General features: G+C 37.2%; 3 protein-coding genes across 9 annotated transcripts; 1 reads left to right on the forward strand and 2 right to left on the reverse strand.

The window, feature by feature from the left end:
* Positions 1 to 1,853: 1,853 nt before the first annotated feature.
* On the reverse strand, positions 1,854 to 106,192 carry RBM41 (RNA binding motif protein 41). 5 transcript variants are annotated; one of them, XM_045050457.1, is made up of 8 exons: positions 105,834 to 106,140; positions 102,794 to 102,910; positions 102,024 to 102,216; positions 101,528 to 101,732; positions 67,592 to 67,995; positions 50,364 to 50,511; positions 48,376 to 48,538; positions 1,854 to 2,130 (listed from the first exon to the last, which is right to left on the reverse strand). In XM_045050457.1, exons 1-7 carry the CDS (start codon positions 106,055 to 106,057, stop codon positions 48,390 to 48,392), a joined length of 1,440 nt encoding a protein of 479 aa, XP_044906392.1. In that variant the 5' UTR covers positions 106,058 to 106,140; the 3' UTR covers positions 1,854 to 2,130; positions 48,376 to 48,389. The 5 variants fall into 5 exon arrangements, with proteins under 5 accessions (XP_044906392.1, XP_023104579.1, XP_023104581.1 ...); XM_023248811.2 differs by lacking the exon at positions 1,854 to 2,130 and adding an exon at positions 43,254 to 47,353; XM_023248813.2 differs by lacking the exons at positions 1,854 to 2,130; positions 105,834 to 106,140 and adding an exon at positions 106,147 to 106,192 and having other exon boundaries at positions 43,254 to 48,538.
* A 4,329-nt stretch (positions 106,193 to 110,521) lies between these two features.
* On the reverse strand, positions 110,522 to 191,112 carry NUP62CL (nucleoporin 62 C-terminal like). 2 transcript variants are annotated; one of them, XM_011279405.4, is made up of 10 exons: positions 190,908 to 191,111; positions 157,453 to 157,557; positions 155,830 to 155,928; positions 149,902 to 150,061; positions 140,617 to 140,767; positions 140,312 to 140,361; positions 140,039 to 140,173; positions 138,197 to 138,308; positions 134,254 to 134,320; positions 110,522 to 111,439 (listed from the first exon to the last, which is right to left on the reverse strand). In XM_011279405.4, the coding sequence occupies exons 2-10, from the start codon at positions 157,508 to 157,510 to the stop codon at positions 111,345 to 111,347; spliced, it is 927 nt and encodes a 308-aa protein (XP_011277707.1). In that variant the 5' UTR covers positions 157,511 to 157,557; positions 190,908 to 191,111; the 3' UTR covers positions 110,522 to 111,344. The 2 variants fall into 2 exon arrangements, with proteins under 2 accessions (XP_011277707.1, XP_006943960.1); XM_006943898.5 differs by lacking the exon at positions 155,830 to 155,928 and having other exon boundaries at positions 190,908 to 191,112.
* A 64-nt stretch (positions 191,113 to 191,176) lies between these two features.
* On the forward strand, positions 191,177 to 227,148 carry DNAAF6 (dynein axonemal assembly factor 6). Of its 2 annotated transcripts, none has more exons than XM_006943899.4 (7): positions 191,177 to 191,324; positions 196,612 to 196,779; positions 200,438 to 200,510; positions 203,030 to 203,135; positions 206,254 to 206,350; positions 220,760 to 220,845; positions 226,886 to 227,148. In XM_006943899.4, the coding sequence occupies exons 2-7, from the start codon at positions 196,615 to 196,617 to the stop codon at positions 227,013 to 227,015; spliced, it is 657 nt and encodes a 218-aa protein (XP_006943961.1). In that variant the 5' UTR covers positions 191,177 to 191,324; positions 196,612 to 196,614; the 3' UTR covers positions 227,016 to 227,148. The 2 variants fall into 2 exon arrangements, with proteins under 2 accessions (XP_006943961.1, XP_019679045.1); XM_019823486.3 differs by lacking the exon at positions 191,177 to 191,324 and adding an exon at positions 191,871 to 192,028.
* Positions 227,149 to 288,358: the final 61,210 nt, after the last annotated feature.

Raw genomic sequence — 288,358 nt, forward strand, 5'->3', positions numbered from 1 at the left:
GGCAAGACTTCATTCTTTTTGATTGCCGAGTAATACTCCAGTGTGTGTGTGTGTGTGTATACACACTTCTTTATCCATTCATCCATCAATGGACATTTGGGCTCTTTCCATACTTTGGCTATTGTTGATAGTGCTGTTATAAACATGGGGCTGCATGTGTCCCTTTGAAACAGCACACCTGTATCCCTTGGATAAATGCCTAGTAGTGCAATTGCTGGGTCATAGGGTAGTTCTATTTTTAGTTTTTTAAGAAACCTCCATACTTTTTTCTAGAGTGGCTGCACCAGCTTGCATTCCCACCAACAATGCAAAAGAGATCCTCTGTCTCTGCATCCTCGCCAACATCTGTTGTTGCCTGAGTTGTTAATGTTAGCCATTCTGACAGGTGTAAGGTGGTATCTCATTGCAGTTTTGATTTGTATTTTCCTGATGATCAGTGATGTTGAGCATTTTTTCATGTGTCAGTTGGCCATCTGGTTGTCTTCTTTGGAGAAGTGTCTATTCATGTCTTTTGCACATTTCTTCACTGGATTATTTGTTTTTTGGGTGTTGAGTTTGATAAGTTCTTTTTTTTAAATATGAAATTTATTGTCAAATTGGTTTCCATACAACACCCAGTGCTCATCCCAAAAGGTGCCCTCCTCAATACCCATCACGCACCCTCCCCTCTCTCTCACCCCCCATCAACCCTCAGTTTGTTCTCAGTTTTTAACAGTCTCTTATGTTTTGGCTCCCTCCCTCTCTAACCATTTTTTTCCTTCCCCTTCCCCATGGTCTTCTGTTAAGTTTCTCAGGATCGACATAGGAGTGAAAACATATGGTATCTGTCTTTCTCTGTATGACTTATTTCACTTAGCATAACACTCTCCAGTTCCATCCACATTGCTCCAAAAGGCCATATTTCATTCTTTCTCACTGAGTAATTTTGAAGAAGACCAAAGCGGGAGGCATCACAATCCCAGACTTTAGCCTCTACTACAAAGTTGTAATCATCAAGACAGTATGGTATTGGCACAAAAACAGACACATAGACCAATGAAATAGAATAGAAACTGCAGAATTAGACCCACAAAAGTATGGCCAACTAATCTTTGACAAAGCAGGAAAGAATATCCAATGGAAAAAAAACCAGTCTCTTTAACAAATGGTGCTGGGAGAGCTGGACAGCAACATGCAGAAGATTAAGTTCTTTACAGATTTTGGATACTAACCCTTTATCTGATATGTCATTTGCAAATATCTTCTCCCATTCTATGGGTTGCCTTTTAGTTTTGCTGATTGTTTCCTTTGCTGTGCAGAAGCTTTTTATTTTGATGAGGTCCCAGTAGTTCATTTACCATCCTTTTACTCTTGATCTATCTGTATCTTTAGATGTAAAATGTCTCTTGTAAATACCATTTAGTTCATTTATATTAATGTAATTAATGAAATATTTAAGCTGACCACCTTGCTATTGTTTTCTGTTTGTCTTATTTGTCCATTACTTCTTTGTTCCTCTTATTCTTCCTTACTTTGGATTAATCAAGCTTCTCATTATTATTATTTCATTTGAGTCCTCTATTAGCATTTTGTTTATATAATTTTCTATTATTTTTTGTCATTATTCTAGAGCAGTATTTCTCAACTAGGAGTGATTTTGCTACCCAGGGGACATTTGGCAATGTCTGGAGATATTTTTGGTTGTCACACAGGCGGGGAGAATGCTAGTGGCATCTAGAGAGTGAGTGAGTCCAGGGATACTGTTAAACATCTTGCAATACACAAGAGAATCCCCCACAACAAAGAGTTATCAAATGTAAAAAGTCAGCAGTGAAAAGGTTGAGAAAGAGCACTTCAGATAGCTAGAGATTACATCATGTATATTTAATTTATTACAGTCTACCTTATATTAGTACTTTACCACTTCATGATAAATGTAAAATTTATGTATCAGTAAAGGTCCATTTATCTGCTCCCATACTTTTAGCTATTATCATGTTTCACTTCTACTTACAACATAACTTTGCAAGGCACTGATATTATCATTAAATAATAAACGATATTTTATATTTACCCACATATATATCCCTTCTGGTGTTCTTCATTCATTCCTGCAGTTCTGTTCTTCAAGGTAGTATCATTTTCTTCAGCCTGAAGGAATTAGTATTTCATACAGTTCATTTCTTTAAAAAAATTTTTTTTTTCAACGTTTATTTATTTTTGGGACAGAGAAAGACAGAGCATGAACGGGGGAGGGGCAGAGAGAGAGGGAGACACAGAATCAGAAACAGGCTCCAGGCTCCGAGCCATCAGCCCTGAGCCTGACGCGGGGCTCGAACTCCCGGACCGCGAGATCGTGACCTGGCTGAAGTCGGACGCTTAACCGACTGCGCCACCCAGGCGCCCCCATACAGTTCATTTCTGATGCAATGAATTCTTACAACTTTTATTTGTCCAAAAACATCTTTATTTTACCTTCGTTTTTGAAGTATATTTCCCTGAGCAGAGTGGCACTTTTCTCTTACAGTATTTTAAATATGTGACTATATTATATCTTTGCATAAAATATGTGACTATACTATATCTTGGCATCCATGGATTGTGTTGTGTTGAAGGGTACGTTGTTATTTTCACTTCTTTGAAGGCAATTTGTCTTCTTCATTCTATATCTGCTTTTAGGTTTTGCCCTATATCCTTTGTTCAGAAGTTGGATTATGACATGCCTAGGTATGATTTTGTTGTTTATCCTGCTTGGGCTTTACTGGGATTCTTGGATCTATGGTTGTCTTTAACATTTTTGGGAAATCATCAGTCTCACGTAATATTTTTTTCTGGCTTATTCTTTTGCCCTTCTCATTCTGGGATTCTAATTACACATATATGAGACTGACCAACAATTTCCCACGTATTTCTTATGCTTTTTTCTCTTCATTCAATAATTTGCTCTATGTTTCAGTTGGATAGTTTCTATTGAACTGTCTTCGAATTCACTATTCCTCTCTTCTGCTGTGTTCAGCCTGCTAGTAAACCCATTCAAGGAATTACTTTCTAAATTGAGGTGAAATACACACACATAAAATTAATAATTTTGAAGTATCCAGTTCAGTAGCATTTAGTGCACTTACAGTGTTGAGCAACCACCACTTCTAGTTTCAAAACATTTTCATCACCCCAAAATTAAACCCCATGCCCATTAATCAGTTACCCTCTATTCTTCCCTCCTCCTAGACTCTGGAAATCACCAGCTTGCTTTCTGTCTTTATGGATGTATCTATTCTGGTATTTCATATAATTTACTCAAACAATATGTGATATTTTGTGTTAGGCTTCTTTCACTTAGCATAATGTCTTGAGGTACAGCCACATGGATCACCAGTGGGTCTACTTCTACTGACTGTTTTCCTATTGATTAAGAGTCACATTTTCCTGTTTCTTCATGTCTCATAATTTTGTATGCTGAACATAGTGCATAAAGTGACCATAAATTCTAATGTCAATGTTTTTTTTTCTCCAAGAGAGGGTATGGTTATTGTCAGGAAAATGAGTAAGGAGCTAATCATCTCAAACCAAATAAGAATTGAGCTAAGTAACACTGGGTTGTGGCTTTAGTTCCACTCAGTTTTAACTAAAAGTCTCAAGGGCCAAATTTAAAAGCAGATCCTTCCCCTTTAATAGAGAACTTTTTGGTTACCTAAACTCTTGTGTCCTATAAATCATGAGACTGCAATGGATCTATCTCTGAATTCCCAGTCTAGTCTCTTAGCCTCCAACGTCATTCCAGCACTGAGCAAAAGTATATAGCAAGATGAGATCTGACTATGGGTTTGAGGCTCCTCCAAATTCTGACCTGTCATGCCAACCCATTAGGCTGTAAAAGTTCTGCTGCTATTTTCCCCCTCAGCAGAGTGTCTCTGTCTACAACAAAAACAATCCTTACTTCATATCCAGACTTTCCTGATATCCATAGAAGGAAATAGGTTGCTAAATTCCACACATATACAAAGGACTCTTCTCTTGTTAGGATATACAGATATGGATAGATATATAGATATCTCCTTTTTTCCTAGTTGTTACAGTGAAAAGGAGGTCTGTTCCTGTATTCTATACTCTGCAGGGTTAAGCTCCATTACATCAGGTGAAAAAGAGTTTATAGGATTATATTAGTTAATTTTATTAATTTATTCAGCTAATATGTTTTGCTCCCCTTCTATGTGCTATGTATTATTCTAGACTCTAGATGTATTTTAATGTACTTAGCTTTAGCAGTTGTGTAAGTGTTTATACCATTTAGGGGATAAACCGTTGGTAATGGAACCAGTTTTTAGATATGAAGTGTATCAAGAGCTCTATTTTGTATAAGCTTAGTTTGAGACTCCTATTAATCATCCAAGTGGAGATATCATGTAAACAGATGTATATACAAGTATAAAATTTGGGGCACCTGGGTAGCTCAGTTGGTTAAGCAACCGACTTTGGCTCAGGTCATGATCTCGCAGTTTGTGAGTTCGAGCCCTGGGTTGTGCTCTGTGCTGACAACTCAGAGCCTGGAGCCTACTTCAGATTCTGTGTCTCCCCCTCTCTCTACCCCTCCCTTGCTCCCACTCTGTGTCTCTCTGTCTCTCCATAATAAATAAATGTTTAAAAAAATTTTAAATTCAAGAGAGAGAGCCAACCTAGAGTTATACATTTGGGGGCCATCAGCATATAGGTGGGATTCAAAGCCATGGGTCCGAATGAGATCATCTAAGAATGAGTGCCTATTAAGAAGAGTTTTGTAGTACTTATACCTGGGGAAATCCAATATTTAGAGATGTTAGAAGAGGAATAAAAGTCAGTCAGCAAAGGAAACAGTGAAGGTGTAGCCAGTGAGGAAGGAAGGAAAGTAAGAGTATCACAGAAGGCAAGTGAAAATAACGTTTTAAGTGGAGGGAGTGATCAATTGTGTTGAATGATTTTGAGAAGTAAAGAACATGGGGGCCAAAATATAACTATAGCATTTGGCAACTGATGATCTTAAGATCTATTTCACTAGAGTGGTAGGGCCAAAGGCCTTGTTAAAATAGATTAAGGAGAACATTTGGAAATAAAAGTATAAACAACTTTGTGTGACTTTTATTGTTAAGGGGAGCATAGAAATGGGATCATAGCTGGGAGGGCATCAAGAGGTCTTTATTTTTAATGGGTGGTTTATTTTTAAAGATGAAATTATATAATTTATTTATATAAGATATTTAGCATGGTAATGGCAAGTAAATTGTTATATTTGTGATGATGATAATGATGGTAATGATGATGTCAGCATGAGAATCCCTTGAATTTTTTTCTATACTAGTCTAGATAATTTTAGGACTTTTAGCATTCATGTTATGATCCTTTAAGTTTGGAACAAAAAGCAAGTCAAATCCTCAAAATAAGAAACTCAGAATCTTGAGAGCATACTTGTGGTGACAGACCACCTTACTCACCATAGTTGCCCAGGTATTATAGGAGACATAGTTTTTGGTGTGTGAGTTTCTCACTAGAATCACTGTGATGAAGAGAAAAACTCTGAGAATTAGCTAATGTGTCAAGTATATCTTTTTATTCAATAATTATTTATTAAACAACTATGCACCAGACACTATTCTAGATTCTTGGAGTACTGCAATTTAAAAAGAAAACACATAAAATTTCTACTCTTTTGAAAGTTATATTGTAATGGGGGCAAATAGGTAAACAAGTATGCAAATAATTGGTAAGATAATTTCATATAATGTGTGATATGATGAATATACACAGGGTAAAGAGATAGGAAGTGACTAGGAGTAAAGTGGGTGAAATTCTATTTAAATAAGGTAACCAAAGAAACCTACTCTCAGGATGTGACATTTGGTCTGGTAAAGGAAGCAGTCATGTGTAAATACAGGGAGGGAGCAATTTTCTAGGCAAAGGAACAAAGATCCCAAGGTAAGGAGAAGCCTCAATTGTTTGTAGAACAGAAAGAAGGCTGGTGTGTCTGATGTATAATGAGTAAGAGCAGAATGGTATGAAAAGAGTTTAGAGATGTGTTCAATAACCAGATATGGTATAGGGCTTTGTAGATAATGGTAAGGGAGTTTGCTTTTTCAAAAATTATGGAAAATACACATAACATAAAATTTGCCATTTTAAGAATTTTAAAGTGCACAATACAGTAGCATTTAGTACATTCACAATGTTATGCAATAATTACCTCTATGTAGTTCCAAAATATTTTAAATATGCCAAAAAGAAACTCTGTAACCATTAAGCAGGAACTCTGTATTCCATCTCCCTCCCAATTTCTGGAAACCACTAATCTTTTCATCACTATAGATTTGTCTATTCTGAATATTTCATATAAATGGAATCATACAATTTGTGGCTTTTTGTGTCTAGTTCATTTCACTTAGCATACTGTTTTCAAGGTTCATTTTATAGCATGTATCAGGATCTGGTTCCTTTTCATGGCTGGATAATATTCTATTGTATGGATATAGCATGTTTGTTTCTTTATTCACCAGTTGATGGATATGTGGGTTGTTCTCATCACTTGTTTATTATAATAGACTAATAGAAACAGTATAGTACAAATTTTGTTTGAACAAATCTGTTCATTTGGTGGAGCACATGGTAATTCTATGTTTGAACAATGGCCAAACTGTTTTTTTTTATGGTAGCTGCACTATTTTATATTTCTTCTAGCCATGTATGAGGATTTCAATTCTCACACATTCTTGTTTTCTTTTAATTATTTCCCTTGGCTTATTTATTAATTACACTTACTTTCCTTTAATAATAACTATTATTACTTTTATATCCATCCTAATGGGTGTGATTTAGCATCTCATTGTATTTTTTTAATTATTTAAGTGTAATTGACATACATTATATTAGTTTTAGGTGTACAACATACTTATTTGACAATTCTATACATTACTCAGTGCTCACCACAATAAGTGTAATCATGGGGCACCTCGGTGGCTTAGTCATTTAAGTGTCTGACTCTTGAGTTCAGCTCAGGGTCGTGGGATTGAGCAACTCATCAGGCTGAGCATGATGAGCATGGAGCCTGCTTAAGATTCTCTCTCCCTCTCTAGAATTCTGCCCCTCTCCCCCACTCACATTCTCTTTCAAAATAAATAAACATTTTAAAAAAGTGTAGTCATTATCTGTCATCATACAACGTTATTACAATATTATTGACTATATTCCCTATGCTGTACTTTTCATCTCTGTGACTTATTTGTAACCGGATGTTTGAACCTCTTAATCACTCTTATCCATCTCATCCATCCTCCAACACACTTCTCCTCTGACAACCACCAGTTTGTTCTCTGTATTTAAGAGTCTGTTTGGTTTTTTTGTTTGTCCATTCGTCTTGTTTTTTAGATTACACATATAAGTAAAATCATATGGTATTTGTCTTTGTCTGACTTATTTCACTTAGCACAATACCTTCTAGGTCCATTCATGTTGCAACACTCATGCACTGTTGCTGAGGGTGTGAATTGGTGCAACTGTTATGGAAAACAGTATGAAGTTTCCTCCACAAATTAAAAATAAAAATATCATATGATCCAGTAATTCCACTACTGGGCATTTACCCCCCCCCCCCAAAAACACTAATTTTTTTAAATGTTTATTTATTTTTGAGAGAGATAGAGATAGAATGCGAGTGGGTTGGGGCAGAGAGAGAGGGAGGCACAGAATCCGAAGCAGGCTCCAGGCTCCAAGCTGTCAGCACAGAGCCTGACGTGGGGCTCGAACTCACGGACTGTGAGGTCATGACCTGAGCCGAAGTCAGCCGCTCAACCGACTGAGCCACGCAGTCACCCCCAAAACTACTAATTTAAAAAGATATATGCACCCCTGTGTTTATTGCAGCACTATTTATAATAGTCACGATATGGAAGTAATCCCAGTTTCCATCGATAAGTATATGTGTGTGTGTGTATTCATATATATCAAGATATATGTGTATCTTATCTTACATCATATACATGCATATATAAGTATGTATATGTATATGATGTAAGAGTTCAAATTTATTACTTTGCATGTAGATATTGAGTTGTCTCAGCACAATTTGTTGAAAATCATACCATACTGAATGGTCTTGGCACCCTTGTAAAAAAACTAGTTGACTATAGATGTATGCATTAATTTCTGGGGTCTCAATTCTAATCTATTTATCTATATGCCTATCCTTATGCCAGTGCAACACAGCTTTGATTATTGTAGCTGTTGGAAATTTTGAAATTGGAAAATAGGAGTCCTCCAAATTTATTACTCTTTTACAAGATTGTTTTGGTTATTCTGGGTGCCTTACAGTTCCATATAAATTTGAGCATCAGCTTTTACATTACTTCAGAAATGGCTGTTTGCATTTTGACATGGATTGCATTAAATCTGTAGATTGCTTTGGGGAGCATTGCTACCTTAATGATATTATGTCTTCCACTCCATAAACACAGAATCTCTTTCTATTTATTTAGGTCTTTTATTTATTTCAGCAATGTTTTATATTTTCAATTGTACAAGTCTTACACCTTTTTGGGTAAATGTATTTCTAAGTATTTTATTCTTTTTTGTGCTATAATAAATGGAATTGTTTTTTTTTAATTTCCTTGTTGGATTGTTTATTCCTAATATATAGAAATACAATGGATTTTTCTATGCATTGATTTCGTATTCAGCATATTTGCTAAATTCATTTGATAGTTCTAACAGTTATTTTGTGTGTGGATTCTTTAGGGTTTTCTATATATAATTATCATACCCCATCTATGAATAGTGATAGTTTTACTTCTGTTTCACTTGAGAAGCCTTTTTGTTTCTTGTCCAATTGATTTAGCTAGAACCTCCAGTGCATTGTTAAATAGAAGTGGCAGAAACAGGCATCGTTGTCTTGTTCCTGATCTTAGAAAAAAAGCTTTCAGTCTTTCATCATTGAGCATGATGGCAGCTATGGGTTTTTTATAATGCCTTCTATTATGTTGAGGAAGTTCCCTTCCATTCCTATTTGTTGAATGTTTTCATCATGAAAGTGTATTGGACTTTGTCAAATGACTTTGTTATGTCAATTGAAACAATCATTCAGTCATTCCTTTATTCTATTATACTGGTGTATTACATTGATTTTCATATGTTGAATAAGCTTTTGCATTCCTGGGATTAATACCAGTTGGTTGTAGTGTATAATCCACTTAGTATGCTACTGGATTTAGTTTGCTAGCATTTTGTTGAAGACTTTAGCATCTACATTAATAAGAGTTATTGGTCTATAGTTTTCATTTCTTGTGATGTATTTTTCTGGTTTTGGTGGCAGGATAATACTGGCTTAAAAGAATTAGTTAGGAAGTCTTATCCTCTTCCACTTTTTGGGTGTTTGAGAAGGATTGATTGGTGTTAATTTTCCTTAAATGTTTGGTAGCATACATCAGTGAAACCTTCTGTTCCTGGGCTCTCTTTGTTGGGAGGTTTTTATGTACTGATTCAGTCTTTTGGTATTAGTTCAAAGTTTCTATTTCTTTTAAAATCAATTCTGATAGTTTGTGTGTTCATAGGAATTTGTTCATCTAGGTTTTCTGATTTGTGGTTTACAATTATTCATTGTATTCTCTTTTAATCCTTTCCATTTCTGTAAGGTCAGTGGTAATGACCTTTTAATCAGTGGTAATGACCATTTTAATTTCTGAATTTATGGGGCACCTGAGTGGCTCATACAGTTTAGCATCTGACTCTTGATTTCTGTTCAGGTCATGATCTCATGGTTCATGGGTTCAAGCCCTGTGTTGGGCTCTGCACTCACAGTATGGAGCCTACTTAAGATTTTCTCTCTCTCCCTCTCTCTGCCCCTCCCCAGCTTGCTCTCTCTCAAAATAAATAAATAAACTTAAATTTTTTTTCTGATTTTTGCAATTTGAACCTTTTTTTTCCTTAGTCTAGGTAATGGCATGTCAGTGTTGTTTATCTTTTCAAAGAACCATCTTTTAGTTTTGTTGATTCTATTGTTTTTCTGTTTCCTATTTTACCTTAACTCTAATATTTATATTTCCTTCCTTATGCTACACATGGGTTTAGTTTTCTATTTCCAGTTCCTTAATTTCTAGTTCCTATTTCTAAGTTCTTCTAGTGTAAAGTTGGATTATTGATTTTAGATCACTTTTTTAAATGTAAGTGTCCATAGCTGATAAATATTTCTCTGAGCACTGCTTTTGATACATATTTAAAAATTTGGTATGTTGTGTGTTTGTTTTCATTTGTCTGCATGTATTTCTAAGATTTTTTTGACCCATTGGTTGTTTAAGAGTCTGTTTCATTTTCACATATTTGTGGATTTTCTAGTTTTACATCTGTGATTGATTTCTAGTTTCATTCCCTTGTAGTTGGAAAACATACTTGATATTATTTTAATAACTCTAAATTTATTGAGACTAGTTTGTGGCCCAATATATGGTTTATCTTTGAAAATTTTCATGTGCAGTTGAGAAGAATGTGTATTCTGCTGTTGTTGGATGGTGTGTTCTATAAATATCTGTTAGGTTTGTTCAAGTCTTCTATTTTTTTTAACGATCTTGGTCTAGTTGCTATATACATATTGAAGGTGGGATATTAAAATATCCAACTATTATTGTAGAACTGTCTATATTTCCCTTTAATTCTGTCAATGTTTGCTTCATATATTTTGGAGCTCTGTTGTTAGATGTATATATGGTTATAATTTTTATATATTGATTAATTTATCTTTTAATCGATATATAATGTCCTTCTTCATATCTTTTAACAATGTTTTGACTTAAAGTCTATTTTGTCTGATATTAGTATAGCCATTCTAGTTCTCTTTTGTATATTATTAGCATGTAATTTCTTTTTCCATCTTTTACACTTAACGTATTAGATAGAGTCCTGGAGTCTAAAATGAGTCTCTTTTAGAATATAGTTGAATCATGTTTTATTATCCATTCTTCAAATCTCTGCCTTTTAATTGGAGAATGAAATCTATTTACATTTAATTTCTGATAAGTAAGGGCTTATTGTTGCCATTTTGGTATTTGTTTTCTATATGTCATACCTTGTTTGTTTCTCAACCCTCCATTACTACTTTCTTTTGTGATTAACTGATTTTTTTATAGTGTACCATTTGATTCCTTTCTCAATAATTTTTTCTGTATATTTTTTAGTTATATCCTTAGTGGTTACTTTGGTAATATAATTAACACCTTAACTTTATAACAACCTAGTTTGAATTAATACCAACTTTGCTTCAATAGTATCCAAAACTCTGCTTCTATACATCTTCATCCCTCCACAAAGCAAATTTATAAGTACTGTTTAAGCATTTGTATTTTTAATAATATAGGAGAAAGGAGGAGCTACAAAACAAAAATACAACAGTACTAGATTTACATTTACCTATGTAATTATTTTTACCAGTGTGATTTATTTCTTCATATAACTTTGTGTTGCTGTCTAGTGTCTTTTCATTTCAGTCTGCAAGACTTCCTTTACACATTTTATAGAACAAGTCTATTAGCAAAAAATTCCCTCAGTGTTTGTTTATCTGGAAATGTCTTCATTTCACCACCATTTTTGAAGGATTGTTTTGGTAGGTCTAGAATTCTTGACTGACAGTTTCCCTTTCAGCACTTTGAATAAGTCAACCCATAACTTTTGATCTACATGGTTTCTGATAAGTAATCAGCCATTGGTCTTATTGAAAAAAAATGTACTTGATGAGTTGCTTCCCATGATGTTTATAAGATTCTCTGTTTTTGAAAAGTTCGATTATAATATGTCTCATTGTGGATCTCTTTGAGTTCATTCTACCTGATGTATGTTGAGATTTCTGGATGTGTAGATTCATATTGTTTACCAAATGTGAGAAGTTTTCAGAAGGATTTGATCTTCAAATATTCTTTCTGCCCCTTTCTCTCTTTACCTTGTAGGACCTCCATAACGCATATGTTATCCACTTTGTGGTATCCCACAGGTCATTTAGGCTGTGTGCATTTTTCTCCATTGTGTCTTTCTGCCCTCAGACTGTATAATTTCAAACATTTCGTTGTGAATTTCACTGACTCTTCTGCCTATTCATACATGCTGTTTAAACCTTCTAGTGATTGGACTTTCAGTTCCTGAATTTCTATTTAATTCCCGTTTATAATTTATATTTATTGATATTCTCTATTTGACGATATTCTATTCTACCATACTTGTTTTCTTTGGTTCTTTTGGCTTGGTTTCCCTTAGCTCTTTGAGTATATATAAGACACTTATTTTAAAGTCTTCGTCATAATTTTAATGCCTGGGTTTTCTCAGGGGCAGTTTGTATTATTTTTTTCCACACTTTCTTCTTTCTTTGAATATCTTATAATAAAAACTGGATATTTTTAAAGTATAACATGACAACCTTGTAGAGGAGATTCCCCACCACCACCAGTTTGTTGATGATATTTGTTGTGTCTTCTTTATTTAGTGATTTTTTAAACTATTTTTATAATGAGTGTGTTATTTGTAATGTGTGATCACTGGAGTTTCTCTTCTGTTACCTTGGTGATTTCATTAAATGTCCAGAGCCCAAAAAAAGCAAATAACAGAGTGTTTGTGAGGGTCAGAGTTAAGATGATGGAGAAGTAAGAGGATCCTGTGAGGGTCAGAGTTAAGATGATGGAGCAGTAAGCGGACCCTATGCTTGCCTTGCCCCTTGAACACAGCTAGATAAATATCAAATCATTCTAAACACACAATAAATTGATCTGAATGCTGAGAGAACAAATTGCGGAATGAGAGAGAGAGAGAGAAAAAAGCCACATTGTGGAAGATAGGAGGTATGGAGATGTGATTCTGGAGGCAAAGAATCACGGGTGCTGTGGAGGGGAGGGAGCCTTGATCTCAGAAAAAGGAGAGGGAAACAGAAAGAAAGCAGCATGCAGCAGATTGCACAAGAGATATACTTCCCCAAAACCATTGACTGAGAAAACTAGCGTGACTGATTATCACAAGTTTTCTAAGCAGCAGATCTCGAAGTCTGAAGTTTTAGAAGTCTGTGCCATCACTGGGTGAAGCCTGGTGGGCATAGAAGTGCTCCTGTGGTAAGGGAGGCAGAGGCCCAGGAGTGGATAGTGTGGTCTGAGGATTCCCTGGGTCACACTTGGAGAGACAGTTCCCCTTTTTGGAATGCATTTGGGAGAGATCACATGGCCTCTCAGGGGACAAAAGAGCTGGCAGGAGCAAGCATGGTGGCCCATTCATAAGTACAAAAACAAAGACACCTACTGAAAACAGCAAACCAGCTTTTGGTGCCAGCTTTTTTCTGTACTTGGCCATAAACTCCAAGCCACTACAAAATCATGTGACTGCTTTTTTGGAATAAAATGGCACCAGCTGCAGAATGGTAAGACCCTCCACCAAAAGATCAGTGTAGGTCCACCCTGTGCTGGATCCCTAAAATTTAGAGTTTTGAAACCCAGCCATGTGCCTGAAATAAAATACAGGAGTAGTTTGCTGCCTAGTAGGCAAATAACTTGGACACAGACATGGTGAAGGTGGGGATCTGATGGAAGCCAGGGACACAAGGGGGGAGATTGTTCACTTTTCTCTGAGGGTTTCCTGAACAGCAGTGAGTACAAACGTCCAGCTCCAGGAATGAGTGAGCAGGGCAATGCCATTTCCCCCCATCCTTCCCCACCCGGAGCACTGATTAAATTCAGTGAGCAACACAGCATTCCCAGTGGGGGCTGGAGCCACTTACACCAAGTCCCGCCCCCCTGTGCCCTGCAGGTACATGTTTACTAGGGCAAGTTGTCCTGAGAACCAGCACATTAGGCCCCTCCCCCAGAAGACCAGCACAAACCACTTGCATGTACCATGTCTACTGATCATAGAGAGATGCAAAGCTTCAGGTCTAGTGGAAATAGGATCAGGCTTATTGTAACAAGCAGACAAAAGCACACCTAGTGAAAATCGAACACACTGGACAAGGTCCAAACACTCCTTACTACAGGCAAGGAGAAACTCTACAGAGGAATGACCTGAGGGAAAGAGCAGCCAAAACATAATAGCAGAGTGCACATTCTGAAACACTTTTGAACCTCCAAGGCCTGGACAGTATAGGACCTCTTCTTAAAGTAGCCATAACTCTCAGGAGAAGGAAGCATAACAGGCTTTCTTAACAAAGAGAAAAACAGTGACCTAGACAAAATGCAAAGACGGAGGAATTCATCCCAAAAGAAAGAATAAGAAGAGGTCACAGCCAGAAATCTAATTAAAACAGATATAAGTAGGGGAGCCCTGGTGACTCAGTTGGTTAAGTGTCCGACTCTTGCTCTCAACTCAGATCATGATCTCACAGTTCATGAGAATTCCCTCTCTCCTTCTCTCTATCTGCCCCTCCATTTCTTGCCCTCTGTAGTGTTCTCTTACAAAATAAATTTTTAAAAAACAGATATAAGTAATATGCCTAAACCAGAATTAAAAACAACAATCATAAGGATACCAGCTGGGTTTGAGAAAAGCAGTGAAGACACCAGAGAATCCCTGACTGCAGAGATAAAAGAACTAAAATCTATTCAGGCCAAAATATAAAATGCTGTAGCCAAGGTGCAAAACTGAATAGATTCAATGACAACAAGGATGGTAGAAGCAGAAATGGGTCAGTGATACAGAAGATAAAATTATGGAAAATAATGAAGGTGAAAAAAAGAGGGAAAGAAAGAAAAGTATTGGATCATGAATGTAAACATAGGAAACTCAGCAACTCCATAAAGCATAATAACATTTGTATCATAGGAGTCCCAGAAGAAGAAGAGAGGGAAAAAGGGGCAGAAGGTTTATTTGAGCAAATTATAGCTGAAACATTTTCCTAACCTGGGGGAGGAAACAGACATCCAAATTGAAGAGGCACAGAGAATTCCCATCAAATTCAACAAAAGCCAGCCAACACCAAGACATACTGTAGTAAAATTTGCAAAATATAGAGATAAGAAAAGAATCCTGACAGCTGCAAGGGAAAAAAATCTTTAAACTATAAGAGAAGGCAAATCAGGTTAGCATCAGATCTCTCCACAGAAACCTGGAAGGTCAGAAGGGAGTGGCATAATATATTCAATGTGCTAAATGGGAAAAATATGGGGGCGCCTGAGTGGCTCAGTCGGTTAAGCATCTGACTTCAGCTCAGATCATGATCTCGCAGCTCATGAGTTTGAGCCCTGTGTTGGGTTCTGTGCTGACAGCTCAGAGCCTGGAATCTGCTTCAGATTCTGTGTCTCCGTCTCTCCCCCACTCATACTCTATCTCTTTCTTGTTCTCTCTCTCTCTCAAAAATAAACATTACAAAAATGGAAAATATGCAGCCAAGAATACATTATCCAGCAAGGCTGTCATTCAGAATAGGAGAGAAAAAGAGTTTCCCAAACAAAAACTAAGGAAATTCATGACCAATAAACCAGCCCTGCAAGAACTATTAAAGGGGACCCTTTGAGTAGGAAATAAACACCAAACCAACAAAGACTAGAAAAGAACAATCTCCAGAAATGGCTACTTTACAAATAATGCAATGGCACTAAATTCTTATCTATCAATAATTACTCTGAATATAAATGGACTAAATACTCCAATCAAAAAGAACAGGGTATCAGAATGGATAAAATAATCAAGACCCATATATATATGCTAAGCAACAAGAGACTCGTTTTAAACCCAAAGACACCTCCTGATTAAAAGTGAGGGGGTGGAGAACCAACTACCATACTAATGGATGCCAAAAGAAAACTGGAGTAGCCATAGTTATAATCAAACAATCTAGATTTTAAACCAAAGACTATGCTAAGAGATGAAGAAGGGCACTATATCATATTTAAGGGGTCTATCCAACACGAAGACCTAACAACTGTAAATATTTATGCCCCCAACTTGAAACACCCAAATATATAAAATAATTAATAACAAACTTAAAGAAACACATTGATAATAACACAATAATAGTAGGGGTTTTTAACACTCCACTTACAGCAAAGGACAGATCATCTAAGCACAAAATCAACACGGAAACAATGGCTTTGAAAGACACACTGGACCAGATGGTCTTAACAGATATATTCAGAACCACAAGAAAAAAAATTGGAAAGACCATAAATACATGGAGGTTAAAGAACATCCTACTAAAGAATGAATGGGTTAACCAAGAAACTAAAGAAGAAATTTAAAAAATACATGGAAGCAAATGAAAATGAAAACATGACAGTTTAAAACCTTTGGGATGCAGCAAAGGCAGTCCTAAGAGGGAAGTATATTGAAATTAAGACCTATCACAAGAAACAAAAAAGGTCCTAAATACACACCCTAATTTTACACTTAAAGGAGCTAGAAAAGGAACAGAAAACAAAGCCTAAAGCTAGTAGAAGGGAAATAATAAATATTAGAGCAGAAAGAAATGATATAAAAACAAACAAACAAACAAACAAAAAACAAAAAGTAGAACACATCAACAAAACTAAGAGCTGGTTCTTTGAAAGAATTATCCAAATTGATAACCCCTAGCCAGACTTATCAAAAAAGAAAGAGAAAGGACACAAATAAATAAAATCACAAATGAAAGAGGAGAAATCACAACCAACACCACAGAAATACAATTATAAGAGAGTATTATGAGGAATTATATGCTAACAATTTGGGCAATCTGAAAGAAATGGATAAATTCCTAGAAACATACAAACTGCCAAAACTGGAACAGGAAGAAAGAAAATTTGAACAGATCCATAAGCAGGAAGGAAATTGAATCAGTAATCAAAAATGTCCTGGGGCAAGGGGCCAACATGGCGGAGCAGCATGGAAATCTGTCTTCTGCTTCTCTCATCCCTGAAACCCAGCTAGATAAACACCAAACCATCTGCACACTTATATGATTGATCTGAGGATTAACACAACAATCTGCATAACTTGAGCCACAGAACTCTGCAGGTACACAGCGCAGAGAGGTGAACTGGGGGACAGAGAAGCCACGGAGGGTAGGGAGCTGTTTTGGTTTGCGGAGAGAGGACAGAGACAGAGGGGATAGCATAAGAAAAGCACACCCTGAAAGCAGTGGGAGGGAAAGTGAAAGAGTGGAAACACTCATTAGGGTCTGAACAAGAAAGGGAGAAAGGAGAAAGGAGAGGGTTTAAATACCATTAGGACTCTATAAACAGAGGAGTGCAGAGTCTGAAACTCCACAGCTCCACACCTAGCAGAACTCTGGTGGGAAGGGAGAATCCCCAGGAGCAGACAGCAAGGTCAGAGGGGTCCTCGGGCCACATGGGGAGAGGCGGTTCCCCTGCTGAGAGGTCATTTGGTAGAGGCTTGTGTGGCCTCCCCACAGGCAAAGGTTCCAGCAGACCCCAGAGAGTAGCCACGTTTGCTGGTGTTGGAATAAGGACATTAGGGGGCTGTGAAGCCTGGCACCAGATGTGTGTTGTGATTTACCATAGTCCCCAAAACACTGCTGCTATGCAATCCCGCAAAATTTTTCTGGGGTGGGCTGGCACCCTGCCACAGTCTCTGGGCATCTGCAGCAGCAATGTTGTGTGAATGTTCCTGGGGGCGGGCTGGCACCTGGTCATTGCTCTGTGAGACCCTACCCCAGAGGTTTGGAGTGGGTCAAAGCCACAGGGCCCTCAGAAATGAGGGGTTTGGAAACATAGCCCCATCTGAGATAAAATTTGGGAGGGAGGTGCAACCTGGAAGACTGATGGCTTGGTCACGGACACCATAGAAATGGGGAGTAGATGGAAGCTGGAGACAAAGAAGGGTGCTTGATTGCCAGCTGGTGAGAACACAGAGTTCTGATGTTAGAGACTGGGCAGCCATTTTCACCTCTCCCCCACATGTGCATACATGTGTACATGTGCCACAATGATCTATCCCAGTAAGCTAAGCAGCATCATCTAGTGGAGAACAGAGTCATTACACCAAGCCCTGTCCAACTGCGCCAACTGCGCCAACTGTGCTCTAGAGGAACACTACAAGTCTCTCTGCCTGCTTCATTTATAGACTATAAGTTGTTTGACTTCTAGGGGAAACTGAATGTAATTTCAATCATATTTTGTTCTGTTCACTGGTCCATCTATTCAATTTTTTTCTTTTTCTTTTCTTATTTTTGAATACAGAGAGAGAAAAATTTATTTTTATTTTCTGTTTTTACAAAAAAGATTTTTCTTAAATTTTTTCTACTATATTTTTTATTTTTGTAAATTATTTTTATTCTATTTTACTTTAATCATTCATTTTATTCTATTTAATTGTATTCATTTTTTTTTAATTTCAAACATTTTCCTCATTTTTTTCCTTTCCTTTTCTTTTCTTTCCCTTTTTTAATCTACTCTACCAGGCTTCTTTAAACAACCAGACCAAAACACACCTAGCATCTGGAATCCTTTATTTGACTTTTTGTGTTGTTTTTAATTTTTTAATTTTTACTTTTTATTTTTTTTAATTCTTTTTCTTCCTCCAAAATGACAAAATGAAGAAATTCACCCCAAAAGGAAGAACAGGAAGAAATGACATCCAGGGACTTAATCAACACAGATACAAGCAAGATGTCTGAACCAGAATTTACAATCATGATAATAAGAATACTAGCTGGGGTTGAAAAAAGCATTGAATCCCTTTCTGTAGAGATAAAAGAAGTAAAATCTAGTCAGGATACAATTAAAAATGCTATAACTGAGATGCAATCTCAAATGGATGCCACGGTGGCAAGTATGGATGAAGCAAAGATGTGAATCAGCTATATAGAGGACAAACTTATGGAGAATAATGAAGCAGAAAAAAAGAGTGAAACTAGGTCAAAAGAGGACGATATAAGAAGTAGAAAACTCAGTGACTCATTAAAAAGGAATAACATCCAAATCATAGGGGTCCAAGAAGATGAAGAGAGAGAAAAAGGGATAGAAGGTTTATGTGAGCAAATCATAGCAGAAAACTTTCCTAACCTGGGGAAAGACAGAGACATCAAAATCCAAGAAGCACAGAGAACTCCCATTAGATTAAACAAAAACCAACCATTAATAAGGCATTCATAGGCAAATTTACAAAGTACACAGACAAGAATCATGAAAGCAGCAAGGGAGAAAAAAGTCCTTAACCTACAAGGAAAGACAGATAAGGTTTGCAGCAGACCTGTAAACAGAAACTTGGCAGGCCAGGAAAGAATGGCAGAATATATTCACCATGCTGAATCAGAAAAATATGCAGCCAAGAATTATTTATCCAGCAAGGCTGTCATTCAAGATAAAGGATAAATAAAGTGTTTTCCAGACAAACAAAAACTAAAGGAGCCTGTGACCACTAAACCAGCCTTGCAAGAAATGTTAAGGTGGACTCTCTGAGGGGAGAAAAGATGAAACAGAACAAAAAAGACCAAAAGCAACAAAGACTAGAAAGGACCAGAGAACACCACCAGAAACTTCAACTCTACAGGCAACACAATGGCAATAAATTCATATCTTTCAGTACTCACTCTAAATGTCAATGGACAAATGCTCCCATCAAAAGACAAGGCAACAGAACAGAAACAAAAACAAGATCCATCTATATGCTGTTTACAAGAGATCCATTTTAGACCTATAGATACCTTCAGATAGAAAGTAAAGGGGATGGAACCACCTATCATGCTAATGGTCACCAAAAGAAAGCCAGAATAGCCATACTCACACCAGACAATCTAGATTTTAAAATAAATACTTTAACAAGAGATGAAGAAGAGCATTATAGCATAATTAAGGTGTCTATCCACCAAAAGACCTAACAATTGTAAACATTTATGCCTCCAAAGTGAAAGCACCCAAATATACAAATCAATTAATCACAAACATAAAGAAACTTATTGACAATAATACCATAATAGTAGGGGACTTCAACACCCCACATACAGTAATGGGTAGATCATCTTAGCAGAAAATCACCAAGGAAACAATGGCTTTGAATGACACAATGTATTGGATGGACTTAACAGATATATTCAGAACATTTAATCCTAAAGCAACAGAATACACATTCTTCTCGAGTGCACATGGAACATTTTCCAGAATAGGTCACATACTGGGACACAAATCAACCCTCACCAAGTATGATCAAGATCATACCGTGCATATTTTCAGACCACAATGCTATCAAACTTGAAATCAACCACAAGAAAAAAATTGGAAAGACAACAAATATGTGGAGACTAAAGAACAGCCTACTAAAGAATGAATGGGCTAATGAAGAAGTTAAAGAGGAAATTAAAAAGTATGTGGAAGCCAATGAAAATGATAACACCACAGCCCAAAACCTCTGGGTTGCAGCAAAGACGGTCATGAGAGTGAAGTGTGTAGCAATCCAGGCCTTCCTAAAGAAGGAAGGAAGGTCTCAGATACACAACCTAAGTTTACATCTTAAAGAGCTGGGAAAAGAATAGCAATAAAACAAAACCCAAAACCAGCAGAAGACAGGAAAATATAAAGATTAGAGCAGAAATCAATGCTATCAAAATAATAATTAAAAAAACAGAACAGATCAATGAAACCAGGAGCTGGTTCCTTGAAATAGTTAACAAAATTGATAAACACTAAGCAAGTTTGATAACAAAGAAAAAGGAAAGGACCCAAATAAATAAAATTAAGAATGAAAGAGGAGAGATCACAACCAACACTGCAGAAATACAAACAATAACAAGAGAATATTATGAGCAACTACATGCCAATAAATCGGGCAATCTGGAAGAAATGGACAAATTCCTAGAAACATATAAACTACCAAAACTGAAACAAGAAGAAATAGAAAATTTGAATAGACCCATAACAAGTAAAGAAATCAAATTAGTAATAAAAAATCTCCCCCAAACCGAGAGTCCAGGACCGGATGGTTTTCTAGGGGAATTCTACCAAACATTTAAAGATCTAACACCTATACTTTTGAAGCTGTTCCAAAAAAAAAAAAAAAAAAAAAAAAAAAAAAGAAATGGAAAGAAAACTTCCAAACTCTATGAAGCCAGCATTACCTTGATTCCCAAACCAAAGACCACACTAAAAAGGAGAATACAGACCAATTTCCCTGATGAATATGGATGCAAAAGTCCTCAACAAGATACTAGGCAACCGAATCCAACAATACATTAAAAGAATTATTCACCACGACCAGGTGGGATTTATACCTGGGATGCAGGCCTGGTTCAATATCCACAAAACAATCAATGTGATACATCACATCAATAAAAGAAAGGACAAGAACCACATGATCCTCTCAATAGATGCAGAGAAAGCATTTGACAAAATACAGCATCCTTTCTTGATAAAAACCCTCAAGAAAGTAGGGGCAGAAGGAACATATCTCAGTATCATAAACCCATATATGAAAGACCCACTGCTAATATCATCCTCAATGGGGAAAAACTGAGAGCTTACCCCTCTGAGGTCAGGAACATGACAGGGATTTCTACTCTCACAACTGTTATTCAACATAGTATTGGAAATCCTAGCCTCATCAATAAGACAACACAAAGGAATAAAAGGCATCCAAATCAGCAAGGAGGAAGTCAAACTTTCACTCTTCGCAGACAACATGATACTCTATGTGAAAAACCCAAAAGATTTCATCAAAATACTGCTAGAACTGATCCATGAATTCAGCAAAGTTTCAGGATATAAAATCAATGCACAGATCAGTTACATTTTTATACACCAATAATGAAACAACAGAAAGAGAAATCAAGACCATTTACCATTGCACCAAAAACCATAAAATACTGGGGCGCTTGGGTGGCACAGTCGGTTGAGTGTCCGACTTCAGCCAGGTCACGATCTTGCGGTCCGTGAGTTCGAGCCCTGCATTGGGCTCTGGGCTGATGGCTCAGAGCCTGGAGCCTGTTTCCGATTCTGTGTCTCCCTCTCTCTCTGCCCCTCTCCTGTTCATGCTCTCTCTCTGTCCCAAAAAATAAATAAACGTTGAAAAAAAATTAAAAAAAAAAACCATAAAATACCTAGGAATAAACTTAACCAAAGAGGTGAAAAATCTATACATTGAAAACTATAGAAAGCTTATGAAGGAAATTGAAGAGACACAAAAAAAAATGGAAAAATATTCCATGCTCATGGATTGGAAGAACAAATATTGTTAAAATGTTGCTACTACCCAAAGCAATCTACATATTCATTGCAATCCCTATCAAAATAACACCAATATTCTTCACAGAGCTAGAACAAACAATCCTAAAATTTGTATGGAAGCAGAAAAGACCCTGAATAGCCAAAGCAATCCTGAAAAAGAAAACCAAAGCAGGAGGCATCACAATCTGGGCTTCAAGATGTATTACAAAGCTGTAATCATCAAGACAGTATGTTACTGGCACAAAAACAGACACTCAGATCAATGGAACAGAATAGAGAACTGAGAAATGAACCCACAAACGTATGGCCAACTAATCTTTGACAAAGCAGGAAAGAATATCCAATGGAATAAAGACAGTCTCTTCAGCAGATGTTGTTGGGAAAACTGGACAGCGACATGTGAAAAAATCAACCTGGACCACTTTCTTACACCATACATAAAAATAAACTTAAAATGGATGAAAGACCTAAACATAATAAAGGAAGTCATCAAAATCCTAGAGGAGAAAGCTGGCAAAAACTCCTTTGACCTCGGCCGCAACAACTTCTTACTCAACACATCTCCAGAGGCAAGGAAAATAAAAGCAAAAATGAACTATTGGTACCTCATGAAGATAAAAAGCTTCTGCGCAGCAAAGGAAACAATCAGCAAAACTAAAAGACAACCAATGGAATGGGAGAAGATATTTGCAAATGACATATCAGATAAAGGGTTAATATTCAAAATCCATGAAGAACTTATCAAATTCAACACCCAAAAAACAAATAATCCAGTGAAGAAATGGGCAAAAGACATGAATAGACACTTCTTCAAAGAAGACATCCAGATGGCTAACAGACACATGAAAAGATGCTCAACATCATTCCTCATCAGGGAAATACAAATCAAAACCTCAATGAGATACCACCTCACCTCTGTCAGAATGGCTAAAATTAACAACTCAGGCAAGAACAACAGATGTTGGCGAGGATGTGGAGAAAGAGGATCTCTTTTGCACTGCTGGTGGGAACGCAAACTGGTGCAGGTACTGTAGAAAACAGTAGGGAGGCTCCTCAAAAAGTTAAAAATAGAAGTACCCTACAACCCAGCAATTGCACTACTAGGTATTTATCCAAGGGATACAGATGTGCCTTTTTGAAGGGGCACATGCACCCCAATGTTTATAGCAGTGCTATCAACAATAGCCAAAGTATGGAAAGAGCCCAAATGTCCATCAACAGATGAATGGATAAACAAGATGTGGTATATATATACAATGGAATATTATTCAGCAATCAAAAAAAAGAAATCTTGCCAATTGCAACAACATGGATGGAACTAGAGGGTATTATGCTAAGCAAAATTAGTGAAAGAAAGACAAATATCATATGACTTCACTCATATGAGGAATGTAAGATAAAAAACGATGAACATAAGGCAAGGGAAGCAAAAATAATATAAAAGCAGAGAGAGGGACAAAACATAAGAGACTTTTTTTAATGTTTATTTATTTTTGAGAGAAAGAAAGAGAGACCGAGTTGTGAGTGGGGGAGGGGCAGAGAGAGGGAGACACAGAATCTGAAGCAGGCTCCAGGCTCCAAGCTGTCAGCACAGAGTCCAACATGGGGCTCTAACTCAGAGATCATGACCTGAGCTAAAGTCAGACACTTAACCGACTGAGCCATCCAAGCACCCCAAAACATAAGAGACTCTTAAATATAGAGAACAAACTGAGGGTTGCTGGAGGGGTTGTGGGTGGGGGGAATGGCCTAAATGGGCAAAGGGCATTAAGAAAGACACTTGTTGGGATGAGCACTGGGTGTTATACATAGGGGAAGAATCACTGGAATCTACTACTGAAATCATTATTGCACTATATGCTAACTAAGTTGGATGCAAAATAAAAAAAATTATTCCTAAAAAAATGTCCCAACAAACAGGAGTCCAGGGCCAGATGACTTCCCAGGGGAATTCAATCAAACATTTATTTTTTAATTTTTATTTTATTTATTTGAGGGGGGGCATGAGCATGGAGAGGGGCAGGGGGGAAGTGAGAATGGGGCAGAGGGTGTCCAATGTGGGACTCCATTCCACGATCCTTGGATCATGACCTGCACCAAAATCAAGAGTTGAACGCTGAAACAAGCCATCCCTCTACCAAATATTTAAAGAATTAATACCTATTCTTCTGAAACTGTTCCAAAAAAAAAATAGAAATGAAGGAAAACTTCCAAACTCATTCTATGAGGCCAGCATTACCTTGATTTCAAAACCAGACAAAGACCCCACTAAAAAGGAGAACTACACACCAATATCCCTGATGAACATGGATGCAAAAATTCTCAACAAGATACTAGCAATTTGAATCCAACTGTACATTAAAAGAATTATCCATCACAATCAAGTGCGATTTATTCCTGGGCTGCAGAGGTAGTTCGATATCCACAAATCAATCAATTGGATACACCACATTAATAAAAGAGGGTATAAGAATCATATGATTCTCTCAATAGATGCAGAAAAAGTATTTGACAGAATACAGCATCCTTTCTTGAAAAAAACCCTCAAGAAAGTAGGGATAGAAGGAACATACCTCAACATCATAAAGGCCATATATGAAAGACCCACAGCTAATATCATCCTCAATGGGGACAAAACTGAGAGATTTTCCCGTAACAATAGGAACATGACAGAGATGTCTACTCTCATCACTGTTGCTCAGCATATTACTGGAAGTCAGAGGCTCAGCAATCAGACAAGAAAAAGAAATAAAATTTACCCAAATCAGCAAGGAAGAAATAAAACGTTCACTTTTTGCACACAACATGATACTCTAGTTGGAAAACCCAAAAGACTTCACCAAAAAATTTCTAGAACTGATACATGAATTCAGCAGTCACAGGATAAAAAATCAATGTACAGAAATCTGTTGCATTTCTGTACATGAATAATGAAGCAGCAGAAAGAGAAATCAAGGAATCAATCCCATTTACAACTGCACCAAAAAACATAAGATACCTAGGAATAAACCTAACCAAAGAGGTAAAAAGTCTATACTCTGAAAACTATAAAACACTTAAAGAAATTGAAGAAGACACAAATAAATGGAATAAACATTCCATGCTCATGGACTGGAAGAACAAATATTGTTAAAATGTCTATACTACCCATAACAACCTACACATTCAGTGCAATCAGTATCAAAATAACACCAGCATTTTTCACAGAGCTCAAACAAATAATTCCAAAATTTGTAAGGAACCAGAAAAGACCCTGAATAGCCAAAGCAATGTTCAAAAAGAAAAGAAAAACTGGAGGCATCATGACTCTGGACTTCAAGCTACATTACACAGCTGCAGTCATCAAGACAGTATGGTACTGGCACAAAAACAGACACATAGAACAGTGGAACAGAACAGAGAACCCAGAAATGGACCCATAACTATATGGTGAACTCATCTTTGATGAAGCAGGAAGAATTATCAGTGAAAAACAGACAGTCTTTTCAGGAAATGGTGTTGGGAAAACCAGACAGCAACATGCAGAAGAATGGAACTGGACCACTTTCTTACACTGTCCACAAAAATAAATTCAAAATGGGTGGTAGACCTAAATGTGAGACAGGAAACCACGAAAATCCTAGAGGAAAACACAGGCAGCAACCTCTTTGAACTCAGACACAGCAACTTTCTACTGGACATGACTCCAGAGGCAAGGGAAATGAAAGAAAAAATGAACTACTGGGACTTCATCAAGGTAACGAATTTCTGCACAATGAAAGAAACAACCAACAATACCAAAAGGCAACTGATGGAATGGGAGATGATATTTGCAAATGACATATAGGATAAAGTGTTAGTATCCAAAATCTATAAAGAACTTATCAAACTCAACACCCAAAAAACAAATAATCCAGTTAAGAAAAGTGCAGAAGATATGACTAGGCATTTCTCCAAAGAAGACATACAGATGGCCAACAGACACATGAAAAGAAGCTCATCATCACCATAGGGAAATGCAAATCAAAACTACAATGAGATATCACCTCATCCCAGTCAGAATGGCTAAATTCAACATGAGAAACAACAGGTGTTGATGAGGATGTGAAGAAAGGGGAACCCTCTTCCACTGCTGGTGGGAATGCAAACTGGTGCTGTCACTCTGGAAAATAGTATGGAAGTTCCTAAAACGTTTAAAACAGAAGTACCCTATGATTCATGAATTGCACTACTGGATATTTACCCAAAAACCACAAAAACACTAATTAAAAGGGATACATGCACCCCTATGTTTAGAGCAGCATTATCTATAATAGCTCAAATTATGGAAGCAGCTCAAATGTCCATTGGCTGCTGAATGGATAAAGAAAATGTGTGTATAGTCCATTTACATTCAGTGTTATTATTGAAAGATACGGGTTTAGAGTCATTGTGATATCTGTAGGTTTCATGCTTGTAGTGATGTCTCTGGTACTTTGTGATCCTTGCAACATTTCACTCACAGAGTCCCCCTTAGGATCTCTTGTAGGGCTGGTTTAGTGGTGATGAATTCCTTCAGTTGTTGTTTGTTTGGGAAGACCTTTATCTCTCCTTCTATTCTGAATGACAGACTTGCTGGATAAAGGATTCTCAGCTGCATATTTTTTCTGTTCATCACATTGAGGATTTCCTGCCTTTCCTTTCTGGCCTGCCAAGTTTCAGTAGATAGGTCTGCTACTACCCTTATGTGTCTACCTTTGTATGTTCGGGCCCGTTTAACCCTAGCTGCTTTCAGAATTTTCTCTTTATCCTTGTATTTTGCCAGTTTCACTATGATATGTCATGCAGAAGATCGATTCAAGTTACGTCTGAAGGGAGTTCTCTGTAACTCTTGGATTTCGATGCCTATTTCCTTCCCCAGATCAGGGAGCTCTCAGCTATGATTTGTTAAAGTATACCTTCAGCCCCTTTCTCTCTCTTTCTTCTGGAATTCCTATGATACAGATATTGTTCTGTTTGATTACATCAGTTAGTTCTCTAATTCTCCTCTCATACTCCTGGGTTTTTTATTTCTCCTTTTCTCAGCTTCCTCTTTTTCCAAAATTGTATCTATTTACCTATTCTCTCCTCTGCCTCTTCAATCCATGCTTTGGCCACCTCCATTTTATTTTGCACCTCATTTATAGCATTTATTAATTCCTCATGACTACTTTTTAGTCCCTTGATCTCTGTAGCAATACATTCTCTGCTGTCTTCTATAGCTTTTTCAAGCCAAGGGATTAATTTTATAACTATTCTAAATTCTTCTTCCATTATATTGCTTAAATCAGTTTTGATCAATTCATTAGCTGTCGCTAATTCCTGGAGTTTCTTTTGAGGAGAATTCTTCCGTTTTGTCATTTTGGGTAGTCCCTGAGGTGGCTCCAAACTACAGGCACTTCCACTGTGCTGTCCTGAGTAACTTGTGTTGGTGGGCAGGGCCACAGTCAAACCCAATGTCTGCCCCCAGCTGACCACTGGGGCCATAGTCAGACTGCTGTGTACCTTATGTTCCCCTCTCCCAGGGGAAGGAGGAGTGGTGTGGCCCCTGTCTGGGCTGCTTGCACACTACCAGGCTTGTGGTGCTGCTTCGATGGGATCTGGCCAAGGGCATATTAGACGGGGTGGATCTGCAAGATGCACAGGGGTGGGAGGGGCAGGCTTACCTAGCTTTGCCATCGGTGGTTCCCAAAAGACATAGGGTATCATAATGGATAAAAAAACAAGACCCATCAATTTGCTGTCTACAGGAGACTCATTTTAGACCTGAGGACACCTTCAGATTGAAAGTGAGGGGATGGAGAACTATCTATCATGCTACTGGAAGCCAAAAGAAAGCTGGAGTATCCATACTTATATCAGACAAACTAGACTTTAAATTAAAGGCTGTAACAGGAGATAAAGAAGGGCATTATATAATAATTACAGGGTCTATCCTATCAGGAAGAGCTAACAATTATAAATGTCTATGTGCCGAATATGGGAGCCCCCAAATATATAAAAAAAATTAATCACAAACATAAGCAACCTTATTGATAAGAATGTAGTAATTGCAGGGGACTTTTTTTTAAAATTTTTTTTTCAACGTTTATTTATTTTTGGAACAGAGAGAGACAGAGCATGAACAGGGGAGGGGCAGAGAGAGAGGGAGACACAGAATCAGAAACAGGCTCCAGGCTCTGAGCCATCAGCCCAGAGCCTGACGCGGGGCTCGAACTCCCGGACCGCGAGATTGTGACCTGGCTGATGTCGGACACTTAACCGACTGCGCCACCCAGGTGCCCCTGCAGGGGACTTTAATACTCCACTTACAACATGGATAGATCACCTAGACACAGAATAAATCAACAAGGGCCCTGAATGATACATTGGATCAGATGGACTTGACAGTTATATTTAGAACTCTGCATCCCAAAGCAATAGAATATACTTTCTTCTCAAGTACACATGGAACGTTCTCCAAGATAGATCATATATGGGTCACAAAACAGCCCTTCATAAATATACAAGAATTGAGATCATACCATGCACACGTTCAGACCACAATGCTATGAAACTTGAAATCAACCACAGGAAAAAGTCTGGAAAACCTCCAAAAGCATGGAGGTTAAAGAACACCCTACTAAAGAATGAAAGGGTCAACCAGGCAATTAGAGAAGAAATTTAAAAATATATGGAAACAAATGAAAATGAAAATACAACAATCCAAATGCTTTGGGATGCAGTGAAGGCAGTCCTGAGAGGAAAATACATTGTAATCCAGGCCTATCTCAAGAAACAAGAAAAATCCCAAGTACAAAAACTAAGAGCACACCTAAAGGAACTAGAGGCAGAACAGCAAAGACACCCCAAACCCAGGAGAAGAAGAGAAATAATAAAGATCAGAGCAGAAATAAATAATATAGAATCTAAAAAGATAGTTTATGCAGATCAATGAAATCAAGAGTTGGTTTTTTGAAAAAATACACAAAATTGTTAACCCTCTAGCCACGCTTCTCAAAAAGAAAAGGGACAGGACTCAAATAGATAAAATCATGAATGAAAATGGAATTATTACAACCAATCCCTCAGAAATACAAGCAATTATCAGGGAATACTATGAACAATTATATGCCAACAAACTGCACAACCTGGAAGAAATGGACAAATTCCTAAACACCCATACACTTCCAAAACTCAAACTGGAGGAAATAGAAAGCTTGAACAGACCCATAACCAGTGAAGAAATTGAATCAGTTATCAAAAATCTCCCAACAAATAAGAGTCCAGGACCAGATGGCTTCCCTGGGGAATTCTACCAGACATTTAAAGTAGAGATAATACCTATCCTTCTCAAGCTATTCCAAAAAATAGAAACAGATGGAAAACTTCAAGATTCATTCTATGAAGCCAGCATTACTTTGATTCCCAAACCAGACAGAGACCCAGCAAAGAAAGAGAACTACAGGCCAATATCCCTGATGAATATGGATGTAAAACTTCTCAACAAGATACTAGAAAATCGAATTCAACAGCATATAAAAAGAATTATACACCATAATCAAGTGGGATTCATTCCTGGGATGCAGGGCTGGTTCAACATTCGCAAATCAATCAACGTGATACATCACATTAATAAAAGAAAAGAACCATATGATCCTGTCAATTGATGCAGAAAAAGCATTTGACAAAATTCAGCAAACTTCCTTAATAAAAACCCTGGAGAAAGTTGGGATAGAAGGAACATACTTAAACATCATAAAAGCCATTTATGAAAAGCCCACAACTAATATCATCCTCAATGGGGAAAAACTGAGAGCTTTCCCCCTGAGATCAGGAACACGACAGAGATGTCCATTCTCACCGCTGTTGTTTAACATAGTGTTGGAAGTGCTAGCATCAGCAATCAGACAAAAAAAGGAAATCCAAGGCATCAAAATTGGCAAAGATGAAGTCAAGCTTTCACTTTTTGCAGAAGACATGATACTATACATGGAAAACCCGAGAGACTCCACCAAAAGTCTGCTAGAACTGATACGTGAATTCAGCAAAGTCACAGAATATGAAATTAATGCACAGAAATAAGTTGCATTATTATACACTAATAATGAAGCAACAGAAAGACAAATAAAGAAACTGATCCCATTCACAATTACACCAAGAAGCATAAAATACCTAGGAATAAATCTAACCAAAGATGTACAAGATCTGTATGCTGAAAACTATAGAAAGCTTATGAAGGAAATTGAAGAAGATAAAAAGAAATGGAAAAACATTCCGTGTTGATGGATTGGAAGAATAAATATTGTTAAAATGTCAATACTACCGAAAGCTATCTACACATTCAATGCATCCCCAGTCAAAATTGCACCAGCATTCTTCTCGAACCTAGAACAAGCAATCCTAAAATTTGCATGGAACCACAAAAGATCCTGAATAGCCCAAGTAATATTGAAAAAGACCAAAGCAGGAGGCATCACAATCCCAGACTTTAGCCTCTACTACAAAGCTGTAATCATCAAGATAGCATGGTATTGGCACAAAAACAGACACATAGACCAATGGAATAGAATAGAGGCTCCAGAATTGGACCCACAAAAGTATGGCCAACTAATCTTTGACAAAGCAGGAAAGAATATCCAATGGAAAAAAGTCTCTTTAACAAATAGTGCTGGGAGAACTGGACAGCAACATGCAGAAGAATGAAACTAGACCATTTTCTTACACCATTCACAAGAATAAACTCAAAATGGATAAAGGACCTGAATGTGAGACAGGAAACCATCAAAACGCTAGAGGAGAAAGCAGGAAAAAACCTCTCTGACCTCAGCCACAGCAATGTCTCACTTGGCACATCTCCAAAGGCAAGGGAATTAAAAGCAAAACTGAACTATTGGGACCTCATGAAGATAAAAAGGTTCTGCACTGCCAAGGAAACAATCAACAAAATTAAAAGGCAACCAACGGAATGGGAAAAGATATTTGCAAGTGACATATCGGACAAAGGGCTGGTATCCAAAATCTATAAAGAACTCACCAAACTCCACAGCCGAAAAACAAATAATCCAGTGAAGAAATGGGCAGAAGACATGAACAGACACTTCTCTAAAGAAGACATCCGATGGCCAACAGGCACATGAAAAGATGCTCAATGTCACCCCTCATCAGGGAAATAAAAATCAAAACCATACTCAGATACCACCTCACGCCAGTCAGAGTGGCTAAAATGAACAAATCAGGAGACTAGATGCTGGCGAGGATGTGCAGAAACGGGAACCCTCTTGCACTGTTGGTGGGAATGCAAATGGGTGCAGGCACTCTGGAAAACAGTGTGGAGGTTCCTCAAAAAATTAAAAATAGATCTACCCTATGACTCAGTAATAGCACTACCAGGAATTTACCCAAGGGATACAGGAGTGGTGATACATAGGGGCACTTGTACTCCAATGTTTATAGCAGCACTTTCAGCAATAGCCAAATCATGGAAAGAGCCTATTTGTCCATCAGCTGATGAATGGATAAAGAAGTTGTGGTTTATATACACAATGGAGTACTATGTGGCAATGAGAAAGAATGAAATATGGCCCTTTGTAGCAACGTGGATGGAACTGGAGAGTGTTATTCTAAGTGAAATAAGTCATAGAAAGATACTATATGTTTTCACTCTTATGTGGATCCTGAGAAACTTAACAGAAGACCGTGGGGGAGGGGGGAGAAAGTTACAGAAAGGGAAGGAGGCAAACCATAAGAGTCTTAAAAACTGAGAATAAACTGAGGGATGATGGGGGGTGGGAGGGAGGGGAAAGTGGGTGATGGGCATTGAGGAAGGGACCTGTTGGGATGAGCACTCGGTGTTGTATGGAAACTAATTTGCCAATAAATTTCACATAAAAAAAAATGTGTATAACATCTTTTTTGGGTGTTGAGTTTGATATGTTCTTTATAGATTTTGGATACTAACCCTTTATCTGATGTGTCATACACACACACACACACACACACACACACATATGTGTGACATATATAAAATGGGATATTACTCAGCCATCGAAAAGAATGAAATCTTGCCATTTACAGCAACATGCGTGGAGCTAGAACATACTATGTTAAGTGAAATAAGTCTGTCAGAGAAGGACAAATACCATATGATTTCACTCATATGTGGAATTTAAGAAATAAAACAGATGAACATAGGGAAAGGGGAAAAAAAAGGAGAGAGAAGAAAGCAAACCATAGGAGACTCTTAACTATAGAGAACAAACTGAGGGTTGATGAGGGAGGTGGGTGGGGGATGGGCTTAATGGGTGATGGGTATTAAGGAGGGCACATGTGATGATCACTAGGTTAACACTTAATTTTACCACATATATTAATATACTAGAATTTAAATAAAAAACTAAAATAAAAAAAACCCACAAGTAACAAAAATACTGTTTTGGTTCTTTGTAGATTGGCTCTAAATTGGAGTATTCCTTCAATGTTTAGCCAGCCAGTTTACAACTCTGCCTTAGCCTTATTTCCCATTTGCACAGAGGCTAAAGATTAGTCATAGGTGAAAACTTAGAGTCTCTGAAGTGTTTCTGAGCATGAGTTTATGTCTGAGGATTCACATCATCTTCTAGATCCCTCAGTATATGTAGGAACTTTTCAACATTCTTATTCCCTGCTTGTACCTCATTCCCAAGCCTCTTCCTAGTCTTTTCAGTCTGTCTGCTAATTTTAATGTCCATTCACTCTTGCCTCAAACAAAGCAGCTTTTTACTACTTAAAAAATATGCCATCCAACATAAAAACAATGAGATACCACCTCCCATCTATTAATTTGGCTACCATTTTTAAAAACAGAAGTAAAAAAGAAAAAAATTGGCAAGAAAGTGGAGTAACTGAAACCCTAAGTATATTGTTGGTAGGAATGTAAAATGGTATAGCCACTGTGGAAAACAGTTTTTCTGGTTCCTCAAAAAATTAAAAATGAATTATCATATGATCCAGCAATTACCCTTCTTGTTATATACCCCCCCCCAAATTTAAAGTGTTACCTTTAGAGATATTTGTACATGCATGTTTACAACAGCATTATTTGCAATATCTAAAAAGTGGAGGCAATGCAAGTGTCCATTGACAAATGAATGGATAAGCATAATGTAGTATATACATACAATGGAATATTATTCAGCCTTTTAAAATGGAAGGGGATTGTGATATATGCCAGAACATGGATGAAGTTTTAGGACATTACACTAAGTAAAATGAGTCAATAACAAAAAGGCAATATTGTATGATTCCACTTATATGATGTACTTAGAATTGTCAAATTCAGAGATAGAAAGTAGAACAGTCGTTGTCAGGGGTTGGGTAGAGGGAGGAATGGGGAATTATTGTTTATAGACTTTCAATTTTGCAAGATAAGAAGACTTCTGGATATGGGTGGGTAGTGATGGCCTCACAACAATATGAATGTATTTAATACCACTGAACTGTATGCTTAAAAATGGTTAAGATGGCAAATTTTATGTGTATTTCACCACAATAAGAAAAAACTGGGGAAAAAATGCTGCCCAGGAGGCCACTCCAGTCCTGAGATCATTTGGGTGAGGTGGGAAAAACAAAACTAATTCTTGAGCTGGTCCCTTAGGGGGCCACCAGGAAGGTCAAAATGCAAAACTACAACTCTTTGAGAATGTCTGCATTGCCTCCTTTGGCAAACTATAAGCTGGCCATGCCTTGGCTGTCACTGAGCTGTTAATTGGGGGGGGTGGTAGGCAGGTAAGTAAAAATGTCATAACACTCTCTTACTGAAACTCAGGAGCTTCTTCATAAGCACTACCCTGGTTGTTGTAAGCTTTATATTAGATTTCAGAGTTCCAAAAAAAGTTGCTTCTAAAGTTTTTTTCTAGCTTAAGCATTGCATTAGTGGAAGGATTGATCCCTGGCTTTTCCTGCTCTTCCATTTTCACTTTCAAGAGTTTGCTTTTCTCTCTTACTAATATGGAAACTTATTAAAGGGTTTTAAGTCAATTAGTTACAGAATTACAATGTATATTTTTAAAAGATTCCTTTCTATGCTCTTTGGAGAATGACTGTAAAGAGGCAAGTGTGGAAGAAAGGACACCAGTTAGAAGGCTTACGTAGTAGTCCATCCAATTATGGGTTGGTCTAGGATGGATTGGATTAGTAGTAAAGTTTTTTAAAAAATGGGCGATTCTTCGTATATTTTTGGACACCACCTCTAGGTAATATCCAGGATTGATTATGGATATATGTGGAAAGTGAGAGGAAAAAAAGGAATGAAGCACATACTTAGAACTTGGGTAGTAGTGTCATTTACCAATGAGAGAAAGTCTAGAAGAATGATGTGTTGGGAAGGTAAATATTCAAGTCTTCTGTTTTGGACATGTTACATTTGAGATGGCCTCAGACATTCAACTGGCCTTGTCAGGGAGTCATCTGGGTATGAGAATCTGGAGCTTAATACAAAGATCTGAGCTGGAAACAGATTTGGTAGTCATAAGCCTGTAGGTAGTAATATAAAGTCATGAAACTAGACGATAACTGTTAAGGAGAGAGTAAAGTAAAAAAGGAGCAAGCTAGGGAAGGAGCCCTGGGACACTATAACATTTAGACAAGCAGAGAAGGAACCATAAGGAGACTGAGAATTTATCAGTGAAGCAGGAAGAAAACCAGTATCGTGGTGTTACAGAAGCCAACAGAATAATGTTTCAAGGAAGAGAAAGTCGTAAACTTCATTGAAGGCAACTGAGAAGTTGAGATATACGAGGACAGAGAAATTACCATTGATTTGGCAAGATGGGGTGGGGGATGTTACCAAAGACCTTGTCAAGAGAAGTGCCTTATTGAAGGAGATTTAGGAGAAAATGGAAACAGTGGATACAATGACTATAGGAAACGTCAAGAAATTCTGCTGTAAGGAATAGAGAAATGGAACAATAGCTTGATGAGAATGTGAAGTCATGGAAGGTTGTTTTTTTTATTTTAAATAAGTGGGATGTACTGGAATATCCTGATAGAAATGATAGATTGATGATGCAGAAAGAGTATGATTATATGTGTTAGGTGCTTGAGAAATCAGGGGACTGGAATCCAAAGCAGAAATGAAGGGGATGGCCTTTTATAGAGGCTAGGATACTTCATCCATTGTAATGATAATCTAATATTTATTGAGCTCTTACTATGTACCAGGTACTATTCAAAACACCTTACACATATTCATTTAATAAAACACGGTGAGGTATTTTTTTTGCCCTCATTTATTTTAAAAATAAAAAAAATGATGGCAAAGTTTAAATAATTTACTCAAGTTCACACAGCTAGTAAGTGGTAGAGTTGGGATCTGAACACTGGGAGTATGACATTAGATCCCACACCCTTAATCACTATTCTATTTAGTACACAGAGAAAGCTAGAGTGTACTGTAGACACAAATCAGGAGTGTAGACACAAATTAAGTAGATGGTAGATTTGGTTATAAGAAGATGAGGAAGTTCTCATCTAATTGCTTTTATTTTCTCAATGAACTATGAAGCGAGGTCCATATCAATATCTATAGATATGTCTCATTCCTTTTAATGCCAACATACTTCATCATATAGTTGTACCACAATATGGTTATTTAACTAATCAGTTCCCTCTTGATGAACTTTTGTTTCCAGGTTTTTGCTATTACAATGCTGCAATGAATATTCCTGTGCATTAGTCCCTGAGCATATATAAAAATATTTCTGTATAACGGATTTCTAGAAGATTTTCTAGATCTTCACAATTATATTTATTTTTGAGAGAGCGATTGCATGCGCACACAACACACACAGAAGCAGGGAAGGGGCAAAGAGAGGAGACAGAGAATCCCAAATAGGCTCCATGCTGTCAGCATTATCAGTGCAGAGCCTGATGCGTGGATTGAACTCACCAACCGTGAAATCAAGACCTGGGCCAAAACAAAGAGTCAGCACTTAACAGAGTGAGCCACCTAGGAGGCCCTCACAACTATTTTCAATAGACATGGCCAAATTGTCCTCCCAAAAGGTTACACTTATTTATACTCTCACCCAAAGTGTATGAAAGTGTCTATTTTCTATACCCTTGGAAACATTTGCTGTTATCAATCTTTATAATATTTGACATAGGTCTTGGTTTCAAATACTATTTTTCCAGTCAAGTGAACTAGGGCTTCGTGTAGAAATGGTTGATTCCAGCACTCAGATAGGGGAAAAAAACCAAGATGAGTCTGGAACAACTTGTAGTGCCAGAAAGAAGGAAGTAGTAAAAAAATAGAGACATGTCAAAATGACAAAGAAGCTCTGAATGGCCAAAGTTGAAACAATTTGAGAGGCTTCCAGGAAGATGGCGGCGTAGGAGGATGCTGGGCTGACCACATCCTGCGGATCACTTAGATTCCACCCACACCTGCCTAGATAACCCAGAAAATCGCCAGAAGACTAGTAGAACGGTTCTCTGGAGCCAAGCATAGACAAGAGGTCCACGGAAGAGGGTAGGAAGGGCAGAGAGGCGGTGTGCATACACGGACTGGTGGGAGGGAGCCGGGCGGAGGGGCAGCCCGCCAGCAAAGCAGAGCCCCTGAGTCTGGCTTGCAAAAGCAGAAGGGCCGGATAGAGTGTGTTCTGACAGCAAGCGGGACTTAACATCCGGAAGGTTATAAGTTAACAGATCTGCTCGGAGAACGGGAGGGCTGGAGAACAACGGGAGGGAGAGTTGCTAAGCCCCGGACAACAGAGCGCAACTTGGCGGGGAACAAAGGCGCTCCCAGCGCCATCTCCCTCGCCCATCCCCCAGCCAAAATCCCAAAGGGAACCAGTTCCCATCACTGAACTTGCTTGCACCGCGCAAACACCCAACGCTGTGCTTCTGCGGATCCATCCCTCCAGCGGGTCTGACTCATTCCTGGTGCCACACGGACCCTCCCGAAGCAGATCAATGAAGGATAAGCAAGCTGAGCCTGCCCCTCCCGCCCCCGTGCACCTTGCCGATCCACCCCAGCTAATATGCCAGATTCCCAGCACCACAAGCCTGGCAGTGTGCAAGTAGCCCAAATGGGCCATGCCACCCCACAGTGAATCCCGCCCCTAGGAGAGGGGAAGAGAAGGTACACACCAATCTGACTGTGGCCACAGTGGTGGGCTGGGGGCAGACATCAGGTCTGACTGCGGCCCCGCCCACCAATGCAAATTATTCAAGACAGCACAGGGAAGGGCCCTGCAGTTCCCCACCACTCCAGGAACTATCCAAAATGACAAAACGGAAGAATTCCCCTCAAAAAAACCTCCAGGAAATAACAACAGCTAACAAACTGGTCAAAAACGATTTAACAATATAACAGAAAGTGAATTTAGAATAATAGTCATAAAAATAATCGCTGGGCTTGAAAACAGTATACAGGACAGCAGAGAATCTATTGCTACAGAGATCAAGGGACTAAGGAACAGCCAGGAGGAGCTAAAAAATGCTATTAATGAGCTGCAAAACAAAATGGAGATGACCACAGCTCGCATTGAAGAGGCAGAGGAGAGAATAGGTGAACTAGAAGATAAAATTATAGAAAAAGAAGCTGAGAAAAAGAAAGATAAAAAAATCCAGGAGTATGAGGGGAAAATTAGAGAACTAAGTGATGCACTAAAGAGAAATAATCTACACACAATTGGTATTCCACAGGAGGAAGAGAGAGGGAAAGGTGCTGAAGGTGCACTTGAAGAAATACAGCTGAGAACTTCCCTGATCTGGGGAAGGAAAAAGGCATTGAAATCCAAGAGGCACAGAGAACTCCTTTCAGACGTAACTTGAATTGATCTTCTGCATGACATATCATAGTGAAACTGGCAAAATACAAGGATAAAGAGAAAATTCTGAAAGCAGCTAGGGATAAACATGCTCTAACATATAAAGGGAGACCGATAAGACTTGTGATGGATCTCTCTACTGAAACTTGGCAGTCCAGAAAGGAATGGCAGGAAATCTTCAATGTGATGAACAGAAAAAAATATGTAGCCGAGAATCCTCTATCCAGCAAATGTGTCATTTAGAATAGAAGGAGAGATAAAGGTCTTCCCAAACAAAAACTGAAGGAATTCATCACCACTAAACCAGCCCTACAAGAGATCATGCTACTGGAAGTCAAAAGAGAGCTGGAGTAGCCATACTTATATCAGACAAACTAGACTTTAAATTAAAGGCTGTAACAAGAGATAGAGAAGGGCATTATACAATAATTACAAGGTCTATCCATCAAGAAGAACTAACAATTATAAATGTCTATGCGCCAAATACGGGAGCCCCCAAATATATAAAACAATTACAAACATAAGCAACCTTATTGACAAGAATATGGTAATTGCAGGGGACTTTAATACCCTACTTACAACAATGGATAGATCATCTAGACACATGGTCAATAAAGAAACAAGGGCCCTGAATGATACATTGGATCAAATGGACTTGACAGATATATTTAGAACTCTGCATCCCAAAGCAACAGAATATACTTTCTTCTCGAGTGCACATGGAACATTCTCCAAGATAGATCATATACTGGGTCACAAAACAGCCCTTCATAAGTTCACAAGAATTGAAATTATACCATGCATACTTTCAGACCACAATGCTATGAAGCTTGAAATCAACCACAGAAAAAAGTCTGGAAAACCTCCAAAAGCATGGAGGTTAAAGAACACCTTACTAAAGAATGAGTGGGTCAACCAGGCAATTAGAGAAGAAATTTAAAAATATATGGAAACAAACGAAAATGAAAATACAACAATCCAAACGCTTTGGGACGCAGTGAAGGCAGTCCTGAGAGGAAAATACATTGCAATCCAGGCCTATCTCAAGAAACAAGAAAAATCCCAAATACAAAATCTAACAGCACACCTAAAGGAAATAGAAGCAGAACAGCAAAGGCAGCCTAAACCCAGCAGAAGACGAGAAATAATAAAGATCAGAGCAGAAATAAACAGTATAGAATCTAAAAAAACTGGAGAGCAGATCAATGAAACCAAGAGCTGGTTTTTTGAAAAAATACACAAAATTGATAAACCTCTAGTCAGGCTTCTCAAAAAGAAAAGGGAGATGAGCCAAATAGATAAAATCATGAATGAAAATGGAATTATTACAACCAATCCCTCAGAAATACAAGCAATTATCAGGGAATACTATGAAAAATTATATGCCAACAAACTGGACAACCTGGCAGAAATGGACAAATTCCTAAACACCCATACACTTCCAAAACTCAAACTGGAGGAAATAGAAAGCTTGAACAGACCCATAACCAGTGAAGAAATTGAATCAGTTATCAAAAATCTCCCAACAAATAAGAGTCCAGGACCAGATGGCTTCCCTGGGGAATTCTACCAGACATTTAAAGCAGAGATAATACGTATCCTTCTCAAGCTATTCCAAAAAATAGAAAGGGAAGGAAAACTTCCAGACTCATTCTATGAAGCCAGTATTACTTTGGTTCCTAAACCAGACAGAGACCCAGCAAAAAAAGAGAACTACAGGCCAATATCCCTGATGAATATGAATGCAAAAATTCTCAATAAGATACTAGAAAATCGAATTCAACAGCTTATAAAAAGAATTATTCACCATGATCAAGTGGGATTCATTCCTGGGATGCAGGGCTGGTTCAACATTTGCAAATCAATCAACGTGATACATCACATTAATAAAAGAAAAGATAAGAACCATATGATCCTGTCAATCGATGCAGAAAATGCATTTGAAAAAATTCAGCATCGTTCCTTAATAAAAACCCTGGAGAAAGTCGGGATAGAAGGAACATACTTAAACATCATAAAAGCCATTTATGAAAAGCCCACAGCTAATATCATCCTCAATGGGGAAAAACTTGAGAGCTTTCCTCCTGAGATCAGGAACACGACAGGGATGTCCACTCTCACTGCTGTTGTTTAACATAGTGTTGGAAGTGCTAGCATCAGCAATCAGACAAAAAACGGAAATCCAAGGCATCAAAATTGGCAAAGATGAAGTCAAGCTTTCACTTTTTGCAGATGACATGATATTATACATGGAAAATCCGACAGATTCCACCAAAAGTCTGCTAGAACTGATACGTGAATTCAGCAAAGTCGCAGGATACAAAATCAATGTACAGAAATCAGTTCCATTCTTATCCACTAATAATGAAGCAACAGAAAGACAAATCAAGAAGCTGATCCCATTCACAATTGCACCAAGAAGCATAAAATACCTAGGAATAAATCTAACCAAAGATATGCAAGATCTGTATGCTGAAAACTATAGAAAGCTTATGAAGGTAATTGAAGAAGATATAAAGAAATGGAAAAACATTCTGTGCTCATGGGTTGGAAGAATAAATAGTTAAAATGTCAATACTACCCAAGGCTATCTACACATTCAATGCATTCCCAATCAAAATTGCACCAGCGTTCTTCTCAAAGCTAGAACAAGCAATCCTAAAATTCATATGGAACCACAAAAGGCCCCGAATAGCCAAAGTAATTCTGAAGAAGAAGACCAAAGCAGGAGGCATCACAATCCCAGACTTTAGCCTCTACTACAACGCTGTAATCATCAAGACAGCATGGTATTGGCACAAAAACAGACACAGAGACCAATGGAATAGAATAGAAACCCCAGAACTAGACCCACAAAAGTATGGCCAACTAATCTTTGACAAAGCAGGAAAGAATATCCGATGGAAAAAAGACATTGTCTTTAACAAATGGTGCTGGGAGAACTGGACAGCAACATGCAGAAGAATGAAACTAGACCACGTTCTTACACCATTCCAAGAATAAACTCAAAATGGATAAAGGACCTGAATGTGAGACAGGAATCCATCAAAACACTAGAGGAGAAAGCAGGAAAAGACCTCTCTGACCTCAGCTGCAGGAATTTCTTACTTGACACATCCCCAAGGGCAAGGGAATTAAAAGCAAAAATGAACTATTGGGACTTCATGAAGATAAAAAGCTTCTGCACAGCAAAGGAAACAGTCAACAAAACTAAAAGGCAACCAACAGAATGGGAAAAGATATTTGCAAATGACATATCGGACAAAGGGCTAGTATCCAACATCTATAAAGAGCTCACCAAACTCCACACCCAAAAAACAAATAATCCAGTGAAGGAATGGGCAGAAAACATGAATAGACACTTCTCTAAAGAAGACATCCGGATGGCCAACAGGCACATGAAAAGATGCTCAACGTCTCTCCTCATCAGGGAAATACAAATCACAACCACACTCAGATATGACCTCACGCCAGTCAGAGTGGCTAAAATGAACAAATCAGGAGACTATAGATGCTGGAGAGGATGGGGAGAAACGGGAACCCTCTTGCACTGTTGGTGGGAATGCAAACTGGTGCAGCCGCCCTGGAAAACAGTGTGGAGGTTCCTCAAAAAATTAAAAATAGACCTACCCTATGACCCAGCAGTAGCACTGCTAGGAATTTACCCAAGGGATACAGGAGTACTGATGCATAGGGGCACTTGTACCCCAATGTTTATAGCAGCACTCTCAACAATAGCCAAATTATGGAAAGAGCCTAAATGTCCATCAACTGATGAACGGATAAAGAAATTGTGGTTTATATACACAATGGAGTACTATGTGGCAATGAGAAAGAACGAAATATGGCCCTTTGTAGCAACGTGGATGGAACTGGAGAGTGTGATGCTAAGTGAAATAAGCCATACAGAGAAAGACAGATACCATATGGTTTCACTCTTATGTGGATCCTGAGAAACTTAACAGAAACCCATGGGGGACGGAAAGGAAAAAAAAAAGAGGTTAGAGTGGGTGAGAGCCAAAGCATAAGAGACTCTTAAAAACTGAGAACAAACTGAGGGTTGATGGGGGGTGGGAGGGAGGGAAGGGTAGGTGATGGGCATTGAAGAGGGCATCTTTTGGGATGAGCACTGGGTGTTGTGTGTAAACCAATTTGACAATAAATTTCATACATTAAAAAAAAAGTTGAAACAATTTGAAGAAAATAATGATGGTATTAAGTTATTAAGTCAGAATAAAATAAACATCCATTAGTCCATGGTGATATAAACAAATCAGTAAATAAATAGGGGAGATGGTTATTTTTCCTTATAGAATTTCAATTAATACATATAGAAGCAATGAAAGAAATAAAAATCACTATTAGTAAACCCCACAGTAGTAACTGTCACCATCAAGAACAACTGATAAATACTAAAATTAGTGGACACAAGTATGATGAGAAACAGGATATTTGAATGGTCTCAATGTATCTTCCTACAAGATGTTTATGAATTATAAAGAAGAAAATAGTAACTGTACAGTGAAGCATAGCAAACACCTTAAACCAAGTGATTGAGGTTAATAACACCAGTATTAAGACATAACAGCATTAGCTATCTTCTGATATGATGCACTAAAAAGGGTACATCACTTCTGTCGTATTCTTACCAAAAACACATAACCTGAGTCTAATCACAGGAAATTATCCGACAAACCCCAATTAGGGACATTTTACAAAATAACTGCAATAAATAATAAATGCAGTGTAGGATACTGGATTTGAACCTGGATCATAAAAACACATTAGTGGGACAAATGGAAAAAATCAAATAAGGTCTGAAATTAGTCAATAGTACTGTGTCAATATTATTTTCTTGGTTTTTGAGAATTGTACTATGATTATAATAAAGTGTTAACACTAGGGGAGGCTGGGTGAACGATATATGGTAACTCATGCTATTTTTGTGACTTTTCTGTAAATCAAAAATGTTTTATTTAAAAAAAAGCTCATTGTCCAAATTTTTATTACTACTCTGAACACTTTCCTTAGTTTATTACTCATTTATATTTCAGTTTCTATAAATTTTCTGGTTCACTCACATTTTTATTGAATTATTGACTTTTGTACATTAAGAAAATTATATACATTGTATTAAGGAAATTAGCTCTTTGTGCATGACAAATTATTTTCTAGTTTGTCTTTTGATTTTTTTTTATGGTAGGCTTGTGTGTGTATGTATAGATGTTTTTAATTGGTGATTTCTGCTGACCTGTGTGCAGAAAATAAATAGCAGCTAAGTGGCTTTAAGTCTTCTATGTAATCAAAAGACCACAGAATAGGAACAATACTTTATAAAAATGACTTTAAGAAACTGTTTCTTCTCTCCATTAAAAATTACATTTATTTAAAAATTTACATATGGTAAAATTTATCCTTTCCGGTATATAATTCGAATTTTGAGAAATGCATACACTTAAGTAACTTATAATCAAGATACAGAAACCTTCCATTACTAAAGCAAATTCTTTGTGTTACCATTTTGTAATCAGTCTGCCAGTTTTAACCCCTGACATCCACTGATTTGTTTTCTTTCCTTATAGTTTTGCCTTTTCCAGAATATTATATAAATGGAATCAAACAGTAAGTAGCCTTTTGAGTTTGGCTTCTTTTACTTAGCAAAATGCATTTGAGATTCATCCAAGTTGTTGCATGTATGACAGTTCATCATAGTTTTTATTGCTGAGTAGGATTCCATTGTATGGATATACCACAGTTTGTATATGCACCAGTTGAGGGACATCCTCTATTTTTATTTTCCTCTATTGTTAATGATCTGTAGGTCTAGTAAAGGGCAGAGGTGAGATTTTCCACTCAACAGGAATAAGTTTCTTCTGAAAAGTCCAGCTTAGAATTATGTCCCTGGGTAATATGTGCAAGAGGTTATACCAGGATAACTTACTTCTTCCCCTTAAACTATATTTAAAATTGAAGAGTTAATCCTAAGTGAGCTGTATATAAAAGGAATAGGAGTTTGTCCTGAGTACAGTTAGAGGATATTCTCAGAGCAGGCCTGACAAATATTCTGGAAGCCAAGACATTTGTAGAGTACTAAAAACTTTTTTAATAAAAAAAAATAACTGAAAAAAAGTAAAAATCACCCCAAATCACACCACTTTAAAAATTTTGTAAAGCAAAAGTCCCCTTTAAGCCTATCTAATCCCACTTCCAAAAGGTTTACAGTTTGGTATGTATATTTCCCAGCTTTTTCCTAAATTTATTCAGAAATACCTGTATATACATATATCATACATATACAAATGCTTTTGTTTATAAAAATGCATTCACATTATACCATTTCTTGCTTTTTAAATTAGTACAAAATTCTGGACACCAAACAGATCTGAATGTATTCATACATATACCCCATTATTTTAATGGATGTACAGTATTCCACTAAATGAATGTATCATTATTGATTTATTCATTTTCCTATTGATGGACTGTTGGGTTTTATCCAATTTCTTTTTTTTGGTGACTTTGAGATATAATTCACATACATACAATTCATTACTTATAGTATATTCATAGAGTTGTACAATTATTATGACAATCAATTTTAGGACATTTAACCAACTTCTAAAGAAACCTCATACAATTCAGCTATCACCCTTAGCCCTGAGCAACCACTAATCCACTTTCTGTCTCTATATATTTACAAATTCCGGACACTTCATATAAATGGAATCATATAATTATACAGTCTTTTGTGACTGGCTTCTTTCACTTAGCATGTTTTCAGGGTTATTCCATGTTTATAGCATATATTAGAAATGTTCCTCTTATACCTTTTGAAAGAGTATGTAGGAATTTGTATTGATTCTTCAGTGTTTGCTAGAATTTATCTGAGAAGCCATTTGAGCCTGGGGTTTTCCTTGTATTTTTTTAAGTTATTAATTAACCTCTTTACTTGTTACAGACATTTTCAGATTTTGTTTCTGATTGGTTTCAGTAGTTTGTGTTTCTAGGAATTTTTCCATTCCATCTAAGTTATCTAATTTATTGGTATATGATTGTTCATAGTGTTCCTTCATAATATTTTTTATTTCTAGAAGATTGATAGTAATGTTCTCTCCTTCACTTCTGATTCTAGTAATTTGAGTCTTCTTTTTTCCCTGGTCAATCTAGCAAAAATTTTGTCACTTTTGCTGATCTTTTTCTGGAATTAACCATTAGTTTCATTGACTTTCTCTAATGTTTTTCTATTCTCTGTCACTTATTTATCTAATCTTTTTTATTCGTTCCTTTTGCTTGCTCTAAGTTTAGTTTGCTCCTCTTTTCGCAGTATCTCAAGGTATAAAATGATATGTTATTGATATGTGATATTTTTTCTTGTTAAATATAGGCATTTGTGTTTATAAATTTCTCTCCAAGCATTGCTTTTGGTGCATCCCACATTTTGGTATGTTGTGTCTTCATTTTCATTCATCTCAAAGGATTTCTTAATTTCTCTTGTGATTTTTTACTTGACCCATTGGTCATTTAAAAGTGTGTCTACTTCATATTTCCAAGTTCCCCAACTTTCTGTTATTGGTTTCTAACTCAATTCCATGTAGTCAGAAGACATACTTTGCATGATTTCAGTCTGCTTAAATTTACTGAGGTTTGTTTTATGGTCTACGATATGATCTATCCTGAAGATATTTCATATGCCCTTAAGAATGTGCATTCTGTTCTTGCTGGGTAGTGTTTTATAGATCACTTTAAGGTCTAGTTCATTATGGCATTGTTCGAGTCTTCTATTTCCTTGCTTATTATCTAATTGTTCTACTTTTCAAAATGGGGTACTAAATACCCCAATTCTTACTGTACACTTGTATATTTCTCCCTTCATTTAGTTCAGTTTTTGATTCATGTATTTTGGTGCTCCATTATTAGGTGCATATATAATTTTGCTCTTCCTGATGGGTCTACTCTTTTATCACTACAAGATGTCACTCTTTGTGTCTAATGACATTTTTTGTTTTAAAGTCTATTTTATCTGGTATTAGTATAGCCACTCCAGCTTTCTTATAGTTGCATTTGCCTGATAATTCTGTTTAACCTTCAATCTATTTGTATCTCCAAAGTGTAACCCCAACAAATAGCATAGAGGTGAATCTTGTGTTTTTCCCAGTCTGACAATCTCTGCCTTTAATTGGATTGTTTAATCCATTCATATTTATTGCTATTATTAATATAGGTGGACTTAAGATTGCCATTTTACTGTTTGCTTTTTATACGTCTCTGAGGTTTGTCTTTGTTTCTCTATTTATCCTTTGGCATTGAATATTTTCTAATTTAAGTTTCTTTAATAGTATTTTCAGTTATTTACATAGTAGTTGCTCTAGGGCTTACCATACAAATCTTAACTCAGTTGGCTTCAGATATATACAAACTAAATTCCAATGAGATATAAACACCTTATTCCTACATGAATCTATTCCTTTCCCCACTTTTTTATGGTATTATTGTTATACATATTATTTCTATATGTTATAAATCCAACAATACACTGTTATTATTTGATGAAATTTTGTCTTTTAAAGAAGCTCAGAGAAGGAAGAAGAGAAAATATATATTTGTCATTTTTTTATATTAACTTTCTTATTTCCTATTTCTTTTCTTCACTTGTTCCTGTAGATTGGCGTTACCATCTGGAGTCATTTCTATAGTCCAATACAGCTTTGCTTCCACCCTATGTTGTTATTGGCAAATATATTGCATTTTTATATGTTATAAACCCAATAATGCAACTATATACATATTGCTTTATACAACTGTTTTAAAAATCAATTAAGAGAAAGAAAAATGCATTTAGACTGTCCTTCCTAATTATGTAATTACCTTTACCCATGCTATTTTTCTATATGTACAGATTTAAATTATTATCCAAAGTCACTGCTTTCTGCCTGAAGAACTTCCTTTACTATTTCCTATAAGTCAGGTCTGCCAGCAACAACAGTTTTTGATGATGTGGGAAGGCTTATATTTTATCTTCATTTTCAAAAACAGCTTTATTGGATATAGGATTCTATATTGGCAGGTGTTTTCTTTGAGCACTTTGAATATGTTATCCCATTGCCATCTCCATTGTTTTTGATGAAAAGTTAGCAGTTAATCTGATTGGGGTTCTGTTGTAAGTGATGCTTCATTTTTCTCATGTTACTTTCAAGAGTTTCTCTTTGTCTTTGAGTTTTAGCACTTTTGTTATGATGGGTCTGTGGATTTCTTCTTTATCCTACTTGGGGTTTGTTGAAATTCTTGGATGTATAGGTGATGCTTCATCAAATTTGAGACATTTACAGCCATTATTTATTGGAATATGTTTTCTGCTTCTTTCTTCCTCTTCTCTTTTTCTTGTCCTCTCATTAAAAGTATGTTGGGGTGCTTAATGGTCTTACTCTCTGTTAAATTTTCTTCAGTTTTTTTCTTCCTGTTCTTCAGCTAAAATAATATCATCTCATTTAATCCTTACAACCCAGTGAGGTAAGTAGTATTATTATCCTCATTTTATAGATGAGAAAACTGAGGCTCAGATTAAGTGACTTGCCAAGGTCACGAAATGGTAAGTGTGGCTGTGAAGTTCAAACACAAGTCCAATTCCAAAGTTTGTACTACTTCCTCTATATCATATATTCTTTCTATTCTCCAGCAACTACAAATAACTGAGGGATTTAGGAATGACTGACTCTCTTCTGGAGAACACTTTCTTCCCACCCTCCTTTAGTACTGTTTGCTAGTATGTTCCTCTTCTAAAATTCATACACCTAATACATAACATACATTAGATATTGATTCAATGTTTATTGCTTTGAATTCAATGATTGCTCAATGGTAGCTAGCTTAATGACTATGAGAACATTAATATTTTGATCTAAATGCTTTCATTAGAAAAATATATAGCTTTTTGAAGACACTGATAACTTCATGGGGAAGCATTCGTTAAGTGTATGGACTAACTTATGAAACAACCTATTGTCACTGCTCACAGTTCTTACTCAACAGCATTTGTTGATGTTTATGCCTGGGGTCTTGGTCATTTATTTACTGGTGGATATAAAGAAGGATAAATGAGCTCTAGTAAATAAATATTTCAACATGTAATTAGTTTTTTAGTTCTGCATATAGGAGGCAACCTTGGAAAGAATGTTATATTTAGGGACAAATATTTAAGACCCCAGATGAATTATAAAGATTTTTTAAATCCTTGGAAATAATCTTTTGTAATTTATCCTGAGAAAATGATATTCTTTGTACCCTACACTTCATACTTGCCATATGTCTGTCCTATATAGTCTTTGATTATAAAAAATGTTTCCTACCAATTTGTTCTGAAACAGAGGGGGATTATCTTAGATTTTTCTCTCCCTCAGTTAGTTTCTCTTCTTCAAATCCAAGCAAATTGCTATCTATACACAAATCCCAGATCCAAGATTCTGATGCAAGAAAGACCTCCTGGGACTCACCATCTATATATCTTTTAGCTACCACTGATTTCTGTAGTGTTATCTGTAGCAGCCTGGAGATCTGACCGTTGTTTTTTGTTCTTTCCAAATTCTATCACCAATATTTTCCCACGTAGTTTATATCCATTTACTAGATGCAATGCTTGCTGTGCTAGCTCCTTATCTAAAAGAGAAAGAAAAAAGCATCAATTTACATAGGGCTTAGTAATTCAATTCTATTCCAAGTCTAGTTTATGTTGTTTTGCCTTGGAGTTAAATATAGGCTACAAGCCTATATAGTTCTTAATTTTATTATCTTTTCCATAATCTCAAATTTGTATAACTCACCAAGATTAAACTAATGGCTAAGAATGACAATAAAAACTTAAAATGATGTTTGAATGTCTCCTAACACAAAGATAAAGGTAAAGAAACAAGAATATAGACAGTGTGACAAAGCTATAACCAATAATCTATAAACCTCTTAGATAACAGATTATAGGTATTATGATAATGAAACCATTTTCAAAATGGACGACACAAATAAAAGATGTTATCATGGTACTGAGGACATTTTGCTTTTTTCTTTTGATGGGAGAGTGGGAGCCCTCATTGGAATAAATAAGTTTAAGAAATCTTATAGGCATATGGATACTTGAGGTGTGAGTATACAGTGTATAGCAAGGATAGCAGGAGTTTTCAACTTTCAACTGTTTTTAACAGTCTCAGAGCCTGTATGTAGAAAATTTAGAAGTGAAATTATTGCCCAGAGTCTGTGAAATCATAAGTAGACAAGCAATGTCTTTAGACTAAACCAATTTATGTCTTACATATGTATATACTACAAATTTTCAAATGTTATACTGCTGTTATAAAACAGCTATACACCTTAAAGTACTGACTTTATAAAATATTTTTATTATATATTTTTCAATTAATGGATCATATTAGCTTGGGGTCAATGAAAAATATTTTAAGTTTAAAAGGGGTCCTTCTACAAAAGGACTGAAAACCGCTAGTGTAGAGGATCCACAAACCTTAACAAGATAGGAAAAATAGTTTAATCTAAAGAAGTTAATTCTAAAGAAGCAGAGGGGAGTTTAGTATGGTTTATGTGTAAAAGCACTTGCCTATACATAGATTACTAGGCTGTTTATAAGTAATGGTAGTTAGGGATAATGAAAGGTAGAGCTCCTACCCAGCTTCCACCAGAAAAGACAGTCTGGTCTGCTATAGAAAATGAAATTCCTGTATTATTGTTCTCTTTTAATTATGATACTGAGATCAAGTAGTAAGATGGAAACAATAGTTAAAGGAATTTATCATCACCCCCTAGTAAATTATGAATTACTAGTGAATTAGCATGTTAACATATAATCTCTTAGTCCTAAAGGAATAGGGCATACTAGGGTATTCTACCAGAATACCAATATATTAATAAGTAATATTGGGGCGCCTGGGTGGTGCAGTCGGTTAAGCGTCCGACTTCAGCCAGGTCACGATCTCGCGGTCCGTGAGTTCGAGCCCCGCGTCGGGCTCTGGGCTGATGGCTCAGAGCCTGGAGCCTGTTTCCGATTCTGTGTCTCCCTCTCTCTCTGCCCCTCCCCCGTTCATGCTCTGTCTCTCTCTGTCCCAAAAATAAATAAACGTTGAAAAAAAATTAAAAAAAAAATAAGTAATATAATCTGAACTAGAAATACCATCATCAGCAAAGGGAAGGTCCATTTTGATAGAGTGAGAAGGGAAGTGCTATGACTGGAGAAACCTGAGGACAATGGGATAAGGCGGTCATGCACTGTCAGTGGAGGAGAGGAAGCATAGGAGGGAGGGTGGAAGAACACTGAAAACATATTTTCCTTACTTCTCTTTCCTTCTTCCCATGTGCTTGTTCAAGCATATGCTTCTCATGTGATATGAAGAAATCAAAGGGCTATATCTAAATTAGAGAGGGTATAAATAGTCTCTAATGAACTGATGCTACAATTAATTATCCAGATAAAGGTACTTACTGGGAAAGGTGATAAAAGCTTGCCCCCTCATTCGTCCAGTCATCATTCGGAATTGAATTGGTGGTCCTTTTTTCTCCTGGAACCGAGCGAACAATGAGACAAGGTCTCTTTCGGTCACCCGAGGGCTAAGGTTCTTCAGGTATAACACCTAATGTAAACCGAGGATCAACAGAAATAGCACATGAGGGAGGTAAGGCAACTATTTCACTGTAGTAAGAATTAGTTTCAGATAAAGATGGCAGATTGAATACATGCATCTAATTTTACTCCCTCCAGAAAACTCTCTAAAACTATAGGGCCTTTTTTTTTTTTTTTTTTTAAACACAAACCCACGAGGTCAGAAAGAACGAGGAAAGGAGGCAATAGCAGCAGTACTCTGGAAGCTAGAAAATAATTACATAAGTGTACTCAAGAAAGCTGAATCTTAAACCAGAAGTGGGGAAATCCAGGAACTAACCCAAACTACACCTAAGAATCCACAAACAGTTTAGGAACTGAAAGCTTCAGGTACCCCTGAAAATGAAGGTAAAGGGATGAGATTAAGATAAAGTGGGAAGGTTGAAAGTTGCTTAAAAAACAACTAGATCTTGAAAGATCCTCCCCTAGCTACTGGAGAAAGGCCAACCCCAATCATGGTGAATACTGGTAGCTCATTTTCTAAATATGGGGAATGTCAGGCACAGATGAGGGTGTAAATACTATATCTGAACACAAGAAGATTAAGAGAAATAATGCACACTAAATATGATTAGCCCCAAGAGAAAAGATTAAAAAAAATACTGATTTGCGATGGGGAATTTCTCCAACAAATGGACCAGCCAGATGACTTTAAAGTGAAGCTAAAAGTCAGCAAGGGCCACTCAGGTGCTTAGAGCTTCCAATCTGCTTTTTGGCACCTACTCATATATATAGGCACAGATTACCCGGATCTGGTATCAACTGTATCTGTGGGAAGCCTCTAATGTGAAAGAGAGAACAGAACAAACAAACAGAAATGAAAGCAAATGAAAAAGAAAACAGACCATGCAAGGAAGAAAACTTCAAAAAAACATCACTAGTACCCTCAGAGAAAGGAGACAATATTCTATTAGGAATGGGATGCTATAAAAAAAAAAAAAAACAAAACACACACACACATTCAAGAAAACAAAAAAGAGCCCTCGAAAGCAAATAAATTTAAGTTCTTATCGGCTTAAAATAGATTGTTATGTTTTAAGGAAACCCCATTGTAACCCTAAAGAAAAGACCTATAAAAGATAAACAAAAGGAAAAAAAGGAAAAATACATTAGTACAAAAAATCAATGAAACAAAAAGGAAGACATCAAGAGAGGAATAGAGGGACAAAAGAGCTACAAGACAGAAAACAAATAATAAATGATGATAGTAAGTCTTTACCAATAATTACTTTACATGTAAGTATTTTAAACTCCCTAATCAAAGACACAAGAGTAGTTGAATGATTAAAAAAACAAGATCCAAGTATAATCTGTCTATAAGAAACTCACTTTATATTTAAGGGCACATATAAACTAAAAATGAAAGGATAGAGAAAGATATTCTATAAAAATGATAACCAAAGAAAGCAGGGTTGGCCATGTGTATATCAGATGAAATAGACTTTAAGTCAAAATTGTCACAAGAGACAAAAATGGGCATTATATAATGACAAAAGGGTTAATTTACCTAGAAGATATAACTATAAATAAATATGCACCCAACATCAGAGCACCTAAATATATGAAGCAAACAGTGAGAAGTGAAAGTAGAAATACACAACAATACAATACTAGGAGATTTCAATACCTTACTTCCAACAGCAGAAGGAAAACTAGAAATTTCACAAATATGTGGAAGGAAACTAAATGTCATACTTTTAAGCAACCAATGGGTCAAGGAAGAAATCAGAAGGGAAATTATAAAATATCTTGAGACAAATGAAATCAGAAGATAACAATATTTATGGGATACAGCAAGAGCAGAACTAAGAGGGAATTTCATAGTGATAAATGCCTACATTAAAAAAGAAGATCTCATGGGGCACCTGGGTGGCTCAGTCAGTTAAGCGTCAGACTCTTGATTCTGGCTCAGGTCATGATCTCATGGTCGTGAGATTTAGCCCTAGCTCGGGTTCTGTCCTAGCCCTAGCTCGGGTCCTTCTCCCTCTGTCCCTCCCTTGCTCATGCTCATTTGTTCTCTCTCTCTCTCTTTCTCTCTCAAAAACAAAAACAAAAAGTCTTAGAGATGCCTGGCTTAGTTGGTGGAATGTGTGACTCTTGATCTCAGGGTCTTGAGTTCAAGCCCCACCCTGGGCAGTTGAGCCCACTTAAAAAATAAAATAAAGGGGTACCTGGGTGGCTCAGTCGGTTAAGTATCTGGCTCTTGATTTCACCTCAGGTCATGATCTCACGGTTGGTGAGTTTGAGCCCCACATCATGCTCTGTGCTGACAGTGTGGAGCCTGCTTGGGGATTCTCTTTCTCCCTCTCTTTCTGCCCCTCCCCTTGCTCGTGTGCTCTCTCTCAAAATAAACAAATAAACTTTTAAAATATATATATATACATATGTATATATATACATGTAAATATATATATATATACATATATATATGTATATATATATATTTAAAATAAAATAAGATTTCAAATAAACAACTTAACTCTACAATTAAGCAACTAGGAAAAGAAGCAAACTAAGTCCAAAGTTAGTAGAAGGAAAGAAATAAAAACTAAAGCAGAAATAAACAAAGGAGATTAGAAAAACTAGAAAAAAATCAACTAAACTAATAGCTGGCTTTTTAAAAAGAGCAACAAAATTTACTGCCTTTGGCTAGGTAGAGGAAAAAGGAGGGAAGACTCAAATAAAATCAGAAAAAAAAAGAGGAGATGTTATAACTGATGCCACAGAAAAAGAAAGGATTACAAGAGACTACTATGAACAACTGTATGCCAACAAATTGGATAACGTAGAAAAGGATAAATTCTTAGAAATGTACAACCTACCAAGACTAAATCATGAATAAATAGAAAATCTAACGAGATTTATAACTAGTAATGAGATTGAATCAGTCTTCAAAAATCTCACAGCACAGAAAAGCCCAGGACCAGCTGGCTTCATGGGTGAATTCTACCAAACACTTAAAGAAGAATTAATATCAATCCTTCTAAATGTTTACACTAACAATGAAAGTATCAATCCTTCTAAATGTTTACACCCTAACAATGAACTGCATGAAAATGAAATAAGAAAAAAGCCAATCCCATTTACAATAGTATCAAAAAGAATAAAATGCTCAGAAATAAACTTAACCATGGAGCTTAAAGACTTGTACACAGGAAACTACATAACATTGATGAAAGAAATTGAAAAAGACACAAATAAATGGAAAGCTATCCCATATTCATTGACTGCAAATACTATCAAAATGTTCATACTACCCAAAGTGATTTACTGATTCAATATAATCCTTATCAAAATCCCAATGTCAATTTTTATGGAAATAAAAAAATCCTCAAATGCATGTGGAATCATAAGAGATCCCAAGTAGACAAAATAATCTTGAGGAAGAAGAACAAAGCAGGAGGCATCTTATTTCCTAATTTCAAGCTACAGTAATCAAAACAGCATGGTACTGGCATAAGAAACAAACATATTGACCAATAAAACAGAATAGGGAGCCCAGAAATAAACCACATATTTATGGTACACTGATCTTTGACAAGGGGGCCAAGAATACACAATGGTAAAAAGATAGTCTCATAATAAATGGTGTTGAGAAAACTGGATACCCACAGCAAAAGAATTAAAGTAGATGCTTAACTCACACAACACATAAAAATCAACCCAAAATGGATTCAATATTTTAAAATAAGACCTGAAACTCCAAAAACTCCTAGAAGAAAATTAGAGAAAAAATCTTCTGGACAATGATGTTGGCAATGACTTCCTGGATATGACATCAAAGCACAAGCAACAACAAAAGCAAAAATGAACAAGTATGATTAGAACTAAAAACCTGTACAGCCAAAAAAAATCAGCAAAATGAAAAAGCAAGGCACAGAATAGGAGAAAATATTTGCAGATCATATATCTGATATCTGATAAAGGATTAATATCTAAAACATATAAGGGACTCCTGAAATGCAATAGCAAAACAAAACAAAACAAAACAAAAAACCCCAAATAACCCAATTTTAAAAACGGGCAAAAGACCTGAATAGTAATTTCTGCAAAAATGACATACAAATGGCCAACAGGTATATAAAAAGATGCTCAATATTACTAACTATCAGGAAAATGCAAATCAAAACCTCAATGAAATACCACTTCACATCTGTTAGGATGGCTATTAATAACAACAACAACAAAAAGTAAGTGTTGGTGAGGATATGGAGAAATTCTAAGCCTTATATGCTATTGGTGGGAATGTAAATCAGTATAACCACTATGGAAAACAGTATGGAGGTTCCTCAAAAAATTAAAAGTAGAACTAACATACAATCCTGCAATCCCACCCCTGGGTATATACCCAAAAGAACTGGAATTGGGATCTGGAAGAACTATCTGCATTCCCTTGTGCAGTGCAGCATTATTTACAATAGCAAAGACATGGAAACAACCTAAATGTCCACTGACAGATGAATGGATAAAGAAAATGTGTATAAATACAATGGAATATTATTTGGCCCTTTAAAAAAAGAAAATCTTTTCATTTGCTACAACATAAACTTGGAAGACACTATTCCAAGGGAAATAAACAAAACACAGAAGAAATACTACATGATCCCATTTATATCAGGCATCCAACACAGCCAAACTCATAAAAGCAGAGTAGAATCATGTTTACTGTGAGGCTGGGAGGAGGGCTAACTGGGGAGATGTTCATCAAAGATGTTCATGCAAGATGAATAAATCCTATAGATCTACTGTACAGCATGGTGCATATAGTTATCAATACTATATCAGATACTTAAAATTCATTAAGAGGGTAGATCTTATGTTAAATGTTATGATAAAACAAAGGAGGAGGAAGGAAATTTCTAGAGGTGATGGTTAAGTTTAGGGCATTGCATATGGTGATAGTTTCATGGTGTACATTTATTTTCAAACTCATCAAGATTCATACATTAAATATGTACAGCTTTACTGGATGTTGTAAGTGATGAATCACTAAATTTTACTCCTGAAAACAGTATTACACTATATTTTAACTAGAAAGTAAATAAAAAATTGACAAAAAAATGCAAAATAAATATGTACAGCTTTTTCAAATGTCAATCATTCTTCAATTAAAAAAAGACAGCCAAGGAAATGAAGGACTAGTACACTGAAGACCACAAAACATTGCTAAAAAAAATTAAAGAAGACACAAATGCAAAAATGTCCCATGTTCATGGACTGGAAAACAATATTGTTAAAATTTACACACTACCTAAAGTGATCTACAGATTTAATGCAATTCCTATCAAAATCCCAATAGTTTTTATAGGAATAGAAAAAAACAATCCTAAAATTCATATGGAACCACAAGAGACCCCAAATAGCCAAAGCAATCGTGAAAAATAAGAAACAAACTGGAGGCCTCTCACTTAATTTTGAAACATATTACAAATCTACAGTAATCAAAAGAGCAAACTAGCATAAAGACAGTTATCTAGACCAATGGAAGAGAATAGAACCCAGAAATAAACTCACACATATACAGTCAACTGATCAACAGAGGGGCAAGAATACATAATTTGGAAAAGATAGTTCCTTCAACAAATGGTGCTGGGAAAAGTTGGTACCCACATGCAAAATAACAAAACTGGACTCTTATTTTATACCACACACAAAAGTCAACTCAACTGAATTCAGTCAAAATCCAGTCAACTGAATATTACATGAGAAGCACAGGCAGCAAAAACAAAAATAAAGTGGGACTACATCGACTGAAATACTTCTGTACAGCAAAGGAAACAATCAGCAAAGTGAAAAGGCAACCAACAGAATGGAAGAATATATTTATAAACCAAATATCTTATTAGAAGTTAATATCTAAAATATATAAGGAACTGTTACAACTCAACAGCAAAAAGACAGATAACCCAATTAAAAAAAAAAAAAACACGCAAGGGGCACCTGGGTGGCTCAGTCAGTTGAGCAACCACCTCCTGCTTTCAGGTCAGGTCATGATCTCATAGGTTCATGAGATTGAGCCCCACATTGCAATCTGGGCTGACAGCATGAAGCCTGCTTGGGATTCTCTTTCTCCCTCTCCCTCTGCCCCTCTGCTGCTCACTCTATCGCTCTCAAAAATAAATAAACATTAAAGAATAAAAAATTTTTAAAATGGGCAAAAGACCTAAATAGACATTTCTTCAAAGAACACATACAGGAAATAATTTGGCAAGGATGTACACAAATTGGAATTCCTGTACACTATTGGCAGAATGTAAAATGGTGCAGCCACTATGAACAGTATGGAGGTGCTACAAAAAATGAAAAATAGAACTACCATATGGTCCAGCAATCCCACTTCCAGATACTTATCCAAAAGAATTAAAATCAGAATATCAAAGAGATATCTGAACACATATGAAAACACTGTTCACAATAGCCAAGAGGTGGCAATATCCATCATGGATGAGTGGATAAAGAAGATGTGGTATACACATACAATGGAATACCATTCATCCAGAAAAAGGAAGAAAATCTGGTCATATGCTACAACATGGATGAATCTTGAGTGCATTATGCTAAATGCAATAAGCCAGTCACAGAAGGACAAATACTACATGATTTCACTTATATGTGGTTATCTATAGTAGTCAAACTCATTGAAGCAAAAGTAGAATGGTGGTTGTCAGGGGCTGAAGGGAGAAGGAAATGGGGAGTTGCTATTCAATACTTATGAAGTTCAGTCATGCAGGATGAAAAGTTCTAGAGATGTGCTGGACAACATTGTGCCTATAGTTAACAACACTGTAACGTATACTTAAAATATTGTTAAGAGGGTAGATCTCAAGTTACATTATTGTTAACAGAGTAGATCTCAAGTTACATGTGTTTTACTACAATAAGAAAAGATGGAAGAAAAAAATCTCTATATGTTAGCTAGGATAAACTATAACCTTTACAGTTTAATGGAACTTGAGAAGAATTCAGAGAAAAGCGGCATAAGCAAAGAGCTAGAAAATAGAGCCCACTTAAATGAGTTAACCACTAAAACACAAATAAATATATTAAACGTTATATAATAAGAGTCTCTTTGTGTCTCAAAGACTTTAGAAGCTGGATATTGCACATTTAGATTTAACTACACTTGTATCATAAAGGCAAAGGCACAGATTGACTGACTTGTGATTCACTTAAGTAATTTCAGGTGATCTAGAGTTTTGGCTCTGAAATACTTATCATAAAAGCATCATCAAATTAAATTACCATAGAAAGGAGTATGTGAAACATACTGCAAGTTTCTCACCAAGTAGGAAAGATCCATACTAAGATGGCTCCCTTTGATATGAACATTTTTTAAAAATCAAGATGACTTCTGGTAGACGTGGCTTGGTCACTTCTTGCTTGGATGCATCTTCTCTGCTCCAAACACACACACACACACACACACACACACACACACACACACAGAGATATGTATGAACATATCACCAACATACATATATATTCACACACACAGGTATGTATGTATGTACGTATCACCAACATACATATATATTCACACACACACACAAACGCGCATGCACACACACACACACACACACACACACACACACACACACACACAGAAAGATACAGCTAGGCTCAAAAACAATATTACCATTTCTGTGAAACAGAAAAACAGATACTCCAAGTGATAGTACAGGATGAAACTTCCTGGCATCCCTCTGCAATATACAGTTCTGTTTTGCATGTTTTGAACTTTACATAAATAGTATAAAACTGTATGCATTTTTATGCAGGTATCTGTTTTAAATTTTTAAAAAGTACATTATTTTTTAGAACAGTTTTAGATTTACAGAAAAACTGAGAAGGTAGTACAAAGAGTTCCCACATACCCCACACCCAGTCTCCCCTATAATTAACATCTTACATTGCTATGGTGCATTTGTTAAAATGAATGAATGAATATTGATACCTTATTATTAACCAAAGGCCATAGTTTATTTAGATTTCCTTAGTTTTTCCCTAATATCCTTTTCTTGTTTCAGGATTCCATCCAGGTTACCACGTACATTTAGTTTTCATGTGTCTTTAGGCTCCTCTTGGTTGTGGCAGTTTCTCAGACTTCTTGTTTTTAATGATCTTGACAGTTTTGAGGAATCCTGGTCAGGTATTTTGTAGGATGGCCCACTACTATATATTTTTTTTTGGTGTTTTTCTCATGTTAGATTGGAGTTATGGATTATGAGAAGGAAGACCAGAGAGGAAAGTTCAATTTTGAACATATCACATCAAGTATGCATACTATCATCGTGATTAATGACTGTTGATGTTGGCCTTGAACAACTGGCTGAGGCAGTGTTTGTTAGGTTTCTACGCTGCAATATTAGTCTTTTTTTCTTGCCTTTCCATACTGTACTCTTTGGAAATAAGTCACTCAATACCTCAAAACTAAGAAGTGGAAAGTTATGCTCCCCCAGTTTGAGATGGAGCATCTATGTAAATTATTTAAAATTCTTCTGTGTGGGATATTTATCTTATCTCCCCCAGTTATTTGATTTACTCAATCATTTTATTATCAGTATGCAGTCATAGCTATTTATCCTATACTTTAGGTTATAATCCAATATTAATTCACCTAGTTTGTTGCACAAGTTGTTCCAGCTTTGGTCACTGGAAACTCTTTCAGTTGGCTCTTGTGCTCCTTTGGCATATTCCCAACAATGTTTTTATGTTGTTGTTTTCAGCACTTTCTTACTTTCTGTCACTACAAAATGTTCAAGGCTCATCTTGTACATTTCCTGCCCCACTACTAGAATCAGTCATATCTCTAAGGAGTCCTGGTTCCTTTTACAAGAGAATGGTATTACAAACTAAGATTTGGGCACTGAACATGCTTGTTGCCAATGGAGTATCACTTCATTTAGACCCTCTCAGCTGACAGAGAAAAAATTATGCTTATACTAACCTGTGTATATATACATATCTATAAATATTTTATATATAATCATCTATATCTATACTAAGCTAAACATGATTTCATGCTGCTGTCTCCAACTCTAAACCATTATATGGATCATTCTAGCTTCTTTTCTTTGCTTGTCTGTGAATTCTACCAGTGAGAAACCTGGCTCCCACCACCTGCCATCCATTTACTTAATTGCTCCATTTCATTATACATGTGTATCAGTATCAGGATTGTTAACCAGTACCCTCATGAGACACAACCTTATTAACTAGGGTACAGTGATTATGTGCAACCTTATTAACTAGGGTACAGTGACTTCTGTTTTTAGTCTTCTAGACTCCACATATTTCCAAAGATACTTAAGTCAGCATCTTTCACCCACATACCTTCATTGAGGTTGCTTCATATATCTGTAAGATTGTCTTGTCATAGTCTTCATGCTTTCACGGGGTTCCCCAATCTCTCAAATGATTTTTTAATATTTGTATACATTAAGGGTCACTCTTCATGCTGTACAGTTTTATGGGCTTTGACAAATGCATATCTTGCATCCACCATTACATTATCTTATAGAATAACTTTACTGCCTTAAAAATGCTGTGCTTCCCCTATTTCTCTCTTCTCCAACCCCCTGAACTCCTGGCAACCATTGGTCATTTACTATCTCTACATTTTTGTGTTTTCTGTAATGTCACATAATTGGAATCATACAGTATATAGTCTTTTAATACTGGCTTTCACTTATTAATATATTTATAGTTCCTCTGTGCCTTTCTGTGGCTTGTCAGCTCTCTTTATTGACGAATTATATCCCACTGTATAGATGCAGCACAGGTGAATGTATCCATTCATCTACTGAAGGACATTCTAATTGCTTCCAGTTTTTGGCAATTATGAGTAAAACTGATAAACATTCACATGCTGGTTTTTGTATAAATATAGGTTTTCAAATCAATTGGGTAAATAACAGCGTAATTACTGGATTATACGGTAAAACAATGTTTAGCTTTGTGAGACTGCTGAACTGACTTCAAAGAAGTTGTAACATTTTCTATTCTCACCAGCAATGAGTAGGAGTTCCTGTTGCTCATCATCCTCAATAGCATTTAGTATTGTGAATTTTAGCCATTCTAATAGGTGTGTAATGGCATCTCACTGTTTTATTTTGCAATTCCCTGATGACAGCGATGATGAGCTGCTTTTCATATGCTAATTTGACATGTATATAACTTCTTTGGTGAGGTGACTGTTCTTACATTTTGCCCATGTTTTAATTGGGTTGTTTGTTTCACTACTGTTGACTTCCATGTCTTTGTGAAAAAGACAAAGTGTCTCAAAGACATGTCTTTGTATTTTGGATGAAAGTCCTTTATTAGAAATGTTTTACAAATATTTTCTTCTAGTCTGTGGCTTGGCTTTTGATTTTCTTAAAAGTGTCTTTCACAAAACAGAAGTTTATAAATTTAATAAAGTCTGATTTATCAATTTTTTTCTTTCACAAATCATGCTTTTGGTGTTGTGTCTATATATAGATGCATCACCAAACACAAGGTCATTTAGATTTTCTATTTTCTTCTATAAGTGTTATAGTACTGTGCTTTACATTAGGTCTATGACCTATTTTGAGGTCATTTTTTTGAGACCTCATTTTTGAGATCTCATTTTGAGATCTGTGTTTAGATTCCTATTTCGCATGTAGATAACCAGTTTGTTGTTTTAGCATAATTTGTTGAAAAGACTACCCTTTCTTCATTGAACTGCCTTTGCTCCCTTGTCAAAGATTAGTTCATTATATTTGTGTGAGTCTATTTCTGGAGTCTCTATTCTGCTCAATTGATCTATGTCTTTTTTTTCACCAACACCACCCTTTTTGATTATAGTAAATCTCAAACATGGAGTATTAGTCCTCCAACTTTGCTCTTCTTCAGTATTATGTTGGATATTCTGGGTCTTTTGTCTTTCCACATAAACTTATAATCAGTTGGTCTATATCTACAAAATAGCTTGCCAGGATTTTGTTGGGATTGTGTGGAATCTACATATCAATTTGGGTACAACTGACTTCTTAACAGTGTTAAGTCTTGCAATCCATGAACATAAATATCTCTGCATTTATCATCTTCTTTAATTTTTCATCAGAGTTTTATAGTTTTCTGTACATAGATCCTGTACATATTCTGTTAGATTTATACGTAAGTATTTTACTTTTTGTGGTGCTTTTGTAAACAGCATTGAGTTTTAAATTTAAATTTCAATTGTTCATTTCTCGGTGTACAGAAAAGCAATTGGCTTTTGCATATAAACCTTGTATCCTCCAACCTTGCTATATTGCATTTATTAGTTCCCATAGTTCTTTCACATTGTTGTTATTGATTCTTCGGAATTTTCTACATAGACATACATGTCATCTGTGAAAAAAGACAATTTGTTTTTCTTCTCAATCTGTGTGCTGTTTCTTTTCTTATTGCACTAGTTAGCATTTCTAGTACAATACTGAAAAGAAACAGGGAGAGGGTACATCTTTGTCTTATTCCTGATCAAAGGGGAAAGCACCCAGTTCCCCACCATTAAGTATGTTAGCTGTAGGGTTTTGTAGATATTCTTAAGGAGGTTGAGGGTGTTTCTTTCTATTCCTAGTTTGCTGAGAGTTTTTGTCATGAATGAGTTTTCATTTTGTCAAATGCCTTTTCTACATCAATTGAAATAATTATATAATTTTTCTTTAGTTTGTTGATGTGGTAGATTATATTAATTGATTTTCAAATGTTGAATCAGCCATAGACACCTCGAATAAATCTTGCTTGATCATGAAATATAATTATTTTTATACCTGTTGGATTTCATTTCCAAATATTTTAATTTTTCAATCAAACTATTTTTATTTTCCTAAAATTTAAGATTTTTCTCTGTGCTCTGAGAGATACTGATCTGTAGTTTTGCTTTATTTAATGATTTTATCTGGTTTGGGTATTAAGCTAAGGCTGGTTTCATAAAATGAGTTAGACAGTTTCTATTTTGTGGAAAAGATTATGGAGGATGGGTATCATTTTATATGATTCCATTTTCACCCCTTTTGGCATATCAATTATATTTCATTTTATAATTTTTTAGTGGTTGCCTAAGAGTTTACAATACTCATTTATGACTAATCTAAGCCCACTCTCAAATAACATCATACCACTTCACAGGTAGTGCAGGTAACTTATAATAGTTATATACACCAAATACTAATTCTTCCCTCCTATTCCTTATAACATTCCTGCCTTATAACATTCATTTATCAATATGCTATAATTACCTAACACATTACTTTGAATAGTTATCTTTTAGATCACTTAAAAATAAGAAAATAAAAGATTTCATTTTACCTTCACGTATTCCTTCTCCTATGCTCTTCTTTTCTTTATAGAGATCTGATTTTCTGGCCTATATCATTTTCCTTCTCTCTGGAAAAACTTAAAAAAAAATTTTTTTTTCTCACAAGACAGATTTACTGCTGACAAATTCCCTCAGTTTTTGTTTGTCTGAGAAAGTATTTTTTGGTTAACTTTAGAAGGATTGTTTTGCTGTATACAGATTTCTAGATGGGTGTTTTTTTCCTTCAATACTTTAAATATTTCACTTTTCTCTTCTTGCGTGTCTGATTTCTGATGAGAGATCCAATGTAATTCTTATTGTTCCTCTATAGGTAAAGTGTTTCCTCTGGGTGTTTTCAAGATTTTCTCTTTGGATCAGTATTCTGTGTTTGAACATGATACACTTAGTCTGGGGTTATTTATCCTGATTGATATTGTCTTCCCAGATCCTGAATCTGTGGTCCCGTGTCTACCATTAATTTTGGAAACTTCTCAGCCATTCCTACTTCAGCTATCTCTTCTGCTCCTTTTCTTTATTCTCCTTCTGGTATTCCAATCACATGTATGTTATACCTTTTGAAATTGTCCATAGCTCTTGGATATTATTTTCAATTTTTTTACAGTTCTTTTTCTCTTTGCATTTCAGTTTGGAAGGTTTTTATTGACATGTCTTCAAGCATATGGATTCTTTCCTTGGCCACTTCCAGTCCACTGATGAATCTATCAAAAGCATTTCTTTTTAGTGTTTCTGATTTCTTGCATCTCCTTCTGAGTTTCTATCTGTTTACACTACCCATCTGTTCTTGCATATTGTTTATTTTCTCTAATAGATTCTTTAGCATATTAATCATAGTTATTTTAAATTTAAGTTAAATTTAAATATTATCATATAATTCTAAAACTTGCATATCTGAGTTTGGTTCTGATGTTTGCTTGGTCTCTTCAGACTGGCTTTTCTTTTAGCATGCCTTGCCATTTTTTTTGTTGAAAACTGGACATGATGTCTAAGTTAAGAGGAGTTAAGGTAAACAGACCATTAGTACAGGTTTTATGTTAATCTGGCAAGGAGTTGATGGTGTTTAGTGTTTACTCTAGCTGTAGGTGTCAGAGGTTTCAATTTCCCCTAATGTTCTTGCTTTTTCTCCCCTATTTTCTTTCAGACTCCCTAATACCTCCTTAAATGGAGTCTGAATCTTGCAAGTCTTTCAGCTGTAGTCCATAGTTATTATATTGAAGCCCCATTGATCTGTGGGGCAGGGAGAAACATTCTGTAATCACATAATTAAGTCTCAAGTCTTTTAGCATGTCTGTGTCCCCAGCCTGTAACCTTCACAAGTGTCTTCTAGTCCCCCCCACCCCCCCTTAGATGAGACAGGAAGGTTAGAGGCCTCCGGAGTTGGATAATTTCACTTCTCCCAGGCTGGAGAAGGCTTTGGTAAAGATGTTTCACTTGCTGGGTATCCCTTTGTTAGGTAGAAGCTCTGGGTAGATTTCAAAATGATTACTTTTCCCTTCCTCATGCCAGGAACAGGAGATTGTTTCTTGGCCCTTCCCCTTGAGAACTTAATGGAGTTCCTGGAGGTAAAAATCATGAAAATATGAGGGCCTTCATAGACTGAGGCCCCTAGAGTTTGTCACTCAAACAATCTACACCCCGCTTCCAGCAGTTTGTCAAAGTTACTGCGTAAGTGTCCGTACCAGTTTATGGCTACAGTGCTTTCTGCTCCTGAAAAGCAGATCTGGGCTGTGATTCTCTGTAATTGCCTATCTTTCCAGACTTGGGGGTTGCAATTTGCTCTGTGACTTCAATTCTCTGATGGGTCCAAGAAAAGTCATTGCTGTTTTATTTGTTCAGCTGTTTTTCTTGATGTAAGACATGAATGATAACTTCCAAGCACTTTACACATTGGCACTAAAACCAGAAGTCTGCAAGTAGCTTTTTTCATTCAACATTATGTTTGTGAGTTTCATGTATATTGATACCTGTAATTCTATTTTATTCATTTTCTATACTGTACAATATTCTATTTTATGAATATACCATGCTTTATCCATTCTCCTGCTGATGAACAAGTGTGCTGTTTATAAACTGTGCTACGATGAATATCTTTATAACATCTAATGTTCACATGTAAGAGTTCCTCTAAGATAGATACCTAGGAGTGGAATTGCTGACTTATAGTGTATGAGCATCTTCCATTTTACTAGATATTGCTACAGAGTTCATAAAAGCGATTGCCCTCATTTATATTCACCTCATTTATATTCATTCATTGGCACTGTCAGGCCTTTAAATGTATACCAACTTCCTGGGTGTTAAATGGTTTCTCACTGTAGTTTTATTTTACATTTCTTTGATTACTTATTAATAAGATTTTGTAATTAATTGGTTATTCATGTTTTCTCTTCTGTGAGTTTCTTGTTCATATCTTTTGGCCATTTTCATTGGGTTGTTTGTGTACTTTTTGTTGGTTTTGTAGGGAAGGATTTCCTTGAAATGACTCAAAAAGTACAAACCATCAAATAAAATACTGATGATCTCATTACATTAAAATGAAAGATTTCTGGTTAACAAAAGATATCAGAAATAACGTTTAAAAGATAAGCCCCCCCACTGGAAGAATATATTTGCTAAATAAGCAACATGTGTTTATATCCAGAATTTAAAAATAATTTCTGTAAATAATATGAAAAACTAGGCAATCAAATAGTGGGGAAAGAAATGGAACAGGCAATGCACAGAAAGTTGCTGAAAAGGCTAATAAATGTATGATTACAAGCATAACTTCATCGGAAATCAGAAACCTGCAAATGAAGTCAATGAGATACCTTCAAACATTTTAGACTGGCAAAAATGAAAAGTCCAACACTAAAGAGTCTTGGCAAGGATATGAAAGAGATTTTGAAACCCTGCTCATGGAGTTGAATATATACATACCCTATATCACAGTAATTCCACTCCTAGGAATGTAATACAGAACAGTGATTCTTAAAATGTCACTCTCAGACCAGTAGCATCAGCACCTCATGGGAGCTTGTTGGAAATGCAAACTCTCAGGCCCTTCCAGGTGATTCTGGTCCATACTAACATTTAAGAATCACGGCAATAGAGCAATATTTTTCCAACTTTTTTGACTAGATCCATAGGAAGAAATGCATTTTACATTCTGGCACACATATATACCACACACACACACACACACACACACACACACACACACAACCAAACCAAAAGCTTCCAGAAACAGTCAACACCCTTACTCTACAGAATGTACTTTGATATCTTCTATTCTATTTTGTTTCATTAGAAAAATTGCTTGTTGTGACCTACAATTGTAACCACAAGTTTGAAAAACTGTCCTAGAGAAACTCTTGTACATATGCAACACGAGATACGTACAATGTTTGTTGCAGAATGGTCTGTAATAGCAAAAAGAAAAAGAAAATATCTTCAGGAGAATGGATAAATGAATTATAGTGTATTTCTACAATGTAATACTCCATAGTTCCTTATATTATTAAAATAAGTTTCAAAAACATTATGTATATTGAATCAAAAAAGCAAGTTGTAGAAGAATATGTCGAGTATGACATCATCTATATAGTTTTAAAATATGTAAAGTTATATTTTGTTTATGAATATATAAATATGTAGCAAAAATATAAAAACATGCATCAGGATGATAAATAGCAAATTCAGGATAGTAGTTACCTCTGGAGTGGAGACAGGGAAATGGGATTGGTGAGGGATACCTGGAAGTCTTCAGGTGTGTCTGTAAGGCTCTATTTTTCTAACAAGCAAATAGGGAAACTATGAAGAACTGGTTAAGATGGCTGGCTAGGCATGAGGGTTTTTGTTATATTATTCTTTAAATTTTTGTATATTAGTAATATTTTATAATAAAAAACACAAATCAAGCTGTCCTTGAACAGCAAGAATATATTAGAAATGCAGTCATTCAGAAAAAACTGCTTTAATATCCCTCATCTACAATGTCTTTTTTTAAAATTCAGGGACAGCCAGAAGCTAACATTATTTTTTTTGGTTTTGTTTTTTAAATTAAACACGGCCAAGTATATGCTCCAGGGGCTTGTGTTGCCTCTTTGGGCGACATAACAAAGTTTTCCATTCTGGATGTTAACATATACCAATAATGTGAAATAATGATGTGATCAATAAAACAAGGTTTACAATTCTTATATATTTGTCAATTTCTCAAGCCTTAGAGGCCTTGCACTTTCACTTTGCTGCTTAGCTATTAGCAGTTTCAAGTCATATGTCATATGAAAGCCAGATGGAGCATTCTAAAGAAAAAAACTCATGCAATAACACTAAACCCTATTCACAACCAGGTGGCCAATTATTTATTGACTAATTTCAGAGGCACCATGGTTACCTGATATGGTGGTCTTAGGAATACTACTTGATTTATTACTAGCCTAGGAAACTGGAGATTACTTTCCCTTCAATTCAGGGCCTCTAGTGGGTATGGACTAGAGTCTCATCAAGATTTCTTTAAAATTCTAAGGATAGCTTAGGACCTCAGGAAACCACAAAGAACATCCGAGGAAATATGCTATTTATATAGTATGAAGAGAATTAATAGCCAAAGTCAAGGAAAAACACAATCACTATGCCTATGTCACGATTCCTTGGTATAATCAAAGCTAATTTAAAAGTATTAATTTAGGTAGAGGTAAAGAAAAATTAAAACAACCCATGTTTTTTTTCTTGGTTTGGCCTATACCTTGTTTGGCTCCCCTGGATTATATGAAGAAAACATAGGAATTTTTCGGATCTCTTCCTCTGACAAACGATTTCTCTGGATCTCATCTTCTGGGACAAATTCTATTGGCTGCGTCAGCTTCTTAGGCCCAGTCCAACACTGCTCAGGTGAATTATCAAAAACTTTGGCCACATGGAGACTGGGACCTTTACCCTGTGCTGCCTGTTTTCCCTTGTCCTGGAGTAATGACGGGTTCTCAGCTGTGCCACTATCTCCCACTGATGTAGCTGAGACCAGTGAGTGGGAAGCAAAGGGTTCACCTCTCATAAGTTGGAACTCTTCAAGACGTTTTTTCATTATCATCTCTTGGTAAAAACTTTCCAGGTTGTTCATGGGATCACCTTTGTTCTTCTTTTGGGGTTCATCTAGATCAAGACAAAGAGATAGGGAAGTTCTACAAAGCCTACCAATAAAACTTTTGACAAATAAATAAAAATTAAATCTTGGATTTCAGATATAGAAACTCTGTTGGGGTAAGTGATTATAACCTTTGACAAATGACAGTAGTATATAGTTGGTTTAATGCAGTGTATCTCAAGCAAGGGTGGAACTATGGTGAGGCAAGTGAGGTCCCTTGGGTGCAAAATCTAAGGAGGTGCTCACTCTGAGTCATGCAAGTACATGCACCTAACTGATAAGGACATTAAAAATGTAACCAGTGTGGCATTATCCCACGCCACAGAATAATTCCTTAGTATCATCTACAATGGAGTTCATATTCAAGTGGCTCTGATTCTCTCAAAGTTATCTTTTTACACTTGGCCGTTCAATGCAGAATCTAAACCAGGCTTTGGCTGTTATAGCTCTTAAGTCTGTTCTATTTTAAAACAGTGCCCCTTCATTTACACCCCTCCAACTCATTTTTTCCACATCCCATTGAATTATTGGAGGAACCACATCATTTGTCCAGAGAACAAATGAAATTTGACTTACTGTTCCTCATGTTATTGTTTCACTTGTTCCTTAATCCCCTCTATTTCTTACAAACTGGCAGTTAAATCTAGAGCTACGCTAAGACAATAGTCATTGGCCACACAAATCTATTTAAATTAATGTTTTAAATGTCAGCTCCCCAGTTAACTAGTCACATTTCAAATGCTTGAGAGACATATGTAGCTAGTGGATACCATGAAGGGCAGAATAGATAGAAACCACTTACATCATTGTGGAACACTGCATTAAGATAGTGCTGACCTAGAGATGTGATTAGATTTACACTCAATATTTTAGGCAACGATCCTCCCAGATAGATGTATACTTCCTATTATGTCATGTCATAGGGCACATGTTTGGTGGTCCCACTTTAATGTTGCTAAAGTTGATCAGCAGATTCAGACAGTGTTAGTCTGATCCCTCCACTGTGAAGTCTTCCCATTCACCTAATGGGATTTGTATCTATGGATGACCATTGCCTAGATCTATTAATTTATTAAGAGTTGCAAAATGGAACTCCCCTAATTATATTATTTATTTTGTGTTTATTAATTCTATTATTTCTCTTGTATTTATTATCTGGAATCCTATAATGAACTTACCGTCAATTATTTGGTTTTCCAATATACAGTTTATACAGGAAAGGCAGGACAAATGCTTGATTTTTTTCCCAGTATTTACCAACTATGAGAGTAATGAGTTGGTACCTTAGAAATGTCCAATGGTAACCAATGATTATTTTTAGTATAATCGTGAGACCATTTTTATATGTTTGATTGTGTTTCAATTAAATGTAGTCTTTATTCTTTTTGGTGGTCAAATTATCTCACTTGGGACCAGTAAGTCCCTTCAAATTGGCTCCTGTGTTGCTTTCCATTTTTTTGGCACAGCAAGGTGTTACAAATTCATTTTGAATATTCCCTGACTCAAACCTAGATTATCTCTCCAAGGACCCTGGGTCCTTTTAATGGGGAATAGTATTTAGAAACTACAACGTGTTGTCAGGTGTGTTCACAGATGTTGAGTTGTTGCTTCTAGGCCTTTTCACTGGACAACGCTAGGAAATTCTTTTAAAAGAAAAATAAATCATGAGCTCATACTGGTACGTCCACTTTAAATGTAATATTCAAGGTTTTTACTCAAACTTCTTGGTTTTTATAGAATTTTAAAATGTCAATAACAATACTAATACAACTATCAATAATAAAACCACTGAATACAGTTTTAGGAATGAATACATGTACAAATGTTGTGTTAAAGTCACTTTACATAACTGCTTTCTCTGTATGGTTATGCTACCAACTTTATTTATAGTTAGGTTCATTTGCTTCAAGTTATTTATGAACTTTCGAAATTGATTTTTTCTCTTTTTTATTAGTTTTTTAAATTATGCAGAACACTATATGAGTCTAAAGTGAAAACTGTGTAATACATACAGTACTTTCACAGAAGTCTCAACTCTATCTCTGTTCCCTTCATCCCATTCCTTTCGTTTTCCATAAATAATAATTTTTATTAGGTTTTGACATTATGATTCCATTGTTTCTTTTTTAAATGTTTATTTATTTATATTTTTGAGAGCGAGAGTGAGAGAACACGCATGCGACTTGGGGAGGGGCAGAGAGAGAGGGAGAGAGAGAATCCCAAGCGGGTTCTGTAGTGTCAGCACAGAGCCCTATGTGGGGCTTGATCTCCTGAACCATGAGATCATGACCCAAGCCAAAATCAAGAGTCGGACACTCAGATGCTCAACCAACTGAGTCTCCAGGAGCTAGGTTTCTTTTTTGTTTTTGTTTTTGAAAATATAAGCAAATAGGTGCACACACACAACACATATATATGTGTATAATTCATTAGTTACACCCCTCTTCTACATACAAGGTAACTTACTATAAACGTTGTTCTACAACTTTCTTTTTTGCACTTAGCAATATATCCTGGAAATAACTATATTAATGTGTAGAGCTCTTCTCCTTCCTCTTGATAACTGCACAGTACTCTACTGTGTGGATGTACTAGTTTATTCAACTACTCCTCTACTGATGCACATTAGTGTTGTATCCAGTCTTTTTTGCTTATATGAATAATGTCCTGAAAAACAGCCTTGTGCATACAGGATTTTGTATTTTTCCAGTATATCTTTGAAATAGATTATAAGAGGTGGCATTGCTGAGACAAAGGGTAAATGTGTATGTACTTTTTCCATATATTGCTAAATTCCACTCTGTAGGAGTTGTACTATTCTGCCTTTCCACCAGCAGGGTATAAGAATATTTAGAAAAGGATTTCTTAAGATGCCAAAAGCACTAACCATTAAAGAAAATATTAGCAAACTCAACTATATTACAATTTAAAACTTTTGTTCATTAAGAAAATCATAAAGAGAGAAAAGTCATAGAATGGGACGAGATGTTTGCTGCACAAATAACTGGTAAATAACCATTAAGGAAAGGGGCAGGTGATTGAAAAAAAATGCCTCACAAAAGAGGAGACATACATGACTGACAAATATATGCAAAAATGCTCAACGATATTAGAATTCAGAGAAATGCTAATTAAGAAGGTAATGGGATACTAATAGAAAACTGCCATGTTGGCAAAAAATTAAAAAGAATACCAATATCACAGGTCAGTGAAATTGTAGAGCAAATAGAAACCTCCTACATTGCTGGTAGGAATGTGCACCCATAGGGCAAATCACTATAACATTATCTACCAATGTTAAATATATGCTCATAATATGACAATTTCCATGCTTACATATATACCCTAGAAAAATTTAGATATATGTGTACCAGGATACAATAGTAATAATGTTTAGATCAGTGCTATTTATAATAGCTTTAAACTGGCAAAAATGTAAATGTCCATCTAAGAATCAATTATAAAATTGTAGTCAGTTTATATTATGAAATAATACATCCTAATGAAAGTGAAGAAATTTCAGCTACATATGACCAAGTGGATAAATATTCTAATGTATACATTCAGAAATATATATTTAGTGACTATTATGATTCAGGTAGGTTCTTGGGGTATATCTATATAAAATAAAGATCCCTATCTTTATGGAGCTCAGTGAATTATATAGAATGTTAGAAGGTTATGAGTGCTGTGAAAAAAATACAGCAGCATAATGGGTGACTGGAAGTGCTAGGGGGTGGTAGTAGTGGTAGTTGCAATTTTAATGTTGGTCTTGGTAAGTCTCATTGAAAAAGTGACATTTGAGAGATATGACTTAAAGAAAGTATGGGAAACTATCATGCTGATATTAGAATAAGGGCTCCAAAGTGAGGAACATGTCTCAAAAAAATGATAAAGTCTGAAATCATACAAACTGTTTATCTGACCACAATGGAATCAGATTAGACATCCACTGCTGGAAGAAATCTGAGAAAACACAAATATTTAGAAATTAAACAGCACAATTCTAAATACCTCATAGGTCAAAGAACTTACAAAGGAAATTTTAAAAATATTTTGAACTAAATGAAAACACCATAATCTAAATTTATCGATGCAGCTAAAACAATGCTGAGAGATAAATCTGTAGCTTTAAACACCTATATCAGAAAAGAAGAATGTTTTCAAACCTATAATCTGAGCTTCCAAACTTAGGAAACTAGAAAAAGAGCAAACTAAACACAAAGCAAGGAAAAAGAAGAAAATAATAAAGATCAGGGTATAAATTAGTGTTAATAGAAAACAACAACAACAAAAAAAAAAGAACAGAAAATCAATGAAACCAAAAGCTGATTCTTTGAAAAGTTTAACAAAATGGCAAACCCTTAGCTAGACCAACCAAGAAAATAAAAGACAGAAATTACTAACATCAAGAATTAAAGATGAGGCATAATTACTGACCCTATAGAAATGGAAACGAGTATAAGGGAATATTATAAATAACTTTAGGCCAACAAATTAGAAAGCTTAAATGAATGGACAAACTCATAGAAAGATGCAAATTAACAGCAGACACAAAAATAAAGAGAATAGCTGAATAAACTCATAATAAGTAAATTGGTTGAATTAGTAATCAACAATCTGCTCACAAAGAAAAGTCCACATCAAGATGTCTTCATTTAATGTCTACCAAATATTTAAAGAAATAATACCAATCACACACAAACACTCTCAGAAAACAGAGCAGGGAATCTTTTCCAACTTATTCTATGATGTCAGTACTATACTGAAACCAAAGCTAAACAAAAACTTCACAAGCAAAGAAAACCACAGATAAATATCCCTCATGGACACAAAAATCCTTAACAAAATATTAGCAAGCCTAATCCAGCAACATATAGAAATGATTATATACACATAAGTAGAATTTGTCCCAGAAATGAAAGATAGGTTTAGCATCTAAAAAAAAAAGCAATGAATACATCCTATTAATAGATATAAACATTGGGGCGCCTGGGTGGCTCAGTCGGTTAAGCAGCTGACTTTGGCTCAGGTCATGATTTCGCGGTCCGTGAGTTTGAGCCCCGCGTCGGGCTCTGTGCTGACAGCTCAGAGCCTGGAGCCTGTTTCGGATTCTGTGTCTCCCTCTCTCTGACCCTCCCCCGTTCATGCCCTGTCTCTCTCTGTCTCAAAAATAAATAAACGTTAAAAAAATAGATATAAACATTAAATCACATGATCACTATAGTAGGTGCAGAAAAAGCATTAAACAAAATCTAACATCCATTCGTGATTTAAAAAAAAACCCTCAATTATGTATGAATAACAAGGGTACATCCTCAGCCTGCATATGATAGGCTGAATGACACCTCAAAAGTCCACATCCTAATTCCTGGAATCTATGAAAACGTTACATGGCAAAGGAGATTCTACAGATGTGAATAAGTTACAGATCTTGAGTTAGGAGAGTAGCCTGGATTACGCAGGTGGGCCCAATATAATCACAAGGGTCCTTATAAAGAATGAGGCAGGAGGGTCAGAGACAGAGGGGTAGATGTAGTAATGGAAGTAGAATTTGAAGTAATGTGAGAAAAGAGCCATGAGCCAAGGAATTACACGTAGGTCTAAAAGCTGGAAAAGGCTCCCCTAGAGAACTCCAGAAGGAAGGCAGCCCTATGGACAACTTGATTTTACAACTTCTGACCTCTAGAACTGTATATAAGAAGAAAGTAGTTGCTTTAAGCCACTAAGTTTATATAGTTATAGTACCCACAAGAAAGTAATGTATTACAATGCTACAGATCATGTACAAAGATCATGTACAAAGAACCTAAAGATAAAATTATAGTTAATGGTTAAAAACTAAATGTTTCCCCCCCAACACTGGGAGCAAGGCAAGGATGCTTGCTCTCACCACTTCCATTCAACACTGTCCTGAAGGTTCTAGACAGTGTAAGGAGGCAAAAACAAAAACAAAAAGACATCTAGATTGGAAAGAAAGAAGTAAAACTGCCTTATGCATAGGTAACATAATTGTCCATGCAGAAAATTCCAAGGTATCCACAATAAAACTACTAGAATTAATAAAAGAATATCACAAGATCAAGAATGCAAGATAGATACTCAATAATCAACTGTTTTTCTATTAGATACATGTATGTACCAATCAGAAAATGAAATAATTTTCAGAATTGTTTTCTGTTCACAAGAACATAAAAATGAAAAAAATATTTATGAACTAATAGACTTGACAGATATATTTAGAACTCTGCATCCCAAAGCAACAGAATATACTTTTTTCTTGAGTGCACATGGAACATTCTCCAAGATAGATAACATACTGGGTCACAAAACAGCCCTTCATAAGTATACAAGAATTGAGATCATACCATGCATACTTTAGGAACACAATGCTATGAAGCTTGAAATCAACCACAGGAAAAAGTCTGGAAAACCTCCAAAAGCATGGAGGTTAAAGAACACCTTACTAAAGAATGAATGGGTCAACCAGGCAATTACAGAAGAAATTAAAAAATATATGGAAACAAATGAAAATGAAAAGAACATTCCAAACACTTTGGGATGCAGCAAAGGCAGTCCTGAGAGGAAAATACATTGCAATCCAGGCCTATCCCCTGAAACAAGAAAAATCCCAAATACAAAATCTAACAGCACACTTAAAGGAACTAGAAGCAGAACAGCAAAGACACCCCAAACCCAGGAGAAGAAGAGAAATAATAAAGATCAGAGCAGAAATAAACAATATAGAATCTAAAAAAACTGGAGAGCAGATCGATGAAAACAAGAGTTGGTTTTTTGAAAAAATAAACAAAATTGATAAACCTCTAGCCAGGCTTCTCAAAAAGAAAAGGGAGATGACCCAAATAGATAAATCATGAATGAAAATGGAATTATTACAACCAATCTCTCAGAAATACAAGCAATTATCAGGGAATACTATGAAAAATTATATGCCAACAAACTGGACAACCTGGAAGAAATGGACAAATTCCTAAACATCCACATACTCCCAAAACTCAAACAGGAAGAAATAGAAAGCATGAACAGACCCATAACGGGTGAACAAATTGAATCAGTTATCAAAAATCTCCCAACAAATAAGAATCCAGGAGTAGGTGGCTTCCCTGGGGAATTCTACCAGACATTTAAAGCAGCAATAATACCTATCCTTCTCAAGCTATTCTAAAAAATAGAAAGGGAAGGAAAACTTCCAGACTCATTCTATGAAGCCAGCATTACTTTGATTCCTAAACCAGACAGAGACCCAGTAAAAAAAGAGAACTACAGGCCAATATCCCTGATGAATATGAATGCAAAAATTCTCAATAAGACACTAGCAAATTGAATTCAACAGCTTATAAAAACAATTATTCACCATGATCAAGTGGGATTCATTCCTGGGATGCAGGGCTGGTTCAACATTCGCAAATCAATCAATGTGATACATCACATTAATAAAAGAAAAGAACCATATGATCCTGTCAATCGATGCAGAAAAAGCATTTGACAAAATTCAGCATCCTTCTTTAATAAAAACCCTCGAGGGGCGCCTGGGTGGCGCAGTTGGTTAAGCGTCCGACTTCAGCCAGGTCACGATCTTGTGGTCCGCGAGTTCGAGCCCCGCGTCGGGCTCTGGGCTGATGGCTCAGAGCCTGGAGCCTGTTTCCGATTCTGTGTCTCCCTCTCTCTCTGCCCCTCCCCGTTCATGCTCTGCCTCTCTCTGTCCGAAAAATAAATAAACGTTGAAAAAAAAAATTAAAAAAAAATAAATAAATAAAAACCCTCGAGAAAGTCGGGGTAGAAGGAACATACTTAAACATCATAAAAGCCATTTATGAAAAGCCCACAGCTAATATCATCCTCAATGGGGAAAAACTGAGACCTTTCCCCCTGAGATCAGGAACACGACAGGGATGCCCACTCTCACCGCTGTTGTTTAACATAGTGTTGGAAGTGCTAGCATCAGCAATCAGACAAAAAAAGGAAATCCAAGGCATCAAAATGGGCAAACATGAAGTTAAGCTTTCACTTTTTGCAGATGACATGATATTATACATGGAAAATCCGACAGACTCCACCAAAAGTCTGCTAGAACTGATACATGAATTCAGCAAAGTTGCAGGACACAAAATCAATGTACAGAAATCAGTTGCATTCTTATTCACTAATAATGAAGCAACAGAAAGACAAAGAAACTGATCCCATTCACAATTGCACCAAGAAGCATAAAATACCTAGGAATAAATCTAACCGAAGATGTAAAAGATCTATATGCTGAAAACGATAGAAAGCTCACGAAGGAAATTGAAGAAGATATAAAGAAATGGAAAAACATTCTGTGCTCATGGGTTGGAAGAATAAATATTGTTAAAATGTCAATACTACCCAAAGCTATCTACACATTCAATGCAATCCCAATCAAAATTGCACCAGCATTCTTCTCAAAGCTAGAACAAGTAATCCTAAAATTTGTATGGAACCACAAAAGGCCCCGAATAGCCAAAGTAATTTTGAAGAAGACCAAAGTAGGAAGCATCACAATCCCAGACTTTAGCCTCTACTACAAAGCTGTAATCATCAAGACAGCGTGGTATTGGCACAAAAACAGACACAGAGGCCAATGGAATAGAATAGAAACCCCAGAATTAGACCCACAAACGTATGGCCAACTAATCTTTGACAAAGCAGGAAAGAATATCCAATGGAAAAAAGTCTCTTTAACAAATAGTGCTGGGAGAACTGGACAGCAACATGCAGAAGGTTGAAACTAGACCACTTTCTTAACACCATTCACAAAAACAAACTCAAAATGGAGAAAGGACCTGAATGTGAGACAGGAAACCATCAAAACCCTAGAGGAGAAAGCAGGAAAAGACCTCTCTGACCTCAGCTGCAGGAATTTCTTACTTGACACATTCCTAAGGGCACGGGAATTAAAAGCAAAAATGAACTATTGGGACCTCATGAAGATAAAACGCTTCTGCACAGCACAGGAAACAATCAACAAAACTAAAAGGCAACCAACGGAATGGGAAAAGATATTTGCAAATGACATATCGGACAAAGGGCTAGTATCCAAAATCTATAAAGAGCTTACCAAACTCCACACCCAAAAAACAAATAATCCAGTGAAGGAATGGCCAGAAAACATGAATAGACACTTCTCTAAAGAAGACATCCAGATGGTCAACAGACACATGAAAAGATGCTCAACGTCGCTCCTCATCAGGGAAATACAAATCAAAACCACACTCAGCTATCACCTCACGCCAGTCAGAGTGGCTAAAATGAACAAATCAGGAGACTATAGATGCTGGAGAGGATGTGGAGAAACGGGAACCCTCTTGCACTGTTGGTGGGAATGCAAACTGGTGCAGCCGCTCTGGAAAACAGTGTGGAGGTTCCTCAAAAAATTAAAAATAGACCTACCCTATGACCCAGCAATAGCACTGCTAGGAATTTACCCAAGGGATACAGGAGTGCTGATGCACAGGGGCACTTGTACCCCAATGTTTATAGCAGCACTCTCAACAATAGTCAAATTATGGAAAGAGCCTAAATGTCCATAAACTGACGAATGGATAAAGAAATTGTGGTTTATATACACAATGCAGTACTACGTGGCAATGAGAAAGAATGAAATATGTCCTTTTGTAGCAACGTGGATGGAACTGGAGAGTGTTATGTTAAGTGAAATAAGTCATAGAGAGAAAGACAGATACCATATGTTTTCACTCTTATGTGGATCCTGAGAAAATTAACAGAAGTCTATGGGGGAGGGGAAGAAAAAAAAAAGAAGTTAGAGAGGGAGAGAGTCAAGGCATAAGAGACTCTTAAAAACTGAGAACAAACTGAGGGTGAATGGGGGGTGGGAGGGAGGGGAGGGTGGGTGATGGGTACTGAGGAGGGCACCTTTTGGGATGAGCACTGGGTGTTGTATGGAAACCAATTTGACAATAAATTTCATATTAAAAAAATAAAAAAAAAGAACTAATACAAATATTTGTAAACTTAAAACTGTAAAACATTGCTGAAATAAATTATAGAAGAGCTAAACAAAGGAAGAGACATTACATGCTGATGGATTAGATTAATATTAAAATGACCACTTTTCCCAAAACTGAATTACAGACTTGACACAATCCTTATCAAATATCAGCAGCTTTTTTTATAGAAAACTTGACAAGCTGCTTCTAAAATTTACATGGAAATACAAAGGACCTAAAATAACCAAAGCAATTTGGAAAAACAGGAACAAAGTTGGAGGAGTTACACTAACTGATTTCAAAACTTACTATAAAGGTAAAGATATTCAGAGTATAAGGATAGGCATATACATCAATGGAACCAAAACAAGTGCCCTAAATAAACTCTTACATTTATAGCCAATTGATTTTCCACAAAGGTGCTAAGACAATTCAATGGGAGAAAAAATAGTCTTTACAATAAATAGTGCTGGGACAATTGGATATGCATATGTAAAAATAGGAACATAGAACATTTATCTCACATATAAAAATTAACTCAAACTGGATAATGGTTCTAATTTTAAGAGCTAAAACAATATATATTCTAGAAGAAAACATAGAATAATATCTCTCTGACCTTGGGTTAAGCGAAGATTTCTTAGATATGATACCAAAAAGTCCAAATCATAAAGGAACAAATTGATACACCTCATTAAAATTAAACTTCATTAAAATTAAAAACTTTGGTGCTTCAAAAGACACCATTAAGAAAATAAAAAGACAAGCTCCTGACTGGAAGAAAATATTTGCAAATCATATAACTTATAAAGTTACTTGTATTCAGAATACATAACGAACGCTTACCACTCAATAGTACAAAAAAAACAAAGGCACCCCATCAAAAATGGGTAAAAGACTTGAATAGACACTTCACCAAAGACTTAAGAATGGCTAATAAACACATGAAAAATATTCATGATTATTTATTACAGAAATTCAAAGTAAAACCACATGGAGATATTAGTATTAGTACATACTCGCTAGTATGGCTGTGAAAAAATAAAAGGAAAAACAAGTGTTAGAAAGGATGTAAAGAAGTAAGAACATCACTGATGAGAAAGTAAAATGATGCAACCATATTGGAAAACAGTTTGGCAGTTCCTCAAACAGTTATACACAGAGTTATCATATGACCTAGAAATTCCATTCACTCAAGAGAAGTGAAAACATATCCACACAAAAACCTGGACATGAATGTTCATAGTATTAATCATAGTAGCCAAAAAGTGGAGCCACCCAAATGCTATCAAGTGGTGAAAGGATAAAAAAAATGTGGTATAACCACACAATGGAAGACTATTTAGTAATAAAAAGGAATGAATTGCTGATACAGGCTACAACATGAACAAACTTCGAAAACACGTTATCCGAAAGAAGCCAAATTCCAAAATCACATATTGTTAAGATTCCATTTAAATGAAACACATAGATACAACAAATTTATAGAGACAGAAGGCTTGGGGTAGGCATGGGGGTGATTTACTGCAAATACACTCAAGGGAATTTTGCAGTGACAGAAATGTCTTAAAATTGGATTGTACTGATAATTGCATAATTCAATAAATTTGCTAAAAATCACCTGACTGAACACTTACAACAGGTGAATTTTATCACATGTAAATTACATACCTCCATAAAGTTGTTTAAAAATTAAGAAAAAACACTAGTCTCACAAAATGTTAAAAAATAGGTAAAATATATTAAAAGACATTAAAGAATAATTAAATGAATGGAAAAATATACCATATTCACACTTGAAGTTCTGAAGATTCATAGTGTAAATATGTTAACTCTCCTCAATTCATTTAAATACTTGATAGCATCTCGGGGTGCCTGGGTGGCTCAGTTGGTTAAGCATCCGACTTCGGCTCAGGGCATGCTCTCACGGTTTGAGTTTGAGCCCCACATCAGGCGCTGTGCTGACAGCTCAGAGCCTGGAGCCTCCTTCGGATTCTGGGTCTCCCTCTCTCGCTGCCCCTCCCCCACTCGTGCTGTCTCTTGCTCTCTCTCTCTCTCATAAATAAGCTTTGAAAAAATTTAAGGGGCACCTGGGTGGCTCAGTCAGTTGAGTGTCCGACTTCGGCTCAGGTCATGATCTCATGGTTGGTGGGTTTGAGCCCCGCATGGGACTCTGTGCTGACAGCTTGCTCAGAGCCTGCAGCCTGCTTCAGATTCTGTGTCTGCTTCTCTCTGCCCTTCCCCCGCTCATACTCTGTTTCTGCCTCTCAAAATAAGTAAACACTAAAAAAAATTTTTTTAAGTTAAAAAAAATTTTTTTAATAAAAATAAAAAAGATACTCAACGGAATCTCAATCAAAATCACGTAAGAGAATATGTGTATACATGCATCTGTGTGTGTGTGTGTGTGTGTATGTGTGTGTGTAACTTGACAAGCTGATTCTAAAATTTCCATGGAAAAGCAAAGTATCAAACACTTTTAAAGAAGAACAGGTGGAAGGAATTGTTCTATTGTACCATATAGCAAAACATTAAACATCAGAACTGTGATACTGATTCTGATATACTGATAGCCAAAAAGACCAAAGGAACAAAAGAGAGAACCCATAAAAACATCCATGCATACATGACCACCTGATATATAACAGAGCTAGTAATACAACAACAGTGCAGGGACATTTTCAATATATAGTGTTGGGATAGAGGGTTATTTATATGGTAAAAAAAAAAAATCCTGAAATCCTACTTCATATCATATACGGAAATGAATTCCAGCCAGATCAGACTTAAATGTGAAAGGCAAAAACATAAAGCTTTTAGAATAAAGAACAATATCTTCCTGAGCTCATGTAGGGAAGGATTTATTTACCAAGCACAAAAATCAGCAGGTACAAAGAAAAATTAATAGAGTTTATTACATAAAAATGAAGAACTTTTATTCATCAAAAGACACCATAAAGGCAGCAAAATGATAAGCCACAAAATGGGAATAGGCATTTTCAACATATAAATGACAAAAAGCAACTATCCACAATAGTAAAGAACTTGTACAAATTTATAAGAAATGCATGTAAGATTAGAGATGAAGTTTGGAGACAGAATATTCAGGACATATAACCAGAACACTTTCCAAGCTCCCTCTTCTCTGTAGTAGTACTGAAGGTAAGTAGTGATCACTGAGATTTGTCCTATCTCAGGGCTTTGGGGCTGAGCTATTGCTTTGATACATGCCTAAAATGACCTCTGAACCAAGACTGCATCTGGACACAGATATAAACAGATGATATTCAGGTAGGAAATAGACAATTCCACATTTGCTAAATGGGCAAAGGAACTGAATAGCCATTTCACAAAGGAGGCTATCCAAATGGTCAATAATGTGTGAGAGGGTTTCCAACCTCATTAGACATCAAGAGAAGGAAGTTAAAACCACAATGAAACAAACAAAATAATATGGGCCTGGACTCCTGAAAAATATCAATGCCTGAAAAACACACACACACACACACACACACACACACACACACACACGAACTGTTCTAAAGCAAATTAAATGCAATGTGTGATCCATGATTATATCCTGGATTTAAAATTAAGAACTCTAATTGAAAACTGTAAATTAGATAATATCGGGGTAACAATGCTAAATATCTTAAGAGTGATCATAATACTGTGATTATATAGGAGAATGTCTATATTCTTACAAGATACATAATGAAGTATTTAAGAGTATAACCTCTTGGGGTGCCAGGGTGGCTGAGTTGGTTAAGCCGCCAACTTCGGCTCAGGTCATGGTTAACGGTTCATGAGTTCGAGCCTAGCATCAGGCTCTATACTGACAGTTCAGAGCCTGGAGCCTGCTTTGGATTCTGTGTCTCCCTTGCTCTCTGCCTGCCCCTGCTCATGCCCTCTCTCTCAAAAATAAATAAACATTAAAAAAAAGAGTAAAACCGCTTAATGTTTGAAATTTACTTTCAAATTGTTTAGCAATATACAAACCACACACACATATTCTCATGTAGAAGAAGACAGAGGTATAGCAAATGTGGAAAAATGCCATAGTTGGTAAATGTACATGAAGGGTATGGGTGTACTATTCTTTTGATTTTTCTCCATGTTTGAAATTTTTCAAAATAAAAGGTTGAGAAAAATAAGACCGTACTAAACACTATAAAAAAGAAGTAATATAAATGAATGTAAATTATTAAGAAAGGGCAAAAATAATATAATGAAATACAAGTAAATGCCCATCAGACTGGAGTCTGACAATACACAGTGTGGACAAAGATATGAAACAACCTGAACCTTCTTCACATGTGTTTGGTGGCCTTTTGTCTTGGGACAATCCCTTCACAAAGAGTTATTATCTATAAAGTTGAACATGTATGAATTCTTCACCCCTCAATTCCACTCCTAGGTATATATCCTGAGAAACCCCTGCACATGTGTCCTAGGACACCTGTACCAAAAGGGTCACAATAGCAGAACTGATACTTATAGCCCCCAGATGGACACAACCCACATGACCAACTATAGTAAAATGGATAAACAAAGTTTGGTATGTCCACATAAAGGAATACTATACTGCAATGAAAGTGAATGAACTATGGTTATGCATTGTAATATGGATGAATTTCACAAATATAGCATTAGGTAGAAAAGGAAGACCCAACAGAATACATACAATTCATTGATATAATGTCTAAAAACAAGCAAAGCTAACCACTGTCTAGTGATATATGTATGGGTGGTAAAATATATAAAGCAAAGAAATAATTATCACAAGTCAGGACAGTAATTATATCTGGTAGGCAGGGGGATGTGATTTCTGAAGAGCATACAAAGATTTCTGGAGTACTGGCAACCTTTTATTTCTTGACTTGACTGAATGTACGTGTTAAGTACTCTTTGGCATGACCCATTTCATTATTAAAAATATATTTTTAAGAAACGTGAGTGAGGGGCGCCTGGATGGCTCAGTCAGTTGAGTGACGACTTCGGCTCAGGTCATGACCTTGTAGTCTGTGAGTTCGAACCCCGCGTCGGGCTCTGTGCTGACGGCTCAGAGCTTGGAGCCTGCCTTGGATTCTGTGTCTCCCTCTCTCTGCCCCTTCCCCACTCATGCTCTGTCTCTCTGTCTCTCAAAAAGGAATAAACGTTAAAAAAAAATTTTTTTTAAAAGAAACGTGAGTGAGAGGTAAAGAAGCAAAAATAACTGAGTGTACTGGACTGAACAGTATCCCTCCTCCCCACCCTCCGTCAAATTCATGTCCACCCAGAACCTCAAAATGTAACCTTATTTGGAAATAGAGTATTTGCAGACACAATTAGTTAAGATGAGGTCATACTGGATTAGAGTGGACCCTAAATCCAATGACTGGTGTCTTTTTAAGAAGGTCATGTAGAGACACAGAGACACAGACACACATGTCATGTAATGATAGAAACAGGGATTGGAGTGATGTCTCTACAAGCCAAGGATTGCCAGCACCCACTAGAAGCAAGGAGACAGGCATGGAAAAGATTCTTCCTCAGAGTTTCCGGAGGAAACAACCTTGTCAACATCTTGATTTGAACTAGCCTCCAGAACTGTGAGAGAGGAATTTCTGTTGTTTTAAGTCAACCAGTGACTTAACAGTTAATACAGATTTTGTACTGGAAAATAGGGTGCTGCTGTAACAAATACCTAAAAATGTGGAATTAGCTTTGCAATTGGGTAATGGGTAGAGGCTGGAAGAATTTTTGAGTTGCTTGACAGTAAAAGGTTGGTTACCTTGAAGAGACTGGTGGTAGAAGTATGGGTATAAAGAGCAGTTCGGGTGAGTGCTCAGAAGTAAAGATGACAGTAGAGAAAGCTTCTATCATCTTAGAGAACACATATATCATCATGAATAGAATGTTGCTAGAGAGATATGAACATCAGGAAATGTGCTTCTGGTGAGGCATTAGAAGGAAATGATGAACATGTTATCGGATGCTGGAAGGAAGGTGATCTTTGTGATAAAGTGGCAGAAACTTGGCTGAATTGAGTTCTTCTGTTGGGTGGGAAATATAACTTATAAGTGATGAACTTGGATATTTAGCTGAGGAGATTGCCAAGCAAAGTGTGGAAGATGCAGCCTGATTTCTCTTTGATGTTTACAATGAGAAAAAAGAGACAGATTAAGGAAGGATCTGTTAAAAAAGAAACCAGCACTTCATGATTTAGAGAATTCTCAGTCTATCTAAACAGTGTGCTCTGGAAACAGGGCCAAGTGTGACTGGACAAACTTTCACTGAAGAGATTGATTAGGTGTCAGCAGAAGCCAGGGGTGGAGGAAGGGCTATCCAGAAAGGATCTGTGGAAAACCCTTATAACTGATGGTGTGGATCTCTTGACATACATGAGACCAACATGGTTTTGGAGAATTTTATACCAGCAGAAACAGTAACAGCCTCGTGTGAATGTGACAAAGACAGGACAAAATGAAGAATGACTACAAAGGCAAAGCCAAAGAGGCAAAAGCCAGTGAGGGTGGGCCTGCAGCTACCCTGGTAGGCTGAGAAGGTGGGGCTATCCCAGAGGACCCAGAGAATAAGACCCTCCCTGGGGCCAGAGGACAGAGCGTTAAGCCCAGAGCATTACTCTCGGTTCTGAGACGTAACAGAATTTGCCCTTCTGGGCTGTTAACTTGCTTTAGACCAGTAACCCCTTTATTTCTTCCTTTCTGACCTTTCAGAATGGGGATGCCTATCCGATGCCTGTCTCCCAATAGTATTTTGGAAGCAGATAATCTGTCCAGCTTCACAGAGAATTTTGCCTTAGGGTGGAACATACTCAGAGCCTTAATGACACCTGATTTTCATTATTTAGATAATGACACTTGAGACTTTTTGAGTTGATATTTAGATGAGATTTGGGACTTAGACTTGCTGGTTGAACGGGTGAAGACTTTTGTGGATGTTATAATGGGGTGCATGTATTTTGCATGTGAGACACATATGAATTTTTAAGTTTATTTATTCCTTGAGAGAGACAGCGAGCATGGGGGAGGGGCAGAGAGAGGAGGTGAGAGAGAATCCCAAACAAGCTCTGCCCTGGTAGTGTGGAGTCTGATGTGGGGCTCGAACCCATGAACTGTGAGATCATGACCTGAGCCGAAACCAAGAGTCGGATGCTTAACTGACTGAGCCACCCAAGCACCCTGAGACGGATATGAATTTTTGGAGGTCAGATGGCCGAATGTACTAGATTGAATAGCGTACTCTCAAAATTCATGTCCATCCAGATCTGGCCTCAGACATGACTTTATTTGGAAATAGGGTCCTTGCAGATGTCAGTAGTTAAGATGACATTACACTGAATTAGGGTGAGCCCTAAATCAAATGACCAATGTGCTTATAAGGCCATGTGAAAGCACAGAGACAGAGACACACACAAGACTGTCATGTGATGATGGAGGCACAGATTGAAATGATGCATCTATAACACCAAGGAATGCTGGCAACTGCCTGCACCTAGAGGATACAAGGAAGGATCCTCTTCTAGGGCCTTCAGAAAGAGCATGGACTGCCAACACCTTGATTTAAGACTTCTCGCTGCTATGAAAAGATAAATTTCTGTTGCTCTAAACCACTAGCATTGTGGTAATGTGTTACAGCAGTCCTAGAAAAATAATACAGTGATTGTAGAAAATTCTTCCAAGAAATCATGCTGTAGAGAGGAAGAAAAACTATTGGCATACACAATATGAATGAGTCTCAAAAACATATGCTGAGTTGAGGAAGCCTTACACAAAAAATACATAGTATATGGTTTCAGATATCTGCAGTTCTACAACAGGAAAAACTAATCAATAGTGGAAACAAACCAAGACACTAGTTGCCTCTGGGGAATTACTGAGAAGTACAACAGAACTTTCTGGAGTGGTGGTGATCTTCTATGTATTAGGCTACACACATGCAGTGGTATGCTAGAGATGGTCCAATGATTATACGCCTGTCTTCCAGACTCCATGTTCAGCAAGAACACTTTGGTAACGTGAAATTTGCCATGGTGCGAGTATATAAACCATGGAAACTGGCAAATGATACAAATCAGCATCCTTTAATTTTCTGGAGAGCTGGCTGTTAAACATTTACCAACACATCACTACAAAGAAATGTAGACACTGGTGAAAAGTTAGCAAATGAACACTTAAAATTTGTACATTTCACTGCATGCAAATTTTACATCAAAATAAAACATTTAAATATTTAATTCTAGCTAACAGTATGCATACTGAAGTATTTATGGGGATATATATTTACACTGGCAATTTATTTTATTTAATTTTTTTAATGTTTATTTATTTTTGAGAGAGAGAGAGACAGAGCACGAGAAGGGGAGGAGCAGAGAGAGGGAGACACAAAATCTGAAACAGACTCCAGGTTCTGAGCTTGACACAGGGCTCGAACTCACAAACCATGAGATCATGACCTGAGCCGAAGCCGGACACTCAACTGACTGAGCCACCCAGGCGCCCTGGCAACTTATTTTAAATACATCAACAAAGTAAGATAGATTGATAGATGAATAGAGGAAGAGGTATGTGATAAAATACTAATGGCAGAGTCTAGTTGGTGATATAATGGGTGTTTGTGATAAAATTCTTTCAACATTTGTGTGTTTGAAAATTTTCATTAAAGACTGGAAAACATCATTTCATTTCCTCTATGGATATCAAAAAATATTAACATATGTACTTAAGTCTATAATTTTTATTCAATTTTGCTATTTCACTTTTTAAACCAATTACTACTTTTTTTTGAGAGACAGTGTAAGCGCATGTGCGCATGAACAGGAAGGGGCAGTGGGAGAGAGAATCTTTTTTTAATGTTTATTTTTGAGAGAGAGAGAGAAACAGAGCATGAGTAGGGGAGGGGCAGAGAGAGAGGGAGACACAGAATCTGAAGTAGTCTCCAGGCTCTAAGCTCTCAGCACAGAGCCCAATGCAGGGCTCGACCTCTCAAGCCATGAAATCATGACCTGAGCCGAAGTAGGACACTTAATCGTCTGAGCCACCCAGGCTCCCCCAAGAAAGAGAATCTTAAGCACACTCTATGCCCAGTGCAGAGTCTGAAATGGGGCTCAACTCGGGGCTCGATATCACAAGTGTGAGATCATGACCGGAGGCGAAATCAGGAGTCCCACGCTTAATCAACTGAACCGCCCAGGTGCCCCCAAACCAATTGCTACTTATTATGTTTATAGCAAAGGGGGAGAATCTAAACATACTATTTGCTCAAATAGCTAAACAAATGAAAGGTATTTTTTGTTTTTATCATGTTTTTAAAGGTAGTTCATGGTAGGAGAAGGTACACTGTGGAAACTGGCAAACAGTACAAAGCACGTTCAAACCCTGAAAGGAAAGAAGCAATACTGGGGAAACTGACTGAGGTCCTTGGGGAGATAAGAGGGCTAGGATCAAGCACAAAGGTGTAAAGATTAACTTCAGGCAGGAAAAACGTACCTACCACTGAGTTGAGATGGAAGAAAATAAGGGTCAGGATGCAGATGTTAACAGAGTCAGGCAGAAAGTAGATGAAGGCTCTTGTCGATGAAAATGTTTCCTTTGAAATGGAAAGACTATCTGCTAAAAATAATGAAACACGGGGACGGAAAAGAGTAATGAAGATCTAAAATAGTATATATAAGGAATGAAATGGAGAGCTGACCAGGGACTAGGAGACACATCACTGAACAAGGAAGAAGCCTCTAGACAAGACCAGACATGAGGAAACCGTAGAGGCATTAATCAGCAAAACTGTATGTCTGTTCTCTAGTAGTGCTCAAAAACTATCATGCAGAAATAAAGAAGGCTATTAGTTGGATTGATTCAGGGGTGATGTTTGGCTGGGTGGGTATAACACACAGACCAGGAAACAAAAAGAATGTTTCATTGGCAAGAACATGAGTAAATAATGGATGATGGAGTCTAAGTAAGATGTGCAAGGAAGAGGATACAGGAAGGGGATGACAGACTGTGAGAAAATTAAAAGGTCAAGGAACTAGAGATTTCAACAGGGTTGAAGAAATGGTATAATGGGTGTTAAGAGAGTTGCAAGGGCCAAAATATGAGAAAAAGGTTGTGGTCAGAGTGATATAGTAGGATTTAAGATTTCAGAGGAAGAGTGATAGAGTAGGATTTAAGATTTCAGAGGAAGGTTATTTCTAGAGATAATAAATGTTGTTCTCCCACTGATTTAAGGTTAGAAAATAGGATATGCATTACTCCCCCCAAAATGGTTATCTCATAATATAGCAAAATCACACTTAATAAACCAAAAAATCTTTTCAAATCACATATACAGAAGCTATGATCAAGAGCACAGACAGTCATGTAAGAACAGACCTAGATTTAAGTCCTAGCATGGCTACATAATGATTGACCTTGAGAAAGTCACTTATCTCTTCAGAAGCTCAATTTCATTATCTGTAAAATGGGTATAATACTGTCACTATCTTGTAGGGCTACTGTAAAGGTTAAATGAGTTAACAGACAAAATGCTTAGCACAAAAACTGGCACAAATAAGCCCTCAAAAATTATCAGCTATTAGGAATCCTGTTTCCATGTAAGAAGAAGTAAGCACATTTCACCCTGCCTCTCCCACTAAACAGTTATAAAAACTCGAGAGAATGCATGGAGCATTTGAAGACTGCAAAAAGCACACAGTCACAGGTGGAACAGGTGAGAATTTGAAATAACAAAGAACCCATGCCCAGACACAGCATAATCAGATTGCTGAAAAGTAAACAGAAAGAGTAAAAAAAGAGTAGAATAATAAAGAGAGTTTTAAAACCCGTGTATTTATAGTCCATTGATTTTCTACAAAACTACAAAGATAATTTAATTGGGAAAGCATAGTCTTTTCAACTAAAGGTGCAGGATAATTGGATATCCATACACAAATAAATTAATGTAACCCTAACCTTACATCATATGTGTAATTCAGGAATTGATTCAAAATGGTTCATAGACCTAAATGTATGAGCTAAAACTATAAGTCCTCCAGAAGAATACACATGAGAAAATCTTTGCAACTTTGGATTAGAAAGAAATCTTAGTTATAGGCCAAAAGTGCAAGTCATGAAAAAAATAAGTTGGACTTTGCCAAAATCACAAACTTTCAAGCTTCAGAAGATACTATTAAGAGAGGGGTCATCAGTGGAAATGGTAGAGTCAGGAACTCTTGAAATTCTCTCTTCCATAAAAACAATGAGAACACTGGCAAAAACTGTCAGAATCAACTTCTCCAGGACTCTGGAAATTAACCAAAGGCCTGCAGCAATCTGGGGAATATTTATTCAATAAAAATAGCTAAATCTCAGTAAGAATAATAAATTTTGTAACATTTTAACTTGCCCTTTTCTCATCCGTTCCTCCCAGGCCTGTGGTAACCTTGAAAACCAACAACCTGAAATCACAGTGAAAACCAGCAGCCTGACAGCTACTGGAGAGGGAAGAATGGGGCTGGGGCTCCTTCAAAGCACCATTGTCAGAGAACTGTTATTACATGGCCTTTCTAGTGGCTCCCTGGAAGATTCCCCAAGCAAAGCTCTCCTTGATGTGACTCAAAGTTCACCACCCAGTACTAAGAGCCTTTTCTCCCAGAACTTTTGTCAAAAATAATCAGAGGCAGGGGCGCCTGGGTGGCTCAGTTAAGCATCTGACTCTTGATTTCAGCTTAGGTCATGACCTCATGGTTCATGAGACTGAGCCCTGCATTAGGCTCTGTGTTGTCAGCTTTTAGAGCCTGCTTGGGATTCCCTCTCTCCCTCTCTCTCTGCCCCTTCCCTCCCTCACACACTCTCTCTCAAAAGAAAGAAATAAACTTAAAAAAAAATAATAGTCCAAGGCAGTTGGTGAATTTTTCCCCTGCCTGAGGTGGTGGAGCTGGGATAAAAAATAGGTTGACAAACAGCTCAGAAGCAAATCTTGGGAGATGAAATGTCCTTAGAGGGCACTGAAAAGCTCCAACATTCTTCTAGGAATCTAAAAGGCCACACGTGTGCACAGGCCTGTCCACATGGCCAGAGCTGTGTGCATGCTCAGGAAAGACTGAAAAAAAAAACAACCCTAAGCTCTTACCTCTGACTAATCTCAACTCTGCACAAATAGGAAGTGAGGGCTAAGATGGAACTGGATACTGCTTGGCTGACTGTGGAAGATGTGCTCAGCTTGTATACAAATCCCTCAGTACTAGGAAATCCCTCAGTACTAGGAAAAGTACTCATTCTAGGCATAATTAAAAACACTGTGTTGGGGCGCCTGGGTGGCGCAGTCGGTTAAGCGTCCGACTTCAGCCAGGTCACGATCTCACGGTCCATGAGTTCGAGCCCCGCGTCGGGCTCTGGGCTGATGGCTCAGAGCCTGGAGCCTGTTTCCGATTCTGTGTCTCCCTCTCTCTCTGCCCCTCCCCCGTTCATGCTCTGTCTCTGTCCCAAAAATAAATAAACGTTGAAAAAAAAACAAAACAAAACAAAAAAACACTGTGTTAAGTTAAAGAAGGTTACATATTATATGGTTCCATTTATATGAAATGAGAGAATAGGCAAATCCATAGAGAGACAATAGATTAGTTGCTATTTGGGCTGGGAGAGGAAAAAGGTATTGAGAACAATTTGTGGGGTGATGGAAATGTTCTAAAACTACATTGTGATGATAGTTGACCAACTCTGTAAACTCACTACAAATCACTGAATTGTACATTTAAAATGAGTGAGCTTAATGCTATGTAAATGATAACACAATAAAAAAGTGGAAAAAAACAACAACCCAACTACATCCTATAGGAAACTCTTTGTTTAAAAATTATGATGGGGCGCCTGGGTGGCTCAGTTGGTTAAGTATCTGACTTTGGCTCAGGACATGATCTCACAGTTCGTGAGTTTGAGCCCCGCATTGGGGCTCTGTGCTGACAGCTCGGAGCCTGGAGTCTGCTTCGGATTCTGTGTCCCTCTCTCTCTTCCCCCATTCTGCTCACACTCTGTCTCTCTCTTTCAAAAATAAATAAATATTAAAAAATTAAAAAAAACTATGAAACACACTTTCAAATATAGTAATATAGATAGGATAAAAGTAAAATGGAGAGAAAGTAATTCTAGAATGTTGGAGTAAGGACCTTGAAAAATCTGCTCTTCCATAAAAGCAAAATTTGTCAAAAAATTAAACTTTTAATAAGTCTGGAAATTAAATACAAGACAGACATATAGGGTCATGTGGGTGGCTCAGTCAGTTAAGTGTCTGACTCTTGACTTCAGCTCAGGTCATGATCTCATGGTTCATGGGTTTCAAGCCCTGCATCAGGCTCTACGCTGACAGTGTGGAGCCTGCTTGGGATTCTCTCTCTCCCTCTCTCTCTGCCCCTCCCCTGCTCTGTCTCTCTCAAAAATAAATAAAACTTAAAAAACACTTTTAAAAATAATTTAAAAATTAAAAAAAAACTGATAAAAAATGTGCAAAGTATTTGAATAGGCATTTCTCCAAAGAAGATATATAGATAACCAACAGGTATATGTAAAGGTGTTCAATAGCACTAATCATCAGGGAAACGTAAATCAAATCCACAATGAGATATCACCTCACAACTGTTAGGATGTCTAGTATCAAAAAAACCAAAATATAACAAGTGTTGGTGAGGATCTGGAAAAACTGGAACCTTTGTACACTTTTGGTGGGAATGTAAAATGATGTAAGTGCTACAAAGAACAGAATGGAGTTTCTACAAAAGATCAAAACAGAAATGCCGTATTATAAAGCAAGCCTACTTCTGAGTATTTATTCAAAAGAACTGAAATCAGAATCTGCAAGAGATATCTGCACTTACATATTCATTGCAGCACCATTCATGATAACCAAGATGTGGAAACAACCTAAATGTCCATCAATTTATGAATAAAGAGTGATGGGTATTGAGGAGGGCACCTTTTGGGATGAGCACTGCGTGTTGTATGGAAACCAATTTGTCAATAAATTTCATATAAAAAAAATAAATAAAATAAATAAAAAAATTTATGAATAAAGAAAATGTGGCATATATATACAATGGAATATTATTCAGCCTTAAAAAAGAAGAAAATCCTGCCATGTGACAACATAGATGAACCTCAAAGACATTATGTTAAGTGAAATAAGCCAGTCACAAAGGACAAATATTGCATGAAACAACTTACATAAGGTATATAAGATAATCAAACACATAGAAGCAGAGAGCATAATGGTGGCCAGGGGCTAGGAGAGGGGGAAAATGAGGAGCTATTATTTAAAGGTTATAAAGTTGTAGCCATGCAAAATGACTAAGTTCCAGAGACCTTTTGCACAACACTGTGCCTATAGTTAACAACACTGCATTGTACACTCAAATATTCGTTTAAGTGGGTAGATTTAATGTTAAGTGTTCTTATCATAAATAAGAAAGAAAAACAGGGAATGAGATGTCCATAAGTTGCTTTGAAAAGTTAAGACATACCTCTGGGACTCTAGAAGGTAACAAACATGTTCTGGGCTATGTCTATGCCCAGGAAAGTTAGAGCCTAAGAAGTCACTAATCTCTCACCTCTGGCTGACCTTAAGGCTCTGTATCAGTAGGAACTAAAGTCTAAGGCAGAGTTGTAAACTGCTTCCCTGAGCACTGAAGGAGTAACCCAACACACACACACACACAAACACACACACACACACACACACACACACACACCCTCAACAAAAGCTGGTAGAACTTTCTGGCTAAAGGTATTTAAGGAAAATTCTCTCCAATCATTAGTAGACCACTATGCTAACTGAACAGACTTCAATGGCTGCACATGACAGAGAATTCAAATTTACAGAATTAGTCTAGGCAAGTCACTAAACAAATGGCAGCAACAACAAACCCTAGGCATGTGGGGGATACTGATTTTCAGAGTTGACACATTATGTTATTTTAAATGTCTAATTTGTAACCAAAAAAAATTGTAAGACTGCTATGGACTGAATATTTGTGTCCCCTCCCCCAATTCATATGTTGAAACCCTACCAGTGATGTGATGGTCAGAGGAAGTGAGGACCTTTGGGAGGTAACTGGGATTAGATGAGGCCATGAGGGTTGAGCCCTCATGAATGGGATCAGTGCCCTTCTAGAAGTCATGAGAGAGCTTGCTTCCTCTCCCTGTTCTCTGACATGCGAGGTTGCAACAAGAAGTTAGCAGCCCGTAACCCCAAAGCGAACTATCACCAGAACCTGATCATACTGGAACCCTGATCTCAGACTTCTAGCCTCTAGAACTGTGAGAAATAAATCTCTATTGTTAATAAGCTACCCAGTCGATGGTACTTTGTTACAGCAGCCTAAGCTAAGGTGGAGACATTACAATGGAATACTACTCAGTGATCAAGTGAGGTCTTGCCATTTGCAATAATGTGGACAGAACTACAGTGTATTATGCTAAGTGAAATAAGTCAGTCAGAGAAAGATTTCACTAATATGTAGAATTTAAGAGACACAACAGATGAACATAGGGGAAGGGAAGGAAAAATAAGATAACAGAAAAGGAGGCAAACCATAAGAGACTCTTAAATACAGAGAACACACTGAGGGTTGCTGGAGGACAGGTGGGTGGGGGGATGAGCTAAATGGGTGATGGGCATTAAGGAGGGCACTTTCAGAGATGAGCACTGGGTGTCATATGTAAGAGATGAATCACTGGGTTCTATTCCTGAAACCAAGACTACACTGTATAACTAACTTGAATTTAAATTTAAAAAAAAGGAGAGTATGGCCCATACACAGGAAATAAGAAACAGTCAATAGAAACTTTCCTGAGAAAGCATATTGCATTTCTCAGACAAACCTTTAATCAGTTACAAGTCTTTCAAACAATTAAAGGAAACCATATATAAAGAACTAAAAGAATGTTTCAGAATGGCTTACCAAATAGGGAATAAAAATAAAGAGATAGAAATTATAATAAAGAACCAAAAAGAAATTCTGGAGTTGAAAAGTATAATAACTGAAATGAAAAATATACTAGAGGGGCTCAGCAAAAGATCTGGGCTGACAGAAGAATCAGCAAACTTGAAGATATGTTGACTACTCATCTAAGGAAGACTACTCAATCTAAGGAGCAAAAAGAAGAAAAAATAAAGAAAAAATAACAGACCCTCAGAGACCTGTGGGCAAACATCAAGCATACCAACATACACATAATGGAAATCTCAGAAGAAGGAGGGGCACAAAGAACATTTGAAGAATGAATGCCTAAAAACGTTTTCAAATTGATGAAGAACATTAATCTATACATTATAGAACCTTGACAGACTCCAAGCAGGACAAACTCAAAGGGGCCTACTTGTAGTCTAAGAGACATTTAGACCTGTAGCCAAATTGTCAAAAGCAAAAGATGAAGAATGAATCTTGACTGCAGCAAGAGAGAAGAGACTTACCATGGACAAGGAGTCCCAAATAACATCAATAGTTGAATTCTCAACCGAAACTACAGGGGCCAGAAGGCAGTAAGATGACGTATCTGATGTGCTAAAAGAAAAAGATCACCAACCAAAAACTTCACTGTCTGGCAAAAAACTATACATGAAAACTGAAGGAGAAATTAAGACATGCCAAGATAAACATAGACTGAAAGAATTCATCACTGCAAGACCTACCCTACAAGGAAAACTATAAAGTACTTCAGGCTGAAATAAATGGGACACTCAAAGATAACTCAAAGAAAGAACACTAGTAAAGTTGACTATATAGGTAAATATAAAAAAAGACAGTATAAATGTATTTGTAACTCTTTTTCTTGTCCTTTCTGACCTAAAAGATATCTACATAATGCAATAATTATAAAACTGTGTTAATGAGATTAAAATCTATAAAGATGTAATTTGTGTGACAATGATAGTACAAAATAGGAAGGAGAGAACAGAGATAAACAGGACAAAGTTTTTGAATATTTTTGAAATTACGCTGTATTAATACAAAATAATTTGTTTAAGCTGTTAATTATAATTCCCTGGGCAACTATTAAGAAAGCAACTAAAAAAAAAAAACAGTAAAAGAAGCAACAAGTTAATTAAAATTATATACTGCAAAAACCTATTTAATATGAAGGAATGGGGCATCTGGGTGGCTCAGTCAGATGAGCACCTGATTCTTGATTTATGAGCCCACGGTCGTGGGATTGAGGTCCAGATCGGGCTCTGCACTGAGTGTGGAGCCTGCTTAAGATTCTCTCTCTCTATCCCTCTGCCGCTCTCCTTTGCTTGTACTCTCTCTCCCTCTAAAATAAAAAAAAAAATAAAGGAATAAATGGAATAACAGAGGAACAAAAAAGATATGACATTCAGAAAACAAATAGCAAAATGGAAAATGCAAATCTTATCACAGGACTCCAATTAAATATATCAAGTATAAATGAACTAAATACTCAATTGGAAGAAGGAATTAAAAAAGGAACATGACCTAATTATTTGCTGTCTACAAGAGATACACTTTAGGTTTAAAAAAAATAATTGAAAGTGAAAGGATGGAAAAGATATTTTTTTGCATGACAAAAAAGAATAAAAGTAGAGCAGAGTATAAGAAGTTTTTCTTTCTTCTTTTTTCCTTAGTAAGTCTAGCTACAGGATTATGAATTTTGTTGATCTTTCCAAAGGACCAACTTTTGGTTTTGTCGATTTTCTCTATTTTTTTGCTCTAGCCTTTATTGTTTTACTCCTTCAGCTTGATGCGAGTTTGTTCACTCTTTTTGTAGGTTCTTTTTTTTTAAAAGACTTGTTTAAAATTGTTTTTGGGGCAATTATAGGTTCACAGTAGATTTAATTTTTGTAGTTTTCAAGGTGAAAGTTTTTGGTTATTAATTTAAGACCTTTCATCTTTATTAATATGGGCATTTATAACTATGAATATGCTCCCAAACACTGCTTTTACTGTATTATATAAGTTTTGGTATGTTAAGTTTTATTTTCATTTGTCTCAAAGTATTTTCTAATGTCCCCTGTGACTTCTTTTTGACCCATTTGTTATTTAGTAAAGTGTTGCTTAATTTCTGCATATTTGTACATTTTCTAAATGTCCTTGTATTATTGATTTCTAGTTTCATTTAACTGTGAATAGAAGTGGCAAGAGTGCACATCTTTGCCTTCTTCCTGATACTTGGGGAAAGATTTCAATCTTTTACCATTTGTCATGAAGTTAATTATTAACACAAACATATGGCCAATTTATTTCTGACAAAAATGCAAAAGAAAGTAAATGGAGAAAGAATATTCTCTTCAATGTATGGTGCTGAAACAACTGGAAATTCATAAGTAAAAAGTGAACCTTAACCTAAACCCCACACTTATAATATAAGCATCAAGTCAAAAAGATCATAGATCTAAATGTAAAATATATAACTCTAAAACTCTTTAAGGAAAACAAAGAAGAAATCTTACTCATAATCTGTTGTTAGACAAAGAGTTCTTAGACATGTAAAAAAAAATGATCCATGAAAGAAAAACCGGATAATTGGATTTTATCAAAATTTAAAACATTTGTTCTCAGGCAAAAAAAATTGTGTACTAAAAACTACAAATGCTGCTGAAAGAATTAAAGATACAAATAATGCAAAGATACCACGTGTTCATGGACTGAAGACTTAATATACCATTAAGCTGTCAATACTACTCAAAGTGATCTATAGATTCAGTGTAATCTCTATCAAAATCCCAATGACATTTTTTCTAGAAATAGAAATATCCATCCTAATAGTCATATGGTATCTCAAGGGTTCCTAAGCGGTGAAAATCTTGGAAAAGAAGAACAAAGTTGGAGGTCTCACTTCCTGACTTCAAAACTTACTACAAATCTACAATAATTAAAACAGTGTAACACTGGCATAACGACAGACATGTATACTAATGGAATAGAATGGACAGCCTAGGAACAGACTTTTGTATTTATGGTCAAATGAATTCTGGAGAGGGAGCTAAGAACATTCAATGGGTAAAGGACGATCTTTTCAACAAGTAGTATTGGGAAAACTGGATATCAACATGCAAAAAATGAAGTTGGATCCTTACCTTATAACTCATACAAAAAAATTAACTCAAAATAGACCAAAGACTCAAATGTAAGAGCTAAAACTATAAAATGCTCAGAAGATAACATAGGAAAAAACCTTTATGACATTATATTTGGCAATGATTTATTGGCTTTGACACCAAAAAGCATAGGTAACAGAAAAAACTGACAAATAAGACTATCAAAAATATAAACTTTTGCACATCAAAGGACACAATCAATAGAGTGAGAAGGCAACCCATGAAGGGAAATACTTGCAAATTATTTATCTGATAAGAGAATCAATATATAGGATATACAAAAAAATCCCACAACTCAACAATAAATAAATAAACAACCAGTTTAGATAATGGGCAAAGGACTTAAATAAACATTTCTCAAAAAAAGATACATAAATAGCCAAAAAGCACACGAAAAGATGCACATCACCAGTCTTCAGGGAAATGCAAATCAAAACCACAGTGAAATACCACTTCACACCCATTAGGATAGCTCTTACAAAAAAGAAAAAAAGAAATGAAGTGTTGGCAAGGGTGTGGGAAAATTGGAATCTTTGTTTACTCCTGGTGGGAATGTCAAATGATACAGCCTCTATGGAAAACAGTATGGTGGCTCCTCAAAAGATGAAATACAGAATTACCATATGATCCAGCAATTCCACTTCTGGGTATATGCTCAAAACATCTGAAAGCAGGGACTTGAACAGACACTTGTACATCCAGTTTCATAGCAGCATTATTCACAACAGCCAAACGGTAGAAGCAACACAAGTTACTACTGACAGATGAAAAGATAAACAAACTGTGGTAGATACATACAATGGAATACTATTTAGCCTTAAGAAGGGAGGAAATTCTGGCACACAGATGACCTAGAAGACATTATACTAAGTGAAATAAGCCAGACACAGGACAAATATTGTAGGATTCCACATATCTGAGGTACCTAAAGTAGTCGAATTCACAGAGACATAAGGAATGGTGTTTGCCAGGGGCAAAAAGGGGGAGTATAAAAGGGAATGGTGTTTAATGGGTACGGAATTTCAGTTTGAGAAGATGAAAAAGTCAGGGAGATGGATAGTGATGATGGTTTCAGAGCAGTGTGAATATACTTAATGCCACAGAATTGTACACTGAAAAAATGGTTGAAACGGTCAATTTTATGTTAGGTGTATTTTACCATGATGAAAAAAAAAAGTCTGTTCTGCGAAAGACACTGTTGAGAGAATGAAAAGATAAGCTACAGACTGGGATAAAATTTTTGTAAATCATATATGCAACGGAGAATTGCATTTGGAATACATAAAGAGCTCTCAAAAGCCAGAAAGAAAAGAAACAACCCAATTAAAAAACAGCAAAAGATTTGAACAGACACTTCAGCAAACAGGATATAACGGTAGCAAATAAGCATATGAAAAGATGTTCAACATCATTAGCCATTAAGGAAATGCAAATTAAAACTACAATGAGATACCACTTCATAGCTATCGGAAGAACTAAAATAAACACCGATGATACCAAAGGTTGACAAAGATGCGGAGCAACTGGAACTCTCATACATTGCTGGTAGGAATGCAAAATGGTTCAGCCACTCTGGAAAATGGTTTGGCAGTTTCTTATAAAGTTAAACAGACACTTACCATAGGACCCAGTAATCCCACTCCTAGATATTTACCTTAGAGAAATAAAAATTTATGTTCACACAAAAACCTGTACAAAAATGTTCATATCAGTATTATTCATCATCACCATAAACTGGAAACAGCCCAAACGTACTTCAATGGGTGGATGAATAAACAAACTTTGGAATACCCATAGAATGGAATGCTATCCGGCAACATGAATGAGCTATCAATACACACGACTTGGATGACTCTCAGAGGCATTACACTAAATGAAAGAAGCCACTCTCAAAAGATGACATATTGTACGATTCTGTTTATGTGACATTCTTTAAAAGACAAAACTACAGTAATGGAGAACAGATCTGGGATTGCCAGAGATTATGGGTGGAGTTGGGGGTGACTATCAATGGATGGTATGAGGGATTTTTAGGGTGATGGAGCTGTTTTCTGTCCTGATTGTGGTGGTGGTGACATGAATCTACATGATTTACATGATTTACAATTCAAAGAATTGTACACCAAGAAAAAAAAAGAAAAAAACAGGCAATTTTATTGTAAGTTCATTTTAAAAAGAAAATATTACTATCATATTATCAATAGTTATACTTTAGTGATTAATAAAAATATTCAGAATTAGTTGTGAAACAGGATCTAAAAATCATTAAGTTCACTTTACGTCTGATACAATAACTTACAGGTATAGAGAAAAAAATCAACAACACTAAATGTAAAATTTTACAACTTCTACTAACTCCTCACTTTAATATTCTACATCAGGATAATATGCTCCCTCTGGATCATTTCCTATAAACATTGTCATATACTGAATATGGAATTAAATAAGCACTCAACTTAGAAGTCTGGGACCCTATGTTACATTCCTAAAGCTAACACTGTAAGAAAACTCTCGACTTGCCTTTTGTGCCTAATTTTATCTTCCTCTTCATTGAGGTCATGTACTTGTCTGCACTTGTCTTTTTGTGGTATGCTGTGAAGGTTTAAAGCAAGGAGTTTCAAAGATAAGAAAAAGAACAGATTCATACACCACCCACCCACCCCAAATACCAGGTACTACTCTAAGTGATTTACATGTTATTACCTCACTTAAGTCGCCTAACAACCCTATAATATAGACATTACTTCTATTCTCATTTGACAAGATGAAGAAACTGAAGCATAGAGCGGTAACTTGCCCAACATCTTATAACAAGCTAGTAAGTGGGGGAGCCAGGATTGTTCCAGCAGTCTGCCACCAGAGCCCATGTTCTTAATCAGTAGGCTAGGTCTCTCCACAAAAGCCTGTTCACGTGTTCTTTCATTCCTTCCTTCACCGCTGCTCTTCCATGTCTATGTTCTCTCTGCCTGTAACAACGCATTCATTCGTTCTCAGGGCTTTACGTACCACCTAAGCGTACATGATTCCCAATTCTGTGTATCCAGCTCTGACCTCTCCCCTGAGCTTTACTCCTGCTTTTCCAACGGCTTCCTCAGTATGGGTATTTCATGATGCTGCCATTCTTACCAATTCAACATGTTTAAAATCAAACTCCTAGCCTTCCATCAGAATTTCCTCATAAAGACTTTCTTAATTTTGCCAGCTGTTAAAGGCACACAGACTAAAACAGCTGGGTTACCTTTGACCTCTCTTTTGACCCTCTTCCTTCACTCTCAGGCAATAAGTTTAACCAGTTCTTCCTTGGTGATGTCTCTTATAACCATACCTGCCTCTCTTTCCAGTACCACTGCAATCATTCTAGTCTAGATCTTCATGCCTACATGACTATAAGACCTCCTAAATCATTCTCCCTGCTCCCAGTTCTTTCTCTCTCTCATCCTGTTTATGGGCAACCAGATTAATCATTTTCAAATACTGCTTTTATCACATTACTCCTGGCTCAAAATCCTGGAACCATATCCAAACTAAGTAACTGAATAACTAACTAACCAAATAAAGTTCAAAACATTTAGCTACTTTTCTAACCTTGTCTCTCACAACAGCCTTAGACACGCTGGTGTGCCCACACCACCAACTGCAAATAAAATGCCTTTCCTTCTCCTTACTAAGGAATAGGTAGTACTAAAGGAATGTTTAAATCTTACCTCCTCTGAGAGGCCTTCTTCAGTCATGCCAATGCACAGAGGCCTTTCTCTCCAATGAACTCCAACCGCACTTAACAACTGCATCTAGCATTGTTACTAAACGTTACATGGTTCTCGCTCCAACCAGAACTTTACTCACTAGAAGTCAGGAATGATTTCTTAAGCTTCCGTGCACCTGCCACAGTGCCTAGCAAAACTTATCTGTTAAACGAATACTCTCTGGTTAAGACACACACCATTTATCTATAGACTTTGTGCTAATTTATAGTTCAGTAAAGACCCTTCACAATCTAGCCTCACCTACCTTTCCAGTATCACTCTCTCTCATCCCCTGCTGTGCCCTATGCCTCCTGCCACAATGAACTTTTCACTGTTCCCTAGATGTACCAGGCCCTTCCACAAACCTGCTCCTATTCACCTACTGTCTGTTATGCCCCCTGCCCCTTATTTACCTGACAGTTGACTGTTGAGCTGTCAAGACTTAGTACAAATGTCAACTCCTGACTCCCCCCTCAACTAGACTGAGATGTTCTGTGTTCTGCACTCCCGTAGCATTTTATTCACATCTCTGTAACAGTAATTTCCATGTTGTATCACAACTGACTGTGTACATATTTGTCTCTGTCATGGGGCTTTCTGCATTCCTCAAGGACAGTGATAGTTTCTCTTCCCTACTCCTTTCACTAACTTTTCACATTTAATGCCCTGCTGTTAAATCTTCCTCTCAGCAAAACAGCATGTCAAAGTCAGTGACGATCACATACCTTGGTAATAAAGAGCCTTGAGGAAGGAGTGCCGATCAGCTCCCTGGAATAAAGAGTTTTCTATTTCCATTTCACGCCGGGTCAGTTGTTTGCTCTTGGCAAATCTCTGTGGCAGGCAAAGGATGCGCTGACGCTCCGAGATCCTTTCTTCAATATCTTGAAGACGGTTCTGTATTGCTTCAGGTGTTGCCCTCAGTCTTGTCTTCTGGAACCAGAGAAATGCGATGACATATATCATAGAGGATACACCCTAAAAGTGATGGTCTAATGTCTGAGATAAGAAAGAAGACAATGTAGGACACGGAATGATCATTCATAGACGTGTGAGCTAAAAAGTCAAGGAAGGGCTGCCCTTTAGCAAGGTTCCTCGCACAGAAACCAAAGAAGAATCCAACAGAAAGCTCAGTTTTGTAAGAACTAAACATGAAAAGGTTTTCAGGGCCAAAGGAAGAGATCTTGCTCTTTATTCTCCAGGAAAAAAAAAGGTCCCACTCACCTTTTCACCTGAAACGTGGCTCTTCCAGATCAAGATTTCTGTTTCATTGAGCCCTAGCTCCCGAAGAGAAGCAGTTTCCTGGTCCTTCTCATGCAGTGTCTGGAACTGGGACAAAGTCATGGTCCCAGCTGCTTCCTTCCCAAAGGGCTTGTACATAGTACCAGGAGCAAAGCTCTCTTTCTTAGACACACATCTGCAGAACAAGCAGGATGAAAGTAAGAATATCTTCAAGTTACCACAGTTTTCAGAAATGGGGCTCACCATTAGAAGAGGCCCAATGAAACTCATCAGCAATTTCTCTCTCATGTCCTATTTCTAGGTTGAAGCAACCATGCAATGATATAGAAGTCCATCAATATTCCCCCACACCCAGGACCAATAAACGACTGGATCAAATCTTTATTTATTGAGTACCTACTATACATCGCTGGGCTAGGTACTGAGGATTTAACAGTAAAAAAACCACAAGTGGTTTCTGCCTTTGTAGAAGAAAAGTGGAAGAGAAGCAAGTAAACAGGCAATGATCATATTGGGTTATAAATGCTAGGTATGTTAAGGGAAGACAGAGGAAAGGTACTTAACCCAGACTTAGTGGGATATGGGAGGCCTCCCAGAGGAAGAGACACAGAAGCAAAATGTTGCCTAATAAGTAGAAGTTGGCCAAGGAAAGTGGGGAAGGAGAGGAGTGTTCCATCCAGGCTTTAAGAGGGATCTGCTTCCTGGAGGTAAGGGTCTATGATACTCTACCTGTTTGCAAAATCAATACCTACTCCTCAATGGAGACAGAGGTATCAAGTTGATGCTGAAGGAGGCTTTTCAGCTGCCTCTCACCTTCTGTTTCCAACTCCTCCAGGACATGCTCACCACTCTTCACACAGCTATTTATCCTGGAGTAGATATAAGAATATATGTAGAAAGTAGAAGCAACAGTGAGTCTCAAAGTATATTCTTTATATTATCTACTGGTAGTGAACCCATTTGTTTGAAGACACTTTTCTAACTATTTGATGCCCTTTATCATTCATCCCACAAACATTGACTAAATATCCACTTACACACAATGCACTGTGTTAGGTACTGATGGAGTCGACGATATTCAAGACATAGTCCCCATCCTCAAGAAGCTTGCAATTTATTTAGGGAGAAACATCATGTGTGTACATGTTACGTGCATGTGCCTGTTGTGGGGTGGGGAGGAGAGAGGGAGGGAGGTAGAGAGAGAGAGAAGAGAAGAGCAATACAAAGAAGGATATGCCAAATTAGTAGGAGTTCATATAGAAGGAGATACTTGGGAGCTAGGGTGATAAAATGAAGACTCTGGAAAGGTAATTCTTAAACTGGCATTTGAAGGAATGGGTATGATGAAGGAAAGATCAGGGAGAATGAGTAAGAAGAGACAGAAATATGTTCTGGGGGAATAATACAAAGTTCAATTTAGCTGGCATTCACACATATGAGCACTGGGAGATGATCTTTGAGGGGGTAATTAGACTCAGATTGTAACTGGCCTTACATACACCAACTAAGGAGCCTGGACCTTCCTATATAGGTATTAGAAAGCAATTAGGCAGTTAAGTAACATGATACAAATGATGGTTTAGGAAAATGAATGTGGTTACAATATGCCTTGTGGATTCACAGGAAAGAAACCAGAAGGACTAGTTAGGCAACTCTTTAAATTTATCAAGCATAAGGCGATGAAAGTATACACTGGAGTGGTAACAGTGAAACAGAAAAGTGGGGAGTTAGAGGAGTGAAGCCTTTTGAAGGTAGGGGTAAGGGAGAAGTCAAAGATAACCCTGAAATTTCAAGCTGTATAACTTAAGAGAACATGGTACCAATAAAGGAAAGAGAAAGATCCAAGAAGCAATAAGTAGTTTGGAAATGAGAAAGTCCATGTTGCCTTAGCCATGTGGAGTCAAACTACCCATTACAACTGAAACACCAGCATGAAGTATCAGGAATACTTCAAAGACATATTGACTCAGAGGTGCCAGTATAAGTGAGGTTGGCTAACAGGAAAGTGAGAGCTGGAAAAATTTTATAGACGAGAGTCTGAGGCTGAAGATGGAAATCTCAAGTCATCTGTGTGGGCAGGATCTGGAGCTGTGAAAGAGGAGGCACTCTCCAAAGGAGAGTATAGAAACAAATGCAAAGAGGGTCATAACATTTTATAGCTTACGCACTACTGTGTAGAAATCTAGGCAATGCTAATATAAGCTAGTCAACCCTAAATAGCTGAAAACTCTTATTATAAAAGTAAAATGGGCGTCTTGGTGGCTCAGTCGGTAAGGTGTCCGACTTTGGCTCAGGTCATGATCTCGCGGTTTGTGAGTTTGAGCCCCATGTAGGGCTCTGTGCTGACAGCTTGGAGCCTGGAGCCTGCTTCGGAGTCTGTGTCTCTCTCTTTCTCTCTCTGCCCCTCCCCCGCTTGCACTCTGTCTCTCTCTGTCAAAAATAAATAAATGTTAAAAAAAAAATTTAAAAAAAGAGTGTGAAGAAATAGCTGGACCAGTGGAGTATACAACAACAGGTGACAAAAAACAAAAATGAGTTAATTCCAGGAGAAAAGCAAACATTAAATACCTTCTTTATGTAATAATCCTTTACTATTCGGGTTATGATGCAGCTCTCCTAATTATAAGCAAGATTCCCATGCTCTAGAAAGACTGAGACCTATTTTAGAAAATTTTAGAATATCCTCAGGCCCAGGTTTTTTAAAAACTTCCTTTTAAGTATCTAAATTTGTATTTGTTATTTAAAATTCTGAAAGTTCTTGCTAAGTTTAAAGTGGCTTTGAAAGGAATAAACCATAGCTAACTACATCAGTGCCCACGAATCACGCGGAGTGAAAAAAAAAAAAAAAGCAAGTCACAGAAATATTCACACAATATGTGTCCATTCACATACAGTTGAAAAATGGATGAAAGTAGCACATAAATTCATATGTGGCAAACCTAGTTTTTTAAAAAAGCAAGGGAAGGATTAACGCCGAATTCGGGATAGTGGTCCCCTCAGGGAGAGGAGAGGGAGGAGAAGAAATCAAGGAAGGGACTTCTAAGATACTGCTAATTAATGTTCTATTTCTAAAGCCTGTGGTGGGTGCCAGTCTATTACTATTCTTTAAATTGAATATATATATATATATATATATATATATATATACATATATATGTATATATATAATTTTTCATATACAAAATATATCATCATAAGCATTTTTTAAAAATTATTTTGAGGCAGGGAAAATCAGAAACGGTTTTTTAAAAGATGCAGAAACTGACAGTACAGGAGAGCATAATATCAGAAGAACTTTAAATGAACCGTCCTATTCCCGAGTGATCTTTCTACTTTGCAGTGAATCCAAAACCAATTTAAGGAGGATCTTTTTCAAAAAGCATTGTGTGCTGTCAAACAATTGTGAAGCTCAGGCTTTCAACAATGACGAGTCAAGTTAAAGGTGCCATTCCCTACAGAACCAGTAGGGGGAGCTGCTTACAGCGGTGCTTTTCCTATGATTCGTGGAGCCGGTTTTGTACTTTCCGTCTACATTTTTAGACACAAAGTGTATTAGTAGCTTACGTTAAGATCTGAAAGCGCTACATGCCCTTCGAGGCCCAAAGAAGTCTTCTTTAGTACACAAACACTGAAAAAAAAAAAAAAGAAAGAAAGAAAAGAAAAAAGGCGCCCACCCCGAGCCCCTTTCGGAGGATAAGGTGGAGGTAGGGCGGGACAGGGAGGAGCTGGCCTGGGTTTCTTCGGCGCTGGGCATCAGTCGGCCAACAGTCTTTTTTTATTTTTATTTTTTACCTGGGTGGGTCCTTCTGAAGCTGTAAGAAGCCACGGCATCCGTGCAGCTCCTGGGGCCGGCGCCGTGGCCTAGATGCCCGTGCGGGCAAGGCATTCCTACGGGAAGCGGCGGCGGCGGCGGCCCTTCCTGAACTTCTCCCTGCAGGCCTATCTAGCCCGTTTCCCCTCCTCCCTCCTCCTTTGTCTTCCAGCTCACACGTAACCGCATCCCGAGAACGTGACATACCCCAAACACAAAGTCATAAAATCTATTTTCAATGTTAAAAGGTAGAAGAGAGCTCCCTTTGTCGCCTGCTCTCAGATAAGCCCTTACCTCTTCATGTTTCCACAGGCCCCTATCTCTAACTTGGCTGAACAGGCCGCGGACTTCAAGTCCCAGAACTCCGTGCGGCCGACTCTAAGGGGATTGTGGTGGAGTGCGGGGCTCTGGGAATTGTAGTCACGCAGAGCTAAAGAAACCGAAACACAAGAGTACCTACTGAATAACCGGTGTATTGTAAGTTCAGATATTTCTCCTACGGGTTAAGGACAACACCCAAAATATCCAGCTCATAAAGCTTTGACTTCTTGACTGACTCAATCAATATCACCAAATCCTGGCTCCTCTACTTTTCCTTCAATGTGTCCCTATCAACCCTGCTTCTGCTTTCAAGGACTTGTTATCTGGCCTACCTTCTGTGTCCAGTGGGGCCCTTAGTCCATCCTCTGCAGGGTCAGACACAAGTTTGACACATAATTTGCACTAACGGTACTCCTCTATCTGTTACAGAGGCTTATGAGACATTGTACTGCCTATCTTGAGAATTTGAAGTCTTTGTGAATTCAGGCCTGTGAATGTTTTATTGGTAATTGTGTTGGATCCAGAGAGAGGTATAACATAGTGGTCAAGAACATGCGCTCTGAGTTCCCAGAAATGGAAATACAAATGTCCCTAAGTATTGGAAAATAAAGATGTCTAATCTCACTTATAAGTGAGATGTAAATTTCAAAGTACACTGACTATAAAATACATGATCTGGACTCTTTGAAACTGACAAGGTCATCAAAAACATGGTTAAGTCTGAGAATCTGCCAACTAAAGAAACCAAAGGAAACATGAAAACTAAATGTAATGTGGTATCCTGGATGGGGCTCTGGAACAGAAAAAGGGCTCTAGGTAAAAACTAAAAAAATATGAATAAACTTTGCACTTTAGTTAATAAGATTTGTTACATGTGACAAATATGCCAGTTATATAAGGTGTTAACACCAAGGGTTAACTGAGTGGCGGTATACAGAACTCTGTACTATGCAACTTTTCTGTAAATCTAAAACTGTTCTAAAAAAGTTTCTTTTTTTAAAGTTTCAGATCACATTACTTTTGTTGAGATCATGGGAAAATAATCACTCTCATTACACTGCTGGTAAGAACATAAATTGGTACATGTATGGAAGGCAGCATGAGGATACAATTGAAACCATAAATGCCCACTCCCTTTAGAGCAGAAATTCAACCTCTATGAATAGTATTCTCAATACTATGCATCCTCAAGTGTGTTATATGTTTATATATGTATAAATATATATGTATGTGTATAAATTTCATACATGTATATATAAAATACATATGTATATATATAATTATTTGCTGCAACATCATATCTAATAACAAAATGTTGCAAACAACTTAATTACCCACAAATGTAATAAATCCATTTAATGGAAAACTATGCAGCAGTTCCAAGCATGACAGCATTCTCTAAGGACTGATAGTGAGCAATCTAAAATATATCTAGTGCAATAGCAAGGTGCAGAACAATATCTATAGTATGCTTCCATTTGAGTAAAAAAAAAAAAAAGAGGGGATTATAGGTATGCATTTGCTTGTGAATGAAACAAATACCTCTGGGAAAACATATATATAAGTGATAAGTGAATGTTTCCAGGTAGGGGAGCTGGATGGTTAGGGACAAGAGTGGGGGAAAAAAAACCCTTCACTTTTTGTACCCTTTGAATTTTGAACCACATGATTATATTGCCTAGTCAGTAATATTTTTATTATTAAAGGGAACCCTTCTTATACCACAGAACCAAAAAAGAAAAAGATCATGGGTTTGGGGGTCATACTGTTTGGATTTCTCAGTTCCCACAGTTATCAACAATATAACATAGTAGGCAGTCTGAACTTGAATTTTTGCTTTGGCAAGTTACAAGACTATGTGAGTTTCAGTAAGTTTCTTTAACTTGTCTAGGCCAGTTTTCTCATCTGTAAAATTGGGATATTACCTCTGAACAGGGTGATGTAAAGTGCTATATAAAAGTATGGTTTTAAAGTCACTTGATAGGTGGTCATCTATGAGCAAATATTCTGTTATCCAGCAGGACTTATTCAAACTGTCTATACTGCCATGCTCAAGTTAGAGGATAAGACCAAAGAGCAGCTACTGGAAGACATTGTACTTCCTATCCTAAGAACTTCTTACAGATTGAAAATGTCATGGCAAGTATTTGAGCTATCCAAAACCTGTTTTGTGGAAATGACTGTGCCCTTGAAGTACACAGGTGAATGAATGCAGATATAACATGCACTACTTTGTGGCTTTGGCACAGAGCATAGACACAATGTAAGCATGGGGAAAGTGTGGGTCACACCACACATAGCCTGTGCTAGGTAAATCCTATATATGACAGTAGGGCCGAATTCTGCTGCTTAACCAAACTGTCCAATGGACACATTGATCAATAAGTTGATGGAAAAATTCACCAGAGTTGCTGGTGTGTTTGTCCCCTTGGGAAAGTGGCAAAGAGCAGAACAAACACTATATACTGACCATTACACCAGGCTTGGAGACAATTCTAAGAAGATATATATCCTATTGGCACAGAAGCGATACACACTACATTATGAATCCACTAGGTGGGATAAGTGGAGAATAAATGACTAAAAAGACAAGTAGGATGGAATTGCAACTTGAAAGCAAGGTCACTAGGAAGTACTCTTTGTACCTGTGTATAACTGTAGCCGGTCCCAGTGGTAGGTACCAAGGGACAAACATTCAGAAAATTGCACTAGAAGGAAAATCAGGCTATTTCTAGCTCTGCCAAACTTATTAACTGTGGAATAATAGCTATTCCATTTCCCGCAGCATGCCTTTCCCCACTTTAAAAGGGAGACAGTGTATAAAAAGCTTTGAGGCAGTTTATAAAAAGCTTTGAGATTTCTAGATGGTATTCATGGGCACAGAGGTCTTAGCATTAGGTAATTTCACAATTTCACCCCAGATTTTATGACAAACTGAAAAATATGCCTCATTTGTCTTTCTGACAATTTAATAAGATTCGTTTAATTAAGCCAGAAGTTCTTCCTTAACATAGACATATTTTCAGTGTTTGTCCTTTTGAGATGCTTTGTTCGCAGCACACTTCTGATGAATACATTAGGAAGCAATTATAATTTCCAGATATGGAAGAAGATGCAAAAACCAAGTCTTCTCTAGAAGAGGGATAGCATCACTCATCCAATATTAAGAGTAATCAACTGTGCATGTCTTTCAAATTCCCCAAATGAGATAGCATAAATGCTGTTATAGAGAAAATAAATATAGCATCTTTTTCAAAGGACAAAAAAAAGGTAGATAATCACTGGAGAAGTGTCAAATTTAAGAACTCTCCTTCAGCTAATATCTTGGCTGGTCTTTAACTGCCAGGAGAGGCTCAAGACTCCAGTACCTCACAAAAATCTTGCCTTAAAATGGGTTATTTGTGATTTTTTAAATTAATATTTGGTCAACAATGTCTTTTCGACATATGTTAGAACCAGAGTCCAAAGGAACCTTAGAGATGAGTTAGTCCAAGGCTCCAGATTCCAGACAGTACACTGAGATCTACCAGTAAATCCTACGGTGCTACTGTATTGATCTGGAATCCACATTCCATCCACTGGCCTCTTCTATGTCCTGGGAAAAACCCTAGAACTCCCAGTGCAAATTCAGTAGTACTTTAGTCTCCCCTTTTATTTCACTGAGGAACTTTTACAGTAAGCATTTACTGTTAGTGAAAAGATATAAAAGCATCACAAAATTACAGAGAAGTGAAAACTAGTTTCCTTCACTTGGGAAGGCCTTATTAATATGGTTAAACTCCTTCATGGTATATATAAAAGATAATGCCCAAAATGAAATTATTTTTCCAGTTAATTAAGTAGGGACAAGACTAAGTCCGGTGTTTCCTCTACTATACTATGTACCTTTTACTGAATGTAGAACTTAACTTACACACAGATTACTTTATAGGAGTTGAAGCTCCAAAAACAATAAGGAAAATGTCTTTATCTAGGGTATAACAGAAATAATACTGGACTCGAAAATTAGAGAGTACTCAAAATTATACCCAAATGTTCTCTACCTACAGAAATCATCCACAAAATTATTTGGTCTCTGGATTATTTTCATAGTCTAACATTTTGAGTGGTAACAAAACTTACTTGATAAGCTGCTAATGTAAGAAGTTTGGGTAGGAAAAAAAGGCCATTTAAGCTCTGATACTTAGTTTACTTATAAGGTGGTAAGAACCACTAATACTCACTTCAAAAATATTTTCTTCCTATAATGTGTACCCCTCAGGATGGTCATGTACGGTCAGTATAACAGGAGTTTATCTCAGTAATTATAAACAACTAAGCTCTAGTCACTCAAAAACTTTTAAGTAAGTTTACTTTCATGTTACACTTTTATTTTTTAGAATATCATCTTTATTTATGCCTTACGTAAAACATGCAACACGAAAGATCAGACTATTGCCAAGCTAAGAACAAGGCTTTTTCTTGAAAAACAAACAAATATACAAAAACCAACAAGTATAAATCATATGCTAAAGCCAAATAAAATAAGGTTATCTATACATCAAAAATAAATGAGTTGCCTAAACCTTACCCTTTTAAAAATAACCTAATTCAAGGCCCAAATCCACCCTAACTTCTCTTCTTCTCTGAATCTCTATAGCACACTTTCTGTAATTCACACACTTCCTTGTATTGTCTATATTGTTTTTATACAGATAGGCATTAATTTTATCTCAAACTAGACATTATGTTCCGTTGAGGAAAAAGACTACAGTATCTAGCACTATATGTTGAAAGTTAAGAGGCACGCAGTAAAGACTGGTTGGGCATCTATTTCTCGTCAAACATTTCTCTATGATCCGGTTAGAGTAAGAAGGACAATGTTGTGCTGCTGGTAGAATATGGAATCTAGGAGAATATAAGATAAAATTACACACACAGCGTCGACATCTAATAGGTTGCAGCCTGGTAAAGAAGGCAAATATAGTTCTGGTTTGCTAATACGAAAAGCCAAACTACAGAATAATTCTCAACAGCCTAATATTGAAATAATAAAAAAAAAAAAACCAACAACGTGCACACTTTATTGCAACCAAAGATTAAGTAATAATTGTAAATACTACTCTATTTCACATCATCACAATTTGTAGGTGATATATAATCCCAAAAGAACATGCTGAAGATATGGTCATTCAATCAAAAGCAATCTTGACACTGCGTTCCAGCTCCATGTGATGATGATCCTCAAAAACCTGTGTTACCTCTTCTACCTTCCGTTGCAGCATGCCTACAGGAGGAAAAGTCATGAATCGTTAATCCAAGGTCAAAATGTCCCAGGAACATAATAACTTACATTCTCCCTTCAACATATGATTTATAAAACATTGATTTTAATAGCTTTAAGTATTAGAAAATAAAGGGGGGAAATCGTCTATTTAGAAACTATGGAAACAGTGGACAAGACTGTTCTTGATCTGCTCTCTGTAGTTTTCAGGTAAATAACAGTCTACATGACATTTTTGTTCTGTTGAAGAGAATTGAGAACTGCGTGTTACTCATTACAGCCTAAAAGTGCTTTACAGGGTGGTCATTAAATTGAGGGTATAGATTTTGGTAGGTCTTTGCTGTCTATAAGTGAATTAGTACATGGAGTATATTCACATTTCTGTTCCTTTCTAAGGATTTATTTAACTTGGTGGTCTTCAATTTGCTCAGGGGCAGAGCAACAGAAAATACCATTAACTTTAGCATATAAAACACTAACATTCTGTAGTAAAAATAAGTTGTCGATGTAAGCATGATAATCTTAGGTTTTTCTATTAATGTGCAGTTGGCCATTTGTTTTAGTGTTCATTAATGCTTATTAGCCAATAAGCAATGGCTGGTGCCCAAGACTTAAGAAAAACTTTAGGAGAAAAACTAAAAATTTGAAACAATATACTTTAATTTTCTTCAGCCAATTAGAAAAGCCCCAATGTTATTCAGTTTTAAAGTATAACAATACATCATCTTATGACATACAGGCATTTTGCAAGATCACACTTTAAGAACAAGTAATTTAAATGATGGTTGCCTAATGAAAGGCTACCAAAACAGTGTATGTTGAGCCTGGCAAAATATATCTCCTTTTTGTTGAAATAACTACAGCTTGCAAATTTTTACCCCTAAATAACATTTTTCAATGTGATAGAAACACAAATGAGCACTCTAACAAACCATTAACTTGAGGCCAGAACTATCAACATAAGGAAAATCTACTTAATTTGCTGATTGATACATATTAAGTACAAAGGAGTACATTTATAAAAATTTAAAAAATCAATGAAATGTCAAGAACACAAGCCAGCATTATTAAGAGAGCTTTACTAAAAACATTTTGTCATGTCTTCAAATTGAATTCTCAGGACTATTCCTATAGTAACATACTTTAAATTTTTTAGAAGTTTCATTATTTGAAGGCAAAAACTGCATTTAGGCACTCAACTGCCCAGAGTTCAGTTTCCATGATATGCATCAGTGATTGGTTCCTGCAGACCTCTGAAATTATATACTATACTAGATCAATGCTAGTAATAGCCAAAATTTGGGGGAAATACATTATACACTTTTTGAGATTAAAATTAGTGGTACTGAACAATGTGAAAATGAAATTAAGAAAATGATTCCATTCACAACATCATCAAAAAGAATTAAAACACAGTAGAAATACGCCTACCAAATGAAGTATAAGACCTGTACACTGAAAACTAGAAAATACTGCCAAGGGCAGTAGATCTAAGATCTAACTAAAGAAGATCTAAGAAAATGAAGAGATATCCCATGTTCATGGATTGGAAGACTCAATAGTGGTAAGATGCCAACCACCCAAAGACTGATCTACAGATTCAGTGGAATCCCTATGAGAATTCCAGCCAGCTGTTTTTGTAGAAATAGAAAAGCTTTACAGTTTACATGGAAAGGACCCAGAACAGCAAAGCAATCTTGAAAAAGAATAATGAACTGCAAGAATTACACTTATAATTTTAAATCTTACTACAAAGCTACAGTAATCAAGACAGTGTAATACTGGCATGGGATAGCCATAGAAATCAATGGAACAGTAAGAAAGTCCAGAAATAAAACTTATATTTATGGTCAATTCATTTTTGATGAAGGTGACAAGGCAATTCAGTGGGGGAAAACACAGGCTTTTGCAACAAAGGGTGCAGACAATTGGATATTCAACTCAAGGTGAATTATGGACCTAAATATAAGAGCAAAATTATATTTGGAAAATAAAACACAAATGTCAATCAACTGATGAATACATAAGCAAAATGTGGATGTCTGCACACTGGAATGATACACAGCAATAAAATGGAATGAATTACTGATACATGTTACACATAGATGAACCTTGAAAACATTAAGCCAGACAACAAAGGCCACATATAATATGATTCAATTTATATAAACTCTCCAGAAAATACAAACCTCTAAAGACAAAAAGTAGATTAGTGGTTGCCTTGAGTCCAGAGTAGGAATAGGGATCAACTACCAACAGGCCAGAGGGAATTTTTTAGGGCAATGAAAATATTTTCAAATGGACTATTTGATGTGTGCACAACTCTTAAGCTTTAAACAGCTATTGGTTAAGATGGTAAATTTGTGTGTTTAAGGTATTTCTTAAAAACCACTCCCCCCCCCCAGAAGATTCTGGTAAAACTGCTCCCAGCCAGTCCCATTCTGTTGAGGGGACAGATGTTTTCTTCACTTTAGCCTACTTACAAATATTTTAGCTAAAGATTAAAAGACTTTCATAGTAGGGGCACCTGGGTGGCTCAGTCGGTTGAGTGTCTGACTCTTAATTTCAGGTCATGATCTCAGGATCATGGGATTAAGCCCTATGTCATGCTCTGTGTTGAGTGTAGAGCCTCCTTAAGATTCTCTCTCTTTCTTTTTGAAAAAAGAAACAAAAAGATTCTCTCTCTCTCCCTCTTTCCCCCTCCCCTACTTGTGATCTCTCTTTCTTTCTCTTTCTCAAATAAATAAATAAATAAATAAATAAATAAAAGACTTTCACGTAGAATTATGAAAATAAGTGAGTTGGTCATTAAGCCCTAACACAGCTTTTTCTATAGTTATTTTTATTTTAAGTATTACATGTAAATATTAATAGATAATATTAAATTCACTGTGAAAGGAAACAATGTACTTTCACAAATACTGCTATGGTACACCTCTTATTTTCCTCTTAGAAAAACAAATGGGGCAGTTGGAGAAAAAAATATCCTGAAAAAATGGTCAAAAGACACAAATAAGCAACTTAGAAAATGAAATACAAATTGTTTATAAACATTTTTCAAATACTCAACCTTATTAGTAACCAGAGGAATGCAGATTAAACAAGGGAAATATTATTTTCACCTATAAATGTTAGCAAAGAATGATGGTGATGGTGGTAGAATGCTAGAAATTATTTGGAATTAGCAGAACTAGGTAATTCAAAGTGGTGCTGAAAGGGGGACTGTAAGCAGAAATATGAATGATTAACAAGCTGACCCCTCTTTTCCTCCACATCCTACATCTGGGTGATTTTCCCTACCCAAGCCCAGCAAAGGACTTTTTAGAGAGGGAAAACCAGATGGGCTGTGGCTCAGGGACACCAGGTAGAGCTAAGGACAAGGAATCTGTACCAAAAATTGGGATTAAATGGAAGTTCACTGCAAGGTGAACACTGAGCCCTGGTCCCTTCTCTAACCATTCCAAGAACACTGGCTTACCATTACGTTTATTAATCTCTAGCCAAGTGTTGGAAGATTCTTCTTTGGAGAATATGATCAACTGAAGAGAAAAATCCTAAAGGTAATGGTTGGAGATTCTCCAACGAAAAGCTCTTGCCAAATTATCCTATAGTAAATCAGCAAGGCCCATCTACAATTTAGTGTCTCATTCTTGAATACAAATGGACAACCAAGAATCATCAGATATTTGAGGAATGCCTCTAATATAAGAAAGAAAAAAAAACTGAAAGAAACAACCCAGGAAGAATAAAACATTTTAAAAAAATCGATGATATCCTCAGAGAGATGACACTGAATCCATGAAATAAGAACTGGATGTTATTTAACACATACACACACATACACACACACACACACAAGTCATAAAACAACACAAGCTCTTGCAAAATAAAAATTATGACAGGAAGTAAGATCAATAGAAAGACTAGAATAAAAAGCTGAGTACTTATCTGAGAAATTTAGCAAAAATGCAGCAGAAACCTAATTCAAGAAAATTCTCCCAAACTGATGGTTTCTTCTGATAGAAGAGCTCACTGAATACCATGTCAGTGGATGAATTAAACCTACATGGAGGTACATGATCTGAAATTTCACTATTGTGGGTAAGATCCTGAAAACTTCCATAGGGAAAAAAAAACATAAAAATGAAGGAGTCACATAAAGTTTCAGGAGTCAGAATGGACCCTCAAAGCTAGAAGACAGTGAAAAACATTTTCAAAAGTTTAAGAGAAAATTATTTGGAAGCTAGATTTTGATAGCCAATACTATCAATTAAGTGTGAGGGTAGAATAAAGACCTTTTCCCAAAGAAAATGGAAACAGTAATTTGAAAAGATATATGCACCCCTATGTTTATTGCAGCATTATTTCCAATAACCAAGATGTGGAAGCAGTCTTTAAGTGTCCATCGATTGACGAATGGATAAAGAAAATGTGATGTATATATACTATGGAATATTACTCAGCCATAAGAAAAAGAATGAAATCTTGCCATATACAACATGGGTGGTCTTAGAGGGTATAATGCTAAGTGAAAGAAGTCAGTCAGAGAAGATAAACACTATATGATTTCAGAGAAGATAAATACCATATGATTTCACTCATGTGTGGAATTTAAGAAACAAAACAAACAGATAAACAACAACAACAAAAAAAACCAGACTCAACTACAGAGAACAAACAGGTGGTTGACAGAAGGGAGGTGGGTGGGGAGGATGGGTGAAATAGATAAAGGGATTAAGAGTACACTTATCTTGATGAGCACTTTGAAATGTGTGGAATCATTATATTATTCACCTGGAACTAATACAGCACTGTATATTAATTATACTTGAATAAAAAAAAAACTTTTCAGATGTGTAATATCTCAAAAAATGTACCTCCCTTACACTCTCAGGAAGCTGATGTAACACACGTTATATTAACACAAGGGAATAAACCAGAAAACAAGAAGTATAAGAGCCACGAAACAGGAAAGTCAACAAAGAAAAAAATAGAAGGAATACAAGATTCGAGAGAAAGAAGAATCTAGTTGAGCAGCAAACCAAGAGAGCAACAATGCCAGATAGTAGATTAGAGATAAGAGGGCTCTGGGAGAAAGAAATCCAAGGAGAAATTGATAGATTTAAAGAAAAAGAAGGGAGTTAGAGAACGGACTACTGGTAAATATATAGAAAATTAAGCAAATGATGAAATAAAATTCAAAGGAAAACAAAAACTTGTACAAGCAATAACATATACGGGCTCCATGCTGACAGCACGGAGCCTGCTTGGGATGGGATTCTTTCTCCCTCTCGCTCTCTGCCTCTCTCTCTCTAAAATAAATAAATAAAACTTTAAAAAGAAAAAAAGCGGGCAGCTGGGTGGCTCAGTCAGTTAAGCATCTGACTCTTAATTTTGGCTCAGGTCATGATCTCACAGTTTGTGAGATCGAGCCCCACGTCAGGCTCTGCTGCTGACAGCACAGAGCCTACTTGGGATTCTCTCTCTTCCTCTCTGCCCCTCCCCTGCTCATGCACACTCTCTTTCAAAATAAATAAATAAACATTTAAGAAAAAAAGAGAAATGACATAATATAGCATGTTACATGGCCGGGCTGTGAGTGACATTTATGCAATCAGAATTCAAATAATAAATACTGTTCTATGTATAATTTATGATATACCTATATTGGTAAGATGACAGAAAAGTGTACTTACATGCATACATTTATATACTTCTCTATATGTAATATGTACATATACTGGGGGGGGCAGTATGGTGGTATGTTATATACACATACTTAGGTACTACATGCATATACACACATATACACACACAAAATGAGGGTGGTATAAAATAGTTAAATCCTTGCCTCCCATTTTGGGAAGTCAGTACAGAAGGCCTAAAATGGAAAAACTAAAAAGAAACAGTATACATGGTATTTAGAGATCTAGAAATATGTTTTAGGGGCGCCTGGGTGGTACAGTCAGTTAAGCGTCTGACTCTTGATTTTGGTTTAGGCCATGATCTCACAGTTGGTGGGTTCAAGCCTCATGTCGGGCTCTGCACTGTCTGTGCGGAGCCTGCTTGGAATTCTCTCTCTCTGCCCCTCCCCAACTCGTGCTCTCTCATTCAGAATAAATTAAACAAATAAATAAAAGAAAAAAGAAAAAAATTTTTTAAGACGCAGCTAAAATAATTGAAAGTGATTGCTTCTAGCGAGTGGCAAATGGGGTGTGGACAGGGGAGCTGGTATTTTTCATAAACCTTATTAAAAAACCTTATACTTTACTATCAAGGTGGGAGATGAAGAAGACCTGAAATAAGGCAGTGATAGGAATCTACTGAAAAGATTCAAGAGCTATTAAGAAGTATAATCATCATTACTTACTGGAGAAATAGAAATAGTCTACCTTAAGTTCCCTGAGTAAATAATAGCAATCATTAGCTGAGAAAAAGAAAAGTAGGAGGAGTTACTGATCTGAGAGGCCCAGGAGAGAGTGAAGATAATGAGTTTAGTTTTACGTAAGTTTAATTTGAGGTGTCTTTGGGTATGTATGTGCAGGTGTTTGTTAACATGGGAGCTTTATAATGGAAAGTAAAAGAACCATTAGTAAAACTGATGGTTAGAGATGACAACTGATGTTTAAAAACTGCTGATTATCAGAAAGCCTTGAAAGGGAATACTATTAGAAACAAGGAGAGGTCTCAAATCCATAACCTAAGTTCCTACCTTAAGAAAATAGAGGAAGAGCAAAATGAACCCAAAGCAAGCAGAAGGAAGGACATAATAAAGACTGCTTATCAATGAAATTTAAAACAGGAACACTATATAGAAGAATCAATGAAACAAAAAGCTGATTCTCTGAGGGTAAAAAAAAAAATCAATAAAATTGATTAACCTCTACTAAGACAGAAAAAAGTAAAAATAGAGAGAAAACACAAATCACCAATATAAGGAATGAACAGGGCAGATCACTACAGGTCCTGCAGCCATTAAAAGTATCAAGAGGAAATGCTAAGAATAACTATTCTTAAAACTCAAAACTTAGCAGAATTGTACCAATTCCTAGAAAACCACAAATTATGAAAATGCAACCAAGATACTCTGAAGCATATTCCTATGAGCATTATAGAAATTGAGTCTGTAATTAAAAAGCTCCCCAAAACGAAATACCCAGGCCCATATACAGTTTCACTGGAGAATTCTACCAAATACTTAAAGAGAATCAATGCCAATTCTTCACAAATTCTTCTAAAAAAGAGGCCACTATTAACCTAATAACAAACCAAGAAATGATAGTATAAAAAAGAGAAACTATAGACCAATATCTGTCATGAACATTTAAAAATCTCTCACTTAAAAACTTCTAGAAAATTCTAGCAAACTGAATTCAACACTGTATAAAAGAAACTATAAACCATGACCAAGTAGAAGTTATTCCACAAATTTAAGGCTGACTCAACATTAAAAAAGGTATCAATGTAATCCACCATAATAACTAATTAAAGAAGAAAAAACATATGATTATATCAATTGATGCAGAAAAAACATTTGACAAAATCCACTACGTATTCATGATAAAAATTCTCAGCAAGTCAGGAACAGAGCAGAATTACCTAAACTTGATAAAGAGCATCTACAAAAAAACCCTACAGCTAACATCATACTTAAAGCAAAAGACTGAAGGCTTTCTGTGCAAACTCAGGAACAAGACAAAGATGTCTGCTCTCATCACTTTTATTTAACATAGTGCAGGAAGTTCTAGCCAGTGCAATGTGAGGAAAAGAAATAAATGGCATACGGATTGGAAAGGAAGAAGTAAAACTATCCCTATTTGCAGATGATAGAACTACCTCTGTAGAAAATCCCAAGGAATCAAAAACAAAACAAACAAAAATTCCTAGATCCAAGAAGTGAGTTCAGCAAGCCTACATACAAGATCAACACATAAAAATGAATTGCATTTTTATGTACTAGCAATGAACATGTGGAAACAAAATTTAAAACATAATACCATTTGTAATCACTATAAATAAAATGAAACAGTTAAGTATAAATGTAACAAAACCAAAAGGTACATAATGTGGGTGCTGAAAATTACAAAATCATATGAAAGAAATAAAAGGAAATCTAAATAAATGTTGGGTCATGCCATGTTTTCATGGATGGGAAGATTCAACAAAGTAGAGATGTCAATTCTTCCCTAAACCGATCTATAGGTTTCATGTAATTCCTATCAAATCTCAGCAAATTTTTGTGAGAGGGAAAAGGAAATACAGTAGCCAAAACAATCTTGACAGGAAAAAAAATAACATGGGAGGACTCACTCTACCAGATATTAAGGCTTACTATACAGCAACAGTAATAAAGACAGTGTGATATTAGTGGAGGAAAACACATATAGGTCCATGAGGTAGAGAGCCCAGAAAAAGAACCACACAAATATGCCAAAGTGATATTTGCCAAAGTGTAAAAGCATTTCAATTGAGGAAGGATAGTCTTTTCAACAAATGGTGTCAGAGCAACCAGGATATCTGTAGGCATAAAAAGGAAAAAAAAAACCTTGATCTAAACCTCACATCTTATAGAAATATTAACTCAAAGTGGATCATGGCCTTAAAGGGAAAATGTAAAACAATAAAACTTGTAGGAAAAAAAGAGGGGGGGGGGGATTTTGGGGATACAGTACTCAGCAAAAAGTTCTTAGATTTGGCACCAAAAGCATAATCCATAAAAAAATGGAGAAACTACACTTCCTCAAAATTAAAAATTTTTGTCCTGTGAACAGCTCTATTAAAAGGAATAGACAAATGAAGACTAGGATAAAACATCTTCAAACCACATAAGCCAACAAAGGACTAGTATATACCCTAGAATATATAATAAACTCTCAGATCATTAAAACAAATAAACCAATTAGTAAATGGACAAAAGAAGAGACATTCCACCAAAGATGATATACTGACAGCAATATAATAGCATATAAAAAGATGTTCAACATCATTAGCCACCAGAGAAATGAAATTAAAACTGCAATGATATTGCTACACATCTATCAGAATGGTCAAAAGGGAAAAAACAGTGAAAATGCCAAATGCCATTGAGGACACAGACAAATTAGATCTATCATACATCACTGGTGGACATGGAAAATGGTACATCTACTCTGGAAAAAAAAAAGTGTAGCAGCTTCTCATAAAACTAAACATGCAACTACCATATGACCAGCAATTGCACTCTTGGACATGTATCCTAGAGAAATGAAAACTGCTGTTCATACAAGAAATCTGCACATAAATATTCACAGAAGCTTTATTCATGAGTAGCCAAAAACTGGAAACATCCCAGATGTCCTACAACCAGTAAATGTATACATAAACTGTGATGCATACATACTAGGAAAACTGGCATATTAGTCAGCAACAAAAAGGATAAAACCACTGACATACGTAATTTAGATCAATGTCAGAGGAATTACTTTGAGCAAAAAAAGAAAGCCACATGGTTATATGCTGTATGATTCCATTTATACAATATCTTGAAATGATAAAATTTTAGAAATGGAGAATAAATTAGTGGTTTCCAGGAATAAGGATCTGGGTTAGAGGAGTAGGATGGAGGTGGTTCTGGCAATAAAAGGGGAATATGAGTAATTCTTATGGTAATGTAACTGTTCTGAATTTTGACTATGGTAATGGATATACAAACCTACACATGTGAGAAAACTGTATACAGCTGAACACACACAAACACAATACAAGTAAAACCAGGAAAATCTGAACAAGACAGATTATACCAATGTCAATATCCTGCTTGTGATACTGTTCTACAGTTTTATAAGATGTTACCAGTGGGGGAAAACTAGATAAAGAATAAACTGGACCATGGGGTGCCTGGGTGGCTCAGTCGGTGAAGCATCTGACTCTTGATTTTGGCTCAGGATATGATCTCATGTTTCGTGGGATTGAGTCCTGCATTGTAAGCCTGCTTGGGATTCTCTCTCTCCCTCTGCCCCTCCCGTACTAGCTTGCTCGGTCTCTCTCTCTCAAAATAAATAAATAAACTTAAAAAAAAGAATAGGACCTCTCTATTATTTCTTCAGGACCTCTCTATTATTTCTTACTAGTGCATGTGAATGTACAATTAACTAAATAAAAATTTCAGTGATGAAGACTAACACAAATAAGGATTAGATTCTCAACCTCTTTTCCTGAAAGTGCCTGCTCAATAGGCACATAATACAACTATTTATATGAGGCAACAGTTTTAACAAATCTGTTCTCACTACTTAATATGGTTGGCCATCTTTTTAGCCTTCAATATGGTTTCCCTCCTTGTTGCATGCCTGTTAAGCTAAAGCCATATTTTAGGTTCTCGTTACTGCACTTGATCTTAGCCAAAAGTCCAAGAAGCGATAGGTTCTGGTTACTGTAGAACATACCTCTGTATTAGGTTAGTCTGCTGTTTAAAAGCAATCTTGAAATTTCAGGAGGGTAATATAATTAAGGTTTATTTCTCATTCAGATAAGGGAAGAGAGAGATAGGAAGGGGGCAAGGAAAGAAGAGAGAGAGAGAGAACACTGTCCTATTTGTCTTAGCTACTTTTTTGAGAGAGAGAGAGAGAGAGAGAGAGAGAGAGAGAGAGAGAGAGACAGAGAAAGAGAATGAATCCCAAGCAGAATCCCATGGGGCTCGATCTCACGACCATGAGATCATGACTTGAGCTGAAATCAAGAGTCAGACGCTTAACTGAGTGAGCCACCCAGGTTCCCTGTCTTAGCTAATTTTAAGAAGATTCCCAGTTTATTAAAACTGAAGGAACACTCAGAATAAATATACCTGAATTCTTAGTACTAACTATGGTCTGATGGGAAGAAGAGTATTTCTAGATGATGCGCAAAGCTCTCATCTCTGCCATAGGAATGTTCATCCTGGTCTTGCTGATACATTCAAGTGGTACTCTCTGCTTGTGTATAGCACTACGCTTCATACAAAATTAATAAAATATACATTTCAAGGAAAGGTATAAAAAGAAAAAATGGTGAAGGTATCCTGAAATCTTCGAGGCGACATGGCGGAAACAAGGTAGTAGAATTATTACATTACATCCTAAGTGGTCCTCAGACAGTCATCCTATTGAAATATCACTCACTCTTCAAGTCTCATTTCAATTCTACCTCTTCCAGGAAATCAACTAAAGATGTTTCTCTTTCTTTGCTGCCCCCACTCCACACTGTGAACCTGTTCAAGGCAGTGTAGCACTGATGTTTATACATCCTACACCGATTGACAGTGCCATGGCCCACGGTAGGTGTTTTGTATGTAGAGTCACAATATGTGGTTTTGACTTGCATCTAAAAGAACACATTCCGGGGCGCCTGGGTGGCTCGGTCGGTTGCGCATCCGACTTCGGCTCAGGTCACGATCTCGCGGTCTGTGAGTTCGAGCCCCGCGTCGGGCTCTGGGCTGATGGCTCAGAGCCTGGAGGCTGCTTCCAATTCTGTGTCTCCCTCTCTCTCTGCCCCTCCCCCGTTCATGCTCTGTCTCTCTCTGTCTCAAAAATAAATAAAAAACATTAAAAAAAAATAAAAAAAAATAAAAGAACACATTCCAATTATACAGTACTTCAGTTTTCAAAATGCCTATACATATCACCTTATTTCAGTCCCACAATATCCTAAGATGGAGAGAATGAAAAACTCAAGAAGGTAAGGTTCAGTAGCTTCCCAAAGGCCAAAGCTAATGAAAAACGATACCAGGATTCTTATCTTCAGACTCCCATCTACAAGTGCTTTTTCTATTACAGTGTGCCTGTTTATCAAATGTTGTGAAGACCTCAAAGAAAAAGTACAATGCTGAGCTAATAACTGGCACAACAGCATAATGCTATTTGTTGTCCCTTCAAATACTGAAGGGCTCACAATAAGGCAGGTCTATCTGAACCCCATCTGGGTAGATATCATTGGTGAAATACTATCAGGCCATTTTATCTATGAGGTGGCCATAGAGCATGGGCACAAAAACACCATTACAGCAAGACTCCAGCATATTTACAGTTTTTAGTCACTACCAGGAAGAAAATTGCTTTGGAGAAAAATCTGTATATCTCACAAACAATATAAATCCTATTTGGGAGTGATTTAAATCATGCTACATATAATTCATCTGAGGAGGCTCTCCAGCTTGAAGAAATTCACTTGGGCACAAAATGTACATAAGGAGGATTAGGGAGAAATCTAATTCTGCAGATGCACTGAGTGTGTTTCAAATCTGGATTTACATATAGAAAAGGAATTTTAGAAGTGGAGCTCTGAGAATGTTAACCATCACACACTACTTCCTAACAGGAGCTGAAGACTTCATCATTTTTAACCTTTGTACCCTAATCTAACCTATAAGAGATTCTTTAGAATCAAGGAACAATGATGTGACAATAAACCTATTTTGTCTGTAAAGGGGAGCAGAGATGAGGAGGCAGCTCATTAAACAATGGAAAGACATTAAAATACCTTTCAGTTAGCTGCAGTGGGAAGAAGCATGTGAGTACCTGTCTCTGCTAAGCTTAAGAGACCCTTAAAGTGAGTCTGCATTGTTGCCACATCTCTGGCAGATCAAGAATGTTTGCTTCTCAAGTATCTGAAGTGGAACATTATACTCTAGAACACAATAGATGACTTCACTGATCAACCAATGTCACCAAGATTTCCCAAAGAATTTAATAAAAAGAGGAGGTAAAAGAAACCACCTTAATCAGTAAATCAGATTCTATTTGAGAAGATGAAAGAGGAAGAAGACACTTCATTTGGAATTCAAAGACATCTTTTGGCATCTCAGCATTTGATGCTCTTCAGATTTAAGAGGGATGAAAATTAATTAATATAAATATTTTTAGAGCATTTATATGGACCGAGCTTCTTTTTTTATTTTTATTTTTTTCTTTTAGAGAGAGAGCAAGCAAGCGGGGGAAAGGGGCAGCAGGAGAGGGAGGGAGAATCTTAAGCAGGCTCCATGAGTTCAGTGCAGAGCCTGACACGGGGCTCGATCTCATGACCCTGGGATCATGACCTGAGCTCTAATCAAGAGTTGGACGCTAGGAGCGCCTGGGTGGCTCAGTTGGTTGGGCACACGACTTCGGCTCAGGTCATGATCTCACGGTCCTTGAGTTCGAGCCCCGCGTCGGGCTCTGTACTGACAGCTCAGAGCCTGGAGCCTGTTTCAGATTCTGTGTCTCCCTCTCTCTCTGACCCTCCTCCATTCATGCTCTGTCTCTCTCTGTCTCAAAAATAAATAAATGTTAAAAAAATAAAAAAAAAAAGAGTTGGATGCTCAACTGACTGAACCACCCAGGCACCCTTTGGACCAAGCTTCTTAAAAAAAATACAGCACGGTGGCCATAGTTAATAATACTGTAGTACATATTTGAAAGTTGCTAAGAAAGATATTAAAAGTTGTCAACACAAGATTCCTGTAATGAGAAAAAAAAAAACCTTTTTGTAACTATGTAAGGTGACAGATGTTAACCAGACTACTTGTGGTGATCATTTAACACAATGTACACAAATCTTGAATCATTGCGTTGTACACCTGAAAATACCATAATGCTATATGTCAAATATGCCTCAATTTTTAAAAAAGCGATTAAAAAATACCCAACCCTGGGGCACCTGAGTGGCTCAATCGGTTGAGTGTCTGACTTCGGCTCAGGTTCTCGCAGTTCATGGGCTCAAGCCCTGCATCGGGCTCTCTGCTGTCAACACAGAACATGCTTCAGGTCCTCTGTCCCCCTCTCTGCCCCTCCCCAGCTTGTTCTCTCTCTCTCTCAAAATAAATTTTAAAAAATGTAAATAAATAAATAATACCCAACCCTGAAAAATCTAATTTAGAATAATCCCCTCAACCAATAAATATTAACATTGGGTAAAAATGAATTATGATTGTGACATATCACAAAAAGCTGCTTCTCTGAAATGATCCTGAAGGCATTTTATACAAGAGTTAGTCATGCCACACTAAACAACTTAGAATGCTTTACATCAAAAAAGAAAAAATAAGGTGATCACAGACCAGTACTAATGGGACTATATTTTGGAAACATCACAAAATTCCTGTAGCATTTTTAGTTACTTCAAGGATTCTTCTCTCTCTGCCCTAAATAGCAGCCAAAATGTTGTGAGCTGCTATTAAATAATCATGGGGTTGTAACCCATAAGAGACTGCAAAGATTATGGATGAAATATATTTTAATCGTGATGCTTTAGGATACCTCATCAAAAAAGCAAAATACCATGAAAATATTCAAGGAACTTTTACTTTTTTTAATGTTTATTTATTTCTGAGACAGAGAGAGACAGAGCATGAGTGGGGGAGGGGAAGAGAGAGGGGGAGACACAGAATCTGAAGCAGGCTCCAGGCTCCGAGCTGTCAGCACAGAGCCCACAACGCGGGACTCAAACTCACAAACTGTGAGATCAAGACCTGAGCTGAAGTCAGTCGCTCAACCGATTGAGCCACCCAGGCGCCCCTGAAGGAACTTTTAAATAATGGTAAGTAGATGATTTACACTGCACATTCTTTTATTGTGGCACATGATATTAATATTATAGACACAACAATGGTTTGGTATACGAAGAAACAAAAAAATGCTTGTCCTTCACCCCTATCTCCCCCCTCTCTCAGAGAAGTAGCTCAATATATTTAAAATGAATAACAAATTAGCTCAGATTGATTGTCAACTCTGTCATAAGTGGTCCCCAAAGAGCTGGAGTTGCTGCAGTTTCGGTGACTCAGAAGACAGATGTGTTACTGCAGCACCACCATCCAGCAAACCTTGAAATAATGCTGTAAATTTTTACAGAAAGAGACAAGAATGGAAAGTGGTATTGGACTATCATTACTATTAACTCTCAATTATCTATACTAATCAGGAGGAAGAGGCAGAGATAATGTTAAACAATGGATGAATATCAAATCGGAGAACTGGTCAATATCAGCACATGTTCAGACATCCCCTAATTCAATACTTTTGTACTTATCTCTGACCACTTTCTAGCTCAATCCCATAAATTGGTTCCATGTATGCTAGAGAAAGAAAGGGGCCTGCTTCTCTATAACTCACTCATCAATAATGAAAAGTTGACTGGACAGTGTAATACTTTAATATATTTGAATTTTGATGTATGATTTCTTTTTTTAAATGTTTATTTATTTTTGAGAGAGAGAGTGCAAGCAGGGGAGGGAAAGAGAGAGGAGGCCAGAGGATCAAAATTGGGGTCTGTGCTGACAGCAGCAAGCTCGATGTGGCATTTGAATTCATAAGCTGTGAGATCATGACCTGAGCCAAAGTTGGATGCTCAACCAACTGAGCTACCCAGGTACCTCAAAAGTGTGATGTATGATTTCCAAGTCACTTTTAAGGATAAGCTGATTCTTAAGTTAAGCACATGATCCTATTAGCATTACAGTTGCTATGCTTTAGGGGCGCCTGGGTGGCTCAGTCGGTTAAGCGTCCGACTTCAGCTCAGGTCATGATCTCGCGGTCCGTGAGTTCGAGCCCCGCGTCGGGCTCTGTGCTGACTGCTCAGAGCCTGGAGCCTGTTTCGGATTCTGTGTCTCCCTCTCTCTCCAACCCTCCCTCGTTCATGCTCTGTCTCTCTCTGTCTCAAAAATAAATAAACGTTAAAATTAAAAAAAAAATTTTTAAATAAGAAAAATTTTATACCAATGTTAAGGATATTAAATCATAAAAACATTTCCCAGAAACCTTTTAAAACACAGATTTTGACATTAAAGCCATTTTAAAAAACTATACACTTAGAGATTTTTCTTTAGTAAAAAATATATTATTTTTATTGTGAAAATAACGTATTAATTTTTCTATAACTATTATTTGGATGTGAATACATGGACTCATTGAAAAGTTTAACCTTAAACTTCTCAGTCTACAGTCCTGATCAGCAGATGTGATCTCATTAACTATTAAAAAGCAAAATAGACCATCACCAACAAAAATCACCTCTTAACATAATTGAACCCTGCCACTCTCCATTACTTGATCATGTCATTTCCTGATATGAAAAGGAAAGGTTCCTTGGGTGGGAACAGCAAAAAGGAGCTCACAGTATCAAGAATTACCAGGCTTTTCCCCCATCTTCATCATGGCCTCCATTGTCTCAGTTGAGAATCTCATTTTGTCTCCAGTTCAATTGCATTTTAAGCAAATAAGTAACTCCCAGTTACTATCCATAACCATCTTATTCTTACTCTTTTTATCCTGTGTTGACTGAGAAATTTACCCAGAAATTAGAACAAAATGTCCCACACAAAGTACTACCATTATCATATTTTGAAAACCCTTGTTCTCTACTGTTAGGTAACATGTTTGTTTTTACATCCAGTGATGCCTATATTAAAATTGTTTTGAGAGCATACCAGTAGAAAGAACATTGTTCTGATAATCAGGAAATTTGGATTCTAGTCCTAGCTTTGCCAGTAATTAGCTGTGTGTTCTCAGGGAAGTCTTTTAAACTCTCTGGGCCACAGTTTCTTCATTTATATAAAGTCCCCTGCAGTGCTAACAAACTTAAGTTTATTAGTAGGAAAACACTGGCCTTGATATTTTACTTCTGACAAAGATCTGAGCCAGGAGAAAAAAAAATTGACTATAATCTTTCTTTACAGCCCCATTTACATTCTGACAACCCCCGCCCCAATTCCACTCAAGAAGAACTGTTCACTGTAGGAATACAGACAGGAGGACAACTGAGTCAGACTGCATAATCTCATTCCTCAGTGTTTTCCAGTCACCAACATTCTCCCACATATCAGCCATTCTTACAACTTCTCTAAGGTGAGTGGTTTTCAATGATAATCTACCTGGAACTGCCTTTCCTAGACCCAATTTAACAACTACTTCTCGTCTTTCTCCTTCTCTCTCTCCCCTATACACAGTTATCTCTGATAACCAGTTCTGCCAGTGTCTTTTACTGACCACCAACCTGGGCCAGGCACTGCTCAAGGAAATTTCAACATTGCTTCTTTTAATCCTTACAAAAACTCTGAAAGGTAAATATTATCTGTCACGTTTAAAATGAAGATACAGAGGTGCCTGGATGGCTCAGTCAGTTAAGTGACTGACTCTTGATTTCGGCTCAGGTCATGATTTCACGGTTCGTGAGTTCGAGCCCCGCATCGGGCTCTGTGCTGACAGTGCAGAGCCTGCTTGGGATTCTCTGTCTCCCTCTCTCTCTCTTCCCCTCCCTTGCACACTCTCTCTCTCTCTCTCTCAAAAATAAACAAACCTTTAAAAAAGTAAAAATAAAAATTAGTAAAATGAGGATACAGACTCAGAAATTAAGCAACAGTTAAGGTCACAAAACTATTAAGTGGTAATGCCTTGACTTGAACCCGTATCTATCAGACTCAGAAACATCTACCCATCAGGTAATTAATACTAAAGCAATATAGACTTTAACATCCCTATGATGATTCAAAAGAGTTTGGAAAAGGATAGAACATTTCTTCTTCTGAGAGAAGGAAGTAAAGGTGAATGATGATATAGGCAGGTCTGAAAGGGGGGAAAGATGAAGAAGTTCATGGTTGATGAATTCTATTAATGAAGAGAATGAGGAATCTAGAAATAAAATAATACAAATGAGAAAACTTGTATTATTTTCATACTACATCTTTAAAAAGAGTAACAACTCTGTATTGCCTAACTAGCCCCTATTTATCTCAATTACTAAAGCCTCATTATAGTCCATATTTAGGCAAAAGCCTATAAAAATTATTTCCTTCCCATGTTTTTATTTTAAATCTATAGGAAGTCAAGAGAATAGTAAAAATCACAAACTTGTATATCCTTTATGTAGATTAACCCACTGTTACCATTTTGCCTAAAATTGTTCAATCTCCTTCTCTTCACAAGATTTTGAACAACTTGAAAGCTACAGATATGACTTCTTTAAATAATGTAGCATACAGCTTCTAAGAATAAAATATTTTCCTACACAACCATAACAACACATGAAAAAAATTAAAATTTCATTAATATCAATTAATATATAGTTCATATTCAGTTTCCCCAATTATTCTAAATAACATCTTCTTGAGAAAACATAGGGGAAAAGCTCCTTGACACCAGTCTTGGCAATGATTTTTGGGTCTGACTCCAAAAGCAAAGGTAACAAAATCAAAATTAAACAAATGGGACTACATCAAACTAAAAAACTTCTGCACAGCAAAGGAAACCATTAACAGAATGAAAACACAACCTACCAAATGGAAGAAGATATTTGCAAATGATATATCCAATAAGGAGTTAATATCCAAAGTACATAAAGAACTTATACAACTCAATACCAGAAACACAAATAATCCAATTTAAAAAGGGCAGAAGACATGAATAGACATTTTTCCAAAGAAGCCACAAAGGTGGCCAACAGACACATGCAAAGATGCTCAGCATAACTCATCATCAGGGAAATGCAAATCAAAGCCATAATGAAGTATCACCTCATACCTGTCAGAATGCCTATTATCAAAAAGATAAGAAATAACAAGCGTTGGTGAGGATGTGGGAAAAACTAGGACCCTTATGTACTATCGGTGGGGATGTAAACTGGTGTAGTCACTATGAAAACCAATACGGAGTTTCTTCAAAAATTAAAAATAGAACTACCAATGATCCAGCAATTACAGTACTACGTATTTATCTGAAGAAAATGAGAATATTAATTTGAAAAGATTTATATACCCTTATGTTAATTGCAGAATTATTTATAATAGCCAAGATTTGGCTACAATCTAACTGTCCATTGCTGGATGAATGGACAAAGATTTGGTATACAGAGGTGGGTGGGGGATGGGTGAAATAGGTGAAGGGGATTAAGAGTACACTTATTGTGATGAGCACTGAGTAATGTATAGAAACTGTTGAATCAGTATATTGCATACCTGAAACTAATAAAACACTGCTAATTATACTGGAATTAAAATTTAAAAAAAGAAGAAGATTTGGGGGGTGTCTGGGTGGCTTAGTGGGTTAAGCGTCTGACTTCAGCTCAGTGATGATCTCACCGCTTGTGAGTTCGAGCCCCACGTTGTGCTCTCTGCTGACAGCTCAGAGCCTGGAGCCTGCTTCAGATTCTCTCCCTCTCTCTCTGCCCCTCCCCTGTTTGTACTCTCTCAAAAATAAATAAACGTTAGAAAAATTTAAAAAAAAAGAAAAAGAAGATTTGGTATACATACACACGCACATACACAGACACAATGGGATACTACTCACCCATAAAAACATGAAATCTTGCCATTTGTGACAACATGGATGGAACTAGAGGGTATTATGCTACGTGAAATAAGTCAGACAAAGACAAACACCGTATGATTTCACTTATATGTGGAATCTAAAAGACAAAACAAATGAACAAACAAAACAAAACAAAAGTCATAAATACAGAACACAGCATGGTGGTTGCTAGAGGGGAAAAGATGAAATGGGTGAAGAGGGTCAAGAGGTACAAACTTCAGTTATAAAATAAGTCATGGGGAGGTCATGTACAGCATGGTGACTATAGTCAGTAATACTATAGTGCATACTTGCAAGTTGCCAAGATAGTAAATAACTAAAAGTTCTCATCACAAGAAAAGAATTTTTTTATAATTTTGTATGGTGACAGTTGGTAACTAGACATATTATGGTAATCATTTTGCAGTGTATATAAATGTCGAATCATAATGCTGTACATCTGAAACTAACATAGTGTTATAGATCAATTAGAACTCAATGAAAAATAAAAAGAAAGGAAGGCAGGCAGTAAGAAAGTAAGGCAGGCAGGCAAGGAAAGAAATAAAGAGGGAAAATGAAAAAGAGAAAGAAAAGGAAGGAAGGAAGGGAGGGAGGGAAAGGAAAGGAAAGGAAAGGAAAGGAAAGGAAAGGAAAGGAAAGGAAAGGAAAGGAAAGGAAAGGAAAGGAAAGTCTTCTTGGTTTTGATCCAGTATCCAATCAAAGTTAACATAGTAGACTTGTTATGTTTCTTTTAAACTAAGACAATTCCCTTAGCTTGGTTTTGAATTTTGTTTCCCATGACTGATTTTTTGAAAAGTCCCAAGCCAATTATGTTTCACGATGTGCTACACATAGAGTGTCTGATTATTTTCTTGTGATTTTATTCAGTTAAACATTTTTGGTAAGAATATTACATCATCTTTCAAACTATCTCACTGGTAGAATGTCTGTTTCTTATGATTAGATTCAGATGAACCATTTTTGATAAGAATATTACATGTGATACTGTATATTTCTTATCATGTCATATCAAGAGGCACATCATATCAAGTTATCCTGCTACTAGTGATATTAAATTTTATCAATTGATTAAAGTGGTACTTGTTTGTGGTATGTAAATTATACTTCAATAAAACTGATTTTTTCTTAAAAAAAATAACTCAGTAACATGCAGTCTGTATTTGGTCCATTCCTTCTAGCATATTTTTTCTGCCAAGAAATGACTGACAGTTGAAATATTTATTAAATGAGGTAATGGGGCACCTGGGTGGCTCAGTCACTTAAGTGTGCAACTCTTGATTTTGGCTCAGGTCATGATCTCACAATTCATGAGATTGAGCCCCACATCAGGCTCTGTGCTGACAGTGCAGAGCCTGCTTGGGATTCTCTCTCCTTCTCCCTCTCTCTGCCCCTCCCCTGCTCGCTCACTTTCTTTCAAAACAAATAAATAAACTTATTTAAAAAATATTTTATTTTTTAATAAAATATTTTTAAAAATAAATAAATGAGGCAAGGTATTCAATTTCAGGGTAAGCTTAATAGAAGTGCTCTGTTGAAATTTTCTTAATTGTGGTTCTCTAATTCTATAATTCCTTCTATAATTATTAGCTGACATGTTTCTACAAAGACTTTTCCCTGTACCTCCCATTTCTCTCTAGAGTAGCAGAGATTTTCCCCCCTCAATGTATCATAGTAATCCACTTATTGATACTCTTTTTGATGTTCAAACCATCCTAATTTGGCCAATAGAAGCCCATTCAAGCACCATCTTGTGTTCTGATATAACCTCATTAGTTTTGAACAATCTCTTTTCTTGCATAAAAAGTTTCAAACTCACCCTGTACATTCCCTGCCTGAAACCTGAGATCAGATATTTCCCTAAGAAGCCTTGGTTATAACTTTTAATGGGAATGGTACTTTTTTTTAAGTAGGTTTGACATACACCATAGAGCCCAACATGGGGCTTGAGCTCATGACCCTGAGATCAAGACCTGAGCTGAGATCAAGAGTTTGATGTTTGACTGAGTCATCCAGGTTCCCCTAATGGAAATGGTGTTTAAAAACCAAGATTTAGGTGCTTGAGGTGCTGTTCATTGCTATTGGGGTTTGTCATTGCTTCTTCGACCTTTCTTTTTTTTTTTTTAATTTTTTTTTCAACGTTTATTTATTTTTGGGACAGAGAGAGACAGAGCATGAACGGGGGAGGGGCAGAGAGAGAGAGGGAGACACAGAATCAGAAACAGGCTCCAGGCTCTGAGCCATCAGCCCAGAGCCCGACGCGGGGCTCGAACTCACGGACCACGAGATCGTGACCTGGTTGAAGTCGGACGCTTAACCGACTGCGCCACCCAGGCGCCCCTCCTTTCTTTTTTTTTAAAGGGGGAGGAGCAGAGAGAGAGAGAGAGAGAGAGAGAGAGAGAGAGAGGCAGGCTTCGCACTGTCAGCACAGACCCAACGTGGGGCTCAATCTCACAAACTATGAGATCATGACCTGAGCCGAAATCAAGAGTCAGACGCTTAACCAACTGAGCCACCCAGGCATCCCTGCCTTTTCTATATACAGAAAAAGGGAACAGGAATTCATACTAATATTTGCAATTCAAATTTACAATACAGGGGTGCCTGGGTGGCTCAGTCGGTTAAGCATCCAGACTTTTGATTTTGGCTCAGGTCATGATCTCATGGTTTGTGGGATTGAGCCTCATGCTGAACTCTGTGCTCTTAGCACAGAGCCTGCTTGGGATTCTCTCCCTCTCTCTCTGCCCCTCCCCCACCCACATGCACACATGTGTCTCTCTCAAAATAAACTTAAAAAAATTACAATACAAATATAAAAGGAAGAGAAAAATATCTTCTATCTCTTTTATCTTTCAATGAAAATCTTGGTTTCCATTATCATTACTATCCTCATGCCTTTTCTTTATCCTACAATATACAGGATGACAATATTATTATATTAGAATACATATAAACACAATACAGCGCATTATAATTGTGAAACTAACAATAGCCTCTTAAGAAAGTTTAAGATTTCTCTGCAGATCTTTTTATCCTTAAGATTACATCCTAGTAAGAATGTACTGTCAAGAACACACGTTCAAAAATCTGAGCTGGATTATGTTATAAATTAGTTACACGGGTTTGTTTGGTTTCAATTTGTATGTATTCGATTTTAGCACTTGTCTTTCTTCCCATTCTTTTTGGCTTCTTATTTTTGAGTATTTAAACTTTTAGATAGGCCAAAAACCAAAACTATGTCAAAAGGTATACTTGGAGAAGTCCTGCTTCTTCCCTAGCTCCTCCACCTCATTCCTATACACCCCCTAATTTCATGAGTTTCTAGTTTATTCTTCACACACTTATTCTTTAGTGTTCCATTTTATAAAAACAAGCAATTAGACTTCTTGAGAGTTAATGTATACATTCCGTCAGTTAAGCAATACCCCTATAGCCAAACTCTCATTTGAGTGTGGTCATGGTGCACAAAAGCTGACTTGCATCACGTTTTCTACTTGTAATAATGGATACCTTCATGTACAAATAAACTCCCACCTGAATTCTCATTAATCCACTGTAGAAAGTCCATATGAGCATTCAGAATTTTGCAGATCTGCTGGACCTAAAAACACACACAGAAGCTTTAGATTATGATTATTCAGATACGGTAAGTAAAACAAACATAAAAAATTGAAATTACGAAGTAACTTTTCATTTCTTTTGGTAAGAAATGAACTGAAGATATATAAAATATTAATGACTTTTTGCTCTTTCATATTTGTAATGTTCATTACATCTTCATATTACTTCAATCTAACAATTTTGTAACTGTCAAGAAAGATGCCTATAATTCAATAAGACTGACTACGACATAAAAATAAGTAAAAAACATTAACAGACATTTCACAAGACAAGAAATTCATATAAAACTTAAAATGTTACTTTTTTCAAACAAATAAGCAGCTTTTTATTGAGGTACAATTGACAAATAACATTTTATTACTTTCAGGTGCATAATATAATGATTTGATATTTATATATATTGTGAAATGATCACCACAATAACTCTTGCTAACATCCATCACCATATGTGGTTAAACACATTTTTTCTTGTGATATTAACATTCAAGATATAATTGCTTAGCAATTTTCAAATATGCAACACAGCATTATTAACTATAGTTACCATGCTGTATACATTACATCCCCATAACTTATTTTATACCTGGAAATTTGTACCTTTTGACCACCTTCACCCATTTCACCCACTGCCTACTCCTTGCCTCTGGCAACCACCAATCTGTTCTCTGTATCTATGAGCTCATTTTTTTTGGTGCCGGTGTTTTTCAATTCTACACTTAAGTGAGATCATTCGGTATTTGTCTTTCTTGGTCTCACTTATGTCACTTAGCATAATGCCCTTGAGATCCATCATATTGTTTAAATAGCAAGATCTCCAAGTCAGCAATTTTTAATAAATGGTAATACTCAGTTGTCAAGTGTATGGAGAAAACAGGTACATTCCTATATAGCCTATAGTAATAAAAACTGACCCAACCTTTCAAAATGTAAATTTTTACAATATATATCAACAATCTTAAAATATTCATATCTGATTCTACTTCTAGGAACCTATCCAGAGGAAATAATCAAATCTACACATAACTGGTCATTATAGAACAATTTTATAATGGCAAAAATTTGGAAACAATATCTCCACCAGTTTAAAAAAGCAATCCAATATATTATGGTAAAGTCACCTCTAATGAAATATTATAGAGTCATTAATATTTTCAAAGATTTCCAAAGTTTTCAAAGAATGCTTAAAATTTTGAGAAAACACCATGAAAGAATATTAAATACAAAACTCTATATATGTTTGCTTCCAATGCTGTTCAAAACAAACGGAGAATTTTTACCAGCACAGCAAAAAGTCTTGGAAAAAACATACCAATGTATTCACAGGGTACTGGTAATATAGGTGATTTAATTTTCTTTATAGATTTCCACATTTTCCAACCCTAACACATTGAATAAGTATATGTATTAAGTTTGTAATGAGACACACTAGACATTTAAATTTTTAAAAATATTTTTATGACTATTGTAGTAAAGTCCAGGATATAATAGGAAGAAATGAAAATGTTACACCTAAAAGAACAGTATGTAGTGAAAGTAGCAAATTTAGTGTGTTTTAACATAACAAATAGAAATACAACTTGTACTAGGAACAATGAATTTTTTAAATTTTTTAACATTTATTTATTATTGAGAGACAGAGAGAGACAGAGCATGAGCATGGCAGGGGCAGAGAGAGGAGGAGACACAGAATCAGAAGCAGGCTCCAGGCTCTGAGCTGTCAGCACAAACCTGATGCGGGGCTTGAACTCACAAACCAAGAGATCATGACCTGAGCTGACCAACTGAACCACCCAGGCACCACAATGAGATTTTTTTTAATGTTTGTTTATTTTTGAGAGAGTGCATGTGGGGGAGGGTGAGTGAGAGGGGTATGAAGGATCTGAAGCGGGCTCTGTGTCAACAGCAGGGAGCCTAAGGTGGGGCTTGAACTCACAAGTGGCAAGATCATGACCTGAGCCGAAGTCGGCTACTCAACCTACTGAGCCACCCGGGAAAAATGAGTTTTTGTAAGACAATGTGACTGAATACCATTTGCCGAAATATGGATTTACTTAATAAAAATTTCAGGTATTAGGTTTTCCCTCCCATCCCCAACCCCCCAAAAAGTAAAAACAAAGGTAAATCCCATCATTGTGAACATTGTTAAATATCGTTGCTATCTTTCTACCCTGGTGTATGGCCCACGGTAAAGGAGCTCTGTTGATCTAGTTATAATAAATTATCTGCAAGAATGTTATTGTTCAGCAAATGTTTTCTCTGCTTCTTGTCCAATGATCTATGCTATCTGAGAAAAGAGATGAATTGTTGCTGATCTCTTGCTTCTTTTGTCCTACTATCAAGCAGCAATTATCTTTAATTCACTCATCTTAAATATCTCAATCACCCTTGCCAGGAAAAACAAAAACAAAAGACTCACACCATTTACTCCCTGCCACCAAAATAAAGTAAAACAAGGCTAAGTAAACAAAAAGGATAAGGATAAGATTACAGGCCCCTTTTACTTGCTCTGTTCAGAAACTTCTAGTATTTTAATTTAACAGAGAGACTAGACAGCAGGTCGGCCTCATGAGTAAATCTGCATGTATTTGTCTATGCATAAAAATTCTTTTATAAAATAATTTTGGATTTTATAATGATAATGGTGACCTAATAGGTCATAAAAAGAAAACTTATTTTCTGTCAACTTGCGATCATCTATGTGAACACAAGGAGACGGTAGCATGGATAATCCCAGTCTAATTTGTATTTGTCTTTGTTCAATTTTAGATTCACCCAAAGTAGAGAATGGCATAATTTTTATAGTTAGAGGGTACTTCAAGATCATTTGGTCCACCCTTGACATTTTGCAAAAGAAGGAGCTAAGATCCAGAGATTAAGTGACTTAAATAAAATTCTAATGCTTTCCTAAACTATGCCATGCTGTCTCTTTATAATTAAAAAAGTTAGTAATGTGTACATAGATAAAGAACTATCTGTATGATTGGACAAAGAGCTTACTAAAGAATAATCACAATATACTGTATATCCTTTGTCCTCACCTGCCCAGATCCTGGTCCCACTCCGAATTATAATCAACAGATAGAAAGTACAATAGGAGTTCCCACAATGGAAGATTCCTCTTACCATTACTGCCATAGAGTGGGAGGGGGAAAAAGAACTTCATTTAGTTGCTATGACAATAGGGAAAGGTAGAGGAAATAAGCTCTTTAATTGGAGCACAGATAAAGGAAACAATCCTTTCTCATGGCCAAATTAATTCAAAACATCTCAATTCTCTAATTGGAGGCTCAGCTTTATTTTCCCATGCTAAAATACACTTACATTATAAGTGAAGTAGGATTCTATGAGGTAGACAGAAACGTAATGACCACATCAAACAAAAGTTCTATGGAAAAATATATTTTAAGACTCAAATGGCTGACTTATCAAACTTTTGAGATAGATCCCAGTTATAAATTAAGGATGGCCTGGATATACCTAATAAACTCAAACATATAAACTCACAATTATATGAACACATAGAAAAAGGAAGAATGAGTTAGCCAATGAGTAAGTTGACAGAAAAAGTAAGTACAGGGACATATTTAGCTGTGTGAAGAGCAGGGAGAAAACCCTGAAAATTTAAGGAGGAAAGTCATTTTTTTTTTACCCTCCTAGGAATAATCACACAAAAAAGTCATAACTTTTTCTGCTCATAAATATTTCCTGCCCCACTAACTACACCCCAAAGTTCAGATCAACAAAGGCAGGTAAGGAACACAAGAGGACAGGACAAGGTGACTAGCTAGAGGAACCCACAGAAGGCTAATTTCATACTAAATCTTGCTTGTCTAAATAGATAAAGCAGTTAACGCACCCGGTCAGTGACGTCTGCAGGACTTCCGAATGTATTCAGGTTTTCAATAATGTCCTTGAGATCTTGGGCCATTCGCTTCAGCTGAGCATCTATATTTTCTGCTAATTTGTAACTGAAAAGGCAGGTAAAATAAAGAGATTAACAAGAAATGCTTTCTCTGCTACGTCTTGTTACTGACATACAAAGATGATGCTGCCAGCTGGATTTGCACCAATCCCCCCCCCTTCTAAGTAGGTCTCAGTTATGACAAATGACACATTTTTATGTAGGCAGCATTCACAACCTTATTATTACCATAGTCTAAAAAGACTCCATAGGTGAGGCCTTGTATCCATCTTGCCATTTTTATAGTCACCTATTTACTCTCTGGACAATGTTCCAGGGAGCTCTGAAGCAAAGAAACTCTTTTTAGCTCTTATAATAAATTCCTAAGACCCTTAGATACATGGGAAGTTATTTGGTGTTTACCAGTATTCAATAAGTGCTGAGAGGTCTTTAATGATTTTAAATACTAAATTCTCAAAGTAAAACCTTATATATATCCACCATTCAATAAAAGATGTTTTGAGAAATGAGATTAACAATAATTAAAGGCAGATAAACCTGTTACACATTCACAGCAAATATTAGTTGGCTAAATTCTCAAGAGTTCTACCCAAATTATTTACACACATACACACACACTTACTTAGTCAATAATATGCTTATGAATTAAAGTGGTAAGAGAGTTTTTCAATCTTAATGTGTATAAAGATTAAAGGATTCAATTAGATGTATTCATAGCTAACTATTGCCTTTCCATCCCAAAGTAGTTAAATAAAGGTAATTGGTTGCCTTGATTGTTGAAGATCTTACTAAAGATTCCATCACACTATAAATCTGACTACACAAAAACAACTGGAAAGGAACTAATGTTTCAATTATTCCCTCAAATTACAATTAGGAACCCATGGCCAAAAATGTAACTCTATATGCTTCAAAAAATGGCAGAATGCATAGAAAGCAATGCAAAAAAAAAAAAAAAAAAGATTCACAAAGGTGGAAAGACAAAGCCAGAAACAGAACTAAGGTCCATACAGATTAGCTATACTTACCATATTTAATGCGCCTACAACAAAAAGTTAATTTGCAAACCTTTAGAAAATAAGCTCAGTCTTAACTCATGAATAAGCCATTAATAAAGGTAGTCTGATTTGGTCTCAGTCTGGTTTATGTAGCACATTCAGACAAGTTTTCCTACAACACTTATTATTTGGCCTGATTACCAAATTTCAGTTGCGGAGAGATGAAGTTACAGTGGCAACACTGGTAATGTTATCAACAACAAAACTGAATCACACACAAATATATTTAGCCCAAGACACTGACAAAAATCATTCAATTTTTGAAAGCTATGCAGCCTGCCCCCAGATTAACAAATTGCCTTTAAAATAGCCAATGATTTATCACTGAAGCAATTGCATGAAAATTAGGTTTACAAGAGTCAATATAAATAGGAAACCATAAATATCTCACAATACTATGACACCACACACATAAAACTGGTATTTCTAGTTTAAGAAAAAATTTGACAAATAGAAAAACTTTACTGTGGTCATGTATAAGCTTGAGATTAATAAGTGTACACAATGCTATAAAACAAAACTGCCAGAACGATTACTTCATTTTCAAGCATCGTGAAAAGATAAACAGAAAATAGTCAAATAAGTTGAAAAATGGCAACTACAAGAACTTGTCCTTTCCTACCAATTTTTATTCCTTGTCTTTTAATTCTATTTTTTCCCTTTTTTTTTCAGTAGCTAAGTTTTTGCCCCATTGCTTGATCTTTATTCAGTTACTTACGTCTTCCTAGGCTCCGCATCTTCATGCTGCAGATAAGCAGCCCCATTCTGGTCCTTCACAAACTCCTCTAAAGGGGTCAAGAGATCTTCTAGTTCCTTCTGCTGTGACAGGATAAAATCCAATTCTTGTTCTAGCCTGAAAAAACAAGTCAACGGAAGGGCTTATGAAAAGAATTGAGAGTGGCAAAATAAAGTTGAAAAACTAGAGCAAGGGGGAAAAATGGATAAAGAAATCGATCTTTAATCTTTCAACCTAGAGAGTCTAAGGTTCTACCTTTTCTGATCCAGTTTCACTTTTTCCACTTCTCCATGCAAAGTTGTAATCTATAAATGAAAATAAGGATATGATAATGCAAATATTTGAATTTATATTTAATTTTAAAGCAATATTAATTTTCTTATGCACACTTCAAACATAGGCAATTTACTAAATCAGGGCACTCATTACATAGGAAAAGATTTGTAAGTTGATCATCAAATAGTGGAATAGAAAATTACCACAAAACACAGGTCTATACTCTTGTGTTCATCTGAAAATGTTTGTACAATACACGTAGAATAGTGAGACTATCTTCTTACCTTCTCACCATTCTCAATCAGTGTACGGTCCCAAGCATTGACCTGAGTGGCCTGGTGAAGAAAGTACCTCTCTTGATCCTCTAAATCAAGGCTCCATTCGTTTATCAGACCCTCCAGCTGACCATATGTCATCACAGGAGTTACGATTGCACTAAAAAAGAGGGATGCAAAGGGATACAGGTGTGCTTTTTTAAAAGGGCACATGCACCCCAATGTTTATAGCATCACTATCGACAACAGCCAAAGTATGGAAAGAGCCCAAATGTCCATTGACAGATGAATGGATATGTGTATATATATATATATATATATATATATATATATATATACATATATATATATATATATATACATATATATATATACACACACACACACACACACATATATGCACACAATGGAATATTACTCGGCACTCAAAAAGAATGAAACCTTGCCATCTGCAACAGTGTGGGTGGAACTAGAAGGTATTATGCTAAACGAAATTAGAGAAAGACAAATATCATATGACTTCACTCATATGTGGAATTTTTTTTTAAATTTTTTTTTTTCAACGTTTATTTATTTTTGGGACAGAGAGAGACAGAGCATGAACGGGGGAGGGGCAGACAGAGAGGGAGACACAGAATCGGAAACAGGCTCCAGGCTCTGAGCCATCAGCCCAGAGCCTGACGCAGGGCTCGAACTCACGGACTGCGAGATCGTGACCTGGCTGAAGTCGGACGCTTAACCGACTGCGCCACCCAGGCGCCCCTCATATGTGGAATTTAAGATACAAAATAGATGATCGTAAGGGAAAAGAAGCAAAAATAATATAAAAGCAGAGAGAGGGACAAAACATAAGAGACTTTTTAAAAATGTTTATTTACTTTTGAGAGAGAGAGAGAGAGAGAGGCGTGAATGGGGCAGGGACAGAGAGAGGGAGACAGAGAATCCAAAGCAGGCTCCAGGCTCCAAGCTGTCAGCACAGAGCCTGACGTGGGGCTTGAACTCACAGACTGTGAGATCATGACCTGAGCTGAAGTCGGGCGCTTAACCGACTGAGCCACCCAGGCGCCCCAAAACATAAGAAATTCTTAAATATAGAGAACAAACTGAGGGTTGGTGGAGGGGTTGTGGGTTGGGGGGATGGGCTAAATGGGTAAGGGGCATTAAGAAAGACACTTGCTGAGATAAGCACTGGGTGTTATATATAGGGGAGGAATCACTGGATCCTACTCCTGAAATCACTATTTCCCTATATGCTAATTAACTTGGATGTAAATTAAAAGAGAAAAAAAAGAGAAAAAAAAAGGGGAGCCCATTGTGGAGACGGGCTGAGAGGAAAAGGAGATTTCTTAGCAGAAGAACAAATTAAAGTCCTCAGGAAAATCTAAAAAAAAGAGGGATGCAGTATGATCATCTTTTAACTGTATTTTTTGAATGAATAACATAGGAGGACTTAGAGAAGAAAAGAGCACATGAGGAGTTTTTCAGACCTGCTCCTCAACAAAATCATCATAGCTGGTAAAGATTATTTTAAAAACAACCATTCAAAATCTTTGGAAATTATCCTAGAGGAATATGGCAAATTATAAAAGCTCTACTAAGAAATCTACTAAATCTCAGTAAGAACAGCTGAAGTCTGTGCCACACCTGCTTCCTTCCTTCCCCCTCAGCTCAGCATGATACAAGCTCCCTTCTGGGTGCATGTGGCCAAAGAGACAGGACTCCCTCTTCCCACAGCTCTTAATCAAAATGATCCATTTCCGGTCTAAGTAGTATCCACAAAACAGAGTAGGGAGCTGATCTTCCATCCTCCATTGGGCAGAACCGAACAGACCATGATTCCCCTGCCGGGTGGTATCAAATAGGCTAAGCAGGTGGCTAAGTTTCCATCCCATGACTGGTGAAACCAGGCAATGCCTTAATTCTTCTGCTGGGGCAGTGTCAGCAGGGCTAAGCAGAGAGGTAATCATCAATTCTCTGCTCGCCAGAGGCAGGTAGTGTTCTATTCCCTTCCTCTACCAGGGTCCTGTCAGCAAAGGCCAGTGACAAGCTGAATCTAAATACCCACCCAGCAGCAATCAAGACATAATAAAGACAGGGTTAGTTACCATTAGGTTCCCCCACTTGTCACTAGTGTCAGTGAGACTCAATGGGGGGGCTAAACTCTATGCCCACCTGGCATCATCACTGAGAATGAACAAAGTAATGCTAGTCTGCACTCGGCCCCCCTGCTCCCCAGAGCCTGTGTCAGTGAGGCCCAGCAGGGAACTAAGCTTCCATACCAAGCCAGCATCAAGAGGCTGAATGAAATTGGAAGACACAGAATAGTTGATATCCTGCTTCCTCACTCCTTTTGTGTCAGTGACACCCAAAAGGAAGGTGAAATTCTGTCTCCACCCTGGAGCACCTAAGTGGTTAGTCCCCCACTTCCTCTTATTTTGGGGACCCAGCGACCCATTGAGGCAATGAAGTGGTGGGACCCAGTGTCCCACCTTCTTGGGGAATGAGTCAGCAGGGCTGAGGGGGTAGCTGAACTTCCACACCACTCACGTGCATTGAGGCAGTATAAGTCAGCACCCCACTTTCACTGGGGTGGTGTGGGCAGGGTCTAGTAGGAAGCTGAAGATACAAACACACCCAACCCCTGCATTACACCCCAACAAAAGGATTACCTGATTGAAAAAAATTAAAATAGGACCTGGACTCTCCTAACATGATAGACATAATGTCCAGAATGCAACTGAAAATGGTCTGTCCTACCAAGAACCAGGAAAAATCACAACTCAAGAGAAAAAAGACAGTCCACAGGCACCGACAGCGAGAGGTGTCAGATGTTGGCATTCTCTGAAAAGAATTGTAAAGCAACCATCGAAAAATGCTCCAAACAAGCAATTATGAATTCTCTAGAAACAAAAGAAAAAGAGAAAATCTCAGCAAGGAAACTGAAGTTATAAAAAAGCAATTGAATGGAAATTATAGAATTGTAAACTAAAATAAAGGAAATAAAAAGCTCACGTGAAGGGTTTAATAGTAGAGTGAAGACGACCAAGGATAGAATCAGCAAACTTGAGAGTAGGTCAATAGAATTTTCAGAACAGCAAAGAGAAAAGAGTCACAAAAATTAAAAAAACAATCTAAAGAACCCAAAGGACAATAATTAAAGTGGTAACACTTGTATCATTGGAGTATGATAGATTAGAGAGGAAAAGACAGTATGGGACTGAAAAAGTATTCTGTAAAATAAAGATGAAAACTTCCCAAATTTGGCAAATGATATATATCTACAGATTCAAGATGCTGAGCAAACCCCAAAGTGAATAATACAAAGAAATGTGCACTAAGACACCTAATACTTAAATTTCTGAAAACTAAAGATAAAGAAAGAAAAAAATCTTGAAGGTAGCCAGAAACAGCACATTACTTAAAAGGTAATACCAATTCGAATGACAGCAGATTTCTCGTCTTAAACCATGGAGGCTAAAAGGAAGTGTCACAACATTTTTCAAGTACAGAAAGAAAAAAAAAAAAAAAAAACTGTTGACCACAACTTCTCTATCTGGTGAAAATGTCCTTCAGAAATGAAAGGAAAATAAAGATATTCCCTTGCAAGATTTTTTTGCCGCTGGCAAACCTACTCTTGAAAATTGGCTAAACTGGGGGCACCTGGGTGGTTCAGTCAGTTGAGCATCCAACTTCAGCTCAGGTTATGATCTCGCGGTTTGTGAGTTCGAGCCCCACATCAGCTCTATGCTGACAATGCAGAGCCTGCTTGGGATTCTCTCCCTCTCCTCTCTCTCTCTGCTCCTCCCCCACTCGTGCTTTCTCTCTCTCTCAAAATAAATAAATAAATAAATAAATAAATAAATAAATAAATAAATAAATGAAAAACAAAGAAAAAAGAAAACTGGCTAAACAAACAAACAAACAAAGAAATGAAAACAGAAGGCGGCTTTGGAACTTCATAAAGGAAAAAATGTCATAATGAACAAAAAGGGTAAATATAAGACTATCTTACTTCTCATGAATTTTAAAAATCATATTTGATGGCTGAAGTAAAAAATATAACACCACATAATGTGGTGTTCAGTACATGGGGGAAAAACTTGAGACAAACTTAAAAGATAAGAGTAAAGGGAGCTACATGGAATTACCAAAGTGGTAAAATGTCAACATGACTAGACGATTCTAAGTTACATATGTATACTGTAACACTTAGAGCAACTACTAAGAAAATTAGACAAAGCAATATACTCAGAAACACTATAAAAATAGAACAAGGGGCGCCTGGGTGGCTCAGTCTGTTAAGCGTCTGACTTCGGCTCAGGTCATGATCTCATGGTTCGTGAGTTCAAGCCCTACTTCAGGCTCTGTGCTGACAGCTTAGAGCCTGGAGCTTGCTTTGGATTCTGTGTCTCCTCTCTCTACCCCTCCCATGCTCATGCTCTGTCTCTCTCTCTCTCTCTCTCTCTCAAAAATGAATAAACATTAAAAAAAGAGCAAAATAGAACCCTAAAAAAGGTCTTAATATCCCACAGGGAAATTACAAAACAAAGAAAAACAAAAACAGAAGTAGCAAACAAAACACAAATAATAAAATGGCAAACTTAAGCCCAAACATACCGATAATTAGCTTAAATGTAAATGTGCTAAATATACCAACAAAAAGGCAGAAATTGGCAGAGTGGATGAAAATTATGACCCATCAATGTGCTATCCACAAGAAACTCGCTTCAAATATAAAGACACAAATAGGCTGAAAGTAAAACGATGGAAAAAGATGTACATGCAAGATTAATTTTAATGGCTATATTAATAACAGATGAAGTCAATTTAGAGCAAAGAAAATGACCAAAGAGGGACGTCGCATAATGATAAAGGAACCAAAGCACCAGGGAAGGCCAACAATCCTAAATGTGTAAGGCAACCAACAGCAGAACCTCAAAATACACAAAAGCAAAATTGATAGAGCTAAAGGGAGAAACAGACAAACCCACAATTCCTGTTGAGGACTTTAAAAAGCCACTCTCCAGACTGAAAGGAGCTTTAGAGAGGAAAGCTGCAAGGATACAGATCTGAAAATACAACAAAGCAGGATCTAATCATCATACATAAAACACTCCTCCCAATAGCAGAGAAAACAATTTCCAGGTGCCCATGGAACATTTCACCAAAAAAGACTAGATCTTCAGGGTGCGTGGGTGGCTCAGTTGGTTAAGCATCCAACTCTTGGTTTCAGCTCAGGTCATGATCTCATGGTTCATGAGTTCAAGCCTCACCTCAGGATCCTTGTTGACAATGTGGAGCCTGCTTGGGATTCTCTCTCCCCATCTCTCTCTCTGCCCCTCTCCCCACTTGCGTGCATGCATGCATATGCTCTGGCTCTCTCTCTCTTCCTCTCTTTCTCAAAATAAACATTAAAAAAAGAAAGACTGTATCTTCATCATAAAACAAACCTGAACAAATATAAAAGGACTGAAGTCATATAGAGCATGCTCTCCAACTATAATGGAATCAAAACTAGAAATTGATATAGAAAGAAAATAAAATCTCCAAGCACTTGGAAATTAAACAACATACTTCTAAATAATCTATGGGCCAAAGAGTAATTCACAAAGGTAATCTGAAAAGTAGACAGAATTGAATGAAAATAAAAGTAAAACATAATAGAGTATTTGGTACACAGCTAATGCAATGGTGAGGATATTTAGAGCATTTAATGCTTACATTAGGAAAAAAGAAAGGTCTCAAATCAATAATCTATGTTCATTACTCAAGAAACCAGAAAAAGGGCAATATGAACTCACCACAGAGGGAAAGAAATAATAAATGGTAGATATCAATGAAATTGACAATGAAAACAATAGAGAATAATCAATCAATAAAACAAAAGCTATTTTTTTAATTAAAAAAATTTGTTTAATATTTTTATTTATTTCTGAGAGAGAGAGCAAGCTTGAGTGGGAGAGGGGCAGAGAGACAGGGAGACACAGAATCTGAAGCAGGCTCCAGGCTCTGAGCTGGAGCCTGACACAGGGCTTGAACTCGTGAACCGTGAGATCATAACCTGAGCCAAAGTTGGATGCTTAACTGACTGAGCCACCCATGTGCCCCCAAAGCTACTTCTTTGGAAAAAGATGAATAAAATTGATAAAAGAAAGGTATCAACATACCAACATAAGAATTGAAAAAGCTATTAAAAGCACAAGAAGGAAATACTACAAACTTCGTACTCATAAATTTGACAACTTAGAATAACAGACCAAATGAAAACCACACACTACTAAAACTCATGAAAGATGAACAGATAACCTGAGTAGTCCTAAAAGCAGTAAAGAAATTAATTTGTAATTTAAAAGCTCCTGCAAAAGAAATATACAGGCCAAGGTTTCACTAAAGAATTCTGCCAAACATTCAATAAACACAATTTGTTACACAATTTTACACAATTCCTTCTATAAAACAGAAGAAGATACTTCTCAGATCATTTTATGTGGCTAGCATAATCCACATATCAAAACCAAAGACAAAATAAAAATGAAAGAAAACAAAACTACAGACCAGTATCTCTCAAGAACTTAATAGAAAAGTCGTCAAGCAAAATACTAGCAAACTAATCTAGAAAAGTATAAAAAAATTATACACCATGACCAAGTGGGATTTATCCTACATTTGTGAGGCTGGTTCAACATTTGAAAATCAATCAATGTGGGGCGCCTAGGTGGCTCAGTGGGTTGAGCATCTGACTTCGGCTCAAGTAATGTGAGTTTGAGCCCCGCGTCGGGTACTGTGCTGACAGCTCAGAGCCTGGAGCCTGCTTCTGATTCTATCTCCCTAGCTCTCTGCTCTGTCTCTCTCTCTCAAAATAAATAAACATTAAAAAAAATTGAAAATCAATCAATGTCATTCACCATATCATTATGCTAAAGAAGAAAAATCCTAAAATATTGTACCAATTGAGGCAGAGAAAACATTTGACACAAATATGTCCAACTGATTTTTGACAAAGATGTGAAAGCAATTCAGTGGAGGAAGCTGAAGACTCCCTTTCAACAAATGCTGTTGGAAAAATCGGATATCCACAGACAAAAAAAGAAAATGAACCTTACTCTAAACCTCACACTTTACAGAAAAATAAACGCAAAATGGATCCTGATTTAAATGTCAAACTGTAAAACTTTTAGAAAAAACTGAGAATCTTTGGGATCTAAGGTTAGGCAAAGAGTTCTTAAACTTGATATTAAAACATGGTCCATTAAAGAAAAAACTAGACCTCGTCAATAAAAGTTTTTGTTCAGCAAAACTCCCGGTTAAAAAGATGAAAAGGCAAGTTACAGAGTTAGAGAAAATATTTATAAACTACAAATCTGAAAAAAAAACTGAATCTAGAATGTAAAAAAACTCTCAATACTTGAAAATAAAAAAAGAAATTCAAGTAGAAAATGGACAAGACATGACATGAACAGACACATCATCAAAGACAGACATGCTGATGGCAGAGAAACACATGAAAAGATGTTCAACATCACCAGTCGTCAGGGAAATGCAAATTGAAACTGCAACGAGATATTATTTCACATCTATTAGAAGGGCTAAAATAAAAAAATAGTGACAACATCAGATCCTGGTGATAATGCAGACAAGCTGGGTCCCTTACACATTGCTGTTCGGTGTATAAGATGGCACAGCCACTCCGGAAAAGAACTTGGCAATATATTAAAAAACACACGCACACACACACACACAACAACCACACCACTCAGTAATTGCACTCTGGGCATTGATCCCAGAGAAATGAGACTTACACTCACAAGAAAAAACCTGTACACAAATGTTCCTCACAGCTTTATTTATAACTGCCAGAAACCGGAAACAACCTAGGTGTCCATCAACAAGTGAATAGTTCAATTATAGTTCATCCACAATACCATGGACTACTTCTCAGAAATAAAAAGGAAGAAAGTACTGATACACATGACAACCTTATCTTAAGGAATTATGACTGGAAAAACAAAACAATCCTTAAAGATCACATAATATACAATTCATTTGTATAACATTTCTTTAAATGTCAAGGTTATAGAAATGGAGAACAGATTCCTCATTGCACAGGGTCACGAAAAGGAGGGGAAGGTAGTGAGTGTGGCTATAAAAGGGCAACAGGAAGGATCCTTGTGCTGATGGAACTGTTCTATACCTTGACTATATCAATGCCAATATCCTGGATGTGATACTGTACCTCTAGCATAGCAAGATGTTATTATCGGGGCATACTAGGTAAAGGACACAAAGAATTTTTTGTATTCTTGCCTAGAAGTACATGTGAATCTACAGTGGTCTCCAAATAAAAATTTAATTTAAAAACCCAAACAAGGGGTGCCTGGGTAGCTCAGTTGGTTAAGCATCCCACTCTTGGTTTTGGCTCTGATCATGATCTCATGGTTTGTGAGTTCGAGCCCCACATTGGGCTCCGTGCTGACAGTGCAGAGCCTGCTTGCGATTCTCTCTTTCTCTCTCTCTCCCTTTCTCTCTCTCTGCCCCTCCCCCACTCACTCTGTCTCTCTCTTTCTCAAAAATAAATAAACTTTAAAAAAGTAATAAAAAATAGGGGCGCCTGGGTGGCTCAGTCAGTTGAGCATTTGACTTCAGCTCAGGTCATGATCTTGCGGTCCGTGAGTTCGAGCCCCGTGTCGGGCTCTGTGCTGACAGCTCAGAGCCTGGAGCCTGTTTCAGATTCTGTGTCTCCCTCCCTCTCTCTCTGACCTTCCCCCGTTCATGCTCTGTCTCAAAAATAAATAAACGTTAAAAAAAATTAAAAAACCCCAAACAGTTAGAAAGGGACATGGTATAGATTCTAAGATTATAGGCTCTGGAACTCAACTGGCTGAATTTTAATCCTGGCTCAACCATTATCAAGTGTACAACCAGGGGCAGATTATAAAATTTGTATGTGCTCCAGTTTTCTCATCTATAAAATGGGAACAAAATAGTGCCTACCTCATAGGGTTATTGGGAAGATTAAATGATATGATGTTTGTAAAGCATTGCTAAATATTTAGTAATTGCACAACAAATGTTAGCTATTATTAGTAATAGCAATAATAGTATTATAATGGTAATAAGACAAAGGCAAGCTGTTAATTGTTCAATTTACGAAGCTACAGAAATCCTTTATCTGCTCCTTTGACGGAGTCATTTACCTAAAATTCAAACACTATTCTACAGCTATATAAGCAAACTATACTTTGTACATGATAAATAAAATGAAATTCACACAAATTTTCAAATAAACAGGCTTACTTAACAGTCGAAGTAAAAGGTATGGAATTAATACCGACTGGAACAATGCTATTAATCCCAGCTGATGCCAGTGATCTTAGATTCAAAGTAAAGCCACTGGTGGTTGTGGTAGTCGTAGTGGTAGTAGTGACAGTGGTGGTCGTCGTTGTTGATGCTGTAGCTGGAAAATAAAATGTGTGTTATCAAGAAATGAGAGACTTACTTAGTCCTTGATCATTCAGGATAAAAACTATAGAAGCATTTATTTTTATTTATTAATTTTTTAAATTTTTTATTTTATTTTCAAGAGCAAGAGAGACAGAGCACGAGCAAGGGAAGGCAGAGAGAGGGGGAGACACAGAATCCAAAGCAGGCTCCAGGCTGTGAGCTAGTCTGCAAAGAGCCTGACGCGGGGCCCAAAGTCACGAACCTCAAGATCATGACCTGAGCCGAAGTCGAATGCTCAACCGACTCAGCCACCCAGGGGCCCCATTTTTTTATTTAAAAAAAATTTTTTTTATTTATTTTTGAGAGAGAGGCACAGAGTGTGAGCAGGGGAGGGGCAGAGAGAGAGGGAGACACAGAATTGGAAGCAGGCTCCAGGCTCCAAGCTGTCAGCACAGAGCCTGACGCAGGGCTCGAACTTGGGAACCACGAGATCATGACCTAGGCCTAAGTTGGACCCTTAGTCAACTGAGCCACACAGGTGCCCCTACAGAAGCATTTTTTTTAAATGTGAATTTGAACTCAAAGTTGTATGGATTTGCACTTAACATTGTTATAGTATGAAGTGATATACAGCAGGCCAGATATCTGGGTTAACTCTTCTGCCAAAAATTAAAAATCCTGGATATATTTGTAGAAAAATAAAATTTACAACTTAACCAGACCTGTAACCATTAAAGAAATTGAATCAATCCTCAAAGCTCTTCCCATAAAAAAACCTTCCAGACCCAGATGACTTCGCTGGCAAATTCTACTAAACTTGCAAGGAAAGAATAATTGCAATCTTATACAAACTCTGTACATCTATACTTTTGTATACTTACATGAACAGATCTGTGTAATTAATTCCTAGAAATGAAATTGCTGGATCAAAGGGTCAGCATGCCATAAGTTTTAATATATCTTGCCAAACTGCCCAACCAAAAAGATTTTGCCAATTTACATTTCTATCAATAGGGGAGAGCACCTGTTTCTCTACATTATAGCCCATACTAGGCATATATCTTTGCCAGTCTAATAAATAAAAGTCTCTCAAAGTTTCATCTACAGCCCAGACCTCACTTCTATGTGTCTTTTCCTATTGCACCCCTACTAGAATTCCCAGCCCTCTCTAGATGAAATCCTCAATATACTTCATGGCCTAACTCAAATTCTTCCTTCCTGGTATTTGTCACCCACTTCTCTTCCACTCCACCATTATCCCTTAGTTTTCTGAAACTTCTATAGCACTTTTGGTTTTTCCTACACACTGAGCACTTAAAGAACAATTCACAGAAAACTGTGCCTGGTGGGACCTGCTTTTCTTCTTTTTGGTTCTCTGTATTTTCAAATGTTCTCAGTAATTAATAGATGATGGTTCTGTAACAAGAAATTTGTTATAAAAATATATTATAACACATGTACACAATTGTTTGTTTTACATTAGCCCTGCTTTCCCAATTAGCAGTATTTTCAGGTTAGTGGCCGTATTAGATAAATACATAAATCATGGTGCCTGCCAAAATATTCACAGCCTATACTGAGGGGAACTGGCCTACTCTGTTCCTGCTGAGGGGCCAAGCTCAGATATTCCTTCTTTATTCCAAGAATTCTGTCCTTTGCTCCTGATTCACAGTCAATTGGGACAAGGGTGGGCATCCGAAGTATGGTATCCATTCCATATACTACTGGCAGCTTATACAAGGGTCTGGCATAGAAAACTCTAGCCAAGCAAGGATAAAATAGGTCAGCATCTCATTTTCAAAAATTTATAACTATAGAAAGAATCAGACTATAGGTAGAAATATGGAAATATTTCCAAAAATATGGAAAGAATCAGACTTTAAGCAGAAATTTGGAAGTATTTCCAAAAGTGTAGAAAAAAATCAGACAATAGGCAGAGGCGGATTGAAAGAACCTACAGAGGTCACACATGAAGTAGAATTAAGGAGTCTGAGCAAGCCAAAATTAAGAATAAGCTAAAATTGGGGTGCCTGAGTGGCTCAGTCAGTTAAGCGTCCAACTTCGGCTCAGGTCACGATCTCGTGGTTCATGAGTTCGAGCCCCGCGTCAGGCTCCATGCTGGCAGCTCAGAGCCTGGAACCTGCTTTGGATTCTGTGTCTCCCTCTCTCTCTCTGCCCTCCCATGCTTGTGCTCTGTCTCCCTCTCTCTCTCAAAAATAAACATTAAAAAATATTAAAAGGATAAGCTAAAATTGTAAGGTAGAAAAAGAGGTAAGGAAACCAATGGAAAGTTTAAAAAAGTAAGGGTAGACTAAGGGAGAAGAGCTGAATTATGTTTATGCAACAGATTCAGGGGGTCCCTAAAAGTTGCCTCTAGAACAACTCTTAAATTCTGATTTCTTTCAAGTTCAGTGCCAGGACAATACCTGTGTTAGATTTCTAAAAGATTCCATTTCCCTTTTGGCCACAAGAAATCTTAAAATAATTTCCCCATTTTTTGTGTTAGCCTTTCTGAGGGTGGAATGAACACCACAAGGAAAGACCATATCCAGTCACAAAGGATCCCTGGGGTCACTTATCACTCCAAACACTTGAGAAGATTACAGACTGGATCCCATGTGGCATTCTTTACAATCATATGTCATCATAATTTTCACCTGAGTATAAAAATCTTATCTGAAAAGAAATCCTTCCCCAGAAATACTGAAACTTAATGACACTATCAAGACCCCTCCTGTATTGATTAGTTCAAACAGAAAAACAGAAAAGCAATTAAGAAAAAGAAAGAGTCCTTTTTATAAAGCTTTTCTTCACCCAAAGATTTTTTTCAAAAAAAAAATAGTAATCTGTTTTGGGGCACCTGGGTGGCTCAGTCGGTGAAGTGTCTGACCTCAGCTCAGGTCATGATCTCACGGTTTGTGGGTTCAAGCCCCACGTCGGGCTCTGTGCTGACAGCCTACTTCGGATTCTTTGTCTCCCTTTTTCTCTGCCCCTTCCCTGCTCATGCTGTCTCTCTCTCTCAGAAAAAATAAATAAGCATTAAAGAAAGTAATCTGTATTTCCTGACATGGACAGATGTGCAAAGATGATATATAAGAAAAATAATTGTAGGATTATGTGTGTGTGTGCGTAATTATCCCATTTTTGCAAAACAAATAAATTCAATGTGTGTTTGTATGTGTTTGGAAAAAAAGGCTGGAAAGATAACTACCAAACCATCCTTTCTAGAGACAGTGATGTATGTACACACACACACACACACACACACACACACACACATACATGTGTGTGTATGATTTTTATAAAAAGAAAAGCAAGCATCATCACTATCAAAATATCTCCACAAAGATGTTGAGTGATACCTTCAGGAAATTAATACCTGTCAGCCTAAACATAAAAGCATCCTGAGTCACAAAAAAAATGGTATGATTATTTTAACCTTTTAAGACAGTATTTATCTTTGTTCCTTAGCTTTTATGGTATTTTTTTTTATTTTAATTTTTTTTTCAACGTTTATTTTTTGGGGGACAGAGAGAGACAGAGCATGAACAGGGGCGGGGCAGAGAGAGAGGGAGACACAGAATCGGAAACAGGCTCCAGGCTCTGAGCCATCAGCCCAGAGCCTGACGCGGGGCTCGAACTCACAGACCGGGAGATAGTGACCTGGCTGAAGTTGGATGCTTAACCGACTGCGCCACCCAGGCGCCCCTTTTATGGTATTTTTAAAAGGTATAAATTAGCTCTGGCATAGAAGATAATACTCAAATGCCAACAGTATTTCAATTCATACACAAAAAAGCAATGGATTTGAGAATGAAAGTTCCATCACAGTCTGATTTTGTAGGTTATGACTTTGGTCTAAACTAAATGCAGCCATCTTTACATTATCTGTGTAGTAAAAGGGAAGCACAGTTCTATAAATACTAAGACATAACTGCCTATCACATTTGTATTTAAATAAATCTCATTCTGATGTTCTTAAAGATGGTTATATAAAATAGTGAAAAGATCCTTTAAAACATCCTACTATCTGATTTTTCTATCCAAACAAACATTTTCCATACAAAAGATAAGACTGATAAAAAGCAAGCTTTCTTGGGGCACCTGGGTGGTTCAGTCAGTTGAGCATCCGACTCTTGGTTTCCGCTCAGGTCATGGTCTCACGGTTCATGGGTTCGAGCCCCATGCTGGGCTCTGTGTGCTGACAGCATGGAGCCTGCTTGGGATTTTCTCTCACTCTCTCTCTCTCTCTCTCTCTCTGTCCCTCCCCTGCTCATGCTGTGTGCTGGTTTTCTCTCTCTCTCTCAAAATTAAAAAAAAAAAACTTAAAAGAGTTATTATTTTAAAAAAAGCAAGCTTCTCTTAAAACTTGCTGATTATACCTAGGGCAGAGAATAATGCCAAATGGCTATAAATTTGCAGACACAGACACTTGAAAGCTGCCCTACAAGGCTGATCTGTGAGGTGAAAAGTCTGAGCAAGTAAATATGCTTAGGGAGAAGGAATGGTAAGTAGGGGGAAAAACTAACTCTGGGTTAAGGGTGTCAAGTTGAGACATCTGATGGGGAGATGGGCATATAAGGTAATGGTAGATGCAATGGCAATAGGGGTGGGTTAGGAGCAAAGGTACCAGTTTGCAGGAAGGAATCTGAGACCTAGCTAGGGAGGGGGTGAGTTATGGCCGGGTCCTCAAAGCACATGCAAATTCATATTTCAGTGACTCTACCCATGGCTGAAAGAATCAGTTCTTTGTTCAGCATTTTAAAGGGGGAAATTATGGGTTATGTTATTTGCAAATATGGTAACTTTTAAAGTTCTCAAGACACACCCTTCACAACTCTTATAGGTTGGCTAGTTGCCTAGTATACAGTAGAAACTCAGGTAGGTATCAGTCATGCAAAAGAATAAATAGATGGTGGACCTCTCTGGTTAGGAATAATTTCTTTAAATTTAAAAGAGATTGACTTTTAATTTATGCCAGGTTTGAAGAAAGAATCGTTCAGCCTCAAGTAAACTTTTTAAAAAAATTTTTTTGAATGAGCACAAGTGGGGGAGGTGCAGAAAGAGAGTGGGGACAGAGGATCTGAAGCGGGCTCCATGCTGAAAGCAGCGAGCCGGATGTGGGGCTCAAATTCATGAACTATGAGATCATGACCTGCACCGCAGTTAGATGCTCAACCAACTGAGCCACCCAGGTGCACCTCAAATAAACTTTTAAAATAAGACAAGTAAAAGTTTCCTAAAATGGAGTCTGACTTAAATGGTAGGTTTAAGTAGCAACTGACTCCTAGCCACCCCGCTCACTATAAGGCAACGACTGGCCAAGTTCTCTTCAACCTACAACCTAACTGGCTCCTAACTGGCAGAAATAAATTTAGGATGGAAACTCTTGTAATCAGCTTTAGGATAGGGTCAACTTTAATGCAGGTCAAAACTTAGATTAAGTTCTAGGGAAAAATAACTATCAATCTCAATCTACTGGGTCAATGTAAACACTATGATCAATAATAAAAATTCTTAAATTGAAAAGTTGACAAGAATTTGATAGCAGCTTTAAGTATGGTCATATCAAAGGACTAGTATCATCGGTATCAGATGTCTCACTACACTTTGGCAATCGTCAGTACTGGTGTACCTTTTGCATACTATGATGAAATGATCAAAACTTACTCAGACGATACTAAAAACTACAGAAATCAATGTACTTAACTGCTTGTTATACAGCATACTTCCAATGAGCATCCAAACACATCACACACCCCAATAATTCTAAAATCTTACTAGATACAGTATGAGCTCCTCCACCCATTCCAGGAAATTTGAATCCAAATCCCAAAGTTAAACCACCAAATGCTCCATTTGAAGTTGTTGGGGAAACAACTGCAGAAAAGAACATAAAGATTACCTATTACACCTTAATTTAAAAACAGTGAGTAATTTATTTAGGGTCTTTTTCATCTGAAGTGTCCTTTACAAACTTTTGGCTAAACTCCAAAAACCTGTGGCTAATCCATTTACAAGAAATGTTCAGAAAAGGCAAATCTATGGAGACATAAAATAGATTAGTTATCTGGGGCTGAGAGACCTTATTTGGATGATAGAAATGTTCTAAAACTGGATTACAGTTTTAGTGGTAGTTACACAATTCAGTAATCTTATTAAAATCACTGATTTGCATGCTTAAAATAAGTTAATTTTATATGTAAGTTTTACCTCATTAAAGTTAATTTTACAAACACTATGGTAGAGCTTTCTTTTCATTTTGTAGGCAAGGACATCAAAGACAGGAATGAAAACAAGCCTGTCAAAGGCCAGAGGGCAAGTCTCTGATTGAAAATCAAATTCATGCAACAACTATAAGTTCTAACCTCAGACATGGTCTTATTCACAAAATCTATCGTAGTGGAGAAGGATATTGCTTACACATATCAAAACGCTTCCAGAATCCCAGTCATGTCTCAAAAGTGGAAGTCTACTTGGTAGAAAATACAACTCAGGTGGTAACCAGCAATTTTAACTAATGTTTAACTATGCCAACTTCACAAGAGGGTAGGGATGGCAGACCACTATTTTTCACCCTGAAGTAGGCATGAGCATTTCCTGGCAAGTTTTATTCCTAGGAATGGCGACAATCTTCCTATAACAGGGCTGCGGGGGAGGGGGGTGGGGGATGGAGGGCATATTACAGCTAGGGTTACAATAACAAAGTCTAATGATAAATGTCATGGCACTGTGAATATATTATGGAAGCAGAGTCAGTTTATATGGACCTGTAAAAAAAGAATTACTCAACATTTGTTGTTACTGTACTAATGGAAGATACATAGCAAAGAAGTTGGGGTTACAAGATAATTAATATCCCACTTCTCAGATCTACACATCCAGATGTTCCTCTTCAAGGAGAGAAGCCACAAGACATCACACGGTGTCAATTAAAACCCCAAACTGGTCCTTTTGTCATCCATCACTTCTGATAGGTAAAGTGTAAGGACCACAAAACTGGTCTATCTGCAAGAATACATTATAGCAAAACTCCAACATTCATTTCCCATTTTATCTTATTCACATGGATAATAAGACTTCTCTTTCAGACATACTTGGCAAAATTCCCATCTTACTATTCCCATTAGCTTCCAGAAGTTGTTTCAAAACATTACAATGTTAATGAATTATATGCTTAAAATTATCACTTTAAGCTGGAATAATCATGTTAACATAAAATTCACAGCTAAAGCCATGACAATTGGGTTCTTAAGCAAAGCTACTATTGATATCAGCAGTTACAGATGGGTTCAAGCATAATGATAATTTACGAGATGCAAGAGATCCATAGCTTATATTGGCAAATTAAGCGAAGTTGCCTGATGCGAAATACCAGGCTTTTCTTTGCAACCAGTAACTTACATGAGAACCCAGAAGCAACAGTGGAGGTAGAAGCATCTGACACTGAAGTAAACAGCATGGTGCTTGAACGAGTAGTGGCGTCAGCAGTCGATGCTGAAGCCGAACCTAAAAATCAAAGTCATGAGCAGAAATATATGTCACTGAGCAATTTTTAAAAAGCAAAACACCATTATAACAAGGTTCATTTATATGGAGAAACTGAAACAGAGCAAGGAAAATCAGATACTCTGAAATCTAATAAATAAAACACAGTAACAGCCTGATTAAAAAAAGTAGTTTATTAGTAATACTGAGTACAGCCAGTCTTCTAGCACCATCATAACAAAGAAGTTCCACTTTATGGAAGAGGGGGATCCTCCTCCAGAGCTGCAACATAAGAAGTCCTAGGGACCTATATTCCCCAGTGAAACAACCATAACTGGTAAAAAAGAAAAAAAAATAATAATAAAATGTTGAAATCTCGGGAAATTGTCCTACAGGTATACAGCAAATAAAGAACATTTACTCAAGAAAATCTGCTAAGACTCAGTAATACCAGTGAAAGTCTGGCATATGACCCACAATCCACTTCTCTCCATCCCCATCCTCACCCTGAAGGAAGCCACACTCCAGGCAGGAGCTGCCAATAAGACTGGCCCAGACTCCCCAACAAGGGACAAAGCATTTCATTGGGGAGGGCAAGCAGCCAGCATATCACCTCCAACGCCGATTTAATGGGTTGAAGCAGATTTAATGGGCTGAAATTCTTGGCAAGTACAGCCAAGAGTAGAGGGACTCCCTTCCTTAGGTTAGCCCTCATTCATAGGGCAGAGGCTCTACACCAGGCACGTCAAGTTGAGAATACTGGAGCCCCATCACCCTTACCCTGACTGCTTTGCCCCAGCTCACTTGCAGGGCTGAGCTTCCACACCTGAAGAGATAAGCAAGATCAGAGAAAACTGTCACTGCACAGCGCCCAAAGCAATGTTTCAAAGATTTTGCCCAAGGGTAAAGGCGGCCCATAAAAAGAGAGTTCCCAAGCTATCCCCAAAAGAATTGACTTTATTTGAAAAAGAATGTGAGGAAATTCAAGCCAAAAGATTCTCTCTCAAAAAAAAAAATTAATTAAGAGGAAGCAAGTACCTTCATGAGACCAAGATTTAGGCTGTAGACTAGTTTACCAGAGGTAACTAGGGAAAGAGAAGGTTGAAGAGGCCTCCTCCTGAGATCAGAAGAATTAATACTCATACATGCTACACCTTGGATGAATCTTGAAAATAGTAACCTAAGTGAAAGGAGCCAGACACAAAAGGCCACATAATGTATGATTCCATTTATATGAAATGCCCAGAATAGGCAAATCCATAGAGAGAAAGTAGACTAGTGGATGCCAAGAGCTGGGAGGAGGGGGTAATAAGGTCTGACTGCTAATGGGTACCCGGTTTGTTTTGGGGTGATGAAAATATTCTGGAATTACATAGTGGTAATGGTTGCACACTCAATGAATATATTTTAGAAACGTTGAATTGAATACTTTAAAAGGGTGAATTTTAAGATATGTGATTTATACTTCAATTATGCTATTAAAAAAAGGATCCTCTCAATAGAAGCTGAAAAAGCATTTGAGAAAATCGAACACAGCTTCATGATGAAAAGGTTCAACAAACTAGGAAGAGAAGGGAATTTCTTTAACATGATAAAGAGCATTCATGAAAAACCCACAGCCAATATCATATTTAATGGTGAAAGACTGCATACTTTCCCACTATCATGAAGAACAAACTAAGGATGTCTGCTCTTACCAACAATACATTGGAAGTTCTAGTCAGGACAATTAGGCAAGAAAACAAAATAAATGGCATCCAGATCAAAAAAAAAAGAAATAGACCTATATCTATTTACAGGTGACATGATCATGATTACAGAAAATTCTAAAGGAGCCACAAACAAAATCTATTAGAACAATAAACAAGTTCAGCAAATCTGCAGGAATCAAGATCAACATAGAAAAATGAATTACAGGGGCACCTGGGTGGCTCAGTCGGTTAAGCATCTGACTTTGGCTCAGGTCATGATCTCATGGTTCATGAGTTCAAGCCCCATGTCAGGCTCTATGCTGCAGACAGCTCAGAGCCTGCAGCCTGTTTCAGATTCAGTGTCTCCCTTCTCTCTCTGCCCTCCCCCACTAACACTCTGTCTCTCTCTCTCAAAAATAAATAAACATTAAAAAAATTTTTAAAAAGAAAAATGAATTCCAATTCTATATACTAGCAATGAACAATCCACAAATGAAATTAAGAATGCAATTCCACTTATAATCACTCAAAAAATACTTAGGAACAAATCTAACAAAAGAAGTACAAGACCTATACCCAGGAAAAGATAAAACATCATTGTAAGAAATTAAAGACATCCTAAATAAGTGGAAAGATCTCAGGTTTGTGGATCAGAAGATTTAGTATTGTTAAGATGATGTAGTAGACAGAAAAATGGTCCCCAACCATAGCCACATCCTAATACCCAGGGCCTACAGACATATTACCTTACGTGACAAAAAGGTCTTTATAGATGTGATTAAGGTTTAGTACCTTGAGATAGGGAGATTATCCTGGATTATCCAGGTAAGCAAAATCTAATGACATAAATCCTTAAAAATAGAGATTATTTCCAGGCTGTGGGCAGTGGGAGATGTGACTACAAAAGAATGGTCAGAAAGATACAAAGTTGCTGATCCAAATGGCCATCTAACACATGAAAACAAATTCACTGTCATTAGTCATTGGGGAATTGAAAATCAAAACCACAATGAGATTCCACTTCAAACGGACTAAAATGGCTATAAATCAAAAAGTCAGATAAAATCAAGTGTCGGTGAGGATGAGGAAAAATTGGAAACCTCATACAATGCTGGTGGGAATGTAAAATGGTACAGCCACTCTGGAAAGCTGCCTCACACTTCTTCAATGTGTTAAGCATAGACTTACCATATGACCCAGTAATTCCATTCCTAGGTACCTACACAAAAGAAATGACATATATCCACACAAAAACATGTATGTGAATGTTCATAGCAGCATTTTTCATAATTGGCAAAATGTGGAAACAACACAAATGAACATCAACTGACGAATGGATGAATAAAATATGGTACATCCATACAATGGAATTTTATTTGGCCATAAAAAGGAAAAGGAGCACTGATATATGCTAAAACATGGATGAGCCCTTAAAAATTTATGCTGAATAAAAGAAGCTAATCACAAAAGATCACATATTTTATGATTCCTTTTGTATGAAACGTCCAGAATAGGGGAATCTAGAGCCAGAAAGAAGATTAGTGGTTGTCAGGGACTGGCAGAAGGGATGAATGGATAGTGTCTGCTCATGGGTATAGAGTTTCTTTAAAGGGTGATGAAAATATTCTAAAACTGCGGTAATGACTGCACAATGCAGTAAATATACGAAAAAGTAATCAATTGTACATTTTAAATGGGTAAATTACACAGCATGTGAATTAAATAATAATAAAACTGTGAAAAAATAATAAAAAAGAAGTCTGGGATAGTTTCAGAAAACAGATTACCTGCCTCTTGCTTTAAAATTTCAAATAAAAAATAAATAAAATAAAATTTCAAATAAAAAAGTATGTAAAAAAATAAAGCTAGGGCACCTGGTGGCTCAGTCGGTTAAGTGGCCGACTTCAGCTCAGGTCATGATCTTGCGGTCTGTGAGTTCGAGCCCTGCATCGATCGGGCTCTGTGCTGGCAGGCAGCTCAGAGCCTGGAGCCTGCTTCTCTCTCTGCCCCTCCCCTGCTTGCTCTCTGTCTCTCTGTCTCTCTCTCTCAAATATAATAAACATTAAAAAAATTAAGAAAAAATAAAGCTAAAGAAATTAAGTACATAAAGACACAAATGAAATTCACTGGTTAACCAAAAACAAAGTTTATCTTTTTCATCCTCATTCTAGATCATTGTACATGACACATGGTAGTAAGTGCTCAATTAAAACTTCTGCTGAACTGAACTCACTTTTTCCAGATTCCAATATACAATTACACACATTCTATTTCCTCTTCAAAAGGAGAAAGTACTCAATAAGTAATTGTACTTGAGTCTGTTGTTGCCTACATCCAACTGCTGAGCAACTTGTGGCAATATATAGGGTAAGATCCTGCTATCCAAAAGATCTAGCGCCTTTGAGGGTGAAGAGGACAGGCAGATGCTGGGGAGGAATTGGGAACATTACCACATACCTTTGACTATTTAAAATGTGTACTGTGGAAAATCCCCATGTTTCATTTAGAAGAAGCACACATATAGTATACTTTTAAAGAGATGATCAATTTTACAGCAAAGGTGTTTTAATATTTATAATTCATTACCGACCGGTGAGGCTAAATTTTTATTATGAGCTTAATGGCTACTTTAATTTCCTCATTTGAAATTGCCCATTCATGTCATCTACTCATTTTCTCATTAAGAGTATTGTCTTATTATTGAAGTGTGTATCAAGGCTATTTAGTCAAGTGTTGCCAAAATTTCCCAGCCCCAGTTTGTCATTTGTTTCTTGATTTTGTTTTTGTTTTTTATGTAGTCAAATATTTCCATCATGTTTTTTCCTTTATGGTTTATATCTCCATATTATGTTTCAAAAGGCTTTCCCTCTTAAACATATAAAAGGTGTTCAACCTCATTTTTATTTTTTATTTTATTTTTTATTTTTTCAATGTTTATTTTTGAGAGAGAGAGAGAGAGAGAGAGAGAGAGAAAGAGAGAGAGAGAGGCAGAGCATGAGCAGGGGAGGAGCAGAGAGAGGGAGACACAGAATCTGAAACAGGCTCCAGGCTCTGAGCTGTTATCACAGAGCCCGACACTGGGCTTGAAGGAACTCACAAACTGTGAGATCATGACCCGAGCCGAAGCTGGATGCTCAACCGACTGAGCCACCCAGGCGCCCCATCAACTTCATTTTTAGGAGAAAATCACAAATTATAACTATTGAGAACAATTTCACCAGACAGATGGGAAGAAATTTAAAAAAAAAAAACCTAGTAATACACTCTGTTAAGGACACTGTGGACAAACAAGCAGCCTCTGAGGTTCCTAATGGGAGTGTAAATTGGTATAACCCCTATGGAAAACAATTGGCCAATTTTTTTGTGTTTTTGTTTTTTTATTTTTTTTTAAATGTTTATTTATTTTTGAGAGACACAGAGAGACAGAGTGCAAGCAGGGGAGGGGCAGAGAGAGAGAGAAACATAGAACCCGAAGCAGGCTCAAGGCTGTGAGCTGTCAACACAGAGCCCCCCGTGGGGCTCGAACTCACAAACCATGAGATCATGACCCAAGCTGAAGTTGGATGCCTAACCAACTGAGTCACCCAGGCGCCCCAACAAGTGGCCAATGTTTTAAAAATTCCAAATGAATCTATCTTTTGAACCAATAATACTTCTTCTCAAAATTTATCTGCAAAGATGTACTTGCACACCTCTAAAATGACATGTAAAATGATAGCCATTTCATCCACTGTATTAGCAAATGAAGAAACAACCTAAATGCCCATCAGCAAGGGACTAAATAAATTATAGCACATCTAGACCATGGAATTCTATGATGCTACAAAAAATACTGAGAGAGGAGCACCCTCAGTCAGTTAAGCATCTGCTTCTTGGTTTAGGCTCAGGTCCTGATCTCATGGTTTGTGAGTTTGAGCCCCAAGTCAGGCTCTGTACTGACAGCACAGAATCTGCTTGTGATTCCCTCTCTCTCTCTCTCTCTCTCTCTGCCCCTCCCCAACGCGTGCATGTGCACTCTCTCTCTCTCTCTCAAAATAAATAAATAAAACTTTAAAAAAAATACTGAGGGAGCTATCCATATACTGATTGATGTGAAAAGATCCCCAAAATGTTTAAAGTAAGTTTATAAAGTTTGTAAGTTTAAAAAGGAAGGCATAGAACACTGTGTATACTATCATTTATGTAGAAAAAATAAAGGTAGAGGGCTAAGAATATATTTTTTTATTTGCTAGCAAATCCATGAATAAATTCTGAAAGGATATATACAATTACAGTGGTCAGCTGAATCCAGGGAGTAGAGGAGGTGGGGGTAATACAGGGTAGATGGGCGACTATTTATAGTTTTCTTTTTGAACCATTTGCCTGAATATACTACATATTTTTAAATTATACATAAATAAAAGTCCTTTCCCCAACCCAAGAAATACTGTTTACATATTGTCATATTTATCTACATTTTTTAAAGGTTTATGATTTCATTTTCTACCTTCAATTCACCTAGTATTTCTTTTGGTTGATCTTGTTAAAAAAAAACCAACAACAAAATTCAACAGAGTAAATCTGAAGATCTAACTGACTTTATTAAATGATTCATGAATCGGGCAGTATCTCATCTAGCTCGTGGGAATTATACAAAATAATTGTTTTGTTTTTTATACCAAGAAGGGTGCGTCAAGAAAGTTATAAGCAAAAGAAAAGAAAGAATTGTTTCAGGCAGGATCACCTTCTTTTAGGGGGAAGAGCAGGGGATCTTATTATGCAGATGAGCTCATCTTCTTTTGGGGGATGTAGAGGGCCCAAGTGACAGATAACCTCATCAGTGCTTATCAGAAAATTCCTGACTGACCAGTTAAGACTTAATATTTCCGGGGGAGGTTGACACAGCAGTTAGATTAGGTATTAAGCCCTGGCTTATTGATTTGGGGTCTTAACCTAAGTGACACCATTTTGGACCTGTGGTTTTCTTTTCAACAATCTTTTTAGGCAAAAAATCCCCCAAATCACCTGGCTAGTCAGGTACTGCAATTCATTTACTCACTACCCCATCCTCTCTCCCCACAGATTTGAAAATGTCATCTTCATAGACCCAGATTTATTTCTATACTTTAAAATTTTTCACTAATTTTTCTATCACTGTTCCACAAGAAAATTTCAATTATAGCACTAGAAGTCATGTGCTTTTATATTACACAATGTTTTAAATTTACAGGAAGAGAATAAACTTAACATACATTTTCATGTATTTTCCTACACGTACTCCATCATTACTTTTCCTTAAAAAACAAAAGACTTGACTAGTCTCATGCATTTATTCCCCCATTTAAACTTTAGACTCTAGTCAAGTCCCTCTTTCCTTTCCCTCTCTCCAAATTTCTATTTAAAAAAAGCCCAATTTGGGAGTCATTTGTCCCCCACCACAGGAAACCACAACATCATTATAGTTTCAACCTATTTCAGAAAGGTGACCTTTTAAAAATCAATCTGAAATTTCCTGATCAGTACTAGGGAGGTAATCTGCATGATAAAACAAACAAACAAACAAACAAACAAACAAACAAACAAAAAAACCCTGCTGTTCCCTTGCAGCCAAAAGACACGCAGCCAGAAACAATCCTTTCTTTTCTTTTGCTAATAACTTCTTGCCCCACCCTCCTTCCCATAAAAACCTTCCATTTTGTATAATTTCTTGAAAAATCTCTCTACTTGCTAGATGGGATGTTGCCCAATTCATGAATCGCTTAAAATGCCAATTACCTCTTCAAATTTTACTCGGTTGAGTTTTGTTTTTTAACAATTCCCATTGTGGTTTTATAAGAATTACATTAAATGTGTAGGTTAATTTGGAGATACATGACATTTTTATATATCGAGTCTGTGCATTCAGTGGGTCTCTTCACTTATTCATGTCTTCTATTATATTCCTCAGTAGAATTTTGGAGTTATCTTCAAATAGGTCATGCACATTTCAAATGTTTATTGCTGGACATTTTGAATTTTTGGTTCAAATTGTTAATGGGACCTTTTCCCATTAAATGTATTTCCCAACTACTATTGCTTAAACATGGGAACACTTGAGTTTTGTATTTACACCTGGCCATATTACTGAAACTTCTTCACTAGTACTAATTTAAATTGCACTTGATATATGCCAATATTTAAAAATCCTAATCTTTTGTCTCAGGCACTGGCATAATTTCAGGGCCTGACCTTAAATCACATACCCAGAGGTAACTAAGGAAGAAAATACTGTCTAATATGATTTGCTTTTAAGTTATAGGAGTCCTACTCTTAAATAAAAAAGGATTTAAGAGACAGTCTTATTTTCCTAATCATAGAACTAGAGCAGGGTTTTTCAATGTGGCATCACTGACATTTGGGGCCAGGTAATTCTTCATTGTGGAAGACTAGCCCATGCTGAGATATAATAAGAAATGTACAGAGGTGCCTGGGTGGCTCTGTTGGTTGAGCGTCCAACTCTCGATTTCAGGTCAGGTCATGATCTGTTGGTTGGAGCCTTGCATCAGGCTCTGTGCTGACAGCGCTGAGCCTGCTTGGGATTCTCTCTCTCTTCCTCTCTCTGCGCTGCATCCCCCACCCCTATCCCCGCTCACGTGCTCTCTCAAAATAAATTAAATAAACATTTTTTTAAAAAAAGAAATGTACATTTGGCCTGTGTCCCCTTTCCTGGACAGATCCTAAAACCCTTGTAATTTCCTAAGTGATAAAAGTGATAGAAACATCTTTCGTTATAATATTTGGTTTTTGTCCCCAGTTCATGAAATAGCTCCAGAAGTAATATAGGTGAAAGAACCCCCTGGTTATTTATTACCAGGCCTATACAACTACACTTGATTTACATTAATGAGGTGAACTTTATTTTTATTTTTTAATGTTTATTTATTTTTGAGAGAGACGAAGTGTGAGTGGGGGAGGAGCAGAAAGAGAGGGAGGCACAGAATCGGAAGGAGGATCCAGGCTCTGAGTTGTCAGCCCAGAGCCCGACTCTGGGCTCAGACCCACGAACTCTGAGATCATGACCTGAGTTGAAGTCAGATGCTAAATCAACTGAACCACCCAGGTGCCCCTTAATGAGGTGAACTTTAAAGAGCCCTTAATGATGAGCAGCTGGTTGCCAGAGAAACCAACCGACTGCAGCGTTAGAACTTTTACGCCACCTTCTCACCTCTGGAAATGGGAGGGGCTGAAGATGGAGTTCAATCATCATTGAATCAATCACGCCTACATAATAGACCCTCCATTGAAACCCTAAATGAAGGGGTATGGAGATATTCCAAGTTAGTGAACACATGGAGGTTGCTAAAAGGTTGACAACACCTGGAGAAGACAAGGAAGATCTGGGCCTCCCCCCCCATACCTTCCCCTATTTCCTATGTTGTATCATTTATAATAAACCAGTAACTGTAAGTAAAGTGTTTTCCAGTGTTCTGTGAGCTGTTCTAGCAAATTATCAACCCAAGGAGGGAGTCATGGGAATCCCCAACTTCTAGGCAGTAGGTCAGAAGTACACGTGACAACCTAGGACTCACAATTGGTATCTGAAGTAGTGGTCAGTTCCGTGGGACTAAGCCCTTGAAATATTTGGTCTGTGATAACTCCAGGTAATGAGGATCATAACTGAATGTAGGGAACCCAGCTGGTGTCCAGAGAGTTGGAGAATTCGTTGGTGTGGGAAGAACCCCCCCCCCCATATTTGGTGTCAGAAGTGTTGAGTGTAGGGGACACGAGATTTTCTTTTATGTGCACTGCAGGATATTTTGCAGCGTGACTCTGAATAAAGGAAACCTCATTTAAAATGGGGTTGGGAGGCCAGAAGAGGGAGCTCTCACACCATACCACTTGCAGCCCTTTGCAGGCCCAATAGGAAAAAGACTGTTTTACTAAACCAGCAGAAGGAAGATCTTCTCCTTGCTTGGCAACAGCCCAGCCAATGAGAGACTGTCACAACACAGCCAAAGAAAAGCCACTACACTTCAAACACCCAATTTACTCCAGTGGACTTCTTGTTTACAACAGTCCCTCCCAACTCCCCCCTTTTCTCTAAAACAGCTTTTTTCTCCTTTGTTCTCCAGACTTGCCTATGGTTTTGCTGTAGCTTGCTTGTCCCAAATTGCAATTCCTCCTCTATTCAAACAAACCCATTTTGCTAGCAAAAAAACTGGCTCTTTTATTTTCAAGGTCAATCAAGGTCAAAAGCAGCATCCCTGGGCTCTACCCACTAGATGCCAGTAGTACCTCCCCAGTCTCAGCAGCCAAAAATGTCTTCAGGCATTGCTAAATATCCCCTAGGAGAGGGGACAAGTCATCTCCAGCTGAGAACCACTGGACTAGAGGAAGGGTTCAATATAATTTTCTCCATCCAGTGCTATAAGGATATCCAAACCAGCCTTAATTCCTTGATATTTAAGAAACATAAGAAAATGCCAACTATTTTAACAAGTTGTTGGCCATAGAAAATAGCCAAGAATGTTTTCAACAGAATTGGGAAAGGTAGACTTACGCTACAAGATAGCGGGGCCTGCTACAATAACTAAAATGGTGATATGAGAACAATAAAGGGCAAATCAATAGAACAGAATAGGAAGTCCAGAAGCAGAACTAATCATATATAATAATTTGCTGTATGTGGAAGTCAGCATCTCAAATCAATAGGAAATGAATGGCTATTTAATGAAGTATAATGGTTGAACTCACTAATCACTTAGAAAAAATTAAGATTCCTAAAAATATAAACTGTAATAAAACTACAAAATTTAAGGATCTTGAGATGGAAAAGGCCTATTTGTCCAGAGAGAGAAACTCAGAAGAATAAGAGATGTGACAATATAAAAATTAAATTCTTTGGGACTTCCTTTCCAGGAAAATGGGATGCAGGTCCTTTTCCTTACTCAAGTAAAAACCACTTATTCAACTAAATATTATATATAAAACAAACATAAGAAGACCCTAAAAAGTGGTGAGAAGAAGGCAAACCAGAAAAGGATCCTGAGACCCAAGGAATGATATGATGGTGAGTTCCACAAGTTTTCTTTTTGCCTTGTATTTCCCAGGCTTGGAGTTGAATAGGCTAGCAGCCCACAAATACCAATGGATATAGACCACTCCCCACTCCCCACATAAAAGCCCCAATAAAAGCCTGCTCTGTAGACGAAAGACAAGGAAAGGGGCAGATTAATAAGACAGAAATCTTTTAGACAATAACCACTCTAGTATAACCAAACACCACATAAAAAACTGTGGCCCTACTTCCTACCTATCCTAGCAAACACTAAGTGAGGAGCCTAAACTTCTACCCATGTGAGACTGTAATGAGGTGTCCCAATAGCTGTGCCAGAATGGTATTAGAGAAGGTCAAGTAGGGAGCCAGGTTCTTCATCTCTGCCAGCAGTTTGTGAACCCTCTCCTCACAGTGACGTGGCAGGATGTTCCACCATTGCCCACCAGTAATTAGGAGACCCCTGCCTTGGGCAGCAATGGAGACCAACAGGGAAAATGAAGTTTTACTCCTACCTTATGGTAACGAAGCAGCACCCCTCTATTCCCCTGTTAGAGCAATGTCAAATAAAACCAGCTAAAGCAAAGAAAAAAAAAGCCTTAAATCAGATTCAGTGTCTCATAACATAATATGAAAATGTCCAGGTTTCAATTAAACACCCATCCTACCAAGAATGAGGAAGGTCTCAAACTGAATGAAAAATGACATTAGCAAGATGACAGAAACGTTAGAATTAATGATCAAAGATTTGAAAGCATCCGTGATAAAAATGCATCAACAAGAAATTATAAACACACTTGAAACATGAGAAAAAATAGCCTTACCCAAGAGAAAGAAAGAAAAACAAATGAAAATAAAACCTCAACAAATAAATAGAAGATATAAAGAACTGAACAGAAAATTGAGAACTGAAAAAGACAATAACCAAAACACAAACACAAACACAAACTTAAGCAGAAGGATTTGAGAGCAGACAGAGACAGGAACCAGTGAAATGGAGGCTAGGATGATAGAAGTCTACACCAAGACATATAAAATCACTACACTTCGGAAAACTAAAGACAAAAAAAGTCTTTAAAGCAGCAAGAGAAAAACAGCATCTAATTTATAGGGGGAAACCTATTTAAATGATAGATTTCTCATCAGAAACCATGGAGGCAAGAGGGAAGTATAACTGTATTTTTCAAGTGCTGAAAGAAAATAACTGCCAACCCAGAATCCAATCCTACAGCTAGTGAAAATATCCTCCAGGAATGAATAGGAAATGAAGATATTGAGAGGAAAACTCAAGAGAATTTGTTGCCAACAGACCACCTTAAATGAACAGCTACAGAAGTCTTCTAAACAGAAAGGAAATGACAACAGAAGGAATCTTGGAACTTCAGAAAGGAAGAAACAACAAATAGAGCAAAAATATGGGCAAATACAATTGGTTTTCCTGTTTGTTGTAAGTTTTAAAAATTATGTTTGATGGTTAAAAATTATAACCCGGCCTGATATGGTTCTAAAAGTATGTAGATAGAATAATTTAAGACAATTAGGTTACAAATAGGGGTGGGTTAAGGGACATACAGGGAGAAAGGTTTCTATACCTCGAACAGGTAAAATAACAATTAGACTATTATACATATATATGTACTACCTAGAGCAACCACTAAAAAATCTATACAAAGAGGAACTCTCAAAAATACTATAGTTGGGGCGCCTGGGTGGCTCAGTTAGTTCAGTGTCCCAATTCAGCTCAGGTCATGATCTCACGGTCCATGAGTTCGAGCCCCATGTCAGCCTCTGTGCTGACATCTCAGAGCCTGGAGACTGCCTTGGATTTTGTGTCTCCCTCTCTCTCCACCACTCCCCTGCTCATGTTCTCTCTCTCTCTCTCTCTCTCTCAAAAATAAAATAAAACATTAAAAAATACTTAAACTGAAATGGAATTCTACAACATGTTCAAGTAATCAATAGGAAGGCAGGAAACAGAAAACAGGAGAATGAAAAATACAAACAAAACAAAAAATAAAATGGCAGACTTAAGACCTAACATAGCAATAATTATGGAAAATGTAAACGGTCTAAATAAGCTGATTAAAAGTGAGACTGACAGAGGGTATTAAAAAACCATGACCGACCTGTATGTTGTCTATAAGAAACTCACTTCAAAAATAATGATAGAGGCAGGTTGAGAATAAAAAGATGGAAAAAAGATACTATACAACAATAAGTAGAAATGTATATATTATTATCAGATAAAGTAGACTTCAAAGGAAAAAAATTACCAGAAGGGCATAATTACATAATGATGTTACATAAAGAGCCAATCCCCCAATAAGTCTTAGCAATTGTATATATATGTACTAACAACAGACCTTCAAAATATGTGAATCAAAAACTGATAAAAGTGAAAGAAGAAATAAAAAAATCCACTATTCCAGTTAAAGACACACGCCTCTCTTACCAATTGATAGAACAACTAGACATAAAATCAGCAAGGATACAGAACTCATCAAAACCATTAACCATCAAAATCCAATTGTCCTTTATAGCACACTTCGCCCAACAAAACAGAATTCGCCCAACATTCTTTTCAAGTGCCCCTGGAACATCTACCAAGATAGATTTTGTACAGGGCCATAAAACAAACTTCAACTAATTCAAAATAATAAAAATGATATAGTATATTCTCCAACTACAATGGAAAGGGACCAGAAATCAAAAACAGAAAAACAACAGGAAAATCTCCAAACATTTGTAAACTAAACACATACTGAAATAACTCATGGGCCAAAGAGGAAGTCTCAACAAAAATAAGAATTACACCGAAGTAAATGAAAATGAAAATACACCCTACCAAAATTCATAGGATGTAGTTAAAGTAGTGCTAGCAGGGAAATTTATAGCAGTAAATGTACACATTAGAAAAGAAGATGTACGGCATGGTGACTGTAGTTAATACTGTATTGTATATTTGAAAGTTGCTAAGAGAGTAAATCTTTAAAGTTCTCATCACAAGAAAAAAAATTATAACTGTGTATGGTGATGGATGTTAATTTAATTAGACTTATTGTGGTGATCATTTCACGATATATACAAAGAGTGAATCATTATATTGTATACCTGAAACTAATATGTCAATTATATTTCAATTTTAAAAATTAAAATCAGAAGAAAAGTTTCTAATCAATCATCCATGTTCCCACCTGAAAACCTACTAAAAGAGCAAAATAAACCCAAAGCAAGCAGAAGAAAATAATAAAGAGCAAAAATCAATGAAATAGAAAACAAAAATAGAAAAAAAATCAATGACACAGAGTTGATTCCTGAAACATCAATAAAATTAACAAACCTCTACTAAGATTAAAAAAAAGGGGGCACCTGGGTACTTCAGTTGATTAAGCATCTGACTCTTGATTTCAGCTCAGGTCATGATCTCACAGTTTTTGAATTTGAATCCTGCATCAGGCTCCGCATTGACAGCTTGGGGCCTGCCTGGGATTCTCTCTCTCTGTTCCTCCCCCTGCTTGTGCTCTCTCTCTCAAAATAAATAAATAATCTTTATTTAAAAAGAGATTGAAAATGAAAACAGAGAGAAGATACAAATTACCAATAGCAGTAGTGAAACAGCTTATCATGACACACCATGTGGACATCAAAAGAATAATACTATACCCACAAATTTGATAATTTCAAAGAAACGGACCAACTAAAAACACACAAACTACCACAAATCACTAATAAGAAATACATAATTTGGAATTCATAATTTTAAAACTCCTAAAAAACAAATCTCCAGGTCCAGATGGTTTCACTAGAGAATTCTACCAAATATTTAAAGAAGAATTTCTTTCAGAAAACAAAACAGGAGAAACACTTCCTGACCTAATTTATGAAGCCAGTATCATACCCTAACCAAAACCAGACAGATGATACAAAACAAGAAAACTGCACACCACTTTCTCTTATGAATATGAACGAATCGAAAAAATCAAACAAAATATAAGCAAATAGAATTCAGCAATATATGAAAGGATTATAGACCAGGACCAAGTGGGATTTATCCCAAGGATGCAAAGTTGGTATAATATTTGAAAAATCAATGTGATCCACATGACTGTATCAACTAATGAAGAAAAAGCATTTACAAAATTCAATACCCAGTTATGGTAAAAGTCTCAAAAAAATAGGAATAGATGGGAACATCTTCAACTTGAGGAAGGGCATCTACCAAAAACTACAGCTAACACCATACTTAATGAGAAACTAGATGTTTCTCCCTAAGATTGGGAAAAAGAAAGGATGCTTGCTCTCATCACTCTTATCCAATGTAATATTAGAACTTCTAGCTACTACACTAAAGCAAGAGGAAAAAACCTAGATAGGAAAGGAAGAAATGAAACTGTCCATATTTTCAGATAACATGACTGTCTTTTCTGTGTAGAAAATCTTAAGAAATCTACAAAAAAACTTCCTAGAATAAGTGAGCTCAGCAAGGTCAGAGGATATAAGATAAACATATGTAATCAATTGTATTTCTACATACCAGCAATAAACAAGTCAATGTGAAATTAAAAATACAGTACCATTTACAATCACTTTAAAAAAGAGAAATACTCAGGTATAAATCTAGCAATGAGAAAAAAATGCCCGTTGGATAGCACTTCTGTCTTTTGTAAAACCCTATTATCCACTGACATTTCCCAAAGCCCTATGTAAAAAGGACCCATATAATACATTACTATTTTTGAATGCTTTTTTTTAATCAGACTATAAAAGACATGAACAGATTGGATATACATATGACAAATAAGCACAGGAAAAGATGTTCAACATCATTAGCCCTTAGGGAAATAGAAATTAAAACCATAATGTAATATCACTATTTGCGAAAAGAGCTAAAATGAAAAATAGTGATAATACCAAATGATAGTGAAGAGCAAAGAAACTGGATCACACATACTTGCTGAGGGGCATGTAAAATGGTATGGCCATTCTAGAAAACAGTTTGACACTTTCTTATAAGACTGAATATACAACTACCATATGATCTAGCGATTGTACTCCTGGGCATTTAGCCAAGAGAAATGAAGACTTATGTTCACACACACAAAAACCCTATACATAAATGTTCAGAGCAGCTTTACTCATTACAGCCAAAAAGCAGAAATAACAGATATCCATCCCTGGGCAAATAGTTACACAAACTGCTGTACGTCCGTATCATGGAATAGTATGCAGCAATAAAAATAACTGATACACACACCAATCTGGATGCATCTATAGAAAATTAAGCTGGGTGAAAAGAACCATCCCTAAAATATCTCATTGTATGATTCCCCATTTATACAGAATTTTTGAAATGACAAAATTATAGCAACGGTTGCTTTGAAATGGCAAAATGAAGGATCCTTGTGGTGACAGGACTAGTCCATACCTTGACTGTCAGTATCAACATCCTGGTTGTGATAATGTATGATAGCTATGCAAGATGTTACCATTAGGAGAAAATGGACAAAGGGTATGTGGAATCTCTATGACTCCTTACAACTGCATGAGAATCTACAATTATGGCAAAATAAAACACTTAATTTAAAGAAATAAAATCTTTTAATATTTATAAAACACTAAGAAAAAAATGTAAACAAATTGGGAGAAATACTTCTTACACAAATATCAAAGGGTTAAGATACCACAACTACATTATCAACAAGAAAGATAAATACCATATTAGAAAACTGAGCAAAAGGTACAATTAATTTATTCACTCTCTCTCTCACACACACACACATAAATGCAATTACTCAATAAATAATTCAAAAAGAAGTCATCCTTGTTAGTAATTAAAGAAATGTAAATCAAGATAATGGTAATATTATTTCCACTGTTAAGCTACCAAATTAAAAAAACAAACACACAAACTAGTTTCACTGTTGTTTTTATGAAAATCTGCATTTCTCTGCAGTGTTACATATGTTGGCTATTATCCTTTTTGTGTGTTTGTTTTTTTAATTTGGTAGCTTAACAGTGGAAATAATATTACCATTATCTTGATTTACATTTCTTTAATTACTAACAAGGATGACTTCTTTTTGAATTATTTATTGAGTAATTGCATTTATGTGTGTGTGTGAGAGAGAGTGAATAAATTCATAAATTCAGAGCCATATAAGAGCCATCCCTAAAATATCTAGGCATTCACCTATATGGACTTCTAGGCATTCTAGGCATTTCACCTATATGGACTTCTTGAATCCCCACAACCCTATGAGGTAAGTGCTGAGCACTTATAGATGAGCAAACCAACCAGTGAGAAGTTAAAATAACTTGCCAAGGTCAAAGAACTAGTAATGAACAGAGCCAAAACTCAAAACATTTATTTCATACATTTTGAAAATAACAGATATGTATTATTTCTAATACCAAAAATTCATTTGTATAAAATTAATGATGTCCCCCAAGGTAGTGACCAAATATTCTAGCACCATAATTATTTTAATGTTCCACTTCATCTCTTTATGTACTACCATGCCATACCAAACAATCAAAATTGGTATTATCACTACTACAAATTATAGATAAGTTATATATTTCTATGTATCTATAATTTAAAAAATATTTTTCCTTTTTGGTTGTTCCCAAAAAGCTCTGAAATTATTACTATAAATATCTAATTTAATAAAATGTGCTATAAAGTAAAATATATTAATATCTCAGTGTATTTCCCAAGTTCTCAAATATTTACATTTACAATAAAACCAAGTTTATATGGTTTATAAACCAGAACTCCTTATTAACTGTATTTTGGCTTAGCAAGACCCTAAATTCCTTCTCATTAATGTTCAATAAAGGTTAAATGTATTTTACTGAATCTTAATTATTTGGAAACTGGTAATCCACACAAAATATTTTACCATTCCCTAACCATGCCACAGAACTGACGTTGCATTATTATTTCAATATTCTCTAAACTTTTACGTCACTCCAAAAGCATTTTCTTTCCTGTTCTATTGTACCTCTTGATAAGTTTCATTTCAAAAGTTTTATTTTCAAAATGGAAAACAACATATCAATAGACTGCAAATAAGAATATACTTGCTAAACACAAACATTAAACAATTGATCACAACTTTTCAGTATAATTCTCACTACTAAATGCAGATTTGTCTAGACTACTGGTTCCCAGAAGGTTGTAACATTTTCCAAAACAAACATTCCTTGGTTCTAAATCTAAAACTGCAACACCAGAAGGAGCAGTTTGGATTTAATTGCTATCACATTTATCAATAACACTAAACTCCAGCAAGAGAAGTGAGTAATATTTGGATTTGAACCAATCAAAAAAGAATCTCGGGGCACCTGGGTGGCTCAGTCGGTTAAGCCTCCAACTTTGGCTCAGGTCATGATGTCACGGTTCGTGGGTCCGAGCCCCAAATCGGGCTCTGTGCTGACATCTCAGAGCCTGGAGCCTGCTTCAAATTCTGAGTCTCCCTCTCTCTCTGCCCCTCCCCCACTCATGCTTGGTCTCTCTCTCTCTCTCTCAAAAATAAATAAACATTAAAAAAAAGAATCTCAAAATCAATCTTTTTTTAAAAAAATTTATTTATTTTTGAGACAGAATAAGCTGGGGAGGGGCAGAGAAAGAGAGAAAGAGAGAGAGAGAATCCCAAGCAGGCTCTGCGCTGTCAGCACAGAGCCCCATGTGGGGCTCGATCTCATGATCCATGACCTGAGCTGAAATCAAGAGTCAGACACTTAACCAACTGAGCCACCCAGGTGCCCCTGGAAATCAATCTTGAATACCGTGCTTCTCTGTTGGAGAGCGGAGTTCAAACCTTTCCTGCAGGCTCTCCACCAAGGCTGAAAGGAACAGTTGGTTGTGTAGCAACTGTTCTGCTAGATGCTGAGCAGTAGGAGTGAGGGGTAATCCTGCAAATGCTATTGGTTGAGCTGCATTCTCCATTGCTGAGACAGTACTGAAACTGGCCCTCCCAGTCTGAGGTGTACTTTCTTTCCACTGAGGAACAAGAACCCTGTGGCAGTTGCAGACTGAGCAGCAGAGGTGGTAGCTGAGCCGAAAACAAAAGGCTGGATGCTGTCACCCAGTGTGAAGGAACACTGCTTGTTAAAGAATTAGTAAGAGTGCTGGTACCCAGCCCCAAAGCCCCTATAAGCACTTGCAGGTTGTTGAAAGCAGGAGGTTGTTGAAAGCAGGTGTTGCCCAGGTTTAATTTTGGTGCATTTACTCCAAACAGAAAAAGGAAAAAAATCACATAATAATTCTCTGGCACATTAAATGGTAGCTAGATAACATAGCTTCTGTCAAATTAGGTTTTTTTTTTTTTTTTTTTAAAAGGCCAAGTGCAACCGCTCAAGAAGGTTTTCAAGGATTCAGGCTTTTCTCCTTCTGCGATGCATCCTTTTTTTTTTTTTTTAATTTTTTTTTTCAACGTTTATTTATTTTTGGGACAGAGAGAGACAGAGCATGAACGGGGGAGGGGCAGAGAGAGAGGGAGACACAGAATCGGAAACAGGCTCCAGGCTCTGAGCCATCATCAGCCCAGAGCCCGACGCGGGGCTCGAACTCGCAGACCGCGAGATCGTGACCTGGCTGAAGTCGGACGCTTAACCGACTGCGCCACCCAGGCGCCCCACAAATTAGGTTTTAAGTATGAACAGTTAACGAGATTTTGTTCTATACGTTTTCATCTCACTACAGAAGGAAAGATAACCAAATATTACAAGTTATTACATAACTAACAGAATTGAGGAGAATTCTAGAGAGAATACCCCAGCTTTCATTGGACCACCACATGCTACTGAAAGAAATGGCTGGATCCATCTGGATTGACAGAAAAGGCACTAAAAGAATGCTCTCTTTAAAATTTTGAAATGCAGGAGGAAAGAATGTATACTCAAGGTCATTACAATGATCAATAGATAAAGATCGAGAGAGAGAGAGAGAGAGAGAGAGAGAGAGAGAGAGAGAGAGAGAGAGTTAATAAGCAAGTAGCCTAATTACAAGATGATATATGTCCAAAACTCAGTGGCTACCCCTCCTATGGCTCACATGAAGGGAAATCACAGATCAGAATTCAATGTGCCTTGTACCTTAAAATCTCAGATGGCTTCAATTTATAAGAGTGTCTTGGGAATGAGTGGCAGAATTCCAAATAGTTGACTTAGAAATGCCATACCATTTGTTTAGCCTTTCCATACTCTAAATGGAAAGTTTGTCTAATTGCCTGTGTAGCCACTAAAAGAATCAAACAGTACTGCTCTTACCCTACAGAAAACTCAGTTCCTTCTGGAGCAGAAGTTGATATAAATGGTATACCAAAGCTGAATCCTTTAGTCTGTGGAGCTGGAGCTGCGTTGCTGAATGAGAACAGGCCAGTAGAAGATGTCCTTATTTATAACTGGTTGGGATGGAGTCCCAAACTTAAACCCTCTTGGACCAGGTGTAGAGAAAGTAAACCCTGTAGCTGAAGTAGTGGCTATTATCTGCAGAGCCCAAGGTGAACATACCTATACAGGTACCGGTTCCTCCAGAATTAAATAAACCCACTTCTGACTCCAAACCCTATATGGGGGTAAGAGAGGAATGGAAGAAAACCAACTTCAGAGATCTCAATGAGACCTTCAAGTCAAGATGGTGGATAGAAGCCACACTGGAATCACTCTCACATACTCCAAACTCCTAGAAATATCAGTTAAAAGGTACTTCATAAAAACACTTTCAAAAGTACAAGCAGACTTTTTGAAGAAAGAAGGCAATTTTTCAGGTGCCAGATAGAGAAGGAATTCTTTTCTATAAGCAGAAGCTGAAGCTGCTTCATTAGCCCAAGGGGGAGACCTGAATGATATATGTGCCTTAACAGTTGTAAATATGCTGGATTATGGGTATGATCTGGGGCCACCAGGGTAAGGCTCCCCAATCAAGAGGCCTAATGAAGCTTCAATCTGGGAAAGAGATTTAAGGAAATGGAAAAGGTGATAGGAACATGCAGAAACCCTAAGCAGGTAAAGAAGATATCCATAGATGGCTTAAATTCAATTTGCCTTAATGGAGTAGAAACTTTAAGCTAAAATGCTAACATAAAAACTGATTAGGAGTTCATGAAACCTTCAGGATCCAAGTAGGTTGCTCATGTCCTCAGGAAAGAGGTGTCCCCACTTCCTAGGTCACATAGGGTCAGAAAAAGCCCCCAGAAAATTAACTCCTAGACAAGAATTATAAAACATCCAAGAAAGCAGTCTACAGACCTGAAAAAATGACAGAATTGTCATTCAAGGAATTAGAGATAATAAAGAAATATGAATGCCACATTAAAATATGTTTAATATGTTTAAAGAGCTCAAGAAACAAATAATATCCATAAAACAAACAAGTAAATGTGAAAAAGAACCAAGGAGAATCTAAGAAATGGTTATCACTATTAGAAATTAAAAGGCTCCTCAAAGTATGGAAAGAGCCCAAATGTCCATCAATGGATGAATAGATAAAGAAGATGTAGTATATACATATATATTACTCGGCAATCAAAAAGAATGAAATCTTGCCATTCACAACTACATGGATGGAACTAGAGGGTATTATGCTAAGCAAAATTAGAGAAAGACAAATATCATATGACTTCGTTCATATGAGGGCTTTAAGATACAAAACAGATGAACATAGGAAGGGAAGCAAAAATAATATAAAAACAGGGAGGGGGACAAAAACATATGAGACTCTTAAATATGGAGAACAGAGGGTTACTGGAGGGGTTTGGGAGAGGGGATGGGCTAAATGGTAAGGGGCATTAAGGAATCTACTCCTGAAATCATTATTGCACTATATGTTAACTAACTTGGATGTAAATTAAAAAAATAAATTAAATAAAAATTTAAAAAAATAATAAAAGAAATTTAAAAAGAAATTAAAAGGCTCCAGAGATAAGACTAGACCCAATTGACAAGAAAAAAAAAAAATCAATGAACTGGAAGAGAGAACAGAAGATATCTGCCAGAATACAGGGAGGATAAAGTGATGGGGAAGAAGAGAGAAATTAGGAGATAAGAAAACAAAAGAAAAGCTTCAATATATATCCAGAAGGAATATCAGAAGAAGAAAATAAAACGGCAGAGACAATACTCAAATTTAATAAAGGAGTTTGCTAGAAATGAAGAACAATGAGTCCTCAGATTAAAAATTGCAAGCAGGCAACCCCTCCCCACCACACACACACACACACACACACACACACACACACACACACTATACAATATATTCAAACACTAGAATATTAAATACAGAGGGAAAAAATCTGAACATTGCCAGAGAGAAAAAAACAGATTTATCTTGTAAGGAGTAACAACCAAGGTGACAGAAAGCTCTTCATTAGCAACAATAAACGCTAGAAGATGATAGAATATCTTTAAAGTGTTAAGGGAAAAATCATTGTGTACTTATAATTCTACCCAAGTCAAGATTTATAAAATGGGATGTGTCTAAAGATCAGTTTTTAAACAATAGCTCTGAAATGCAATTCTATGAAATCAGTTTCAAGAAATATTTCATCAAAGTTAAGAACCCCATTACTTTATGCACCAGTAAGAAAAAAAAAGGCCAACCTGTCACAATTCCTTCTTATCACTTAAAGTTTTTTATACTTTTTGAAAGAGCTCTTTTCAATGTAGACAGATTTTAATCAAACACGCATATCTTAAGAAAAAACTATTCAGAATCCAATTTTCAACTCAAATTTTTTGATGTCTTCTGTGCCACCAGGAACACTGTTGATGCAGTATCAAAACCATGGTGATAGCAATGAGTTTTTTGGCCAACATTTATGATATTATCATATACCTTCACATGATAAATATATAATATATGACCATATATTATATGATATACAATAATATGCAACTATAATATAGTTTATAGTAACATAACACTTAAAACCTCAGGAGAGTGGTACCCTTGGGAATGTAAGAGTAAATACAGCAAAAGAACTCATTAAGAGAACTAAAAGCCATTTAGCTATATGCTTTCAAGTCAGCTTTGCAAATGTGTAGACTAGTGTCCTTTTGTCTCTCATTTCAACATAATTAATAACTAGAGTCGATTAACCATCTCCACCATTCTCTCCCCACAACCACTGGTTTCTAGGAGTTAAAAGAGATGCCCCATTGTCTCAAGGTTTGCACCCAAGCCACCCGTTATGCAAGTTTTGATCCTAGATATTCTGAAATTACAGTGCATACAGGAACAACTATGATATCACAACTGCCACATGGCCAAAGGGGATTATAAAACACCATCATCTGTTAAGTAAGACTCATTTCAATTTCAGAGATGTTAAACTATGAAAAATTGAACTTCTTAAAATTGACGAAATATGGTTATCTTGAGTAGTATTAGTGTCATAGATATCTTGAGTAGTATTAGTGTCGTAGATATAAGTGAACATCTACCCACAGGTAATTCTGGAGGACAGTATTTGTCTGAATGTGTTGGTTATGACATGCTTATTTTTTGTAATGTTTATTGAAAAAGAGAGCATGCATGTGAGAGCAGGGGAAGGGCAGAGAGAAAGACAGAATCCCAAGCAGGCTCCATGCTCAGCACAGAGCCAGACACGGGGCTCAATCTCACAAACCATGAGATCATGACCTGAACTGAAATAGACACTCAACCAACTGAGCCACCCAGGTGCCCCTGACATGCTTATTCTTAAGTCATATACACATCTTAAAACTTTTTAAATGTAAGCCCCAAATGGTAATTTCAAGTGTAATTCAGTCCAAGAAGGCACAGAAAGAAAGGCTTATTAGAGTTTTTGCTGTACTCTTACATTCCCAAGGGTACCACTCTCCTGGGGTTTTAAGTGCTATGTTATTATAAACTATATTATAAAAATATATTACTGTTACACGATATATAGTTATATGTATTATATATTTATGATATGTAATTATATGATAATAAATATGATATGTAATTATATGATAATATAAATGTTGACAGAAAATTTCATTGTTTTCAAACCATGGTTTTGAGACTGTATAGAAATGAACACTTTCAGATTTAGGTATTGTCATCAATGTCACACTGCAGGCCAAAGGAGTCTTTTGTGGTAGTTATCAAAAGGTGGAACGTTTTTTCCTATCCTCTTATATTTGTGAGCTTTCTACTCTTTTGGAAGTAATTTAAGAATTTCCCTGTTAAATGTAGCATGTACCTTTGAATTTTTCCTAACTCAGAAATTTGAGAAACAAAACAAAGCAAAAATCACATTTAGACTAAAAATGCATTTTTTTGTCACTAAGAATTTGGCTTTAAAGATTCTCTCCCCTCCATCTCATTTAGATATTAAATCTTTCATATTCTTACAGTTTTTCATTTTTCAATCTATTTTCCTTAACCATTTTCTGACAAAGGTGTTTAAAAAGTCTCCCCTATTGTTAGGGATTGTCAATTTCTCTTCATAATCCCATTGCTTTTTGTTTTACATATTTCAAGACTACATTGTTATGGGCATAGGTTCATGGTTGATAGTCTCTTGGAGCCTTTTCTTCTTTTCATCAGTGTGAAATGTCTATTACTAAATTGCCTTAAAAAATATTTTGTCTGCCATTAATGTTGCCTCACAATTTTTCTTTTGTTGGTATTTGCCTGGTGTGTATCTTGTTCCATACCTTTGTTTTCAACCTTTCTGAGACCTTTTAAGTATGGGTTTTATACATAGCAAAGCTGAAAATTTTTAAATCCAATCTAAGTCTCTTACTGAGTGAGCTTAATTTATTTGCATTTATTGTTAACTACTCACCTAGACTTATTTCTTCCATCTTATTTTGTTTTTTTTTTATTTGCTACAATATACATATCTTTTATCTCTGTCCACATATTTAGATTGATGGAATTTTCTTTATTCTTTTTATTTTTCCCATGCTTGGAAGTTGCATATTCTATTAATTTGTATGGGCTTCTTTTTTTAAATGTTTTTATTTATTTTTGAGACAGAGAGACAGAGTGTGAGCTGGGGGGGGGGGCAGGGAGCAGAGAGAGAGGGAGACACAGAATCTGAAGAAGGCTCCAGGCTCGGAGCTGTCAGCACAGAGCCCAACGTGAGGCTCGAACCCGTGAACATCATGACCTGAGCCAAATTCAGACACTTAACTGACTGAACCACCCAGGTGCCCCTGTATGGATTTCTTTTCTTGAATTCTTTCTTTTAACATACAGACTTAAATTCATGTTTCTTCTAAAACAATCTGAAAGTAATCAGTGTTCCCAATCCTTTTTAACAAACAGGATCTTAGCTAGCACACTTCAGCTTCCCTATGTATATATCATTGCTTTATTAAAAAATGGAAAACAAGTCCGTACTCCCTATACGTGGCTTTAAGTGGGGATATCTGTCTCTGTCATTGATGAGTTCCTCAAGCCAAACTCTATTTCTCTTCATCCACACTGCCTGTTTATAGGAGCTGAAAGTTGACAAAACTACAGTTTATGTTGAGCCCAGCTTTTTTTTTTTTTTTAAATCCTGGATGTCTTAATGCAAGCACAATGTTCAAAGAAAGAAATACTGGATGGTAAAAGATTTCTACAAAAAAAACCCCATTAGGCCCAAAGAAATCATCAGAGCTCACTGAAAAGGTTCTTAGAAATGGGAAGACACTCCTTGCCTGGCAGTCTGATCTAAATGGGGCTTACTGATTTCCGCAACAACTGGATAGAAAGAAAACTATGCAGTGAGTGTTGCTGCCCATCAGACTATGCTAGTTACTTAAATGCACTGGAACCTCAGTTTCCTTACCTCTACAATTCAGACAGTTCCACTAAATGAGTAACCATTTTTTTATTTTAAAAAATGTTTTATTTATTTGTTTTTATGAGAGAGAGAGAGAGAGAGAGAGCGAGCAGGGGTGGGGCAGAGAGAGAGAGACATAGGCACAGAGAGAGAATCTCAAGCAGGCTCCGCACTGTCAGCACGGAGCCTGATGCAGGGCTGTAACCCACAAACCTCATGATCCCAGCATAAATCAAGAGTCAGACGCTTAACCGACTGAGCCCCCCAGGTGCCCCACCAAAATATTTTTTAACCAATAAGTTTACAAACGACCCTCCAAATATATTACCTTGTCTGATTTAATTTAATGTAAAGTGCTATATAAAAGCTTTCCAATATATAATGCTGGGGTTCTCCTCACTGTCAGTGAGGGATCAGCAAATCAGAGATATCAGCACTCTTGGAGTTGGCCCTGAGACTAAACATAAATTGCATTTCAAATTAGAATTCAAAAATAATTACTACACATCTATCTAATTTATCAGCATGAAAATTATCTTCTCTGTGTACTACCTATCATCATTTATTGATCCTAGGAGTGTTCTGGGTAATAGGAAAACCGAATGGAGATCAACAAATTATGGTAGGTCATTTCAGGACACATCTTTACCACTTAAGTTCTTGAGTCTCTTATGTAATATAAAGAGGCAAAGATAAAAGATAGCATAAAAGAATTTGAAACTCCTTATCTTCTCATTAACTACAACAAATCATAAAGAAACTTGATCTCCGTTGTATAGTTGAGGAAACCGAGGCTCTGAAAATACTAAATCACTTTCCCAAGGCCAAGCAACTAGTAAGTGAAAGAAATGGACACAATACTTCATTTTAATATTAGAGTAAGGAACACAATATTAGAAAGAGAAGTCTGTATCTCAAATGGCAGAAACAAAATAAGTTCGAGTACCTATAATAAACCATTTCAGCATAAATGTTTAGAGGCATCTTATAAAGTATAAATGATTTGGGGGGATCACTCATGCTATTACTCCCTGATATTACTTTGAGAAATGATTGTCAAGTGGTGACGAGCACAAAAGCTCAGCCATGTAATTTGTTAAAAATGTTTCCTTTCTTCTTTGAAGCAAATAGACTATTCTCTCTTGCAGGCAACACTCCCCCTAAACTGCTTAGTTACCTGACAACCATCAAGCTCCACTAATTTACTTCACCGTCTCAAGAACATCATGACTACTAAACAATGGGGCGCCTGGGTGGCTCAGTCGGTTAAGCGTCCGACTTCAGCTCAGGTCACAATCTCGCGGTCCGTGAGTTCGAGCCCTGCATCGGGCTCTGGGCTGATGGCTCAGAGCCTGGAGCCTGCTTCCGATTCTGTGTCTCCCTCTCTCTCTGCCCCTCCCCCGTTCATGTTCTGTCTCTCTCTGTCTCAAAAATAAATAAACGTTAAAAAAAAATTAAGAACATCATGACTAAATGATATGGCATGATTAGTCATGTTATAAAACCATCTTCATAAATAGCAACTTTTGATAATATATATGATTCTTTAATATATCATTAATTATCGGGATGCCTGGGTGGATCAGTTGGTTAAGCATCCAACTTCGGTTCAGGTCATGACCCCATGGTCTGTGAGTTTGAGCTCGGCCTCAGCCTCTATGCTGACAGCTCAGAGCCTGGAGCCTGCTTGGGATTCTGTGTCTCTCTCTGCCCCTCCCCCACTCATGCTCTCTCCCTCTCTAAAATAACCATTATATATATATATATATATATTATTAATATCATGTTATATATATATATGTATCATTAATTATCAAACTAAGAAGAGAGGCAGAAAAGCAAAGGAAAAGTACAAATTCACTGAAGAAACCCCTTGTTCCACCAAGAGAGCCTTCCACAAAGCAGAAAAATGTAAGCTTCAAAAGTAGGATCCTTATTTGCCACTGATAATTATGGATGCCAACTCTAGAGGTAGAAACTGGGTTATTAATGCTTTATTTGAAGTGTTTGAGTCCCAGAAGAGAAATGGTTAGGGAGAGGTGAAATTAGTCCAGCCATTTTTAAGGGAAATAGGAAGGGATCAAACTTGTAATGATGATCATTTTATTTTATGCCACAATAAATACAGAGCTACTGGAAATGGTACATTAGCTGGGAGTTCATATTAAACATCTTAAGCAGTTTAACTTACCGATTATCTTTCACATTAACTTCTCCTCCTTCATCCAATAACATATCAAAGCTATGATGTCAGAATCGTATTTTGAGAGCTTTTAGAAAGTTTTTTTAATCCCCAAATTAAGACCAATTTTCCAAATATTAAAAGTGTGACATTGTGGAGGCATGCAATTTGCCAGCAAACAGGTTTCATTGTCAGTAAATGCCTAGAGCAGTTACAAAATTGGAAAAGGGAAAACCAAGGGTGGGACCAAAGGGGAGGGTGGGCCAAAGGACTCAGAGAGGGAGAAACATGGAAGCCCTTAGAAGGACCCAAGAGTGAGCAGGGTGTGTGTGTGTGCAGTAGGGGGCCTCATGAGAGGGCAGACGGGGAGGGCAGAGACCCAAAGGGAAGACATGGCTAATCGGAAACTGGGCAGAGGGACCAAGAAGGCCAGAGTGGCGTTGGGGGATTGGGAAATGGGGGAAGATCAGGGTTATGGGGAAGGGGGAAGAGAAAGAGAAGAGAGTACTTGAGAGAAGTAGTCAAAGAAAGAAAGGAGGAATGGCATTCAAATACAAACAAAAAAGCCTCAAAGGCATACCCACTTTTAGAAGAACCCTCCCCAAAACATTGTAGAAGTATAGCAAAACACAAACAAACAAATAACCTCCCAGAAACTTCTGAAGCACAGTGTGCATAGAAACCTTAAACATCCAACTCTTGATTTCCACTCCGGTCATGATCTCATGGTTCCAGAGATGGTGCCCAGCATCGTGGCTCTGCACTGCAGGTGCAGAGCCTGCTCAGGATTCTCTCACCCTCTCTCTCTCTACTCCTCCCCCGCTAGCATGCACTCTCTCTCTCTCAAAAATAAACATGAAAAAAATTTTTGAAAATTAAAAAAACATCTTACACAAGCATGCAAATAACAGTAGTCATTCAAAAATCTCAAAAACCATCGTTTTGCAAAGAAAAATAGATTTGGCTAATATAGTTTAAGTTTACTTTAAAAAATAAATCTCACTTTTCTCAGTGCTTCACTCTACAAAAAAGGCAATCAAGTACATGCCTTTGAAAAATAAGCACAATTCTTATGTTTGTCATTTTTGACTGTAGTAAAATATGCATAATGTAAAATTTACCATTTTAACCATTTTAAGTATACAATTTGGTGGCATTAAGTATGTTCACAGTGTTGTTCAACAGTCACCACTATCCATTTACAAAACTCTTTCAGTGCCAAACTCTGTACTGGTACTGAACAATAACGCCCTGTTCCCCACTCCCCCAGCCCCTGGTAACCTCTATTTTACTTTCTGTCTCTATGAATTTGCCAATTCTGGGAACTTCATATTACTTGAACCATACAGTATTTACATGATTAATATGAATATTTGTATACTTGAAACAACCTAAATGTCAGCAACAATAGAGAAATGGAGATTTTTTAAAGTGGCACAGTTATAGGACAGAATACAGCAATAAAAGATAGCTAACTTTATCGATATTTAGTAATTTGGAAAAATCTCAAAAACAATGGTGACCCAAAAATGTTGCAGAAGAGTTAAGTACAGCACACCACTTCTGTAAATGTTAAAGGACATACAAAATCATATTACAAATCATTTACGGCCATCCACATGTGAATGCATTTAAAAATATAGATTGGGAGGGGCGCCTGGGTGCCTCAGTCAGTTAAGCGTCCAGCTTCAGCTCGGGTCATGATGTCGTGGTCCATGAGTTCGAGCCCTGTGTCGGCTCTGTGCTAACAGCTCAGAGGGTGAAGCCTGCTTCAGATTCTGTGTCTCCCTCTCTCTCTGCCCCTCCCCCAATCATGCTCTGTCTCTCAAAAATGAATAAATGTTCAAAAATAAAAATAAAAAATAAATTAAAAATATAGATTGGGAAAATATACAACAACTTCAGAAGAACAATTATCTCTGGGATGGGAAGGAAAGGAGACTGGGAAGGGGTACAGAGAATTAGCTATAATGTTTTAGTTCTTTAAAAAACAATACCTAAAGAAAATATGGCAAAATGTTAACAACTGTCAAATCTTTCGTAGGTACGTGGATGATGGTGTAGAATAGTCTCTGTGCTTTTTGTTCGAAATATTTTATCATTTTAAAAAGAGGGACTAGTTAATATTTTAGAATGACAGAAAATAAGACAATATGTGTGCTTTGAAAAGGGAGATGTGCTAATAAAAGCCAATTATAGCTTTTATTCTCCCAGTCAACTTAATTGGACCTTTTATAAAAAAGTTTTTAATTACAAATGAATACGCACTCATATAATCTTTGGAAAAGATATTCATAAAGAAAGCTAATCAGCATGAGTGTTACTATGGCACTTGAATCTGCTAGGATTCATGTATCTTTTAAAGTAAATCATTTTGAAAATGTCTATACTCATTACTTAAAAAATACATCCCATCTAATTCATATGTACAATAGATATTATGGTTGATCACTGCTTCTCTAGTGACAAAAACCTACATGGGTAAATTCATACATCTAAAGTGGGGAGTGGCAAACACTAGCATCTCAGGTCCAGATCCCTGGTCTTCCTGTTAAGATTCCCCTTGAGTTTCATGTAAGGCACAAGTTATATAAATGATTTCAAATAACCCAAATTTTACAGTGTTACTGATAGCATGAAATTACTGGAAATAATTTTCTGTTGTTGGGTTAGGCTGAATAAATTATAGCCATCTCACTCTATGGACCATTAGAATGCTATTACTAATAAAAATTTGAAAACTATCAACCACATAGAACAGATTCCCAGAATAATATTAAATAAAAGGAACAAAACTTATACAAGCAAGGATTAAAATTATTTAAAAATATGGGTACATATGAATAAAATAGGAGGGGAACAGAAATAGCAGTTATATTTTTGGTAGTAGATTTGAGGGAGATTTTTCACCTTTAATTTCTTTTAATGCTGGCTGAATAAATTACTTAACTAGTTAGTGTTTTAAAACAGTTGTTCTATATATTACAAGAGAAATATGCTAAACTAAATCCCTTTTTCATAGCGATAACCCACAAAATCTTTTAGGTGTATTTTTTATTTTTTTAGATGTCTCAAGTTTCCTTTCATTAAAACCAAGCCAGCAGTCAAAAGCCAGAAATTCTGTTGCCTCTGCAAGTCAGAGAAGCTCTCTTCCTGTTTCAACTTCTGCCTCTAGATCTGACCTGCTATCAAGAATATTAGACTTCATCAAGTGACTTTATCTCTGAGATCCACTTACTTACAATGTGATCCTGGGATAATCACTGAAATGCTCTAATGTTTGTGTTCTTCTATCCCTAAATTTCTGTATTTACAAAATTCTCCAGGGAAGCCAAGTACTCACGGATTCATCTCAGATCTAGGGCTCATCCCCTACTTTCCTACCTCCTCAACCCTGGGGAAAACAGTGCTTAACATTGGATTCCACCTTGCCAGGGGCAGGCCAAACCTTGAAGAGGCAATTAAATCCCCAAAGATAAATAGCCTTTGCTCCTCAAGAAGTAAACTATGGTTTACTGAATCCTTGTGCATCTGGCACTAAACCAGGCACTTCAAAAATGTTACTCGAACCACCTTCCCCTATCAGAGACACACATAACCAGATGCTGGAGCCAGGGAAATCAGCATTTGCGATTTAGGGGCCAAGGACAGGTGGCCCTAAGATGGGCCACTTTGGTATGTAGATTATGCTGATCTGAAAACAAAAGCCCAAAGACTCAGGAAGAAGCTGACTCCCCACCCCTCCTCCCTGCCCTCAGCAACAGCTGCCTGAAAGATTTTAGATGAAGGACCTGCTCCGCGAAGAGAGCTATCACGACAGATAACTACATTATAACATGAACTAGGTATAGTAGACAGGAAGGAACCAAGCAAAGCCTGTTTGATTAAAGTCCTAAGTCCTACAGTTGCTGAATGGCCCAGCAAACATCTGTTTACCAAACATTTACTCTTTTTCATCTTCCTGTGAGTTGTGTTCCTTCCCTTTGAAGTCCCAGACCCTTATCGCCCTTTTCTCCTTAGTTCAGGATGACATATAGACTTCATTTTGCCTGTCTGGAATTTCATGTCTGTAGATTCCCCTTATGTATGAAATTAAATTTGATTTTCTCCTGTTAATCGGTCTCATGTCAATTTAATTCTTAGTCCAGCCAGAATTCTGAGGGACAGAGAAAAATTTTCTTCTGCCCCAACAGTGACAAACATCCTGTGTGATTCCTAAACACACACAAGTTTGAAAACCAAAGATCGAAGTTTTTCAACCTGAGTGAGGATTCATTACTGGCTTGTACTCCACATTAAAAAAAAGTACATAATGGAGACTATCAGAGTAAACTGCATGTAGTAAGTATTGTTTTTGTGAAATGGTTGTCAATTATATATTGGATATGTATATACTGGGCCACAGTATAAATTTTATTTCTGTGAGTCACAGCAAAAAGGTCTGAAAAGTACTAGCTAGGCATTACCGACTTAGAATAATGCACAATGAAGAAAATAGAAAAAAAAGCAATCAAGAGACAGCATAGCATATAGCTACACTCCACAAGTTATCTATCTAGAGAAATAACAAAATTTAAGACATTTGTAGTCATAAGGGATATTGTGGTATAATTAATTTGGCCAAAAAGCCAGTAACTTTACTTTTAGCCAATAACTTAAATATACTTCCATTTTGTTTGTTTGTTTACTGTGGTAATATAACAAGGAGAATGGACAAATTATTCAAGTTTCACTTCACCAGATAGGGAGGAAGCTAGAAAAATATGATAGCCAAAGAAGGAAAGAAATTTAGTTAATTCATTAATCGAATTCCAATCCCTGGATAACCAAAAGTAACAACCATCCATGAAAGCAATCCTATCTTTTCTTGCTTACAACACTCAAATAATGTATTAGGGGCCCCACTACCAAACACAACTAACCAGTTGCGAACATTCCAAATGTATATTAAGCCACCCCCCTTTTGCTTAAAACCAAACCACGGAATCCACGGGAAACTAGGGTCACAACTGCACGTCTACGTGAAGTGAAGACACGCAGATTGCCAAGCAGTGGCAAGCGGGCGGCGTGCCTGCGTTTCTCCACTCCAAGGCGGGAAAAAGCAGGGGACCAGGTCCACTGTGTCACTGGGAGCGGGAGCAAGATGTAGCAGGGATGCTCACCCCAGGGGTTCAGGCCCAGAAGTCATGCCCACAGCAAAGGAAAAGAAACGCGATCCCACCTTACACACAAAACACACCACCCCCAGCGCACACACACGTTCTGAGCCAAGGAAAAGAACCGTGATCCCACCCCCACCCCACAACACACACGCAGTCGATGAAAAGCGCGCTCCCACCCTACACGCCCCCTCCCCACACACCACACAAGCCGAGCTAAGGAAAAGAAGCGCGGTACCACCTTACCTGCGCTCGCTCGAGTACACACACACACACACACACACACACACACACATGCTGAGCCTGAACGAACCACAACCTGTGTCTCTATCGCGCGGCTGGGAGGGGGCGTGGGGAGCGCGTGGAGAGCTGCGGCAAAACCTTCTCAACCCCCCGGGGCCACCGAGCCTATGCATCCATTCACGCTGCCCAGGAGCCGCGGGAGGAGTCGTCTGGTTTGGAATTCACGTGCGGGAAAAGTGTAATGATGAGCGAGCCTGCCGATGCCTGGGACAAACGAAAACCTTGCAAACTTACCTTGGTGGCTGCCGCCGCCGCTCGCCGTCGGGGCTCCCAAAGTAAATGGGAAGGGCCTCCGAGACTGTCTAGCGGCCGGAGAGGCGGAACTGGGCCTACTCGGACCAGGGGAAAAAACCCGCGTCTACCGCGGACCGGTTGCAGCTGGAGTGACGCTAACCGAGACAGACGCTTAACTGGGGTCCACCTAGTTAACTGGAAAGGGCGGCCATTGACCCCGACTGGCACGAGCCCGGATTGGTCGATTCTGGTGTTGTTTCAAAGGAAACTCTTCTCTGATTGGCCAGGAAAGTCAAGCGGGAACCCAGAAGTGGTGGGTGGAGGGGGCAACAAAATTGTTACCTAGGCAACACAGAGACGCAGAGCTTTCCGCAGTCTATTTTCGGAGCCCCGCCAGCTACCCGAAAACTGACCCAGGTGAGGAAACCCGAACCTTAAGAAGGGAAAAGAAAGGGTCCTCAAATGCCCTGGCTATCAGAGAAACTGGGGAGAACTCTAGAGTACTTACCACCCTGAGAGATACCCAGAAAAGCCACAAATTGCAAATAGAACAGACCTTTTCCCTAAATTCCCCTGCCCTAGACACTAGAAGCAGGAGGCGGCTTTAAACAACTCTGTCTATCAGGATGTGAGTGAGAGATGGGGCCAGTTTACCATACAGGGAATGGATGCTGTTCAACTGTCTGAAAGCCAGAATGAGCAAGTGAAGGCTTCCCAGTGCCTCTGTCAACTCACCACACTTATGGTTGTAACACTAATTTGAGAGTGAAAACTGTGTCCCTATAGGTAGATCTGGGTGCTCCAAGTTGGAGCAGCCACTGTTCCTTCTGTTTTACATGTACAGACATGGTTTATCCAGAGTGCATTGGTTAGGATATATATTTTTAGGGGGTATAACGCTGTTCAGACGGGGAAAAAGAAGTGGCCCGTGAGCTTGCTACGTAGACAATGGCCTGAGGGTTCCAACGGTCTTGGTCAGATCCGTTGAGGACTGAACAGCGGGCCACACTTAAGTGGGCTAGAGCGTGGTGTGTAAAGACTACCTGTACTTGGCAAGCCCGCTACTCACCAAGGACTGATTGGGAGAGTATTATATATCGTTGGACTATACCTGTCAAAAAGTAAGAAACCATGTCAAAAAATAAAATCTGATTAAGGGGAGAGAACAGAATTTGACCAGAGGGGTAGGGGTCATTTCTCCTAAGACCTTCCTGTTGTGACAAAGATTCAGAACAGAGACTAATTCCCAAAGAAATTAAGAAAAAGGCCTGTTGACTTAGGGAGAAACTGTCTAAATAGTGAAGGAAAATTTGCTGTCTCCTTTTTAGATAAAGGTGGAGTATGAGAATGAGAGAAAAAAATTACTGACAAGTGTATTAAGTTTGTCTAAAATAATAATAGAGGAAGTATTGAATCAAAAGAGTCTCATTTATTTTATGAAATATTCCAGGTACTTTCAAAAGTCATCTTCTACTAAATGTATTTTAAATTTGTAAAAAAAACTCTGTTAAGTCCTCATAGTTACTTATGACTTGGTACATTTTATAGCAGTGAAAGTTTGAGACCTAAAAAAGGAAATAATTCTTGGTATTGTAAAGGCAAAGCCAAAAATGAATTATTTTTAATAAGCAGGGAATTATTGATGTGTATACTGTAAAAAAAAATGTAAAAATTAGCCAGTATATTGTAATTTAATTCAGACATAGGCAAAGATGATGTTTACTTTTGTGTTTTCAGAAGAATTTAACATAAGAATTGCTAAGTATTATGTAAATAGAGTTGCAGAAGAAATGCCAAATTATTTAAGACAGTAAATGGATTTTTGTTTTGTTTCGTTTTGTGTTTTTTAAGAGAGTAAATGGCTTTTGAATACTTTGAAATCATTCGGCTAGCAACAGTGCTTTACATAAGGATATGTGTTTACCTGTTAAACAAGTTACCAAAGGATACTACTTGGTATCAACCAGCCGTCACAAAGAGAGTCTGACTTAATCTCAGGTTACTGATCTTGCTTCAGTGCCATGGGTCTGGAGCAATCCTGGTTGAGTTTTTCTAGTCCCTAACTGGTTTCAATGTTTTGGTAACGAGTTGTTTCTGAAGCGTCTGTCTCTTTAGCTCTTGTGGCTGGTACCAAGAGAGAGTCCCCCAATCACACCCTTATGTAGGAAGGCCCTACGGGCTCAAGTTGATGTCCAGAAGATGCTGCCATTGGAGTCAGCCTAGCAATGGAGAGTGAGAGAAATAAAAACAGACGGCCTAGAAATTTTATTTTCTAATAACCAAATCTCAAGTTGATTTGGCAATATATTTTGTTTTTGATGAAACTACTGCTTACATTTAATTTAAATGTATTATTGGCCTATTTAAGTGACAATGCCAGATTCAGGCAGTGTGGCTCTGGAATTTTTTTTTTTTTAATCACTACACCACAAGAGTACTCTAAGCAAAAGGAAAAATACATTCTTAGGTACAAAGGCAGGAGATTATAAGCTATGTTTAATAAGCAGTTCAGTTTTTAACAGAACACATTGCATGTAAGAGAATTAATAGGGAGGGGCAGAAAATTAGATGGGTGTAATATTCTAAAGGATCTTGGTTGCCAGGCTTACGATGAACCTAACATATGTCAAATTTACAGGTAAAAGATAGCCCTACAAATAAATAACACTGCACAGTTTGTAAAAAAGCATCTTGCTTTAGTTTTTCCAATGTGATCTGTTTTTGTCAAACTTTAAAGTTTTTAATAGTTTAATTATTCTTAATTTGTTAAACTTCTAAAAAAAATCTAGTAGAATCTTCATTTCCCTTGAATTTAGAATATTTTTTCCAAAAATTCATATCATTGTTTTTCTCTTTTGATACTTTGAACTATTTAGTTATTCACAAAGTACTAGTGATTCCTTTACATCTCAAAATATAATAACAAGCTTGTCTTGATTTATTATTTCGTGTTTGCAGGTTATTATTACAGTTGCTATGGTAAAAATTATTTTTGCTTAAGGGCCAATTTCATTATGCTATCTCTACTCCAATTTAGCTACTTGTGAATCTATGCCATTTTATGCTAGCATAATTTGGATTTAAGAAGTCTAACTCCTAATATGCTTTGGATACATAGAGTGTTACTATCAATTATTGTGAATGATTTGTTGTATACTCGAACATGCATCCCAAGAAGTGGCATCCCCTTTAAAGCAATCACGTTGGGAGTCTATCCACTTGCTGTTGGTATTGCTCAAATTACTTTTGAAAATGCTCTTTCATGATTGCCTTGAGGTCTGTAGCTTACTTATTCTTTTGAACCTCCTCAAAGTACCAAATCTTCATATTTTGAAAGTAGATGTGATACCTAGATACATCTAGAAATCACTTGGAGACAAATCTGATTTTTAATCATAAGGATGCCTATTTTCTTAGTAATACATATGAAGGCAATCCCAAAATATTTTGAGCACTGATAGCATAATTTACATCAGCGTATAACCTTCCAAGGTGACTACTTTGAAATACAACATTCATATGAATTTAATCATGCTTCATTCAGTATTCATAAACTACTGACTATATGCCAGCTCCAGTTTTCAAGACTCTCGGCTTACAGGTATGGCTTCCCACTGCCCACACTGCCCTGCCTCTCACCAGATGAGAACAAGGCCAGAACTTCTTCCCAACTGGTAGGGATTTAAAATAAATCTGTTTTCCCTAAATCTTGTATCCACCATACTCACTGAATGACAGCGTTGCAGCAGGTAGCTGCATAGAGTGACGCAAGAAAGCCTTGGATTCAATGTCTGGTTGTCTTTTCCAGCTGTGATGTTGAACCCTGCCATATTCTGAACCTTTATCCCTAACTGCCAACTCTCCAATTATTCTCAAGAACCAGATCCTGCCTCCTATACCTCGACCTATGGACCAGGGTTCTGCTTCACCTATATAGACCTCCCTCTAACCATGCTTTTCAACCTTTCTGCCTTAAAACATTGCTCATGTCCCCAGACTCCTTCTGCCATGTCCCTCCCAAGAAGACGAAAATCTATGAAGAGCAGTTCTGATTGCTACCTCAGATACTATATTTTGGACTTCTGAATACACTTCTTCTGCATTAGCTTGGCTGGTTCCAGTTTATTCCCCTATCACCAGCTCACCATTGAGCTCTTACAAGCATCATCATTAAGTATCTGTGTGTGCTGGCACCATGTGCCAAACAATAATAATTTTATACAGCTTTTCACATTTTAGCAAACTCTTTCACCTACATTGTATAATAAGGCCATCACAAGTTTGTAAGGTAGGAGATAGCGGAATAATAAAAGTTTCTATTATATTTGTTTTTTTAAAAGTCTCATTGTGCAATCTCAACTCAAAATACTGTTCATATCATTGCATCTGATATCTGGATCCATTTCCCCTTTTGCTGTCAAAGGTAGAAAATGTGTCAATAAACTTTTTTGCTTTTAGTGTTCAGCAAATATTTAATGACACATAATCAACTAGAACTTTTGAAATATAAACAGGAGCCTCTTTGTTTAATTTAATATGTGTCAATTATTCATTTCCATAGCAGACTACCAGACCATACTGTTAGAAGATTGCTTTCTCACCACTTATTTTACCTTTTGCAATTTAATGAGTTTCCAATGTAATGAGTTTGATCATTAACTTATTTAACATCATTATTAGAAGTGATATTCATGTCCAGCAAAATTAAGTTTTTAAAGGACCAACAATAGCTCACATATGTTGAGTGCTTACTATGTGCCAGGTACTGTTCCAAGCTCTTTTACATGTATTGAGCTACATAATTCTTGTAACAACCCTATGAGGTAGCAGTATTATTATTCCTATTTTATAGGTAAGGAAAAATGGGGTTATATGACATGCCAGTGTCACAGAACCGGGAAGTAAATGATAGAAATCTAGGCAGCATGACACCAGAGACCTTACTCTTAACCACTATGATATACTGCCCCTATGGTAGATTTAACATTTCTTTCATACCCTTGACTTCTTCAATAAGCATTTAGATCAGTTTTATATTTAAAAAAGAAAGTCAAAATAATAGTAAAACATAAAACAGAAGGTTTGTAAAACACCATCTGCATGCAGATTGATTTTGATAGGTGATTGTACCAGCACACATTTGAAAATCCCTTTGTATTACTGTTCTAGGCACAATGCAGAAATTTTAGTGGATCGTTTAGTAACAGCACTAAAGAAGTGTTGCCAGTGAATTGATTTTATAAAATAACATTTAAAAATATTAGCAGAGGTGTAGAAAAGATTCCTATTACATTTCTGTTCAAATCATTAGCAATAGTCTTTATTCAGGTTATTCATTAAAGTCTGTGACACTTTCAAGATTTTTAAGGACTCTGAATTCCTACCCCAAATGTAACTGTAAGGACTATTTAAAAGACTGATGGTTGGTAGGATCGTAGGTAGTTGAGATTTTCCTATTTATGCTTTTAATGTATTATTTCCTCAAATTTCCATGATAAACATATACAGTGTCACTATTACAATCATAAAAACAGTTCATTTATTTTGTGTGAACTTTTCACTAAAGTCAATGAATCAACCCTCTAGAATTCTCAAATGGCAATATAATGCTAGGCATCATCAAGGGTTGATTAAAAATTTAATCTTCATGTCTTCAATGAAATATAAAACCAAAATCTCTCTCTCTGATTATATTCTTCCTCAGAATATGGAACCTGAAAATATGGAGTCTGAAAATACAGAAACCGAAAATATGGAAACTGAAAACATGGAATCTGAAAACATGGAAATTGAAACCATTTCTTCAGTTTCAGCCCTGCAAGCTCTCTCTAAGCTACTTTATCCTGAAGAGGATGATTTTGAGGCTGGACAGGTGGTCGTATACTTACAGATGAATCAATTCTGTTCATGCTAAGTTGTTAAACTGTATTTGAACAACTCGTTCCAACCTTTGCTATGGGAGCAAGGCTGTGTCATCTGATAACATTCACAGGAGGCTGTAGGACTGATTATTCATGAGAGTATAACCTCTAGTACATTTCTAGCAAACATAATTATATTTTTTTCTAAACTACCTGAACAGTGAATAGGAAGATAGTTCTGTAACTATGGTAGCAATAGCCACATTTTAAAATGTTTGTCATTTATATTTATGGCCAAAGAATGCTTGACAACCATTGAAATGAGTGGTAGCTAGTACTTTTAAGCCTCTAGACAGTATGTGTATAAACAAATAATTTCATCTAGACACTATTAATTAGGCCCCCATAATCCAGTTTCCTTGATTTTTTAAAATTTGTCTACACATGAAAACAGAACAGAAAATAATTTGGACCAAATAATGGGGCAAACTAGCTTTAGCCTACTAAAACTGACTTGTGTGATACATGTTCAGATAGAGCTGTGGAATCTAATTTGTTGTACAATATTTGGGATCAGGACAGGTAACCTCAGGGAGGCTTACAGCAGCAATATGGGCTTCATTTTGGGGAAGCAGAGTTCCAGAAACTGACCGGCCACTCCACAGTCATTGGCGGTATTCCCAGAATAATCAAAATACTTTTATGTAACCCCTTGCTCTCCATTCTCCTACTCCTTAGGTATCAGCAAATCTTGGCTGTCAGACTGCTTATGTGAAGGCAAATAAAATTGGGGGCAGAAACCTCACACTATAGCAGAATATGTCAATCCGCTTTAAATTATTTTAGTGAAGTTGTTATTATGACCAGTTTGCCACAAATAAACCATCTTCAGCGAACAGGCATATCAATTTGCTCCTCCCCAAATTATTTTCTTCTATTGTGTGGAAAAACAAGTATAATCTGAATATGCAGCAAATTTGGTGGCTCAGATCAACACTGGATTGATCTTGCACCATCCGGGAAGAATTAGAGGGAATGTGCAGAATCAAATAAAGACTAAGACATGCAATAAATAAAATGTGTAGATGGTAACTGAATCAACTTGGAGCCAGGTTTAGAAACCAAGAAGCTTTGGTCAGGCAGGAGTTACTAGGGGCCAAACAAAAATCAGGACAATAATAATAGCATTGAATACATACAACAAATAAAACATTGGAGAAAAATTTAGGAGCAATGTATCAGTGAAGTTAGGAGGGCAGGTTCATTTTTGCTGCCTGAAGCTGAAATAGAATAATGATACAGCCTGCGAAGGGTAAGGGTAGGGTTATGTCATATACAGAAAATATGTTAAATATCTGAGAAACAGCAATCTCGAATAAAGGCAAGTGAAACTTGTAACTGGAACAGATTCAGAGATAAAGATTCACCCTGGTTACAAAGCCTGTTCTCTTTGGCGTTTATGTATGGGGATGTTTATTTGCATCTAGAGGTGATTCTAGGAGAACGATGAGTGATTAGGAGAATAGAGACACTAGGATAATTTTACCAAATTGTACAATTCATAGAAGAAAATTACTGTAATAATGTATGATTCTGTATATCTGGGTTATAAACAATTTTGAGGTAATTGGTCATTCAGACACCCCTGTACAGCTATCATTAGAGGATATAGAATTGGAGTATCAGAACAGTGGGAGAATAATTAATGTTTCTAATGAACTATTAAATTTTCCAGGAGAAAAATGGTTTTTCATTTTTTAACATGTATGAATCTTGATAACTGTGGAATGATTACAAGAGTGATGTGGTTTTGAAAATACTCTCTCTGAAAACAGCATTAGAACTGTTGCATACACGTTGGTTTATTTACAGTCCCCATCATGCATTAAGAATCTAGGAGATTGGGAAGAGACTGCTTTTGAAACTCAAAAGGGGATCTTAAGGCCTGTGGGAAATAATGCTCACCACTCCACAGACATTGTAAAAAAGTTGTTCTAACTCTCTTACATATTGCAAAGTGGCATGAATTGCAATGACAAATTACTCAGATAATTGGATGTGGATCCATGGTAAAAGCTGAAATGATTATTTTTATAGAGAACATTTGCAAGAGGGTTTTTAATGTTTTTATTATCCTGGTTCATCTTTTCACTTGAAATTTTTGTTTTTAATCATTTATTTTCATTAAGTTAATAAACTGCAATTCCCCCTCCGTTGTGATGTACTGATTGAATCATCACTGTGCATGGAGAGCATACTAATTTTTTTCAGGAATGTTCGAGTTTTTATTTGTATGGATTTTAATTTTCGGTGGAAGGAGTCACTCAACAAAACAAGAGGTCCTCATGTTCCAAGAAATGCTTTACTCTGATTGACTATTAGTATTCTAGTGATTAATAACTTAAGAAAAGCACCACAAGTTTATATGACCTTAGTGATTAAAAAGAAAAAAAAACATACAAAATACGGTCTTGGGATTTTCACATAAAAATGCCTGTAACACTTTAACCGCAGACATAGCACTTTTGAAGCACCTTTTGGAAAAGAATGGTTACTGTCTCAGAAACCATTGAGATGTTACAGATTAGTTTCTGATTTATAGCTGTTGGAATAGTTTAGTATAATAAAGACACAGGTGAGCTTTGCCACTGGCTTTCAAGGACAGACACTATTCCTTTTGCCCAAATAGGACATCGTAACTCTTCTACATGTCTGAAGTCTTGGGAGATAGGGGCAGGAGCCTGAGAGAAGAGAGCTAGAGATGGTAGTTTGCCAGGATGCAAGGAGATAAGACTTTTTGACTGCCAGCAATGGAGTAAATTGGAGCTGCGGAATCTGGCATCAGCAAGAACAATCAGTAAAATACTGGGGTTTTCTTGAGATATCTAAAGACCCCTGAGAAAGACCAATGAGGCAGTTGCTGCTATGCTGAAGGTGTAATATGTGTTATACTTCAGTGAAAAAAGGAAAATTGTTCTTGTACTGGGGAGTAGAGTAGCAGCCCTGTGGGGGTATGTTTCCTTGCACAAAGGATGGCAAAATCAACTCGTAAGATGACTGAAGTGGTTTAGCATGTATTTGACGATATTAATTGGGGGTTGCTGTTTAAATCCATTAGTTCAGTGTCATGAGGTGGTATGACGAGGAAGGGTTTCATACCCACAGTGGAAAAGAAGTAAAATCTGTTAACAGGAGTTTTGAATGAGTTCTTTGATATGTATATACTTAAGACCCTAGTTAGTGGTTTGTTTTTGTTTCTATAAAACTTTCCCATCTGTTTCCATCTTCTACCTATGACCAGATACTGCCCAAACCCAAAATTGTCGATGCTTTTACACTAATACTTTGTTCTGACCTTCAAAGAGATGAATGTGGCTCATCCCCCTATCCCCAGGGATACATGATTCACTGGGCTGGAACTGGGGATTTAGTCTGATCAAAGACTGCCTTAGGGTCTATTAAACTAAATACTTTTTGAAAGGACAAGGAAAACACATTCTAAATAATACTTGACATCTGTCTCTCTGTTGTATAACAACGATGCTTAATTAAATGAGAAGCACTATGAAATTTGAGATGGAAAACTTACCAACTTTCAAGTATTATCGGTCACGTAAGTTGAACAAGTAGTAATTACATAATGTTGGGCTTTTTTTTCTTCTTTCCCAGCCAAATTGTTCATCTGCTTTTGGAGCCATGGGTCCTGGGAATATTGGACCACCAAGAATAGAAGAGCTCAAAGGTAAGTTATTTAACAAAGCATATAGATCACTATAATTGGTATAATCTTTTCTTTGGGAGCAAAATTGTAGGGAGAGTAATATTAACACTAGGATTTGTCAGAGATGAACTCAAATAATTGTGGAAGTGATGAACAGCCATTTACATATAAGATGATGTTTTTACTCTACTATTGTAGGTAAGTCATTTTTCTACTAATGGAAATTAATTCGCCTTAAATTATTCACATTCATTTTTTGGCATATTTCCCGAGATGTTAAACCAAGAAAGTCATGTGTGGTTAAATAACTTTTTTATTATTTAGGGTCTAGTTACCAAGTTGCTTAGCTTCTTCACTTTCTACCCTGCTATATCTGCTGTATTCTGGCAATTTCACAGGATTCATTAATTCATTCAACAAATATTTATTGAAAGCCTGTTACATGCCAAGCATTATGATCATCTCTGGGACTATGATGAAGATCAAAACAGAAAGGTCTCTGTCCCAATTGAGCTTATAGTCTTTTGGAGAACACAATAAAACAAATAACGACACAATTTGATCTTACACCAAAATACTTATAAATTAAAGTCCATTTATATATGATGGGCTTTAATTATACATTAAATAGGGCAACTGATATAGTTATTTAATATATAATTAAATATATTAAGTATATAATGAAATATATTTATATTTATAATATATATTCATACTTATATAATATATTTAATTATAATACATAATATACAATACACAATTAAATATATTTAATTAAAATATATATTTATAATTAAATAATTATACATATATAAATATAATACCTATAGTTATACGTATATAAATATAATACATAATACATAATTAAATATATTTAATTATAATATATATTTAATTACATATTAACTGGGTGACTTATATAGTCACAGGTCCAATAAAACAGAATAAATATTTCCGGGGATGTTTTCCCAGAATTTTGACCTATACATTTTCATATAGTTTAACATTTTACACATCTTCGAAAATATAGAAGGCTCTAATTCTGTCATGATGACAGTTGCCAGAGTTGGATAGGGAAAGGAAAAGAAGTTCCTTCATCAATTTAGCTGATTGTAAAAGATTTCATCGGGAAAAATGTTTAAAATAATGGCTCAAATGAAGTCTGAGAGAATGATTTTAAAATTTCAGTTATTAGACTCTATATACTGAAGAATCTATTTACCTAGTTCAAGAGATGTTGGGGGGCACCTGGGTGGTGCCTGGGTGGCTCAGTCGGTCAAGCGTCTGACTTGGGCTCAGGTCATGATCTCGTGATTTGTGAGTTGGAGCCCCACGTCGGTCTCTGTGCTGACAGCTCAGAGCCTGGAGCCTGCTTCAGATTCTGTGTTTCTGTCTCTCTTGGCTCATCCCCTGCTTACACTCTATTTATCTCTCTCAAAAATAAATAAATGTTACCAAAAAAAATTTTTTTAAAGAGATGTTGGAAGACTAGTTCAAATTTTAATGTATTTCTATGCTGCCGCTATTTCTGACATAATGTCTAATAACCTCTAAATTCTGAGAACAATGAGTCATTTGTAACATATTTTATATAAATCTGTAATTAGGCTTCACAAAGCCCATGCTAGATAGAGGCAGATAATTTGAAAAGAGTGGCAGTATTGAAAACCTAGTAATCAAGTGCATTTCTGGGGATGCTTAAAAGGAGAACTCGAAATAATGTTCTGCACCTAATGTTGGTCTGCATTTGCTGCCCCAGTAGTTGGAACAAATGTAAGCTGAGTTTTTGCATGCCTCGTTTACTTTTAAACATTTAAAGATGACACGTAGAAACCCAGGTACATGCTCAGTCCTACATAAAGGACAAGTGATAGAGATTTTCTTTGAGGCTCCCATCTGCCTGAGGAAAATACTGGATTAAAAAATGACCATTGTATCCACTGTTTTCAATTTCTTTAACCAACAGTATTTTTAAAGAATTATGTCATGCTTGCATGGAAAAGGTATCAAAGAACTTCTATATAGTAATACACAATGCAAAATAAGACATTTCTACACAAATCAGATTGATTGTATGTTTGATTTGTTCTTTTACATAAATATTTTACATGATCCTAGTATTTCTATGTATATCTATGTTCTATATGTTTCATATAAGATGTTACTTCATATATTAAGTATATATGCTATATGCATATACATATGTGCACACACACAGAGGCTGGAAAGATATACATCAGAATACTCTCATTGATTATCTTGGGTGGTTGGATTACAGATTATTTATTTTCTTCCTTTTGCTTATATGTAGTTTCTAAATTTTCTCAATTATTATTATAATTTTACGACATATTGGTTGTGTATTGATTCAAAAATGTCAAGTTTTTACAAATTAAGCTTGTTTGACCAAAAAACAAGCTAGTGGTAACAAATAGAAAATGTTTGACTTTGACGATCCCAAACTGCGTGTGAAGAACGGGAGCAATTTTGAGGGGGAAAACAGACAACAGCTTCAGCTTTATCTTCCCTTTTTTTCACAGTCATCCCTCAAAACAGTGATGAAAATGTCGAGGATATCTGGAATCCAGAGGAAGTTCCAGAGGGAGCAGAGCACCATGACACGTGGGATGTTAGAGAAATACCAGAGTAAGTCAAATGAAGGCGGGAATGTGTTTGGGGCTGAAGTTCGATGTGTCATCCGATACCATTCTATTTTTGACAGGATTCATAAAGTAACTTCTACCACATGAAAGAGAAGACTGCAGTGACACACAGAAGCCATGTGTAATTGATAATTGTTTTTCCTTGTGGAGCAGAAACAAAGTAAAACATAACACCTCCCTTTAGTTATTATCTAACAAAAAATGAAAAATAGTAATTTCCATTACAAAATTGTATTCAGTGTCAGTAGTATAATGTGGAACTAACACTGGGAAAGAAAAGCCCATTAAATTACAAGCATTCATACAAACTAAATTATTATACCATGTTTATGTGTCAAAGACCTGCGTTTAATTACTCAATATTCTATTTCGGTAAAAGGCTATGTTCTCCCTCCGATTATCTATTATTACCTGGACCTGTTTACTAGTTATTTTAAGATTCTGTTTAATATATTTTGCAAGCAGGATTGAAGCCTCACCTTGTAGCTTTTTCATTAGGAAATGTGAATATGAATAGTAAATATGGAATTTAGGATTATTAACATAAAAAGTTCCTTCACTTTGATAAAATAAATCACCCACAATTTCAAGGAACTGAAAGTGTGTTCACATTCATAATTGAAACTAATGGTTAAATACACTAAGATTTAAATATATGTATTTTTTTATATTTTAGTTAGTTAACATACAGAGCAATATTGGTTTCAGAAGTAGAATTCAGTGATTCATCACTTACATACAACATCCGGGGCTTTAAAATAAAATCTTGATTGAGTATTTAGAATAGCTTGAAAAACAAAGGCAGTACTTACAAAATTATAATGTACTTTATAAATTCTTGAAGACTTCTATGGTAAGTGATCTGACAACTTTTCTAATTCTGACTATAAAATTGTGTCCAATGTTAGAAAAAAAAAACCTTATGCATCTATCTTCTACTTCCATTCTGAAAATAGAAACAGTGGGAGACTGCAGATAATTAACTGGAAAAAAGTATCCAACTATCGCATAAACAATGTAAAAAAAACCCTATAAACCTCATAAAAAAAAGATCAAAGGGGATTTTAAAACATTTCTGTGTGCATCTTAAAAACGAAGAGAGTAAATCTCAGGTTATGTTTATACAGTGCCCACACATCCGTATAAAAGGTAAGAAGTAAGCCACTCATTTGTCATACTGTCTAATGAATGTCAAACATCCATATGTGGCAAGTTCCAAATTTGAGTAAACTTTCACTTCTTATCTTGATGTTTGATGTTCTGTAGAAATAACATCCATGAAAGCTTTAAATGAATAAGAACTCCAGTCAGGGTATGAAGAAAATTGCTTTATAAAATTTTTTAATCTTATTTTCCATTTTATGCAAGTATAATTCAAAATGTCCCAATGGGTAAAGAAGAAAATGGGTAAAGAAAGTGAGCAAGCAGCTCACAAAAAAGAATCATGAGTGGCCACATGCAAAGTATGATGGGCCTGAGCTGAGTCACTGGCCTTGGGTAGAAATGTGAGGATCTTTTTTTGAGAGAGTCTTAAAGGAATATATGGCATTCAATTAGATATAATGAATGAGAGGAAAGCCTCAGAAATGATGCTGAGGGTACCAACTAGGGTGACCAGGTGAATAGTGAGGCTATTGACTGTGATTGGGAACGAAGGGAGAGGGGAAACACTGAGTTTGGTTTTGGATGTGTGGACTGTAAGGTGCCTTTGGGACATCCAGGCAAACGTAGACAGTTGGAAAATTGCATCTGGAGATGAGGAGAAAGCAGCAGCTAGAGCAAATCCATTTGGTAGTCATGGAGTGTGGATCGATACCCTTCTGTTTTGTTTTAACCTGGCTTCACCTTTGTAAATATAAGGTAAATGTTATAGTTATAGTTATAGTCTATTAAGAAAAAAGTGCCCCATATCAAATAGCTACTTATTGCTAGCCCTGTTCAAACTCAAAGAAATCCCTTTTTCATTCTTGGGGATTCCTATTTGCAAGTGGTCAGAAGTTCAACATAGTCCTTTAGTCTTCCTATCCAGAGATTTACCATTTCTTCATAAGGGTAGAATTAAATGGAAAAGATCATTTGTAAACATTTGCTTACTACATTCCACCTAAAAAGATAGGGTCCATTGTGGCTGGGTGATTCTAGAAACCATCCTGTCCCTAGGGGCCCTAATTTGGGGACAAAGAAAGATTTGTGAATTGTCATGGGTGAGGTGAAATGTCAGGAAAATCTTTCACCGGGCTAAGAACTCTGTAGGCCTAGGGGCACCTGGGTGGCTCAGTTGGTTAAGTGTCCAACTTCAGCTCAGGACATGATCTCGCAGTTCGTGAGTTCAAGCCCCATGACAGGCTCAGTGCTGATAGCTCAGAGTCTGGAGCCTGCTTCGGATTCTGTGTCTCCCTCTCTCTCTGCCCCTCCCCTGCTCATGCTCTCTCTCTCTCTCTCTCAAAAATAAATAAGCATTAAAAATTTTAAAAAAAGAACTTTGTAAGCCTAGATTGTAAACACTGCAATGTAGTTGTGCTGACTGCATTACCAGTGTTTCCATTGTAGAATTTTAGAGGCAAAAAAGATTATAGAGGTCATTGAGTTCAAACCTACCCTTCTCCCCACGACTTTGTGACTTGACCAAGGTCACACAGTTAATGACAGAAAAAGTACTAAACCTGGATTTTCTAACTCTACTCTGTGGCTTCAATTTAGCAGAGGAGGATTTTTATCTATCCATCAAACCCTGGGTTATGGGCCTACTATTTTTCTGAGCCATCGTTTTCCAGGAAGAAAAAAAAGAACTTTTTTTTCCCTTCTACTTTTAATCATCTTAGAAGTTCCCTTAACCCTTTTTATTTGTATAGCTCTAAAACAGTTAAGGTTAATTTTTCGAAAATAGGTAGATACAATATAAATCCTGATTTACAGCGTTAGGTATTTTTGACTGTATTTCTAGACTTCTATTTCTTTATGTTCTGCTATATGCCCGAAAAACTGTCAGAACTTTATTTTTTGTAATAGCATGTCCCCGTAGTTTCTAGTTTTTTTGCCCTGTGAGAAAATTGCTCTTTCTTTTGAGTCTCTGTATTATTGACCCCCCTTTTTTTTTCCAGGTATGAGATTATATTCAAACAGCAGGTGGGAACTGAGGATATGTTCCTAGGATTTTCAAGAAAAGACTCTTCAACAGCATGTTGTGAAGATCTAGTGGTGAGCTTCTCTCCATTTTCCATATGACCATTATGGCTAAATTGACTGACTGTTTTACACATAATACCATAGGCAAGGCAGTAAACTCTTTAAAAATAATGGTTGCTATATTTTAGACACTAATGGAATAATGGGATTGATAGTTTAAAATTGGTAAACATGTACAAAATAAACTCCATTTACACATATGGGTAAGATTTACAAATAAACATAGTAGAATCATATGACATAATACACTATTTCTAGCCCTATTAAAACTTCCATTTGGGATGCCTGGGTAGCTTAGTTAATTGAGCATATGACTCTTGTTTAAGGCTTAGATCATAATCCCAGGGTCATGGGATCAAGCCGCACATCAGGCTCCGTGCTGAGCATGGAGCCTACTTAAGATTCTCTCTCTGCCCCTCCCCCCTCTCATGCTCTCTCTCTAAACAAAACAAAACAAAACAAAACAAAACAAAACAAAACAAAAACCTACTCATTCCGATTGGACTGAATTTTCTTTCATCCTAGTTCTGTTCAATGAATGCCATCTGATTGGTTATTAACTTATGATGAGTTGATGGCAACCAGAATGAAATCTTCCCTTCCCTGAATCTCTCTTACTTCTTCTAATGACTCAGCTTATAATGGTGAGATTTAAAAAGGATTTTTTTCTTAAATTTTGGATCTGAACTTCTGATTTAAAACTCTAAAAAGATGTATAAAATGTTACTTGACTCTCTTATCCAAATGATTCTATTTCTATGTAATAATAATAACAATACCAATGACATCAATGAGATCACCTTACTTTTGCTTATTTGAGCCTCGTAATGATCTTGTTGAAAAGTCTGGACCTACCTAAGAGTGTGGAATGCAACTCTTTTTGGTAGCATATACTAGTAATTCTGGTCTGGAGAGTTTTTTTTTCCCTGAGATCAGGGACTATACATATATCTTTCCCCCTCTCTCATAATACTCTACATTATAGAGTACTGAGGTGCCCATTGGAGATGCTTAATATTTTTTCCTTAAGCAAATGATAAATGGTATCTCTCTGTTGCATGAACTTCAGGTTTTCTCTTATTAGCAAAATCTAAGACATTCAATTGAATCAAGTAACATAATGGGAATAGCGAGTTTAAGTACCTCAGGAGATTTTTCACATTCTAATGAGTTAAGATTTCAAGTGATCTTGAAGTAATTAGCTCCCAGGGTTTTACCAGTAATATCCCAATTCTTCTCTTTTAAATAACTGTAAAATAACATTTTTGATGTCTAGTATTGAGGATTGCTATAAACTCTGGAGGAATTCCAGGCCCTAAGTAAATAACTGTTGTGAGCCTTTCCATTTCTCTCCTGTAAAACGCTACTAGTATTAATAATAAAGGTATCCTGAATGAAGACTCTTGGAACCCAAATTGTACCTCAGAGTACTATACAATTTATGTAAAACTCAACAAGTATAAGCAGAAGAAGACCTGATCTCTTCCTTTAATGAACTTCTAATTGACTGGGGAGACAGCACTAACATAAATGAAATCATCTTATTATTAACAATGAAACTCAGTGTTGACAGTTTTAAGTCTACCAGGAGTTTAGAAGGTTTGGCTGAGGCACAGATGGCACTGAATGGAAGCCACATGAAATATTTGTTGGTGCTATGGCACCTCACCATATGTATACTGTTCTTTTTCTCTGTCTTTCTTTTCATACATTCAGTCTTTAAACACTTAGTACCATTGCATACCAGGCACTGTTCTAAGTACTAGGGATACAAAGATAAATAAGATACAGTCAATTACCCTCAAGGAATTTATAGTAAAGGGGATGGAAGACTAACAAATCATTGCAATCCAATATGGTAAGTACGTATTTAGAGGCATATACCAGGTACATGGTGACATAAAGTGGAAAGAGATCAACACCCGGTGGACAGGATTTTTCCAGTGGACAACATTCCAAGAAGGGCATTCCAAGCAGAGGTAAGGCACATGGGAAGGTATCTAGGCATGAAATAGCCTGGCCTATTTGAGTAAGCTGTGCGTATAAGAATAATAAAGAGTAATTGTGGACAGTGGTGTACTGGTAAGCTAACTCTCAAAAAAGAGGAAAAAAATCCCTGATTTGTAGCTTAAATTTTATCCTATAAGCACGTTAATGGTGATATCCACTATCGTTGCTTAACCCCACTGGTAAGACTTGGACTGAAGAGGTTGTCGACTGCATCTCAAGTATTTCTTCCTCAAATGTATAAGCTTATTATTCATGTTGATAATATAGCATTTTCTCAGATCTAAGACATCATCAAATTGTAATCATGCCACTTACTTAATAAAAAAAGGAGCAATAAGTATACTACCACGTTAAATGTACACATTGGTTGTGTGATGCATCCCAGTATCAGAAACACTAAAATGTGATGCATCCCAGTATCAGAAACACTAAAATTACACCTTAGAATTGGCCAAATTTCTTATTTGGGGGCTGGACCTGGTCTCTATATAACAATCCAAACCAGAGACTTCAAAAAGAAGACCTCTGTTTAAGCTGAAGAGGATAGTAACACAAACAATCTGTTTAAGTACAAGAAGGGATTTGGGATCTAAAAATTCAGGAGGACCTGGGATTTATACCTGGGATGCAGGGCTAGTTCAATATCCGCAAAACAATTAACATGATTCATCACATTAATAAAAGAAAGGACAAGAACCATATGATCCTCTCAATAGATGCAGAGAAAGCATTTGACAAAATACAGCATTCTTTCTTGACAAAAACCCTCAAGAAAGTAGGGATAGAAAGATCATACCTCGAGATGATAAAAGCCATATACGAGCAACCCAACACTAATATCATCCTCAGTGGGGAGAAACTGAGAGCTTTCCCCCTAAGGTCAGGAACAAGACAAGGATGTCCACTCTCGCCACTGTTATTCAACACAGTATTGGAAGTCTTAGCCTCTGCAATCGGACAACACAAAGAAATAAAAGGCATCCAAATTGGCCAGGAAGAGGTCAAACTTTTACTCTTCGCAGAGGACATGATACTCTATATGGAAAACCCAAAAGATTCAACCAAAAAACTGCTGGAACTGATGCATGAATTCAGCAAAGTTGCAGAATATAAAATCAATGCACAGAAATCGGTTGCATTTCTGTACACCAACAATGAAGCAACAGAAAGAGAAATCAAGGAATCGATCCCATTTACCATTTCACCAAAAACCATAAAATACCTAGGAATAAATCTAACCAAAGAGGTGAAAAATCTATACACTGAAAACTATAGAAAGCTGATGAAAGAAATTGAAGAAGACACAAAGAAATGGGAAAAGATTCCATGCTCCTGGATAGGAAGAACAAATATAGTTAAAATGTCGATACTACCTAAAGCAATCTACATATTCAATGCGATCCCTATCAAAGTAACACCAGCATTCTTCACAGAGCTAGACCAAATAATCCTAAAATTTTTATGGAACCAGAAAAGACCCCAAATAGCCAAAGCAATCTGAAAAAGAAAACCAAAGCAGGAGGCATCACAATCCCAGACTTCAAGCTATACTACAAAGCTGTAATCATCAAGACAGTATGGTACTGGCACAAGAACAGATACTCAGATCAATGGAATAGAATAGAGAACCCAGAAATGGACCCACAAACGTATGGCCAACTAATCTTGACAAAGCAGGAAAGAATATCCACTGGAATAAAGACAGTCTCTTCAGCAAGTGGTGCTGGGAAAACTGGACAGCGACATGCAGAAGAATGAACCTGGACCACTTTCTTACACCATACACAAAAATAAACTCAAAATGGATGAAAGACCTCAATGTAAGACAGGAAGCCATCAAAATCCTCGAGGAGAAAGCAGGCAAAAACCTCTTTGATCTTGCCCGCAGCAATTTCTTACTGAACACGTCTCCAGAGGCAAGGGAAACAAAAGCAAAAATGAACTAGTGGGACCTCATCAAAATAAAAAGCTTCTGCACAGCGAAGGAAACAATCAGCAACCTAAAAGGCAACCAACAGAATGGGAGAAGATATTTGTAAATGACATATCAGATAAAGGGTTAGTATCCAAAATCTACAAAGAACTTATCAAACTCAACACCCAAAAAACAAATAATCCAGTGAAGAAATGGGCAAAAGACATGAATAGACACTTCTCCAAAGAAGACATCCAGATGGCCAACCGACACATGAAAAAATGCTCAACATCACTGATCATCAGGGAAATACAAATCAAAACCACAATGAGATACACCTTACACCTGTCAGAATGGCTAACATTAACAGCTCAGGCAACAACAGATGTTGGCGAGGATGTGGAGAAAGAGGATCTCTTTTGCATTGTTGGTGGGAATGCAAGCTGGTGCAGCTACTCTGGAAAACAGTATGGAGGTTGCTTAAAAAACTAAAAATAGAACTACCCTACGACCCAGCAATTGCACTACTAGGCATTTATCCAAGGGATACAGGTGTGCTGTTTCGAAGGGACACATGCACCCCCATGTTTATAGCAGCACTATCAACAATAGCCAAAGTATGGAAAGAGCTCAAATGTCCATCGATGGATGAATGGATAAAGAAGATGTGGTACATACACACACACACACACACACACACACACACACACACACACACACACACACTGGAGTATTACTCAGTAATCAAAAAGAATGAAATCTTGCCATTTGCAACTACGTGGATGGAACTGGAGGGTATTATGCTAAGTGAAATTAGTCAGAGAAAGACAAAAATCATATGACTTCACGCATATGAGGACTTTAAGAGACAAAACAGATGAACATAAGGGAAGGGAAACAAAAATAATATAAAAACAGGGAGTGGGGACGAAACAAAAGAGACTCATAAATGTGGAGAACAAACTGAGGGTTGCTGGAGGGGTTGTGGGAGGGGGGATGGGCTAAATGGGTAAGGGGTACTAAGGAATCTACTGAAATCATTGCTTCACTATATACTAACTAATTTGGATGTAAATTTTAAAAAATAAAAAATAAAGTTTAATAAAAAAAAATTCACGAGGACCACCCCTTCCTTTACCCTCTCCAGCCTCCAAATAAGAAAAAAAGATTTATGAGTTTTAAAGCAATTGTCCTAAACAAAATTCTCAGTTAGGAATATGCATGTCTTCAGCAAACCTTTCATTCTTTCCTTCTAACCCCAAGCCAAGGAGCTCCATTATCCAAATCATGCCTGCTGCTCCACTCCCCGAGTTCATAGCTACCAAGCTTCCTTGCCTTAATCTATATTTAGGCATTTAATGTTTTAAGTAAAAATTGTATGTATTTAAGGCGAAGTGTACAACAAGATATGATACACATATACATAGTGAAATTACTGTAGTCAAGCTAATTAACATATCCTGTCCTCACCCACTTAGCATTGTGTGTGTGTGCATTATGTGTGTATATGTGTGTGTGTTTGTGTGTGTGTGCATGTGTGTGGTTGAGAGTACCTGAAATCTACTCTCTTAGCAGATACCCAGTATTCAATACGGTATTAGTAATTATAGTCATCATGCTGTACATTAATTTTACAGCTACATCTAGGTTTGCAGGGGTTTTTTTTGTTTTTAGCTGCCAACCATTTACTTCAAACAAAATTCTATGAGAAAACCCAACATATAAAGCACATAAAAGTACCCCTGCCTTGGTTAAAAGGGTACTATCGCCCATGAGACAGCTCCTAGAAGAAAAACTGGGCCTCTTTGGAACATGGTTTAAAAGATGCTTATCTAGGCTTTTCTCCTTGTAGTACAGTTGAGAAAATAAGGTCAAGCTTGCAAGGTATCAAATACTCATATAAATTAATGGAAGAATAATAAGAGAGCCAGAAGGCTTTTTCCTCCTTGGTAACACTATGTTTTTCTTTAAGCCTCATGAGTATAATGCCTCTGTCTTGTTCTATTTTACTGTTTTATTTTTAATTTTCTCTTTTGTTCTCTATACTTTCCATCCGTTCCCACAAGCATCCCACTATCAGGGGTTTGATATATATCCTTGAATACGTATTTACCATTGTTTGCTATGTGTTTTTTTTTTTAATGTTTACTTACTTGTTTTGAGAGAAAGATAGAGAGCGAGCCGGGGGGAGGCAGAGAGAGAGAAGGAGACAGAATCCCAAGCAGCTTCCGCGCTGTCACTGCAGAGCCTGATGCAGGGCTCGGACCCACGAACCATGAGATCATGACCTGAGCTGAGATCAAGAGTCCGATGCTTAACTGAGCCACCCAGGCGCCCCGCTATATTTTTTAATTTAACAAATACTTATTGAACACTTGCCATAGGCCAGATACTCAGTATATAGTGTTGACAAAATAGATAAGTTTCTCCTTTTAACGAGCTTACTGTCAAGAGATCAAGTAGTCCATAAGCAGCAGCAGACTTCCATAGATCCATCCAATAAGGAAACAGTGAGCCCCAATGCATATAGTTGATTATTTACACAGGCAGCATAAGCAAGATCAGTATAGTGTCATCTCCCTTTGCCCCACAGGACAACATCAAACTAAAGTGGCCAGATGACAGGGGACACGGGCAGTAGGACACTCTGTTGCTGAAGGGCAAACTCTAGACTGTAGCTGAACTATTTTATAGCCTGCATCTATAGCTAAGAGAAGGGAGACAGAAAGCCCTTCTGCCTTATGGGAACCAGGGAGTAGGGTGAGAAACGGCCTCCCACAAGATAAGGAGCCTCCCACAAGGTAGAAAGACAGATAGGAAACAGACTTGAGGCAACTCCTCACAAGACTGTCTACCTTCCCACGTTCCAAGAGGATCACAGGATGTCCTGTCAAGACTTGGGGCAGGCTGTAGTTGAATCTTGCATATGTGGCCTATGGGGATAGTGCAAGGTCACTGGGGTGCCATGGCAGAGCCATCTCCCTACATTCACAGTCTACAAATAAACGTTTTTATCCAGATTGTTTTCACTTAACATGAAATAATAATAATAATAATAATAATAATAATAATAGCAAAGCAATTTGTATAATGCTTACTATGTGTTAGGCATTTCTCTGTAAACTTTGCATATAGCAAATCATTAATCCCCGCATTGACCCTATGAAATAGGTGCTTTTATTTTCATTTTACAGATGAGGTTGCTGAAGCACAAAGAAGTTAAGTGGCTTGCTTAAGGTCACACACTTAGAATCTGGTAGAACTATGATTTGAACCCAAACAATTTAAATTTGATAGAAGTGTGTATAAAGTGATATGGGTGCAAAGAAGTAGTCCAAGCAGACTTCACAATACAGGTGGCATTTTGCCTGGACATTTGTTTTTTTGTTTTTTTGTTTTTTGTTTTGTTTTGTTTTTAGTGATAAGAATTTATTTATTTATTTATTTATTTTTAATATATGAAATTTATTATCAAATTGGTTTCCATACAACACCCAGTGCTCATCCCAAAAGATGCCCTCTTCAATACCCATCACCCACCCTCCCCTCCCTCCCACCCCCCATCAACCTTCAGTTTGTTCTCAGTTTTTAAGAGTCTCTTATGCTTTGGCTCTCTCCCACTCTAACCTCTTTTTTTTTTCCTTCCCCTCTCCCATGGGTTTCTGTTAAGTTTCTCAGGATCCACATAAGAGTGAAAACATGTGGTATCTGTCTTTCTCTGTATGGCTTATTTCACTTAGCATCACACTCTCCAGTTCCATCCACGTTGCTACAAAGGGCCATATTTCGTTCTTTCTCATTGCCACGTAGTACTCCATTGTGTATATAAACCACAATTTCTTTATCCATTCATCAGTTGATGGACATTTAGGCTCTTTCCATAATTTGGCTATTGTTGAGAGTGCTGCTATAAACATTGGGGTACAAGTGCCCCTATGCATCAGTACTCCTGTATCCCTTGGGTAAATTCCTAGCGGTGCTACTGCTGGGTCATAGGGTAGGTCTGTTTTAATTTTTTGAGGAACCTCCACACCGCTTTCCAGAGTGGCTGTACCAATTTGCATTCCCACCAACAGTGCAAGAGGGTTCCCGTTTCTCCACATCCTCTCCAGCATCTATAGTCTCCTAATTTGTTCATTTTGGCCACTCTGACTGGCGTGAGGTGATATCTGAGTGTGGTTTTGATTTGTATTTCCCTGATGAGGAGCGACGTTGAGCATCTTTTCATGTGCCTGTTGGCCATCGGATGTCTTGTTTAGAGAAGTGTCTATTCATGTTTTCTGCCCATTTCTTCACTGGATTATTTGTTTTTCGGGTGTGGAGTTTGGTGAGCTCTTTATAGATTTTGGATACTAGCCCTTTGTCCGATATGTCATTTGCAAATATCTTTTCCCATTCCATTGGTTGCCTTTTAGTTTTGTTGGTTGTTTCCTTTGCTGTGCAGAACCTTTTTATCTTCATGAGGTCCCAATGGTTCATTTTTGCTTTTAATTCCCTTGCCTTTGGGGATGTGTCAAGTAAGAAATTGCTGCGGCTGAGGTCCGAGAGGTCTTTTCCTGCTTTCTCCTCTAGGGTTTTGATGGTTTCCTGTCTCACATTCAGGTCCTTTATCCGTTTTGAGTTTATTTTTGTGAATGGTGTAAGAAAGTGGTCTAGTTTCATTCTTCTGCATGTTGCTGTCCAGTTCTCCCAGCACCATTTGTTAAAGAGACTGTCTTTTTTCCATTGGATATTCTTTCCTGCTTTGTCAAAGATTAGTTAGCCATACTTTTGTGGGTCTAGTTCTGGGGTTTCTATTCTATTCCATTGGTCTCTGTGTCTGTTTTTGTGCCAATACCATGCTGTCTTGATGATTACAGCTTTGTAGTAGAGGCTAAAGTCTGGGATTGTGATGCCTCCTGCTTTGGTCTTTTTCTTCAAAATTACTTGGCTATTCGGGGCCTTTTGTGGTTCCATATGAATTTTAGGATTGCTTGTTCTAGCTTGGAGAAGAATGCTGGTGCAATTTTGATTGGGACTGCATTGAATGTAGATAGCTTTGGGTAGTATTGACATTTTAATGATATTTATTCTTCCAATCCATGAGCACAGAATGTTTTTCCATTTCTTTGTATCTTCTTCAATTTCTTTCATAAGCTTTCTATCATTTTCAGCATATGGATCTTTTACATCTTCGGTTAGGTTTATTCCTAGGTATTTTATGTTTCTTGGTGCAATTGTGAATGGGATCAGTTTCTTTATTTGTCTTTCTGTTGCTTCATTATTAGTGTATAAGAATACAACTGATTTCTGTACATTGATTTTGTATCCTGCAACTTTGCTGAATTCATGTATCAGTTCTAGCAGACTTTTGGTGGAGTCTATCGGATTTTCCACGTATAATATCATGTCATCTGCAAAAAGTGAAAGCTTGACTTCATCTTTGCCAATTTTGATGTCTTGATTTCCTTTTGTTGTCTGATTGCTGATGCTAGAACTTCCAACACGATGTTAAACAACAGCAGTGAGAGTGGGCATCCCTGTCGTGTTCCTGATCTCAGGGGGAAAGCTCTCAGTTTTTCCCCATTGAGGATGATGTTAGCTGTGGGCTTTTCATAAATGGCTTTTATGATGTTTAAGTATGTTCCTTCTACCCCGACTTTCTAGAGGGTTTTTATTAAGAAAGGATGCTGAATTTTGTCAAATGCTTTTTCTGCATCGATTGACAGGATCATATGGTTCTTATCTTTTCTTTTATTAATGTGATGTATCACATTGATTGATTTGCGAATGTTGAACCAGCCCTGCAGCCCAGGAATGAATCCCACTTGATCATGGTGAATAATTCTTTTTATAAGCTGTTGAATTCGATTTGCTAGTATCTTATTGAGAATTTTTGCATCCATATTCATTAGGGATATTGGCCTGTAGTTCTCTTTTTTTACTGGGTCTCTGTCTGGTTTAGGAACCAAAGTAATACTGGCTTCATAGAATGAGTCTGGAAGTTTTCCTTCCCTTTCTATTTTTTGGAATAGATTGAGAAGGATAGATGTTATCTCTGCTTTAAATGTCTGGTAGAATTCCCCTGGGAAGCCATCTGGTCCTGGACTCCTATTTGTAGGGAGATTTTTGATAACCGATTCAATTTCTTCGCTGGTTATGGGTCTGTTCAAGCTTTCTATTTACTCCAGTTTGAGTTTTGGAAGTGTGTGGGTGTTTAGGAATTTGTCCATTTCTGCCAGGTTGTCCAGTTTGTTGGCATATAATTTTTCATAGTATTCCCTGATAATTGCTTATATTTCTGAAGGATTGGTTGTAATAATTCCATTTTAATTCATGATTTTATCTATTTGGGTCATCTCCCTTTTCTTTTTGAGAAGCCTGGCTAGAGGTTTATCAATTTTGTGTATTTTTTCAAAAAACCAACTCTTGGTTTAATTGATCTGCTCTACAGTTTTTTTAGATTTTATATTGCTTATTTCTGCTCTGATCTTTATTATTTCTCTGCTTCTGCTGGATGCCTGGACATTTGAAGTCCATAATAGTTTGTCAGCGTGGAAAAGCTCTCCGAGAAGAGTAAGCAGCAGCATGAGCAAAGGCATAGTGCTATGAAAGCATATGATGTGTTTTGAGAGCATTTGTGATGTTCTTGGAACCCCAGAATGCACTGGCATGGAGTAATACAAGATAAAACAGAATAAGCAGCTTGGAGCTAGTTGGAAAAGCCCTTGAAGGTCATACCATGTGCTTTGGACTGATTGCGTCCCCCTGAAGTTCACATTTTGAAGCTCTAATACCCACTGTAATGGTATTTGGAGATGGAACCTTTGAGAAGTAATTAGGTTTAGATAAGGTCACAAGGGTGGGGCCGGCGTGATGATATTAGTGCGTTTATACAAAGATACCAGAGAGCTTGCTCTGCTTGGTTTCTTTCTGGGCCATGTGAGCACCCTCTGAGAAGGCAGCTTTCTGCAAGTAGAGAAGAGAGCTCTCACCAGAAACCAACCATACTCGCACGTCTGGCATGCTCAGAATTCCTGTCTGTAGTATTGTATTATGGCAGCCCCAACAGACTAAGACACTGTGAAATGTGAACTTTTGTGGGCATTAGAGTTACGAAACATCTTAAAGCAGGTGAGTTAAACAATTAGATGTGGTATTCCATAACAACTCTAGTGGCAGATTATCGTGGAGAATTTGGCAGAGATGATGGTAGGAGATGAGTGCGAGTTAGGGAGATTGGTGTTAGGAAAACCAATTGATAGACAATATCACTAATTCAGGTGAGAGAGGTAGGCCCCTGGAGGGTGGCAGTAGGGATAGAGAGCAAGGTAGATATTTAAGAAGTAGTATTGATAAGATTTATTTTTTTTAACGTAATTTATTGTCAAGTTAGCTAACATACAGTGTCTACAGTGTGCTCTTGGCTTCAAAAGTAGATTCCCATAATTCATTGCCTACATGCAACACCCAGTGCTCATACCAACAAGTGCCCTCCTCAATATCCATCACCCATTTTCCCCTCTCCCCTGCTACCCCATCAAACCTCAGTTTGTTCTCTGCATTTAAGAGTTCTTTATGGTTTGCCTCCCTCTCTGTTTGAAACTATATTTCCCCTTCCCTTCCCCCATGGTCTTCTGTTAAGTTTCTAGAATTCCACATATGGAAAGTTGTCAAATGGGGTATGTACGGGAGAAAAAGGAGTCAAGAGTTCTAGTTTGGATGACTGGGTAAATGGTGATGACATGAATCAAGATAGGGGAATGTAAAGTGGCTTGTCTCTGGATGGTAGTCTTAGAGATGGTTTTTATTTCTTTTTGTTCATCTGAATTTTACACTTTATTTACAATTACCATTTATTACTTCTGGAATAAGAGTAAACAGCTTTGTTTTTTGGTATGGGGATCAGGAATGCAATGCAAAAGAAAGAAGACAAAGTTCTAAGAGAAATATATTAAGTTTGGGTTATATTGAGTTTGAACTGCCTATAAGAAATCTTGCTGGAAGTGTCCAAGGCTGTTAGAAATATAAATCCATGTGAAACTCAAAGACGGGGACTGGAGATGTTGATTTTCAGAATTGGGGTTCTCTGAGGGGTTAGAATATACTACCACAGAGTACTGGCTTTGCATTGGGCTTGGAATAAAGGATAACTGATCTTAAGTAGCACATGTATGCTTGGAGAGGGGGAGGTATTGAGAGGGACACTAGGAAACTTGCAGAAATGGGAGTGAGGACAGAATACATAGCCCTTGGGATGGGGGTCAACATTCAGAGACAGAGTTCAAACAGAGGCACTGAAAATTCTCACTCCAGTTCCAAGCCAGGTATCAAAAACCAAGAGGAATCAGATCAATGAAGTGACGTTGACTCTGGGTCATGGCTTTAGAGATAAAAACAATGTTGACGAGAGAAGTCAAACATGTGTAATAGAAACAATGTGGCAAAGAATAGGGAACAGCCTACCCTTGAGAAATAAGGCTGACTGAAGTACCTGACCTCTTGGATGTCAGTTGGGGGCCATGGAAAAAGGAACTTCAGGTGTCAAAGGTATGTAGGAAGATAGCCTGTCTTCCCCCAGAGGACTACTCGTGGTAAGAATGGGTATGTGTGCAGTGGGGAAGTAGGTCAGTGGATTCCCATTTTCACCCATGTGTGTTGAACAGCAGATTATCTCTAAAAGCCAAAAGTAAATGGGGCTAGAGTTATTGATATTCTGCCAAATGACCCATTGTTTGTTCTAGAGGATGGGAAAAGCAGCCTGCACATAGCTTGATACTCTTTTTGAGCAATGGATATATAATATTTTGGCTCTTCTGCTTTAATGCATCCATATTGATAAGGGGACATTCTGATGTGACCTATGAAACAAGCCATTTAGTCTGTTTCTTTTTCATTATCACCTCCTTCACAGGGATATGAGCCTTACTCCATCTCCAAGTCTCACTGAGAATGAGGTGAGAGTCAGGGATGGGATAGGAGTCAGTCATTATCTGGCAGACACAACCAGGAGTCACATGTTTATCACGTATTCATCTCGGAAAGCGCTACCAATCATTCTGAGCAATGTGTCTGCCTATGTTCTGAGAATCCACTTGTTTCCTGAATGGTCTGCTTCTCAAATCCTGATTTTGCTCTTAAGGTTAAAACAGTCATACTAATTTACTTCTAATGAATACATAGATTTGGCTACATGATAATTGAATGGATTCTCTTTTCCATATAAATTCTAGAGGACGGACACATTTTTTTGCAGGCTTTCTGATTATGCTAACCTTATTGGATTGGTTGCAAATTAGACTGTGTTTCAGGGAGACAGATATTTGAGCTGTAATACAATTCCTTATTATCAGCTCTAGGCAGCACAGTAAACCTTCAATTAAATTCTAATAGTAATATAATATACATATATTTATAGTTAATATCCTAGCATTCTTTCATAATGATGGTAGGGGGGTGGATACCTCCTTAAAAGTTGATCTAATTGTATATATTTAATGTATTTCTGATTGTGAAAGTTAGATGTATTTAAATTTTTAAATACATTTAATACATAATACATAATGAGAGAGTTAGATGCAGAATGCACATGGGGTGAGAAGAGAGAGAGATGGGGAAGAATTTGAGATGGGCTTAAGGTCAGGTATGAAGTAAGAGTGAAAGATGTCTTATACATATTACTTAGTTAAAAAATCAGTAATTTTACATTCTGATGATGCCATTTTGAGGCGGTTTCATCAAAATGTCTGAATCACATGCCTGGAATCCTTGAACCAGAACTGGCAGAAACTTCTGACTCCATGCAAGCAGATTGACAGACTGACCCTTGGAAAATGTCAATATTTGAGGGATGGATAAGGGAAGAGAACACCTGGGTTTTAAATGCTCTTGTGTATGTACCCAGGAGTGGAATTACTGGGTCCTGTGGGAATTGAGATGCGACATTTTTAAGTAAAATCTTACCAAACCAATAAATAGTCCCATTTTGTGTGTGCGTGTGTGTGGAGGCAGTGGTGGGTGTGGGGTACGTAGGGATCATGTTGTTATTTCTCTTGTTGTATTAACGACTTTTATGGACTCCTACACTTCTCTAGGAAATGTGGAATAGGAGTTTATACCAGGATACTACAAATGGCATCACCAACCCACACCCAACATGAAAATTAACCACTTTTTATTCAAAGTGCCCACTGATATAAAGTCCGTTGAAAGTCCCCAACCTTAGCAGGTGCACTAGTATGCACCTTCAGACAATGAAAGTTACAGGCAAGGAACCTTAGTTCAATTACAGATGGTTACCCTTGGGCTGCTCATTAAACTTCTCTGTATCTCACTATCTCCATCTATAAAATGGGGGTAATCCTGCATCTCAAGATTGTAATGAGGAAAGGGCCTAGCCATGCACACATAGCTGGAACTTAATAAATATTAGCTCTCATTTCCCCATACTTCCCTACCTTCTTCAAATTAACTGTTCTTCAAGACAAAAGTATTTTTCTTCTCATTTTCTCTTTCAGGTTAAAATTAAACTGCCGAATACAAACCCTTCTGAAATTCAAATTGATATCCAGGAAATGATCCTTGACCTTCGCACTCCTAATAAGTGAGTAAAACTTAGAATTAGAATAATGTATTAAAATATTAATGAATCTATAATCAATATTCTTAAAGTGTACATTGTTATTTTTCATCACTCCTAAAGTTTGACAAAAAGTGAAAAAGTGAGTTATTCATTCAAATGTTTGATCTATATAATATAAATATATATGTATATATATTTTTTGAGACACCTAAAACACCTAGTTTTTTTCTGCTTTGCACCCGTACATTTGGAGTAGATTGCTACCACTAAAATACAGCCTTTGACATTCAGATATGGTTTACTTATCTGTGAGGAAAAATAACTAGAGATGAAAATCTCTTAAGTTGTAAGTCTCGCTTGTGACTTTTTGTACAGAGATGCCATAAGAGAAGCAATATCTTTAAACTTTCTGGTTACCATGGGACTCTAAGGTTCAATTTGACTGTATCCATCTAAAAATTAACAGAAAAGTCTTGTCATCAATTCCTTAAAGCAAAAATTCTAACAAATTGGGGTGCCTGGGTGGCCCAGTTGGCTGGATGTCTGGCTCAGGTCATGATCTCACAGCTAGTGAGTTCGAGCCCCACATCGGGCTTTGTGCTGACAGCTCGGAGCCTGGAGCCTGCTATGGATTTTGTCTCCCTGTCTCTCTGCCCCTCTCCAGCTTATACTCTGTCTCTCTCTCTCTCAAAAATAAATAAACATTAAAAAAATTTTTAAATTCTAACAAATTTATCACTAGCTTCTCAAGTAGTATAGATACATTTAAAAAGAATACAGGTAATAATGGCATAACATAATTAAACATTTTGATATTTTCAAAATAGTCTTCTTATTACACAGGTTCAAATTATGTTTCCAAAATGCAACACATACAGTAAGATTCTGATACAAATGTTTATCTGACACCTGGACAAATCAGTCCCGTCTCTCAAAAACAAATCCGTAAAGAGGAAATCAATGGAACCCGCTGTGTGATAGATAAAATATCTAAATATCTCCTTGCTTGTTTCACTTTTCATCTGAATGTATGCTAGTAAGCACACTTTGGTTGACTGCAGTGGCTCTTTCTCTGTTATTCACGAGCGTTTCAAACTGGGTGTGGTAAGCAGTCAGCTGCTGGCACATTTTCTTTCTTCCATTATCAGTATCAATAATCTTCCCCTGTTGATCTTAGGGTTTCAAAAAAATAAAAAGTAGATCCCTCATACAAAAGACTTCTATGTATAAACGACCCAATGTACATACATAGCTTAACCTTGATTTCTATATTAGATGCATTTAACCCAAAATGATCTACCCATGGATATATATCAAGTACTTTCTCATTACTTATGTAATTTCAAAACTATATTCTCACAAAAATTGTCTCCTGTTATAAAAATTTCATCCACTATTCCTACGATTTACTTCGAGGAGCAGTGTAATTTTTTCATTCTTATTATATATGCTTTTATTCTTCCACACAACCTCTGCAAGGAAAGTTGCTTAAATTAACAGTTAATCTTCCATGATATTGGTGCACTTGTTAAGAACACATACATATCTACACACCGTGGAGTTAATTTCCATTCTCCTAGCAGTTCTCCATCAATCTTCAGGCAGCTGCTATGCTGCCACTCCAGATATCTATCAGAGCCCACCAAATGAAAGACTCACACAGAGATACTTGTCCATGTAGAATGTGGACTACACTAGAATTTTGGGATCATAATGTTCTTATATATTAAATAGTGCAGAGAGGTGCTGTCTCTTAAGAAAAAAATCATTAATTATGATAGAAGACTGAAGATAGGCTGTTATTGTTTTTGTCATTTTTCCTTAACACTTGCACATTCTTTGGAGCCACGCTATTATCTGAAATTGTGTTATTGGAAATGTGACTTGTTTTTGAGGTTATTGGTATTCACATATACTTTCTTTAGTTTCTAACTTTGACAGCATATCACACTATGTTTACTCACCCCTAGAGAGAGAAGAGAAAACCTCCTGTTCATGAATCTATAAGGCAGAACACGTGAATCTATTTTAACTGAATTGACTGGTAAGATCAGTCAAATGACAGTCAATTGCATTAGAACTATCAATAAAACCCAGATTTTTAGAATTATACAACCAAAAGAAATAAAGCAATGTCTTAACTTCTTTATTTTTTAAAAAATCATTGTTTTTGCACATTGATTCCCAACATGGAGTAGACAGAAAGGAGGAAAGATAGGGGAAATTGGATAATTTCCCAAGGACTTTTATCTTCATATGAAGTTTCACTATTTTTTGAAGTGTATTCTAAGAATATCATAAATGAATTCCTTGAATGTGATAGTAAAAACATACTGTAAAGACAAGTATGAATTAATTTTTGGTTGAATGCTGTTTTATTCTCATCTTTGCTGTGCTCCTTTAATTCAGACTGATTGAGAATTGACTGATACTCAAACTCAAAAGATGTTTTCAAATTGAAATACTGAATGTCAGCTCAGCAGCTATTTCTTCACTTTCTTTGAAAATAGCTATGTCTCCAATAGAAAACGTTTAAAAAGTCATGTTTTTTTTTTTAACAGTTATTTATTTTTGAGACAGAGAGAGACAGAGCATGAACGGGGGGAGGGCCAGAGAGAGAGGGAGGCACAGAATCTGAAGCAGGCTCCAGGCTCTGAGCGGTCAGCACAGAGCCTGATACGGGGCTCGAACTCACGGACCGTGAGATCGTGACCTGAGCGAAGTCGGACGCACAACCGACTGAGCCACCCAGGCGCCCCAAAAAGTCATGTTTTTTAAACCCAAATATTTATTTTTTAATTTAAATTTTGTTAGTTAATATACAGTGCAATATTGATCTCAGGAGTAGAATTCAGTGATTTCATCACTTACATACAACACCCAGTGCTCATCACAACAAGGGCCCCCTTTAGTTCCCATCACCCATCTAGCTAATCTCCCACCCACCTCCTTCCATCAACCCTTAGTTTTTTCTCTATCATTAAAAGTCTCTTGTTAACTAACCCAGAGATAAAATCATTTATTAACTACATAAAATAAAAACTACATTATGTGAATATGCACAGAACAATGTTGTCCTGTATTTAAATCTCTTGCAAGGAACATCAACTTGACTTTGCTAATATAAATGTAAGGATGTAAGTCTCTAGAGTTCACTGTATAGATAATTCTTTTGTCTTTACTTTCATATATTATCATTCGCTTTTAAACAATTTCTAATGAAAAGTAACACTGGATAAACATTTGATCAGTGCCTAAACTGTAGCTTCTTAAAAGCAAGTATACTATCAATGTAAAGGCAGAGGGATTGAGTTTAAATGTTTATTCATATTTGATAGTACTAATGTGTTCTGGGTACTCAAATGTTATTTTGCTTTCCATTCATTTATGTATTCACTCAACAAACATTCATAAAGTCTCCTGCTACAACTGGGGGGACATGAAGATAAGATATAGTCCTGTCCTTCAATGAATTGTACATGGATAAGTATTTGTAGAATTTTATTTTGTTTATATATAAATCTCAATCCAGATATTAGGCAGTAAAACAGACTAGACAAAAATACTTCCCTTCTCCTAAGAGCCTAAATAAGTTGCACAGTTTCTGTTCAAAATTTTAGTATTTGAAGCCATACTACTAAGGACTAGCCAGGAATGCAGGCATAGATGGATCATTCCAATGGCCACTGTCTCTGCTGAATTTATTTCTCTCTGGACAGAGAAGTGCACATTATCACTGGAACTCCTTATTCAGCTGATTAATAGTTGTCTTTTAGTGCAATGAAGCTACCACCACTGAGCTTTGCTTTATTTTTAAAGTGAATATATTATCATTTGTAGAATAAGGTATAAAGCAAATCTAACTCCAGCTCAAACTATATTGTAAACAACTTTAAAAAGATGGACTCTAAACACTTTTTGCACCCACTTTTTTGAGATGCCAAATATTACATGATATATTAAAATACATCATGAGGGGCACCTGGGTAGCTCAGTTGGTTAAGTGCCCAACTTGGACTCAGGTCGGGATCTCAAAGTTCGTAAGTTTAAGCCCCACGTCGGGCTCTGTGCTGACAGCTTAGAGCCTGGAGCCTGCTTCGGATTCTGTGTCTCTCTCTTTCTCTGCCCCTCTCCCTCTCACACTCTGTCTCTCTCTCTGAAAAATAAACACACATTAAAATTTTTTTAAATTTGAAATAAATACATCATGATATCATTACTTCTGGTGGAGAGAGATGTTTTTCCTACTACAAGTATCTGGAATAGAACAAGAGTAACAGGAAATTTCTATTCTAGAGAAATGCGATCACACAAACATGTGTGATAAATACTTTTAATGAGCCCAGTTTCCTAAACTTAGGTCTTGCAAATGAGTGAGGAGGCAATCGGTTTTCAAGAGTTTGTTTTCAAATACTAATCTTTATACAAGGATTCAATAAGTATCCCTAAAAAATACCAGATTCCTTTACAAACTTGGATCCTATACCTTTTAAAAGAGCTTTTCTGTCCACTTTTTATAGAGATACTGAAGGCTTCTTTATGGAGAATGTGAGGTAACAAGTGCTTCATGCATTTAATTTTCTTCAGATACCAGCATGTGCCGACCCCATGCATAATTCAGATTCATACCACTATGACACAATTATGGATGGCTTAGCCCAGCAATGCAGCTAAAGCATACAGCTATCTAGCAACGGAGCCCCACAACTGCAAAATAAACCCAGCAATCTCTCACAGGGATTTTTGTCAATGTATAGTAGAAAGAACCAGAAGCAAGCACAGAGAAGCACTTTCATTGATCTAGTATTAAAATCATTCCAGGCCTGAATTTCAATAACTATACATGTAGTAGAGACTCAGCCTGAGGTTGCATCAGCAGAATTATTATAGAACTATTCCAATTTTCAGATTTGTATCAGTCACATTCCATGTACACATAAGCATGGCTGGCAACATATCTATCCAACCAACTTAGAGTTGCAATGGCTCTGCTCCTCTGCCTATAAATCAAGCCCGAGAGTATGTTTATATAATGCAAAATGAGGTCAATCTTGAAAAAAGAGTGGGGGTATCAAAACCCCTGCTTGTATTTTTAAGGCCAAAAAGGCTGATATATTATGTGTGTTAATTTGGCATATTTTTGAACTCGTACTTACAGTGTCTAAATATTGTTTTTTTTGGTTCCTAACCTTTTGATGGTATATATTGCTTCCCGTTATCTTATTAAAAGTGCGATCAAAACCACACTGAAATATCACCTCACGCCAGTCAGAGTGGCTAAAATGAACAAATCAGGAGACTATAGATGCTGGCGAGGATGTGGAGAAACGGGAACCCTCTTGCACTGTTGGTGGGAATGCAAATGGGTATATCCACTCTGGAAAACAGTGTGGAGGTTCCTCAAAAAATTAAAAATAGATCTACCCTAAGACTCAGAAATAAGACTGCTAGGAATTTACCCAAGAGATACAGGAGTGCTGATGCATAGGGGCACTTGTACTCCAATGTTTATAGCAGCACTTTCAACAATAGCCAAATTATGGAAAGAGCCTAAATGTCCATCAACTGATGAATGGATAAAGAAGTTGTGGTTTATATATTTTATGGAATACTACTTGGCAATGAGAAAGAATGAAATCTGGCCTTTTGTAGCAACGTGGATGGAACTGGAGAGTATTATGCTAAGTGAAATAAGTCATACAAAGACAGATACCACATGTTTTCACTCTTATGTGGATCCTGAGAAACTTAACAGAAGAACATGGGGGAGGGGACGGGGGGAAAAAAGTTACCAAGAAGGAAGGAGGCAAACCATAAGAGACTCTTAAAAACTGAGAATAAACTGAGGGTTGATGGGGCGGCGGGGGGGGGGGGAGGGGGAGGAGAGATGGGCATTGAGGAGGGCACCGGTTGGGATGAGCATTGGGTGTTGTATGGAAACCAATTTGACAATAAATTTCATATTTAAAATAAAATAAAATAAAAGTGATATCTTCTTGATATTACTTTAGGAAGTTGATTCTAGGTTTTTTATCTTGTCTTATTTTGTTTTGATTTTTAGGAAGCTGTTGATAACCCTTCCCCACCCTGTGGAATGCAACAGTGCCAAAGCTTTCTATATCCTGGAGACTGAGACTCTTGAAGTCGCCCTAACAATGAAAAGAGACTTGGATTTCATTAACTTCTTCTGAAGCTTCATGAACAAGAAGGAAACATGGTAAAACAGCACTGCTAAAAAATTTTTAAAAAAACCTTTGAAAAATTGGCAAATGTCTCCTATCTTTTTTATTATTCTGACATAGTTCATAAAGGGTCTAAATTCAATTCTACTGAGTTCCTGGTCATTTACCGTCATTCCTATTACTCTGGTGGGAAATACTGTTTTCTTATATTCATAAGCTATTCCATTTTTTTGGTGATAGCTGGATAGAATTTGCAGGTTAACCAATTAGATTACTGCATGGTCAATTCAAACTGAAATATGACCATGAAATGGTTGGTCCACTTATTTCAGTGGTCTGAAGAACTTAAGCCAATTAATTATACTATGATACAATCAGTTCCATTGCAATTGGTCATTATTATGCCAGAAAAGTTTATTTGGCTGCCTTCTCATTGATTTGATCAAATGATTTACAGTATTCTCTGGTTAGGTTCTCACAATCCTGGGATGTACAAATAACAAAGGATTATAAATAGTTTGGTACGCCATCCTAAATAACATGTTTTACTTGAATAAGAAATACTTCAGAACACACAGTGTTACTTAGCTTCCTCAGTCCTGCTTTCAGTGTCTGGATCTGGTTAGGTTAAAAATCTTCTTCCTTTTGTGCACTAATAATTACTAACAATACCTTTTGGACTACTGTGTGTATATTTAGTATTGAAATCCTTGACATTTAAAAGGAATATAAAGAAAAGTGTGGTGCATTTACAAAACCTGTTCTCTTTCATTTCTTATCTTTATTCATAATTGGGCATACCTATTTTTATGAGTTATGTCAATGCCCCCTGCCCCTTCTGGACTGTATTGCTGAAGTTTATTTCAGAATTATTTATGAATAAATCTTATTTTAAAGCTCATGTAACTAGGCCTCACACATCACTGTAGAACTGTGGAGTTAACTGGGAGTGAAATTTTGAGAAGAGATGAAAAATTGAAAGATGTTTATCTCATCTAAGTGAACTATTAAGGAACTAAATAAGCAGATATTTTCCAGACTTACGTATGTAGATAACTACCAAGCCTCTAGTTTGTAACTAGATCTAATAGAAGGAAAAGACTGAGATTTTGGCAAAAATAGTTGTGTTAAAACATTGAGCTCTTGTAGAGAATTCACCATTGAAATCACCACCATGACATTCTTCTGTGGGGGGCAAGAATTGAGGGTGGGATTAACTAAAAGGAACTAGTGTCTGTGAATTTAAGTCCATGATGTTACAGGAACAAAAAAGTGTCCTACTTTGCTTCCTCAGCATCTTTTTTCAAGGCTGTATTTTAAAAATTTAAGATTACACCCTACGGTGTAAACTCTGGGGCAAGCCTAAGCAGTAACCAATATTTTTCTTCTCTAGAGAGCAACAGTGAGTCAGTGGAAAATGTATCTCTTTTTCCTATGTACTGGCCCTAATTACAAAGACCATTATTATTCAAGCTGACTGAATGTGCACAAGTTGTCCCTGGAAGAGAAGATAGAGCATATCCAGGCCAACTTGAATTGGGCTTTGGTTTTGTGGTACTGTATCAATTATGTAATGAAACAGAGCTTCAAGACAATGAAATGCGATCCAGTAATTTATACCCATCTGCGCATCATCCTACTTCACTGTCCTTGGCCTCAGAAGTAACAACTTTGTTGTCATTGTTGTTTTGTTTTTAAGCTAATTCCCAGGACTTTCTTCCTTTAAAGGGGAATAGTCCAGTAAAGCAAATGTAGAATAAGAAGACAAAAAGGAAATTCATCTTGTCAGCATTTTTTCTTTTTTTTTAATGTTTCCTTATTTCTGAGAGAGAGGGAGAGGGAAAGAAAGAACACAGTGGGGGAGGGGTAGGCAGAGAAGGAGACAGAGAATCCTAAGTGGACTCAGTGCCTACAGTTTCTACGCTGATGGCAGTGAGCCTGATGTGGGGCTCAAACTCATGAACTGCAAGATCATGACCTGAGCCAAAGGCAGACACTCAACCGAATGAGCCACCCAGGCACCGCTTTGTCAGCATTTTTCAATGAATCTTAGCCATAACCAGGAGAACTGGAATTTAAAACCACAGTTGTGGCATATCATTAGTCTTCTCCTTTATGAACTTCTTTGCTTCATTTTTTGGTTCCATAATCTCCAGTAGCACCACTTGTGAGGATTCAATCATTCATTCATTCACTCATTTATGCATTCTTTCAACAAATATTCACTAAGCGCTTACCAAGTTCCTGGCACTATATCAGGTGCTGGAGATACAACAATGAACAAACCAGATGGGGTCCCTGTCCTTACAGAGTTTATCAAGGCAGATGAACAATAACCAAGTAAACACATAAACATGTATTTTCAAGTTTCTTTTTATTGGTATGAAAGAAAAGAATGGGTGCTTTTTAAAAAAAATTTTTAATGTTTATTTTTGAGAGAGAGAAAGAGAGAGAGCAAGCATGAGCAGAGGAGGGGCAGAGAGAGAGGGAGACACAGAATCCGAAGCAGACTCCAGGCTCCAAGCTGTCAGTACAGAGCCCAATGCAGGGCTCAAACTCATGAACCTTGAGATCATGACCTGAGCCGAAGTCAGACACTCAACTAACTGAGCCACCCAGGTGCCCCTAGAATGGGTGCTTTGAAAATACCTATCAGAGAAACCAAACTTAAGTCTGGGGAGTGAGAGAAGAAAAGGCTTCCTTAAGGTTCTAGCCAAAACATGAAGAGTACTTAGGACTTAGCTAGGCAAAGACAATATTGGGGTAAGGAGAGCAGCATGGCTGCCAGGTACAAAGGGTAGCAAATGTGAAGACCCAAATGGAAAGAACTTGGAGAGTTCAAGGAAATGAAAGCTGGTGTGGTTGGAGTAGGGTGAATCTGGGGAGTGACTGGAGGTAAGGTTGGAAATGTAGGCTGGAGCAATGTCATGTAGAACCTTGCAGGCCGAGGTTAGGAAACTGGATTTTATTCTCAGTGCTTTGGGAAAGAGACTGTATTAGGCCACAATGAAAATGAGATCGGTTATGATGCTATTGCAATAGCCAGCCAAGTTATTATTCTACACATTACCCTAAGTACAATTCATTGTTGATTTTTTTTTCTAATTAGAAAAACTATGTATATGCTTACATGTTCCAAACAGGAAAATTTAACAACACAGAAAAGCTGTTTAAAAATAAAGCAAAGCTGGGGGGCCTGGGTGGCTCAGTTGGTTAAGTGACCAACTCTTGATCTCAGCTCAGGTCATGATCTCATGGTTCAAGAGTTCAAGCCCTGTGTCCGGCACTGTTCTGACAGAGCAGAGCCTGCTTGGAATTCTCTCTCCCTGTCTCTCTGTCCCTACCCCACTTGTGCTCACTGTCTCTAAATAAATAAATAAACACATAAAAAAATTAAAAATAAATAAATAAAAATTTTAAAAAGCAAAGCTAAAAATCACCTGTAAGCTAACAAACCATGAATAACCACCTTTACCATTTTTAGTGTCTCTTTTTGACATTTTTTTTCAATGTGTAACATATTATTTTTCCCTAAATGGGATAATATTGCACAAACTGGTTTTATAACTTACTTTCTTTTAATTTCCAAGTAAATTCTTTTTTTAATTTTTGTTTCTTGGAATTCTAATTTTATTGCAATGTGATAAAAGATCTATGTGTGCTTTTTAAAAAAAAATTTTAATGTTTATTTTTGAGAGAGAGAGAGAGTGTGCAAGCAAGGGAGAAGCAGAGAGAGAGAGACAGAGGGAGACAGAGAATCCCAAGCAGGCTCTGTGCTGTCAGCGCAAAGCCAGATGTGGGGCTCAAACCCATGAACCATGAGATCATGACCTAAGATGAAATAAAGAGCTGGACACTTAACCAACTAAGCCACCCAGGTGCCCCAGTCTATGTATATTTTTAAAGAATGAGTATTTGGTAAATATTGGGTATAGAATTTTATATGCATCAATTGAAGTTTTTGTTAATGTTTATTTTTGAGTGAGAGAGAGACACAGAGCGTGATTAGGGAGAGGGGCAGAGAGAGAGGGAGACGCAGAATCCAAAGCAGGCTCCAGGCTCTGAGCTGTCAGCACAGAGCCCGACACAGAGCTTGAACTCACAAACCACAAGATCGTGACCTGAGCTGAAGTCCGGTGCTTAACAGATTGAGCCACTCAGGCACCCCAAAGTTTTTTTTTAATCGGCTGGTCAAATCTACATTCTTATTAATTTTTGGTCTGATTTCTCTATCAACATGGAGAGGTATATTAAAATTTTCGTCCTATGATAGATTTGTTGGTATCTGCTCGTAATTCAGTCAAGTTTTGCCTTATGTATTTTGAGGCAATATATTTAGGTGCAGAGAGATATAGAACTGTTACATCTTCCTGGTGAATTCTTTCTATTATCAATATACTATGACAGTTTATCCTTAATATTTGTCACTTTGTATGTTTTGTATGCATTATATGTTTTGTATGTTTCTATATTTAACTTTAACATACCGACATCAATTTTGGTTAGTATTTGCTTGGTTTGTCTTTTTCCATCATTTTTTATGCCCTTATGTTTTAGGTGACTTTTATGAAAAGAATGTAGCTACATTTTGGATATTTAAATGCAAACAATATTCTGTCTTTACACTCACAAGTTTTACTCCAACCACGTTTATTTTTACTAACGATATATGTGGATTTATTTATATCCCCTTTTCATGGGATTTTTCTTATTCTGCTTTTTTTCTACACTTTTTTTCCTTCTTTCATGACTTTTTTCCCATTAGTCAAAAATTTTTTTATTCTTTTTTTATCTCCTACAGGTTTGGAAGTTATACATTTTGGTTCTTTCTTTTCCTTTTACTTAAAATGTCTAAACTGTCTCAAAGCTCTGCCCTCCCTTAAAACATTTCAAGGACTTATACAATTTTAACAAAACTATACCTCTCCAACTTTGCTTTTTTTAATTTTTATTTTTAATTATTTATTTATTTATTTTGAGAGGGGGTGGGGAGCAGAGAGAAAGGGGAAAGAGAGAATCCCAAGCAGGCTTTGCACTCTCAGTGCAGCCACCTGGGCACCCCTCCAACTTTGTTTTTATAGCCCAAATTATTCATCATCCTCATTTTTTTTTTACAACCAATGCTTATTTAGAGCTATCCACATGTTTACCAATATCTGGCTCACCATTCTCTTTTCCACATCAGTGTTTCCTTTTTGAAGTAAATATTTCAGTATTTCTTTTTTTCTTTATGAAATTTATTGACAAATTGGTTTCCATACAACACCCAGTGCTCATCCCAAAAGGTGCCCTCCTCAATACCCATCACCCACCCTCCCCTCCCTCCCACCCCCCATCAACCCTCAGTTTGTTCTCAGTTTTTAACAGTCTCTTATGCTTTGGCTCTCTTGAACTCTAACCTCTTTTTTTTTCCTTCCCCTCCCCCATGGGTTCCTGTTAAGTTTCTCAGGATCCACATAAGAGTGAAAACATATGGTATCTGTCTTTCTCTGTATGGCTTATTTCACTTAGCATCACACTCTCCAGTTCCATCCACGTTGCTACAAAAGGCCATATTTCATTTTTTCTCATTGCCACATAGAATTCCATTGTGTATATAAACCACAATTTCTTTACCCATTCATCAGTTGATGGACATTTAGGCTCTTTCCATAATTTGGCTATTGTTGAGTGTGCTGCTATGAACATTGGGGTACAAGTGGCCCTATGCATCAGTACTCCTGTATCCCTTGGATAAATTCCTAGCAGTGCTATTGCTGGGTCATAGGGTAGGTCTATTTTTAATTTTCTGAGGAACCTCCACACTGCTTTCCAGAGCGGCTGCACCAATTTGCATTCCCACCAACAGTGCAAGAGGGTTCCCGTTTCTCCACATCCTCTCCAGCATCTATAGTCTCCTGATTTGTTCATTTTGGCCACTCTGACTGGCGTGAGGTGATATCTGAGTGTGGTTTTGATTTGTATTTCCCTGATAAGGAGCGACGCTGAACATCTTTTCATGTGCCTGTTGGCCATCCGGATGTCTTCTTTAGAGAAGTGTCTATTCATGTTTTCTGCCCATTTCTTCACTGGGTTATTTGTTTTTCGGGTGTGGAGTTTGGTGAGCTCTTTATAGATTTTGGATACTAGCCCTTTGTCCGATATGTCATTTGCGAATATCTTTTCCCATTCCGTTGGTTGCCTTTTCGTTTTGTTGGTTGTTTCCTTTGCTGTGCAGAACCTTTTTATCTTCATAAGGTCCCAGTAATTCACTTTTGCTTTTAATTCCCTTGCCTTTGGGGATGTGTCGAGTAAGAGATTGCTACGGCTGAGGTCAGAGAGGTCTTTTCCTGCTTTCTTCTCTAAGGTTTTGATGGTTTCCTGTCTCACATTTAGGTCCTTTATCCATTTTGAGTTTATTTTTGTGAATGGTGTGAGAAAGTGATCTAGTTTCAACCTTCTGCATGTTGCTGTCCAGTTCTCCCAGCACCATTTGTTAAAGAGACTGTCTTTTTTCCATTGGATGTTCTTTCCTGCTTTGTCAAAGATGAGTGGGCCATACGTTTGTGGGTCTAGTTCTGGAGTTTCTATTCTATTCCATTGGTCTATGTGTCTGTTTTTGTGCCAATTATTTCAGTATTTCTTTCAGCAAGGGTTTGTGAATTCTTGATCCTCTCAGTTCATTTTTGGAAATGTTTTTACTGCTGTCACTCTTGAATAATAATTTAGCTGGGGAAGGGGGTGCCTGGCTGGCTCAGTTGGTAGAACATATGACTCTTCATCATGGGGTTGTGAGTTCGAGGCCCATGTTGGGTGTAGAGGTTACTTAAAAATAAAATCTTTTAAAAAATAATTTAGCTGGGTTTAGAAATCTAAGTTGACAGATATTCTCCCTCAGAACTTCGAAGATGTCATTTACCTGTATTCTGGCTTATATTTTGTAATTTCAAAGTTGGCTGTCTATCTCGTTTGGATGTAATCTGTCTTTTTTCTCTTGTAGTTTTCAAATTTTTTCTCTTTGTTTTTGGTGTTCTGCAATTTGACTATAACATGTCTGGATAGAATTTAACTTTATTTATTTTATTTGGTACTTGTGCTTCTTAAATCTTTTATCAATCCGGGAAAATCCTCAGCCATTATCACCTTGAATGTTGCCTTTCTCCAATTCTATTTTTCTTCTGGAGAGCCTCTTAGATTAATGTTTCACCCTTCATTCTATCCTCCATGTCATTTTGCCTCTCCATCATATTTTTCATCTCTATTTGTTCTTCATACTGGGCAATTTTCTCAAATTCCATCCCCCCTCCCAGCCTGCTCCGTGGCTCTTAGGATTCCAAACTTGCTGATGTTCATGTCCACTGAACCTCACTTGTGTTAGATCATTTATTCTTGTAGTTTCTTATTGCAGTGTCTTCCTTAATGGGTTTTTTAAAAAATTCTGTGAAACTTCTGTGGTCTGTGTTGTGGGACCATGCATTCAAATCAGTTCTACCTTTGCTTCCACCAAGAGCATCAGGGTAAATGTTCCTGGTAAAGCAGATGGTATAAATTACAACCTAAAACCATGTGAGTTCCAAGCCTGTGCTTTAGTTCTCAGAATTTTTTTTCTTCCATCTCGGACTCAGATAGAGACAGATAAATTTCCTTGTTGTTTCCCTCTGTTAAAGATGAAGATTTTTTTCCAGTCAAACATTTACAGAGAGTACAGCCCTTCCAGGGGAACTTTATGATGGTACCATTGGGCCAAAGACCTCATCTCCTGTCCCTGTGGGGTTTTTTTTAAGTTTTTATTTTAATTTCAGTTAGTTAACATACAGTATTACATGAGTTTCAGGTATACGATATAGTGATTCAACAATTCCATCACCCTGTGCTCATGACAAGTCCACTTCTTAATCCCCATCACCTATTTTACCCACCCATCTTCCACCTAACCTCTGGTAACCGTCAGTTTGTCCTCTATAGTTAAGTCTGTTTCTTTGTCTCTCTCTGTCTCTGTCTCTGTCTCTGTCTCTCTCTCTCTGTTTTTCCCTTTGCTTGTTTGTTTTGTTTCTTAAGTTCCACATATGAATGAAATCATATGGTATTTGTCTTTCTCTGACTGACTTATTTAACTTAGCATAATATTCTCTAGCTCTATCTATGTTGCTGCAAATGGTAAGGTTTCATTTTTATGGCTGAGTAATATTCCAGTGTGCATGTGTGTGTGTGTGTGTGTGTGTGTGTGTAGACACCACATTTTATTTATCCATTCATCCTTAATTTGGATATTGTAGACAATGCTGCTATAAACATAGGGGTGCATTATCCTTTGGAATTAGTGTTCTTGTATTCTTTGAGTAAATACCCAGTAATGCAATGGCTGAATCATACGGTAGTTCTATTTTTAACTATTTGAGGAAGCTCCATAATGTTTTCCATAGTGGCTGCACCAGTTTTAATTCTCATAAACAGTGCAAGAGGGTTCCTTTCTCTACACATCTGAATCAACACCTGTTGATTCTTGTGTTGCTGATTTCAGCCATTCTGACAGGTGCGAGTTGATATTTTATTATAGTATTGATTTGCATTTCCCTGATGATCAGTGATGTTGAACATCTTTTCAAGTGTGTATTGGCCATCTGTATGTCTTTGGAGAAATGTCTGTTCATGTCTTCTACCCATTTTTGAAATTAGATTGGCTGGGTTTTGTTTTTTTTTTTTTTTTTTTTTGGTTTCATTTGTATAAGTTCTTTATATATTTTGGATACTAACCCTTTATCAGATCTGTCATTTGCAAATATCTTTTCCCATTCCATAGATTGCCTTATACTTTTATAGATTGTTTCCTTTGCTGTGCAGAAGCTTTTTATTTTGATGTAGTCCCAAGTTTATTGTTGCTATTGTTTCCCTTGCCTAAGGAGACACATTTTTTTAAAAAAGTTGCTATGGCCATTGTCAGAGAAGTTACTGCCTGTGTTCTCTTCTAGGATTTTTATGGTTTCAGGTCTCACATTTAGATCTTTTATCCATTTTGAATTTATTTTTGTGTATCATATAAGAAAGTGGTCCAGTTTCTTTCTTTTGCATGTAGCTGTCCAGTTTTCCCAACATCATTTGTTGAAGAGACTGTTTTTTTTTCTCACTGGATATTCTTTCCTTCTTTGTCAAAATATAATTGACATATAGTTGTAGATTTATTTCTGGGTTTTCTTTTCTGTTCTGTTGATCTATATTTCTATTTTTCTGCCAGTACCATACTGTTTTGATTACTATGGCTTTGTAATATAACTTGAAGTCCGGAATTGTGATGCCTCCAGCTTTACTTTGCTTTTTCAAGATGTCTTTGGTTATTCAGGGTCTTCTGTGATTCCATATAAATTTTAGAATTATTTGTTCTAGTTCTGTGAAAAATGCTGTTGATATTTTGGTAGGGATTGCATTAAGTGTGTAGATTGCTTTGGGTAGTATAGATATTTTAACGATATTTGTTTTTACAATCCATGAGCATGGAAAACCTTTGTATTTATTTGTGCTCTCTATAATTTCTTTCATCAGTGGTTTATAGTTTTCAGAGTATAGGTCTTTCACGTCTTTGTTTAAGCTTATTCCCTAGGTATCCTATTATTTTTGGTGCAATCATAAATGTGATTGTATTCCTAATTTCTCTTTCAGCCGCTTCATGATTGGTATAGAGAAATGCAAGATTTCTTCACTAACAGTTCTTTGGTGTAGTCTTTTGGGTTTTCTATATATAGTATCATGTCACCTGCAAATACTGAAAGTTTTACTTCTTCCTTACCAATCTGGATGCCTTTATTCCTTTTTGTTGTTTGATTGCTGTGTCTAGGACTTTCACTATTATGTGGAAGAAAAGGGATGAGAGTGGATATCCTTGTCATGTTCCTGACCTTAGAGAAAAAGCTCTCTGTTTTTTCCTGTTAAGGATGATGCTAGCTATGGGTTTTTCACATATGGGCTTTATTATGTTGAGGTATATTCTCTCTAAACCTACTTTGTGGAGGGTTTTTATCATGAATGGATGTACTTTGTCAAATGCTTTTTCTGCATCTACTGAAATGATTGCATGGTTCTTATCCTTTCTTTTATTTATGTGAGGCATCATGTTGATTGATTTGCATATATTGGACAATCCTTGAAATTCAGGAATAAATCCCACTTGATTGTGGTGAATGATTTTTAAAATGTATTGTTGGACTCAATTTGCTGGTATTTTGTTGAGGATCTTTGCACCTATGTTAATCAGAGGTATTGGCTGTAGTTCTCTTTTTTTGTGGTGTCTTTATCTTGTTTTGGTCAGGGTAATGCTGGCCTCATAGAATGAATTTGGAAGTTTTCCTTCCTTTTCTATTTTTTTGGAAACGTTTGAGAAGAATAGGTATTAACTCTTCTTTAAGTGTTTGGGAGAGTAGGATCCACATGTGAAGCCATCTGATCCCAGACTTTCGTTTGTTGGGAGTTTTGATTACTGATTCAATTTCTTTGCTAGTTATCAGTATGTTCAAATTTTCTATTCCCATTTCAGTTTTGATAGGTTATATGTTTGTAGGAATTTATCCATTTCTTCTAGGTTGTTCAATTTTTTGGCATATAGTTTTTCCTAATATTCTTTTATAATTATTTTCATTTCCATAGTGTTGGTTATTTCTTCTCTCCCCTTTGTGATTTTATTTATTTGAGTCCTTTGTCTTTTTTGTTCTTGATAAGTCTCGCTAGAAGTTTATCAATTTTATTATTTTTTTTAAAAGAACCATCTCCTGGTTTCATTGACCTGTTCTATTGTTTTTCTAGTTTCTATGTCATTTATTTCTGCTCTAATCTTTATTATTTCCTTCCTTCTACTGGTTTTAGGTTTTGTTTGTTGTTCTTTTTCTAGCTCTTTTAGGTGTAAGCTTAGGTTGTTTATTTGAGATTTTCCTTGCTTTTTGAGGTAGTCCTGTATTGCTATATACTTCACTCTTAGAACTGCTTTTGCTGTATCCCAAAGGTTTTGGACTGTTGTGTTTTCATTTTCATTTGTTTCCATGTAATTTTATATTTCTTCCTTGATTTCCTGGTTAACCCATTCATCGTTTAGTAGCATGTTATTTAACCTCCATGTGTTTATGGTCTTTCCAGATTTTTCTTGTGGTTGACTTCTAGTTTCATAGCATTGTGGTCAGAAAAGATGCATGGTATGACTTCGATCTTCTTGAATTTGTTGAGACACGTTTTATGAGCTAATATGTGATCTATTCTGGAGAGTGTTCCATGTACACTGGAAAAAATGTGTATGCTGCTGTTTTAGGATGGAACGTTCTGAATATATCTGTTAAATCCATCTGTTCCAGTGTGCCATTAAAAGCCATTGTTTCCTTGTTGATTTTCTGTTTACACAATCTGTCTATTGATGGAAGTGGGGTGTGAAAGTCCTTTGCTATTATTGAATTATTATCAATTAGTTCCTTTATGTTTGCTATTAACTGTTTTATGTATTTGGGTGCTTTCATATTGGGTACATAAATATTTACAATTGTTATATCTTCTTATTGGATTGGCTCCTTTATTAATATATAATGTCCTTCTCTGTCCCTTGTTACTGTCTTTGTTTTAACATCTACTTTTTTCTGATATGAGTATTGTTACCCCAGTTTTCTTTCGACATCCATTTGCAGGGTAGATTTTTCTCCATCCCCTCACTTTCAATCTGCAGATGTCTTTAGGTCTAGAATGAATCTCTTGTAGGCAGCATATAGATGGGTCTTGATTTTTTAATCCATTCTGTCACCCTATGTCTTTTTATTGGAGCATTTAGTCCATTTACATTCAAACAATTATTTACAGTTACACATTTATTGCCATTTTGTTACTTGTTTTGTGGTTGTGTCTGAAGATTTTATCTGATCCTATCTTGTCCTTGTCTCTTTCATGGTTTGGTGATTTTCTTTGATGATATATTTGGATTTCTTTCTCTATATTCTTTGGATACTTATTAGTGTTCTGGTTTGTGGTTACCATTAGCTTGTATATAACCTCTTCTGCATATAGCAGTCTACATTAAGTTGATGGTCATCATAGTTTGAAACCGTTGTTTACTCCTCCCCTCCCCATATTTAGGTATATGTTGTCATATTTTACATCCTTTTATTTTGTGAGTTTCCTGACTGATTTTTACGTAAATATTCATTTTACTGCTTTTGTGTTTCCTACCTTCATACTGTCATTTTTGGTCTCTCTTTTCCACTCAAAAGGTATCCTTTACTATTCCTTGCAGAGATGGTTTAGTGGTCATGAACTACTTTAGCTTTTGTTTGCCTGTGAAACTCTTTTTTTATTTTTAAATCAATGTCAATGTTTGTTTTTAATTTTTTTATGTTTTATTTTATATTTGAGAGAGAGAGAGAAAGAGAGAGAGAGAACAGGGGAAGTGCAGAGAGACAGAGAGAATCTGAAGCAGGCTCCATGTTCCAAGCTGTCAGCACAGAGCCCAACATGAGGCTCAAAGTCACCAACAGTGAGATCATGACCTGAGCCATAGTCAGACACTTAACTGATTGAGCCACCCAGGTGCCCCATTTTTTTGTAATTTTAAAAAATCAGTGTCAGTGTTTTTAAAAATTTTTTTTTATGTTTTAAATCTGAAACTCTTTATCTCCCCTTCTATTCTGAATGATAGCATTGCTTGATAGGATATTTTTGGCTACAGATTTTTCCCATTCAGCACTTTGAATATATCAAGCCACTCCCTTCTGGCTTGGACATTTTCTGCTAAAAAATCCCTGATAGCCTTATGGGGTTTCCTTTGTATGTTACTGTCTTCTTTTGTCTTATCGCTTTAAATTTTTTTCTTCATCACTACATTTTGCCAATTTAATTACAATATGTCTTGGTATGGATCTGCTTTTGTTGGCTTTGTTGGGGGTTCTCTGTGCCTCCTGGATCTGGATATCTACTTCCTTCCCCAGGTTAGGGAAGTATTCAGGTATTATTTTTTTCAAATAACTTTTCTGCCTTTTTTCTCTCTTCTTCTTCCAGTACTCCTATGATATGAATGCTATTACATTTGATGGAGTCACTGAGTTCCCTAAGTCTATTGTAGTTTTGCATAATTCTTTTTTCTCTCTTTTGTTCAGCTTGATTACTTTCCATTTCTCTGTCTTCTAGGTTGTTCATTTGTTCTTCTGCTTCTTCCAATCTGCTGCTTATTGCATCAAGGGTGTTCTAATCTCATTTATCAAACTCTTCATCTCTGATCTTTTTTATCTCTGTGTTAAGGGTCTCATGGATGTCCTCCACTCTTTTCTGAAGTTCAGTATCTTTATGATCATTACTTTAAGTTCTCTATAAGGCATGTTACTTATATCTATCTCACTTAGATCTGTGGCCATGGCCTTGTCTTTCATTTGGGACAAATTTCTGTCTTCTCATTTTGTCTAAGTCTCTGTGCCTATTTCTCTGTGTTGGGAAAATCAGCTATGTCTCCTGTTCTTGAGGGCAATGGCCTTATGAAGAGGATGTCCTGTTGTTCACTGCCATGTAGTGTCCTCTGTTCCCCAGGGTCTGGCACTTCCAGGAATGTCTCTAATATGTGCTGCATGTTTTCCACTGTTTTGTCCTGACTGCTTTATCCTTCAGGCCAGTTGAATGCAGAAGCTCTCTTTGTCTGTTGTAGGCAGTGTTTGGTCCTTGGACTGAATGTGGCTCAATTTAACTAAGTGTGCTCTGGTCTTCGTGTGAAATGAGACCTATCACCTCTGCCATCAGAACTGAGGCTCTGCAAATCTCCCAGGTTGGGAGACAGTATTGGCAGAGGTTTGGGCCAGTCTTCTGGGGGAGGGGACCCTGCCACATGAGGCAAATGTGACTGGGAAGTGTGGCTCCACTGGAATATAAGGGGGCAGGACTTGGTATAAGCAAGTTAGGTACCAACTGTCAACACTGGGCTGGTTCCTGCAGGTGGCCCTGTGCTTATGCTGATGGGCAAGGGAGGGCAATTGTGACTACCAGTTCCTTATTCCCAAATGGTTCTCTCCATGACTGCTACCACTCACAGACTCTGAGATGAGCAACTAACCTCCCCACTGTGTGCCCCAGGCCCTCTTCAGATTGCTGTTGCCACATTGTATGTCCCACAGGTGGTTTGCCCTGTCTTCTCTCCAAGAGTAGCCCCAATACCCTTTGGGCTGTGTCCCAGCCAAGCCGACTGAACTTTAAAGCTCTAGGTTTTTAACCCCACTAGTTGCAAGAACTCACAAAATTCAGCCCCTATCACTTTTCAAGCCAATTGCTATGGAGATTTGTTTTCCCTGTGCACTCCCCTGTGTATTTGTTTTCCCTGTGCACTCCCCTGTGTGCTAGTCTGTCTCTCACCTTTCTGTGCTACCATGACTCCCTCCCCACCACAGCAGCCACGATCCATTTCTCTCCCAAATCATGTCTCTGTACTGCCTACCTTCTTTGATATGTCTTCTCTACTTTTACTTGTGCCTGTCTTCAGATCGTTTTCTGGGGGTATTTAGGATGATTTGATAGTTATCTACTTGTATTCATGGGATGAGGGAGCCTAGGGTCCTCCTATTCTGACACCATCTTCCCCTCTACCCCCTGTGGTTCTTAAAAGTTGAAACCCTCTTTTCAGGACAACCACAACTTCCACTCATAAAGTTACAACTCTAATTTTCAGTTTCATCTTCATTTCTGGAATCCAGGGGTTTTCCTTTATTTCTCGTGAGCTTAGTTATGCAATTTTTTTTCATTCATGCAATTAGAAAAATGTCTGTATATTTCATCTTGTACTTGTATAAGTTTGTGTCAAAAGGGTTTTCAGCTAATTTAGTTGTCCATATTGTTGGAAATGGTCAGTCTGCTTTCTTAATTTAGCAAAATATTTTTAATATCTTCCCATGTTAGTAAATATTCTTTAACATAATTGTAGGATAAATATTCTGTAACATAATTGAATTGAATGTACAATTCAATTGTAAATAATTGAATTTCCAGAAAATCAGTCTCCAAGTAAGGTAAGAGTGTATAAGAGAGTGCTCTTGCTAGAAGTGAAATTGCTAGATGAATGCATTAAATTTTTTTAATGTTTATTTTTGAGAGAGAGACAGAGCACAAGTGGGGGAAGGGCAGAGAGAGAGACACACACACAGAATCCGAAGCAGGCTCCAGGCTCTGAACTGTCAGCACAGAGCCAGATGCAAGACTTGATCCCATGAACCGTGAGATCATGACCTCAGCCAAAGTTCGATGCTCAACTGACTGAGCCACCCAGGCACCCATAGATAAATGCATTTTTAAATATTTTGATAGATTTAGCCATGTTGCCTATCAAAAAGCTTATACTTCCCCCAATGGTATATGAGTACTTATTTCTCTGCACTATAAGAAATCCCAAGTATCATCATCCTTTTTCATTTCCATTTTAATAAGGAAAAATAGCATCATATTATTTTCACAAACTCTCTTCTTTGACATTGTTTTGTGTTGGTGTCAGCCTATCCATACTGATACTAACAGCTAGGAATGCCTGGGACACTCACCTGTGCCCCTACTACCTTTGGCTAACCACACAGACACATCCCCAACCAGAGTCAATGTGCATCTGGACTGGTTCTTGTAGTTCTTATTGTGATTGTAAGATATTCCTCCACAACAACTAGCAAGGAACTTTGGGAAAACAAGGATTTTTACTTACAGATTCAGGAAGGTACACAGCATGCCAGGGCCACACAGGAAGTTCACAGGTAAAGAGAGAATGTGTGTTCTGTTTTTATTGGACAGAGGGTGAGGTGCCTAGGCTTTCCTGTGTCCACTTTTCATTGGTGAATTTAAAACATAGAAGTGTGAATTAAAGCATAGGGAGAGAAAAGCAGTCAGTTATCTAGTTTCACCCAGGGCTTTCTAAAAGAGGAACTTCATAGGTGGGAGTGGTCTGGCTCTTTATATACTTGAGTAGCTGGTAGTGTTTATTTGAGATGGATGTCTTCGAAATGGATGCTTTAGCAATCAAAAGATTGCCAGTCACAATAAAAAAAGTGAATCGTCAGGTACCTACACTACAGACATACTACTGAGGTTGAACAATTTTTTATATATTTATTAGCCATTTATGTTATTGTTTTGAGCACTGTTTTTTCATAATTTTTGTATCAGAATATTTAATTTTTTCTTATTGATTTGTAAAAGCTTTTATATATTAAGAATATCAAATTTGGTTATCTATAATATATTTTATAAATAGTTTCTCTAGGATGTTCTTTATCTTTTCATTTCGTTTTTAGTATTTTTAATAGGTAGTTTTTATTTTTATGTGGTATATTTGTAGACGGATTACCCTCTTATTTTTATTTTGGTAGTTTTAAGGCTTCATCTTATACTTTTAACTGCATCCATCTGGAAATTATTTTAGAACAATTAATTTTTAGCCTACTAATACTAGATTTGAGCATTATAAAGTACATTTAAAACATTCACTGTCACACTCTGACTTCTTCCATTTAATTTTAACCATGAAATCATCCATAAATTATGCTGTTAGAAGAGCAGTTGATGATTTGTAATATATTATAAAGTAACAGAATTTGAGTGCCATGCACTTTTAGTCAACTCTTACAACAAGATAATTTTGAAATGTTTCTATTTGACTTTAAAATACATTTCATATATATACGAATAGGTTTTACACTGAATTTATACCAGTGCAGATTTAAGAACTCTCCTGTGAACATCCAACTAGAGATGAGCTGGAAAGCAACCTGTTTTCCTCATCCCACTGATCTGTTTTATTTTTGCTTATTTGTTTCTTACTCCATGCAGAAAGGACAGTATCACCTTTCAGCCTAAGAGTGTTTTTATCTAAATATACCTGTCTGAATATTCCCATATTCAGGAGGGGGTTATTAAACAGATGGGTAACTAAGGCAAAGGTAATTTTCTTGTTTCCAAACTTTACCTCGTGGATAACTTGGGGTACAGAGAAAGGCAAGCCCAAGGTTAACATGGAATCTTTCTGCAAGTAAGAAAAAGCTTTCCCCCACCATACATTGACAAAAATGCCCCCAAAAGGCACCTTCCACAAATAAACTGAACACAAAAAGGCACAACCCTCAGAGACCAACTAGGAGGAGGCACTAAACAGTGCCTATGCTGAATTTTGGCCTCAACTTGCTCCCTCTTGCTCAGATGCCTTTGGCCCTACAAAACTTCAGGCAGTCCATCTCTGCATCCTCCATTTTTTCCCCCTCTATAATCCTTACTGGACTACAAAATTGAAAGGTCAATTGAGGAATCCAAATAAAGTCTCTAGTTTGGTTAGTAGATTTCTCAGTTTTGATCACTGTATTATGGTTATGCAAGATATTAACACTAGGGGAAGCTGGGTGAACCATGAGAATGTTATACAACTTTTGTCACTTTTGGTGAGTCTAAAATATTTCAAAATAAAAAGTTTGCTTAAAAAAAGCTAGTAGAAGAGAAAGCTACAGGATTATGATCATAGCATTACTACTCTGTCTTTCTTTGCAGCTTGGAACTGTCTTTAGTTTTTGCCATGGTCACCTGTGGTATGTTTCATATTTTGCTACATATACTCCACCAAGCAGAGAATCTGTTTGTGGATGACAACTGGCTTTATTTCCCAAATACAATCTGTTCAACATAAAGACATAAAGAAATAATGAGCTTTATCTCAGTTCTAATAAGGCTAATTAATGAACTTTGCTAGACACTGTGGAGGTGGTATACAGAAATACAGTCAAAAAAATCTACAGTTTAGTTTGGGAAATATGAGTAACACACAATATAAAAGCAAACAAATAAGATGTTATATAAGTGTTAAATTGTGTACCACAAGACATTAACAAAAATGGTGGAGTGAGAACCACTGGATACTCTTCTTCATAAAAACAATGAGAAAAGTAGCAAAAACTCTTAAGAATTTATTTTCTAAGAACTCTGAAAATTAGGAAAAGCTTGCAAGAATTCAGGGAGTACTTATTCAAGAAAAATGGCTGAATCTGAGTAAAAACAGCAAGATTTGTGGCATTTTAATTTACCTTATTCCCACCTCCAGCCTCTCCCCAGCTCCACGGTAACTTTGAAAACTAGTGGGCTGCAATCATGATGAAAACAAGCAACCTAGAAACCAATGGAGGGAGCAAAATGAGACTGGAGCTTGTAGATGGTCAATTTTATGTTCCGATTTGACTCAGTCACAAAGTGTCCAGATATTTGGCTAAACATTATTTCTGGGTACATCTGTGAAAGTGTTTCTGGGTGAAATTAGCATTTGAATCTCTGGACTCAGTCAAGCAGTTTGCCCTCCCCATTGTGGTGGGCATTATCCAATCCCTTGAAAGCATAAAGAGAACAAAAAGGTAAAGGAAGAATTTGGCCCTTCCTGCCTGGTTGCTTGAGCTGGAATCTTGATCTCCTCTTGCCCCTGGTGCTCTTGTTTATAAGGCTTTCCGACCCAGACTGGAATCTACATCATCGGCTCTCCTGGTTCTCAAACATCAGACTCATACTATATTATACCACTGGCTTTCCCAGTCTCTAGTTTGCAGATGGCAGATCATGGATGGGACTTATCAGCTCCATAATTGTGTGAGTCAATTCTTTATAATAAATAAAATAAATATATACAAATTATAAATCTATATAAATTATAAATGTAATTAGAGAGAAAGATCTCTTATTAGTTCTGTTTCACTAGAGAACTCTAATATAGAGTTCCTTCAAATTTCCATGCCCAGTATTACTCTAATACCTAAATAAGACAGACATCACAAGAAAAGAAGACTACAAACCAATATTCTTTATGAATATAAATGCAAAAATCGTCAACAAAATAGTAACAAACTAAATCCAGCAACATATAAAAAGAATCATACAGCATGATTAAGTAGTATTTATCCCAGGAATGGAAAGTAGTTTCAACATATGAAAATCAATCAATGTAATACAGCATATTAATAGAATAAAAGACAAAACCATATGATTATTTCAATAGATACGGAAAAAGTATTTAACAAAATTAAGTATCTTTCATGTCAAAAGCACTCAACAAATTAGGAATAGAAGGGAATTTCTTCACCCTAATAAAGGGCATCTATGAAAAACCTAAAACTAGCATACTTAATGGTAAAAGGCAGAAAGCTTTCCCCTAAGATCAGGAACAAGACAAAGAGGTCCACTCTTACCACTTGTATTCAACATTTTACTGGAGGTTCTAACCAGGGCAATTAGGTGAGAAAAAAGAAACAAAAACCATCTATATTAGAAAGAAATAAAACTAACTCTATTCTCAAATAATATGATCTTGTATATTAAAACAAACCTACAGATTTCTGCATATAGAAAAACCCAAAGGACCCTAAAAAAAACCTCTAAGAGTTAATAATTGCATTTACCAAAGCTGTAAGAAACAAAATAAACATACAAAAATCAGTTATATTTCTATACCCTAACAGTGAACAATCTGAAAATGAATTATAAAAACAATTCCATTTACCATAGCACCAAAAATAATAAAATGCAGAGGAATAATACAAAAAAAACCCTACAAGTCTTGTACAAGGAAACTACAAAATATTGTTGAAGGGAATTAAAGAAGACCTAAATAAGTAGAAAGACATCCCATGGTCATGGATTAAAAGACTTAATATTGTTAAGATGATAATATTCCCCCAAATTAACCCATAGACTCAACGTGAGTGCTATTGAAATCACAAGTGGCTCATTTGCAGAAATTCGCAAACTGATTCTAAAACTTATGTGGAAATGCAAGCGACCCAGAATAGCCCAAAGAATCTTAAAGTAGAACAGAGTTGGAGAACTCACAATTCCCAGTTTCAAAACTTACTATAAAGGTATCATAATCAAGAATGTTTAGAATAGGCAAATCCACAGAGATTTGTATTTGCCTACATCTGGGGAACAGAGGAATATGGAGGAATGGGCTAGTGGGTATGAGGATTCTTTTAGGGGTGATAACACTCTTTTAGAAATAGAAAGTAGTGATGGTTTGTGGCTCAATATTATTATGGTTCAATATTATGTAGTGCTTTGACATTTGAAATGAGGGGGAGGGTGTGGCTCTAGTGGCCTATGAACCATCCTCCTGAATCTACTCCTCTGAATAAGGTCCCCTAGCCAAACAACTCTCTTTATCACGGGGACCAGGAAAATACCTGCTTATCCTTAGGTAAAAGGTTTTAGTTCCCTGCTAGCCTGTGAAATTATTCAAACAAACCAATCACATCCTCTTGTGGGAACCAACGATCACTCCACCCTCCTGACAGTACAAAGCCCGCCTCTCACAGCCTCTGCTTATTCACTCTGTTCCCAAGTATAATTCCTATGTGACCCTGTTTGGTATGCTATGTCCTCCCCCCAGGATTTGGTATGTGATTAATAAACTGTTAGCAATCTCATTTGTTCAGCATTAGGTGTCATGTGTTTGGCCATCCCTATAACCTTAAAGTGGGATTCCATGTCTCACCTAAGGGGTGAAGAGCAGGCAATCCAAACATGGCTGCACCTCTTTGTGAATACACTAAAAACCACTGAATTGTACACTTTAAAAGGGTGGATTTTATGGTATGTAAATTATAAGTCAGTTCAAAAATCATGAAAAAATTATGTGCTACAGATGATAAATTCTGGAGATTTTTAAAGGAAAAGGAGATTGGGGAAAGCTCCATATAAGAGATGGGTCTTGATCTGGCTTTTGTAGGATGGCTGAGATTTGGGAGCTCCAGGTAAATGAAGGCCCAGAATAAGAAATGAATATGATAGATCTGAAGCTCAGTAGGGAAACTGATCTGACTAAATTGGATGATTGCTTTAGGGATTTGCAGAGAATAAATCTGGCTAGGTAGGTGGAATAAAAATTAGAGAGGAGCTTGAAAGTCAGCAGAGGAGTTTAGTCTTGATCCAGTAAATCCAGATTTTTTTTTATCAGGCAATTGACATGATACAGAGAGGAGATGCAATATGTAACTAGCAATTAAAGAGCATAAGTTCTACAGTCAGACAGACCTAAGACTGCAATGTGACTCTATCTCCATCCCAACCACCGTACCTTTACTATTTCACAGCTTTAAAGTTAGTTAATACCTCTGAATCTTGTTATGGCAACGCATCATTGTCACTTTCTCTCATTAACTGTGCTAGCATTCTCCCACTTACTGCTTGTTCTAAATATCCTTTCTTTTTTTAAGCCTAGAATGATTGAGCAATAAGACTCTGGAAAAGCTTGCTAACCTGATCCTCCGTTACATTTGAAGTGCTTAGAAAATTGTATTGTTTTGAAACAGCTTGACTAGAACTGCGCTAAAATTTGTCTCTCATTGATTTTATAGGAAATAATGTAAACAAAATGGTATGTTGCTTCAAAGTATTGAGAAATTCATTTTATGAAGACTTCAGCTTGTGTTTTAATGGCACAGATGCCTGCTGCAATGCATAACAGTTGGAGCAAACAATACATTACCTAAAAAGCTTAAAAGGAAAAGCTGAATATGAGTTGTCCATAGCGACTTTGAAAAGCTGTATATTCTATGTAATCTAGAAGAGCAGACACATATATAGGACTGCACACACACTTGGGAAAACCTAAGAAAGCCATAAGCTTTCACCTCTGGCTGACTCTGAGGCTCTGTGTAAGCAGGGAGTGCAGGCTATAGCAGAGTTGTAAACTGGCTGAGAATTTAAGGAATGCCCAACATGCTTACCAGGCTCCTTGGCAAAGGCTGGGGGATATTTGGTTCTAGGCATTTAAGGAAATCGCTAGTCATTAGCTTCCCTCTGAACTGAGCAGAGACTTCACTGGCCACATATGACAAAGAAGGCAGAATTTACTGAATTAGTTCAGAAAATTTACTGAACAAGCAAAGAACAACAACAACCAGCAATAACAACAAACTCTAGGGAGAAGGAATGACATAATTTCCAGGATTGTCAAGTTATATTATTTAAAATATACAGTGTTTGATGAAAACCTATGAGAAATGGGGAAAAAGGGAAAACATTATGGCCACAACACAGGAAAAACACCAAGCAATAGAACCTGCCCATAAGGAAGCTCAGACATCAAAATTACTGGACATAGAGTTTTAACCATTTATTGTATGTATGTTCAAAGACCTAAGGGAAACTGCATCTAAAAAACTAAGGGAAATTATGAGGACAAATGAACCAGATGGAAATACTGAAGTTGAAAAGTCAATAAATTAAATGACAGTTTCCCTAGGGGGGCTCTACAACATATTTGAACCGAAGAGTTGTGAACGTAATGATAGATCTGTTGAAATTATCAAGTCTAAGGAACAGCAAGAAAAAAAGAATAAAGAAAAATGAACAGACCTTCAGTGACCTGTGGGATATCATGAATTATATATATATATATGTATATATATATATATATATATATATATATATATATATACACACACACACCAATAAGACCCCCAGAAGGAAAGGAGAAATAAAAGGAAGCACAAAGAACACTTGAAGAAATATGACTGAAAATTTGATGACATTTGATGAAAAACATCACACATAAAAGAGGCTCAATGAAATCAAAGGACAAACTAAGAGATCCACACTGAGACACATCATAATCAAACAGTCAAAAGAGAAAAATATTTGAAAGCAGCAAGAGAGAAGTGACAAAGCATACAGAAAGCATCCTTAGTAAGATTAGCAGCTGATTTCTCATCAGAACCATGGAGCCAGGAGGCAGTAGGGCAACATATTTAAAGTGCTGGAAGAAAAAAACTTTTAAATGTCAACCAAGTATTCTATATCTGGCAAAACTGCCTTCAGTATTGTGGGGAAACTAAGACACTCACAGATAAACAAGAACTGATGGAGTTAATCTCTAGCAGAAGTATACTCCAAGAATAATACTAAAGGGAGTTTTTAAGGCAGAAATAAAAGGACACAAGATATCAACTTGAATTGACATGAAGAAATAACACTAGCAATGGTAACTACATAGGAAAATATAATAGATGATGCAAATTTATTTTTGTATGCAACTTCATTTTTAAATATCTGACTTAAAAGACAACTTCATAAACTAATAACCATAGTTCTATGTTGATGGATACGATATATAAAGATGTAATTTGTGAAAATTTTGTGGATAAAGAAGGGGTAAATAAAGTGATATAGGAGCAAAATTTTTTATACTATTGACATTCCATTGCTTAAAAACAAATTTAACATTTATTTATTTTTTGAGAGACAGAGAGAGAGAGACAGAGTGTGAGTGGGGGAAGGGCAGAGAGAGGGAGTCACAGAATCTGAAGCAGGCTCCAGGCTGTCAGCAGAGCCCCACACGGAGCTTGAACTCACAAACCGTGAGATCATGACCTGAGCCAAAGTTGGATGCTTAACTGACTGATCCACCCAGGCACCCTGCATTGCTTTTAATCTAAACTAGATTGTTATAAATTAAGAGGTTAATTACACTCCCTAGAACAATCACAAAGGAAAAATACTCAAAAATATCTAGTAAAAACAAAAGACAAGGAATTAAACTGGCACACTAGAAAATATCTATTTAACATGAAACAATGCAGTAATTGAGGATTAGTAAAACAAACAAACAAAAAAAGGCACAAGACATGTGGAAAAAATAGCTAAATGGCAGACGTAAACCCTATCTTATCAATTATTACAATAAATGTAAATGGTTTAGGGGTGCCTGGGTGGCTCAGTCGGTTAAGTGTCCAACTTTGGCTCAGGTCATGATCTCACAGTCTGTGAGTTTGGGTCCTGCATCAGGCTCTATGCTGACAGCTCGGAGCCTGGAGCTTGCTTCAGAGTCTGTCTCTCTTTCATTGCCCCCCCCCCCAACTCACTCTCTGTCTCTCTCTCAAAAAATAAATAAACATTTAAAAAATTTTAATGTAAATGGATTAAACTCTCCAATCAATAGGTAGAGATTGACAGAATGGATAAAAATCAAAATCCAACTATATGCTCTCTTCAAGAAACTCATTTAAGAATTTGAAGATATAAATATGTTAAAACTGTGGAAAAAATATATCATGCAAACAGAAACCAAAAGATTGGTAGAGTGGCTAGCTAATAGTATACAAATAGACAGGAAGAAAAAAATTGTTTAGAGAGACAAAGTGGGATATTTTACAAGACTAAAATGATCATCAGGGATGGGGAATTAGGGGATGGAGATTAAAGAGTACACTGATCATGATAAAAAATTAAAATAAAATGATAAAAAAGATTAAAATTATCAATCCAAAAAGAAGATATAACAATTACAAACACCCAGGGTGCCTGGGTGGCAGTCCGTTCAGTTTCCTGATTCTGGGTTTTGGCTCAGGTCATGATCTCACAGTTTGTGAGTTCGAGCCCCACATCAGGTTCTGTGCTGACAGTGTGGAGCCTGCTTGGGATTTTTTCTGTCTCTCCCCTGCTTGTGTTCTATCTCTCTCTCAAAATAAATAAATAAACTTAAAAAAATTTACAAACACATATGTACCTAACAACACAGACCCAAAATACTTGAAGCCAATACAGGCAGAATTGAAGAGGAAAATAGACAATTCAACAATAGTAGCTAGATATTTTAACACACCACCATCAATAAGGGATAGAACAATTAGAACAGCAAACAGAAGACTTGTACAACACTATTCATCAACTAGACATGACAAATATCTAAACAATATTCCACCAGTAAAAGGAGAATACAAATTCTCAGCTGCACATCAAACATCCTTCAGGATAGAAGCTATGTTAGGCCATAAAACAAGTCTTGATAAATTTAAGAGTTTTCACATCATACAAAATATGTTTTCAGATCACAAGGGAATGAATTTATAAATCAATCAATAACAAAAGGAGATCTGGAAAATTCACAAAAATGTGGAAATTAAGCAACATATTCTTGAACAACCACTGGATCAAAACAGAATCACAAAGCAAATAAGATCATATTTTGAGATGAATGAAAACTAAAACACAACATGCCAAAACTTACAAGATGGAACTAACTCAGTGCTCGGAGGGAAAATTACAGCTGTAAATACATACTTTAAAACAAAAAAATACAGGTGGGGCGCCTGGGTGGCTCAGTCAGTTAACCGTCAACTCTTGGTTTCAGCTCAGGTCATGATCTTGCAGTTTGTGAGTGAGCCTCCACATCAGGCTTTGCACTGGCAGTACAGAGCCTGCTTGGGATTCTTTCTTTCTCTCTCTCTCTCTCTCTCTCTCTCTCTCTCTCTCTTCTTCCCTGCTCTCTCTCTCTCTCAAAAATAAATACAAACTAATACTTTTTTTTAAAAAAGATCTCAAATTTAAAAAATCTTACCTTCTATCTTAAGAAACAACAACAACAAAAATGCAAATTAAACCCAAGGCAACTAGAAGGAAGGCAATATAAATATTGAAGGGGAAATAAGTAACATAGATAATAGAAAAACAAAAGGTGAAAATCAATGAAACCAAGAGTTGGTTTTTGAATAGATAAACAAAGTTGTCAAACCTTTAGCTAGACTGACCACTTAAAAAAAAGAGAAGTCTGAAATTCCTGAAATTGGAATAAAAGAAGGGCCATTGCTAGCAACCTAAATAGAAACAAGATGTATTAGAAAGAAATACTATGAACAATTATATCCTGGCAAATTAGATAACTTAGATGAAATGGACAAATCCCTAGAAACACACAAACTACTGAAGCTGATTTAAGAAGAAATAGAAAATCTGTGTAGACTTGTAACAAGTAAAAAGATTGAAGTAGTAATAAAAAATTTACTCACAAAGGAAAACTTCAGACCAGATGGCATCAATGGTGAATTCTACCAAATGTTTAAAAAAATTTAACACCTATCTTTCTCAAACTCCTCCAAAAAATAGAAAGGAAGGAAAACTTCCTAACACATGTTATGAGATAGGTATTACCCTGATACTTATAAACCCAAAGACATAAAACAGCAACAACAACAACAACAAACCAAAGCTAAAGATCAATATCCCTTTATAAATATAAAAGCAAAACACTCAGCAAAATACTAGCAATATGAATCTAGCAACATATAAAAAGAATTATACACTATGACCAAATGGGATTTATCCCATGAACGTAAGATTGTTTTAAACATTCAACAAACTTGAAATAGAAGGGAACCCCTTCAACCTGATAAAGGTCATGTATGAAAGATTCACAGCTTACATCGTAATCAATGGTGAAAGATTGGTAGGTGTTCCCTGGGAATCAGGAACAGCACAAGGATGTTCACTCTCACTACTTTTATTGAACACTGTGCCAAAAGCATTTACCAGAGCAATTAGTCAAGAAAAAGAAATAAAAGTCATCCAAATTTTAAAAAGGAAAAAATAAAACTATCTCTATTCACAGATAGCATGATCTTATACATAGAAAATCCTAAATAACAAAAACAACTTCTAGAGCTAATAAATGAATTCAGCAATGTTGCAAGATATAAGACCAAGATACAAAAATCATTTGTATTTATATACACTAGAGATGAATGATCTGAAAAGGAAATAAAAAACACAATTATGCAGGATCAAGAAGAATAAAACACCTAGGAATAAATCTAACCAAGTAGGTATACCACTTGTACACTAAAATCTACCAAAAATTGTTGAAAGACACCAAAATGACCTAAATAAATGGGAAAACATCATGAGCTTATGGATTAGAATACAAAATATTGTTAACATGACGATAACACTTAAAGCTATCTACAGATTTAATGCAATCCCTATCAAAATACAACTACCTTTTTTCAGAAATGAACAAGATTATTTTAAAATTTATATGAAACTTCAAGGGACCCTGAATAACCAAAATAAGCTTGAAAAAGAACAAAGTTGGAGGACTTAGACTTCTCAATTTCAAAATTTACTACAAACTACAGTAATCAAAATAGTATGGTATTGGCAGAAGGATAGACCTATGATCAATGAAATAGAGAGTTATATAGAAACTCATACACTCTAAATTCAATTGATTTTCTTTTTAAAACCTTTTTAATGTTTAGTTTTGAGAGAGAGAGAGAGAGAGAGAGAGAGAGAGAGAGCAGGGGAGGGGCAGAGAGAGAGGGGGACACTGAATTTGAAAGCCTCCTTCAGATTCTGTCAGCACAGATCCCAATGCGGGGCCTGAACTCACGAACCACGAGATTATGACCTGAGCTGAAGTTGGACGCTTAACCAACTGAGCCACCCAGGCACCCCTCAATTGATTTTCGAAGAGGTGCCAAGATCATGCAATGTGGAAAGAACAGTCTCTTAAACAAATGAAGCTGGGACAAGTGGATATCGCATGCAAAAGAAGGAATGTGGACACTTACTTCATGCCATATGCAAAAATTAACTCAAAATGAATCAAGGACCTAAATGCGAGAATTAAAATTATAAGCCTCTTAGAAGAAAATACAGAGGTAACATCTGCATGACTTTGAATTTGGCAACAAATTCTTACTAGATGTGACAAAAACACAAACAAAAAAGAAAAAGTACATAAATTCAATTTTAACAAAATTGAAACTTTTGGGCATCAAGGAAGTGAAAAGACAGCCCGTAGAATGAGAGAAAATATTTGCAAATTATATATCTGATAATATTTTATTATAAATATTATATAAAGAACCCATGCTGGGTCATAGGGTAGGTCTATTTTTAATTTTCTGAGGAACCTCCACACTGTTTTCCAGAGGGGCTGCACCAGTTTGCATTCCCACCAACAGTGCAAGAGGGTTCCCGTTTCTCCACATCCTCTCCAGCATCTATAGTCTCCTGATTTGTTCATTTTGGCCACTCTGACTGGCGTGAGGTGGTATCTGAGTGTGGTTTTAATTTGTATTTCCCTGATGAGGAGCGACGTTGAGCATCTTTTCATGTGCCTGTTGGCCATCTGGATGTCTTCTTTAGAGAAGTGTCTATTCATGTTTTCTGCCCATTTCTTCACTGGGTTATTTGTTTTTCGGGTGTGGAGTTTGGTGAGCTCTTTATAGATTTTGGATACTAGCCCTTTGTCTGATATGTCATTTGCAAATATGTTTTCCCATTCCGTTGGTTGCCTTTTAGTTTTGTTGGTTGTTTCCTTTGCTGTGCAGAAGCTTTTTATCTTCATAGGTCCCAGTAATTCATTTTTGCTTTTAATTCCCTTGCCTTTGGGGTTGTGTCAAGTAAGAGATTGCTACGGCTGAGGTCAGAGAGGTCTTTTCCTGCTTTCTCCTCTAAGGTTTTGATGGTTTCCTGTCTCACATTCAGGTCCTTTATCCATTTTGAGTTTATTTTTGTGAATGGTGTGAGAAAGTGGTCTAGTTTCAACCTTCTGCATGTTGCTGTCCAGTTCTCCCAGCACCATTTGTTAAAGAGACTGTCTTTTTTCCATTGGATGTTCTTTCCTGCTTTGTCAAAGATGAGTTGGCCATACGTTTGTGGGTCTAGTTCTGGGGTTTCTATTCTATTCCATTGGTCTCTGTGTCTGTTTTTGTGCCAATACCATGCTGTCTTGATGATTACAGCTTTGTAGTAGAGGCTAAAGTCTGGGATTGTGATGCCTCCTGCATCTAGTTGGTTTCATGACCTCAGGTAAAGTACACTCTCTCTGAGCCCTTTTTGTCTATTACGCAAAATTCGGGATTTTGACTAAATTAGTGACTTTTATACCTTCACAATAATTTTTTTTCAAAGAATAGAATGTAATTTTTTTTTGCATTAAACTGTATTGTGTAAAATAGGGAGAAGTAGAACTGTCTAACTAAAGGAGAGATGGAGACTACGGCTGTGACTTCCTTGTCCCTCAATCCTGCAGTGTCCCCAACCAAACCTTAGATTTCAATGGGCCATATTTGAATGCTAACAGTTAATGAGAAAATCCTTCTAATTAAAAATTCTTTAAAAATGTTTAAAAAAAAGAACCCATGCAACTTATCAAACAAGACAAACAACTCAATTTTAGAATGGGCAAAGGAACTGAATAGACATTTATACAAACAAAATATACAAATGGCCTACAAGTGCATGAAAAGATGCTTAACCTCATTAGTCACTAGGGAAATGCTAATCAAAACCATAACAAAATACAACCTCACACCCGTTAGGATGACTATAATTTAAAACAACAACAGCAATGGAAAATAACAGGTGTTAGCAAGGATGTGGAGAAATTGGAACCCTCATACACTGCAGATGAGAATGTGAAATGAAACAGCCATTGTGGAAAACGTCTTGGCAGTTCCTCAAAAAGTCAAACATAGAATTACCATATGACCCAGCAATTCCACTCCTAGAGAAATAAAAACATATGTCCACACAAAAACTTGTACATGAATGTTCATAGCAGCATTATTCAAAATAGCAAAAAAACCCCAAGTAAATAATCTAATTTCCCATCAACCGATGAATGGATAGACAAAATGGGATATATCTGTTCAATGGAATATTATTCAGTTGTAAGAAGGAATAGAAAAATGAAATATTGACATATGCTAGAACACGGATAAATCTTGAAAACACAAAAGGCTACATACTGTATGATTCCATTTATATGCAATGTTCAGAATAGGCAAATCCACAGACACAGAAAGCAGATTCGTAGTTACCAGGAACTAGATGAACTGAAATTGCTTAATGAGTACAGGGCTTCTCTTTGGTGAGATAAAAATATTCTGGGATTAGATATTGAGGACGGTTGCATAATACTATGAATGTACTAAGAAGCCATTGAATTGTACACTTGAAATGGTTACAATGGTGTATGATATGTGATGTGCACTTTACCTCAGTGTGACAAGGATATGTGGTATTGGCATAAAGCTAGGTATATAGATAATTGAGACGCATTATAAATTGAGATAGAATTGCAAATCCAGCAATACATCCACGGTCAATTGATTCTCTACAAAGGTGACAAGCTCAATAAATGGGGGTGAAATAGTCTTACCTAAAATTAGATGGCTAAGGTGGATTAAGGATTGAGGTAACTTGCACCAAGAAATAGAAAAAAGTTGCTCAGAATGTGGTCTTTGGACAACAGAGTGTAGAATCAGTTGAGGAGTTTACTAAAATGACAATTTCTGGGCTCCATTTAGTGAATCAAGTTTTCAGGTGTTAGACCCAGGAATCTGCACTTTAACTGGCTCTCCAGTTAATTTGAATGTATACTGAAGTCTAAGAGCAACTGATATAGAGGATGGCATCATAGTTTTAGAGTCAGAAGAACTGGGTTCAAATCCTGGCTCTGCCAATTAGTTTTACCTCTGTTCTTAGGTGTCACTGCCAGCTTCCTCTCTTCACCCATGTGTTTTTTTTTTTAACATTTATTTATTTTTGAGAAAGAGAGAGACAGAGAGAGAGAGTGCAAGCTGGGAAGGGGCAGAGAGAGAGGGAGACACAGAATCTGAAGCAGGCTCCAGGCTCTAAGCTGTCAGCACAGAACCTGACACAGGGCTCAAACTCATGAACCCTGAGATCATGACCTGAGCTGAAGCTGGATGCTTAACCGACTGAACCACCCAGGCGCCCCCCACCCATGTGTTTCTGTCTCACTGGCTTAGCTCTTACCATGAGAAGCCTGAGTTGGTTACTTTGTGTTTTATAGTAACAGCAATGTAAGTGAACAAACCCAGATGCAAAATATTAATATAAAACCTAAGCCCTTCCTTCCAGCCCTGTCCCATCTCTCTTTTCCTAGCATCTCCAACAATGCCCTGCACCCCAGGTCTGGTGCCCCCATATCTCCTTTTCACTGCAATACGAGTGATCTCATCTTACTGTTGGAGATGGGAGACATGAAAACAGAGAAAGTTTCACAAAAGGGGTTTTAGTCTGAACTGGACCTTGAAGAACAGGACAGAATTTCCATATGCAGAAATGGGAAAAGAAAGAATGTTCCAGAAGGAAGCAAGGATATTAATGTAAATGTAAAGAGGGAGGTTGCTATGTGGTTTGTCACTGGGACCAACCAAGGGATTAGGATTGGGTTACTTTGTCATTGGTTTACGGGTTTCTCTCCAATTTATAGTTTGTATTCATTCTTCTGACCTGTCAAGGGGCTTGCCTTCGCTTACTTTGTCATTGATTGACCCTCAGCTTTCTGCCCTTGTAGCAACCTCAACTCCTGTGTACAAACACCAAATGCAAGCCTGTGATCCTTCCTGACATTTCCAGCCTAGCTGTCCCTTTCTAGTGCCAATATTTCCTTGAACACTAGTGCTAATGCCTCTCCATAAATCCTCATAGTCACAGGACAGGACAATTCTATTAGGGTAAAGGACGTGAAATCAGGGTAAGTTTTACAGAGGAGGTTGTGTTTATGCAAAGTGTTGAGGGATGGGGGCAGAATTTCCCCAAGAATGGAAGGCAAAGCCATCTCAAAAAGAGGCTAAAATATGAATTTATTTATTCAAAAATATTTATTGAGGGGCACCTGGGTGGCTCAGTCAGTTAAGCATCCAACTTGTGATTTCAGTTCAGGTCAAGATCTCGCAGTTCATGACTTCAAGCCCCACCCACATTGGGCACTGACAGTGTGGAGCCTGCTGGGGATTCTCTCTCTCCTTCTCTCTCTGCCCCTACCTCACTCTTCCTCTCTCTTTCAAAATGAATAAACTTAAAAAAAAAGCCAAATCTTTTTTAAAAAATGTATTTATTGAGCCCTTCATCTTTTCCCACCAACCAATAATGGCAATACAATTTTTAGAGCACCTACTATGTTCTGGGCTCCTAGACACTTGTTCACTCACTCAAATTTCCACTTGACAAGACTTGTGCTACCTCTCCATATAGCTAGTGTATGGAAGTGTGCTCCAAGGACTACCTGCATGACTCACCTGAGTGATATCTTATATACCACTTTCTGTATCTTTGTTCCAAATCCTCCATAATTCTTATCTTCAAAGCTGCATGCTTAGTAAGCAACTATGTTCAGAGAATCTCTCTCCTCATTCTCTTCTGCAACCTCCTGCCATCCTGAACTTCCTAGTTCCTACTCACCATCAGGTCTATTTTTTATTGTGGTCAAATACACACACACACACACACACATATATTATATACACTTCTGTATATATATTATATATATACATTTATGTGTATATATATGCATCTATGTATATATATATATGAAATATATGTGTGTATATATATATATACACATATATAATTATTTATATAATCTTTTTAAGTGTACAACCCAGTGACATCAATTATATTCACATTTTTGTACAATGATTACTACAATCTACTTTTTAAAAATCTTTTTTTAAAGATTTTATTTTTAATTAATCCCTATACCCAATAACCCAATATGGGACTTGAACCCAAGATCAAGAGTTTCATGCTCTACTGACTGAGCAGCTAGGTACCCCACTACAATCTACTTTGAAAATATTTTCATCACCCCAAACAGAAACTCTGTACCCATTAAACAATAACCCCTCTTCTCTCCCTCCTCCTTAGTCCCTGGTAACCTATAATCTACTTTCTGTCTCTGGGACTTTGCCTATTCTAGATATTTCCTATATCCAGATGGAATTAAACCATACTTGTCCTTCTGAGTCTGGCTTCTTTCACTCAGCACGATGTCTTCAAGTTTCATCCATGTTATAGGATGCATCTGATCTCCACTCTACATGAAAGGATTTCATTCCTTTTATTGGCTGAGTAATATTCCATTGCATGTATATACCACAGTTTGTTCATCTATCCATTGATGAACATTTGGATTGTTTCCAGATTTTTGCATACAAGTATTTGAGTCTCTGCTTTCAATTCTTTGGGGCATATAACTATGAGTAAGATTGCTGGGTCATATGGTAATTCTACGTTGAACTGTTGGAGGAACTGCCAGACTGTTTTCTACAACAGCTGCACCATTTTACATTCTCACCAATGATGTGAGGGTTCCAATTTCTCCACATCCCTGCCAACGCATACCACAAACCATAAATAGCATCTATATTGAAAATATGCTTTTACATAGTTAGTTGGCTTTCTTCACCCTGGCATATTTGAAACTAAAGGTTGTATCCTTAATTGTATACACTTTATGAAATCTAAGGCGAAGAAACTGAAATAGATTTCAAGTCACAGTGACAACTGAGCAGAAAATCTTTGAAAGAATTGGAGATGATTGAGTAAAGAGAGATTGGTGTTCTTTGACACCTTTTCATCGACTGAATTCAAATTTATTCCGGTGACAGCATCTGTAGCCATGAAAGGTTAACATTTCATAGATCACTTAACAACTCTGCCCATAGCCATTGAAGTGAAGAGGTCAGCAGACTGGGAAGAAATGACACAATGCCACTCACATTCTGAGTGGTTCCTTTTAGTTGATTATTTTAGAACTTTTCAGGTTATACAGTTTGGCCATTTCCCCCTATTTTGGAAGTACTCAAGCAATTTCAGGATTTAAATGTTCTTCCATCTGTAAAAGTTTTAATCACTTAGCCCTGCATTTTCAATCTTCTTGAATCAATTGAAGCCTCACAAAGTGTTCCTTTTAGCTAAGGTTGGAAAGAGAACAGCAGAGCTGAGCCAACCTTATTTTTTGGTATCAGGTGAAGATCAGAGTCAGCGAGGTAAGTTGGGCTGCCACCAAGACTTTTACCTATGTTGCAATGTCTTAAAGTGTAGCCTGGGGACCACTGGCCTTAGAAACACCTGGGGGTGTTTTAAAATAACGTACTCAGAACTAGCGTGACAAATCATCTAGGTTTTCCCCAGACTGAGGGGTTTCCTCAGACACAGGATTTTCAGTACTAAAACTGGGAAAGTCTTGGGGTGCCTGGGTGGCTCAGTCAGTTAAGCATCTGACTTTGGCTCAGGTCATGATTTCGTGGTCCATGAATTCGAGCCCCGCATCGGGCTCTGTGCTGACAGCTCAGAGCCTGGAGCCTGCTTCAGATTCTTTGTCTCGCCCTCTCTCTCTTCCCTGACCCCATTCTCTCTCTCTCTTTCTCAAATAAACATTAAACAACTGTATAAAACTGGAAAGTCTCCAACAAACTAGGATGGGTGGTTGCCCTCATCCCAGACCTACTGAATCAGAATCATTGCTTTCTTAGAACTACTGAAGTTTGAGATCCACTGAAGTAGCCAAAGTCACCTCTTCACTTCCCCTTGAGGACCACCTCCAGGCTGCAGCTGCTTCACTCTGTAACTGCCTTTGCTAACCACTTTAACTGTTACCTACCTCCATTAATTACATGTAGGTAGCCCCATTACTGCAGCTGGAGGGCAGTGCTTTTAGGGCAATGTAATGGCTAAGCAAGTATCACAATCATCACTGTTGTTTGTATCTGTGTGCTAGGTGAAATAGGGAGGAGGTTGTAGAAGTTCATTTCTTCACTTATTCATTCCATGAACATTTACTGAGCACATTTTTAATATATATATTGAGCTGTAAGTTGCTTAGAGAAAAAAAGAAACTAAGGTGTGAATATAAGCATGCATGTAGGGACATATGTCTGGCATGCATCAGCACGTAGATGAAGAAATACCTATTTTCCAAGAGCTGTAACTATTTGGGAATATTCATTAATTCAGCAAATATTTATTGATGGCCTTTTATGTCAGCACAGTGCTAGACACTGGGATACAACAGTGAGCAAGATCTATAGGTCCCTGTTCTCATGGAGCTTACATTCTAGGGCAAAGAGACAGATAAACACACAAATATATAATGACAGGTGTTTTGATAAGTGCTATATGATGTGATTGAGATGGAATGTCTACTTTTGATTGGTTGGCAAGGTAATGACTCCCTGAGCAGGTGATGTTGGAGCCAAGACCTAAATGATAAAAAGCCAGTCATTTGCAGACCTGGAGGAGAAATGTTCTAGGCAGAGGAAATAGCTACTGTAGGAGCCTGGAGGCAGGAAGGAGCTTGACCTGTTAGAGAAATACAGAGAAAGCTGGTGTGACAGGAGTGTCATGAATAACATGGAGAGTCATGTGACAGGAAGTTGGAGAGGCAGGCAAGGTTTAGATAGAGTCCTGCCACCTTGTGGGCCTGGGTCAGGGACCTGGATTTCATTCTTGTTCTGAGTACTTGTTCAGAGAAGATATTGGAAGGTCTTTTTAAAAAAATATTTCTTTTTTTAAATGTGTATTTATTTTTGAGAGAGAGAGAAAGAGCATGAGTTGGGGAGGGGCAGAGAGAGAGAGAGAGAGAGAGGGAGACAGAATCTGAAGCAGGCTCCAGGCTCTGAGCTGTCAGCACAGAGCACAACATAGGGCTCAGACCCCGGACCAGTGAGATCATGACCTGAGCTGAAGTTGGATGCTTAACTGACTGAGCCATCCAGGTGCCCCCAAAATTTATTTCTTTAAATTCAAGTTAGTTAACATACATTGCAGTATTGGCCTCAGGAGTAGAATCCAGTGATTCATCACTTACATATAATACCCTGTGCTCATCCCAACGAGTGCCCTCCTTAATGCCTGTCACCCATTTAGCCCATCCCCACCATTTTCCCTTCAGCAACCCTCAGCTGTTCTCTTTAAGAGTCTCTTATGATTTTGCTCCCTGTTTTTATCTTATTGGAAGGTCTTAAGCAGAGGAGGGAGGCGATCAGATTTACACTTTTAAAGATCTTTCTGATACTTTTGGAGAATAGACCATAATAGAGTGAGAGCAGAAGCAGAGAAACCAGTTAGGAGACTATGGCTAGTAGACAACATGAGAGATGGTGGTGGCTTGGAGTAAGGTGATGGAAAGCAGAAACAAGGACAATTTTGTATGTATTTTGGAGTTAGGGCCAACAGGTTTCAGTGATGGTCTGAATGTAGGGTATAAAAGGAAAGAGAAAACTCAGGGGAATTCCGGGTTTCTTGATTTGGGTGAATGGTGGGATCATTTACTAAAATGGGGAAGAGTCAAGAAAAGGCTGGTCATGTATCAAGAGTTCGGTTTTATACACATAAAGGTTGAGATGTCTAATAAAATTCCAAACTAAAGTGCCAAATAGATATACATGGGCCCTGTCAGAGTCAGGGATATAAGTTAATTTTGGAGTTAAGAGCACATAGGTAACATTTAAAGCCCTGGGACTGGATAACATTATCTAGGGAATCAAAAAGAAGAAGAGGTTCCTGGACTTAGCCCTGGAACTTCCAACATTTAGAGGGCAAGCAGAGGACAAGAAACCAGCAAAAGAGGCTGAGGGGCTGGTCAGGTATAAGATAAACCAGGAAACTATAGTGTTGAGGAAGCTGAGAGGAAAAAAGAGTAGGAATTTCAAGGGGAGAGAGAATACTATTATTTCCATTTTACAGATAAGGAAACTGAGTCAAGGGAGTATAAGTAGCTTGTCCAAGGTTGCACAGTTAATAATGGAACCGCAGAGAGTCAAACCCAAGCAATCTGACTTCAGAGTCTGTGCTCCTAACCACTACACCAGTGGCTCTCAAACTGTAGTGTTTATCAGAATCTTGTGGAGGCCTTGTTAATACCACAGATTGTTGGGTGGGTCCCACCTCCAGAGTTTCTGATTCAGAAGTTGTGGGATGGGACCCAAGCATGGGCATCTCTAACAAACTCCCAGGTGATGCTGATACTGCCGGTCCCAAGACCACCTTTGAGAACCACTGCTTTACTGTCTATTACCTTTCGTGTGGAGAGAAAGGCTTATGATAATGTTGGTATTGTTTTTTTCCCTCCAATTGCTTAGGTTGTAGGGGAAGAATTATCCCACCACCCTTTCTAGAATTATCTGAGTTAAACAACCATGTTTCTGACTAATGCAGAGGAGACCAGTTGAGCTCCAGGGTTTGAGGAATGCGGTGGGACCAGAAAAAAGGATAAGGCCACCAGCTACTTGATGTTTACCCCACAGCTATGATGGCCTAGATGGGACATTGCTAAACCCAGCTAAGGGCTGAGAAGGCAAGGAGAGACTATAGGACAGTCTAGGCTTAGGGTTTTAACAAGGGTGGGACTGAGCCTTCTTATATCCCTGGTCAGTAGCCACATTTTTCCACTATGCGGCCCACAGGCATCTGTTTTAGCTTTATAAAGGTGCTAGGTAGCAAAGGCATACAAGACACTGGGAAGCAAAAGACTGGAAAAATGGATGCTGGCCTTGGATACATGAAAAAGCCCGTGGGTGCAAAGTTGGCATGCTGTGAGGTAGAAGGGCAGAAAGAGCAAGCATTTACTGTATGCCAGGCATTTGACATTACATTATCTTATTGCATCCTCACAACATGAGGTAGAGATTATTATTATTATCCTCATTTTACAAATGAGGAAATAGACTCAGTAGACTAAGGTCACAGCTAGTAAGTGGCAAGCCCTTGATTCAAATCTAAGCCTGTCTAATTCCAAAGCCTTTGTTCTTAACCACCACACTCTAAAATGACTAAAATGTAAGAGTTTTCTGGACTGCATGACTATAAATAAGATGCAGAAGAGTGGCATGGCTTAAGGAAGGCCTGGCCTGGAGGACCAAGTGAGGCTGCCAGATCAGACTGAGATACACTGACAGTGCAAATGCTCTGGGCCAGTGTCTTCTATACTGTTGTTGTTTTTAAGTCACCAGATTTACAAAAGGACAAATAGTTCACCAATGAGAATACTATATTTGAGAAGAAGTGTGTGAGATGACACAGGAGAGGATGACCAAGAAATGTGCTTGGGGCACCTCGGTGGCTCAGTCAGTTGAGCATCTGACTCTTGATTGTGGCTCAGGTCATGATCTCATGGTTGTGAGATAGAGGCCCGAGTCAGCTCCACACTGGGTGTGGAACCTGCTTGAGATTCTCTCTTTCTTTCTCCATGTGTCCCTTCCCCACTTTGTGCACATGTGCACACACACACTATCTCTCTCTAAAAAAAAATAAATTAATAAAAATAAAAATAAAAGAAATGCTGTGCATGAGGCACACAACACACAGTAGCAAATTGGGGCCAATTCAAAAAGTATAGGCATTTAGGGGTGCCTGGGTGGCTCAGTGGGTTAAGCGTCCTGCTCTTGGTTTCAGCTCAGGTCATGATCTCACAGTTCATGGGTTCAAGTCTGGTGTTGGGTTCTATGCTGGCACCACAGAGCTTGCTTGGGATTCTCTCTCTCTCAAAAACAAACTTTTTTTTAAAAAAACAAATAAACTTTAAAAAATTTACAAAAGGAAAGGCATTTAAGTGAAGACACTCATGGAGAAAAAGGATGAGACTTTAAGTGAAGACACTCATGGAGAAAAAGGATGAGACATCTGGCAGAAGCAAATAGATTAAAGGCATTTATCACACTCAGGGACTCTAGGGTCAAGGATCTTCTTTTTTTTTTTTTTAATTTTTTTTCAACGTTTATTTATTTTTGGGACAGAGAGAGACAGAGCATGAACGGGGGAGGGGCAGAGAGAGAGGGAGACACAGAATCAGAAACAGGCTCCAGGCTCTGAGCCATCAGCCCAGAGCCTGACGCGGGGCTCGAACTCACGGACCACGAGATCGTGACCTGGCTGAAGTCGGACGCTTAACCGACTGCGCCACCCAGGCGCCCCAAGGATCTTCTTTTATTCTTTCCTTTTTTTTAGCTTTTTTTCTGGTTTCTTTTTAATTGGAATATTTATTCATAATTGTATATTCATATGCAGTTGTAAGGAATAATACAGGCGGAGTCCTTGTATACTTTGCCCCGTTTCTCCAAATGGCAACGTATTGCAAAACTGTGGTATAATATCACAACCAGAATGAGGACATTGATATAATACACCAATCTTATTCAGATTTCCCCAATATTGCTCGTAATCGTTGTGTCTGAGTGTGTGTGTGTGTGTGTGTGTGTGAAGTTCTATGCAATTTTATTACCTGTAGGTTCATGTATCTACCAACACGATCAAGACACTGAACAGCTCCAACACCACAAAGACCCCTCATGTGGCTGTTTCTGGCCAAGTTTACTTCCGCCTTCCACCATATCCCCCATCCCTGAGCCCTGGCAGCCACTAGCCTGCTCTCTATCTCTGTAAATTGTCAAGAGTGTCATATAAGTGAAATCATACAATGTACAACTTTTTGTGATTGGCTTTTTTCCCCAGAGATTTATTCAAGTCACTCTGTGTATCAATAGCTTGTTCCTTTTTATTGACTGGTAGTATTCCATGGTATGAATGTGCCATGGTTTAACTGTTCATCTGTTGAAGGACCTCTGAGTTTCCAATTTTTGGCTAGTATGAAAAAAAGCTGCTATGAACATTTGTGCACAGGTTTGTGTGTCAATATAAATTGTCATTTCTCTGGGATAAATGCCTAGAAGTGCAATTGCCGGGCAGTTTGTTAGTGGCGTGTTTAGTTTTTTTTTGTTTGTTTGGTTGTTTTTTTTTTGTTTTTTTTTTTAATTTTTTTTAACGTTTATTTATTTTTGGGACAGAGAGAGACAAAGCATGAACGGGGGAGGGGCAGAGAGAGAGGAAGACACAGAATCGGAAGCAGGCTCCAGGCTCTGAGCCATCAGCCCAGAGCCCGATGCGGGTGGGGCTCGAACTCACAGACCGCGAGATCGTGACCTGAGCCGAAGTCGGACGCTCAACCGACTGAGCCACCCAGGCGCCCCGCGTGTTTAGTTTTTTTTAAGAAACTGCCAAAATGTTTTCCAAACTGGCTGTACCATGTTATATGCCCACCAGCAATATATGAATGATCGAGTTTCTTTGCAACCTCACCAGCATTTGGTGATGTCACTGTTTTTCATGTTAGTCATTTTGATGGGTAGGTAGGAATATCACTCTTATTTTTAAAAGAGGCAAACTAGAGAGGAGAAACTCAAAATTCCTTTGAGATAAGATCTCTTATTGTTTCAGTTTAACCATCCTGACTGGTTTTGCCTGGAAAGACATTTTGAACTTTTGCAATAAAAGATCTCCATTTATCTGGGAGCCGGTTGCCCTAAATCACAAACTAATTGCTTATCTTCTCCTAGGCCCAAGTAAAAGCTGAGAGAGCTATAGGAGATTTGTCTGAAGTAATCAGAAGAGTTGAGCAAAGAAGGGATATAGGGAGAGAATTTCCTGGACAGTATTTGCAAATAATAACTTCTCCATTTTGTTCTATATTCCCCTTTGACAGAAGCAGTAGTCTGGTTTAAGTGTCTGAGAAGAGAACTGAGTTGTAAAGGTGGTATGAGGAGAGCTGATTCTGCATATCTATTCCCAACTCTGTGTTCAGTGACCTTAGCTTGGTTGGTGGCTTAGCAGCTTGATGGCTTGAAATATGCCATGGTTGGAGTACTTATACCACAGAAAATGGCCAACACTATAAATCAGAGCACTTTTTATTCAGGGATTGGTTGATAACCATTTGTTAGCACAATGCTGTACATTTCTTTCCAAAACATGTTCTCTACCATTAAGAGGCCGTAATTGAGGAAATATCAATGGACCCCCTACACCTGCTATGTCTGTTAGCTCATATAATTCTCATGACTTTATGAGGTAGCTATTATTTTGTTCATGTTGGAGATGAGGAAACTGAGATTCAAGACATGAAGTATTTTATCGATGTTGCATGTCAGGTAACTGGCAGAGCCCTAATTCGGTTTGGGGTCTAAGCTCAATGAAAACAAGGTCTTTCCACTATACCACCCTGGCTCATTAGAGGTGAAGAGATACTACATGCCAGAGATAAGTGATGAGGCAAAACTTTAAGAAAATGATTTCCTCGGGGCTCTTGAGTGCCTCAGTTGGTGAAGTGTCCGACTTCAGCTCAGGTCATGACCTCGTGGTCCGTGGGGTTGAGCCCCGCATCGGGCTCTGTGCTGACAGCTCAGAGCCTGGAACCTGCTTCTGATTCTGTGTCTCCCTCTCTCTCTGCCCCTCCCCCACTCATGCTCTGTCTCTGTCTCTCTCTAAAAAATGAATAAACATTAAACATTTTTTTAATTAAATAAAAATAAATAAATTATTTCCTTGACTTTAATGAAAAGGAAAGAAAGTTAATTAAATGAAAAAACAAGCCTGTTTTTGGCATTGTGTAGCACTTTGGCTCATCTAAAGGCATTCTTATCGCTTTGGTCCTTATCATCTCTGCCTAGGGCCTGATAGTTTGCTATCAGAGAAACATTACTACATCGTATGCAGGTACCTGACAGATCTCCAGCAGGCTTGCGGGATGTTTCTCATTCACATTTCTTTACTAAGGTGTGAATTACAACCCTCTGCTCATTGAATGATGTAAATGAAATCACTTGTTTATACTATTACCTACTACTAATGTAACACTGTGCTAAAACTTGAGGGCCATAGAAGAGTTTTAAGGTGAGGTTTCTGTTCTCAAGGAGCTTATATGTCAGGTGGAAAGAATAGACATTTACACATGAGGTATATTGGGGTACCCGGATGGCTCACTCAGTTAAGCATCGACTTTGGCTCAGGTCATGATCTTGTGGTTCCTGAGTTGAAGCCCCACCTTGGGCTCTGTGCTGACAGCTCAGAGCCTGGAGCCTGCTTTTGATTCTGTGTCTCCCTCTGTCTCTGCCCCTCCCCTATTCTCACTCTGTCTCTCTCTCAAAAATAAACATTAAAATAATTATACATAAGGTGTATTTATATTCTTCTCTAAATTGTATTTACATATGTAGAGTCCACCTGTAGTGGACACAGTAACTATGGCTTTTGTCTTCTGAGTATTCTTTCTACTTCCCCTCCAGTTCCCCCTGGAGAACCTTTCCCTCTTCCCATGTGGCACTAGTAAAGCTGGCCATCACAGAGCTCTGGCCTCCCCCAACCACAGGTGTGACTGGGCCATTTAGGGTCCTCCTCAGGACTTGTCTATTGAAACCAAAATAAAAGACACTCTTTTTCCTGCTTGGGGTTGCTTACCTAGGACATTATGAGTCTGAGACTTGAATGTTCTTTCCACATGGTAAGTGGCCTCCTACAGGCCTGAACATAACCTGTAGATTTCCCAGTTAAGTGAGCCAGTAAAATAACCCCTATCTTTCGTGTGTGAGTGCTTGTGTGTGGAATTAAGTTGAGTTTTCATTATTTCTAACCAAGGGTCCCATCTCCTCTGTGACTGCTCCAGCTAATTAGTCTTTTCATTCTATGTTTATTTTTGACAGCGAGAGGGACAGAGAACAAGTGGGGGAGGGGCAGAGAGAGAGGGAGACACAGAATCGGAAGCAGGCTCCAGGCTCTGAGCTGTCAGCACAGAGCCCCAAGTGGGGCTTGAACCCACGAACAGTGAGATCATGACCTGAGCTGAAGTCGGATGCTTGACGGACTGAGCTACCCAGGCACCCCCAATTTTTATGATATTTAACAAACTATACCAGTGCCATGTTCAATAGAAAGACAATGGGAGCAACATAGATATAATTTTAATTTTTCTAGTTAGCTACATCTTGAAGGTGAAGAGAAGCGGGAGAAATAAATTTAATAACATTTTTTATTTAACCCAATATATGAAAAATATTATCATTTTAACATATAATCAATATAAACATGCTTCATGAGATAGTTTACATTCTTTTCTTTTTTTAAGTCGTTGAAATCTGATGTGTATTTTCACATTTATAGCACATCTCAATTCTGACTACTGACATTTCAGTTCCTCAGTAACCACATATGGCTAGTGCCTACGGTATTGGACAACACGGATTTATATTATACATATTGGCACCAAATCATACATCATCATGTATCGCTACTTGAATGTTTCATGTGTAAATGTCTATTCTTTCCACCTGACATATAAGCTCCTTGAGAACAGAAACCTCACCTTAAAACTCTTCTATGGCCCTCAAGTTTTAGCACAGTGTTACATTAGTAGTAGGTAATAGTATAAACAAGTGATTTCATTTACATCATTCAATGAGCAGAGGGTTGTAATTCACACCTTAGTAAAGAAATGTGAATGAGAAACATCCCGCAAGCCTGCTGGAGATCTGTCAGGTACCTGCATACGATGTAGTAATGTTTCTCTGATAGCAAACTATCAGGCCCTAGGCAGAGATGATAAGGACCAAAGCGATAAGAATGCCTTATGATTCTCAAATGAAAAGTGCTAAATTCAAAGTGTAAAATGAGTATCCTTTCCCAGTGCCATTTCATCTTATAGATGAGAGTATTAAAGTGCAAGATGAGTGATTTCTACCTCTGGTAACATGTAACTAGCAAATTATTAGCATCTGAGCACAGACAGAGGCCATTTCTTTTGCCCTTGTATAACCATTACTTTTTCAAAAAGTCAGTGGAAAGTGGGGGGCAGGGGGTGGTGAAAGGGTGAAAGGAGGTGGGAGAGATATAGAAATCAGCTTACAAGCTTTTTCTCCAAGTACACATTCCATATCCTCTAACACACACACACACACACACACACACACACACACACACACATCCTTTACACTGATATATCTGTGTCTTATCAGAGTCCAAAAGGAGTCCAAGATGTCTAGGTCTCCTAAATCCTACTGGACCTCCCCCAAAACATAAATGCTCAGCTTCACATAGCCCCTCAGATCACTTAGTCGTACATTTTTTTTCACTAACTTATTTGTTATATATTATATGCCAGGCACTGTGGGAGTTGTAAAGACCAAATACACAATCTCTTCTCTCATAGAGTTCAATCTACTGTGAGTATGGTGGGCAGTGGGGGTGGCAACGATCACAGGAAAGATTGTTGGGGAGACTGGGTGGTTCAGTCGGTTAATCATCCGACTTCGGCTCAGGTCATGATCTCACAGCTTGTGATTTCGAGCCCTGCATCAAGCTCTGTGCTGATGGCTCAGAGCCTGGAGCCTGCTTTGGATTCTGTGTCTCCCTCTCTCACTCATGTTGTTTCTCTTTCTCTCTCAAAAATAAACATTAAAAAAAACCAAATACCTTCATTAAAACAAAAAGAAAAAAAAGAAAAGACTGTTAACTATAATGCCACATGAGAAACACTACAGAAATGGTATATACAACATGGTATTGTGGAATGCTATGCAGCAGTTGTAAGAATGAAGCATATTCATGAAAAGATATCCAGGCATAGTGTTTCAGGCAGTGGTTCTCAAAGTGTGGTCCCTGGACCCACAGTTTCAGCTCACCTGAGAACTTCTTAGAAATGCAAATTCTTGGGCCTCTGATTCAGACCAACTGAATCAGAAACACTGGAGGTGGGAACCAGAAATCTGTGTTTTAACAAGCCCTCCAGGTATTTCTGATGCATGCTAACATTTGAGAATCACTGGTTTAGAAGGAAAAAAATTGCAAAATGAAATATACAGTGTGATACTATTTATATTTTTAAAAACACTACACTTCTTAATGTGTATGTATACATATGTATACATACATATATATGTATACACACATATACATATATATGTCCGTATACATATGTATGTGTACGTATGTATACACACATGCACACACACAAACATATATATGTGCATAGAAGGCTGGAAGGAGACATACCAAACTGTAATAATAGGGTTTACATCTAAAGAGGGGATTAGGATTGCAGGGCAAGGAGGTGGGTAAGTGGGTCTTTATCTTTTTTTCCATCATTTGAATCCTTTAAAATAAGAATGTATTCATATATTAACTGAGCAATTAAAAATAAATAAATAATATTTTGAGTTTTTTTCAGGCACTCTGGAAATACAAAAGAGAGAACCAGGGGTGCCTGGGTGGCTCAGTTGGTTGAGCATCTCACTTTATCTCAGGTCATGATCTCATGGTTCCTGAGTTTGAGCCTCTCATCGGGCTCAGTGCTGACAGCTCAAAGTCTTGAGCCTGTTTGGGATTCTGTGTCTCCCTTGCTCTTTGCCCCTCCCCCCGCTCACACTCTGTCTCTCTTTCTCTCAAAAATAAATAAACATTAAAAAAAGAGAGAACTGTTAAATCTTCCCAGAGGAGGTAGCCTTTAAATCATGCTTTGGAGCTGGCCCAGTCCTTGCTCCCCATTTAACCTTGTGGCTCTCCCATGTCCAGGACCTAGCTCAGATTTTTGTATTCTTGTCCTTCCAGATGAAGAGGTATCTCCAAAGAAGCTACAATCTTGAGTTCTGAAATAGTAGAGTAGACCACCCACACTCCCCTTAAACTTCAAGTCTCAGAAAAAGTACTAAGCTAAAATCCTGAGTTGAAGATTGAACTGGAAAGAAAATGTAGCTGTCATTCCAATACAAAGAAACTGCCCTCCACCCTGTGTTTTAACAGTGATGTTGCTCTAAGCAGCATATTAGGGTGGATGAAAAGCATAAAGCAAAGATCATTATTGATTCACCCTGGGCCAGGTTCATTCAAATTCAAAATGGAAAAGCCCTAGAGAGCCATCCATGTCCTTGTCTTCCAGTGTCCAGTGACAAACCATTTTGGGAAAAAAGCCATGCCCTTTAGAAGGCCAAGTTTTGCATCCTATTGACCTACTCTCTTTCACGGTCTGTTTTGGATCTTTTTAGCTGATGAGACTGGTGGGAGGTGACATAGGCAAAACAACAATGGTAAGATCCACCCAGAGCCCCTAGCATGGACATGGCCTTTTCAAGTTATAAAGATAAATAAGTATCTAAGCAGCATTCTGGGGAGTTTGTTTCCAGTAAAGTGAATCTGAGGAGAAAAAAAGTAGTCACATTAACCTCTGACTCAGCTTTCCAGGCAAAAGCTTTCATAACTAAAGGCCAATAATATGATGGCAGGAAGAAGCTCTGGAGAATGTGCCAGGTTGCCCTATATAATCAAAAGGGGTAAGGAAACCAACAGCCTGGGGAGGAGCCCCTATCATTTATGATCCCTTTATGACAGCCTGGATACTAGAAGGATGGCCTGATGCATTCCAACAGTTGATAGGCTGAGGAGAATGGGCAAGTGCAAAATATCTGTTACTTCTGGAAAGGTCTGAGATGGAAAATCAACACAATGTGCTGGGAAATTTGCTTTGAACCTTGGGTTGTTTGGGATCAAAGAGTTTCTAGGGCCTTTGATACAGCAGGAGGTAACTCTGGATTAATAGAGAGTAGTAGGACTTGGAGATAGAAGGGTTCCCCTTGAAAGAGAGTCTCTTTGATTTGGGTCAAGAAATTTGCTTCATTTGGAGCTTTGTATAAGACCCTTGCCTTCTTTGAACCATGTCAGAGCTTGTAGCTGAACTCAGAAAATTAATTATCACTCAAATTATTTGCCCTGACATAGAGATGCTGGAAGAATTCCATCTAGTTTTTAAGATAGAGATTGTGGTCACACTACAGATATTTCAAAAAGTGTTTATGCTGTTTTGATCACATTACATCTTTATACATTTTATGCTCATTAACATAGATTTGTAATTATTGCTTTATATAGCTGTCTTTTAAATTTTATAGGAACAAAAGAGGGGTTACTAGCCTACTTTGAAAAAGAAATAAAAATAAAAATAAGATAATAAGGTGGAAAAGCATATTATTATCTCAGTTAATATGGAACAAGTATTTGATAAAATCCAATATCATAAAATGATTTTAAAAATCCAACAAATAAATAAGAGGAAACATCTTCAGCCTGATAAAGAGCATCTATTAAAAACCCAAAGGTAACATTATAATTGTGAAAGAATGAAAGCTTTCACCCTAAGATCAAGAACAACACAAAAATGTGTCCTCTCACCACTGCTATTCAACATTATACTGAAGGTTACAACCAGGGCAATTAGGCAAGAAGAAGAAATAAAATTAGAAAGTATAGATAAAACTATCTCTATTTGAAGATGACATGATCTTACATATAGAAACCCCTAAAGACTCCATATACAAAGAAACTATTAGAGCTAGTAAATTGATTCAACAAAGTTGCAGAATACAAGAACAGCATACAAAATCAGTTGTATGTCTATGCACTAGAAATAAACAATCTGAAAAGCAAATTAAGAAAACAATTTCACTTATAAAACCATTTAAAAGAATAAGATACTTAGGAATAAGTCTCACCAAAGAGGTGCATGATTTGTAAACTTAAAACTAATAAAATATTGTTGAAAAACATTTGAAGATTTAGATAAATGGAAAGACATATCATGGTCATGGATTGGAAGATTTAATAGTAAGATGGCAATACCGCCCAAACTGATCTACAGAGTCAATGCAATCCTTATAAAAATTCCAACTTCCTTTTTGCAGAAAGGGATGTACTGATCCTAAAGTTCATGTTGAATTGCAAGGGACTCTGAATAGCCAAAACAATCTCGAAAAAGAAGTCCAAAGTTGGCAGACTTTTACTGATTTCAAAACTTACTACAAAGCTACAGTAATCAAAACAGTGTAGTACTGGCATAAAAGGATGGACATACAATGAATGGACTTTAACTGAGAGTTCAGAAATAAACCCATACATCTATGGTCAATTGATTTTTGACACTACAAGGGTAGCAAGATCATAAAATGGTGAAAGAATCCTTTCAACAAATGTCATTGGGACAATTGGGTATCTATATGAAAAAGAATGAAGTTGGACCCTTACCTCATACCATATGTATTAGGGTTCTCCAGAGAAACAGAATAGGTAGATATGTATCTATCATCTATCTATCCATCTATCTATCTATCTATCTACCTACCTATCTACCTATTTGTTCTGTTTCTCTGGAGAAATACAGATACAGATCCATATCTATCTATCTATCTATCTATCTATCTATCTATCTATCATCTATCTATCAAAGGAGAGAGGCGAGAAGACAGGTACGCTGGGAACTCAGGAGAATGTAGTTCCATTACAAATCTGAAGGCCTGAAAACCAGGAGAACCAATGGTATTGTTCTAGTCCAAAGGCCAGCAGGCTTGAGACCCAGGAAGAGTTAATGTTTCCGTTTGTCTCCAAAAGTAGGAAAAAGCCAATGTCACAGTTTGAAGGCAGGAAGAATTCTTGCTTACTCAGGGAAGAGTTAGCTTTTTTGTTCTATTCAGATCCATCCATATGAGGGAAGGCAATCTGCTCTACTCAGCTTATCAATTTAAATATTAAACTCATATAAAAACACCCTCACAGAAACACCCAGAATAATGTTTGACCAAATATCCAGGCTCCCTGTGGCCCAGTCAAGCTGACACATAAAACTAGCTGTCACACCACATAAAAAAAAGACCTCAAAATGGATAAAAGACCTAAATGTAAGAGCCAAAACTATAGAATTATTAGGAAAAAAAAGTAGATGTAAATCTTTGTGATCTTGGATTTGGCAATGGCAATATGACACCAAAAGCAATAAAAGAAAAAAACAGTAAATGGGACTTCATCAAAATTAAAAACTTTGAGCATTAAAAGACATTATCAAGAGGGCGCCTGGGTGGATCAGTCAGTTGAGTGCCCAACTCCCGCTCAGGGCATGATCTCATGGTTCATGAGTTTGAGCCCCATATCAGGTTTGCTGTGTAGAGCCCGCTTCAGCTCCTCTGAACCCCTCTTTCTCTCTCTGCCCCCTTCCCTGCTCATGCTCTCTCTCTCAAAACCGAATAAACATTTATTTTTTTTAAAAAAAGACATTATCAAGAAAGTTAAAAAACAAAGCAGAGGATGCAAAAAAAAAATATTCGCAAATTATATATCTGAAAAGGGTCTAGCATCCAGAATATATAAAAGAACACTTATAACCCAACTCCAAAAAGACAAACAATCCAATTAAAAAGTGGGCAAACCAGTCAGAGTAGCCAAAATGAACAAATCAGGAGACTATAGATGCTGGAGAGGATGTGTAGAAAGGGGAACTCTTTGCACTGTTGGTGGGAATGCAAATTGGTGCAGCCACTCTGGAAAACGGTGTGGAGGTTCCTCAAAAAATTAAAAATAGACCTACCCTATGACCCAGCAATAGCACTGCTAGGAATTTACCCAAGGGATACAGGAGTACTGATTCATAGGGGCACTTGTACCCCAATGTTTATAGCAGCACTCTCAACAATAGCCAAATTATGGAAAGAGCCTAAATGTCCATCAACTGATGAATGGATAAAGAAATTGTGGTTTATATACACAATGGAGTACTACGTGGCAATGAGAAAGAATGAAATATGGCCCTTTGTAGCAACATGGATGGAACTGGAGAGTGTTATGCTAAGTGAAATAAGCCATACAGAGAAAGACAGATACCATATGGTTTCACTCTTATGTGGATCCTGAGAAACTTAACAGAAACCCATGGGGGAGGGGAAGGAAGAAAAAAAAGAGGTTAGAGTGGAAGAGAGCCAAAGCATAAGAGACTGTTAAAAAATGAGAACAAACTGAGGGTTGATGGGGGGTGGGAGGGTGGGGAGGGTGGGTGATGTGTATTGAGGAGGGCACCTTTTGGGATGAGCACTGGGTGTTGTATGGAAACCAATTTGACAATAAAGTTCATATATTGAAAAAAAAAAGTGGGCAAAGGATTTGAGTAGACATTTCTCCAAAGAAGATATATTAATGGCCAGTAAGTACATGACATCATTAGTCATCAGGGAAATGCAAATCAAAACCATAATGAGAGACCATTTTATACCCATTAGTATGGCTATAAGTTAAAAACAACAACAACAACAACAGAAAATAACAAGTGCTGGTGAAGAAGTGGAGAGATCGGAACCCTCATACATTGCTGGTGGGAATGTAAAATGGTGCAGCCACTGTAGAAAACAGCTGGAGCTCCTCAAAAAGTTAAACATAGAATTTATATGACCCAGAAATTCCATTGCCATACCCAAGGGAAATGAAAACATACGTCCACGCAAAAACTTGTCCATGAAGGCTCATAGAAGTATTATTTTATTAGCCAAAATAAAATTTCCATTAACTGATGTGGGGATAGACAAAATGTCCATACAATGGAATATTATGTAGGCACAAAAAGAAATGAAGTAGTGACATATGCTACATCGATGAACCTTGAAACTATTATGCTAAATGAAAGAAGCCAAACATAAAAGGTCACGTATTGTATGATTTCACTTATATGAAATGTCCAGAATAAGCAAATCCACAGAGACTGAAAGCATGTTGGTGGTTGCCAGGGACTGGGGGAAGGGAGAAAAGGGAAGCTTAATGCTATGGGTTTCTTTTTGGGAGTGATCAGAATGTTCTGGAATTAGATAGTGGCAAAGGTTGTGCATCATTTTTGGTGTATTCAAGGCCACTGAATTGCACACTTTAATAAGGTTAAAATGGAGAATTTTATGTTGTGTGAATTTTACCTCAATAAAAAAATGGAAAGATTCAGATAATCCTTACAGTCTTACAGTCAAGTAGTGGACTTTCTGGAGGATCTTACAAAATACAGAGAGGATGGATCATCAGTCCCAAGGTATGTAGATAATCTGAACAGATGCTGGCATTCTACAGTACACAGGCCAAAGCTGGCCAGTGGCCTGTTTCATAACCATGAGCTAAGAATGGTTTTTAAATTCTAAAGGCCCTTTAAAAGCAAGAATAACAAAGAAGAATACGTGACAGAAACTTTTGTGGGCCATAAAATTTAAAATAGTTACTATACAGCTCTTTACCAGAAAAAGATTATTGACCCTGATCTATGGTGATGGTAAACAATGCCTCACATTCATAAAGTGCCTTTCAAGTTTATAAGGCATATGAATTTTCTCTCTGATAACTTTCAAAACAACTTGGTGAGGTAGATGAACTGTTCCTTTTCTTTTTAGAGGGGAATACTGAGGCTTGGAGAGGTTAAGCTACTCATATCCCGGGTATGTCACTTGATAGAACTCAGATGGTCTGAATGTAATTTCGTGTTCTATCCCTACAGCCCACTGCCTCCCTGAACACACTTTGGTATTTTGTTTCTTGGGTTTTTTTTTTGGGGGGGGGGGTCTGTTACATGCTTGTTTATTTATTCATTTGTTTAATTTTTTAAGTGTTTATTTTGAGAGAGAGAGAGAATCAGAGTGCAAATGGGGAAGGAGGAGGGGCAGAGAGAGAGAGAGAGAGAGGAAGACACAGCCTCCGAAGCAGGCTCCAGGCTCCAAGCTGTCAGCATAGAGCCCCACACGGGGCTCGAACCCACTAACCAACCATGAGATCATGACCTGAGCCAAAGTCGGACGCTCAACCAACCCAGTGCCCCTCCCCTGAACACTTTGGAAAAACAACTAAAGGCTCTGTGAAAATACAATTTAGACTTGACGGATCATCCCAAGGTTGAGAAAAAGGCCAAGAGAGCTTTGTGTAACTATTTCTGGGATCTCTCTCAGCTTTATATCTCCTCTGGCAATGGTCATATATTCTTCTAAATGAAATGCCACCCATATTGAATGGATGAGGAACTGTCAAGCCAAAATCCTTCAAGTGTCATAGAGTTGGACAGTTTGCTATATTTCAAACACATCAGGTCAAACAATATGATAAAAATTGACTCCTGTGTGATATGTCCCTTTATGGAAGCCATGACATTCACTCCTTCCCCTGATGTCCTGCATCTAACCTGCAGCTTCAGCTCTATTCTAGACAGCATATCATGCAGTTGCCATCCAGCCTTGCCACCAATTTACCAGGTATCAGATTTCCTGAGCCTGAAGGAGCACTGCAATATGTGGACAAGAAAGGGCGGGTTGCAACTGGTAGGGATATTTCTCAGTATATCCTTGGCCCCCAAGTGGCCAACCAGCAGCTTCAAAGATGGGCCTCCTCACTTCTAGGTCACTGTTTCCTCCCTGTACCCTCCATCCCACATGTGCCTGGCTTAGTGCAATTCTGCACACTGCTCATTTAGGATCTGTAATCTCCAATTTTGGATGATGGTCTCACATGGAGGGGGAACGAGCAGGGCACACACTGTTGATTCAGGTGCTCAAGGGCTATGAAGTAAATCGCTGCCCTTACTGGAGTCACTGTAATAGAATTGTGGAGGATTTATAATTATATCCCTCCATGAAAGTCAGTTAATTAATCAGCCCTTCCCACACACTTCCATTACATTCCTCTCACTGGGTAGGCCATTTTACTCACAGCATGTAGCTCCTTCATTCAATTCTCTTTCTTCCCTCTTCTTGGGGCTCCTTTTTACTAAGGGGCCAGTATAACCTCTCCCCAGGAAGAGGGTTTTTGTTTTTGTTTTTGTTTTTGTTTTTGTTTTTTTAATTTCAGGCCCTTTCCTTCTTTGGGGCTCCCATCTAGATGCCAGAATACTGGTTAGTATCCTTGTCTTTTGAATTTCACCTACATGACCATACTCCCTTGATTTTTTAGAAACAACTTCAATTCTCCTACCTGACATTTTGATTGCATCTGTGGCCTCGACGCTACCTAAATTTTTGTGTACCCATTAGAGGAAAGATTTTTAAAGACTTTTTTCTTAAGTGTATTTATTTATTTTTAGAGAGACAGGGATAGTGTGAGTTGGGGAGGGGAAGAAAGACAGGGAGAGACAGAGAATCCCAAGCAGGCTCCACGCTGCCAGCACAGAGCTCAATGCAGTGCTCGATTCCACAAAACTTCTAGATCATGACCTGAGCCAAAACCAAGAGTCCCATGCTTAACGGACTGAGCCACCCAGGCGCACCTAGAGGAGAGATTTTTGAACCCTGTCCTCACTTCCCCTGCTGGCCTCTGATCTTCTTGCTTGTAACAGCTGGATTCTAAACATCCTTTGGGGAACAAATAATATTAATAGTCCCCTTCTTCTCTCGAGGCAGTCCCAATGCCTCCTATTTTTTGTTTTCTTTCTCATGCAAAATCTTTGTCTATCAGCATCACTAGGACATCTGGCAGTCTATTACCTTAGATTCCCGGGAGTTTGCAGCATCCATCTGGACCTCCTGCTCATTGTCTTCTAAATCTCCCTTCTCTCTCTGGGCTCAACTGTCCATATGTACACTTTCTAAGATATGAGTCCTGGTTCTGCCTTTCTTTTCCAATGCTCCTGCCTCTTCATGGGTAAGGAGTGGGGATTAACATAGCTCCACAGCTCCACCCTCTTAAAACTCTTCCCTAGTTGGTGATGTTTTTCTGTCCTGCTCAAGCTTCAGCAGAAAACAGTCTTCTTGATTCACTCTAAGCAAAAACCCTAACTTCTGAGAGAGTCCTTCCGTAGGCCTCCACTTCTTTATCTCCCCTAAGATTTATTTAAGGGAAATTGCACATACAGAACACAGGGCACACAGGTTATGTTACGGTGGAATCGTAATTATACCTCCAAACCCTATAGCTGGCAGAGAGGAGCTGAGGAGGAGGTCAAGCTGCCGTGTGGTTTCTCTGCAGTAATTTATCAGAAGGGTAAAGTAGATGTTTTGGAGATACCTTCTTGCTTAGCTCTTTTCTCTTCCGACCCCTAACCCTTAGTTAGGGATTTTGGTGGGGTTTTCAGTACAGATTATTGACCACTAGAAGTGAGCTGAAAGCTACTTAATGCCTTAATGTTGAAATAGGCCAGTGGACCAAAGAATCTTCTCCCCAGCCTATTCTAGGCCATTCTGCAGACTACTCTTCTTCCCTCATCATCTTTTAAGTATCCAGCTGGAGTGGATTCTGAATTCTTTTGTTTTAAGTTCTCTCTTTAAAGGTTTCCATGACCTGCCCAACTATCTGTAAAATTTCTGGAGGATATACTGGAGCCTTAAGTTGGTTTCCAAGTCCCTCATGTATCATACAGTGTATCATTAGATTGAGTGCTGCCTAAATGGCAGAATTCAGTGATAGCTTTCAGTTTTGCATTGCTGATGGAATTCATGGTTTCTATGTATAATTATCTTGCAGCAGGCTAGTGATCTTTTAAAAATGTAAATCGAAACAAACCACTCTCTTACTGAAAACCCTCCAGTGGCTTTCCATTGTACTTTATTATTGTTATTTTTTTAATGTTTCTTTATTTTTGAGAGAGAGAGAGAGAGAGAGAACGAGTGGGAAAGGGGCAGAGAGAGAGAGAGGGAGTCACAGAATCGGAAGCAGGCTCTGGGCTCTGTGCTGCAGGGCTCAAACTCACTAACCGTGAAATCATGACCTAAGCCAAAGTCGGACTCTTAACCCACTGAGCCACCCAGGCACCCCTCCCTTGTACTTTAAATAAAATCCTTACATCTTTCTGGCTTACAGAATTCTACATGACCTGGGCTTTGCCCAACTTTCTGACCTCATCTTGTACTATGCCCCCAGCACTCACAAATCCTTCAGCCCCACAGAACTTCTTTCTGCTTTTATAACCACAAAGCCATTTCTATCTCAGGGACTTTACACTTGCCATTTCTTCTGCCTGATACACACTTACCCAGATCCTCCAATAGCTGGTTCCTTCTCATTATTCAGATATCACATGAAATATCACTCTCTCAAAAAAGGCTTTTCCTGCCCAGCCAGTCCAACAAACAAACAAACAAACAAACAAACAAACAAACAAACGTTTTCTCTAGATCATTTACTTCCATGTCACCCTGTTGTATTTTCTTCACAACAGTTGCTGCAATCTGGAAATTATTTTAGTTATCTATGTGCTTATCATCTGTCTCTCACAGTAGAATGCAAGTTCCACAAAATAGAGGCCTTGTGTGTTTTGCTCATTGCTGTATCTCCAGTGCTGGGTACAAAATATTTGTTAATGAATGAATACATGGCATATAAGTTCATAGCTCTCTGTCACTTTTGCTAAATGACCCATGATGATTTTCTGTCATACGTCTTTCAAGACTAAAGTTTTCAAAATATAATAGTTCCTGGATGCTTGGCTATTAGACTCTGGGTAATTCTTTTATTCCAGTATTACTGATGGTGGGACATTATGCTAAGCTCTGGGAATATAAAAATAAATAAGACTATAGCCTCTGTCCTCAGGGATCTCGTAATCTAGTGAAGGGAATGGACACATAAATAATTGCAGGACAGAGGGTATATGCTACGATAGAAGTTTGAATTAGGTGTTGTGTCCACACTAAGAAAGAGTTCATATCTTTGGTGCTGGAGTAGGAATGGAGGTGGTTCAAGAAAGTAGCCTTAGAGGATGTGATATATGAGCTGGATCTTGGAGAATGAAGGCGTTCATTGGGAACTGAGGACAAGAAGTACATTCTAGCATGTGTTTAATATGGGAAAGAGAATGTGCGTTGACAATTCTGGAGATGGCAAGTTGAAGACTGTTACTGGAACACAGGGTGATTGTATAAGATGAGGCTGGAAAAGAAGTGAGAAATCTGTTGAGCTGAAATTAGTAATCATCTCAACAGGAGTGGGGAGCAGCTATAGGATGCTCCCCATATACACTCTACTCCTTCCCACAAAAAGTAAATAATGGTGACACCTGAGAGTTAAACTAGTAAAATTCACATGCAAAGGGGTATAATTAGACATCTGGAAATCAATCAGGAAATTATCTGTAAATGTGTGACTGGAAATGTTGGAAACTCTCAAAACTCTGTTCAAGGTGATCTGAGACAAATCTTAAGGAAGCAGAACTGGAATGCAATTGTAATTTTGTAAGTAGAAACCAAATTAATTGTATTATACACTGCTTGGAGTGAATAGAAAGTGGTTGGCCAGCTAGAAGCAAAGAAATGACCGTAACAAGCCAGTTCCATCCAAAAGAATGCTCTTGGCCAAGTGAACCCAGCATTATGGGTTCATTGGCAAGGCTGGCCCTATAGTTGATGAAAGTGCTTCCAGTTGCCTAATATGAGAGTCCCATTCTTTTGATCAGCTAACTCCCCTTCTTGTGATTTTATGCTCACCAAGCAATCTTTTGATAATTTATTCGGCTTGCCACACAACTTGAACACAGGGAAAGAATACACTGATCTGCCTACTCAAGCATTTTGGCCTGTTAACAATTGTATTTCTCATTGTAAATTAATAAATTGGCATCCTAATTATATATTATACATATTATATAATATATATAACATATAATATATATAAGTATTATATATTATATATATGTATATTATATATAATATTATATACATAATATATAATATATATAAGTATTATATATAGTATATATAAGTATATATAAGTATATATACATAACATATATATAATATATAAGTATATATACACATATATTATATATAACTTATATATATAGTATATATGTAAATATATACATATATATAAATATATATGTAAATATATATACAAATTATATATATAAATATATAAGTATATATACATATATATATGTGCCAATATATATATGGAGGACAGACAGATATAGATATAAATACAAATGTTTTTTAAAAGTCTCTCTATAGGGGCGCCTGGGTGGCGCAGTCGGTTAAGCGTCCGACTTCAGCCAGGTCACGATCTCGCGGTCCGTGAGTTCGAGCCCCGCGTCGGGCTCTGTGCTGATGGCTCAGAGCCTGGAGCCTGTTTCTGATTCTGTGTCTCCCTCTCTCTCTGCCCCTCCCCCGTTCATGCTCTGTCTCTCTCTGTCCCAAAAATAAATAAACGTTGAAAAAAAAATTTAAAAAATAAATAAATAAATAAAAGTCTCTCTATATAAAAAAGGCATGTGAGCTTGATTCAGTTGACTTTACCTTCTGGGATTCACTCAATCCAGACTCTGGTCTTTAGCCTTGCAACTCTGAAAGTTACTTTTGCCTCTACACTGAGAATCCAGCCACCTCCTGCAAGGTTTTTGAAGGGAGCCACTGGCGTTCCCTGGGTAACAGGCCCACTGCATTGCTGTGTCTTGCACTCCAAAGTTTACTAAGACAATAGTGTTCATTTTTCTGTGTTTGTTCTCAAATATGCCATCTGTATTGAGGAGTTCAATGTGAGGGAATGAACATTGCTGTACAAAGGTGTGAGAACAGAAACTATTCTTGTGTTGTTTTTTTCTTTCTTTCAGTTCTCAAAATCAGACTTTGAGAAAAGGATCCTGGTACTGGTGGTTGATTTGGGAGGTAGGTAGTTTCAGGAAGCACAAAAAGGGAATGGGGAAGGTGAGAGAAAGAAGGGAGAAAAGCTAGGAATGAGTATGTTAATGAGCAAGTTACCCCTTGGGCAGCTGGGACTCAATTCTGCTGGGGGACTCTCTGAGAAACCATGTAGAACATGTCTCAGAATCTCCCCACTGGAGGACAGGGAGTCTGTGATATTTATGCATGGACTTCTATCCCCACTGGTTGAAGGTTAGCCCCAGTGGTGTAAACTGTCCTGTACAAACAGGTGGCACCTGACTGAGTTAGAGTAAGCTTCCATCTTACCAGAGAAAGCCTCAGGCAGAGAAGAGAGACAATCCACTTGAGGTGGAAGACTGTCAGGATGCTGGAAACTGTAGCTGCGGGTGAAATCAGGTGGGCCAAGGGACTATGGGATGGCAGCAACAGCATCTGATGCATCATTAGGGACAAATACAACAGATCTGGAGACCCCAGTGGGCACAGGAGCAAAGGATATGAACTGGCAAGTTGTACACACAAAAAAGTAAATGGCTAACAATTATATTTTTAAGCATTTGACCTTGGTAGTAATCACTGAACGGTAAATAAAAATGAGATGCTATCTTTTTTGCTTGTCAGATTAGCAAGGCCTTTTTTTTTAATAAAAAAGAAAAACATGTATTAATGGGGATACACGGTAGGTGGGATTGTAAATTAACCAACACTTTTCTGAGAAGCAGTTTTTCAATATGTATTAAGGGCCTGGGGCACCTGGGTGGCTCAGTCAGTTAAGTGTCTGACTTTGGCTCAGGTCATGATCTCGTGGTTTGTGAGTTCAAGCCCCAAATCTAGTTCTGTGCTGACACCTCAAAGTTTGGAGCCTACTTCAGATTCTGTGTCTCCTGCTCTCTCTACCCCTCCCCTGCTCGCACTGTCTCTGTCTCTCTCACTCTGTTTTAAAAATAAATAAACATTAAAAAATTTTTAAAAAAAGAAGCTTAACAATTTTTGTCTTTCAGCGGAGTAATTCCTGATAAAAGATAAGGACGTTGACCTCTGTGTTATCTATCACACTAAATGTCTAATAATAGGGGAATGGTTGAAATCATTATGTTATAGTCCTATGATAAAAAAATAGCAAGCCACAAAATCATGTTTTTAAACATTTAGTGACATTGAAAATGCTTGTGATATACTAAATTAAAAAGCATAATCCCAAACCATACAGTGAGAGCCCAACTATTATTTTTCGATTCGGTGATGATATAGATTATAAGACACTGGTTCATTAATAACTTTGGGGAAAATAAACACTATATTTTATTTAAAATTTTTTTTAACATTTATTTATTTTTGAGAGACAGAGTGTGAGTGGCGGAAGGGCAGAGAGATTGAGAGAGGGAGACACAGAATCCAAAACAGGCTCCAGGCTCAGAGTTGTCAGCATAGAGCCTAAGATGGGACTTGAACTCACGAACTGCAAGATCATCACCTGAGCCGAAGTCAGATGCTTAACCAGCTGAGCCACCCAGATGCCCCTAAACATGACCTTTAATATACCTACATTTTAATCTGCTGAGTAATGTATGTATATCCATACGATTGTATACCACTTTCTTTTTCAAGAACACTGCCAAAAGGAGCGTCTAAGCTTTCTTCACATTCCAGAGTTTAAAGATTCTTCTGAGTTACTTTGGGCCATTGGCAGTGAAGCAGTATATTGTGGTGACATGTGGCTGTTTTTCATAACCCTGGCTTGTAATGATGTGACAAAATCATATTGAAGCATGTAGAAGAATCCTGGGAGTTCATCTGCATTTCCTGTTTGGTTAAACTCATAGTTGCTTTTTTTCCTTTTCTTTAGATTTTTTTCCCAATTCAATTACATTAGCTAGAAATCAATCAGCTTTTCTTGAAAGTCACTCAGAAGCTCTTGACAGATAGACGTTCAGTGCCTGAATAATAGTCCCTCACAATGCATGCAACGGTCACACCAACCTTTCCTAGCTTTGAAAATTTTATGATCTATTCCAAGAGATTTGGCAATTTCTACTGCCTTTAATTGCATTGTCTGGCATATGACAGGCAATCTTCTGCAGGCACAATAATTTTTCATTTCTATGATGCATCATAGTGTAATTTTGAGGAGGCATTTTAAGTGACAATTAGGGAGAAAGCCAAATTTAAATTAAAAATTTAACTATGAGCAGTGCTACCAATACAAATACTTCAACCGAAGTGACAATCAGATGAACAGATACCTTGTATGCCCAGCTAAGTCTGCACACACATAAGCAATGACAACAATATCACAGTGAATTCCTCTGCATGGCCATTTGCAAGTGACTTTTGACATCCATTATGAGATGCATCCTGATTTCATAAATGAAGAATATGTATTTTAGAATGCAGGAAATAGGGCATGAAATATGTACACATTCTATATACAAGCACACATATGCACACAGAAAAAAGACAAAAAGGAAAGGCATGAAAATGCTAACAGAAGCTGTCTCTGGGTGGTAGAACCGTGGGTTGTGTGTTTGCTTATCTTCATTTTTGTTTTATTTTGGGGAGAGACAGAGTGTGAGCAAGGGAGGGGCAGAGAGAGAGAGACACACACACACAGAATCCGAAGCAGGCTCCTGGTTCTGAACTGTCAGCACAGAGCCTGACATGGGGCTCGAACTTACACACTGTGAGATCATGACCTGAGCCAAAGTCAGGCATTTAACCAACTGAGCCACACAGGCACCCTGTAGACTGACTCTTGCATTTTGAAGGCGGCTGCTCCCCTATTGAGAGATAAAAAGTTGGAATAGAGCTGGACAAGTTTGAATCAGAGTTGGACAGATACTTGGAGGACCACAGTCATCTTTGGATCTTCCTGGCCCAAGAGAACAAATAAACAAATACTCTCAACTCAAGGAGGACTTAAAAGTGAAGAAACAAATCAGAAACTCTGAGGTTACATTTGTCATTCCAGTCCAATTTCTAATTTGTGACAGAATTTTGACAAGTCACTTACCTCTCATACTTGTTTTCTAACCTATACATGAGGAGAATAACTTCTACCCTTCTTCTTCCTGGCAATGGCAGAAATGCAGTTTAAAACATTGATCAAATAGGGGTGGCCTGGGTGGCTCAGTTGGTCTTACTTGAGCGTCTTACTTGGGTTCAGGTCATGATCTCATGGTTTGTGAGTTTGAGCTCTGTGTTAGGCTCTGTCCTGACAGCTCAGAGCCTGGAGCCTGCTTTGGATTCTGTGTGTCCCTCTCTCTCTGCCCCTCCCCCACTGGCACTTCGTCTCTCTCTCTCTCAAAAATAAATAAATATTTTAAAAGATTTGAAAAAATATTGATCAAATACTGTACAGTCTTGTTTGTGTTCCCATAAGCAATACAAATATTGGTCAATAATCCATTTATGAGCCAGTGACTATTTGAGGGTTGATGCTTGAGGACCGTTTTTGTCCTTACAGCCCAGTTATTAGGAGGATCTCACCAGAAAATTTCTCTAGGGTGGGGGGGGGGGTGCAGGAAGGGGTGGGAGTTGGGGAGGGTGGAGGTGTGGATATGTCTGGGGGGTGTGACGTGGGGAGTGTGGGTGGGTGGGTGGGAGGGGAGGTGTGTGTGGTTTGTGACTGTGTGTGTGTGAGTGTGTACACACATATATTATGAGAAACAGGAGTGGGGGAGGGGTGGTGGTGAGCAGAGAGCCACAGGTGGACAGTCTGAACACAGGTCTGTTTCTGGGGCTTGAGGAAAATGCCAGGACTGGTGTAATTTCTGCCATTGGGCCCAGGCAAATGAATTCTATACTGGGAGCACTTGAGGGGCACTACCCAACTTAGAGAATTTAATTTCAGCTAATTAACGTGGCCCCAGTCCCCCACGACCTGCTGATGGGGAGAGGGCCTGGGCAATTTGCTCCACCTTGCATACTCCTGCTAAATCTTACTCCTAGGCCTAACTCCTAAAGCAAAGTGGGGTGACAGTGGGAGGGGAACAGGGCTCTCAATGTGGAGCTCTGACTCCAGTCAGCAGAGCTGGGGTGTGATGTGAGGAGAGGAAGCAGACCTTACAGCACCTCACCCAGTACAGCCCTCAGAAAATACTCGCTGACAGGAAGCAATACCTCAGTTCAGTTGATCTTCTGAACAGCCCAAGATTGACACAGCCTGATTTGGAAGAGTCTGGACTGCTTGGTTTATGTCTAGCACAGTATAAACAGTCAAAAACCAGTAACTGCTATTATTCTAAACACCATCACCATTATCCCCACCACAGAAAGGGCCTGCTAATCAATCCCCTATCCAGGCAGGGATTCCACCGTCGCCCCACCCCCAATCCTCACTGTCCTACCTTGGGACCTTAAGCCACTCCTTTGAGGCGAAGCAGTGAAGACCCTCTTAAGATGCAGGTACTGTCTGGGAGATGATCCGCCTCAAACCTTTCTCATCCGTCAATAACTTGGCACTGCGAGGGCACCCGGCAGCTGGGCTGGGAATCCAGAGAACTGTGTGACTCAAGAAGGAGAGGGTTCAGAAATGAGGTTGCTGGGACTCTGACAAGGCCAGCTTGTAATGTAGGTAAGCAGGGCGCAGGAGGGAACTAAACCAAGACCCAA

The sequence above is a fragment of the Felis catus genome, chromosome X, assembly GCF_018350175.1.
Source record: "Felis catus isolate Fca126 chromosome X, F.catus_Fca126_mat1.0, whole genome shotgun sequence".
Classification (NCBI taxonomy): domain Eukaryota; kingdom Metazoa; phylum Chordata; class Mammalia; order Carnivora; family Felidae; genus Felis; species Felis catus.

Excerpts from the sequence above, each read along its gene's own strand:
- DNAAF6 (XM_006943899.4), top strand. The coding sequence starts at position 196,615 with ATGGAACCTGAAAATATGGAGTCTGAAAATACAGAAACCGAAAATATG. Across the intron at positions 196,780-200,437 it reads ATGATTTTGAGGCTGGACAG|CCAAATTGTTCATCTGCTTT; the intron begins GTGGTCGTATAC and ends CTTCTTTCCCAG. Across the intron at positions 220,846-226,885 it reads GACCTTCGCACTCCTAATAA|GAAGCTGTTGATAACCCTTC; the intron begins GTGAGTAAAACT and ends TTTGATTTTTAG.
- RBM41 (XM_045050457.1), bottom strand. The coding sequence starts at position 106,057 with ATGTCACGTTCTCGGGATGCGGTTACGTGTGAGCTGGAAGACAAAGGA. Across the intron at positions 102,217-102,793 it reads ACCTCTGTCTCCATTGAGGA|ATGTGTGTCTAAGAAAGAGA; the intron begins GTAGGTATTGAT and ends CTTGTTCTGCAG. Across the intron at positions 48,539-50,363 it reads AGCTTTTATCACCTTTCCCA|ATAAGGAGCTAGCACAGCAA; the intron begins GTAAGTACCTTT and ends TTTCTCTTTTAG.
- NUP62CL (XM_011279405.4), bottom strand. The coding sequence starts at position 157,510 with ATGCTGTTTACTTCAGTGTCAGATGCTTCTACCTCCACTGTTGCTTCT. Across the intron at positions 138,309-140,038 it reads GATGCGGAGCCTAGGAAGAC|TTACAAATTAGCAGAAAATA; the intron begins GTAAGTAACTGA and ends CTGCCTTTTCAG. Across the intron at positions 134,321-138,196 it reads CTGCAGACGTCACTGACCGG|GTCCAGCAGATCTGCAAAAT; the intron begins GTGCGTTAACTG and ends GTGTGTTTTTAG.